The sequence below is a fragment of the Paecilomyces variotii genome, assembly GCF_004022145.1.
Source record: "Paecilomyces variotii strain CBS 101075 chromosome Unknown C8Q69scaffold_12, whole genome shotgun sequence".
Classification (NCBI taxonomy): Eukaryota; Fungi; Ascomycota; class Eurotiomycetes; order Eurotiales; family Thermoascaceae; genus Paecilomyces; species Paecilomyces variotii.
In genome coordinates, this window is record NW_021167151.1 from 1 (window position 1) to 256,089 (window position 256,089).

The 256,089-nt window shown below is 46.9% G+C and overlaps 87 protein-coding genes and 3 non-coding genes across 90 annotated transcripts in view; 40 read left to right on the forward strand and 50 right to left on the reverse strand.

Annotated features, from left to right (window-relative positions):
- Positions 1-1,464: 1,464 nt before the first annotated feature.
- Positions 1,465-2,829, forward strand: C8Q69DRAFT_493244 (peptidase A4 family-domain-containing protein). Its single transcript, XM_028632184.1, has 2 exons — positions 1,465-2,130; positions 2,197-2,829. The coding sequence occupies exons 1-2, from the start codon at positions 1,558-1,560 to the stop codon at positions 2,353-2,355; spliced, it is 732 nt and encodes a 243-aa protein (XP_028482181.1). The 5' UTR covers positions 1,465-1,557; the 3' UTR covers positions 2,356-2,829.
- Positions 2,830-5,410: 2,581 nt separating this feature from the next.
- On the reverse strand, positions 5,411-7,467 carry C8Q69DRAFT_509667 (putative ATP synthase F1, beta subunit; the record flags this gene model as incomplete). Its single annotated transcript, XM_028633120.1, has 7 exons — positions 5,411-6,102; positions 6,165-6,402; positions 6,462-6,778; positions 6,879-6,921; positions 6,989-7,074; positions 7,203-7,375; positions 7,457-7,467. The coding sequence occupies 7 exons, from the start codon at positions 7,465-7,467 to the stop codon at positions 5,411-5,413; spliced, it is 1,560 nt and encodes a 519-aa protein (XP_028482182.1).
- Positions 7,468-8,753: 1,286 nt separating this feature from the next.
- Positions 8,754-9,507, reverse strand: C8Q69DRAFT_407251 (cytochrome c oxidase subunit V; the record flags this gene model as incomplete). The annotated part of the gene is made up of 3 exons (XM_028628149.1): positions 8,754-8,843; positions 8,912-9,105; positions 9,207-9,507. The coding sequence occupies 3 exons, from the start codon at positions 9,505-9,507 to the stop codon at positions 8,754-8,756; spliced, it is 585 nt and encodes a 194-aa protein (XP_028482183.1).
- Positions 9,508-10,017: 510 nt separating this feature from the next.
- Positions 10,018-11,249, reverse strand: C8Q69DRAFT_81930 (cofilin). Its single transcript, XM_028634066.1, has 6 exons — positions 11,229-11,249; positions 11,070-11,126; positions 11,001-11,011; positions 10,660-10,908; positions 10,552-10,600; positions 10,018-10,495 (listed from the first exon to the last, which is right to left on the reverse strand). The coding sequence occupies exons 2-6, from the start codon at positions 11,073-11,075 to the stop codon at positions 10,355-10,357; spliced, it is 456 nt and encodes a 151-aa protein (XP_028482184.1). The 5' UTR covers positions 11,076-11,126; positions 11,229-11,249; the 3' UTR covers positions 10,018-10,354.
- A 580-nt stretch (positions 11,250-11,829) lies between these two features.
- Positions 11,830-13,195, forward strand: C8Q69DRAFT_81982 (thioredoxin-like protein). The gene is made up of 3 exons (XM_028634067.1): positions 11,830-12,136; positions 12,199-12,534; positions 12,585-13,195. Exons 1-3 carry the CDS (start codon positions 11,984-11,986, stop codon positions 12,792-12,794), a joined length of 699 nt encoding a protein of 232 aa, XP_028482185.1. The 5' UTR covers positions 11,830-11,983; the 3' UTR covers positions 12,795-13,195.
- Positions 13,196-13,198: 3 nt separating this feature from the next.
- C8Q69DRAFT_477495 (fungal-specific transcription factor) lies at positions 13,199-16,140 on the forward strand. Its single transcript, XM_028631323.1, has 5 exons — positions 13,199-13,421; positions 13,490-13,618; positions 13,717-14,371; positions 14,424-14,930; positions 14,990-16,140. Exons 1-5 carry the CDS (start codon positions 13,312-13,314, stop codon positions 15,701-15,703), a joined length of 2,115 nt encoding a protein of 704 aa, XP_028482186.1. The 5' UTR covers positions 13,199-13,311; the 3' UTR covers positions 15,704-16,140.
- Positions 16,141-16,495: 355 nt separating this feature from the next.
- Positions 16,496-18,916, reverse strand: C8Q69DRAFT_82061 (heat shock protein 60, mitochondrial precursor). The gene is made up of 3 exons (XM_028634068.1): positions 18,509-18,916; positions 18,274-18,415; positions 16,496-18,211 (listed from the first exon to the last, which is right to left on the reverse strand). Exons 1-3 carry the CDS (start codon positions 18,614-18,616, stop codon positions 16,704-16,706), a joined length of 1,758 nt encoding a protein of 585 aa, XP_028482187.1. The 5' UTR covers positions 18,617-18,916; the 3' UTR covers positions 16,496-16,703.
- Positions 18,917-20,088: 1,172 nt separating this feature from the next.
- Positions 20,089-21,662, reverse strand: C8Q69DRAFT_509672 (hypothetical protein; the record flags this gene model as incomplete). The annotated part of the gene is made up of 2 exons (XM_028633121.1): positions 20,089-21,404; positions 21,602-21,662. 2 exons carry the CDS (start codon positions 21,660-21,662, stop codon positions 20,089-20,091), a joined length of 1,377 nt encoding a protein of 458 aa, XP_028482188.1.
- A 1,201-nt stretch (positions 21,663-22,863) lies between these two features.
- C8Q69DRAFT_477515 (mitochondrial ATP synthase epsilon chain domain-containing protein) lies at positions 22,864-23,605 on the forward strand. Its single transcript, XM_028631324.1, has 3 exons — positions 22,864-23,012; positions 23,089-23,203; positions 23,284-23,605. The coding sequence occupies exons 1-3, from the start codon at positions 22,981-22,983 to the stop codon at positions 23,359-23,361; spliced, it is 225 nt and encodes a 74-aa protein (XP_028482189.1). The 5' UTR covers positions 22,864-22,980; the 3' UTR covers positions 23,362-23,605.
- Positions 23,510-27,067, forward strand: C8Q69DRAFT_82142 (putative amino-acid N-acetyltransferase subunit Mak10). The gene is made up of 8 exons (XM_028634069.1): positions 23,510-23,877; positions 23,971-24,038; positions 24,115-24,243; positions 24,316-24,549; positions 24,598-25,056; positions 25,109-25,366; positions 25,423-25,521; positions 25,593-27,067. The coding sequence occupies exons 1-8, from the start codon at positions 23,775-23,777 to the stop codon at positions 26,565-26,567; spliced, it is 2,325 nt and encodes a 774-aa protein (XP_028482190.1). The 5' UTR covers positions 23,510-23,774; the 3' UTR covers positions 26,568-27,067.
- Positions 27,068-28,520: 1,453 nt separating this feature from the next.
- Positions 28,521-30,327, forward strand: C8Q69DRAFT_82213 (putative endo-beta-1,6-glucanase). Its single transcript, XM_028634070.1, has 4 exons — positions 28,521-29,350; positions 29,406-29,600; positions 29,664-30,081; positions 30,150-30,327. The coding sequence occupies exons 1-4, from the start codon at positions 28,781-28,783 to the stop codon at positions 30,212-30,214; spliced, it is 1,248 nt and encodes a 415-aa protein (XP_028482191.1). The 5' UTR covers positions 28,521-28,780; the 3' UTR covers positions 30,215-30,327.
- Positions 30,284-32,426, reverse strand: C8Q69DRAFT_514185 (amino acid transporter; the record flags this gene model as incomplete). The annotated part of the gene is made up of 4 exons (XM_028633334.1): positions 30,284-31,275; positions 31,337-31,498; positions 31,561-32,072; positions 32,126-32,426. 4 exons carry the CDS (start codon positions 32,424-32,426, stop codon positions 30,673-30,675), a joined length of 1,578 nt encoding a protein of 525 aa, XP_028482192.1. The 3' UTR covers positions 30,284-30,672.
- An 802-nt stretch (positions 32,427-33,228) lies between these two features.
- C8Q69DRAFT_509677 (Glyoxalase/Bleomycin resistance protein/Dihydroxybiphenyl dioxygenase) lies at positions 33,229-33,776 on the forward strand (the record flags this gene model as incomplete). The annotated part of the gene is made up of 2 exons (XM_028633122.1): positions 33,229-33,357; positions 33,411-33,776. 2 exons carry the CDS (start codon positions 33,229-33,231, stop codon positions 33,774-33,776), a joined length of 495 nt encoding a protein of 164 aa, XP_028482193.1.
- Positions 33,777-34,483: 707 nt separating this feature from the next.
- Positions 34,484-36,445, forward strand: C8Q69DRAFT_514189 (Aldehyde/histidinol dehydrogenase). The gene is made up of 3 exons (XM_028633335.1): positions 34,484-35,095; positions 35,244-35,644; positions 35,730-36,445. The coding sequence occupies exons 1-3, from the start codon at positions 34,601-34,603 to the stop codon at positions 36,340-36,342; spliced, it is 1,509 nt and encodes a 502-aa protein (XP_028482194.1). The 5' UTR covers positions 34,484-34,600; the 3' UTR covers positions 36,343-36,445.
- On the reverse strand, positions 36,446-39,743 carry C8Q69DRAFT_82522 (fungal-specific transcription factor domain-containing protein). The gene is made up of 3 exons (XM_028634073.1): positions 39,534-39,743; positions 39,336-39,466; positions 36,446-39,279 (listed from the first exon to the last, which is right to left on the reverse strand). The coding sequence occupies exons 1-3, from the start codon at positions 39,612-39,614 to the stop codon at positions 36,549-36,551; spliced, it is 2,943 nt and encodes a 980-aa protein (XP_028482195.1). The 5' UTR covers positions 39,615-39,743; the 3' UTR covers positions 36,446-36,548.
- C8Q69DRAFT_82501 (Alpha/Beta hydrolase protein) lies at positions 39,636-40,898 on the forward strand. Its single transcript, XM_028634072.1, has one exon. The coding sequence runs from the start codon at positions 39,873-39,875 to the stop codon at positions 40,746-40,748; it is 876 nt and encodes a 291-aa protein (XP_028482196.1). The 5' UTR covers positions 39,636-39,872; the 3' UTR covers positions 40,749-40,898.
- Positions 40,899-41,400: 502 nt separating this feature from the next.
- Positions 41,401-42,657, forward strand: C8Q69DRAFT_447232 (hypothetical protein; the record flags this gene model as incomplete). Its single annotated transcript, XM_028629190.1, has 1 exon — positions 41,401-42,657. One exon carries the CDS (start codon positions 41,401-41,403, stop codon positions 42,655-42,657), a length of 1,257 nt encoding a protein of 418 aa, XP_028482197.1.
- A 523-nt stretch (positions 42,658-43,180) lies between these two features.
- On the forward strand, positions 43,181-45,159 carry C8Q69DRAFT_82488 (salicylate hydroxylase). The gene is made up of 3 exons (XM_028634071.1): positions 43,181-43,799; positions 43,863-44,211; positions 44,283-45,159. Exons 1-3 carry the CDS (start codon positions 43,668-43,670, stop codon positions 45,071-45,073), a joined length of 1,272 nt encoding a protein of 423 aa, XP_028482198.1. The 5' UTR covers positions 43,181-43,667; the 3' UTR covers positions 45,074-45,159.
- Positions 45,160-45,924: 765 nt separating this feature from the next.
- Positions 45,925-47,792, forward strand: C8Q69DRAFT_493255 (retrograde regulation protein 2). Its single transcript, XM_028632185.1, has 2 exons — positions 45,925-46,350; positions 46,438-47,792. The coding sequence occupies exons 1-2, from the start codon at positions 46,128-46,130 to the stop codon at positions 47,733-47,735; spliced, it is 1,521 nt and encodes a 506-aa protein (XP_028482199.1). The 5' UTR covers positions 45,925-46,127; the 3' UTR covers positions 47,736-47,792.
- Positions 47,793-48,111: 319 nt separating this feature from the next.
- Positions 48,112-49,974, forward strand: C8Q69DRAFT_422192 (alcohol dehydrogenase). The gene is made up of 6 exons (XM_028628398.1): positions 48,112-48,793; positions 48,892-48,975; positions 49,037-49,127; positions 49,174-49,294; positions 49,347-49,482; positions 49,543-49,974. The coding sequence occupies exons 1-6, from the start codon at positions 48,403-48,405 to the stop codon at positions 49,770-49,772; spliced, it is 1,053 nt and encodes a 350-aa protein (XP_028482200.1). The 5' UTR covers positions 48,112-48,402; the 3' UTR covers positions 49,773-49,974.
- Positions 49,975-51,312: 1,338 nt separating this feature from the next.
- C8Q69DRAFT_477578 (putative ATP synthase subunit ATP9) lies at positions 51,313-52,152 on the reverse strand. Its single transcript, XM_028631325.1, has 2 exons — positions 51,457-52,152; positions 51,313-51,392 (listed from the first exon to the last, which is right to left on the reverse strand). The coding sequence occupies exon 1, from the start codon at positions 52,034-52,036 to the stop codon at positions 51,554-51,556; it is 483 nt and encodes a 160-aa protein (XP_028482201.1). The 5' UTR covers positions 52,037-52,152; the 3' UTR covers positions 51,313-51,392; positions 51,457-51,553.
- A 353-nt stretch (positions 52,153-52,505) lies between these two features.
- On the forward strand, positions 52,506-53,658 carry C8Q69DRAFT_447237 (hypothetical protein; the record flags this gene model as incomplete). The annotated part of the gene is made up of 3 exons (XM_028629191.1): positions 52,506-52,508; positions 52,717-52,863; positions 53,134-53,658. 3 exons carry the CDS (start codon positions 52,506-52,508, stop codon positions 53,656-53,658), a joined length of 675 nt encoding a protein of 224 aa, XP_028482202.1.
- A 1,129-nt stretch (positions 53,659-54,787) lies between these two features.
- Positions 54,788-56,424, reverse strand: C8Q69DRAFT_477580 (kinase-like domain-containing protein). The gene has a single exon (XM_028631326.1). It carries the CDS (start codon positions 56,317-56,319, stop codon positions 54,880-54,882), a length of 1,440 nt encoding a protein of 479 aa, XP_028482203.1. The 5' UTR covers positions 56,320-56,424; the 3' UTR covers positions 54,788-54,879.
- A 1,428-nt stretch (positions 56,425-57,852) lies between these two features.
- Positions 57,853-59,130, forward strand: C8Q69DRAFT_514209 (short-chain dehydrogenase; the record flags this gene model as incomplete). The annotated part of the gene is made up of 4 exons (XM_028633336.1): positions 57,853-57,950; positions 58,023-58,233; positions 58,265-58,675; positions 58,735-59,130. The coding sequence occupies 4 exons, from the start codon at positions 57,853-57,855 to the stop codon at positions 59,044-59,046; spliced, it is 1,032 nt and encodes a 343-aa protein (XP_028482204.1). The 3' UTR covers positions 59,047-59,130.
- C8Q69DRAFT_82649 (major facilitator superfamily domain-containing protein) lies at positions 59,127-61,268 on the reverse strand. The gene is made up of 5 exons (XM_028634076.1): positions 61,114-61,268; positions 60,935-61,005; positions 60,819-60,889; positions 59,558-60,761; positions 59,127-59,490 (listed from the first exon to the last, which is right to left on the reverse strand). The coding sequence occupies exons 1-5, from the start codon at positions 61,172-61,174 to the stop codon at positions 59,242-59,244; spliced, it is 1,656 nt and encodes a 551-aa protein (XP_028482205.1). The 5' UTR covers positions 61,175-61,268; the 3' UTR covers positions 59,127-59,241.
- A 547-nt stretch (positions 61,269-61,815) lies between these two features.
- Positions 61,816-63,520, forward strand: C8Q69DRAFT_82682 (arginase family protein). Its single transcript, XM_028634077.1, has 4 exons — positions 61,816-62,581; positions 62,649-62,826; positions 62,889-62,910; positions 62,988-63,520. Exons 1-4 carry the CDS (start codon positions 62,108-62,110, stop codon positions 63,469-63,471), a joined length of 1,158 nt encoding a protein of 385 aa, XP_028482206.1. The 5' UTR covers positions 61,816-62,107; the 3' UTR covers positions 63,472-63,520.
- A 108-nt stretch (positions 63,521-63,628) lies between these two features.
- C8Q69DRAFT_82790 (DUF636 domain protein) lies at positions 63,629-64,460 on the reverse strand. Its single transcript, XM_028634078.1, has 2 exons — positions 64,143-64,460; positions 63,629-64,050 (listed from the first exon to the last, which is right to left on the reverse strand). The coding sequence occupies exons 1-2, from the start codon at positions 64,227-64,229 to the stop codon at positions 63,703-63,705; spliced, it is 435 nt and encodes a 144-aa protein (XP_028482207.1). The 5' UTR covers positions 64,230-64,460; the 3' UTR covers positions 63,629-63,702.
- On the forward strand, positions 64,448-65,934 carry C8Q69DRAFT_477597 (Alpha/Beta hydrolase protein). The gene is made up of 4 exons (XM_028631327.1): positions 64,448-64,841; positions 64,893-64,901; positions 65,008-65,017; positions 65,071-65,934. The coding sequence occupies exons 1-4, from the start codon at positions 64,684-64,686 to the stop codon at positions 65,878-65,880; spliced, it is 987 nt and encodes a 328-aa protein (XP_028482208.1). The 5' UTR covers positions 64,448-64,683; the 3' UTR covers positions 65,881-65,934.
- Positions 65,935-67,391, reverse strand: C8Q69DRAFT_477602 (hypothetical protein). The gene is made up of 3 exons (XM_028631328.1): positions 66,893-67,391; positions 66,543-66,830; positions 65,935-66,462 (listed from the first exon to the last, which is right to left on the reverse strand). Exons 1-3 carry the CDS (start codon positions 67,149-67,151, stop codon positions 66,128-66,130), a joined length of 882 nt encoding a protein of 293 aa, XP_028482209.1. The 5' UTR covers positions 67,152-67,391; the 3' UTR covers positions 65,935-66,127.
- Positions 67,392-67,597: 206 nt separating this feature from the next.
- C8Q69DRAFT_477610 (fungal-specific transcription factor domain-containing protein) lies at positions 67,598-70,503 on the forward strand. Its single transcript, XM_028631329.1, has 8 exons — positions 67,598-67,913; positions 68,037-68,216; positions 68,268-68,566; positions 68,620-68,930; positions 68,981-69,061; positions 69,132-69,739; positions 69,792-69,974; positions 70,049-70,503. Exons 2-8 carry the CDS (start codon positions 68,068-68,070, stop codon positions 70,416-70,418), a joined length of 2,001 nt encoding a protein of 666 aa, XP_028482210.1. The 5' UTR covers positions 67,598-67,913; positions 68,037-68,067; the 3' UTR covers positions 70,419-70,503.
- Positions 70,504-70,594: 91 nt separating this feature from the next.
- C8Q69DRAFT_530289 (hypothetical protein) lies at positions 70,595-72,534 on the reverse strand (the record flags this gene model as incomplete). The annotated part of the gene is made up of 3 exons (XM_028633727.1): positions 70,595-71,691; positions 71,752-72,387; positions 72,453-72,534. The coding sequence occupies 3 exons, from the start codon at positions 72,532-72,534 to the stop codon at positions 70,595-70,597; spliced, it is 1,815 nt and encodes a 604-aa protein (XP_028482211.1).
- Positions 72,535-73,310: 776 nt separating this feature from the next.
- On the reverse strand, positions 73,311-75,195 carry C8Q69DRAFT_477615 (cytochrome B5). Its single transcript, XM_028631330.1, has 2 exons — positions 74,776-75,195; positions 73,311-74,717 (listed from the first exon to the last, which is right to left on the reverse strand). Exons 1-2 carry the CDS (start codon positions 74,858-74,860, stop codon positions 73,417-73,419), a joined length of 1,386 nt encoding a protein of 461 aa, XP_028482212.1. The 5' UTR covers positions 74,861-75,195; the 3' UTR covers positions 73,311-73,416.
- Positions 75,196-75,509: 314 nt separating this feature from the next.
- On the forward strand, positions 75,510-77,470 carry C8Q69DRAFT_437003 (putative cytochrome P450 monooxygenase; the record flags this gene model as incomplete). The annotated part of the gene is made up of 3 exons (XM_028628570.1): positions 75,510-75,774; positions 75,870-76,706; positions 76,761-77,470. The coding sequence occupies exons 1-3, from the start codon at positions 75,627-75,629 to the stop codon at positions 77,468-77,470; spliced, it is 1,695 nt and encodes a 564-aa protein (XP_028482213.1). The 5' UTR covers positions 75,510-75,626.
- Positions 77,471-79,657: 2,187 nt separating this feature from the next.
- On the forward strand, positions 79,658-81,843 carry C8Q69DRAFT_477622 (glycosyl transferase family group 2-domain-containing protein). Its single transcript, XM_028631331.1, has 3 exons — positions 79,658-80,352; positions 80,408-80,642; positions 80,713-81,843. The coding sequence occupies exons 1-3, from the start codon at positions 79,813-79,815 to the stop codon at positions 81,708-81,710; spliced, it is 1,773 nt and encodes a 590-aa protein (XP_028482214.1). The 5' UTR covers positions 79,658-79,812; the 3' UTR covers positions 81,711-81,843.
- A 417-nt stretch (positions 81,844-82,260) lies between these two features.
- On the forward strand, positions 82,261-84,058 carry C8Q69DRAFT_407131 (fungal-specific transcription factor domain-containing protein; the record flags this gene model as incomplete). The annotated part of the gene is made up of 4 exons (XM_028628144.1): positions 82,261-82,741; positions 82,804-83,090; positions 83,145-83,266; positions 83,335-84,058. The coding sequence occupies 4 exons, from the start codon at positions 82,261-82,263 to the stop codon at positions 84,056-84,058; spliced, it is 1,614 nt and encodes a 537-aa protein (XP_028482215.1).
- A 2,035-nt stretch (positions 84,059-86,093) lies between these two features.
- C8Q69DRAFT_477626 (hypothetical protein) lies at positions 86,094-87,409 on the reverse strand. Its single transcript, XM_028631332.1, has 2 exons — positions 86,928-87,409; positions 86,094-86,841 (listed from the first exon to the last, which is right to left on the reverse strand). Exons 1-2 carry the CDS (start codon positions 87,358-87,360, stop codon positions 86,156-86,158), a joined length of 1,119 nt encoding a protein of 372 aa, XP_028482216.1. The 5' UTR covers positions 87,361-87,409; the 3' UTR covers positions 86,094-86,155.
- Positions 87,410-87,843: 434 nt separating this feature from the next.
- C8Q69DRAFT_437013 (xenobiotic compound monooxygenase, DszA family) lies at positions 87,844-89,440 on the reverse strand (the record flags this gene model as incomplete). The annotated part of the gene is made up of 1 exon (XM_028628571.1): positions 87,844-89,440. The coding sequence occupies one exon, from the start codon at positions 89,438-89,440 to the stop codon at positions 87,959-87,961; it is 1,482 nt and encodes a 493-aa protein (XP_028482217.1). The 3' UTR covers positions 87,844-87,958.
- A 768-nt stretch (positions 89,441-90,208) lies between these two features.
- Positions 90,209-92,553, forward strand: C8Q69DRAFT_407214 (Sodium:solute symporter family-domain-containing protein; the record flags this gene model as incomplete). Its single annotated transcript, XM_028628148.1, has 4 exons — positions 90,209-90,496; positions 90,564-90,825; positions 90,901-91,178; positions 91,249-92,553. The coding sequence occupies 4 exons, from the start codon at positions 90,209-90,211 to the stop codon at positions 92,551-92,553; spliced, it is 2,133 nt and encodes a 710-aa protein (XP_028482218.1).
- Positions 92,554-93,255: 702 nt separating this feature from the next.
- On the forward strand, positions 93,256-94,601 carry C8Q69DRAFT_477630 (S-adenosyl-L-methionine-dependent methyltransferase). The gene is made up of 2 exons (XM_028631333.1): positions 93,256-93,711; positions 93,768-94,601. The coding sequence occupies exons 1-2, from the start codon at positions 93,326-93,328 to the stop codon at positions 94,357-94,359; spliced, it is 978 nt and encodes a 325-aa protein (XP_028482219.1). The 5' UTR covers positions 93,256-93,325; the 3' UTR covers positions 94,360-94,601.
- Position 94,602: 1 nt separating this feature from the next.
- On the reverse strand, positions 94,603-95,854 carry C8Q69DRAFT_477633 (Scytalone dehydratase and Cyanocinnoline inhibitor). The gene is made up of 4 exons (XM_028631334.1): positions 95,651-95,854; positions 95,541-95,596; positions 95,454-95,495; positions 94,603-95,387 (listed from the first exon to the last, which is right to left on the reverse strand). Exons 1-4 carry the CDS (start codon positions 95,670-95,672, stop codon positions 95,019-95,021), a joined length of 489 nt encoding a protein of 162 aa, XP_028482220.1. The 5' UTR covers positions 95,673-95,854; the 3' UTR covers positions 94,603-95,018.
- A 49-nt stretch (positions 95,855-95,903) lies between these two features.
- C8Q69DRAFT_477636 (hypothetical protein) lies at positions 95,904-96,673 on the reverse strand (the record flags this gene model as incomplete). The annotated part of the gene is made up of 1 exon (XM_028631335.1): positions 95,904-96,673. A coding segment is annotated over exon 1 (245 nt), but the record flags the coding sequence as incomplete, so codon positions are not given.
- Positions 96,674-96,863: 190 nt separating this feature from the next.
- On the forward strand, positions 96,864-98,346 carry C8Q69DRAFT_83004 (12-oxophytodienoate reductase). The gene is made up of 3 exons (XM_028634082.1): positions 96,864-97,210; positions 97,287-97,922; positions 97,988-98,346. Exons 1-3 carry the CDS (start codon positions 96,959-96,961, stop codon positions 98,330-98,332), a joined length of 1,233 nt encoding a protein of 410 aa, XP_028482222.1. The 5' UTR covers positions 96,864-96,958; the 3' UTR covers positions 98,333-98,346.
- A 374-nt stretch (positions 98,347-98,720) lies between these two features.
- C8Q69DRAFT_82975 (putative MFS efflux transporter) lies at positions 98,721-100,793 on the reverse strand. The gene is made up of 2 exons (XM_028634080.1): positions 100,447-100,793; positions 98,721-100,381 (listed from the first exon to the last, which is right to left on the reverse strand). Exons 1-2 carry the CDS (start codon positions 100,489-100,491, stop codon positions 98,909-98,911), a joined length of 1,518 nt encoding a protein of 505 aa, XP_028482223.1. The 5' UTR covers positions 100,492-100,793; the 3' UTR covers positions 98,721-98,908.
- A 303-nt stretch (positions 100,794-101,096) lies between these two features.
- C8Q69DRAFT_509704 (hypothetical protein) lies at positions 101,097-101,684 on the forward strand (the record flags this gene model as incomplete). The annotated part of the gene is made up of 1 exon (XM_028633123.1): positions 101,097-101,684. The coding sequence occupies one exon, from the start codon at positions 101,097-101,099 to the stop codon at positions 101,682-101,684; it is 588 nt and encodes a 195-aa protein (XP_028482224.1).
- Positions 101,685-101,801: 117 nt separating this feature from the next.
- C8Q69DRAFT_82990 (putative calcium transporter) lies at positions 101,802-103,209 on the reverse strand. Its single transcript, XM_028634081.1, has 3 exons — positions 102,944-103,209; positions 102,494-102,821; positions 101,802-102,430 (listed from the first exon to the last, which is right to left on the reverse strand). Exons 1-3 carry the CDS (start codon positions 103,011-103,013, stop codon positions 101,920-101,922), a joined length of 909 nt encoding a protein of 302 aa, XP_028482225.1. The 5' UTR covers positions 103,014-103,209; the 3' UTR covers positions 101,802-101,919.
- A 1,766-nt stretch (positions 103,210-104,975) lies between these two features.
- Positions 104,976-107,339, forward strand: C8Q69DRAFT_437028 (hypothetical protein; the record flags this gene model as incomplete). The annotated part of the gene is made up of 2 exons (XM_028628572.1): positions 104,976-105,462; positions 105,802-107,339. Coding segments are annotated over 2 exons (2,025 nt in total), but the record flags the coding sequence as incomplete, so codon positions are not given.
- A 1,458-nt stretch (positions 107,340-108,797) lies between these two features.
- C8Q69DRAFT_477641 (hypothetical protein) lies at positions 108,798-110,640 on the reverse strand. The gene has a single exon (XM_028631336.1). It carries the CDS (start codon positions 110,271-110,273, stop codon positions 109,224-109,226), a length of 1,050 nt encoding a protein of 349 aa, XP_028482227.1. The 5' UTR covers positions 110,274-110,640; the 3' UTR covers positions 108,798-109,223.
- Positions 110,641-110,705: 65 nt separating this feature from the next.
- On the reverse strand, positions 110,706-112,419 carry C8Q69DRAFT_83045 (putative cytochrome c peroxidase). The gene is made up of 2 exons (XM_028634083.1): positions 112,045-112,419; positions 110,706-111,982 (listed from the first exon to the last, which is right to left on the reverse strand). Exons 1-2 carry the CDS (start codon positions 112,152-112,154, stop codon positions 111,139-111,141), a joined length of 954 nt encoding a protein of 317 aa, XP_028482228.1. The 5' UTR covers positions 112,155-112,419; the 3' UTR covers positions 110,706-111,138.
- Positions 112,420-113,129: 710 nt separating this feature from the next.
- Positions 113,130-114,024, reverse strand: C8Q69DRAFT_83061 (hypothetical protein). Its single transcript, XM_028634084.1, has one exon. It carries the CDS (start codon positions 113,760-113,762, stop codon positions 113,244-113,246), a length of 519 nt encoding a protein of 172 aa, XP_028482229.1. The 5' UTR covers positions 113,763-114,024; the 3' UTR covers positions 113,130-113,243.
- Positions 114,025-114,386: 362 nt separating this feature from the next.
- Positions 114,387-116,060, forward strand: C8Q69DRAFT_477649 (hypothetical protein). The gene is made up of 3 exons (XM_028631337.1): positions 114,387-115,003; positions 115,190-115,851; positions 115,926-116,060. Exons 1-2 carry the CDS (start codon positions 114,697-114,699, stop codon positions 115,747-115,749), a joined length of 867 nt encoding a protein of 288 aa, XP_028482230.1. The 5' UTR covers positions 114,387-114,696; the 3' UTR covers positions 115,750-115,851; positions 115,926-116,060.
- Positions 116,061-116,192: 132 nt separating this feature from the next.
- On the forward strand, positions 116,193-117,982 carry C8Q69DRAFT_83121 (TPR repeat protein). Its single transcript, XM_028634086.1, has 3 exons — positions 116,193-116,609; positions 116,717-116,989; positions 117,049-117,982. Exons 1-3 carry the CDS (start codon positions 116,309-116,311, stop codon positions 117,762-117,764), a joined length of 1,290 nt encoding a protein of 429 aa, XP_028482231.1. The 5' UTR covers positions 116,193-116,308; the 3' UTR covers positions 117,765-117,982.
- A 121-nt stretch (positions 117,983-118,103) lies between these two features.
- On the reverse strand, positions 118,104-120,752 carry C8Q69DRAFT_83117 (hypothetical protein). The gene is made up of 3 exons (XM_028634085.1): positions 119,517-120,752; positions 119,338-119,460; positions 118,104-119,272 (listed from the first exon to the last, which is right to left on the reverse strand). Exons 1-3 carry the CDS (start codon positions 120,584-120,586, stop codon positions 118,201-118,203), a joined length of 2,265 nt encoding a protein of 754 aa, XP_028482232.1. The 5' UTR covers positions 120,587-120,752; the 3' UTR covers positions 118,104-118,200.
- A 725-nt stretch (positions 120,753-121,477) lies between these two features.
- C8Q69DRAFT_83138 (hypothetical protein) lies at positions 121,478-122,467 on the reverse strand. Its single transcript, XM_028634087.1, has 3 exons — positions 122,104-122,467; positions 121,722-122,038; positions 121,478-121,670 (listed from the first exon to the last, which is right to left on the reverse strand). Exons 1-3 carry the CDS (start codon positions 122,159-122,161, stop codon positions 121,614-121,616), a joined length of 432 nt encoding a protein of 143 aa, XP_028482233.1. The 5' UTR covers positions 122,162-122,467; the 3' UTR covers positions 121,478-121,613.
- Positions 122,468-122,501: 34 nt separating this feature from the next.
- C8Q69DRAFT_514247 (hypothetical protein) lies at positions 122,502-124,249 on the forward strand (the record flags this gene model as incomplete). The annotated part of the gene is made up of 4 exons (XM_028633337.1): positions 122,502-122,563; positions 122,859-123,188; positions 123,374-123,470; positions 123,693-124,249. 4 exons carry the CDS (start codon positions 122,502-122,504, stop codon positions 123,867-123,869), a joined length of 666 nt encoding a protein of 221 aa, XP_028482234.1. The 3' UTR covers positions 123,870-124,249.
- A 1,095-nt stretch (positions 124,250-125,344) lies between these two features.
- On the forward strand, positions 125,345-127,146 carry C8Q69DRAFT_488259 (putative NADPH oxidase; the record flags this gene model as incomplete). Its single annotated transcript, XM_028632040.1, has 4 exons — positions 125,345-125,439; positions 125,492-125,746; positions 125,800-126,209; positions 126,260-127,146. The coding sequence occupies 4 exons, from the start codon at positions 125,345-125,347 to the stop codon at positions 127,144-127,146; spliced, it is 1,647 nt and encodes a 548-aa protein (XP_028482235.1).
- Positions 127,147-128,695: 1,549 nt separating this feature from the next.
- On the reverse strand, positions 128,696-132,433 carry C8Q69DRAFT_477665 (NRDE-2, necessary for RNA interference-domain-containing protein). The gene is made up of 3 exons (XM_028631338.1): positions 132,380-132,433; positions 129,851-132,307; positions 128,696-129,783 (listed from the first exon to the last, which is right to left on the reverse strand). The coding sequence occupies exons 1-3, from the start codon at positions 132,398-132,400 to the stop codon at positions 128,761-128,763; spliced, it is 3,501 nt and encodes a 1,166-aa protein (XP_028482236.1). The 5' UTR covers positions 132,401-132,433; the 3' UTR covers positions 128,696-128,760.
- Positions 132,434-132,554: 121 nt separating this feature from the next.
- C8Q69DRAFT_477668 (U3 small nucleolar RNA-associated protein 10) lies at positions 132,555-138,658 on the forward strand. The gene is made up of 6 exons (XM_028631339.1): positions 132,555-133,072; positions 133,131-135,690; positions 135,744-136,256; positions 136,315-137,718; positions 137,771-137,915; positions 137,977-138,658. The coding sequence occupies exons 1-6, from the start codon at positions 132,696-132,698 to the stop codon at positions 138,417-138,419; spliced, it is 5,442 nt and encodes a 1,813-aa protein (XP_028482237.1). The 5' UTR covers positions 132,555-132,695; the 3' UTR covers positions 138,420-138,658.
- A 697-nt stretch (positions 138,659-139,355) lies between these two features.
- Positions 139,356-141,655, reverse strand: C8Q69DRAFT_83232 (choline dehydrogenase). The gene is made up of 3 exons (XM_028634088.1): positions 141,224-141,655; positions 140,452-141,165; positions 139,356-140,385 (listed from the first exon to the last, which is right to left on the reverse strand). The coding sequence occupies exons 1-3, from the start codon at positions 141,255-141,257 to the stop codon at positions 139,439-139,441; spliced, it is 1,695 nt and encodes a 564-aa protein (XP_028482238.1). The 5' UTR covers positions 141,258-141,655; the 3' UTR covers positions 139,356-139,438.
- A 967-nt stretch (positions 141,656-142,622) lies between these two features.
- Positions 142,623-144,109, forward strand: C8Q69DRAFT_407464 (hypothetical protein; the record flags this gene model as incomplete). Its single annotated transcript, XM_028628156.1, has 6 exons — positions 142,623-142,763; positions 142,825-143,051; positions 143,113-143,252; positions 143,311-143,405; positions 143,462-143,575; positions 143,639-144,109. 6 exons carry the CDS (start codon positions 142,623-142,625, stop codon positions 144,107-144,109), a joined length of 1,188 nt encoding a protein of 395 aa, XP_028482239.1.
- A 1,547-nt stretch (positions 144,110-145,656) lies between these two features.
- On the reverse strand, positions 145,657-147,570 carry C8Q69DRAFT_509719 (xenobiotic compound monooxygenase, DszA family; the record flags this gene model as incomplete). The annotated part of the gene is made up of 8 exons (XM_028633124.1): positions 145,657-145,881; positions 145,939-146,116; positions 146,181-146,737; positions 146,798-146,857; positions 146,920-146,932; positions 146,995-147,205; positions 147,261-147,401; positions 147,501-147,570. 8 exons carry the CDS (start codon positions 147,568-147,570, stop codon positions 145,657-145,659), a joined length of 1,455 nt encoding a protein of 484 aa, XP_028482240.1.
- A 982-nt stretch (positions 147,571-148,552) lies between these two features.
- C8Q69DRAFT_83252 (urea active transporter) lies at positions 148,553-151,658 on the forward strand. Its single transcript, XM_028634089.1, has 11 exons — positions 148,553-148,881; positions 148,947-149,010; positions 149,060-149,117; positions 149,173-149,359; positions 149,414-149,513; positions 149,565-149,835; positions 149,889-149,939; positions 149,995-150,165; positions 150,225-150,543; positions 150,606-151,114; positions 151,187-151,658. Exons 1-11 carry the CDS (start codon positions 148,770-148,772, stop codon positions 151,430-151,432), a joined length of 2,088 nt encoding a protein of 695 aa, XP_028482241.1. The 5' UTR covers positions 148,553-148,769; the 3' UTR covers positions 151,433-151,658.
- A 9-nt stretch (positions 151,659-151,667) lies between these two features.
- C8Q69DRAFT_477679 (hypothetical protein) lies at positions 151,668-152,591 on the reverse strand. Its single transcript, XM_028631340.1, has one exon. It carries the CDS (start codon positions 152,484-152,486, stop codon positions 151,884-151,886), a length of 603 nt encoding a protein of 200 aa, XP_028482242.1. The 5' UTR covers positions 152,487-152,591; the 3' UTR covers positions 151,668-151,883.
- Positions 152,592-160,725: 8,134 nt separating this feature from the next.
- C8Q69DRAFT_477680 (hypothetical protein) lies at positions 160,726-162,387 on the reverse strand. Its single transcript, XM_028631341.1, has 2 exons — positions 161,781-162,387; positions 160,726-161,716 (listed from the first exon to the last, which is right to left on the reverse strand). The coding sequence occupies exons 1-2, from the start codon at positions 161,983-161,985 to the stop codon at positions 160,818-160,820; spliced, it is 1,104 nt and encodes a 367-aa protein (XP_028482243.1). The 5' UTR covers positions 161,986-162,387; the 3' UTR covers positions 160,726-160,817.
- Positions 162,388-162,807: 420 nt separating this feature from the next.
- Positions 162,808-162,890, reverse strand: C8Q69DRAFT_t128. The gene has a single exon. It is a non-coding gene; the product is annotated as a tRNA-Arg (tRNA).
- A 1,997-nt stretch (positions 162,891-164,887) lies between these two features.
- C8Q69DRAFT_437060 (major facilitator superfamily domain-containing protein) lies at positions 164,888-166,490 on the reverse strand (the record flags this gene model as incomplete). The annotated part of the gene is made up of 4 exons (XM_028628573.1): positions 166,185-166,490; positions 165,249-166,124; positions 165,092-165,185; positions 164,888-165,033 (listed from the first exon to the last, which is right to left on the reverse strand). The coding sequence occupies exons 1-4, from the start codon at positions 166,305-166,307 to the stop codon at positions 164,888-164,890; spliced, it is 1,239 nt and encodes a 412-aa protein (XP_028482244.1). The 5' UTR covers positions 166,308-166,490.
- A 454-nt stretch (positions 166,491-166,944) lies between these two features.
- Positions 166,945-167,719, reverse strand: C8Q69DRAFT_447278 (putative arsenate reductase; the record flags this gene model as incomplete). Its single annotated transcript, XM_028629192.1, has 4 exons — positions 166,945-166,984; positions 167,051-167,201; positions 167,313-167,427; positions 167,552-167,719. The coding sequence occupies 4 exons, from the start codon at positions 167,717-167,719 to the stop codon at positions 166,945-166,947; spliced, it is 474 nt and encodes a 157-aa protein (XP_028482245.1).
- An 835-nt stretch (positions 167,720-168,554) lies between these two features.
- Positions 168,555-170,365, reverse strand: C8Q69DRAFT_407017 (putative choline sulfatase; the record flags this gene model as incomplete). The annotated part of the gene is made up of 2 exons (XM_028628141.1): positions 168,555-169,889; positions 169,955-170,365. The coding sequence occupies 2 exons, from the start codon at positions 170,363-170,365 to the stop codon at positions 168,555-168,557; spliced, it is 1,746 nt and encodes a 581-aa protein (XP_028482246.1).
- Positions 170,366-173,641: 3,276 nt separating this feature from the next.
- C8Q69DRAFT_83374 (multispanning membrane protein) lies at positions 173,642-176,382 on the reverse strand. The gene is made up of 5 exons (XM_028634090.1): positions 176,186-176,382; positions 174,749-176,115; positions 174,247-174,699; positions 173,965-174,185; positions 173,642-173,878 (listed from the first exon to the last, which is right to left on the reverse strand). The coding sequence occupies exons 1-5, from the start codon at positions 176,268-176,270 to the stop codon at positions 173,860-173,862; spliced, it is 2,145 nt and encodes a 714-aa protein (XP_028482247.1). The 5' UTR covers positions 176,271-176,382; the 3' UTR covers positions 173,642-173,859.
- A 458-nt stretch (positions 176,383-176,840) lies between these two features.
- On the reverse strand, positions 176,841-178,924 carry C8Q69DRAFT_477693 (putative ubiquitin-like protein DskB). Its single transcript, XM_028631342.1, has 2 exons — positions 178,263-178,924; positions 176,841-178,197 (listed from the first exon to the last, which is right to left on the reverse strand). The coding sequence occupies exons 1-2, from the start codon at positions 178,710-178,712 to the stop codon at positions 177,277-177,279; spliced, it is 1,371 nt and encodes a 456-aa protein (XP_028482248.1). The 5' UTR covers positions 178,713-178,924; the 3' UTR covers positions 176,841-177,276.
- A 326-nt stretch (positions 178,925-179,250) lies between these two features.
- On the forward strand, positions 179,251-183,398 carry C8Q69DRAFT_407363 (pre-mRNA-splicing factor rse1; the record flags this gene model as incomplete). The annotated part of the gene is made up of 3 exons (XM_028628154.1): positions 179,251-179,494; positions 179,654-181,727; positions 181,913-183,398. 3 exons carry the CDS (start codon positions 179,251-179,253, stop codon positions 183,396-183,398), a joined length of 3,804 nt encoding a protein of 1,267 aa, XP_028482249.1.
- A 919-nt stretch (positions 183,399-184,317) lies between these two features.
- C8Q69DRAFT_83427 (nitrilase) lies at positions 184,318-186,392 on the forward strand. The gene is made up of 4 exons (XM_028634091.1): positions 184,318-185,084; positions 185,164-185,650; positions 185,714-185,770; positions 185,831-186,392. The coding sequence occupies exons 1-4, from the start codon at positions 184,608-184,610 to the stop codon at positions 186,109-186,111; spliced, it is 1,302 nt and encodes a 433-aa protein (XP_028482250.1). The 5' UTR covers positions 184,318-184,607; the 3' UTR covers positions 186,112-186,392.
- Positions 186,393-186,442: 50 nt separating this feature from the next.
- Positions 186,443-189,165, reverse strand: C8Q69DRAFT_509729 (hypothetical protein; the record flags this gene model as incomplete). The annotated part of the gene is made up of 2 exons (XM_028633125.1): positions 186,443-187,638; positions 187,704-189,165. 2 exons carry the CDS (start codon positions 189,163-189,165, stop codon positions 186,443-186,445), a joined length of 2,658 nt encoding a protein of 885 aa, XP_028482251.1.
- An 18,587-nt stretch (positions 189,166-207,752) lies between these two features.
- On the reverse strand, positions 207,753-209,522 carry C8Q69DRAFT_477718 (beta-lactamase-like protein). Its single transcript, XM_028631343.1, has 6 exons — positions 209,223-209,522; positions 208,974-209,158; positions 208,882-208,912; positions 208,689-208,819; positions 208,335-208,593; positions 207,753-208,260 (listed from the first exon to the last, which is right to left on the reverse strand). Exons 2-6 carry the CDS (start codon positions 209,144-209,146, stop codon positions 207,832-207,834), a joined length of 1,023 nt encoding a protein of 340 aa, XP_028482252.1. The 5' UTR covers positions 209,147-209,158; positions 209,223-209,522; the 3' UTR covers positions 207,753-207,831.
- Positions 209,523-209,543: 21 nt separating this feature from the next.
- Positions 209,544-211,581, reverse strand: C8Q69DRAFT_83781 (hypothetical protein). The gene is made up of 5 exons (XM_028634093.1): positions 210,978-211,581; positions 210,726-210,917; positions 210,547-210,669; positions 210,387-210,491; positions 209,544-210,333 (listed from the first exon to the last, which is right to left on the reverse strand). The coding sequence occupies exons 1-5, from the start codon at positions 211,173-211,175 to the stop codon at positions 209,860-209,862; spliced, it is 1,092 nt and encodes a 363-aa protein (XP_028482253.1). The 5' UTR covers positions 211,176-211,581; the 3' UTR covers positions 209,544-209,859.
- Positions 211,582-212,281: 700 nt separating this feature from the next.
- C8Q69DRAFT_83868 (hypothetical protein) lies at positions 212,282-212,873 on the reverse strand. The gene is made up of 3 exons (XM_028634094.1): positions 212,820-212,873; positions 212,558-212,709; positions 212,282-212,506 (listed from the first exon to the last, which is right to left on the reverse strand). The coding sequence occupies exons 2-3, from the start codon at positions 212,633-212,635 to the stop codon at positions 212,363-212,365; spliced, it is 222 nt and encodes a 73-aa protein (XP_028482254.1). The 5' UTR covers positions 212,636-212,709; positions 212,820-212,873; the 3' UTR covers positions 212,282-212,362.
- A 273-nt stretch (positions 212,874-213,146) lies between these two features.
- C8Q69DRAFT_477728 (pyridoxal phosphate-dependent transferase) lies at positions 213,147-215,213 on the reverse strand. The gene is made up of 4 exons (XM_028631344.1): positions 215,044-215,213; positions 214,342-214,968; positions 213,747-214,285; positions 213,147-213,598 (listed from the first exon to the last, which is right to left on the reverse strand). The coding sequence occupies exons 1-4, from the start codon at positions 215,044-215,046 to the stop codon at positions 213,484-213,486; spliced, it is 1,284 nt and encodes a 427-aa protein (XP_028482255.1). The 5' UTR covers positions 215,047-215,213; the 3' UTR covers positions 213,147-213,483.
- Positions 215,214-217,207: 1,994 nt separating this feature from the next.
- On the forward strand, positions 217,208-217,280 carry C8Q69DRAFT_t117. The gene has a single exon. It is a non-coding gene; the product is annotated as a tRNA-Ala (tRNA).
- A 7,452-nt stretch (positions 217,281-224,732) lies between these two features.
- On the reverse strand, positions 224,733-226,759 carry C8Q69DRAFT_477741 (hypothetical protein). The gene is made up of 2 exons (XM_028631345.1): positions 225,357-226,759; positions 224,733-225,298 (listed from the first exon to the last, which is right to left on the reverse strand). The coding sequence occupies exons 1-2, from the start codon at positions 226,370-226,372 to the stop codon at positions 225,142-225,144; spliced, it is 1,173 nt and encodes a 390-aa protein (XP_028482256.1). The 5' UTR covers positions 226,373-226,759; the 3' UTR covers positions 224,733-225,141.
- A 10-nt stretch (positions 226,760-226,769) lies between these two features.
- On the reverse strand, positions 226,770-226,841 carry C8Q69DRAFT_t127. The gene has a single exon. It is a non-coding gene; the product is annotated as a tRNA-Arg (tRNA).
- A 978-nt stretch (positions 226,842-227,819) lies between these two features.
- Positions 227,820-228,876, forward strand: C8Q69DRAFT_83998 (hypothetical protein). The gene is made up of 2 exons (XM_028634095.1): positions 227,820-228,399; positions 228,468-228,876. Exons 1-2 carry the CDS (start codon positions 228,090-228,092, stop codon positions 228,752-228,754), a joined length of 597 nt encoding a protein of 198 aa, XP_028482257.1. The 5' UTR covers positions 227,820-228,089; the 3' UTR covers positions 228,755-228,876.
- Positions 228,877-232,879: 4,003 nt separating this feature from the next.
- On the reverse strand, positions 232,880-234,025 carry C8Q69DRAFT_488276 (SBDS protein C-terminal domain-containing protein; the record flags this gene model as incomplete). Its single annotated transcript, XM_028632041.1, has 2 exons — positions 232,880-233,826; positions 233,953-234,025. The coding sequence occupies 2 exons, from the start codon at positions 234,023-234,025 to the stop codon at positions 232,880-232,882; spliced, it is 1,020 nt and encodes a 339-aa protein (XP_028482258.1).
- Positions 234,026-235,464: 1,439 nt separating this feature from the next.
- Positions 235,465-237,170, forward strand: C8Q69DRAFT_407416 (putative carboxypeptidase CpyA/Prc1; the record flags this gene model as incomplete). The annotated part of the gene is made up of 2 exons (XM_028628155.1): positions 235,465-235,930; positions 235,993-237,170. 2 exons carry the CDS (start codon positions 235,465-235,467, stop codon positions 237,168-237,170), a joined length of 1,644 nt encoding a protein of 547 aa, XP_028482259.1.
- A 614-nt stretch (positions 237,171-237,784) lies between these two features.
- Positions 237,785-238,536, reverse strand: C8Q69DRAFT_447294 (putative 40S ribosomal protein S18; the record flags this gene model as incomplete). The annotated part of the gene is made up of 3 exons (XM_028629193.1): positions 237,785-238,082; positions 238,198-238,363; positions 238,533-238,536. The coding sequence occupies 3 exons, from the start codon at positions 238,534-238,536 to the stop codon at positions 237,785-237,787; spliced, it is 468 nt and encodes a 155-aa protein (XP_028482260.1).
- Positions 238,537-239,701: 1,165 nt separating this feature from the next.
- Positions 239,702-241,054, forward strand: C8Q69DRAFT_84028 (hypothetical protein). The gene is made up of 4 exons (XM_028634096.1): positions 239,702-239,886; positions 239,940-240,232; positions 240,289-240,415; positions 240,469-241,054. Exons 1-4 carry the CDS (start codon positions 239,823-239,825, stop codon positions 240,975-240,977), a joined length of 993 nt encoding a protein of 330 aa, XP_028482261.1. The 5' UTR covers positions 239,702-239,822; the 3' UTR covers positions 240,978-241,054.
- A 262-nt stretch (positions 241,055-241,316) lies between these two features.
- Positions 241,317-242,416, reverse strand: C8Q69DRAFT_477755 (hypothetical protein). The gene is made up of 2 exons (XM_028631346.1): positions 242,139-242,416; positions 241,317-242,053 (listed from the first exon to the last, which is right to left on the reverse strand). The coding sequence occupies exons 1-2, from the start codon at positions 242,231-242,233 to the stop codon at positions 241,648-241,650; spliced, it is 501 nt and encodes a 166-aa protein (XP_028482262.1). The 5' UTR covers positions 242,234-242,416; the 3' UTR covers positions 241,317-241,647.
- A 1,278-nt stretch (positions 242,417-243,694) lies between these two features.
- On the reverse strand, positions 243,695-244,831 carry C8Q69DRAFT_488279 (beta-lactamase/transpeptidase-like protein; the record flags this gene model as incomplete). Its single annotated transcript, XM_028632042.1, has 1 exon — positions 243,695-244,831. One exon carries the CDS (start codon positions 244,829-244,831, stop codon positions 243,695-243,697), a length of 1,137 nt encoding a protein of 378 aa, XP_028482263.1.
- A 314-nt stretch (positions 244,832-245,145) lies between these two features.
- C8Q69DRAFT_84094 (hypothetical protein) lies at positions 245,146-245,957 on the reverse strand. Its single transcript, XM_028634097.1, has one exon. It carries the CDS (start codon positions 245,766-245,768, stop codon positions 245,460-245,462), a length of 309 nt encoding a protein of 102 aa, XP_028482264.1. The 5' UTR covers positions 245,769-245,957; the 3' UTR covers positions 245,146-245,459.
- A 1,440-nt stretch (positions 245,958-247,397) lies between these two features.
- On the reverse strand, positions 247,398-250,178 carry C8Q69DRAFT_477762 (putative guanine nucleotide exchange factor Vps9). The gene is made up of 5 exons (XM_028631347.1): positions 248,602-250,178; positions 248,469-248,546; positions 248,236-248,411; positions 247,481-248,182; positions 247,398-247,418 (listed from the first exon to the last, which is right to left on the reverse strand). Exons 1-4 carry the CDS (start codon positions 249,998-250,000, stop codon positions 247,520-247,522), a joined length of 2,316 nt encoding a protein of 771 aa, XP_028482265.1. The 5' UTR covers positions 250,001-250,178; the 3' UTR covers positions 247,398-247,418; positions 247,481-247,519.
- A 178-nt stretch (positions 250,179-250,356) lies between these two features.
- On the forward strand, positions 250,357-252,245 carry C8Q69DRAFT_407348 (asparagine synthase; the record flags this gene model as incomplete). Its single annotated transcript, XM_028628152.1, has 3 exons — positions 250,357-251,082; positions 251,139-252,004; positions 252,035-252,245. 3 exons carry the CDS (start codon positions 250,357-250,359, stop codon positions 252,243-252,245), a joined length of 1,803 nt encoding a protein of 600 aa, XP_028482266.1.
- Positions 252,246-254,245: 2,000 nt separating this feature from the next.
- C8Q69DRAFT_447301 (hypothetical protein) overlaps positions 254,246-256,089 on the reverse strand; it is a gene marked incomplete at both ends in the record, with an annotated part of 2,652 nt that continues 808 nt past the window's right edge. Inside the window, 2 exons of the mRNA XM_028629194.1 lie at positions 254,246-254,949; positions 255,012-255,798. Of these exons, the coding sequence (XP_028482267.1) occupies positions 254,246-254,949; positions 255,012-255,798 (1,491 nt within the window). The remainder of the gene's footprint in view (positions 254,950-255,011; positions 255,799-256,089) is intronic.

The following is a 256,089-nucleotide window of genomic DNA, read 5'->3' on the forward strand; positions in this document are numbered from 1 at the left end:
ATAATACTTAAAGAGAAAAAGTATTAGCATATATAATAAATATTAAGTATATTAATATATTCTTACTTAAGGTAATAAATTTTAAATAAAGCTTAAGAAATAATTTCTTTAAGCTACTTAATTTTACTAAAGTAAAATTATTTCTAAAGATTTCCTTAAAGTAAAATCTTTATTATACTAGAACTTACTAGTCTTAACTATTATTTTATAATATAAAGCCTTAAATTTAAATATAATATTAAGGTAATTAATTAAAATCTTATACTTTTTACTTTTAGAATTTATATAATATTAAAGCTAAGAAATACTTAAAGATTATAATATAAATAAGCCTTAAATTATTACTTAATTAAAAGCTAATAATTTATTTTAATATAATTTATATTTTATTATTCTCTTACTTCTATAAATATTTTATTATTAAAATTTCTTAGTATAAACTTTTCTTTAAGTATATAGTATTATTATTTCTTTTACTATAATTACTAGAGAAGTAATTTATTAATAACTTTTAAAAACTTATATTCCTTATATATATAGTTAAATATCTTAAATTTAGCTATAGTATAAATTATATAAATTTTTATAAAACCTTTACTTATAAGTTATTATAAAATAATATTAAAGTTACTATAGTTTAAAACTAGTAAAAAGTAGTAAAGTATATAATCTTAACTTATTCTGTATTACGAACTAGGGCTATAATACTTAATCCGGACCTGCTAAGACCTAGAATAAATAACCTAGGATAGATAATAAAGGATAACGAGATAACTAGATCTATATATAATAGTTAGATTAGCTAGTTATAGATAGAGCCGTTAAGACTAGGTCATCTAGATAATCTAGTAGAACAGACAGACAGATAAATAACCCCCGAAGAAATAGAAGTTAGACGGATCAGCGATTTGTTCTGATTACTACTGAACCTGACCTTTAACTCTGCTACGCATAGACTGCTACTCGCCTGCGTCTTTACCTCTTATCTCACATTCTGTTTGACTAGTCCGACTAGTCACCTCCGAGAAAGAGCTTCCTCACCCTAGCTCTTTACATTCTGTTAAAATAAACTTCTATAGTTTATACTACTACTATATATTATAAGTAGGCTAAATGCAGAATTTAATTTACTCTTCTTAGAGAATATTCTCATTTATACTCTTAAAGTCTCTGCTAAGCGTTGCTTGCATGCTAGCACTATAAAGTAGATTAATTAAAATCGCCGGGATAGGTAAATATTGCCGGTTAATCCATTAACTACCTTTTTACTTTTACTTAGCCTTGTGCTTTGTTCAGCACTCTCTTGTTCTCTCTCCACTTCGTACCAGGGGGATTGTAGATGTACCTCAAGCTAGACCACATAGCTACCAAATTCTACCTATGTCCTAGCTCCATTTCCATATGCGGTTCAAAGGAGAGTAGTTAACGGGGGAGCAGTATAATAACAAGGCTCTACCCTCCAGGCAAGGTCGTAGAAACATAGTCTATTTCGCCTATGTTTTATGCTGCTGGTTGCTCCTTCACTCTTAATCCATTCCTGACTTTACCACAGCCGATATGAAGTTCACTGCCACGATACTACTCATGTCTGCTATATGGACAAGTAATACCCTCGCGGCTCCGCATGGGGATTTCGTCGAACACCTCAAGGTCCGCGGCAATGACAATGGTGCACTCGCCGGAGCGCAATCGATCTCTGCTGACACAAAGTACGGGTATAACTGGGCTGGCGTTATCCACACGACGCCCCCTGCAACGGGCACCTACACTGCAGCCTCTGCAACCTTTACTGTTCCGAAGCCAACAGCGACCGATGACTCTGGAAACACACAGGGTGCGTCCGCCTGGGTCGGAATCGACGGTGGGACGTACCGCAACGCTATCCTACACGCCGGGGTTGACTTTTATGTCGAGGACAGCACCGAGAAATATGACGCTTGGTACGAATGGTATCCTAGTCTCAGCAATGACTTCAACCTGTCTGTGACTGCGGGAGATGTTATTGTTGTCAAGGTGGTCTCGTCTTCACCTAGCCACAGCGTTGCTATTTTAGAGAACAAGTCTTCTGGCCAGAGTGCTACGCAGACCTTATCGGCAGACCCCTCGACTGCTACCCTTGGCGGCCAGAATGTCTAATGGATTGTCGAGGACTACCAGTCTGGTGCTTCCGACGTGGCACTTGTTAACTTCGGCAAGGTCAAGTTCAGTGGTGCCCAGGCTGGGACCAGCCATGGTGAAAAGATCGGCTTAGACAACGCTACTATCTTTGAAATCCAACAGAACGGCGAAGTGTTGACCAATGTCGATATTCTCAGTGATACAGAGTTCGACGTGACATATGAATCAGACCAGTGATGCATGACCTCTATTTTAGTTTTGACTCAAACGTTGGATATCGGATTTATTGATCATGACCGGTTTATCTATTCCCATGTGTCATGTGTCGAATCCTGAATGGCACAGAAGCAACGATGATTCGCACCTCCTAGCTAGTAGCTAGGTTGTTTCTTGCTTAACTCTAGTCTAGAGAGAAGGTTGATCCCATACTCCTCTCCTACGGCATACAAAGATCTAGATCCTAGTGATCGAGTATGTTCGATCCTATAATCAGGATATCAAAGAACCCGCTGCAAACAGATGATACGACAGATCACCTCATCTGCGCACGCCTTTGTGCACCGACATTATAGTCCGTTGGCTGCTGTGGGAAAGACTTTCAGACTCGACGGTAATCCTTTTAAGGCCTGTATATATACTTTGTGCCATGCAAATAATGTACCTACGCTCAAGTTAGGAGCGTCAGGTTCCTTCCTTTCAGGAAGAACGAGGACAATCTGTTGCCAGCGACTTCGATGCAGTCATTATTTCCTACTAGGACTTCTCTACAATTTTCTTGTATCTCTTTTTCTCTCCCCCAGGCACCATCATGACGTCGACGAAGTGAGAAAATCTGCAAAAAAAAAAAAAAAAAACAAAAAAAACAAAAAAAAAGCTGCTGCATAGCCCTATTATATTAATACTTTTTCATTGACTGAATATAATAATAGGATATGATTCATCCTCAATACTAATAGGAACTATCGAGTCAACCGAGATATATATACGACCAAACAGGCATTGTCACAGTCAGTACTATCAACACCCTCATATCGCTCTTCGGGGCCTCCATCCACCACATCTACTTCATCTGCGTCACCGATTCCCTCCTGTCGGCGCTCACAGCTTACTGGGAGACGAGCTGCAAACGGCTTGTACGACTCTGCTGAAAGAGAAGTAGGATAAGCAACGTGAAGCCACCTACTGTAAAGCCACCAATATAGGACCAAAGGAGATACGCCGGAATGAGTAATTGCTCATAATCAGCGGCGGAGGCAGTGCTTAAACCAGCGGGTAATCAAGATGAAGTCCATAGGCATAAATAGCTGATAGATTCCGGTATCCTTTAGTTCTCTAAGCAATATGCTTTTTCTGAGTCTTTGCTTCCGTGATCCTAGATCTCTACACCTCCAATGATGGACAGAGCCCTCACCTATCACATCCTTCTTGTCCAGTGACCTCGCAAAACAGCGTTATGGGGACCGCTCTGTCTGACATGAACCAGACAATCATTACAGGATAATTAAACGAAACAACCTTTCAGATCTCATCTGCAGCGTTAGTTATTCCCCGTACTTACGACTAAGTCGCGATTCAGAGATCAGTCAACCACTGTCACTTTCGAGCTTTTATAACGCAAAACGTACGTATTCTCGCCTATACAGAATAAAACAGAGCCATATCGGAAAGGGATAAGAATCAGAAAGGCCTCGCCGTCCTTTCATTTCATGTCCTGACTTTTTACATATCGATGCAAGCTTATCCGCTCAATTAAGCTGGTCAATTCTAAACGTCGATCAGGATGCTATTTTGGAAGAAAGAGTTTAACAAAGTCAATTGGTATATGGGGCTAATATATTTCGAGATCTGGAAACCGTCGAGTATTGAGATCCTCCGAGGGTTGATCGGATGCAAAAATCACCGGAGAATACACGATATGTTTGTTCTCAGTAGCTCATCCCGAGAGATCCTTTCCAACGTCCCACTACGACGATAGATATACCGGACGTACCTGAATTTACCGATGCCGACGGATGGCAGCACTTTGAGATAAGGCGACTCATCAACCGATGCCGCACACGGTACTCCCATTCTCGAATACCTGGTCCGCTGGCAAAATAGTAGTCCCGAGTACGACGTTTGGTACCCTCATCACGAGTTATTACAGGGAAGGGAGCTGCAGAACGGGTTGCGGAGTACGACGCTGAGCATCCACTCCAACCAGAAGATCCTATCGAGTCGCAGCCCAGGCGGAAGCCCGGTCGCAATTTAAGATCTGTTACAGATTATCGCCAATTATATTCAATAGGAGACGGGAAAGAAAATTGGATATACTGTAGTTGGATTCTCTTTTAGCTTTAAGAAAGATTCGAAATATCTTCATGTGAAGAATAAAGCGAGACTATTATACCCAAAAGTGAAGATAGCCATAGCCGAAAAGTGCCTGGCAAAAATCTACTCACTCACCGAAGCGATGCTTAAGTATTCGATGGGGCCCCTCTGCGTGACCTGTGGAGTAGAAAGGCATATTTCTCGTTCCGGATCTAAAAAAAGACCATATACCCCAAATCTGATTCGTGCCGTAATTACGCCAAGTCAACTTAAGACTTAAAGAAAGTGATTATGGGCTGATTTGGTTTCGGGGTCCTCGCTTGTTTCTTTGTCTTTTCCTTCGAAATCCCAATGGCTGCGGAGTTCCGTCTGTATAGGTCTTCTCTCTTCAGATTAAGGGATATGGCTGGATGGAACTCGTTTGTTGGACATATAGTTATTCTAGGGTGTGTGCGAATTGCAAGATACTCCCTCGAGGACATCTAAGGATTTCCGGCTGATAATAATGATGATGATACTTGGTTAGTATACGTGGAAGTTGCCGACGTCGACCACAGCATTCCACTATAGCTCCAAAGGAGGAGGCATGGCCAATAGAGGTGTCAGGTTATATCTTAATCTACAGTAAACAACTTAATCCACTTTTACAAAGACTACAGAGCAAGTGATTCATGTACAAACATCTCACATAATGATAGACAAAGGAAACAATACATTGCCTCGCCTAGTGGGTATCTACTAGGCCAGTGGTCGTTTTTCTAGTTACTTACAGAAACACATGTTGTCACAGGGCATGAGATGACAAGTCCCACACCGACCAGAGCAGGTTAGATTGAGCACCTTCCTCTTCAATGGTAGAGCGCCTTTTTTCTGAAATCCCTTTTCTTTTATGAGTACTGTACACGCACTAAAAAGAAAACGGAGCAAACATAAAAAGGCCAAGCCAAAGTAAAAGAAAGAGCGCTGAAGATGGATATTAAATCTACTTGCTCTCGAGCTCAGCCAGGATCTTCTCACCCTTGGCACGGGCAGACTCGAAGTCACCAACCATGTAGAAGGCGGCCTCAGGAAGGTCATCACCCTCTCCGTTGATGATCTTCTGGAAGCTGCTGATGGTGTCCTTCAGGTCGACCAGCTTACCCTCGATACCAGTGAAGACCTGGGCAACGGTGAAGGGCTGGGACAGGAAACGCTGGAGCTTACGGGCACGCTCGACGGTGAGCTTGTCGGCCTCGGACAGTTCGTCCATACCCAGAATGGCAATGATATCCTGGAGGGACTTGTACTCCTGGAGCATCTGCTGGACGCGGGATGCAGTCTTGTAGTGCTCCTCACCGACGATACGGGGGTCGAGCATACGGGACTTGGAGTCCAGAGGGTCGACAGCAGGGTAGATACCCAACTCAGAGATACCACGGGACAACACAGTGGTGGCGTCCAAGTGAGCGAAGGTGGTGGCGGGGGCAGGGTCAGTCAAGTCATCAGCGGGCACGTAGACGGCCTGGACGGAGGTGATAGAACCCTTCTTGGTGGTGGTGATACGCTCCTGCATGACACCCATGTCGACGGCCAGAGTGGGCTGGTAACCGACGGCAGAGGGAATACGACCCAGAAGGGCAGACACCTCAGAACCGGCCTGGGTGAAACGGAAGATGTTGTCAATGAAGAGCAGCACTGTATGTTTGCGTTAGTCAAATTGAGTTCTGAGGATTCAGTCAGAAGACCAAGCTACATACCATCCTGACCCTCCTCGTCACGGAAGTACTCGGCGATGGTCAGACCAGTCAGGGCAACACGGGCACGGGCACCGGGAGGCTCGTTCATCTGGCCGAAGACCAGAGCGACCTTGGATTCACCATCGAGCTGAATGACACGGGTCTCCTGCATTTCGTGGTACAGATCGTTACCCTCACGAGTACGCTCACCGACACCAGTGAACACGGAGTAACCACCGTGAGCCTTGGCAATGTTGTTCTGTTGAAGATTTGTTAGCTGCCGCCCATCGGACGTTCCAGTGCACGGGCCACACGTACGATCAGCTCCTGGATGAACACAGTCTTTCCGACACCGGCACCACCGAACAGACCGATCTTACCACCACGAGCGTAGGGGGCGAGCAGGTCGACAACCTTGATACCGGTAACCAGAATCTCAGCCTCGGTAGACTGGTCAACGTACTCTGGGGGATCGGCGTGGATGGGGGCGTACTTGGTGGCCTTGATGGGGCCACGCTCGTCAATGGGGTCACCAGTGACGTTGATGATACGACCCAGGGTGCCAGGACCGACGGGGATCTGGATGGGAGCGCCAGTGTCGTTGCACTCAGCGCCACGGACGAGACCCTCGGTACCTGAGAGTAGAATGTTAGTGGTCTATCTCAAACCCCGAGATAGGTAAACATGCGCGGCCGACCGCGCGCACCATGGGACAGAAAAAGGGCAGCTACGTACCATCCATAGCAATAGTTCGGACGACATTCTCACCCAGATGTTGCTGGAGTCGAGGTCAGTGATGGATTCGACGAATGACGTATGAGAGAGATGGCTTCTTGTGTACATACCGCGACCTCAAGGACCAGCTTCTGGCCGTTGTTGTCGGTTGTGAGGGCGTTGAGAATGGCAGGGAGCTTGTCAGAGTCGAATTTCACTGCATCGCACGTCAGATCCGGTCGCATTACGAGCCATTGAGCTCTTTTGGGGGTGTTGTTGGGACGGTTTTATGGTCCGAAAAAGATTTTCCCGTCACCGTCTCCAAGGTCGGGGGTTGGCACATACCGTCAACGACGGCACCAATGACCTGGTGAATCTTTCCGACCGAGCCAGCATCGGTGCTGGCATAACGAGCAGACAGAGCAGGGAGAGCATTGGATCTGAGAGGCTCGAAAGCGCGGCGGGCGACGGAGGCTGGCCGAGCGTAGGCAGCCCTCCCGAAGGTCCGGGCGAGACCGCTAAACGGAGGAAAAAGCAGTCAGTACAGCTGGAAACGGCGGAAAAAAAGCGATGGGTCGAGCATTGAGGGCGCAACGTACCTCTTGAACATGGTGATGGTGTTGAAGAGCGAGGGTGGGGAGAGGGAGTAGAGAGGATGGGGATACAGGAGCAGGGGAGAAGAGAGAGGGAAGAAAGGGAAGAGGTTGACTTGAGGTTTGAGGTGGACACGGAGGCCAGAAAGCGCCTTGCCTGTCCAGGGCGGTTTTGCCGACGATCCCGTGATCGGCCGAGCAACCAGCGCCCACAGCAACCGTTTTCCTGTCTTCCGGGCAGGACAAAAAAGCAGGGCCGCTGGTAGTAGATAGTAGTAGTATCTATCTAGAATCAATTCGGTGGGAATTGCACAAAATATTATTCTTAGTTATCCGTAGGGCTTGTTTTTTGTACCGTATATTCGCCCATCCCCGACTCCCCCGTTGTGTCGCACCCGACCCCATCCCCAGCCCGTTCCGGGAAGCCGGATGGAAGGAACCCGCTCCCATAACATAGCATAACATCGCCCACTCCAAAGCTCTGAGCTGGCAGACCTGGCTGGCAATAATGCGTTGGCAGCGGTCAGAACACAGTAAACAATCAGTTCATACTCTCAGTCAGCTCTGAGCTATCTTTCCATCTGTTCCGGCGCGTTCCTTAAGCTTCCGCGGAGCTCTGTTAGTTAACTGCACACCGTCATAATTTTTTTTTTTTTTATATATAATTCCAGCTACCCGTGCTTAGGGCCAGCCACAACTCCATCATCTTGGAGATCATCAGTACAGTAGGAGATATAACTGACACCAGAGAAGAATATAGACTACTTAAAAAAGACTTTGAAGTCACAAAGAGCGCTCAATGGCGTAGTATAGTACGAGTCCTATCTTCCCCGTCCATTACCCTTTTCGGATGACAGGGAATTCTGATATCAGACAATGGTCCATGCGTACGCCATCCCCAGATATTCTCGTATCCTAACTAGTCTATACGGCACTACGATCAAATCGATCATGGACTGAGATCGGACGAAGCTTGGACTACCGATATACAGAAGAGGCAAAAAGAAGGAAAAGAAAAGAACATTATCAAAGCTACCGGCAACACCCGGATCAACCCGATCAAGCTACAAAGGAAATTCTACATTGATTATAGCGCAGTACAGGGTACATTTCTTTTCGGAATTGATGGGCATACAGTAAGACACAGAGAGAAAGGATGCCCCAGGACACGGGCGACAAGGCTCGACTCTTCATCGGAAGCGATATGCGACACGGTGGCCGACGATGCAGACCGTCTGCGCTATACATCCGCCGTGCCGGAGGCGGGCTGCTCCCGACCCTCCAGGCGCTTTCCATCTGCACTCTACGACTTGTTGGCAGGAGCGCTCTGGACGTGTCCCTTGCCGGTGTAGCCCTCGGAGGCCGGACCGGTAATGGGCTCGATCTTCTCGCGCTGTACAAGAGACCTGTTAGCCCCGTTCCCCATAGTATCGCGGACAACCCATATAACATTTGACGTACCTTGACGTATTCGTTGGCGGCCTCCTGCCACTCTTTGGACATGGTCTTGGGCTGCGGGCGAGCGAACAGGTGAATAACGTAGAAGATACTGAAGGACAGAGCAAGCAGCTGGGAGACTCTGATGAAAACTCTCCAGCCCTCACCCTTGGGAGGCTCAGCACGGGGGCCGTGAGGACCAAAAGCGATCCAGTAGGCTAAAAGCGGTCAGTAAATATATATATAATTTCTCATCCTCAACGTCACCGACGGCGCCGGCATTTCGCGGAATTTTTTTTGAGGTCGTGAGCACACATACCGGCCTTCTTCTCCTGCAGGGTCAGGTCGTGCCAGTTAACCTTCATGCGGTCACGGAGCTGCATCCACAGCTCAGCCTGCTCCTGAGGAGGCATGGCCTCCCAACGCTTCTCGATACCAGCCAGGGTAGGGTTGGAGATGGCATGCTCGCTGGAGGCAGCACGGGTCTGCTGGGACGCAATGGCGGTCTTCTGAGCGCTCAGGGAGGCCATTGGGCTGGCGGCAGGACGGTACGAACGGATGATCGTCGATGGGAGAGCAGAGCTGCGAGCAGCTGCTCGAGAGACGGATCTGGCGAACATTGTGTGGGTGACGGTGCAGGACTCAAAACGGGACAATTGAGTTGAAACAACACTCCGGAACACAAGGGAGCAGGGTCCTGGAACGACGGAGGATAATCTGCAGCGAGGCGGAAGGAGGGGAGGAGGCGGAGGGGGGTGATTCAAGGCGTCGCGATGGAGAGCGAAGAGGTTGATCGATCGTGGTTTGAGGGTGGAAGTCCAGTATCCGGACGAGACTAGCTTAGCCCGCCCGGCCGTTTTACGCGCCCTCTGATTGGCTCCGCGTGTCCGCGTTGCTTTTGCCGGCATTTGCTTCCTGTCATACGATATTGTATAGCTATTTGTGTTTTACACTCGATACTGTCTACTGCTGAGGAATAGAACCTGCGACGAAAAGAGACACAAAAGTCCAATGTCACAGTGATGCGCACGTCTCATGGGTTAGGGCACAGTTGTGACCCCGTCGGGTGCGACCGGAGAGAAATCAACCAACAGACAGCAGCCCGATGACAGGTGAGCGTGGTCGGCATAAGAGTACACGATATACAAGAATAACAATGGAAAGGATACTGCTTCCATTGGATACGATAGGACGCCGCCAGCTGCGGCTACAAAAAAAGGCAGCAGAGGGTCCTCCAGGTGACTGTGAAACACGCCCGCGAGGGTCGCTGGGTTGGCGACTTCGTACATCGATGCATTTCGAGCAGGACTCCATATACAGGGCAATCGTAATGTTCTCAGATTGAAGCTATGTATGGAGAGAAGTCATTGGTCTGGTCGTGCGCGGGCAGCCGTGCCATCTCTGCCGTACGAATGTAGTTCCCAGCCTTTCTTTTCACCTTTCCCGAACTCGAGTCGGTCAAGTCATCTATTTTCCAGCCTTACCGCCGCTGGCCTCACCCAGGATCGTCTTCCATTCAATGTCGGCCTTGTCGTCGGCGTGGATGGAGGTGTGGATGTTGAGAGCGTTCTTCAGGTTCTCACGGGTACTGGCGTACAGCATGGACCACTGCGCAACCACTAGTTAGTTCGTGACCTAGTTGAAGAGGGACAGATGGCACCTACGAAGGTGGGAGTGTCGCTAGGAACCCAGGAGATGAAGATGATCTTGTTCCTGCACACCGGTTCAGTTAATGTCCGATCTCGTCCAATCTCGATCGTGCCACGGTGTACCTCTTGCCCTCACCACCACCAAGCTCGTACTCGACGTCGTAGACAGCGTATCTGGGGGCAGGCTTGCCCTTGTCGTCCTTGGCGTTCTCGAGCTTGCTGCGGAAGACCTCGTAGTCGGCGTCCTGAGAAACCTCGTCGATGACGATCTCCTTGCGGTTGTCCGCGATCTTGAAGATGATGAACTTGGTCTTTCCCCGGCTCATGCGGAAGTCGTTGAATGCAGTGATGCACTCATCGTTGATGCTAACTCTGTTGGACGGTAAATGGTGTCAGTGTCGCATACTCTCGGCGCAGCTGCAGCCCCTATTCGCCGGGGGAGCCTCCAGGTGTCCTCAACGTACCCTGATGCGAGCTGTTGTTGTCCGGTTAGCTCGGAGAGAAAATATATCCACCGGGAAGACAATACGTACAGACATGATGGTCTAATATGACCGCTATCTGACGGGAAACGGAAACTGTTGATGCAGCACGCGAGGTTAGCGACTTTAAGTACTCGGGGGTGCACGCGGGGTTGCGTGCGCCTAGCCGTCATACGGTTCCGCAACGGAAACGTCGCACGGGGAGCATACCAGGTGAGAGAGATCAGGAGGCTCCAGACAGGACGTCAATGGAGACAGCAAGGCTAGAAGGTCTACAAGAGGAACGATGGAAAAGGAGATGGTGGAGAGCGGAAGATGGAGATGGAGGGGCTCTTGTTGTGCTTGGGAATCGTTGTTGACTTGACCGCCGACCGCTGGTGGGGGGCGCTGCGTCAGCCACAGCACGTGATGCAGCGGCGGTGCGAGTTGCTGCGGCCTCAGGTCGATTCGTTATCACTACTGCTCGGTCTTGTATACGCATTGCACTCTCGCAAAAAGCTGTTGAAATATCGCTTCCGGCTTATACTAAACGCTTGCTCTGGTTCACACACTGGATGGACCCAACTGATGCAGCTGTGGTGTCAGCATGAAGCCCTCCAAGGGACCGGGTTTGCTCTACCATACGGCATCGTCATGGCTGTGGTACCTGCTGACTGATAGAATATGTCTATTGGATCATTCCGAGACATACCAGATATCATTCAAAAGATCTGGAGAAGCCATTGGTACATTATTATTGTTTGCCACGGATTTGCTATAAGACTACTGTCCCGGGGACCCGTCAATCCCCGTTGGGAGTGCGGGGATAGGTATCGGCACCGGAAACCTTACTAATGTGCTCTAAGCGCGAAACGCAGAGAAAACAGTGGGTGTATCAATTCGAGTCTCGCTGGCCGTTGTCTTCATCTTCTCGAGATATATAAGCCATACGTCGTCCTTTTTGCCCGCGCATACCCCGCACCACCATGGCTGCCCCTAAGATTATTCTGTATACCAACCATGGATGCCCGTGGGCTCATCGGGCACATATCGTACTCAAGGAGCTGGGTCTCCAGTACGAGGAGATCATTATCGACCTGAACAAGCCGCGAGAGCCTTGGTACCTTGAAGTCAACCCGGTATGGACTGTGACTGCCAGCTTGGGTTTGCAACCTTCTTACTGACTGACGTACTTCTGCAGCGTGGTCTCGTTCCTAGTATCTCGTACAACGGCAACATCATCACCGAATCCGGAATCGTCGCTCAGTTTTTGGCTGATGCTCACCCCTCGCACCTCCTCCCGCAATCTACCCCCGTTGAGAACGCCCTCTACCGTGCCCGTCTGGCCTTTTTCGTCGATGCCGTTATGAGCAAGGTGGTGCCGCACATGTGGACTGCGATCCGTTCGGCGTCAACCGAGGAGAAGGATGCTGCAGCAGAGGCATTGGTTGACGCAGCGGTCAAGGAGGTCGAGCCTCTTCTGGTGGACGGAAAGGGCCCCTTCTTTGGTGACAGTGACCGTCTGACGTTGGCAGAGGTAAGGCAAATTCGCTAGCTATTGCTCCAGTCCGATGTTGACACAATCAGGTTCAAACTGGCTCTTTCCTGCTTCGCATCCTAGCCTTTGCTAAGCCCGAGCACGGCCTTCTCAGCCCCAAGCTCTTCAGTCTGCTGGACAAAGCTCCCAAGTTCAAGCGTTGGGCCGAGGCCACCGTGCAGCATGAGAGCGTCAACTTCATCTTTAACGAGAAGGCAGTCGCGGACAGGACCCGCGCCAAGTTTGCCCCTAAGGTTTAACTGATGTCCAATTTCAAGATTCAGCGGAGAAGCATTGATTCCCTGTAGCGGTTTGGTTTTGCGGTATGTGGTGATGACGGGATACGATCCACTCGTATGATCCCAGGACTTGCTCAGAAGAGACGTATGTTGTAAAGCCAGGATATTGGCAACGGGTCCAATACAAGCGTATTATATTTCCCCAATAAATCTGCAGGATGATCCAACGGGACTTCCAGGAGAGATAGATCGAAGCGCCAGTCTCATCTTCAAGATCATAGATATTATTTTGATAGAAACACAGGATCTTCTAGTATTGCTGTCTCCAGTGTCAGCTCTCATCTTGCATAGATACTCCGCCTTCCCAAGTAAGCAAGTCTCCGCCACTCGGCAACCTCAAAATGTGCCGAACTTTATCGCCGATCTCAATTGTCTTGTCCGTACCAGATTACCGCCATGTGTGAGAGAGTCTGAACTGCTCTGGTCAATGTTAATCATCCGTTATTGAAGGACTGAGCATCCCAGATACCCTACATTTATGCATGGATCTATGCGATCCTTCTCAATGTCGGCCCCAAGACGCCATATCACGGCCGACGATGCTGCGGAGGGGCCACCGCTAAAGAGGGCAAGAAAGAAACCTGTCGCGTGCGTATTCCTGCCATTACTTTCTTACCCCAGTTGAGAATCCCTTTTTCTAAGTAGTCAAGATACAGTTGCCAGAGGTGCCACACGCACAAGGTCAAATGTTCCGGCGAACAACCTTGTTCCCGATGCCGGCTGGCCGGTCATGCCGATACTTGCGAGTACGTTTCGCGCGATCGTAAACTGCGAGTAGATGAAAGGTATGTTTAGACATTGTATGAATTGAATGACATACTATCTCCGGACGCGAAGTTAGAGCTTGTGTTGATGCCGGTATTCCATCGTCGTGGGTCTATAGTTACATAGATCGACTACTTTCTGAGAACCGTCACCTTAAACGGGAGCTGGAGCACTCTAGAGAGGCGTCTCCCGCATCCAGAGCTGGCGCGTCCAGACCAGCCATTTCATCACAGGATGATGTCGATCCCAGCATCCAGAATCCGCTTCTGAGCGAGCGGGCGTGGTTCCAGCAGTATGATCCCTCCGCGCCTCCAATTTACATTGCGGAAGCAGCCTGCACAGCGTTTGCGACTCGATTGCGGCAGTTCCTGACGAAGCAGCCCACGACAGCTCATCTGGCTCGGACCCAATATGTTAAAGAATCAAGTATGTTGAATTTACAGGATACCGGTGTTCAGTGGCCTAGCCTCACGCAAGCTCGACTGCTGGTCAAAATAGCGTTCAATCAGTCAGACGAGCTTTATCACCTGATGTTGAGAAAGTCAACGCTGGAGAAGCTTGAAGAAATCTACCAGACTGGACATTTCAACGACGAAGCACTGACCTGCAAGTATTTTGCTCTTTTTGCTTTTGGTCAGGTCTACTCTTCGAGGCTGGAGGCATCCGCCGATTGTAGGGTACCTGGGACTGCCTACTATGCTCGGGCTATGAGTCTCATCCCAATATTACCAGAGAGACCGAGTATAACTCATCTCGAATGCCTTGTATTGCTGGTACGTATCTCGAGTCCTTTGGAGAAGCAGCGGATTGCTCACGGACAGATAGTCCCTATTCTCATACTTCCTGAATAGACGCCATTCAGGCTATATATTAATTGGCAATGCGATGCGCTTCGCCCTCATCATTGGATTGACCCACAACATACCAGAGCGCCAATGCATGGGACCCGTGGAGCGTGAGCACCGCGTTAGAATCTGGTGGGTCATCTACATGTATGACCGCATCCTGGGCTCAAAGACTGGATTCCCTCTCCAGATTCAGGATGCAGATATACACGTGGACATGCCGTCCGATGTGGCCGGTGGCGTGGAAAGCGGGCAGTTTTCTGATATAGAAGACCTGACGGCAAGCATCCAGCTCGCACGAGTCACGGGACAGATTATAGAAAAGGTATATACAAGGAAGAAGCATACCGAGACCTTCCTACAGAGGGAACAACGGCTGTTGCTCTCCTTGAAGCAGTGGATGCAAGCTCTTCCTAAACATCTTAGGCTCAGACCCGATGGCGTTACACCTAAGCACATCATTTCCCTTCATCTTCAGTTCAACCAGGTTAGTCCCATATCCATTCATCGGTTCTCACAATTTTGCTCATCACTGACACTTAACAGTGCGTAATGCTAGCTACCAGACCAGTCCTTCTGCACGCCCTCATAGAACTCCAAGACATTCGAGACCCGGCCGCCGGCTGGAAGAACCACGACAACGTCCCCCAGGCCGTTGTGACCCTAAGCGAGGCCTGCATCCAAGCAGGACGACATTCCCATTCTCTGATCGTCAAAGAATGGATCGACGGATCGCTCCCAATGTTCGGATACTTTCATTCTCAATACCTCTTCTCATCAGCTCTAGTGCTGATCATTTCGAGCCTTCTCCCATTCGGAAATCTCAGCGACCTAGGCCTCTTCGAAACGGCCGTCGAGATCCTCCGTTCCATGAGCGCTCATGGAAATCTCGCCGCTGCTGAATTCTACGCAAACCTAGAACGAATCAAACAATGTCTAGGGGAGAAATGTAACCGCAGCACGACCAGCGACGTCCACAACTCCACAGAGCAAATGATTCCACGGAACACAGTCTCAGCCGTGGGTACTGCCCCATTCGGACCTGACATCCCAGGAGGAACTGCATATAGTAGTACAGCGGACTATCCCTTCCCCAGCACCGCTATGGCTACTGGCTTCACTACAGAAATGGCCTTTCAAAAGCCCACTATGCAGGAGTTTCTGGCCTTGTCGGATATTGATCTTGGTCCATTGGACCCGACGGGCATTGCGGTCGGTGATGCAGATGCGATAAATGCGTACTCGTTATGGACCGAGTGAGAAAGCAATTATTCGTTATGCGCTGTCATGTCACCTCTAAGCATAGCAGCTCGCGCTGCACTTACACCAAACTACTTAGAGGCCATAACTAATAGCGGTGGACTTCGCGTCGAGGTCCTTAGCGTGACTCTACAACTCAGCCTCCAGCTGGGCCCTGTTGTACCTCTTTACGTCCGCATATCGGACTAATAATCCAACAGTTATCGGCAAAGCAGCAGCAGCTTGCTGTCCGTCGCGCATTGGCTCTAACTTAAGTAGGAAGAATAATTTAATTACCTCGGCCAAGAGGGCGCTTGCCGAAAGAACCGGGGATTGGCTTCGGGTCCGGATTTATGGCTTTGGCAACCGAGGCTTATTCTCATTTTGCGCTGGTCTCAATAATGTAGTACGTAGTAATAATAAAGCCATTAGAGGAAAACACTGGCCTTCAGCATCATGAAAACAGATCATGTCTAATGAGCGTTGATACATATAGCACATTCGTCTTCATTTACGCTACTTCTTGGTGTACGCATGCTCTTAGAATCATACTATAGAGGAACTTCAGTGCATGAGAACATCACCTTCGTCACTATATTGATCTAACTTCGTGACTGCGTGGCAGTCATGGCAAGCTCATAAGATGACCTTTACGAGCTGCCGCGGAGCAGGACTAAAGTACATAGATATGGTACACGGGACCCCTATGCCCCTGTATTATGCCTTTTCAAGACGCCTTTTGAGTGGAGAGTGGATATGAAAACGGCCCAGAAGGGCCGTTTTCGAGGAGACAAGGATAGGAGGAAGGTTCGGGTAGGAGGTAGAAAGGTAGATTCAGAGAGATAGGATTAAGGGGGAGGGAAGCAGGTGACAACGTGAGTAGAAGACAGTGAGGTGAATAGAAATCGGAAATCGGAACATAAATGCTCGTACTATGCAACACAACGCTCGAAGGGCAATATCCTCCAAAAAAAGGAGAACGTGATCACGAAACAGAAAGGGAACGGAGGGTGTCAGCTGCTTAGAACATGCCGCCGCCCATGCCGCCCATACCGCCCATACCCCCAGCGGGCATGGCAGGTCCCTTCTCCTCGGGAGCCTCAACGATGGCAACTTCAGTAGTACCGAGCAGGGAGGCAACACCGCTGGCGTCAACCAGAGCGGTGCGGACAACCTTGAGAGGGTCGACGATACCAGCGGCAATCATGTCGGTGTACTCGCCCTTGGAGCTGTCGAAGCCCTTGTTGAAGTCACCGGCGAACTCATCAGTGAGCTTGCCAACAATAACGCTGCCCTCAAGACCGGCGTTCTCAACAATGGTGCGAGCAGGACGGGTGATGGCGTTCTTGATGATGCTGACACCGAGCTGCTGGTCGAAGTTGGCACCCTTGACGTCCTTCAGACCGTTGGCGGAGGCCTTCAGGAGGGCAGTACCACCACCGGGCAGGATACCCTCCTCGACAGCAGCACGGGTGGCGTTGAGAGCGTCAACGACACGGTCCTTCTTCTCACCGACCTCAACCTCAGAGGCACCGCCAACCTTGATGACGGCAACACCGCCAGAGAGCTTGGCGAGACGCTCCTGGAGCTTCTCCTTCTCGTACTCGGAGGTGGTGGGGTCAGCAATGACACCACGGATCTGCTCGCAGCGCTGAGCAATGGCGTCCTTGCTGCCCTCACCGTTCAGGATGATAGTGTCCTCCTTGGTGATGGTGATGGCACCGGTGGAACCGAGCATGTCGGGAGTGAGCTTCTCGAGCTTGATCTCGAGCTCATCGGTGAAGACGGTGGCGTTGGTGAGGATACCAATGTCGCCCAGGATGCTCTTGCGGTTGTCACCGAAGCCAGGAGCCTTGACGGCGGCAACCTGGAGCTGACCACGGAGCTTGTTAAGAATGCAGACGGCGAGAGCCTCACCCTCAATGTCCTCAGCAATGATGACCAGAGGACGGCGCAGCTGGGTAGAGGCCTCTAGAGCAGGGATGATGTCCTGAACAGCGGAGATCTTCTTCTCGGACAGAAGGATCAGAGGCTTCTCAAACTCGACCTTCTGGGCCTTGGCGTCGGTGATGAAGTAGGGCGAGGTGTATCCACGGTCGAAGCGCATACCCTCGGTGACCTCGAGCTCATCATCAAGAGTCTTTCCTTCCTTGACGGTGATGACACCCTCCTTGCCAACCTTCTCCATGGCGTTGGAGATCAGCTTACCAACGTGGGTGTCGCCGTTGGCGGAGATGGTAGCAACCTGAGCAACCTCCTCGGAGGTGGTGATGTCGCGCTTGTTCTTCTGGAGGTAGTCGACAACCGCCTCGACGGCGGCCTGGGTACCACGGCGCAGGTCCATGGGGTTGCAGCCGGCGGCAACGTTCTTCACAGTCTCGGAGAAGATGGCACGGGCGAGAACGGTGGCAGTGGTGGTACCGTCACCGGCAATCTCGTTAGTCTTGGAGGCGACATCCTGGAGCAGACGAGCACCGAGATTCTCGAACTTGTCCTGGAGCTGGATGGACTTGGCCACGGTAACACCATCTAAACCATGCAGTCAGCGCCCGCCCGACGGAACGACGAAATTATGACAACTATGCACGTACCCTTGGTGATCTTGGGAGAGCCATAGCTCTGTTCAATCAGAACATTGCGACCCTTGGGACCGAGAGTAGAAGAGACGGCCTTGGCGAGGGTGTCGACACCCTTGAGAAGCTGAGCACGACCCTCGACACCGAACTTGAGCTCCTAGAGAGCTGTCAGCATGTTTACCGAAACACCCGAGGGAAAGCGCCCGGGGGTCCGGGAAGAGCCACAGAGCGCAATTGCAATGTTACACACCTTGTGAGCGAATCTCTGCTGCTGCAGGTTCAGGCCGCTCGATCTGAAGAGAGGAGCGCGTCTGGCGGCAGATAGGACAGAAGTCCTGGAAGTGATAGCTCGCTGCATGTTGACTGGGGACTGGTAAACACGGAAACAAACAAACAGAGGACACAGGAGAACAGAGATAGAAAAGGTTCTACCCGGACAGGAGCCCTAGAGCAGATACAGAGAAAGGATGGAGGGACGAAGGGAAGAAGGAAGGGAGAGAGAGAGAGGTCTGAAGAAAGGAAGATGAAGCCAAAGCTCGAAAATTTTCCAGGCGATTCTGACATCCCCGGATGTCTTGGCAGCAGAACCGCCTAGAAGGTCACGTGGAGGTCCGTGATTGCCGGCGTGGAGAAAGTCGGCAATCTTAGACAAAATGATTGTTTAGTATCTAGTTGGCTCGCTATTACTTCGGTCTATATAAGGATGATATTCCAGTTATTTTTCGCAATAATGGCAAGTGATTGTGCTGTGGGTGAATTCCTGCACTGGGTTTGGCAATTGCCATACACCATTCTCCAGTTCAGCGATGAATAAACAGGCTCCTTCTTACACCATGAAAGTTATACAGAGATGCATAGTTTGCTCTCAGCCAGATGAGAAAGTATTGATTGACCATTCAAAATCCTCATGGACCTCTCCGCTGTGTAGTATCATTCCCTATAGCCAATCACCATGTTATATTCATCCATCCCTTTACATTAGGTGAAAACACACATATTAACCTTTATCTTCATCTTAAGATTTCCTTTATTCACCTCCAGAGTACCACTCAAAGGAGGAAAGACCCATCTTCCTGAGCTTGCACAATTTCACTACTAGGGGCTCGACGTGTGATGCTGACACGTACCTGACAACTTTCGCTTACCCACAACCGGCATCTCTTTCTCCATGTTACCCCTTCAAACTTGTCATCTGAGAATGGAGAGAGATCAGATACAAATGGAAGAACGCTCTTATTCGAGTCTCCTGGCCTCAAAAGTCTTCTAGTTACAGTTGATGAAATTCGTGGTCAGAATGATAGATATTTTGTTCAAAGCACGAAAACCGAACCGCGTCCACCGAAGATTGACAATCCCGTGATGTGATGATAAGAGAAATGGACAGGTCGAACGACTGAACGAGAAATCCGAGAAGTCTGCTTATCACCCGCGAATAGGGAATGCTCCAGAAATTCACGTCGCTGGGGGAGGCTTGCAGCCACAAAAGGTGGACAACAGTCCGTCCACACGAACCAGGAATCCCGATGACAAGCGCTCCCAAACCGGGGAAATGAGGTTCAAAGACAGAGTCATCAGCGCATGTGCAATGAAGGTAGCAGAAAAGACGGCCCCTGAAACGAAAGCCATCAGAAAAGCAGAAAAAGCCGCGAATATCAGGAGATCTCATGAAGGATCCACCGGTTCCTGAAAGAGAATGCAACAGAAAAAAGTGCCTAAGCCATATCCTACCAACGCCTCGAGAAGACCTGCATCGGCGAAGTCAGTATCTAACTGTGAACGATGGTTTCGAGATCCAAACGATTACCATGTAGGATACTGTACACTTCGACATCAGTGACTTGCGTCGGGAGAGCCGATCAACGGGTATCCAATGAACTGGTTCAGGAGCTGGGCATGCATGGAGTGGACGTCGCCATAGCCCTCATCGTCGAAGCTTTCATACTCTTTCGGAACCGATTCAAGAGCTCCAGATCCAGCTGAGTTCGCATTATCGCCGGAATCGCTCGCTGAGCTGCTGCGGTGCACCAAACCCAGTCCGCTGTTATTGTTGAGCGACAGACCTGTGCCTAACCATGGATCCAAGTTGGCGGACACAGACTCTGGAAGCATCCTGGGGTGTGCTGGACCATCCTGCATATCGGAATATTGACTTATGAGGCTGTTGGGATATGGAAGGAAGGTCCCTTGATCCTGCTGGCTAGGAACGGAGCCCCCAATACTGCAATTATTCTGATAATCATGGTGGCCGGACGAGAAGCTTGCTGTGTGGCGCGAGTGATGATAATTGTTCTCGTTGAACAGAGTGCTAAACATGCTCTCATCTGGAAGACCACTCTGGATAGGATCACTGAGGGTCTGGAAACCAAGCATGCCATCATCTTGAAGCCCATTGGCCCCTGCATCAGATTCCTGATAGTGATCCTGGACGTAAGGATTACCTAGGACCAGTGCCTGACTTTGTTGAGCTCCTGAATCATTACCGCCTTCCACGAGTTCGATAAGTCTCTTGAATCCTGAGCGGCGCTCATTGAAACTGAAGACGACGACTTTAGAGTTATTCGGCTTTGCGTCCTGACTATCCCCCACTGGGCTTGAGGGCAGCTCCCGGTTATTGGAAAAGTTCAGGAACTGCGCCCCAACCCCAACGACTCCATCGCTAAGATCGTCCATGTCCGTGTCCGCCTCTGTGTCTTCTATCTTGATGACAGTCCCAGCTGACTTGGCCTTTGCTTTCTTTCGCTGACCGCACTTGTTTGTTTTGGACCGGCGTCTTTTACCATACTCCTCGTCAGATGATTCTTCCCATGTCTCCGGAAGGCCGGCGACTTCGTCTTCATCTGAGAGGCTTTCGCGATCCTTTCCTTTATTTTTACCGCTGCCTTTGGCATTGGAAGGGCCAATGCCAGTTTTCTGCTCAGATTTGGCTTTGACTATGGCCATGGTACCACTGCCACCCCGACGAAGAGGCGGAGGGACCTCTTTATTGGCAGCAATGCGGCGAGTTCGAAGCTTGGCGAGGTGTTGGACGATAGCACCTTCAGTGACATTGTTCCCCATTGTCTCTGCAACATTTGCCCATGGGATTTTGACTCCCAGCTGATTACACACAGACTGGACCGTGAGAAGAAGGAGCTCATTGAGATTTTCTATCATGGTCAGTCTAATATCCATGGTCCCGTTGAAAGTGGCAGGTAGAATATCGAAATCTATCCTATTTCACTGCTACAGCAGCTGGGATGAAAGGGGAATAGATGCTTGAGAGACATCATTCAGAGACGCGAAAAGGGGCACCACAAGCTGTCGATGTGCAGGAACCAGAGAGTCATGTCAGAATGAGACTTACCATCCCAGCGAACAAGAGTTCGCTTCTTAGGGCGATTCAGAACCTTTCTAGAGATCCCCATGGCTGTCTGGTGTTGCGGGATATCGCGAGATTAGGACAAGAATGTGTTTGTGAATAAAGACAGACTGCTGGCACACATCAGTTGAATGCACTTCTGGGTCCCAAGCAACGCGGCGGGCCCCGCTGGAGAGATTGTATATACCAGGTGAACAAGTGCACGTGAAAGACGACGGAGTACACCGCCTTGGACAATTGGTGAATATGTGCTATAATGACCCCAGCCATAGCCACTCCGCATGCTGCTACTTCTGGAGGCGAAAAAGTGAGGTCAACGTACCTAGTAATGGTGCTATGGGATATAGCCAGAGAAGTGCTCCCAAGGAAGTTTCTGTCTCTTTAGTGGAGATGATTTCCTGAACTGGACGCTTGATTTCGCTCGATATTTGGAGGAGAAGATACTGCAATGAAGTGAGGCCTGTCGGAGAGTCCTGCTGGATCTGAGTTGCTCTAAGTGTCTAGGTTGGGACCAGCAACTCCCTGACATTGATAGTGAAGTATGGACCAGCATTCACTGCTGCCAGCCTGAGGGGAGGACTGTATTGCTCGAGATAGCTTTCGGTGAAGGCATTGGAAGCCCTCAGGTGACAGCTAGTTACTAGCAGCTTAAGCACGGGGAGACCTGTCATCGTATCTAATAGTTGATACCGTCGGTGCTACTCGACTTCGTTGCTTAATCGGTACTCCTCACACAGTATTTTGCCGCTGGAGACAGTGTATCGGGTGATGCTAGGTGTCAATATATAGCTGTATCCAAGTACATCGAGTATGGCCGTGGTCCTGCGCTAATGTGTTGGCAGATGTCTTGGGACCCTGTATATATAAAACTGCAAGCATTTTCAGTATACGTATTTGAGGCTGCGCCATGCGGGGATTCCTCGGACTTAGAAAGGCGTATATTAGATTGCAAGACCAGAGTCTACTTTACTGGTCTTTCCAGTGCGAAACAGTCTCGCAATTGCATTTCCCTATGCCAGTATGGGCTATCCGGGGTTCGTCCAGACTTGGCTATCGCACGTTCTTCAGCACGAAGTGGCATATAGACGACCTCCTGGAAGGTAATTGGAATTTAGAACTACTATTTCCTACAGGGATCAAGTGAGAAGTATCGATACCCTCCTTCTGTTGTACTGTAATTGTAAAAAGGAATGTAGCCGTGTATCTCTGTGATGGCCGTAGAAGCGGTGATCCGGTCACGTGCCTCACATGACCGAGAGCCGCAGAGCCTCCGAGTCCGACGTTTCCATCGCCGTGAAAAGCATCAACCGACATCGCTCTCTCCCCTACAGACACACCACATCCACCGCGATCAATCCTTCAAGATGCCTTCCTTCTGGCAAGCTGCCGGTCTGACGTACGTTTACGTACCATCTACCCTCCGCTCCCGTGCTCTGGCTTCGTTCAATCGCTGACTTGTCTCGATTATACAGCTACAACCGCTACCTGGCCGTCGCTGCTCGCGCGGTCCGTCGATCTCTCAAGGAGGGCCCTCGTCTGCAGGCTGAGCGCCGCGGCAACATGGATCTTCGATTCGCCAAGTGGGAGGTTCGTATAAATCCAATTCCATTGTTTTGTTCGGCGGAGGAAGATTCGCGGATAAACGGAGACTGACGGCATCCGTACAGAACGGCAGGCAGGGTGAAGTCAAGGCCCTTGACCAGGCCAACACCGAGGGCATGGCTGCCCAGTCTGAGTCGAAATAAGCGATATCCCGAAGATAGCAGATTGCTGTTATGATGGACCGGAGAATTCTTCCCACCACGGACTGCTGCGGTTGGCACACTAAGGCGAGGAGGATGGGGTTGTATATCTTGTAGCAATACTGGCTGGTCGAATCACGCAAAAATAGAAATACCTGTCCACCTCGTTCTATACATCCGAGTACGAAGGGAACCCTGTCTGTAGTTGCTTGTTGTAGATGTACTGTCTATATTCGGATTTCGTAGCGACCGCGGGACCGCCTTTGACGGTTGCGCTGTTCAGATTCTCTTAACCACCGACAGACAGCCCGCTCCGCCGTAAGACGCCCTGTATCCTCGCGCCCCCTCCTACGCCTTTGTTGAACCGAGGATCGATAGCAGCAGGCTGCCAGGACAACGAGTACTCCCTTCGTGTCATGCTGCCGAATAACGAGGTTCGCGTCTCTCAAAAGACGCAGGTCGTCGGGCAGTCGATTATCCCACGCGACATCACCGACCAATTTACCAATGCCGCTGCGAGTATGTTTGACCCCGCCAGCGATATAGCTCTGTTGCGCACACGACTTACCTTTTTGGACTGGCTTTCCTAACAATATCTTTCTCCTCTTCCAGCGCTACGCACTGGCCAGCTTGTCAAAGATGAATATTTCACGCTGTTCGAGGCCGTGGGGGCGCTCGAGGTACGCTACAATGAACCAACCCCCTTGACGCAGTCATCATGAAAGTTCGCACCGGGCTAACACGTACGTTGCTTAGATTATGGATGCGAAAATGGACAGCGGATATTTGGCTCCTGGGGAAGCGCTCGAGGATGACTACGACGTCATGCGTGAGCTCCAGCCGGAAGAGGCTCTAGGGATAATGGACGAGTTGCTTTGCCATGAGGTACGTTGGTCTCTTCGACGGCATATCTTTTGCTTTGAGAGGAACGTATGGGGCTGAGAAAGCGAATCATAGATGGCATGGCACATGGGACATCCGCTTTCACAGACCCTGTTCACGTCGATATATCTTGATAAGTTATTATGGCCGGTTCCGAAGGTATTTGAACAGGCGCAATTCTACCGTGGACAGGGAACAACGGAGGAGGACCTGCCACTTGTGAATCTGGTATTGAGAGCATATTGTCTCGCTCTAGTTAAGTGCTGTGACTTTGTCAATGCGCGAGTAACCTCCGAATACTTCTTTGAGGTTAGCATTCCAGCTTGCTCAGGATTTCATGGACTGATCAGGATATAGGAAGAGGACTTCGTGACCCAGCTATACAACCGCAGCCTTCTAACCGAGTTCGGCGTCGAACAATTTTACAATATTATTGATAAGGCGGTTTCTTGGATTGATGGCCAAGAGGGTAAAATCGATGACGAATTGAGAGCTGCACTCAAAGCTCGCTTGGACTTCAGAAAAGAATTCCTTGACGCCCTGGACCAAGACCTCGATGTCATGGAGAGCAGGTCGACAGAAAAGTTCGCATCCAGTTTATCAAAAGTGCCACTTATCGAAACGTCTATTTCCTTAGGCAAGCCTGTCCCGAATGCTTTCAGCCTCAAGATCCAGCGGAAACTGGCCAGCACCGTTCCTCCACGGCCCATGGTCAAAATCAGCCACGAAGATGCATTGGACCATGTCAAACGCTTCTGTCGTGATGCGATCGATATCCAGGAGATCCTCGATTACCGCGGTCCCGAAAATCTCAGGGTATGGGTGCTCCGAAGAACGTAATTAAGCGGATCCAAGCTAATACATCTAGGTGGCTCTCTGGACACTGGCATCTCGGAAACCACAACCGTCCGTGTATATTCGCTCCCTTCTTCAAACATTCATTGTCAACGACATGAAGGTTCTGGGCGCTGTTCCCGTTAAACAGTTCTTCTATGATGACCTCGCAGAGCTTACCATGCCTTTTAATCTGCTCTTGCAGCCTGAAAACGATGAGGTTGAGGTGCCTTCTGATCCTCGTTTCCAGATGGCTAAACATATGAACGCTTTCATAAAACGTGCTGCTCAGGTAAACTGCTCTCTTCGTCGAAAAGCCTGGAGATCTGCGCTAATGAGAGCCTGTAGCCTCTAATGGATACTTTCCGTACCGCGTGTCTGAATCGGTGCCGTGTGCGCCGTACTCTGTGTCATCATGCTATTGAGTGGGATAACCTGCAAATAGAGGTTTGTCCATGGATACCCTACAATGTTTGGATTTTTTATTCTTATGTAGACTCTTGCTGACCACCAAGCAGGCGGAGGACCTCGATGCTCAGCTTCGTACGTTGAACCTGGAGCCTCCGCTTGCGCTTCGCGGTTGTGAACCAACTTATTCATATCCCATCAGCAGCTGGGCATACCACCAAAAGCTCGTCCAGCTGCGCCTGATTATCCAGCTTGGATTTGAACTTTCCATCTATGCCCCCGAGGAACTACCGGGGATGTACTGGTACCTTTCTCACCTGTGCTCTACCCATTTAGCTCACATCGACCGTATCCGCACCTTCACCGTTGCAGCTAGTCGAAGAAGCATCTCCCCGACATCAATACTGGGAAAGAAGGCCAACTCAGTCGCAGAGCGGAAACGGGCCTTTGAAAAGACACTGACCCTGTTGAACCGCCACACAACGACTCTCATCGCTATTGATGCCTTTGCGCTTGCGTTACATGCTCTATATGTGCTCCTTGCCCGTCATAACGTTCTGCCTAGGGCATCCTCCAAGGATGCTTATTCAAGCGCACGGCTCCGATATGAACTGCGTATGAAACCATTCATCTCAATTTCGCTTCCGGAGATGGTTTCCTTCGAGGATTACGAGCGTGAAGCTGCCCTTGAAGGTGACAGTGATTCCGTCGTACTTGATCGCGCCACACGTGCAATGACTGAAGCACGGAAACATTGGGAATCTGTGCTTTCCAACGGGCCGTTCTTGCCGGTTGGCGAGGATTGCTCGCAGGCTGATGCTCGACATGGTGACGCAAAGGCGGTCCAGGACGAGTGGCAGCGCGACGTCAAGGATTCTTTGCGTGCCTGCATAGGTACCAGTCTCGCCATCGGAGCTGTCAAGAAGGCTCTTTCAGCGTCATCCGGAAAGGACGGCACGAAGCAAGCATCTTCAGATCCGCTTAACTTGAGCGTCGAACTACCGGAGGTAGGGTCCAAAGCTCGTTGGCATGACTGGTGGGTTGTACCAAAGATTTCGGAAAAGAGTACTGGACCCAAGTCGTGAGACGGTATTTGTCCAATACCCCTTTGTTCCTAACCGTCCATGGTACGCCCTAACCTCAGTATTTCTTGCGTGAGCGAAGCATGATAGGTCATCTATCCAGGAATGACCTTCCGGGAGCGGCAGGGGATGTGGCGACGAACTAGCTAAGGATGCACTGCAGACGTCCTTTTTCCCCGTCAATATAGTAGCAACTCACCTCATACCGACAACCCCTAGACTTGGACTTGGACCTATCTGTTCTCTTGGCCAAGGCTTGGTTAATGTTGCCTTATGTTTATTCTGCAAAAGTTCGTTAGCACAAGGCCCCCTCAGGTACATTCATGAGAACTCCCACAACGCTCTACCAAACTGAATGAGGGGCCAAGGGAAAATGCTAGCAACGCAGTAAGAACGGCCTCCGTTGTGATGGCACGTAGTTAGAAAATCAGTGCAGGTACGCTGACTATATTAAATCAAATATCATCCATTCTAATGGAGTCCTTAAATCATGCACGGACCTCATATTCTTCTAACTCGCACATGACATAGTTTGTAGATGCAGACTTGTTGCATTCGCGGGAGACGAGTGTATTCCTTCTTTCTATGGATAAACAGGCAGCTGATATGAAAAAGAAACGGCTTGTTGCCCACGAACGGGAGGGCTGATCGGGATGTAGCTACGACCCTAAGCAACGGTCTCTACCCTTTGTTCAGCCAAATATTGTGCGAATGGGGGATCTGCTGCTCGGTTAGATAGTCCTAAGTCAAATCTCACGGACTAGGTCAAAGGATGAGCTTACTCGACAAGCTGTGGGTACAAAGAAAGGAGAAGTTGCAGAACTACCAAGGCACAAAGGCGCTTTTATATGTTAGTCAGTGTAGTTCGAGCCCGGCTTCATTATTAGTGTCGCTTCTAAACGAAGATCTCGTTGGGTGTGTGGCTTTCTGGTCTTTTCCCGTGTCGGGACTCGAGTGAAGTTGAGGCTACCTTGGAAACCTGCTTCGTTGTCACAGACGGTGAAATGCTCGCGCTAGAGCCTGTCAAACACCGTTGGATGTCCAACTGGTCAATCGCTTTAACTACTTCGTTAGAGCCTTCCATCAGGACTAGTCCTGTCATATTACGCGGCGGAAAGTCAGAAACTCCAACAGCACGGAGATGAATTTCCATACCCAGGTAAACAAACCATCGGTTTCCGCGGAATCATCTACGTGTAGGATTCGTTATCTTCCCACACAGAGCTAGGACAAGGCCTGAGAAACAGTCGCCTTATCTAACACGGGCTGGTGCTGAGGATTTTTGACGATCCTTGCTAGGTAAGTGAGCCTCACGCCATCAACCGAGATCACACTCGATCCAATCTGACTGAAGAGCAGAGATCAGGCCGATATGGATTGCAGGGCCTTCCTTGCATTGATCTGCAGATGATGTCCCACCCGACGTTGCGTTCGAACCTCGCTTGTCCCAAGCAGGACGTTGAACTGAGCCGCGATGCACACAGCACATCCCGAAATAATAAAACGGGAGCTACCGAATAGGCGGCAAAGGATCGTCTTCTCCCGGCAATTGTTGTCGTTGTCTACTTCGGCACATGACTCTCTCGAGAAAGTATCTTTCTACAGCGATGATCAACAAAAATGCGGGGAAAGGACAAATGAAACGGCAGCACCGCAGTCGATCTCAGTGAAACGACCAGTGCATAGTTTCTACTGACCCGAGCTCTGCAAGAGATTAGAGGACCTTCGATTGTTACATCGTCCGTGCAGAAGTCATCTGTTCGTACGACCGGGCCTCGTCCATCCCACCCGCAAAGGATCGAATGGTTTCCCGACAAACAAGATGGTTACCGGAACTGAAAGATGATTGACGAAGGCCTAATCTTACAGCTCCTTTCGATGCAAATCCGCATCGAAGATACAGCTCCATCAATGGACCTATGTAATCGGGCCCCCCACCAGTTATCTCATGGTCTCGTCGTGTGATTAAAATCCTGACCCTGGCAAAGATGGAAAGAATGTTGGATATATGCCCACATGCGACGGTGCCTGCATGTAGAGATCAGAGTAGGTCAAGGGGGTAAGATCGTAGAACGATGCTTGCTGCATTCAATGAAAAGGCAGCCGTTTCCCCCCCAAGATGTTGAAGTGCCGTAGCTTGGTATCAAACTTCATTTCTTCTCTTTTTTTCTTTTTCACCTCTGAATAGTGACTTCGAAGGACGGACTGCCTTCGGCATGCTGGTTTTGACCAAGCTCTACGCCCTTAGCGCATTTGCTGGGCTGACTGCCGCATGGCTTCCTGGAGTACACCGAGATATCTACTCCATCGACGGAAAGAACCTGTTCAACCGCTCAGTCCCCTTCAGGGGCTCTAGTAAACGATGGCTTCCATTATCTGGAAAGATCCGCGGTGTCAACCTCGGGTCACTTTTCGTATTTGAGCCATGGCTCGCAGAATCTGAATGGAGTGAGATGGGATGCGGTAATCAGAAAGCAGAGTTCGACTGCGTCTCGACCCTTGGTCAAGATGCCGCCAACTCTGCTTTCCAGAAGCATTGGGGCTCGTGGATCACGAAGAGTGATATCTCCCAGATGCAAAGCTATGGACTGAATACGATCCGCATCCCGGTGGGCTATTGGCTATATGAAGACATTGTCTATACTAATAGCGAGCACTTCCCTCAAGGTGGTTTGTCGTACTTGGAACAAGTCTGTAGCTGGGCTAGCGACGCTGGACTCTATATAATTATTGATCTGCACGGTGCACCTGGTGCGCAGGTATCGGACAATTCGGATACTGGCCAGGTAAGTAGGGACGATATAGAAAGTCGTCCGGATAAAGCTGATGGATTTAATTTAGTATGCATCGAGTGCCGGCTTCTACGTCGACTATCAGTATGATCGAGCACTCCAGTTCCTCGAGTGGATGACCACAAACATCCATCGAAATCCCGCCTTTCGGAACGTGGGGATGCTGCAGATCGTGAACGAGCCAGAACAGGACGCTGACGCTGTCTCGTCGATGCGCACAAGCTATTACCCAAATGCTGTTAATGTGAGTTAGTTGTACCAGAGGCGTATCCAAGACTATAAGCGCGGATGGCTAACCGAGGTGGAGAAAATCCGTTTGACGGAATTGGGTCTAGGTATCATCCCGGTCGATTTCTTGCATATTCAGATGATGGACGAATTATGGGGTTCCGGGGATCCAAACCAGTGTCTAATAGACCGTTACTTTCTGGCCTATGATGACCATCGCTACATGAAATACGATTCGAGCGTGAAAGTATCCAAGGATAGCTATATCAATGCCTCTTGCAGCGACAACCGGGATTCGAACACTCCCACCATCGTTGGGGAATTTAGTTTGAGCCCGCCAGACGATGTGCAGTGGGATCCGGAATGGAGTCCAGACTCCAATAAGGACTTCTACAAGAGGTGGTTCGCAGCTCAAGTGCAGGCATACGAAAAGCAGCAGGGCTGGATCTTCTGGACGTGGAAGGCCCAAGCGGGAGACTATCGCTGGTCATATTCCGGTATGTGCAGTAGGACCCGAAGAGTCCTAGCAATTTCCAGTGTTTGATACCGCTGACATTGAATCTAGAGGCTGTCAATGCGGGTGTTATTCCCACGAACCTCGACGACGTATACAACGAGGGAGTCTGTTAGTTGTAAGATGCAGAGGTGTGTGGGACTGATCTTATTCTAATACCTTAATCCGGATCCCCTATTCTATTCTGTGCATGTGGTTGTATAAAACGCTCTGTAACGACTTGTTTATATATCGCGTGGTACGATGCTAAACTGGCGGTGTTTTTTTGGGTCATTTCATATGCCTCTTTTTTAACGACAGAACCTTATGATTGCTGTGTCCGTCATGATCTGCTATTATGCATGCTTGGGCGACATTTACTTCAAGTCTCCTGGCAATCCGCAACATCTGCTTCTAAGAAGAAGAAAAGTCCTGCAGAAACGCTCCTTCTCGGTCCCCCTCCTGTTTTAGTCGTTGTAGTTTCTTTACCCAAATGCCGCTCATGGGTTGCTCGTAAGCGCGTATGATTAGTCGATACTCTAGGCCGACTGGACAGTATCTTTAAGTACACAATGTATTTTCCAACGATTTGCTCCTAGCCCCCGTGGTTCAATCCCCTTGCTATCCACCTTCTCCTGACCCAGTAGAACACCAGACCGATCGCCCACAGACTGATCAAAATAGTGGCCTGCACCGGTGCGAATACAGCGCCTCTTACAACAACGAAGCCGCTCACTACCGCGAAGACGATGGGAACGATCACCAACGGCTTGTATGGCCGATGCAAGTCACGTTGGCGGAACCTCAAAATAACCGCTCCAAGGACTGTAATGAAGAAGAATGAATACTCACCCAGGCCGTTGAAAGTGAGCAGAGCACGGAAGTTTCCAAGGAGGATATATAGGGCCGCGAGGCTGGTTTCGAGGATGATAGCATTGATAGGGGCATCAGACCCTGATTGCTTCGGGACGTCTGGTGAATCCCTAGAAGACTCCTCCGACGCTGTAATGGAATCAAAAACAACGCCGATACGGCCGACGAATCCAAGGAAGCCTGGGAGCCAGTTCTTGTTGGAGGCTGAAACGACCATGCGGCCTGCAACGAATGAGTTTCCGAGAAGAGAACCAGCAATAACAAGACAGATGAGGATTGCTGCTATAACGCCCGCAGCAGGTCCCAAGAGACGGGAGATGGCGGTCTATACGATTTCGCATTAATAAGGACCGAGATACGCACTCGTGAATGTCAACAAAACTTACTACCGCAACACTGTTTGTTGAAGAAATCAGATTCCATGGCAGAAGGATATAGTAAATCGCATTTGCTGCAATAAAGCAGAGAATAATCGTCGGAATCGCGGTGTTGAGAGCTAGGGGCAGTTGGCGGGCCGGTGATGAGAGCTCAGCCGAAATATATATTGCCTGCATCGCATGAATACTCGGTTCGGTGTCTTGACCTGCACAATTCGTGTGTATGCTCGTACCTTATCCCAGCCAGAGTATGCCCACAATGCCCCGTACAAAGCTGCAGAGTAATGGCCTAGAATTTCCCATTCCTGTAATTTTGTCCAGTCGATGCGAGTTCCGTCCGGATTTACTGTCTCCCTATACCCAAACCAAGGTCTAGTAAACCAGTCCCGCCCACCGATGTTTCTGTTTGGATTTGAGGTTTGTATAATGATAACCACTATACCAGCTATTACAATTCCAGCGATACTCACAAACTTGGTGACAACGAAGAAGTTATTGAGCCGCGTAGTTGCCTTTGTACTGATGGAGTTAGCCAGACTGATGACCACTAGGACAAGAATCGATAGGAGCTTTCGCTCTATGCTTGTAGCAGAATTCGTAAAGCCGGCGGCAGAATAGATACTGTCGATGAACGCAATGCTCAAAATCGCCAATGTGGCAGGCATGATGGCAATGATCCATGTCCAGGCAGCCAAGAAACCAAAGACATCACCAAAGATGTACTGCAGATACGGCTGGACGCCTCCTAAAATGGAATTTAGCCTCTAAATATCCACTGGTATGGAAATATTGACATACCTTCACCGGGAATAGCCGTTCCAAGCTCCGCCATGGTCGTGGCTCCGGTCCAAGCAAGAATACCACCCACCAGCCATATGATCAGCGCCACACCTGGCGAAGGAACATTGCTGTCAATGGCTCCCGGCGAGGTGAAGATGCCGCTGCCAATAACGATACTTATGACGATGGCAAACGCTTCAGAAGCTCCCAGGTTCCGTTTGAACGTGCGTGATGAAGACTCAGCAGTTTCATCAGCATTTCTCTGGTCCGCCAAAAGAGGTCTGCGGACTCCATCCTCTGAATGGACAGGAGCCGACATTTTTTTTTTTTGTGTTGAATTTCTTATATCATAAAGAGTGAGAGGAGAGTCATCTTTATATGAGCAATCACGCCATTTCCTGTTGCGGTGCGGAGGTCTCCGGGACCTGCACGTGATGCGGGGAGACGTGAAGTATGAGATGTCAACTTCATGATTCATGGAATATACTAAGGAGTTTGGCTTCTATATTAATGTGGGAGTGGTAATGATAGGGAAATCTTTGGAATTAGAATACTGGACTGTGACTTAATCTATTGTCGATTTCTGCCAATGTGCTGCTAGCATCAAGGTCGACAAACAAACATACCTACTAGCTGTTGTTGATGTCGACCGTTGAAGAACTGGTCCTCAACCTTTATGTATACCAATTGTTCTGTTCGACTGACATCATACTGTTCTTACTCAGCACCATAGTTAAGTTAATTAGCAGCCCCAAAGTTGCAAAGAGCATTATAGACGTGAAACGTCAATTTCTCGATGCGCAATCAAAAGCACGAGAGAAGATTCCTATTTTGTTTAAGTATAGCGTTGCCGTATCTACGTCAGCGGTCGGTTATCCGCGGCTTGCCGACGACGATTCTCCATTCGCAGAGGTGCCGCCAAAAAGAATTACTGCTTGTAGTCAGGCAGAATGCTTACTGGTATAAGGCCAGCACTGCGCATGCTCATAAGTCCATATATTCCTGTGAGGAATCGAGTATACATTGCTTCATTCTCCATTACGAGGGCAAGATTGCCGACCGTGAGAGCCTGCAACCAGCAGAAACAACTATCACCAATAGCCAAAGCTCATATACGTGCCATGTCAAGTAATCCATCGTCTCCGCCCCCTCTCTCCCATATACTGGAGACATGTATCTATGCGCGAGATCTGTCGGCTTCAGTTGAATTTTACAAGGGCATCTTCAACATAAAGCCGTTTCTTGAAACGGTATGATCACACCTCTCTCCAGGTTCTCAATGACAGACGCTGATAGCATATAGCCCCGGATGTCCGGATTCTCCCTGGGACAGACAACTCTGCTTCTCTTCCAGATCGGAAGTACGCATGAGGATGTTCATCTACAAAATGGCACGATTCCCGGGCATGGTCCCACCGAAACAATCAGACACAGTCTCCTCACACCAAGCGACACTCCTACGGAAAAGAACCCTAAACTGAAGCAACATTTCTGCTTAGCGGTGAATAACCCTGAGGACGTGGATCGGTGGGATGAGCATTTGAGAAATAAAGGTGTCAATGTGACTGCCAGGATGAAGTGGGAGCGAGGAGGGAGGAGCATCTATTTTGAGGATCCGGATGGACATGTGGGCGAGATCGCATCGAGGGGTTTATGGGCACACTATTGAGGAGATGCAGAAATTAGAAAGGGCATTCAATAACTGAAGTCACCGTGGGTGAACGTTAACCAGCTCTTTGGTGCTCGCAGAGTCATGAATTTTGGTATTATGGCGGAAGCACCAAATGGCCGTGAAAATCATTATTCTGACGTGACTTTTACATTGCTAGTTTCGGAATTGATTGGATTGACTCAGAAGGGAATCCAAGCAGTAATGTTATTTACACCTATTCAGCATGACCTAGAATCATATAACAGGCGTGAGCTATAACTATATCGGTACATTTCCGCAAAATGTCGTGTCTTTGAGCTACAGTACTCGGCTCATCTGACAAGGAAACTCGACAGATCAACCCATGCGATCAAAGCACTTCTCCGAATACACCAACAGAATTAGGATTAGTCTTGATACACCCGTATACTGTGCCAGATGCAACGGCCGATACCTCGGGGAAAGGCGTGAAGCCTCCCCTCCTCCCCGATGTATCCCCACCGGGTGCATGCTTCCGTGAGAGTTGTTATGATCCACTGCCTTCGTACTTACAACCGGACTTCAGACCGGGAGATCAAACCACATAAAAAAAATGAGGAGTCACTAGAGTATGCAATTAGTAATTGAGGAGGTCATGCAATTGTAGCGAGTTTCAATTACTACTAGAAATACCAGTAGGAGAAATTACTAACCGGCTATGATGAGACACAATCTATGAGAGATCAATTGAACATTGTTGTACTGAATAACATCAAACCATCTTCTTGATTGGATATTCAGCTGGCCATACTTCCTTCTTGCTACGTTGACAAGGAACCTTCGTGGTTCTCATCACGTCGCCCATGAATGGCACCAACGGAAGCTCGATATCTTCCTTATCGAGCCCTTTAAACCTGCACATTAACGGCAAAGACGTACCATCAGACTCATTGAACACGTTTCCTGTTATAAATCCTCTCACTGGAGAAAGGATATATGACTGCTCCGCGGCGACGAAAGACGATTATGCATCAGCCATTGCTCACGCGTATGCCGCCTACCTGAGTTGGTCGAAGACGCCTCCATCAACCAGGCGAAACATTTTCCTCCGTGCAGCTGATATCATTGAGACATATCTCGAACAGGATGCACCCGAAATTCTAGCTGCGGAAGTGTCTGCGACAAAATCATGGGTAAAGCTTAATATCATGGCTGCTGCCGCATTTCTGAGGGAGAGCGCGGGGCTCGTTACACATATCAAAGGTGAAATTGTCCCGGCTGATAGACCAGGCACGTCGGTTTTGGTCGTCAGGGAAGCAGTTGGCGTGGTATTGGCCATCAGTCCTTGGAATGCTCCGGTAAGTTACAACCCTTGTCTATAGTCTCGATGCCTCACATCTACAAGTGGTAGTCGACAGTCAGACTCTGATCATAGTAGCTATATGGGCGGTAGCCTGCAGCCGCTTCTCATGAATGTGATTTCATATCTGACTCTCAGCAATGTAGGTAAACTTGACGGTTCGCGCTATTGCGACAGCGCTGGTATGCGGAAATACTGTGATCCTTAAACCGTCGGAATACAGCCCGAAGTCGCAGCATCTGGTCGTCCGTGCTTTGATCGCAGCTGGTCTACCGCCTGGGTGCTTGAATTTCTTACCTTCGGCTCGTGAGAATGCTCCCGAAGTGACTGAATTTGCTGTGAAGCATCCTCTAGTCCGCAGAGTCAATTTTACGGGGAGTGACCGCGTTGGCAAAGTCATTGCCGGATGGGCGGCTCAATGTCTGAAGCCATGTCTGCTGGAACTCGGAGGGAAAGCCCCAGCTGTGGTGTTGGCAGATGCAGATTTGGAAGATGCAGTAAACGCAATTGTCTTCGGCGCATTGGCAAACAGTGGGCAAATATGCATGTGAGTATTGTCGTTGAAGTCTTTTCCCGTTCTATCTACACTATGCGAGGTAGATGGTGATCTTGCTGAGACTTAAAAATTACAGGTCCACTGAGCGTATCATATTACACTCTTCCATCGCTGCCCCTTTCACAGAGTTACTCATCGAGCGTGTCGCTAAAGTCAAAGTTGGCAATCACTTCGAAGATCCCTCTGTCTCTCTATCCGGTCTATATTGTGCTGCTGCACCGAAGCGCATTCTCTCTGCTATCGACTCGGCCATTGCCTCCGGGGCAACCCTACTTACTGGAGATCGTACCCCAGCAGGACCAAACAAGACGATCCTTCAACCGCACATACTCGACAATGTCTCTCCAGACATGGAAATTTTCCATGAAGAGATCTTTGGTCCGGTCATATGTATCACACGCGCAGATTCCGACGAACAAGCCATCGACCTGGCCAATACAAGCGAGTATAGCCTGTGCGCGAGTGTCTTCACAAAGGACGTTCTGCGAGGAATGGAAGTTGCACAACAAATAAGAGCTGGCAGCTGCCATGTTAATGGGCCAACAGTATACATCGAACCTCCACTACCAAATGGGGGTACTGGAGGACGCAGTGGATATGGGAGATTTGGAGGAATGGCAGGGGTAGAAGAGTTTACGGAACGAAAGATAATCAGCCTAGTAAAGCCCGGGATGAAGTATCCGATCTGAGGTTGTGTGATGTGAGTGTTGGGATATATTGCGGAGACGGAACTAACGAAGATTGGACCCGAACAAGAGGATCAGGAGACAGCAGCGCAGAATGCAGGCAAGAGAGAAAGTCGGGTAGAACTGTATATGGCACGTGTTTAAAGAGTATTAGGACATACGTTAGACGATAAATTATGTATGTACCACGTCTACAGATCGAGGGCAATTTAGACCCCCATAAACCGCTCAAAATCATTCCACCCCATTGTGAGCTGTTGGAGAGAATCTTGCCATAGCAAAAGCTGTGGTGAAACCCCCTCTTCTGTGAATGAAGGGTCCGCATTTATGATTTCTTGATGATATGGATTTGACAGGTCGTTGTACACAAGCGAAGCATCATGGCAAGCTGCAAGACCGTCGCTAAACGAGCTAGGTGGACGGGTAAAGATATTGCTGTTTCCATGATCCCGCGCGTGTTGGGTGGTACGGATTGCATGTGAAATTTGTGATGATTGCCGGCCATTCTCGTCAACACATATTCTATCTTCCTTGGACGATGGCGATCCTAGACCCCTACCGGATCCCTCGTAAGCAGCCTCTCTAGACGTATCCATGGTATCTCCGGAGATTCCCCTAGGTGGGCTAGCTGGATAGCTAGGTAGGGTCATGATGGCATCCATGGCGTTAGAAGCCTCTGCGAGTGTATCCAAGGCCGAGCGAGCGGGGCGATCATGACCTGGGCCTTCGATGGAAGAAGGAGGCAAAGTATCATAGTATCTTCCCTCGCCAGCACTCATCCCTTTTCCAGACATGGAATGAGGTGTCATTCCTATACCTCCTTCATTTGGAGAGTATTTTCTGGTTGCCATATCCTTTTCTCTCGCTGCATCTCGAACCGTTCTTGATCGGCTTGGGGCATTTCCTTCATTGTCTGTCCTTGAAGTTCTTGTACCCGTATTGGATGACTGGACGACATCTGCGAAGTTCTCGGCTACAGATGCGAACCGCTGCATCGTAGAACATTTCGGTAGCAATTTGAGCACATTCTGTAGTTCTGTCACTAGAGAACCTATATAAGTCTTCGACTTCTTTTCCGCCTCTAGAACGTCCTTTGGAGAGGATGGGTCTGGAACCCAAAGTATTCGTAAAATCAGGACCATTGCAGCCGAATAAGCGTAAAACACATCGAGCCCTGTAAGGCCATCCAAAGTCTCTGCACTGTTTAGAAGGAGGATGAGATCTGCGATGCGGGATGCCGAAGAAACGCATGTTCGGGCTAGAAATGCAATCTTGTCAACGGGAGACTTCGCATTAGAAGATACATCCTCCCAAAGATATGGCACTGTTGCCGGGTCTCTCGAATTTGAGGAGATTAGAGTTAAAAGGCACGGCCGGGAAAGTTGTATTATCAGGTTATGATACTGTATGTGCAGTAGAACCATCCCACGGAGGTGATTCGAAGGATAGCGGGAGCAGAACTCGCGTAACTGTGATTGAGATGGCACGGCAGCCTCCGCAGACGTTTTGAATTTCGGAAGTCTCAGGTATGCTGGCAGTCCGTCCTCCCATGCTTGTAACTCATCGAGGAATTCCCCGGGGGGTGGATTTGACGCCTTGGCCCATGATGAGCCGTTTCTCCAATTTGTTGATTGATACTGGACGCTCATCATCCACCGTAAACGACTTGACAGGACCTGTAACTGGAAGCTACATTCTGTGTAGCCTGGAGGATTATATCCTGAGCCTATCATATCGTCAGACGGAAGGCTGGTGTTAACCTCCTGTTCGTCGATTGCACTTGGACGCCCCAAGGACATGCAAAGGAATTGCTCGAAGCTGTATAAGCTGCACCAGATACGTTTCCTAGTCTCGCGTTCGATGGGGCGGAACGAATTATTGATATCATTCCGATGCATTCCAATGGCGATAGCCATACGAGCAGCACAGCCAACGAGTGTCCACGAAGCGTTGCGCTCGTTAATGCTGTGATAATAGAGTGCGAGCAATAGCAAAGCCTGAACATTAGAATGAGTGCACGTCGTCGATAGGCACGAAATAGCCGTCTGCGCTAGAACCCAGCAGTGCACACGTAAGTTTTCGTAGTCGAAGTGATCATTATCCGGGACAGCTGCTTTTCTCAGCTTCATAGATAGGACACATCCGAAGGCCAGCATCATATGAAGGCAGACTAGCCATCCCTCGTCATGTTCAGTACTTTCCGCGGACTGGTGCAGAACTTGAGAAGAGCTATTCTCCAGTTGTGATGCAAAGAAGCGTTCCAACTCGTCCTGGAACGTTGGACGGTCAAACAAAGGGAAGGTTGAATGGACGCGCTCGAAGTAGAGACGCTGCAGATTCTCCAGGATCACTGGTGGCAGTTCCCTAAAACGCCATGCGGACTGAAGAAGATTCTGCAAAGGAGACGATGTCGTTGGATTAAACCCTGCCGGGGATCCAGGGGAGTTTGATCTTCCGTCAATGCTTGCACGAGGACTATTTTGCCTATTCGTTCTCGCCTCAAGTGCTTCCGCTACATTGTCGGCTGCAAATCGAGACAATGGCTGTCGTGTCGATACCAGGTCGCGTAGTTCTCCGAAAAAAGCAAGAGTCCCTGATGGCCCAATATAATGTCGACGTCCAACTGAGTCACGTACCAGGCGTGGAGACTCTTGAATCTGACTGATCCGCCGATCGTGCCATGGTTGAGGCTGGAAATCTTGATGGATAGTCCCGGCACCGGTCGATGAGTTTCCATCTTGGTCCTCGTCAGACAAAGACCTTTCCTGCGACACACCACGGTCCGCGCCTGGTGTTAAGAGACAATCTTCAGATGATGCCACATCACCTGTCTGAGGCATAGCAAAGCCATGTCTCTGCCCCAACGAGAGCAGATCCTCCACCGTCCGGGTAGGCTCATCGGGAAATGCACTATTGACGATCGCCTCCAAGCAACGATACCTGGAAAAATTAGAATGTCCTCGAGGTGCATTTATTTTGGCTGGACACGAGCTCACCTGTCTCTGACGGTTTCCAGACTCCCATACAACCTCGTCTTCCGACGAAAGGTCGACACGCATTCAACATTGTTCTGCTGGCAGGTTCGGCAGCTTTCATCAGCCTTCCGGCGAACGCATTTACATCGTCGCTGTCAAAGATATTCAGTTATGTTACAAGATTGGCCAAGTTCATAATTGGTCTCCTGTTCTTCTCACCTTCCGGCATAGATCGCAACTTAACTCAGTCCGTTTGCGCAGTTCCTCAGGAACCCGTCGTCTGCTCCTCCGCGGTTCCATCTCAGTATGGATTGAAAGGTTGCAGACTTTCGGAAGTACATGTCCATGTGGGGAAGCGTCTCCGAGGAGGAAGCATGGAATCGGCGACAGAAAAGAGACGAAGATGAGGGGCTGCGGATGATGTATTTACTCAATGCCGAGAGACGTTACCGAGAGCTCTTATGACTGCAACAACTCCTTTGGTCCCTTGTACGAATCTGCTTTTATTTCTGTCAGAGCAAATATTACGTTGATTTCCCGTGCTCTCGTATCTTCGCTATGGCTCCCAACCTGGTCACTCTGCTTGATGGTCGCCAGTTGTCCTACGATCTCTCTGGTCCGACCGAGGGTCCTATTGTCCTGCTCTCCAACTCTCTGCTAGCCAACTATACGACCTGGGATCATTTCGTGAAAGACCTTCACGCGCAGGGGTTTCGCGCCCTGCGCTACGACCAGCCCGGCCACGGCGCGTCTTCCGCGCCCAGCGACCTGAACACAACGACCTTTCTCACCCTGACTGCTGATGTGAGTGCGCTGTTACAGGCGCTTAAGATCTCAAAGGTCTATGCCTGGATTGGCATCTCTATGGGTGCTGCGACCGGTGCCATATTCGTGGTGCAGAACCCCGGTGTTGTCCAGAAGCTCATTCTCTCCGACACCATTACTTGCTCCCCGGGTAATGCTGGCATCGACGACCCTTTCGCTCCCCGCGTCCAGCTGGCAGAGACCAAGCCTAAGGCCGTCGAAGAGCTGACTGAGGGAACGTTGGCGCGTTGGTTCAGCGAGGAATGGCGGGCTGCTCATCCCGACGAGACGGACCGGATGAGGCAGTTGATGCGGACAACGAAGAGGGAAGGCTTTATCACCTGTTGTCACGCATTACGGCACGAATCATTTGATCTCAGGCCATACTTGAAGAACATCGGCCCAGCTGTGGAGGAGACCTTGCTCATCGTGGGTGAACAAGATGCGAATCTTCCAACGACCATGGCGCAGATGCGTGACGAGATCCAGTCCGCATCCAAATCCCCCGTCGGTTGGGTGATTATCAAGAAGGCTGGACACGTTCCAGTTATTGACAACCGCGACCAGTTTACTGAAGCCGTCTTTAAGTTCTTGAAAGGAGGTTCGGATAGCCCCCGATCCAAGGCTTGATGGCCCATATGTAACTGATAGCACGCACGACACTTTATGAATATTGATCTTTTGTTCAATAAATAGAAATCGTCACTATTCTAGAAATTCTTCCTCTATAAAAGAAATATAGTGTGTTGAGTATTACCTGTACCCAGGTCTAAAGAAGCTTTTCGCGTTATGTAGACCTTTTCCACTGGCAGTCAGTAATATGATCCCATTGTCAAGAGATATCGATAATAATTATTAGCCTTTGAGACCTAGATAGCAAATCTGTGCGATCCTTGAGTCGATTTCCCTTTCTGTTCTAGGCCAGATATAGTGCTGCTTTGTGCTCAGCGTTGCTCACGGATTGCTAGAGTGCTCGGGCATGTTTGCTCAGCGACTGCTCAGTGCGAAGGGGCCAATTTGCTCGGAGCGTCATCTGGCTTTTTTATCCAAGAACCATTAAGATCTCTCAGGTGCATCTACACTCGACCAAGCACCAGTCGAATCCTCTTGTGGCAACGCGCCGGCGGAATCGGCCCCCGTTGCCCCTCAACGGAGTTTAACAGTCAACTATACTTACTAGATAACTAAATAAGCACTACACGCGAAGACGATAAGTTCCTTCCCTTGTTCGCTTTTTGTTTTGCCCCTTTGTTGACAACGAGAAGGGTCCTTGACTCGCACAATGAACAAGCTTATTCATTATCCAGACATCCTCCTCAAAATCTTGGAGCATGTCGACCTGAACACGTTCCTATCTCTTTATGGAACATGTGTAGCACTCCACAATCTCATCATCACTTATCAAGCTACATTAACTGTTACTGTGGCCCAGAACACTTTTCCGGAGGAAATCCTGCGTATACTCGAAAGGATTCATGACGAACAGCATAAAGATGGCTATATCCATAACGGCGATGACGATGGTGCAGGTCCCATGCGCAGATATAGTATCTGCTGGCTGCGTGATCTGGTCCCCAGATTCCTGGCTGTCGTGGCCGTGGATCGCTACCGGCACATGAACGATGGAGCATGCGGATCGAACTACTGGCGACAGGGCATCGCGGCTGCCGATCCGCTAGGAGATCCCCTGAGGGCAAGGGTCGCGAATGGGTTTCGAATTATTGCCCGGCTAGGTTGCATTGCGCGAGAAGTGGATATTCAACAGAAGAAAAGTGATATTTCGACCGAGTCGCAGTTGATCCTGCCGAAGCGAACGAGAGCAGAACGCTTGAGAAGCATAATCCGTTCACGAGGGAAATGGGACGCTGCCCAGGAGATCACAGCAAGACGAGAAAAGGCGATTGAGAAGAAACAACTCACTTATATCGACACCTCGGTAACACCAAAACAGGCGGCGGATTACCAGCTGGTGGGTTTATATCTCGACGGCGTATTCTACCCTCTCACCCTTGAGAGCTGGCCCCAGGGCGAATTCAGTCGGAAAAAGAGGACCGGTCCGGGAGGGGTTTGTGCTTCTGGCTGGCTAACATGGCTCATGTTGCGAGAGGGGATATCGTTACTGTGGCAGCAATGGTGGGTGAAGAGGACGGACCCCGATGCCCCCTCTCTGAAGGAGAGAATCGAGAGAATATTTTTGCAGCGGAACAAGGAACAGGTGGAATGCGAACGGCAGACTGGGTTGTCGGTTTCTCAGTCGCTATACAGGCTATCCACCGACGACAGTGAGTGCTGGCGACAGTGGCTCTTTCAGCTCTGCGATGTTACTTATCCTGCGCAACGGCCGGAGCGGCGGTTTTCGCTTGCAGCGGAGACCGAGGAAGAGGAGGAGGGTTTGGAGTTGGAGAGTATCAGAGTGAATGAAATCATGGATCATGTTGCTTTTCATGTTGACAAGAAGCCCCATATGGCTACTGGTCAGAGATACTATATTGATTATACACGGCTTTGCTCGGCCGCTCAACGTCTGGTGCTCCGTTGAGCTCTATGTCACAGTGGTTGCATGATTGTTCAACAGTTGGTTCATGCAGATACCAAATTGGGACAACCTAGGCACCAAGACAATGCTGGAGAAGGCCGCTCGTCATCCTCGTGCCTTTGATAGCCCTGAAGTGCCAAAGACATTGACATCAACGATACACCGTCGACACAGAAGGATTTCTACTCGAATTTGAGATAAGTGATAGCGTTTCTAGGACAGGCTGTGTGCAAATAGTCAATGCTTGTATACTATCTACCTTGGTCTTTTTTCCGAATACACAATATCCTGCTGTCAATTAGTAGTTGCTCGAAATGCTAGGACGGCATTCCATGGCCTGCAATGGACAACACCAGACATAGGTGGGTAAATGCAATATCCTCACAACTTCACTAAACAGAGCTGGCACCCCTTATAAGCCATTTAACCCTGGGGACTACTCCATTACACTGTGCTTCTGTAAGCTAGTTACAAATGCTCAGCGAATGCTCAGCACTGCTCACGAACTGAGTCAGGCTACAGCCTCACAAAAGCAGCATAGGACAGAAGAGGAAGCTGAGAGGTCATCACACATATGTGCTACATATATGCTACCTAGGTATAATAGTTAATACACAGACAATGACATATAGCCAAACGCGGCTCGGTTAAACATCCCTCTGTGAGGCTACCTATGCGCTCTTGGCTTATCTCCTTATTTTCCGGTTTGTCCGTTGAGAGAAAAAGTTCTATCCTTCTCCCCGAGGATATGATCCCGGATGCATGCATCCGGCCTGTCACACTCATGAGAGACGGTAGAACTGGCGCCGTCACTTGCTATGTTCTAGGGATAGGTAATCACATGGTAGAATATATGGCAAATGGCTTTTACCTCCGGAGTTATGGTCGCAAGGTACTCCGATGATATTCCTTTAAAACGTCAGGGAATCCTGCCTTGAGAAAGGGTCTTGCAGCATTCAGAAGCATCGCGTCCTTCGACATCCTAGCCGTGTTCGCATAGAGACAGAATCACGATGTCGAAAAGTGTCGTTCCAAGAAAGATCCTAATCGTGGGCGCTGGCCTCGGTGGACTTTGCGCTTCCCTCGCATTGCGGCAGGACGGCCATTCAGTCACCATTATCGATGCCGCACCCGAATTTGCAGAGGTATAAACGTTGATTTATTGAAGCGTTCACTTGACGAGCTATGAACTAACCTTCCGTGTAAAGGCCGGGGCAGGTATCCGGATTCCGCCGAACAGTTCCCGTCTGCTTATGCGCTGGGGCGTCGATCTCGATAACATGAAGAAGTCGGTTTCAAAACGGTATCATTTTGTCCGTTGGAAGGATGGGACAACTATCACGAAGTTGCCTTTCGAAAGGGTTGTTGAAACACACAAGGCACCGTATTATCTGGCACACCGGGCAGACTTGCACGCAGCATTGCTGGATGCAGCAAGGAAAGCGGGAGTCGAGATATACACAAACCAGAAAGTGGACAAATACGATTTCAGCATTCCCTGTGCTATAACAGTTGAAGGAAAGACATGGACTAGTGACCTGATCATCTGTGCAGATGGTAGGTAGCAGTGCTACATAAAGCCTGTCTAATAGTGTTCTTCGCGACGCCCGACTAACCCCTCTCTCTAGGGATCAAATCGACAGCTCGCCCACTGCTGACAGGGCAACCAGACGTTCCTCGCGACACCGGCGACGTGGCATACCGCATCCTCATCCCTGGCAAGGAGCTTCTGGCGGACCCTGACCTGAAAGAGCTTATCGCCGACCCAGCTACCACGTCCTGGTGCGGTCCTGACGCCCATTTGGTCGGATATCCAATCCGCGACGGCGAGCTATACAACATAGTTGTATGCGCGACATCTTACGGAGAGACAACCGACGAGGTCTGGGTTGTCAAGGGGTCAAACGAAGAGCTTAGCAAGCGGTTCGCCTCCTGGGAGCCGCGTATCCAGAAATTGTGCAAACTTACGCGGGACTTCATGAAATGGCGTCTTTGCGACTTGCCTATTCTGTCTACCTGGGTCCATCCGTCAGGAAAAGCCTGTCTTTTGGGAGATGCATGTCATCCCATGTTACCGTACTTGGCGCAGGGTGCAGCTCAAGCAGCCGAAGACGCAGCTGTTTTGCGACAATGTCTTGCCAGATATGCGGATACACATGAGGCTCTGAAGCAATACGAGAAGATTCGTCTGCCACGCGCATCTACCATCCAGGGTAAGACACGGGAGCATCAATATATTCTCCATATTGATGATGGCGAGGAACAACGTGAGCGCGATGAGCGCATGCGCCAGAATTCAGAGATTAACCCAGTCTTCTGGGGCTATGATAAGCGAATGAAGTGGCTGTTCAGCCATGACGCTGATCTCCTTGAACAGAATGAAACTGTATGGCCACAGGCAGCAGCAGCATCGCTGTGAGAACCATGTCATTCTAAATGGGTTCTATCCTGACACACGCTATGGCTTCCAATGTTATCGATAGTTTCAGACCACAATGCTATCTCATATCATGTCTACTGTATTTCTTACAAAGATGTCCTAGCGGAGAATAAACATACGTGAAGTAACAAACGGATACTGTCCGCATATACTAAGTACCAGAACAGGGAATGTTTGGTTCGGGAAAATCCCGTTCGGATGCTGACCGACTCGCCTCCTTTGAAGTAAAGCAAGGCAATACATAGTTAGCGCCTGTGAGTTTATCAAATAGACAAGGGTTTACTGCTTGAACATCCTGGAGAGAACCTCCAGATGATGATCACCACTATTTTGAGCCGAGACGGTATTGTCAACCCTTGGGTGACTTTATCTGCGTGCCGCCGCCTGATTACACTTAGTCGTGAATCATAGGAGGGTGTCGTTGTGTCATTCATATCTTCCAAAGCAAGAATTGCGACGGAAGTATGTAGTTATGTCGAGAAGAGCCAAGACTGGATAGGACACCTTGCCTAGGCCAGATATATCCATTAGCTAGTGGAAACAGATATCTCTTTCGTATTGTTTCCCCTTAATCTGAAATCTAGCAGTTCCCCCCGAAAGTAGACTAACACGGCGGTCTCAACCGCTGACGAACGAGATGATAATAGCTTCGGAGGGGGGACCGGATTCATGTAGCCGGGGGGCGTCGTGCAACAGCTCCTGTCAACACCCTCCAACTAATGTCTAGGACGCTGCACAAGGACAAAAATGAAAAGCGGGGGAAAACATGGCTGCCGATACCATCTCGCCAAGGTGGTGGCGTCTTTATCTGTAAACCCTACAGTTATCACTGGATAACTTCAATTTGGCCTTCCCCAGATTTTCGTCTTTGGAGAATCTTCACGCTACTTTTAACCCCGCAAACTCTCACCAGTTTAGAGTTGCGCCATTGAATATATAGATCTCGTATTTACTATAAATGCTCGTTGCATGATATCAAGTGCCATTAGAAGCTCCCAAGTCACTTGTTTCTACGCACAATTCCATAGCAACGATGCGCGAACCTTGTTCTATCGAAGAGAACGAAGATGTGTCGGAGATGAAAGTCCCCCACAAAGATTGGGAAGTATCCGATGATGTTAGAGATTCCACAAGTGAAGATGATCTGCACATCGATCGAGCGGAGGAGAAGCGTCTGGTCCGAAAACTGGACATGCGTCTATTTCCTATTCTTATGCTTCTGTACGTAATGGCATTTCTGGATCGAGTGAATATAGGTGAGTTTGTCCGTTTCGATGATCTTATTATCATCTTGTAAGATCAGACCACCATGCGGAAAATGCTCTAATACTTCGTCTCACCAGGGAATGCCCGATTGTTCCATCTGGAGGCAGATCTGGGCCTCAAAGGCGACGACTACCAACTCTGCGTATCCTTACTTTTCGTCACGTATATCATCATCGAGCTACCCGCGAATCTTTTCCTGAAGAAACTCGGCCCAAGAAACTTCATTCCCTTCGCAGCTACTGCCTGGGGTCTTATCGGCATGTGTGCTGGATTCGTTCAAAACAAGGGGGGTTTAATCGCCGTCCGGCTGCTCCTCGGGGCGGCAGAGGCAGGATACTTCCCGAGTGTCTGTTTTTATCTGTCCTTCTGGTTCCGTCGGCGGGAATTGGGTGTGCGCATATTCTTCCTATTCATCGCGTCCGCAATCTCTGGATCGTGCGGTGGCCTCCTTGCATACGCGATTGGACATATGGATGGGATAGCGGGATATCATGCTTGGCGATGGTTGATGATTCTGGAAGGACTTCCTACCATCTTTCTGGGTGTGATAGCTTATTTCATTCTCGCGGATGATCCCATGTCAGCTAGCTGGCTGACAGATCGAGAGAAAGAACTAAGCCGTATTCGTCTACACAGAGACAAGACGTTGTTGGGATCGGATGAGCAATCTGGGAGAATACAATGGGATGAGATCATGAAAGGGGTCAAGGACTGGAAGGTTTGGGTTTTCAGCATCGCCCAACTTGGCACGACGCTCATGCTCTATGGCTACTCGACTTTCCTGCCCACAATCATCAGTGGACTCGGATACTCTGCCATTGACGTCCAGCTTCTCACTATTCCATGCTACGCTTGCGGAGCCATCGTCTACTGTATCGTGGCATACTTCTCTGACAAGATCGGTCAGCGTGGTATCTTTGCTGTTGGTGGATGTCTCGTCGCTTCGACGGGATATGCCATCCTTCTCGGGACAACCAAATACGGCGCTGGGGCACAGTATGCAGGATGTGTTGTTGTTGCCGCTGGACTGTACGTTTCCGTTGGTATCGGACTTACATGGATGCCGAACAATATCCCGTCGCATTACAAGCGCGCCTTCGCAAACGGTCTACTCTTCATGCTGAGCAATCTCGGAGGTGTTATCTCATCTTACATTTACAGGACTCAGGACGCCCCTGTATACACGCTGGGACATGCTGTGATGCTAGGATTCGTTACGTCTACGGCAATCATTCTAACCGCGATGTCGTTTGTACTCCGCAGGGAGAATCAGAAACGAGATCGTGGAGAAAGGGACTACTTGCTGGAGGGTAAGACAGAGGAGGAAGTGGCCAAATTGGGCGATAAACACCCCCATTATCGCTACATGTATTGAACCTCTCATTAAATGATACTCTCATGAATATGACGAAGCAGTCTTTCGTTGATAGAGTCAAACTTTCCTTGTCGAGGACTGAAGGTAGACGCTCCAATTTCGACTTCGTGATGCAACCAAGTCAACATTGGTCGGTTTCTTCGTATACTTTCCACATACATGGAATACTTAGCAGTATGTAAGTAAATAGTAACTACTAGTAGCAATTCCAACTTCTCCACAGCCCCACGAACAAAGTGCTATCCATCAACCCCGCATTTGCACCACACGGCTAGATGCTTCCGATTACAAGGGAGAATAAACCCCTAGGGTATATGTCCGAAGCGTTGGATTTCGTGACGAATGATCTTTCTACCAAGGCATAGATGCGCTGAAGCTACCATAACCCCCGCGCCGGGAGGGGTAGAAGGGAGTCTAGATGAACGGAATATTGGAGCCGAGCCAGCTGGCTTACATATTTACTTTTATCTAGAGTATAGAATCAGTTTCGTCTGGGGAATCAAATTACCTGAGATTAGGATCCTTGCTTTTCTTCAACTGATTGTATCAACAAGGGAGGGGAGAACTCTTAGACGACGCTCATACTTTTTCTTCGATTGATACAATTTCCGGATGTATATTTTTTCAACACTAAATATCATCTAAACAAAAGTTCATCTTATTGACAATGGGCTCGACAATCCCTGCGACTCGCAAGGTAGCAGTGACAACCTCTCCAGCCACTGTCTCCGTAACATCGCTTCCTATTCCGCAACCTGCAGGGACAGAAGTTCTTCTCCAGATCGAAGCTACCGGTATCTGCGCTACGGATCTGCATATCGTCCATCGTTCGCTGTCGTACTTTCAACCCAAAGTCGACATACATGGACACGAAGGAATTGGACGAATTGTTGCGCTAGGGCCAGATGTTGATGCCTCAAAGTGGAAGATTGGGGATAGAGTCGCGCATCGGTGGATATATAGGTGGTGTAAGGAGTGTGAGCCATGTCGAGCTGGACTTGAGCAGTTCTGTGACAAGAGGCAGTTGAGCGGGTTGCATGTGGAGGGGTGTTGGGCTGGTGCGTATCAGCCATTGTACTGTAGATTTATGATGGGCTCCAGGACTGGAGCTTCTATCTTGGAGCTGTGGACTAACTAAAGACATCTTATGTTGCAGAATACACCGTTGCAGACACGGAGTATATGCTGCGTATTCCGGAAGAGTTGAATGCAGCAGAAGCAGCTCCCATTCTCTGTGCAGGTGAGTCAAAAAGGAATTTGTATCCGATATAAACTCATCGCGGGCACTGATGTATTTTTAGGAACGACCGTATATCGCGCACTAAGGACTTCTGACCTCTCTCCGGGCCAGTGGATTGCAATCGTCGGTGCTGGAGGGGGACTAGGTCACTTGTAAGACCTCCCCCAGATCCTTATATGCGAAGCTAACACAAACCAGAGCGATTCAATACGCCAAAGTGCAGGGTCACAAGGTCCTTGCAATTGATGGCGGGAAAGAGAAAGGCACGCTCTGTACAGACCTAGGCGCAGATGTATACGTCGATTTTACCAGTACGAAAGTAAGTTTCTCACGAAATGAGACTGTCCGTTCATTATACTCATATATTTCAGGATATCACTGCAACCGTCATTGACATCACCTCTGGTGGTGCCCATGGGATTCTCGTGACCAGTTCGAGTCCCCGCGCCTACGAACAAGCTATTACATATGTGCGCAAACTGGGCATTATCGTTTGCATTGGAGCTAGTAAGTGCTTGATTGTGTTGTGATGGCGGAATGTCTGGACAAATACTGATTCGTAACCAGCATCGACGAAAATGACATTCCCCATTGGACCAGAGTACTTTGTCGGCAAAGGTGTGCGTCTAACAGGCACGAGTACAGGCACGCTGCGCGATACCGAGGAGGCATTGAAATTGGTGCAGGAGGGGAAAGTCAGGCCGATTATTGTCGAGAAGAAATTGGAAGATATTCAGGAATGCTTGGATCTGCTGGAGAAGGGCGATGGCGTGGGGAAATTCGTTGTCAAGCTATAGGTGCTGTATCCTCTGGAGCGAAGCTCGCTGAGCTTGAATTCTCTAGCAAGCAACTACTTAACTCGGCGTCTTTATCTCGGTGGTGGAGCTAAAGGGCGACCCGACAAAAGGTCTGCATGTAGGCAGGCTCGGACATATCCTATCCTGGTATATAGCTTGAAGGAGCAATTTGTGAATATAACCGCAAATATGAATGTTTATGTCTACTGTATGTTTTGATCAGATCTACTGCTGGCCATTCAGAACGAAGAGACCAGTGTCTCGATCTTTACATAGATGGCCTTCACGAAGGTGGTAAACGCACACGCATTTGCACCCGAGATTCATCAACAGAGCTGTTTGAATCAGAGTCAATGAGGCACTCAAGGTACATACATACCATCGAAATGTTTCCCATGCAGCTTATCTAAAAGAAGATCCAGATAAGTCAGGACAAGTCTCTCCGTGGACAGGAATCAATTCCTCTATGGTCCTTCATTGAATCACAAACGCTTCCAGACTCCATCATGTCATAATTGCCCGCATGTATAAACATAAAATCAAAAATCCCTCGATCACCAGGCTTCAATGGATCACAGGCCATGAACATAGAGCGAGCTTAGCAATACCGCTGATAGTTACCAGTCTCTACCATTCGAGAAAAAGCTAGCTCTTCCCCATTATATATCTCCAGTTAGATTAGTCAATTCACAGTAGATGGATTCGATTCCTCAACTAATCCCCAGCAACAATTGCCCTTAGTCAATTAGAGCGGAATACTCGATAATTATAGACAACACCCTTCGCATGTAACCAAGTAAGGTAGGTAATACAAGGCTTATACGAAACAGTCAGTATGCATTAGTCAATTATTAACTACAGTCAGTTGGTTTGCTAAGCGAGCGTCCAAGAAAGATAGTTAATCAACTTGTTAGACCAACAGATCGTTGGTTACAAGATTCGAATATTTCTCTCAATCCTTCTTTTCGTCATTCACTACGTATCGTATCGCATCCAATTCAACGGGTCGATTTGACAGTGATAAGCAAGCAATGGTTCTTTTCCCTAGTTACTCAAACGCACGGCCACCTAGCGCCTGAGGCAATCCACATAGCTGCATCAAGCCACCATCTCAACGCAGACGTATTCCATCATGAAATCTTCCAATATCATTCTCACCCCGTTTAGCTTTTGAATGAACCACCGCGTGGACCCAGCATTGATGGATCTAATGCAGTCAAGGACATTGTGGTGGTTTCCCTTCAGTGCGGGGACGCCCGGAAACGCTCGCTTAGCACCGTCGGAACCCCAGATGGAGACAGAGCGAGCTGGGTGAGCTCTCGTGGCCAGCTGGCACATTCATTCATTCCCCAGGGTCAGGGACAGATGGATGGAGCGAGTGCTAAGGAGCTGAGCTGGCAATAGCTTGCGATTCGAGGTTCCGGAGATGGTGCTGTCGTACGTCATATTGCACTGCGAATCCTCGTGAAAAAAACCATTGGCAGCGCTACGACTACGCAGAGAAAAAAAGCAATCAAGAGAACCAACCAGCCCGGAAAATCCGGACGAGTTGAAAGGAGATGCATTATATGGGCCACCGGCCCCCGATTTCATGAGGAATTGGCAACGGGAAATGTGGGAGTAAGTGGCCATTTCAGACTCTATAGGTACATAAAAGTTTGGTAGAAGATGCTGACGAAAGTAGTACATGATTGATTGATTAAACCACGACCGATCCCTCCTCAACACCCCGAGTATTGTTGCGTGTCAATTGTGAGGTGCATAATTGACCATAAAATTTTTTAGACGTACTTGCACATCATGGCAACCATCAGGTCGAACAGACCAATGGCCTCGACGAAGGCGAAACCCAGAATGGCGTAGGAGAAGAGCTGACCACGGAGAGCCGGGTTGCGGGAGACGGAGAGCAGCAGGGCACCGAAGACGAGACCGATACCGATACCGGCACCACCGAGACCGATGGCAGCAGAACCCATACCAACGTTCTTGGAGACCTCAACGAGGGCGGAGGCGAGCTCGGAGGAGTACTGGCGGCGAGCCTGGGCGTTGGCGAAAGCCTGGCGGGCGTTGGCCTGGAGGAGAGTGGAAGGCTGGACGCGCTTCTGGGCCTGGAAGGCGGTGGTGAAGGGAGAGGCCTTCTTCTGGGAGGTGAAGGTGCGCTTGGAGGCCGTGTTCAGCGGCATGCGGATGGCCGGGCGGGCGACCTTGGGGGCGGCCGAGGCCATGGTGGCCAGGCGAGAAGCGACGAGGCGGGAGGAGGCCATTGCGATGGAATTGAGGCTGAATTGGCTCGCCGGGAGAGGAGAGAGACGTCGGTTGTGGGAGGAGATTGAGATGGGATGGGAAAGGGAACTTTTCTGGGAGGAAAAAGCTGGAGGGAGAGCAAGAGTTAACAGCTCCGGAGGCCTGCCAGGGGATAAATACTGTCCGGCCAAATTTTCACCTTTCCGAGGCCCAGTGCGTCCTAGTGCATTGTTGAGCGCCGACCCACTCGGTCGATTACACGTAAATCGGTTTCGCCGTAGGTTTGCGGGCTTTCTTTGTTCCTGGGCTGGGTCGGAAGTGGCCGGAATATATTATTTATATTATTTATGATCTTAAGATGGAGATCATTGAGATAGATAATAATAATAATTATTCTAGTAGGAGTAAGAATCAGGAGTGTATATATATTACTATATATATATATATACATATACATGGAGTATATAGAGTAATCGAGTATAGACATATATGGTATGTATCACGGGTTGCTCAGGAAGGAAAGACCCAGTCGTTAGACAGATACGATACATAGCTCAATAATTGGAAGGAACAGCCTGCCTCTAAGTGATTTACTCTATCTAAGTAAGTGTCTGACTATCAATCTGTCTGTCTAACTATTATTACTACTGTCTGTCCATCATTCGTATCGTGTCTATCTATCTAACCTCTCCTCTCCCAGCCTCCTGCCCGGTTTCCAGGACATCCGGAGCCACGGCAGGAGGCTGGGCAACAAAAGCAACAGACTGACTGCAAGAACCACGTCCCCTCGCTTCGCGCCAGGTTTCATCGTCCCGTCATGGACGGGAAAACGTCCGTTTCCGATCCGGTCTGTTCGTTTGAAGCGTTATATATGTACATATATCATATATATACGATGGAATCCCCCAACATCTTACTAAGGATCTCGAGATGGGGTGTCTACAAGTGACTTGAAATCCACTGGCCCGTTCGCCCTGTCCCGGCGTCCGTGGTGTTATTATATGATGAGCGTATCTCGCTGTGTGGGCGCGCAGTGAGCGTTTTTCAGGCGGTGCGTGTGTATGACGATCGAGAAGATTACCGCGCGGTATGCGCACCTTTCCCGTTTTGTCTCTAGTGCATCTTGGCAGGCCCTCCCCGAGATCGGGTCACCAGCAGATCTGCCCAATCAGCCCGCGCAGTAGCCCGCCGGACCCGTAAAACGGGCACCGAATGCGGCTCGGTGCCCACATCGTCTCCTTTTTGCCTTGGACGGGCGGTCCTAGCGGCACCCACTGCCAGTCCCAACGGACCAGTCAGAGCGCCTGCTCAGCCTGGAGTTCTTTCGGATTCGAAAAACCGGCCCGAATCGGGCATCCCGCTCCACCGCCCGGAATCCACAGTGGAGAGTGAGTACCCGAGGGGAGAAAAGCACTGGCTCGGCTGGAAGGAAAAGGGGGGGGGTGGGAAGAAATGGCGGGCGTTCAGCTGTTGTTACCCTCGGGAATGCAACTCACCGATGCTGGGAAACTGGTCTGTTGGCCTGTTGGACGGGCGACTGCGTGCGTTGCCAGAGCGATGGCCAAAGGGACAGACATCAAGACCGGCGAGAAAGAAAGAAGAACAATTAAAGAGGACGCCTGCAAGTTGGCATTGGCAATAACCCAGCGGGCCGTGTGCCAATGGCTCCAAGCCTGGGCCAGGGCTGCCCCAAACCGGTGCGCCAAACGGGTGCTCCCACCCCCAACGCAGCTGCGGAGTGCACAGGCGGTCAGGCCTCATCGCGATGCTACCGCCCCTTCATCATCGTGTTGGCAGCTGGATGCACCCAAGAATAAATAATAGCCCATCCACCACCATCCCAGTGCACTGTTTACCTCGAAAGAGCGCTGTTCCAAACATCTATCCCAACAGCAGCTGGCGTTACCGGCATTTCGTCACCGCGATGCAGGTCTCCTGCCGGTCGGCACGGCGTCCACAGGATCCCTGAAGGGGCATTCCCGCCGCCGGCCTCCCTCGCAGAGTCGCAGTGGGCGTTCCTGCGTATGTGATCAGATATGCCTGCGAGAGCTGCATCGCGATGGCTTCTCCAGGCCGGTATCTATGGCCTCATGGAGGGACGCTCCAGGCTATTTATACTATGGCCATTGCAGCCCTCGAAAGGCGTAGCATTGTGCTTGCCGATGCCTGCCTTTCGTCGTCCGTCAGAAACACGGGCTTGCGCTAGACTAGAAACAGTAGTCTTTTAACCTGAAGTAGTAAGGTATTGGCGCTGTCGGTGGAGTCGGCCCGGGGACACTTCTGGCTTGAAATCCAGGCTGCTGATTGGCTCTGGCGTCATGTGTATAAATAATCAAGTTGAACAGTCGAGTTATTTTTTTCATCACCCTCGTTTCTCTTCGTATTGCTTTCATATTATTGCTAGGTATATGGCTGTAAAGTATCCTCCCACAGCGTCAGGCGAGGTAGATAAATATATATAAATGCAAAATCTATCTATAGTGAGTCCGGTGGACGACATCTCATACTGTCCCTGGCCAAGAATATAAACTGTAGTCTAGATCTGATGCAAGCGCGCAATAGCATAATCACCCAGCTTATTATTTGAGATCCTCGTTCTAGAAGCTGATATTTTGCGGTGTTAAGCCGCTTATGCTGCATCATGGGTGCGATGAAATAGACAGGATAGTGGACCAGTATCAGTGACAGTATCCTTACATATGCTGTTATTACATCCAAGTGGATAATGTAGGCGAGAGTCGCTTCGAATGGTCTAGCTTTAGCAGCCTATCCTGGATACAGATCACTGCTAAGAATTTCTATAAGTATTGTATATATTCAATGATATCCAATGCAACATCCCTCTTCCTCAGCTGCGTTATCCTCAGAGTCTCTCTGCGACCTCCTTGGTGTAATCGTCCGGATCCCAAGCCAATGGCCGAGTATTCATCTCTTCGAGCTTTATCGCCACCAACCTTTCGATATCCGCTCTCTCTTCAGGCTCCAAGAGATCAAGTCTCTGCTTCCAAACATCGTCGATGGAAGAAGAAGAAGTCGCCCCAAAGAATCGCTGATCAATCTTATGCCAATAGATCAAGTCAAAGGCAAAGTTATTCCTTGCCGCATATGCAATCCAGAAGTCTCCACTTTCCCAGCTATCTTGCATCGGGCCAGAGAGCCGCTGAGTACTCTTTAGCCAGCCCTGTTCGATTGCCTTGTCCTCTTGGTATCTCATTGCGGTGAGAAAGGTTTGAAGTCGTCGTTCATACTCGCTACACCAATCGTCAAGGCCTCGAGGCCAGTATTCGGGCTTTTCAATCAGAAGCCACCAAGGTGGTGCAAAGGAGAATTCCACTGGGGCGGCATATGTGAATTCCCAGTCTACGACTACGACGATTTTCAGCTCATTCATAAGGATATTAGCTGGGCGGAAATCGTCACACCAAAGTTTGAACGGGCCTTTGTCAAAGGATGCCAACTGCTCTGTCAAACGATGTTCTCTAGCGAGTTTGCGGAAAAGATATCGAGCAACAAGCTTGCGCCGGCAGTCTTCAGTTGAGTCAATTGCATCATTGCGCTGGTTCGTAAAGTGAGCGATGTGTAGCTCCGCTAGAGCTTTGAAGTACGAGGACGTAGTGTTGAATGTCGTAGATGGTAGTTTCGATTGAGGTAAAGATCCCAGTTGAATCAGAGTATTCATAGGCATTGATAAAGGTCTATGTGTAACTTTCCAGGTAAAATCGTCAATCTGGTCTAGGGACCCTATTTGGGGTAGAGATAGTCGAGAAAGCTGAAGCAAAATACTTGCGACCTCTCTATAAAGAGCCTCTAATTTTGCCTTACTGATATCCGGGTCAAGAATCCCACGATCTTCCTTTGGGCATCCAGGCGTGTTAAGAGCATCATACAGGTTTGTATCATGCTCAATATACTCCATGATAATAAAAGGACCTAATTCCAGCGGACTCTCCTTCTTTGACCCCCAATGGTGGACAAAAGGAACCGGGATTGAAGTCTGATCGTAAATATATCGCATGGTAGCGACTTCATTACGGACTTTCTCTTCAGGAAACATGGTGGCACCCGGCTGGGGGAAACGGATTATGGCAGTGTTTGCATTCTTGTATTTCATCTGGAAAGAGATATTGTATGCACCTTTCTCGAGAAAACTGAATTCGACAGCATCTCCCGGACCGTGGTGTCTGACCAAGAATCTGCCAACCGTTTCTAGGATTTCGGGGTTTAAAAAATGACGAAGCCACGCATCGGCCACGGCTTCGCTTTTCTCCCAGGCGACATCGTCGTAGCGCAGGCGTGGTTGCATACTTGGCACGGAGCCTGAGAGGGGTAAAATATCAGGTTAAGAATGCAAAATACTCGAAGCTACCAGGGATAGGATGGACTTGAATGTTGGAAAGCTCTTAACGCATGGGTGGTTAATATCGAGATTGTGGTGATTCAGGGAGGGTCTAGGTACAGTACTTACTGTACAGTGTTGATCACATGACAGTCAACAAAGAAAAATACGCTGTTATCGCAAAGCACCCACGAGGTTAAAACCTAGCCTCTTTTCTATTTGAAACGGGCTCTTTAGCCTGTTCTGGAATATTTGACCACGATCTGTCTGGCACCCCTTATATAGTTCTATTAACCCCCCCGGACCAGTATCCTTACAGCTTCATAAGCGAATTTAGTTTGTTAATCATATCACACTATTCTTATTATATTCATCTCTCTATTCTATAACGAGGATATTGATATCTTTTAGAGGAATGAATTATCTTGAAGCTATTCATCTTTCTATCCTAGGGGGTTGCCTCGGAGGGAGACCGTCTACCAGGGGGGCTATTGCACCGTCCTAGGAGAGACTGCGCTGGAAGTAATCATCTACTTAGCTGTGACTCGCAAGAGACCTTGTTAGATTGAATAACCTCTCCAGAAGAACAAACCCTTGATTCTACGGGGGGGCCAATCACAGCTGCTAGACGTTGTCCTCCTGAGATTGAGGCCCTTCAGCCTCTGATTGTGTATTGTTGAAACGCGAGACCTCCATCTCTTACAAGAGCTCGGCCATGATATCCCAGTGCGACATTCAAGGGACGATAAATTCACCAATGCCACACTGAACCGAAATGCTTTGGGAAAAGAACGCCTGTGATCGATGGCATCTACAATCTGTGACGGGCCTTGCTGCCTGTTTGAACCCGACACTTCCACGAACATGTTGCTGAAAATAACTACATGAGCCCAGTTTCTTCAATATTACATATGGCAGCAAGCATGCTGGTGGGTATCAGTGCCAAGCAATAGCATCCTGTACGCCACGACAGATTCTGCCAAGCTATCTCGTCAATTATGACATAAACAGCCCAACAGCCATGTTTGCCATAATGCTTTGAGATGTGATTGTGGTTATAATCGAAACAGTCGAATATGGTGATACTACACTCAAACTTTCACATGCATTCATGGACCCTTGAAGTGTATCTGTAAGTCGTATTTATATCAACAGTAAAATGCAGCTAACGGCAGTACTTAGTACTTTGATATGGCCGAACTGTTGTACTCGAAAAACTGGTAGCCCACACTGTAATCGAAAACGAACATTTATAATCATGTTCGTCATACTATAGTCAAAATCTCTCTTTGCAATTACAGGATGACTTTGCACCTGGCGAGCAGGTTTTGTCTGCGCGATGCTGTGGTGAGTATGACATCATCTCTACCAGTACCACAGGAGATGTTCCCAAGGGATAAATGCTCTACTTCCAGAGGACATCTACGACGGCAAAAAAGAAGAAAGCAAACCTTGAATATTTACAAGTGAACAATATATCGCGTATCGACAGCTCAGAAGATGCAGTCCATTCTGAAGCCGGTCATCGGGCCTAGAAAGGAAGTCCACGACCTATCGGGTCGTGTAGCTTTGATAACGGGAGGAGCCCTTGGTATCGGGTAAGTCTTAACTTTCCTCAGAATACTTGTATAAATTGTATGCGGAATTAATTCTGATGATCGTTTCTGTAGATATGAAATAGCCCGCGCGTTCGTGCTCAATGGCGCCCGAGTGATCATGGTCAACCGCAAGGAAGACCAGGGTCAGGATGCCATTGATAAGATAAAAAAGGAAGCGGGTGCAGACGCCAAGATTGAATGGATGCCATGCGACATGGGAAACTTGAAGCAGATAAAGGAGGTCTTCACGGCTTTCCGTGAGCGGGAAGAGCGTCTTGATCTGGTATGTTGAGTTGTTCCAATGGCATCCTTAGCTTTTGCGTTGTTATGTTAACTCGCTCTCAAAAAAGCTTATTCTCTCTGCGGGTATCAATGTCAATCAGTACGGAGAGACTGTCGACCATATTGACCGGCATTTCGAAGTCAACTGGCTGGGCCAGTTCTACGTGGTCAACCTGCTCTACCCGCTGCTCCGCAAGACGTCAAAAATCCCCGACACCCCAGCTCCTCGCATTGTGTTCGAGAGCTCTGAGCAGCATCGCAATGCTCCATCAACCGTGCACTTTGGTTCTTTGGATGAGATCAACAACCCCGAGATCGGCAGTACCGAAGTGTACGGACGAACGAAGCTGGCTATTATTTTAGGCGTCAAATACGGACTCCTGGATCGCGTCATCAAACCGAATAACGATAACATATACGCACTTTCCGTCCATCCTGGAACGGTAAGTTTGCAGTGGAATCGGCAAACTTCGGGGATGAATCTCGCTGACATTACCTCCAGGTCAACACAGCCATGCAGCAACAGTGGAAGGATGCATATCCTGGTCTCCTTGGCAAGGTCTTGACGACGGTAATGCTGGCAGTCGGTAGAGATGTCGAGCAGGGTTCCTTCTCTGCTCTATATGCGGCGACAAGCCCGGAAGTTGAAGAAAAAGGCTGGAACGGGTATTACTTCTCAGACGTCGGCCAACCTGGAAAAGAATCAAGTCAAGCTTCCGACCCAACATTGGGAGCGGCACTGTGGGATCTCAGTCATCGCATCATTAAAGACAAAATAGGCGAGGATGCTTTTGTGGACTGGAACGCGGCCTAAATTTAAGGTCTTGAACTGGCTATTACTCTTGTCTATATAACCAGCGATAATGAGAACTGGTGCTATGTTTCCACTTGCAGCTGACATTGGAAGAGAAAAGGAAATATTGGTGCTTTAATTTAATTTCGGAAATATCGTATCCATCAGCTATGCGATTAACTTCTGTACATAAGAGCTATACATTCCCTTCCGGCGTCATATCCTGCGAGATTCGAACTGTCTTGCTGCATAGTATCGATATACGTGTGCCGTCTTAACGCGAAACATCTTCCCGTAGAGTATAAAGATAAAGGTTCCAAGGAGTACCGCTGTGAGAAGAACACCTATTGTCACATAGACATTCTTCATGCCAACTTTGGCTATCCAGGGCAAAAGGACAAACACGAAGATCGTCGATAGAAGGTTGCGTGTAAAGGTCACCGCAACGAGCGCATCTGCTACTATCTGGTAACAGGTTAGCTACCTACAGAGGTCTATTCGACTCGCTGTATGACAGACAGACAGAACTTACCTCTGTGTATGCATCTGTAATATATGTGAGAGCTATGCTGCTTGCCGGCGTCGTACCGAAATTACAGAGTGCATAGCCGACAGCCAACACAGGCCAAGGGGATCCGTTATTTAATCCAATACCAAACATGAAAAGGCCCGCTGGCACGAAAGGTATAAATGCGGCGATGACCCATAACCGCATCTCAGGCTCGTAGATTCCTTTATTGCGCTTGGCGAGGAACAGAATCAGCCAATCACTCATTGGTCCGCACACAAGAGATCCCAGAGTCGTTCCTATCCATGGTGGCAGGCTCATCAGACCGATCTGGGCGGCATTGAAATTGTACGGTGGCGCGGCCATCCAAGATGACAGTGTCGTAACCATAACAGTAGACGCGGCTAACATGGCTCCGTAGAGGAGAGACATGTAGAACACAGCTGGGATCGAGATCAGAATCATGAACGGTTGGTAGCTGTGACGAACAAAGCTGTGTAGAGACCCCGGGGACGAAGACCAGAGAGAAAGACGCTGCCAATACGTCTTCATCGGAATAGTTGTATCGACCGAAGCAGAATTAGACCGGGGTTGCAATTCCTGATTTGTTCCCGTCTCCGTTGCCTGCGTGGTTAACTGCGTCTTGAATGTCTGCTCTTTCTCTCTCGTCTCATTTCCATCGATCGGTCGATGAACCTCATCGACGGCGATACCATCGATGGCTCTCAGGGTATATTTGCTCTCTTCGTAGAGAAAGATGAAGCAAATGAGACCAAGGCCGAAGAACAAAGCTATCCACCACCAAACCCAGCGCCATCCTTGCGATACTGTGATATATCCCGCAGCAAGTGGCGCCAGTGAACCGCCTATATTCTCGAACCAGACGTACAAACTGTTCATGAGCCCACGTTGATGCACGAAGAAAACATCGGCGACTGTCATCTGCACGATTACCTCGGCCAAAGCCCCAACCAAACAGCTGAAGACATTAACAAGCATCAGGTCGGTCACAGTCTGCAGTTTGGCGGACCAGATTGATATAGCAAACTGAACAGCCGTGCTCAGGATATAGACCGGCCGGCGTCCAAATTTCAGTGCGAACGGAATCAGAAGGAAAGCACCGATGGCTAAAGTCCCACATCCAATGGCGTAACTGTCGTTGAGAATATCATAACTGAAACCAAGTTGCTCGTTCATGGGACTCCAAGTTGGTGTTGCAGCATCGATACTAGGGAGAGCGTCAGTAAGTATATACTCGATATGTATGTGACAGTGATAGACCTACAGGGCGTAGACCATAACAGCGTAGTACGACGAAAGACCGAAATTGAGATATTTCCTCCATTTTGGCCAGTTCTATCAATGTCAGTACCTGAGAAATGGGCCCCTAGAATATCCTACCAATGGATCATTAGGGTCACTGCTGGGCCGTGGTTGCAGTATAATTTCTCCATCAGTACCAGCTCTTAAGTCTATGGTGGAGGAAAAAAAGTAAGTACCGCGCCAAATCTCGAATAGTCCCATCGTAGCGATGAGAGTATTGATGTTGTTTATAGCTAAATAGCTTATCGACACCATACCTTCGAGTTTGACTGTACCGGGAGGCCATATCGCATCCTGATCTTGTCGTTCAACATCCATTTTTCCCTTATACAAACGCGTATGGAATCACGGGTGAAATACGGACGAGGAAATATAGATACTATGGCTAGAGCCTGTTATTTTATAATTGGAAGGACCGCAGCATGTGAGACGTATTGGTATGGATATAAGGTATTGAGCCATCTATATCAGGGATCATCAGGGATAAGACAAATATATTGGTGCATCTATGATATAGACTGTTCCTCCATTCGGAACAATTCGAGGGTGGTTACTGGCGCGCCTAGACCTTCCTCTGTTGGCAGGTGGCTATAATAGGGTAGGAAGTTACAGGACTTGTCTGCTGCAACAAGATAAGCAGGCAGAGATTCGTTGACGAGATCGGTCGAGAAAGTCGCTCTACCGTTCTCCCAGCTTCGAGCATCTGGGCAGTTTATCACTCAAAGATATAGCGGAGTTATCCAGCTATTTATGAACAAGGTTGAATGAGACGCTAATTCAGAATAGATTTCAAATGGAGTGGAATCCGCAGAATTAAATGTCTAAGTAGACCTAAGAAGAGAATTCAAGATGATGCTTATCAACACAGAAATCTCGTGGGCGGGACGTCCGAAAAAAAGGGACCAACCAGAGATGTACAACACCTTATCGGACTACGATAGCATGTGCAGCATAAAGAATGCTAACCTCCACGCAGTATATAGGCTAGCCATTCCAAATGCGGAGATGCGGCCGTATGGATAATTGAGGAGTCACAGTCGTCTCTCCGCGTCGTATCCATTCACTGCTACTTCCCAGCATCCTAGATACGGGTCACATAGTTGATTTGTCTGAGAAGCCACATAATATTGAACCTTATACACATCTGCAAGACTAGGTATATAAGTAGAGTCTGCCCTACCGTCTGACTGGGAGCCGAATCTGAAAAGAACTTGCTAAACCTCATAACGCTTCGTACCTGGAATAAATAAAATGAAATTTCATCCACATATTTTTCTTCCTTTTCTTACCGCCGCAATCGCTAGGGAGATAACATTTCCTCCTGTCGCAGGAATCAAAAGATACAACACCCAGTCCCCGTTGCAGCGTTACGGCTCAGCATCAGACGAGGATGTCTCGCTAGAGACTGATCCTATGGACGGGCTGACTTCATTCGCGCATCTCCCTCATGTTTCATGTTTTTCAGCTGCAGCAGACGTTGAAAGTTATGACATAGCTGTTATCGGAGCGCCTTTCGATACTGGCACGTCTTATCGACCAGGAGCGCGGTTTGGACCTCATGGTATACGCGACGGGTCTAGACGTATTCGTCCGCTGCATTCATGGAATATGTATACTGGCTATAATCCATTCCTACAATGGGCAAAGGCCGTCGACTGTGGAGATGCACCGTTGACATTTGTGGATAATACTGTGGCAATGAAGCAGTTGGAAAAAGCACATAAGGTAGGAACTTTTTCGCTAGAAACGAAACCTCTTCCGACAAAGACCCTAATATTTTTCTCCTGGCTAGATCATATCCAATCGCCTTGCGACAAATATTTCGGCTTCCGAAGTCCCTCGAATCCTTATGCTCGGGGGCGATCATACAGTAACCCTTGCTGCCTTGCGTTCAACAATCAACCATTGGGGTATTGTAAACGTTATCCACTTCGATTCTCATATTGACACCTGGGACCCACATGCAGTTGGTGAGTATTGATACGAGAAAAGGCATTATGAACGTTGTTTATAGACTAATATCTCGTTCTAGGGGGTGGAGTGTCGGACTATGCGTGAGTCCCCTGTTTCGAGTGACTATCAGCTCAAGTACGTATTGTCAGTGAGCTAACTGCCTCGTATGGTAATCCAGTGCTGTGAATCATGGGACGTTCCTACATATCGCACACGAAGAGGGTCTTATCTCAAACGACAGTTCAATCCATGTTGGCATCCGCGCTCCACTGGGGACGCGCCACCGTGACCTAGACAACGATGCCCGGTGTGGGTTCGACATCATAAAAGCCCGTGATATTGACGAGCTTGGTGTCAAAGGTATCATTGAAAGGATAAGGGATAGAGCCGGGGATGGTAATGTTTATATTACCGTTGATATAGACGTGCTAGATCCGGCGTATGCTCCGGCAACAGGGACCGCTGAGCCAGGAGGTTGGAGCACCAGAGAGTTATTGTCAATCATTGATGGCTTATCCGGCCTAAAAGTTATTGGTGCAGATGTGGTTGAAGTTGCTCCTGCTTACGATAATACCGGAGAGACGACATGTATCGCAGCAGGAGAGATTGCGAGAAGTTTGATCGGCCTAATGGTCGACGTCCCTGTCGTTGCATCAAGCTAACAAAATCGTCGGTGGGGAGCGAAAGTACTATACAATCGCGACAATTATTAACAACATTTCTCCGTCAAGAACATTCGAGATAAAGGACACCGAACTTTTCATATATATCCAATATAATTTCCATCCCATTTCCACTTCCTGGTAAAGATGTATGCTGTGAATCCATACGCCCAGCCGATGCTACTGGAAGTAGAATAGCTACGCACCATACAGAACACCTCCAGAGATAGATCATTCAGTGCCCTTCTCCATCCTCGGGTGGGCACCGCTGAGATTATCCAAGAACTTGTCCTTCCGAGAACAGTAGATCTCAGCTCCAACCTCGGTGAATAAGTCACGATCATATAGTGTCCCCGATTTGATGACGATGAGGTCAGGGCTCTGGTTGGGCTCCGACGTTATAGGTGAACCGCAGTCACCACAGAACTGTCGACGCAACTTGGGCCCCGCGTCGGTGTCATCCATGAAGAGCTTGGGTTCCCCTGAGGTGAAAGTGAAAGCACTCTGGGGGACAATAATGTTTGAGGAGTATGCTGATCCCGTGTAGCGTTTGCAGCTGATGCAGTGGCAGATAACAAGCTGCGACGGGAGTTAGCATCACATTGCATTATAACTGTGTGTTTTTGGACGCCGTCGAGATATTCATATCTCAACAATCAGGGAATGCGTACCTTCGGCAGGGGCTGGTCTGGGGAGAGATCAATGCGGTATTTGAGCTTACCGCATAAGCAGGCTCCCATGCATGTTTTGGCGGACATATCGATTAACCGTCAAGACGATGCCTTGGATTATGAATCAACGGTCTGTCGCTCGATGATTACTAGGTCTGTGGGCAGATTGTCTAATTTATGAAAGCTCAGAAGTCGCCAAGTCCCCAAACAGGGCTTAGACCGTAGTCTTGACAGAAAATTCTGTCTTCGTCTATTCAGACATAAGCGGAACCACAACCTCGAAGCATTTATTCGTTGTTGGTTCGACGCGGGGTCGAGGAACCGTTTCAACGCCAAGCAAACAGACCCCGCGTCCTTTTGACGTATCACTCGGCTATGCCGATTTGATTATTATGAAAGCAGTGATGAAAGATAAGCTGCCGAAGTCATCATCATACCTAGTCATCAGGAATGATCTTTGAGACCGAGCAAACACTTCCTCTATTTCAGTATCTCAGCTGGACGTAGACCATTCAAGAAGAAACTGCAAAATTCGAACAGCATGATATCTTTGCCATCACAGCTGCCAGACCATCACCTGGACGAGTTTTCTGTCCCGACAGACTGTGGATCTGTTGTTCACGGATATAGTCGCGGGCTCTCCATAGAACAATCAGAGGCGAACGCCGTCCTTGTTTTAATCCATGGATATCCAATGACGTGAGATGTTCCAAGATAGCAGTGGCTGACCCTGACTGACAATGAGTGAAGAAATCTACTGTTCGTCTTTCCCCATCGATTTTATCGTAATTTGATAGTTGGGCGACGTCGTCTGGCATTGTCTCAAGCAAACACTAATCAATGAACGAGACTTCCTGTTATTCAGATGGCGTCACGTATGGTCCTGAATAGATCTTCGTGATTGTTCGAAGCTGATGATGGGGGCCAGGTCATAAAGAATCTTCCCGACGATATTCCTCTCTTTGTGCCTGATATCCCGGGATACGGTAACAGCACGCCAAGTAAGACTGGGCACGATAAAGCAACTATAGGAAAAGCTATCCTTGACGCATTGAACAAAGTGCTTCAAAATGACCCGACCAAGCCTCCAAGACGCATTGTTCTTGCAGGCCATGATCGTGGGGCGCGGATCAGCCACCGTCTCAGTGTTGATGCTGGAGAGTTCTCAGATAAGTTTACTATAATAGGCACCATACTGATGGACATCGTACCTACGGTGGTCCAGTGGCACGGCATGAAGAATCCTGTTGAGGCAGCTGGCTTCTTTCATTGGCCGTTCCTTGCGAACGTGGAGTTGGCCACATCTATGATCCTCAAGGTCGGAGGAGATGTCTTCATCCGCAGTTTATGTGAACGATGGTTGGGAGATCTGACTTATCCGGGACGTCGGAGTCTCATACAGGACGGCGCTCAGCAGGCATACGAAGAGACTTTCAAGCGTGAAAGTGTTATCAGGGCGGCTTGCCTCGATTATGAGGCAGCTGCTACCGTGGATGTTGACCGACAGAAGTACGACCAAGAGCATGGGAGAAAGATTCAGATACCAACGTTAGTTCTCCATTGTTCTGCACTCGGCAGACGGTTCAGTATGACAGACACTTGGGAGGAATGGGTTGCTGACGGAAAGAACCTGTTGTCTGTCATGGAAATAGGTGAGGGTGCTGGGCACTCATTCCCGGAGGAAGCCCCTGAGACTACAGCAAAGGCCATGCTGGAGTGGATCAGGAGATACAATTAAATCTAGAAATCGAGAGGAACACATTTATCTCCTTGACTTTTGAAAAAGACGCAATCCCCTTTTTAATAAACATCACAATTTTCAGTACTGGTAATCAGCTGTACGTAGACGACAGACCCCGATAGACTGGCATATCCCATTTCTCATAACAATAACTAATCATCTACATTAAATAATGCCCCGAGGAGCGCATATGAAGACCTTTCTCCAATTTTGTGTGCGCCAGGGTAGCAGAGAATGAGGGAATTCATAGCGCCAAAAAGACAACTGAACTCACTGAGACTGCTATGGTGAGAGCTATGGAGAATTGTGAACTGGGACTTGCAGCCCCAGGTTTGCGAGAGCCTTTCACTACGTTTACCGGCCGAATACAATTCAAGCTTCGAGTCCCGACTGGATTTTCCGCAACGATATTGGTACCGTTGGGTCCGAATGCGATCAGCATCACAGGAGTAAAGCCCTCGATGTATTGATCGTAGGTACCGAAGACCGTACCCAGCTGTGACTGTGGCTCGGTGAAAGAAGTTACTGTGAAGGGCTGGTCGCCATTCACCCCACAGGTGGATGATGTCTCAAGAAGAACTGTGGACGAAGCAGCCTCTTATTAGCTTATCTACACCGTGGAGGCTAAGAATGAGTTTATTCCTGAGAAATGGACGTACCACCCGATGACGACCGATTCAAAAGTGACCCAATACTCGCACAAGAGCCTGGAATCTTAACGGCTCCGCTGATGGAGGCGCATATTTCGTGTGAAGTGAGATCCCCGTTCCCGGCCTCTAGAACAGCGTTTCCCAGCGCTCCTTTGAGATCTCCGATGCAATTCGGTTCGAATACGCTAGCACAGTTTCCATTGTCTTCTTGCATCTGCGCGATCACAGTGGTATTTGTGAGTCCGCCGGTAAATGCTAACGCACAGAGAGTGTATGGAGCCACGCATATTGAATTGCCTTGACCAACGAACACATCGTGTGAGCTTTCGGGATAGAAGGATAATTTTCTGCCCACTTACCGTCTAGATCGGATAACCAAATGCTCTCAGACACTGTATACTGCAGATCCGTGTCTACTGATGAACCAGGTATGCGACTCGATCCGTAAGACACGCCAATGTTGAGCTCTAGGCCCGTAGGTTGGTAGCTATCCACATCTGGATCCCAGACCGTGAGAGTGGTATTGAGTCTTCCGGTCGCGTTCCATGCAGTTGTCAGACCCGTTGTCGCTAGGATTATCAGCACAGTATTATAAAGCGAAATGAGTAGAGACATCATGCCTTCCGCTCCGAAGACGGCTGCATCCAACCCATTCCTACAAGCATTCTTCACAAGAGGCAGGATGAGACAGCTCCCGTGGTATTTATGGGGTGATCACTAAGTGTCTGTCACCGTCGTATTTCAAGAGTGATAAGACATGAGCCTATTGGGCGCCCGTATTTGCGAGAAGACAATTCGCTAAATTTTGCAAGCAACCCTAGCAAGTTTTAGATGGATGTTGCTTACTGGTAAGCCAGGTTGCACTGGACATAAGCGCGAGGGGATTTGCATGTTATTATTAGCCTGCAAAGGAGTCAGAATTGATATTGTCCTAGAATTTCCGGCCTCTTGGGTCGTCTGGTTTCCCGCCACGAAGCTTGGCTTACACTAGCGAGGACAGATGTCTCAGTTGTGATACTTAAATTCAGTGATCCCTGTGATAAAACCAACCTCGTCCCGGCTACCCAGCAGCTAAGTATATGCAATTATGTACTGTACAAAACCTAACTTTCGTTCATCACATCAATTTTTAATTCTATCACTAGATGCGTATAATTGGCGCTACTCCGGAAGATCCGACTGCAATTACTTGAGTGTTCCTGACGTCGTCGTTGAAACTGATCAAAGTGCTGGAACAGGAATACAAGGAAAGCCCGTAACAGATTTGCTTCGCTCAAAGATAGGAACACTGACTGGTGTAGAATAATATGCAATATGGCAACTGACATTGCTCATACTAAATATTACTTTTCACGCTTCTCACTGGCCGACAAATCCGAGGTATTCCACCCAATCGGAGCTCCTCGGCATCAACACACATCCTCGGTAATATCATATTTGGACTAAATATTATCCCTTGACGACTCGGAAAGGCCACAACAAGAGCTAAACTATCTTTCCTAGTGAACTCACCTCGGGGAGGCGACCGTTTGAGATGTCAGAACACCGTTCCCGAGCACCTGTCGCATGCCAGAACTGTCGTAAACGCAAAGTACGGTGCAGCGTAACCGTGACTGGACTGCCTTGCGTAGGCTGTACTCAGGATCGTATCGAGTGTACCGTTCCGCCGAGAAAACCTCACCCGTAAGATGTCTGATATAGAATAATGCCATCGAGTCTGCTGATTATTGTTAGTCCGCGACGTAACCGTTCATCTGCTGCCCGCCGTATTCCTTCAAGACAGCCCAATTCTACAGTCTCGGATGGGCTTGATAATAGGCCTCGTTCGATTGTCTCCCCGGAGTCGATCAGGAGGCTTCCATTATTGGCTCCGAGTCAGCCCCCAATAATATCAAATAGAGATGATCGCATTAGCAACACGCTGCCTACAGAAGACCGACTCAGCGTGCAGGAAGAGGAGCGCAATGGGATGGACATTGCGACGGCAGCATTAGAGCAGCCACAGAGAGCGGGCCAAGTTCCTTTCTATCCAGGTAAGCAGCAACATCACTGTAGGAATGAAGAGACTGAGTTCGATCGCAACTAGGTGAACAGACCGGGATCACATCCGTTTTCGAGATCTGCCTACCACAACATGCTCTACCTAGGCACCTTCTGGTACCTTTGCGTTCCTCATATACTATATCGCAAGAAGACCAGGACTACCTCAGAAGCAAAGGCGTTTATACATTACCGAGACACGACTCTTGCGAGTGTCTTTTGAATGCGTACTTGCATCATGTACACCCTATTATGCCAGTCGTTGATATCAGTGTCCTGATAAATCACCAACAAGAAGGACGCCTGGATCAATATAACCTCTTACTCCTGTGGAGCATATTTTTTGCAGGAGTCAATGTAAGTGACACAACATACTCATTTGGCTTGAATCCTCACAAAGTCTCCAGTTCGTCCCCGCACGCATTTGGGAACAAGAAGGCTATAAATCACGGAAAGAAATGAAAGCCACCATGTACTATCGGGCAAAGGTGAGCACTCCGTCTCTGTCAGAACGACAGTTGCTTGTGTGCGAATTCAACTCACTGGTTTTGTCCGTAGTGCATGTACAACATAGGGATCGAGAGAGATAAAATCGTGCAATTGCAAGCATCTCTCCTGCTGGGATTCTGGCACTCAGACTTGGATGAAATTACCCAACCTTGGTATTGGACAGGGATCGCCATCAACCTGTGTCAGATGCTGGGACTCCATCGTGATCCGGATGCGAGTCGATACAACTCGGCGATATCGGATGAGCAACGCCGTCTATGGCGCCGTCTCTTTTGGAACTGTCTCTTCCGAGACCGCTGGTTGAGCCTGACTCTGGGAAGGCCACTACGTATTGTTCTAAACGATTGCGATACTCCCATGCCATCAGCTTCTGATGTTCTGGATGACACCAAGAGAATATCTCAGGTCGCGGCGAATACATATCTCCCAAGCGACTTTGCGCAATTAGCGCAATACTGGGTCAAGCTTGTACATCTCAGTAAGCTGTTGGGCGCAACATTGACGATGAATTATCAACTCCTTGGGCCGACACCGACACTTCATCAAGTGGAAGGCCTCGAAGGCGAAATCCTGCAGTGCAAGGTTCCAGAACAATATGACCCTGGACTGAGTCGACTTGCGATCTTCTATATGTACCACGTACAGTTACATTATCAGTGAGAACCCATGGACCATTCATTACGTGACTAGCAATGACTTATTCCGCAGGGCACTACTGATCACGTTTTACCGGCCATACATAACCAAGACCCCCGTCGGCCTCCATGATCTCCATCAGAAGGAATGGCACCACATGATACGACTAAAAGTCGAATCAGCGGCTTCGAGAACGAATTCTATTTTGGACATTATGGCCCAAGACAAGCTCCTGGAGTTTGCTTGTCCTATGACGTAAGTGATAACATTAACTCCTTTGAAGAATTTACTACGTTCTTCTGTTTGCTAAAAGTATTTGAAACCGATAGAACGCCCTTATTGATGCCCGCCATGCACACACATCTCATGAATTGCAAATCTACAGATCCTCTCTCGCAGCGTTTGGGTCTCAACAAGCTTAACATGTGTATGATGGTGTTGCAGGAGCTACAGGAAACATACGTTGTAGCTTCTATATATCGGGGCGTCTTCTCGAAAGCGATAAAACAACTATGCCCGGAATACGCGTCAAGTATTCCCGAAGATGTCATTCGACCACCCACAGCGGAATATGCATCTGCAGAGGCAAGGAATGACGACGGGGAAGTCATAGATACGATGATTTCTGATGATCTTATTGATTCACTCATGGACGAGGCATCTATATTTAGTTTATGGGAAAGCTGGAGTCGGATGTAACATAGAGTAGATATTTACTTGGTATTCAGACGGCTCATGATTAGAAGGCCTTTTACGTACAATAAATGACACAAGATAATCTCACAAAATAATCTAGAGAAACCGACTAGGATGAGAAAGAGAAAATACCATATGTTTGCTATGTCTCTATAATAACAATACAAGTCGGCCGCCCTCTACAAAAGAGCGATACCGGTGAAGGCCCTGTAATCATCTGAATGTATCTTCTCCTTAGCCCCGCCATCCAGATGGTACCTGTAAATGTTTCCACCAAGATCCGTCAAATAGATACAACGGTTTTCGTGGTCCAGCTTCAGTCCAATTGCCTCTTTCATGTGCCGTGTGATAACCTCGTATTTCTGTGATGAAGAGATACCTATCAGCGAGCCATCGGCGTCCAGCTTCGTTCTATACAAAGCATTGCCCAAAGGGACTTCTCCACGATCGGTCCAGTAGAGTGTGCGAGACTCCTCGTCTACTTCGAGATCAATGGGTTCCGGAAGCCCACTAAGGATGCATTCGATGTCACTTCGCGATGATGCTGCCTGGTTTGAAGGAGTTTCGATATTCGCAGAGAATATACGACCTTTTCCGGATTTGGAAAATCCCTTCTGAGTCCAGTAGAACTTTCCCAGCTTCGGTGCCACAGCGACGCCTACGCACCACTTCCGTCCATCGTTGCGCTCTTCGTCGTTCTCCCAGTCTCCATTCTTGATCAAAGTTTCCAGGTTGGAGCCGTCGTAATTGCAGCGGAAAACCCGTAGCCCTTCACGGTCACAGAAGTAAATCTTCTTTGCGGTTCTATCCAAAGCCAATTGTTTTGGTGTATTAGCTCCACCAGGGGCAACGATAGTCTTGATATCAGTGCCATCCACACCAGCGGAGTACACAGTTCCATCGTTATTTCCTGGGACGCCCATGCATGTCCAAAACATGCGTCCACTCTCATAGTCAACGTCAATTCCATCTGGTAGAGACTGGTTCTTAGCAAGAACGCGTTGTATTTTGCCATCTGTGCTCAGCTCCAGGATCTCTCCAGATGTAGTCGTTGGTTTTTCTGCGGATAGCCCGATATCCAAGGCTATTATCCTACGGCCTGCTGTGGACGCATCCTTTCCTTCTGGGGGATATAGGCCACCCTTCGAGCATTTCGCACCGAGTTTTCCGTTGTCGAGATAGTTCTTCCGCAGAAAGTCGACTGTCTTTTCTGGTGAAAGGCCACGCTCATCAATGTAGTGTTGCTCAATAAAGGCAACAGTGTCAAGTCCGACATCTAGGCGATTGCATGTTAGAGAGAAAATCGTGTCATTCTTCCATGAAATCGACCACTTACTGTCCATCATGCGACAGGGGATTACTCCGCTCTTAATAAACATCTCTGTCCACATTGAGTCGATCTCTTCTGGAACAGAGACCCCCTCAGCCAGGATCGTCAATATCTCGCGCTTGACGGCCGCCCATATCCGATTGAAGATGAAGCCGGTGGACTCCTTCCTAGCGACATAAGGCAGAGTTGCAGCTTCTTTCGACCGTTGAACCAGGAACGTAATTATATCCTCGGCAGTATGTCCGTCAGTCATAAGTTCCACGATCATACACTGAGGGGGCATATAGTAATGCATATTCAGTATGCGAGCTCTGGCTTCGTCAGGAACCTTTTGCAGCATCTCCGATGATTTGTAAGAGGAAGAATTGGATGCAAGTATACAGTCTGTCGGAGCAACAGCTGCGAGCTCTGCAAAGGTGTCTATCTTGAAGTTGATTTTTTCCGGAATGGCTTCGATAACGAGCCATGCGTTTTTCACTGCATCCTGTAGCGCATCGAATGCTTGAGTGGCACCGGGGGCTTTTTGTGTTTTCTTTGCGTAAGAATGGACATTTTCTTCAATGTAGGCGATGGCGTCGGCGCGTTGCTGGGAACTCGGGTCACGAATGTTAACATCATATCCTGCAGATGCCCAGATGCATCCTGTATATGAAATTTAAATTAGTATATTTCGTTTCGACACCCAGCCATGATTATTTGAGACATACCAATCCGGCGCCCGAGAACACCACCCCCAAGGACCGCAACGGGGCGTTTGCGGTAGTCGGACGGTGGTTGCCAGGATGCCATTCTGTTTAGACTATATATGCTGAGCAGGACAGGGTTGCTTTCCTTGATAAGTCGATACTGAGATTCAGTGCAATACCGTGTTGAGCCACAACCAACCGAGAAGAGAAGCTGGCGCCGTGTACTCTTTTATACACTTCCTACGCAATTCGATATAGTTCCTACGGCTACCTTGCACACTGCCCGAGAATCTCCGGGACGGGCGGCATTATGGAGAGAATGACAAATCCCGGAAGCTCGGCCATTAACCTATGGATATTTATGCTCGGATCTGGCTCTCCGTGGCAAATGAATAACTGGCTGTTGTGGCCTGTAAACCGATCATAGAGCGAAAACGTGGACAGAACATCGGGTACCTGAACCACGGCAAACCGGGCCCACTATCAGATCGGTTCGGCAGTCAATGATACTCGGCCCGGTTTCTAGGTCTGCCATTGAGTTCCAATTGGCTTCAATTCTGGCCGAGGTTACTTTGAAACAGGCTTCATATCGCTCACCGAAGACCAACCGGTTCCCCCAGCGAACGTAATTTACTAGCAACACGAAAACAAAAAAAAAAAGAGAGAGAGAGAGAGAGAGAGACAAGTATGTCAAGTAGTCTGCGGATAGTTATGTAGATTGTAAGTTGTGCATGGTAATCTCTGACGATCTTTCGCATAACGTGCTAGAGGACTTCTTAGCTATGTGCTGACAATGTCCAACTTCTTCTCCTTTTTCTATTTGGGATAGAATCTAGTCCTTGGCAGAGGCCGCTCAAGAAATGAGGACATGGAGAAGTAACCAGTAGTAGTTGAGTCTATTCTAATTCTATCAAAGTCCAAAGTTGAAAAAAAGGTGACAACAACCGAAGCACTCAACAAGTTCCAAAACACATTGCATGCAACTCTAGAAGCAGAAAATTTGATCGCTCATTTTTGACACACTCCCTGGGGCTTGGAAACCCATGTTTATCAATGCTTTCTTCGAAGCATTTACCATCCCCGGAGGTCCGCACAGCATGATTTTGGTATCCATAGATGGTTTGGGTAATTTAGCCGCCATCACATCAGCCGTAACAAATCCTTTTCCATAGGCCCATTTCTGAGGGGGGTTGTCCAACATGTACCAAATCTTGAAGTTCCTCGGGTAGTGGCGAGCGAAGAATTCCAACTCTTTCCTTAGGAGGATATCCTCTTCAGACCGGTTGGCATAGATCAGACTTACTTGTGTTAGGTCGGTCTCATCCTCACAGATCGCCCGAATAAGTTGATACATTGGTGTAATTCCAGTACCTCCGGCGATCATTCCTATTTGTTTGCAGAGGCCAGAATGATACTTCATCGCACCCTTCGGGCCTCGAAATAGGACCTTGTCGCCAACCTCCAGATTTGCGAGATAATGGCCCGTGAGAACGCCATCTGGGTAGCACTTGATGACTAGCTCAAGCTTGCCTAAGTCGGTATTGTTCGACGTCGGGGTGTAAGAACGAGAGACAGCTGCCCCATTGATAGTAGCTTTGATGGCAACGTGCTGGCCGATAGGAATGCCAATTACGTCCGTTGGGTTGGGTAGTTGGAAGACAAAGCGGAAAACATTCGGCGATAGCTTGTCCTTCTTAATTAGAGGAAGACTTTTGTATTCCTTGGGTTCGAGGAAACCTCTCGCAAGATTGGGGTTGAGCTTAGCGATCTTGCGACTTTTAACATGTGGAGGGTATCTTTCGAAACCAGCCTCGATATGAAGGACCTTCGACAGCTGGACTCCTATCATTCCTCCGGCAGCTGCACATAAAGCTGTAGCGCTGATGAAGCCGTTCGAGAACCCTCCGCGTGGAAGTTGGATCTCTGGCAGATCCTTAAGCCACACCTTGGGAAGTCGGGCGAGTTTGTCGGGAAGGTCGATGTAGCTTCGGGAGAAAAACAGCAGTGATGCCAAACCACCAAGAGAGGTGATAATGGCAATATTTCCCAACATGGAGGATTTGGTTGTTGGGAGAGGTGCGCTTTGTGGAATCACACGGACAGCTTTCGGGCGAACAACCTCCTGGGAATCCTTTAAGGTGCCAATCAAGTATTGTTCGAGGATCTCACTGGCATCCTCTGAGTGTCCGACGTCTTCGAAGGCTCCCGTTGCGTCCGTTCCGCCGACGTCGATGAGGAGGTCTTGTCCTCCAGGATGGTCTTGGATGTACTTCGTAATGTCATAGACTGGAGTGACTGAGATTAGGGAAATGAAACGGAAGTGCCCTTTGCTCACTAGACTCACCTTTGCCATGAATGGCGACCCAAAGGTCACTTTTTGTGTTGTGACCTTCAATGTCTTTAAGAGAAAACTCCCGTGTCGATGCCATTTTGAGATGTAGTTGTACCCCTTCGTATAGCTGACAGAAAAATCGATTGGTACAGAGTACTGTATACGCAAGAGAAACGATAAGAGCTCAAGCAATTTTATGTTGTCACCTTGGGGAAATATACTAACATATCAAGTCAGGGAAGCGAGTAGAGACGGCGTGGGGTGGTGACAAGGATATCGTTTTATGTTTCCGTCAGTAGGTATGCATATACCTCGCAATTTCCCGCCACACACATGTTCTCCTTTTCTGCTCTTATCTCTTGCCCCTACGAAAGCATCTAGATCTGCTCACTAAACCACAAAAATAGCTCACTTCGTTTCCACCGTTATATGTCACCTCGGCAAGCAAAGCGTCACTAAATTAAGGAGGCTGTGATATGTCGCAGCCCCTGCAGCAAGCCGAAGAAGCCGAGGAAGCCGAGGAATTGGATGTCGATTATCCAATCGGGATATGTATATGCAGCGCACTGTGGCCAACCAAATCCTCGGCATCTCTTTTTAACCGATGGATACCCCGTCGATCATCCGGCATCCCGATCATAGTCGTATCCGATTGGGTTTGACACTTATTTCAAGGTACAACATCGCGGCAAAGCAATATCTAAGCTGAGAGAGTTGTGGGGCATGTCATATACATATTCCCTGGTCATTAAAAGGCGCTATCACTATATAACTCCATAGCTACGCCGGAGAGTGTGGCCAGACATGACCTAGTCAGTCACATCAATTGAACTGTGTTTTCGCAATTAACAAAGTCTAAGATCATGCCTGGTCTTCAATTCCCTACAAAGCAATTCTACCTCCTTGGTGAGGAAATCTCATCTGCAAAGGAACTGGACCTAGACCCTTCGTTGAATATCGATGGACTCCAACACTTAATCGCGGCTCACTTCGCTATTGTTGAACCGACAGGTCAGTAATTTTGTGTTTTTCTTCATTCTTTCTTCAGCAATATACCCATGACTGGTTCCTTTCTGACAACATGATACTGACGCATGACTGGTCAGGAATTGGTTTTCAGACAAAAGATTCCACCCTCGCGGATATCGCCGATATTATCGCCTCTGACGGCCCAGTCGCAATAACAATCGATGGGCATGCGGTTAGAGAACCCCCGGGCCCGAAGGGTCTACCGTTCGTGGGAAACTTCTTGCAAGTGTACCCGGACCACCTGGGTAACCATCAGCGTCTGTTCGAACAATACGGACCGGTCATCAAGACGAATAACATGGGCCGTGTTACTTATCAGACAAATGACCCGACAATCTCCGCGATCGCTTTATCGGAGAGCGACTTCTTTACCAAGGGCATCAATGAAGCGCATCCTCTCTTCGGCCTGAAGACGCCAGAGGCTGGAATCTTCCTCGGTGATACCGATACGCCGGAGTGGAGAGTTGCCCATAAATTTATACCACCCGCTCTCGGGCCTAAGGCTGTCCGTCATTATGCGCCCACTATGCAGAAGACGGTTGAAGATTCTTTCAAGGTCTTTGACGCGCTTGACGAACAGGGTGAAGCTTGGAACGTCTACCAGTACATGTTGAAGCTCGGCTCGCAGGCTGTCGGCAAGCTTACGCTGGGCATAGATTTCAACCACTTTACGCACCCAGATGCGCCACTTCATGAAATGGTCCATCTGATTGCTGAGCTATTATCTCTGAATAAAAAGGTCACCTCAAAGGGTGACTGGTATGCCGCTTTGCCTTTTGGTGACCCGAAACGACTTAGGGCTACCAAGCGGCGCATTGAGGAAATGGTGGATGATTCAATTCGAAAAGCTGCGAGTGGCGGAGTAGAAGACCTTCCCTTACAAGAGGCTGCATTGCTAGCTGCAAACATGGTCGGTAAGTGATTCTGAATCAGAGTATATCCTTTCCAAAAAGCTTATGACTATGGAGACTACGCGATACGTGCCACGGACAACAAAGGCGAAAAGCTTCCCAAGGAGAGCTTAGTCTGGGCCCTTACAGTTGCGACTGGTGCGGGTTTTACAACAACTAGCTCTCTCCTCTCATGGCTTATCTACGGTCTTACTACCTATCCTGGGATGCAGGAACGCCTTCTCCAGGAACTCATCGACAACGATATTGATGAGAACACTGAGATCACCGCTGATGTTACCGACCGTTTAAGCTTCTTAGACAAATACATCAAAGAGACACAGCGTCGTCACAACCCCTCCTACCAGCCAGGACGAACTGCAAAAGTCGATCTTGTTCTTCCAGGAGGCTACAAATTGGCCAAAGACTCGATTTTGATTCCAGCGCTACATCACATCCATAACAACCCCCAACACTGGGACAACCCCGGCCGCTTCGATCCGGACCGATGGGACACTCCTGCAGTCAAGAACAGACACAAGGCTGCTTATATACCATTTGCAACGGGACAACGTATGTGCATAGGATTCAACTTTGCACTGCAGGAGATCAAGGTCTTCCTTCCGAAGCTCGTATACCGGTACAAGTTTACTCGAGAAGGGGATGGCATTATTGAGTATGATCCCATGTTCCAGCTCATCAGACCGAACAATCTCTATGTACGTGCAGAGAGAAGAGTCAAGTGGCCGCCGAAGAGTAACGCTGCGGTTGGAAAGACTCTTTCCTGAGCGCAGGATGTTCGCATCCCATTCGTATACATTTTCAACTTGGCCGTTATCTCGGGTGATGCGTGTTGATTATTTCAGATTTAGAGAATAGAATCTACGGGTTTTGATACATTTGCGTTGGTATTTACAATTAAGTAGGGATTATGTTAGCAACTGTAACTCTCAATTGAAAAAAACTAAGATGTCTTGTTATATGTAACCATTGCAATGAAACTCTTTCGAAATAGTCCCAGGAGTAACGTAGCTTATACGGTAGGTTTTCGCTCAGTTGTTTTATCTTTCGAACACATGTTCAGGTATGGGCTTGCTAATACCCATCTTCGCTAAGTCGAAAGGAAGAACATTGGGCCGCTCATGCTCATCTTCAAAGCTATCTCGTTCCAGGCCTGTCTCATACGATACAGTATTAGATAAAGCGCAAAACGGATTTTCACCGTTCTCGTAGAGGAATGCGTGTACTTCTTTTTCAATCCATATCCCGAACCCTGTCCAAGGACATTGCGGTGTTAATCCGATTATCAGCCTTGGTCGGGAGTTAATGTCTCGCTCGTGCCAGCCAAACGTTTCCCTAAACGGGCGGTATCGAGTTGTAGGCTATGTATGTACTATGGCCGAGCTCCAAGCGAGTTATCTGCGAGGCCAACTCCGCTGCTATAATATAGAAGCTGGCTCGTCAAAACCTGTAATTGGCGATTATACTTGGTAGAAGAGTAAGCTACATCTATACCGTTTGTCACAGAGATATGGGTTATCTAAAATATGGTTCTTGTTTATCTGCCTCTCATGGTCTTTCTATCTAGTATAAGTGAAGGTTTCTATGGGGTCCTAGGTATTTTACTATATAGTTACCTAATATCTATATACGCAGAATGTCGGCGAATAAGTATCGATAGAAGTTAGAAATACTAGCGAGTCATTATAGAAGAATAGCTTAGCCAGGCAATCTGACATGGTCTCAGCCGCAACAGAATTTAATGGAGTAAACAACAATACGTCCTTTCCCAGACGTTCCCGGCACCCCATATATTCAACTGCTTGATTCAAAGCGACAAAAAATGGCACTGGTGACACATACTGTACTATAAATTGGTTGAGAGGAGACCAAGAGGATTGTAGTATCCCAACACCGAAAAAGCTCAAAAAAAATCCATCGTGGTACAGGTGTATTCAGACGGTTGGGTGAGCGTGCATGTACTGCAGCAGCCCTAAGCCGTAAGGACTCCGAATCTGGTAGATAGTATTCTTTCTTAGTCTTGGTCGTACAGCCCAAATAGGACAGACAGGTTGACATTCCCTCGAGCAGTTATTGGTCAATACGAGCAGTTCTGGTGCTATAAATACTTGGCGAGTGTTTCAAAGCTTGGCTTGTAGCTAAGCTTTTGCTCGCTAACCGCTAGGGAACTAGTTCTGTTGGTATAGAGCCTGATTGCCAAATCATACGTCGCCTTCCGACCACGCTTGGAATCCACCGACGGGGAGCTTTCATTCTTTTTCGACTTCTATCATTGCGCGAATAGGCCACTGTAAGCCACCACCTACTTATTGGAGAAAATTGACATCTATATGCGGTATTATCCTCCAGTCACAAACCACTATCGGCCCCAGCCCATGTCTCCTACCAAACTTCTCCAAGTTACCTTTTGCTGGCACTCGCCTGTCATTAACAACAAGATTACAGAAGGCCGTACGGTACGGCTTCCATTCCCTGTAAGGAGAAGGTGTCGACGATATCCACACTAGCCGAAATAACCCATACATCTCTCTCCTTTGACGCAAAGCATCAGCCTGCAATATTCCACTATGGTATGAGCTCCATGAGAGGTTTCTCTGGCAATAGCGTCGTGGACAGATAGATAGCGAACCGGGAATTATATCAGCGCCACAACTTGTCACGCACTCTATGTATACAGCGTCTTATTCGCCCTTGAGGCATGACGGGTCAGGTGGGAGGTATCGTACTCTCACGAGGAACCGCCTCGACGATCATGAGGATGGTTCCGTGTCCTAGCCCAGGCTGTCTCCCCCTGAAGCTTGAAAGCGCTATGGCTTTGTTGACCCAGTATATGCGAGCCTGCATTGTCATGATTCGGTTAGGTCCATAAAAACATGGACGGGTGTGTACGGGACAGGTCGACCTACACTACGAGTGGGGATATCTCCATGGCTCAACTAAGTTACTGGATTAGCCCCTGCACGGTTCTTACCCTTTGGCAGAGGGGAAGATTTTAATTTCCCGTCTATACGATGTACCATTCTTATTACTTAAAGGCGGGACCAAGTACAGTACACCCAGAAGAAACTGAGTGGAAGGCAACTTTCGACAGCAGACTCCGGTTGCTAAAATGTTGCTATGGTTGACTCGATGCCTCCCGGGCTTTAGCTTGCTGGCGTTGGCATGCCTGCTGCTCTCTGCCTTTTCGGACACCCTGAAATCGCCGTCATGGAAAGGCAGAATTCCCCGACCCGGCGATGGGTCAAAAGGTGAAACGGAAAAGCCGTTGAATATGGCCCAGGAGGTGTTTGTGATATACACCATCTTCATCCACGTCAATATGTTTGTTTTCACACTACGCCTTGCTTTCTCCCTATTCTCGATGACCAAGAAAACCCGTGGAACCGTGCTCAAGCACCAACCAGACGCGTCAATGATGGCACTCTCCGAAGACGGTACGAAGTCTGAGGGAAGAAGGTCGGTCACGTCCGGTCTTCAGAAGCAATCCGATCTGCCTGCCAGGGAACCTACCGACGAGATCAATGACAGCAACCACAGCCGAGACCTGATACATGCGATCATTCTCCCCAACTACTGTGAGGATCTTGATACGTTACGAACAACTTTGACTGTCCTGGCGAGCCATCCGACAGCAAAATGGCAATATGATGTTAGCTGACATTCTGCGCCACTATGCCGTTCCAAACGAGACTGATAATTTCCAGGTATATTTGGCGATGGAGCAAAAGGAAAGTAGCGCGGCCGCCAAGGCAGCACGACTGCTCTCTGAATTCGAGAAGTCCTTTCTTCATATCGGGGCGACGTTCCATCCATCCGGCTTGGTGGGGGAAATTGCAGGCAAAAGTTCGAATGTGGCCTTTGCGGCGCGACATATCCTCGAAGCGCACCGTACAGCATTGCGCGCAGAACCCTGTAATGTGCTTGTCACCGTGATGGACGGTAAGTGCATACATAGATGCCATTCAGATGCGCAGATCGAGTCCGTCTCTAACACATTTGGCGTCCGCAGCTGATAGTCACTTGTCCCAATATTATTTTGCCGAGATCCAGCGACTGAACTCTCACCATCTTGGCGAGGCTGACCGTTCGTTTTATTGCTGTCCGATCATCTTCGACCGCAATTCGCACGATACGCCCGTGCTGGTGCGATGCGCCGATCTTCTCTGGGGGTTCGCAGGCCTGTCGACCATGTATCCGGGCACGTGGCTGGCGCTTCCGACGTCTGTTTATTCTCTGCCGCTCGCGCTGGTGGAAAGAGTTGGCGGGTGGGATAGCGACCCAACGGCGATCGGCGAAGACCTGCACATGTTGCTCAAGTGTTATTTTGGCACGCAGGGAGACATCGTTACGCGCGTGGTTCCCGTGCCGGCGAGTCAGTGCAATGTGTCGAGCGACAAGGGCCGCGGCTGGCGGCGCCAAGTAGAGACGCTCTTTGCTCGCTATCGACAAGGTCTGCGACACATGTGGGGAGCACTCGATACAGGATTCGCAGCACGGCAGATGGCGATCAATCTTCGTCTTGGTCGCCGGCGTCTGTTTCCACGGCTGCGCGATATCACCATCGTCCATCTGCTGTGGGAGGCACACTTTTTGCCCTGCCACCTCACCGTCTTGCTGGTTTTCTCCGTCCTCTATGAACTCTGCGTTCCAACCACCCAGGTGCACCCTGCCATTGCATGGGCATTTTGGTTTACCGGTCTGCTGCGGACTCTCTCTTTTATCGGCATGAACGTCAACCTTTCCATGTACGGACGCTGGCATGCGATGTGCCTCGACATGCGGATGCAGGATATGCGTGCGGCCAACCTGACCGGAACTGGTTGCTCGCGGCGAACATGGTATCAACCGCAATATCTTCTCGAAAGGATCTGCTTTCCAGTGGCAGGAACCGTGTTCGGAGCACTACCCACTCTGCATGCCGTGTTTGCTCATTTTTGGACGGATCGCCTCGTGTATCGAGTGAGTCAGAAGCCAGTCTTCAGCGTCGAGAGCAGCGCGATTGTCTAGGGTAGGGTTTCTGGTGAGTTAATCGTATTTACTGACCAGTGGCGAGGGATATATCAATGATTTTCGTTCTGTGTTGACGAGTTGGTATACATTATTACGTATTTTAATGATGATAATGGACCGAGTTATGCTACATGTATATAGTTGACTGTACTGTCAGTCTACTTATATTTCTATTTATCTATATTTGATCAATATATATACATTATTTATCGATAAGAGATATAAAAAGAACAACAACTACAATGCCTACCTGATTGGGATAACGCTTAACCTAATATAGAATAGCGCCCTCGTGGTCCGGGAGATCCCTTTCGGCAGGCGGAAGACACCAGCAGAATGTGTCACCTTCGCCGCGGTATCTCCGGATTGTAATAATGTCTTCCCGCCAGGATATCTAAGGCGAATTTTTCGAATGTTCGGGGCTTAAAGAGAGGAGTCTTGAGTGAGCGGGCCAAGACCGAGGTAACATCATCACAGATAGCTCTGCGGCCGCATGGCACTAAAGACTGCGATATCACCATCGGGAGTCAAGATCCCTGTCGACCGGATGGCTGACAATACTTCCGAGGCTCGTCAGTTCACCTTCGTCCTCCACGAGGGTCAACAGGGTCTCCGTAGCCATGCTATGCGAGAATACTGGAAGAAGAGGCACCAACAGAAAAGGGAAGAAGAGAGGGCTAAACCACAGCCCCTTCGTCACCTACTACCAGGCAAGGAATCAGGCGCAGAGACAGCATCGAGCACCACGAGCGGTCCATCGCCCTTACCATCATCGAATAACGGCTCCCCCACCGCGCTGTCAGTTGTCTCTCAAGAGAGACAACCTTCCACCGAAGCTCAGTACGCCCCGTCAAACCGGTCGGTGACTCATGAGCCAGTTGGGTCACCAGATCATAAGCCGCCTTTGCCTGGTATCCCAGCTCAAGCTCTCACCGGATTAAATTATGCTCTTGCCTATACCCGGCTGGATCCGTTCGATACATTCCCCGTAAAGCTGGGCGCCAAACACCACAAGCTTCTTCACCACTGTATGCACGTCGCAAACAGAGAATTGGGGACTGGGATGAGGCTTTGCTAACTTACCATCTAGGGCTCACTACCCACGCTACTATGATGTTTGAGGAGCTCCCGATGCCTTCATTCAATCCGATGCGCGACGTCTGGTTTCCACTGGATCTCTCGAATGAAGCCTCGTTCAACGCCATCATGGCACATGCGGCGGCTCACCTAGACCAGATGCATGGTCTCAGAGCCTCGACTGACGCATTGCTATTCAAAGCCGAGGCTGTCCGGATTGTATCGACATGGCTGAACGATCCGGCCCGTGCCCTAAGCGATGAGGTCTTTGCTGCCGTTCTCCGTCTATTAACTTTCGAGGTTGGTGCCCATTAACCATCATATGCGATCCAGATAGGCTGATATTCTTGGAAGAGGTATTGGGGAACCGAGTCAGAGTGGCGAATTCATCGTGATGGACTCCAGCGCATGATCGAGGCCCGTGGTGGAATTGAAGCCCTCCAGAGTAATTGGCGTCTCGAACTAGTCACATTCTTGTGAGTAATGTCCCTGTGCGATAGATTGTTCAGCAGGCGACATGAGTGCTGATGAAGTCGCGTCCTAGAGTTTCCCTCATGTCGAAGCCCTCCTGGTTTGACTCCTCCAACCGCATTTGGGAGATATGCGAACAGCCATTTACACCCGATTTACATCCTATAATGGGAGATATGGAGAATCTGCATCGTGTACGCTGCCTATGGCTCATTTCCTTTATACAGGATATGCGCACCTTGATGGGCGGTTCGTCACGGCTTTACTTGAGTGGGCTGTCTTTCTATACAGCTGTACGAGATGCTGCATTACTCCTGTGGGCCGACTCTAAACATCACACATACACGGCCATGCATCGACCCGAGTGTACCCCTGCGGAATTTCGCCGACTGGCATGTTTATTTTTCATTAGTGTGTTGTTGCAAGGGTCTATGTCGACCCATGAATACGCCGTTTCTCCTTCCTCGCCCCAGGCCCCTATGAACTCGCCGGTTCTCGACGACCTATTACTTCTCGATACTTACCTGGACTGCTCGCGCCCATTGTGGCAGGGGTCTGTGGAAAAACTTCACACGGCTCTATTCCGCGACTTTACGGGTCTCCCTGATGGCCCACAGAAGATGAAATATGTCTTGAACATGACTGATGTGCTCCGGTGCATGAGTGTTGAAGCGCGTCGCGGGGTCGAAAAATGCTTGTTAAATATGCTATGCCGCACCAAAGGAAGCGAACTTCGGTTCTCCCCTGATGATGACTGGACACCGGATTCTTTGTTATCATCCTTCCATGGAATCTGAACATTCTCGTTCACTGCATGGTTCGATTCATACACACGAAAAAAAGTTAACGGTCCTACTGAAGCGTTCTTTCACCCTCTTGATTCAACGTTGGTGATCAATGACTGCGAACCGTCTCCATCCAATCGATTATCTCGCCCTACGGACTGTGTTCTACGTCTTTGAGACTCAGGGTGATCTTCCAAAACTTGAAGTCCTCTCAAGGCCAGTATATTTCTTTCCTTCGAGTAGGGCGGGATATGCTACCTTGAACTTGGCTTCTCTATAATCGATGAGAAGTGCGCTATCACTCGCAGAATAGCAACGTGGACAGTCTGCTTAACATCCTCACCAACGGCATACCAGGAACTCCGTATCAAGCAGTGAGGATTGTCAGGCATGGGACTGCGTCGGTGATGCGCAGGCCCCTTGGCCCGTACTACAGCGTCTAACGATTAACAATATCCTATCAAATGCCATCGCCGATCTACGAGCAACAATGTGGTAGGTCGATGGAGATGCCATACAACCATTGCGGCAGACTGTTCATTTCCGCTTCTATTCAGGGGCTATACTTCCAGAAACTGGTCAGAGATTACCCTAGGACTGGGGTATTTATATTTTGGAGCATGTACCGCGACATTGTCTATGGGCTATTTTGTCTCATTATTCAGGAAGATTGGTACGAGAGTGGTTAATCTCCTGCACAAGCAAGTACTTCAGAGGTGGTTAAGGTTTGTATTTGGTTGTCTACATGGATCCATGCGATTCAGCTTGCTTTTGCCATACGGGGAGGTACACGACGAGGTCTAGAATAACAGTTGGCCCGTCCTGATTCAGTTTCCATGTTTATATATTATGAAGCGATACGCGATGTCTGGGCCACTGGTAACAAGAGAAGTCACCCTTATAACAGGCTTTTCCATCGAAACTGACCTGTTTATCTCTTTCAGAGCAGCGCTGTCGCATTTCATTCACCGGCTGTATAACTAAGATAGAGTTCAAGATTACATGTAATATAGCAATTAGATATTGCAAAGGGTACAAAGTTTCAAGCAAGGCAATTCAAGCTGGTTTCGATCAGACTATGCTTCCGTGCCATTTAATATATATTCGACACAACAAATGAAGTGATCATTAGGGCCCTGGGGCCACTAACTAATGATGTAATAATTTCCCACATAACTAAAGCCTAGACTTCCGTATTGGGAAGAAGTAATTTACCAATCGCGGAAACTGATAACCAGCTGCGCTTACCAGGAACTTAGAACGCGTCATGATCGAGAAGGATTAATAGTCCCCTATAAATAAAGAGTATAGATGCGTCCTATATGCTAAATGTAAATGGTCTTATATTGATTTTAGCTATTGGGGAAGTCTGTAAGGTAGTTCTTGCATAGATGATCTGATTAGATACTATAAATAGAGTAGCTGTCCCCGTCGTTTATGCGGTCTTTTAAGTTGCGTCTTATTTACACCTCACAATTCTATGTACATAGTAGCATTTTCTAACCTTGCACGAGAGTTGTCGCATGAATATAATACATTTATGTTTTTACACTATTAATACACATAAAAGGATCCCTAGGAGTCACGCTATCAGAAAACGGTATCAGGCGATTAGCTGACGGAAGAGAGAATTTTCAAATTATGATATGCGCCTTAAAGACAATGGCGAACAATCCTTCGAGTCATATTTCCAGTAGAAGTCTCTAAGTCTCTATTGGCTGATATCAGACAGCGTATCATTATACTCTCCTTTCTCCCGCACGCCAGTCTTACTCGGCCTGACGATGGATCAACTAGTTACAATCACTTGTCTGCTCCAGTAGCGAGCATTCTATTCTCTGGCCGGATCGGTGCAAATCAAGAGTGTTCTCGGTGGACAGACTAACCAGCAGCAAGCAATTTAAAAAAAAAAAAAAAAAAAAAAAAAAAAAAAGGTTTATGCATTCTGCTTTGGCATAAACTGTTTGCTTTTTCGCTGCTAAAAATTTGACATAAGGTTTATTAAGCTAAGAAGAGAAATAAATAAGGTGTCTTACACATAAAATCGTCCCATAGACTAAATAGATTCTGATTTATATAAGTTCTAACAGACTACTGCAGCAGTGCAGTTTACCGCTGCTTTCGCTCATTATCACGATTTGAAGTCTCCAATGGCCCCCATACCATATCACGCACATAGAACGAGTGTACGAGCGCCCACAAAGCAAACCCAATGGTGCAAAAGATAGCATCCCAACTTACGCTACTGACAGCTGGGTGCTCAAAAATAGTCGCCAGGGATCTCTCCCATGGGTTTCCTGAGCTTTCGCCGGACCTCTCCAACGCGCAGCTATCTCGTGCACGTCGCAATGGGGGTGGGGAATTGTCCGCCAGAGCAGAAAATGTCGACAAGGAAAGAAGCAAAGATGATACCGCAGAGAGGACCCAAAAGACGGAAATGTACCATCTTGTCGCTGCCTCGACGCTATAATGGAGACTGCGTAGCGACTTCGGCGCCTTCTCAGGGTTCACAATTGCCGGGATAAAGAGCACGACGTGCGGTACAAGCAGGACGAACAAGAAGTATGGCGTGGATAGGGTAGACGGGACGAGGGCGGTTATGAACAGCGAAATTGCAAGAGGCAAGAGTTCGATAACGACAGAATAGGCCCATATGTGTGGGGAAGGCCTCTTATCGACTGGAACCGGGCGATAGAGCAGCACCGCGAGGTAAAACAGGTTCTGGGCGAATGAAATGGCGACGATTTGCCCAAGTAGCATGTATGCCCAGATATGGGGGATCTGGTTGCGGCGGCCTAGAAGTGGAAAGTTTGCGATAAGCAGACAGAAACTAGCGTTATCATTTACAATATAAAAGTATGCATATCAGATTGGAGTTTACCGGAAATGCCCAAGAAAAGACTCCATCCAGTTGTCCATAAGAAGATCTGCTCGCTCCACCAGAACCGCCATGGCGACTCCACGACTGCTCCCCAAGCTTCCCGGAAGAGCTTTGTGTCCTTTAGCCAGAGCTCAAGATCCCGCGCCGTCAGTGGTGTGCTTTCCACAAATCCCGTCCGACATGCCCAGTCCCGATAGGAATATGCGAAGAAGGAGAACATATGGTACCATGTGGCACCGAGGCTGAGAATTGCAAGGGTCGCAAATAATGGTATGTAGCGATGCTCTGCTCGCTTTTGCCCATGCTGCCTCAGGTATCGCAGTCGGCTGTAGAGCGAATGAACAATGTATCCTGTGAGGCTTGCACATACGAGCAAGTAACCAACCAAAATTGGAAGGGATCTGTAGAAAGGACCGTCCGAAGTCGTGGACATAATGGCGGATACTATCTGTGGTGAAGCTCACAAAGCAAAGTATGCGAAGTCTTTGATGTTGCTGTCTCTCTCAGATTTCTTCTCCGGATCCACCGAAGCTGCCGCACCAATTAACTAGTGCCTCCGCTAAGAAACTGTCCGATTGGTATCAAGATTATCAACTGTATACATTCTATCAATAGCTACTTACCTTCAGTTTATAAATTTGTGTGGCCAAAATTTCTGTTATTGAATGGAGGACTAACTTAGCAAGAGAGCCACCGAAATACTCCCTTTGAGACTTCCCAAGCATAAATCTTTGTCATGGAAGTAGATACAGCGACTATAATTCTGGTACTATTGATAGTTTTGTCTTCAATACCAGTGAACAATAGCGATACTAGGTGTATAGGCTAGGTAATTAATAATACATGCACCGCGCTCCTGCAGATGATATCTCCAGCTCTTTGAAGGAGCCTCTGCGTATTGCATTAGGTTATGTTACAATCGCCTACATGCGTATTGTTCTAGGAGCTGTTCGGGCCTCTACAGATAACTTGCCATACTATTGTTTGTAATTGAGGTGGTCACCTGAAAACTTGAGATTTGCATGGCATCCTTATTTCTGTATGTCCTCCTTGCGCAGGTAGCTAGGTATCTTCTCGCCAGCACGCCATTTATATTGGCTTCCAGGATGGTCTTCCGGTAGTCTCCTAGATCCAATAAAGACTTCTCTTGCTGTCGCACCCTCCTTGGCTACTTTGCTCCGGAAACGTCCCCGCTTCCGCAGCTCTGGCAGTAGGTATTCAATAATGTCTTCAAAGGTGCCTGGATTGGTGATATGGGCTAGGTTGAACCCATCGACTCCCGAAACCTCTACCCAACGCTCAAGCTCATCTGCAACAGTCGACGGACTACCAATGACCTTTGCTTGGAGCCCACCAACGCTGATATATTCGGCAATTCGTTTCTTAGTCCATGGGAGGTTATCAGTACCGGGGACTGTAGCAGACCATCGCCGCACAATGGACTGAACGCGTGGAGAATCACTCAACCTGAAGTCCTCATCATCGGCGTAGCCCGATAGGTCAACTCCTGTCCATCCGCCAAAAAGCGCCAGGGCACCCTCCTGATTGGCATATCCTAGGTATTCTTCCCGCTTGGCTTTGGCTTCTTCATCGGTAGCGGCCACAATCACATTGATTCCAAGAATCACTTTAATGTGATTCGGATCCCGCCCTTCCTTCTTTGCGACATTGCGAATATTATCCACGGTCACCCGAGCAACCTCCGGAGTTTGGCCACCGATAAAGATTGCTTCTCCATGTTTTCCTCCAAACCCATTACCAGCCTCTGAAACACCGGCCTGGAACAAGAAGGGAGTGCGCTGTGGAGAGGGCTCACAGAAATGTGGCCCTGGAACCTGGAAATACTTCCCTTGATGATGAATCTGTAGCACGGCATCACTGGCGATGTACGTTCCACGTTCTCGATCTGCTAAGACGGCATCGTCGCGGAAGCTCCCCTCCCAGAGTTTGTAGAGCACCTCCATATACTCATGCGCAATCGCATATCGCTCGTCATGCGGAATTTGCTCATTCAGTCCGTGATTTCGCGCAGCACTGTCGAGATAGGATGTGACAATATTCCAGGCGACGCGTCCCTCACTGAGATGGTCCACCGTGGAAAGCCTTCGAGCCAAGGCGTATGGCTTCTCGTAAGTCAGGCTTGCAGTGACCCCGAAAATCAGATTTTTTGTTGCCGCTGCCATTGCAGGCACCAGATACAATGGGTCGTTAACGGGGAATTGTGCTCCTGCTGCTAAGGCGGGCACGACATTTGCAGGACCCTTATAAACATCATATGGACCCAAAGTATCCGCGATGAACATGGCATGAAAACCGGCATTGTCGAGTAATCGTGCTAAGTCGGTCCAAAAAGAGAGTTTCTTGTACTGATCGGTTTTGTTTCTCGGATGGCGCCATAATCCCGGGGCCAAGTGCCCAGGAGTGTTCATCTCAAAGGCATTCAGAATGAATTCTTTCTTTTCACCAGGGCTGCCCGCATCCGTCGCTGGCGCACTACGACTGCTATCGGCCATGCTGTTTACAACGCTGGGGTCGACCTTTTGAAGGCTAGGTGAATAGCAGATGGTGGCAATCTGGGAAAGAATCGGGATGTCAACGTTGATAAGTAAGCACCAGTCGAGTTTCGATTTCCTTGTTAGAAAAGACCAATTAACTATTTATGCCTGTCCCGTGGTATATTTAACATATTCGGACCCCTGCCAGGATGACCACTACTGAACGTGCGCAACTTTATGTTCCTTTCAGAGAGCTTTCTTGTTGGCCGCTCACCATCGTCATACTAGGCTTATTGCACGCCATTCTACCCCACTATCAACCATTCAGTTAACTTCAGGGTACCGTGTCTCGATTATTATTTCCATTATCTTGGCAAGAGGTTTTAGTTCCTCAGACGGACTGGAAATAAAATCAGAACGTGTTCACGGCTATTTGTTAGTGATGCTGTCTTATCTAGACTGTAGATGGCCATGGGTTCTAGCCCAGCACGCCATTCTGTATAACGCCATCACTGACAGCTACGACGTGACGGTTTAAGTGGCTCGGTACAGCTTCTCTGTCGGAAACGTTCCGACAGTGATTGACAAGTTAGTTTCGAGATTAAAAAACAACTCTGTCTCTGAGGGGAAAAAAGTTCATATGTCATAAACATAAATTCGCTGACTTTCCCATACTCGATGCAACGCTATCGATGACCAATTCACCACACTTTTATTGAGACTGAGGCTGATATATCGGAAGTATTTCTCTCTTTACTTAACTTTCCAGACCGAGCAGAAACTACCATGTCTGCACAATTAGGTGCAGAGGGTCTACAATTGATCCCTCAAGGGACAGCCTATGGCTTGCTTATAGGTCTAGGTGTACTATTCTGTGCTGTCATTTTGGTTGCTATCAAGATCCAAAAAGCTTATCTATCCGAGGATTCTGGTACCTCGGAGATGTTTATGGTTGCGAATCGATGGGTTGGGACAGGGTTAACAGCATCAGCGGTGTTCTCGTCATGGATGTGGATCAATGAGACCGTTTTAGCTGCAGCGATGTGCTATAGATACGGATTAGCAGTCCCTTTAGTCAGTATCCCATCCATTCGTTTGGTATTTCGCCTCACTTCATGACAAAGTGCTAATTATTCACAAGTGGTGGGGATCAGGCCTCTGCTTCCAAATCGCCTTGATGGCGGCACTGGGAGTCATGGCTAAAATAAAGGTCCCATATGCCCGCACATCACTCGAAATTATACGTATGCGATACGGCAAAATTGGGCATATTATATTCATCATACTAAATCTCACAAACAACGTTTTCGGATGTGCTTCAATGATTCTGACGGGCTCCCAACTTATCTACGGGGTGTCGGGCATGAACTTTGTAGCAGCAACTATCCTTATTCCTCTCGGAGGTAAGTCTTGCTAGAAATTCTTCCAATTTTCCGAAGAAGGAACGTAACTAAAACTATGGTGTCTGTCTTCCTTAGTGGTTCTTTACACGGCAGTAGGGGGCCTCAAGGCAACTTTTCTCACCGACTTCCTTCATACCGCCGTTGCTTTGATCCTAATCATATACTTCACGCTTTCTGTCCTAACTCATCCTGCAATTGGAGGACTGGGCGGTCTATATGACAAAGTGGTCGCTACTGCTAGCCAAAACTATATTCCAGGGAACTACGAAGGTTCTCTACTCACGATGAAATCTAAGAATGCAATCATATGGGGCCTGATCCTGAAATTTGGAAATCTGGCTCTTGTTGTCATGGTAGGTGCTCCATGCCCCCCTGGAAATTCATTGGATTTAGTTGCGGCCGATAACTGACCGTCATCAACAGGATACTGCATTCTGGCAGAAGTCCTTCGCCACTGAAGTCAAGGCTACAGTTCCAGGATACAACATCGCCGCGATAGCCGTCTTCGGTATTCCATGGGGTTTGGGGACTGTTATCGGTCTAGCTGCCAGAGCCCTGCATAATACGCCCATCTTTCCCACGTACCCAGGTCCTATCACTGAGGCGGAGGTCAACTCCGGCATGGTTATGCCTTACCTCGTTAAAGCCCTCATTGGTGATAAAGGACTAGTGGCTTTCTTTGTTTTGTTATTTATGGCTCTAACAAGTACAGTGTCGTCCTCAATGATTGCCGTGAGTAGCATTCTGTCATTTGATGTCTACAAGACCTACATCAACCCGAAGACATCAGATAAGAGACTCGTCGGCGTGAGTCATATTACAGTCGTCCTCCATGCGATTTTCATCACCGGCATCTCGATAGCCATGAACTATGGTGGCGCTAACATGACCTGGATCGGCTACTTGAGGCCCATCATCTCGTGTCCTGGCATTATTCCTTTAGGTCTCACATTATTCTGGTCGGGCCAGACAAGGCTCGCAGCAATACTGTCACCTGTCCTCGGCTTCTTCACTGGCCTTGCTATTTGGTTGGCTACGGCGAAATCGATATATGGTGCCGTTAATATGACCACCACCCAGCAAGGTGTTCCTGCGCTTTACGGAGCCATTGGGTCGTTTTTCTCCCCCGCTCTATACTCGGTCATCATATCCCTCTATAAACCGTACAAATTCGATTGGCAGGAGTTCCTTCGAATTGAAATTGTCGAGGACGCGCAACTACACGCAACTCCCTCATCAGCCGCTAACTATACAAAGAGGGATGGCATCGTGGAAGAGAAAGCTGTTGATGATTCTATTCGCCGCATAGCCGGGGATGCCCGTCTAGAAGCTGTCGAGCCAAATGACCCTGAGCACGGTCATGGAACTTATGAAAAGACTTTAGTTTCTGCAACCTCCTCTTCGGCAAAGCTTAGTCTGGATGACGTTCGCCATCCATTCGATGACAGAACATTGAAAGAACTATACCGATGGTTGCGTATCTCCTGGATCATATTTGTTCTAATTGTCCTGGTCACGTTCATTCTCTGGCCGATGCCGCTTTACCGGAATTATATCTTCACCAAATCATTCTTCTCGGGTTGGACAACTGTGGCCATAATATGGCAATTTGGTGCCTTTTTCGCAGTTGTTATATTTCCTCTCTATGATGGACGACACGCAATCGCGAAAGGTGCAAGAGGTGTCTGGAATTCATCCAAGAAATATCTTCGCAAAGATGAGGAGTAGGAATACAGTACCCAAGACGATATACCTATCCTATCACGAATTTTATATAGACGAGTATAGATAGATAGAAACAAACATTTATGTGAGAGTCCTTACCGCAGATATAAGTTGGCGTTACCAAGTACAATTATATCAATTTTCGAGCGAATGCACGGGACATAGCGGAGGTTCCACGGTTTAAATGAGGCCAACAGTCTTTTAACGTTCGTCAGAATAATAGTCAAGTGCCTCGGCTCATCATGAAAATAGAAGGTAGCTTGTCATATCACCGTTTCGTGCCCACCATGTTTAGGAGCTGACAGCCTGGCGCGCCGCAATAAGGCTCCGTGCGAGAAATAGTGAACCGATTGGTCACTCCGCGAATTGTACGTGCAAGTCAAAGTCCATCATTGGATGTTCTTTTCTTACCAAGCATGTCAGCAGAGTTAATACAACCCAACATCGCGACAACAGACCATTCAGCAAAGGAATGTGTCAGATTCAGGCAGACCAAAGAGGAGAATTATCCTTTGTGGTCGAGTTCTCCTCTTTGGTCGACGCCAATAGAACGGGCCGATATGGCGCATCTCAATCTACTGTAGTGTAATCACACATGGCTTCCAATATGATTCGACCTGTCACAATGAGGCGGGCCACGCCGAATTGGTGCCACCAGTCTACTGCGGGAAATGTTTTAAATTCTGATTTCGAACACGTTAAGTAGTTCTCTTACCTAACAAACTGCTGGTATCTATTCGTGCTCACAAACAAATCACCACAACGAGCCATAAACATGACATCACAAGCCGCAATAATTGAAGTTGATGATGGACGTGAGAATGATTCTGCAATCGGTGATAGCGACATTTCGTCGTGCACTACATCCATCGCATCAAGCGTCTTAAACTATGTCTACGAGAATGGTCGCCGCTACCATAGCTTTCGAGAAGGACAATACCTATTTCCCAATGACGAGACTGAACAAGACCGGCTGGACATGCTTCACCATATCTTTCGACTCATGTTGGGGGGTGAACTTTACAAGGCTCCGCTACCTACATCCCCGCGACGGATTTTGGACTATGGGACAGGTACAGGAATCTACGCGATAGATCTTGCCGATACATTCCCTAGTGCGGAAGTCATAGGAATAGATCTCAGTCCAATCCAACCACAGTTGTATGTATACCCAGCATCATTATACATGACAAACGCTGAGGATATTGCTTTTGCAGCGTCCCTCCGAATTGCAAATTTATCGTCGACGATGTCGAAGCAGACTGGACGTATTCCGAGAAATTCGACTACATTCACCAGCGAAACATGGTAGGCAGCATCTCAGATTGGGATGAGCTCTTTCAGCAGGCATACAAGTGGACAAATCCAGGTGGATATATTGAACTGCAGGAGTTCCGAGTCTGGTTTCATTCGCAGAATGATAGCCTCCCGGAAGCTTCTAGTATCAACCGTTGGCAGCGCATCTTGCTGGATGGAACCAAGTCTTTGGGAATGCCCATCAACATCATTGAAGAATTAGGAGATAAATTAAAGGCGGCTGGGTATACAGACCTCCATGAACATGTGTTGAGAATCCCCATAGGAGCTTGGCCCAAGAACAAGTCCCTCAAGGAAATAGGCACTTTCATGCAAGCCCATGCAATAGAGTCTGTGGAACCGCTGACGCTGGCTCTATTTACTCGACATCTGGGGTGGACGGAAATGGAGTCTCGTATTTTCATCAAGAAGGTTTGTGATGAATTCAAAGATACAAAGAAGCAGTTTTATGTACATGCTCATTTTATCTATGCACAAAAGCCGACTGCTTGAGGACTCGAAGATGTTTCCTTTGTGCTGTGATTCTCCCGGTGAATATTTCTCAAATCTGCCCGCTATTCTCAACATTTATTGCCATTTTCAGCGTTTTGGGCGTTCTGAGCGCTAAAAAATATCTAATACCACTCCCAAGTTATCCACAGAAAGCGTGAGTGAGAGCGTGGAGGTAGATTGGTGACGAATTCAGAGTTATTGTAGCGAACTAAGTAGTCTGGCTTGTTCCCATAATATCGGGGAGTCAGTGTTCTACCCTCTCCATCTGTTCTCTGTATCTCGTATACGTATCGTAGACGATAGTCGTCTCTATCTTTCTGCCGTACTAACGAAGAACATTGGCCGATTCGCCTTGTTCCAACGAAGACATCAATCGACCCATGGATCGCGACCTACAGATAGCATCCCTCAGAGAAACTTCAATTGGATACGTCCCAATTGTTCTGTTGCTGTCATACCTACACGAGTGGTCGCTGATTTCCACCCATGTGAAATGTACTGTTCCCTCAGAAGTGCTCATAAGACAGGTTAGCAAGCTATATACTAGTGTTAACCAGGAAACAGTTATCAAAATTCACCCATGTGTCAAGCTCCAATCATCTCAACTCGATCTAGTAGACAAAATAACTGACTGAACTAGATACTAACTGCGCATTCTGTCAATGTTCCACCGATAACTGGGGAAATATCTTGTCAAAGTTATGCTCATTCCAATAGACTCTAGGACAGACGCCAGCGAGCTTCCAACAACCATCGATCTTTTTATACCAATGCTTTACGCATGCGTGTCCATGTCCTTTTTCATCTACCACCGTGTGGTCCAGGTTTGCATAGCGCTGATGGGCGGCACGAATCTGGTGATGACCCACGATTTCCGTTTCAGAAACTCGCTCGTATTTCGCGGCCCCCATCAAATGCTGGGTACGGACAAGCGGGTCGCCGAGGAGCTTGGGAGATCTGATCATTTCAACGAACTCTTCCGCTGGCATTTCGGGGATGCAGTCATGGCCAATGATGCTGTAGTCGACCTAGAAGAAGCTTAAGCCAAGTCGTCATACATTTAAGGTAGAAAGAATCTGAAGGGAAATATATACCATCATTGTAGGTGCAAGAACATTCCGTAGTCGATCCCAGTCCTACAGGATGTTAGGTCAATCGCAAGACGATCCGAGATGTATCACCTTAGTGTCGTAGCTATCTGCCCACTCGAAGACTATGGCGGTAATAGCAAGGTAATCTAGAAGAGCTCAGTGATTCTAGGATAAATACTCGTCCTGCAAGGGAGCAATACCTTCAAACTGAATCTGTTCCATCTCGGAATGTCTATCTACCAAGGAGGAAAACGAGTTGCGGTTTCAGAGTTCAAAGGGTAATCGAAACAAGTCGTCTAGTTTACTATTGTGGTATTAAATAGCGGAAGAAGACAGCGGAAGAGCCTCAACACATCGAGGTATTTATCGGGCTCGCTACTTGCTGACCCCCTGCTGGGTGATTTCTTTGCCTGATCCCATGCACTAAGGCCCAGCGCAGTACTTATACGAAGACAGCCTTGCCGCCGCCCCCTCCCTCAACACCCCCGGCCCCTCTAGTAGAGAGGTGCTTGAAAGTTTCCAATTATTCGGCTCAAAGGAGTTTGCAGAACTCTTTAGGGTTATTAAATTCTATCCAAGATGTGAACCTGCTAAGTAACCTAGACGCAGCAAAAGCCCACTGGGAGGCCGCGGACAACTGGCCAATGTCGCCGCTGTTTGCTTAAATCGCTTCTAGGATCATGGTTTGTATATAATTCCATGGCTTAGCACGTCCCCATACTTACCCCACGGGAAGTCACCGTGCCCCGCCGACGTCAATTAATAATACTGCTACTACTAACTACTTTATGCCAGGTCATGCCGGAGTCAACTACCGAGGTAGAGATATTCCGGGCTCTTATTGCGTCCCCAAGAGCAGATAAGCTTCGCCTCCTCATGATTATATCTGCAGTGATGGCAATGCGAAGTCCCCTTGGGATGATTGCAGGGCACGAAATCGACGTTGTACAGGACGTTGCACGTGGAGCTGGCATAAATAGGGCCCGAAGCGGAGTATAAAATGGAATAAGGCGACCAACTAAACAACCAACCAACTATATCAGGACGCCTCGTCATACTTTAAGGCGTCTCACTGATAAGACGTTTAGTTCTATTTCTCGACAAGAATAATAGTTGCTAGATATTCTCCTAGGCTTTGGCTTCTGTTCATGAGGTTATGTCTGCAGATACTTTCTGAGAGGTGCATTCCAATAAATCGCTTTTAAAATTCATAAAACATTGACATTTCACTTTTTTTGCTTTTTTGTAATTCAAAACTCGCAGATCCCATATGGGACGCCCTAGAAGTGAAAGAAAACTAAGATAGGGAACCAGCCAATGGAAGTTATTGTTCTCGCTCGTGGATTTTTAGGTCGAATCCACTATACTAATTGATAGGCGGGGTTCAAAATGAATTTCAAACACTTGTCCTTTGCGAAACTCAGACCCAAAAGACTTATAAATTCCCGGAAATTTTGAAATCCAAAGCCCAACCCTTCCAAGGAACTATTCTTGGTGAACAAACAAAAATGGCTGGTCCGAGAGGAGCGCAGTCAAAACTGTTTACGCCGTTGACGATCGGCAACGGCAAGATACAACTCAAACACCGGGTTGTTCTTGCGCCATTGACGAGAAACCGTGGGACACCTCTGAATCCGAACAGTACGCCGGAGAATCCTAATAGGATATGGGTCCCTAATGAGTTAATTGCAAAACAATATGCGCAACGAGCGACAGATGGAGGTCTCCTGATCACTGAAGGCATGCCGCCGTCCTTGGAAGTAGGTATCCGAATAGGAGAAAGATACGAATCCTGTTCACTCAACTTGCTCTAACTGACTTTCGTTGCGCCTATAGAGTAACGGTATGCCAGGAGTCCCTGGTATCTTTGTCCCAGAACAAGTCGAAGGATGGAAAAAGGTCGTGGAGGCCGTCCATGCTAAAGGCGGTTTTATTTACGCTCAATTGTGGCACGCCGGTAGAGCTACCATATCTGCAATGACGGGATCACCTCCGGTTTCTGCGTCTGCTACACCGTGGGACTCTCCCGACGATACGTATTCGCATCCTCCTCCTGGATCCACTGAAAGGGTGCGTTACATCGATAGTCCTCCTATTGAGCTGTCTATACCACACATCAAGAAGACGATTCAGGACTACTGCAACGCAGCAAAGAGCGCAATTGAGGCCGGCTTCGACGGTGTTGAGATCCACGGAGCTAATGGGTACTTGATCGAGCAATTCTTGAGCTCCAATGTGAACAAGCGCACCGATGAATACGGTGGCTCTCCTGAAAAACGCTGCAAATTCCCCCTGGAGGTGGTGGATGCCGTAGCTAGCGTTATCGGGGAGGGAAATCTAGCCATTCGCCTTAGTCCATTCGGGTTATTTAACCAGTCACGCGGTGAGCAGAGGATGGAAACTTGGACATATCTCTGCAAGCGTTTGAAGGAGGCTCATCCCAACTTGTCCTATATAAGCTTCATCGAGCCGGTAAGTCTCTCACGAAATGAAGGCGACTGTGGTGAACAAGAGATTATTCTGACATGAATCTCTAGCGCTTTGATCAAATCTTCAGCGTAGAAGAGAAAGACAAATTCCTCAAGTCGTGGGGTCTCGAAAACGTCGATCTCCAACCTTTCCGTGAGATTATGGGCTCTACGCCATTCTTCTCAGCCGGAGGATTCAATGATACGAATATCTGGGGTGTTCTCGAATCTGGAAAGTACGATGCTTTGGTATTCGGACGTTACTTTATCAGCAACCCTGACTTGCCGGAGAGATTGAAAAATGGTTTCCCATTGAACCAATACGATCGGAGTACATTCTATGGTCCATTTGAGAAACCTGAAGTCGGATATGTGGATTATCCGACGATGGAAGAAGTGGCTGCTAAAGCTTAAGTGATATATCTCGTGCGGCTATCGAAGTTAGAAGGAAACAAACAATATATGTATCCGTCTTTTTCTAACATTTGAAGAAAAAACCTCTGTAGAGAAACCGCATAGAATAATGGCAAGTAAGAAATACTTAGGCATAGCACATTCGTAGAAAATTGCCATAATATAAACAGCCCCGCTCCATCGACTTGAACATCTCACCATACGAATAAAGGCATCTATCAAAGAGAAAAATCCATACTAACACATTTAGGGAGGTCCATGTGAGCGAGGAATAAGATAACCTAGTCTAGTTTTCCTGAAGTGCACATTCAGGTTGGCTGCATTTACAGAAGTTTTCACGTTGACGTTCAGGCGGCGCTCGAAAGTTGGCTCCTGACAGGTTGTTGTTCTTCCCTAATATAATTCCACCTTGGTGATTGAGGTTGAAAACCTCAACAGGATCGCAATCAAAAAGTTTAGTATTTTGAAAGGAATATTACGTAGCCACTGCCACACCTGTACCGATTATCTCTACCGAGGTGAAGACGATCACTATAGTCATTCATCTTCCTAGAGAAGCTCCGTTGGATATGCTCCTCACACCGATCTCTTTCTGATACGTGGTAGAACGCCCCAGCATCCTTCCATTGCCACAAACAGTCCGATACAGATAGGATGGAGGAGAAACGTTCCTACCTTCTGTGCTAGAAGACCTGTCGCCAAAGGCGCTACTGCACCCCCACTGCTACCCAAGGCACTAATAAAACTCAGACTAGACATCTGAATGTTTCGAGGGAGCAGTTTAGTAAATACCGCCGCTGCACAAGGGAATATAGGACCCAGGAGCAAACCAACAATGGCCACTGCGACAGCTTCACCGATCAAGTTTGGAACTAGCCAAACAATAAGCTGAAACCCGAGGGCACCAGCAATGGCCATGACAACAAAGAATTTCTCCCCCAATCGCTGCGCTGGGTGCGAGAGGAGGAATCGTCCTACCGTAATACCGGCCCAGAAACCAGCACTCACGTAACCCACATCTGCAAGATTGCCATGACGGTAGGTGACCAGGAACGAAACGATCCATCCTGAAATCGAGACTTCTGCACCCTGGTAGGCGAATATGAAGAGGGCCCCAAGGATCGTGACGCGGTTCTTGATTCCTCTGAAGGTGCCAGCATGGGAGTGATCTTCGGTATGGGGATCAGAAGACGATCGTGACATCCGCATAGCAGCCAGTTCATTCTCATAACCTCTGAATGTCCAACTCGCCAACGCAGTGTTGATGACGGCCATTCCCAACGTTATGAAGTAGAATGGTGACCACTTCCCAGTATGAGATGCAATTGCTGTTGCCATCAGCGGGCCCAAAGTGCCACCAATGCCATAACTGCCGTGGAGAAGTCCCAGCGCAACCGTTCCATTCGCCAGATTCGCACAGAAGACGTTACTCAACGCCAATGCAGTCGCGAGTCCGAACCCAATGGGCAAGAACGCAATCACAACGACAGGGAAAGGAGGCGTACAGACCAAAGCGAGAAAGGCCGCACAGATTGCAACCTCCGCAACCATGTATGTGCGCGCTCGGCCGAGACGTCGCTCGAGGATATGGGTACACGGAGCAGCAGCGAGAAAGCCAACCGCATTGGCAACGAAAATCAAGGATACGAGAGCGTAGCCAATATTATATTTCTTTTCGATGTAGGGAATCAGAGCTCCTGGAGCACTATCGTTGAGCCCACCAGCAAAATTTATCAGACTGACGCTTAGAACGCGGTATCTATTGATCGCGGGGTTCGAGATGCTTGGCAGGATGATAGATGCTTCGTTTCTTCGAGAGTCTGAAGCCAGATCTTCGATCTCGAGTTGCTGTGCTGGAAAGTCTTCCGCTGGCCTGTCTGTAACACAGATTGCGACATCAATTGCTCCTGTTGCATGTCCACCAGCGTTTGTTTCTACGTCCATGCTGACCGCTGCATCATTGCCGTAGCGGTCAGACTCACGAACGGCCTCGACTGCTGAAGACCGGATAGCAGCCATTTTGGACCGGCGTATTGCTTTGAGGATAGGCTAATTGCATCATAAATGAGAATCATAGTTGAATCAAAACTTCTTCACTCTGGAGGATAACTAACTGGTAATATTTCCACAACTGATCCATCATTATTATTACCCCGCATCCCCAGATGATTATTAATGCTAGATAGTGTAGATCTTGTATTATTATCCGGGCATTAAGATCCAACATTCCGCCCTCTCATGACTAGACGGTGTGTTTTTGCAATAGCTCGATGGCTTTCCCTTATCGTCCGATTAGGTTTGCATAATAGCAATACTTGCATAGTCGCTTGTGAGATTAGGCTAATCGTAACTTGGAGAGAAAAGAGCGTACAGTATCATCCATGACTGTCTCAAGTATCTTCTTAAGCAAGAATAAGTTTAAGAAGAAAAAGATCCTGCTTTCATTACAACAATAAAAAAGCAAGAGACCTCGCGAGACGGGCAAATAAGCACAAATCTCGACCTTTGCTTACTATTTAGTGCCCGAATTCTTATCTATCAAAACGGGATTAGATACGGTTTCTGCTCCGGGAAATGGCGGGGCGTCTCTGTCCAAGCGAAAAAACGTTAATTACTTGACTGACTTGCGCGGAGAATTGAATTGACCGATGAAACATCTCTCACAATCGACCGATGGCATTATATGGACAACCAAGAATACCAGAAAACCTCAGGATAAAACTCTCAATTGCTCTCTCTTCCAAACCACCTACACTCCCCCACCATGTCATCATCTAAATACGACCTCGCGCTCCGTCGCATCGACGAGGCACACTCCGCGGACCCGAACATCGTCACTGTCAATGGCGCCCAAGTACCCTACGAACTACACTACGCGGACAAAATGACCAAATACCTCGACCTCCATACCCCCTCAGCCTCCGAACCACTGCGTCTCGCCATCCGCGCCCAACACCTCCGCCGATGGGAAGTACCCCGCAGTTCATATCCGCAGACGAAACCAGGCTACTTTGCCTGGCGAACGTTCCTAAAGAAGCGGCAAGCGGAGCTCGCGGAGAAAATCTGTCTGGAGAGCGGATACTCCGAGACGGAGGCGGCGCGTGTTGCGGCTCTGGTCCGCAAGGAGGATCTGAAGCAGGATCAGGAGACGCAGGCGCTGGAGGATGTGGCCTGCTTGGTGTTTTTGGATGACCAGTTTGAGGAATTCGAGAAGGGGTATGATGAGGAGAAGATTATTAGTATTTTGCGCAAGACGTGGGGCAAGATGTCAGAACGGGGCCATGAGCTGGCGCTGAAGATTCAGATGTCGGATCGGGCGAAAGAGTTGGTTGGGAAGGCACTGGCCGCGTGAGATTGGGGTCAAGATTTAGAAAGGAGATTTTTCGCAAGGACAGATAAACAGGGAGTCGAAAATTTTGGAACAAGATGGAAAGATGTGAAGTGAACATTGGTATCTAACTCCTCTATATGCCCGATTGATATTAAACAACAAATCATCACGCCGTTATGGATATCACACAAAGTCAGAAAATCAGGGTGAGCTTTTTCCAACCGAGAACGCCAGATTAAAGCAAATTTCAAAAGACTCAATGGGCACCGCCGTGGTCGATTAGCCCAACAAGAGCAATAGCTGCTCCGGCGGCGACGCCTCCGACAACCACCATCTGCAATCCACCTTTCAACCCTGCGATAACATTGTCACTACCCGCCCAGCCACGGACGATGCACGTCTTGACGTAACCGAAGGCCAAGAGAGTCACTCCCATGACGGCGATACTGCAATACAGTGCGGTGATGACTTGGCTGGCGATGAAATAAGGAATGAGAGGAATGAAACCGCCGATGAAATATCCGAGCGCGAGCGTGATGGCGGAGATGTAGGCCTGGTTGCAGTCCGGTTCGGATTCCTTGTGGTGGAAGGCAATGAGGAATTGGAGAAGCCTTTCAGGCGACTCGTGGAGAGAGTGGTTTAGTTCAGCAATAGCAGTGTCGGAAATGCCGTAGGCGACGAATGTCTCGCGGACAATAGCTTCAGTCTCCACCGGGGAGCTTTCGATAAGTTCTTTCGTTTCCCGTACGGTTGTCTGGTATGATTCTCTGCACAAGGATTACATGTCAGCCCCGATTCTGGTTACTTTCCAAGTCCAGTGGTTCACTCACGCTTCGCTTTTGGCACCAACATATCCACCCAGGCCCATGGAAATTGCACCAGCTGCTAGCTCAGCGAGGCCACCGAGCACAACGACCTTGGTATCTCCCAAGGCAGACAGCCCCGCGCTGAGTGCAAAAGGAACCGTCAGTCCATCAGAAAGACCAAGGATGGCATCCGAGATGATTCGCGGGTTGATACGCGACCGGCTGCTCCCTGAGCTGCCGCCGGAGCTACTTGAATCCTCTGACGGCGTCCGGTAGAAAGTATCGTAGGAATGATTCTGGGCTTCCAGGTCGTCATGTGGGTGCTCTCCGATGCTGCCCAAGAGAGGTTGCCCTGACGGATAGTTAGCACATGCCGCTCTCTTCAAGCAGTTGCAATCTAGAAGCAAGCATATGTGGCGATGGGGGTATACTAACTCAAGCTCTGGGACGAAGGAACCTTCAATATCTGCTCACCTGCAGAGGATTGCTGGGATTGGCTTCCTCGGGACGGGAACAGCTTCTGCTTGATGAACAGCAGAGCCATATTTTTGCTTTACCTAAAAGGGATGGGGTATTGCTCGGTACTGAAGGTATTGTATGATCTGTAGGGATCACGAGCAACTATGTACCACCCCGAGACGGAAGATACCACCAAGGACGAAGGAGATTGATTGAGAGGAAATCTAGAAATCTCCAGGACAGAGAGGAGCGCGACATGCTCTTAACTATGCGGAGGCCCATCCTTACTTTTGTCTGATCCCTTTCTAGTCTTTGCCATAATGGGGTCTTTCGTAACATTCCTCGATGTTTCTGCGGGCGAGACTGCTGCTCCAGCCAATCACCGCTGCACCAAATGTAAGCGTCGCGGACTGAAAGCCCGACGGGGGGCGCTGCTTACTTTTATCTTCTCTTTCGTTCGCAGAACTCGATTCGCTGGTCACACTGATCGCCGTGATGCGTGAAGCATCCCTGACTGATATCGAAGGCACGATATATCCTCGCTGTGATAGGCTAACTTGACAATCCTAGATCTCAGTCCAGCCTGAAGGCGGTTATGAGGAACGAGATCTTGGCGGGCTTGGCGAACAGTGTTAAAGTGCATAAAAATACTCTGAACGGCTTCCATTAGATCCCGTTCTCTTGAACCCATCAGTCTGGATCTCAATATATTAATCTCTATGACAAGACACATCGCAAGACACATCGCAAGACACATCGCTCTTTTCTCAACTTTTCATCTAGATACTGATACATATTGAGGAACAGCAACGTGGAGGCTGGCATTCCAGGCGGGAGATCGACAACACCGTGATGGAGCAGTAAATACAAATAATAATTAAGCATTGTTGGAACGTCAAGTAGAGTGGGTACCTGGGGATCAACGAGATTGTTTTCGAATGCGTAATTATCAACCTCATACAGGAATATATCCTCTGCACCGTTGGATCGTCGTCATATCCGTCTGCGTACAGTATCGCGCGTACCGGAGATAGCTGCCATCGAACCTGGTTGCCGTTTTCTATTCTCTAGTATCCTCTGTCTACATCTGATCTTGTGGTTTATTGTGTTAATGACTGAGGCTGGCAATAGTTGTATACGCAGATTTTCATAGTACTCTTGGCGTTCGTCAACGTAATTACTACTTGTTTCGCTTCCATATGATCCTTGTCATAGATGAACGGTAGGCTCATAGATCTCTAGTAACTATAAAGTCTGCGGAAACGCAAGTACTTTAGTGTTCTCCGAATATTAAGCCTATTGTTGAGATGTCATCCGCGACCGCTGATTCCGCTATATATACTCCTTAATGTACTGGCACCCTGAAAGTTCTCATGGTACATTATCGTCAAACGTTAACCGTAAAAACTTGCGCGTCTTTCACTTAGCTTGAAATGAGAAAGGATCGGGCAGATCCCAGAATAGACTCATCGTACATCGAGTAAAGGTATATCAATCTCACGCCCAAAATAGAAACAACTCAGCTTGCAGCTGGTCTGTAAGTTCGCTTATTCTCAACACCATCCAGGACCTATCTCCATGACTGATAACAAGATGCGTGGTCTCTTTGACGATTAAATGCGGCCATTGTTTCTTCAAAATACATGGTATAGTACAACGAAAAGCGAATCTCTTGTTCACATCTCCATGGTTACTCTTTGTGTACTGCATCTATTAGAGTGATCAACAAAGGACTAACGCTTTCATTTTCTGATTTCTTGATGGATTCTTCCTGGTTTATTCTTTTCCCTCGGATCTTTGGGCGAACCTCTTTCAGTGGGCTTTATGAATCTCAATCCCATTGTCAAATCCTTTGTTTATGAAGCAGTTACGGAGATGCCTCTTATAGTATATCTCTTCATCTTTCGCATTCGACGTATAGATGCATACTACTGTATATCAACTCTTTTTCTCATATATACATATAATATCCCCTTGTCGAACACATTTTCCTTAATCGAAGCCTGCATCCTACAGAGTAGCGGGTTTCTATATCATATCTCAAGACATGCCGCCTCGACGCTCCCGCAATCCAAGCAGAGACTACGAAGACCCTCCTGTCCGATACCCACTATATAACCTCGGACTCCTCCCCGACCCACCTGATAACTGGCTACTATGGAATGAAGACAAGAGAGCTTTCTGCGGTGGCCGTCGCGTCAGTCGCGCAAAAGCAAAGGAGTTAGCTGATTTCCATTTCTGGGGTATAAACCCCGGTATTGAAGGGCGTGACTCTACAGAACGACTGATGGTAGCGCTCCGCAAGCTCATGTACTATCAATCCGCTCACCACAGGCCTCCTGAATATTCTGAGTTCCTCAATACGCAGAGAGATGCCGGGCCGAGACTTCTGGATCCTAATTTGGTCCCGCAGCCTCTACCTATAAGTCGTTTCTTTTCTCTCCTTCCTCAGGATGCGCAGGCTGGAGCGCTTTCGCAGATTGATATCGCCCGACTGACCGAGAGACAGCGTTTATATCCGTCAACTCGCTCAGGTAATACGACAGCGCTTCGGAATCCAGGAGGTTTAAATATCAGCAGTTCAAATACGGGTTCCCTCAACCGAGGCGGGCTAAATATAAGCAGCTTCAGTCCTTTGGACAGGTACGATCCTACCGGTGGACTTACAGACGCGGATATCGACCTGATATTGCGTAACGCTACGGAGGCCCTTGCCACTCCAGTCCTGACAGGCGATCTTGCAGCAATAGGGGGCCAAGAGTTTGGACTTCGCTCTCTGGGCAGTAATGATTTCGACTCTATTCTCAGTCAGATGGCGCAGAATACACCGAGTCGTGCCATTGCTGATCCTTCTCGAACAGGCTTCCAGACAGGTACGGCGACTCGTGGATCTGAATTGAACAGGTCTCCCCTTGGAAGCCCAGAGATTACTATGGCGGATGCGGGCCCAATCTCAGGACGCAATTCTATCAGCGGAAGCCTGACGAGCTCTCAAATAAATACACAGCGTCCGATCTCGCAAGATAGTATGGGCCAAGGAGAGCTATCCCAGCAGGCCTCTAATCCACTTCAATCTTCAAGCCCCTATACGACAGGGCAACTTCGTTCTAGTGGAATAAGCAACAACACTGATATAGTCACCGAAGAGATCCAGAGGGCCATCATGCGAATTACGTATCGAGATCTAGAAAGACACGCCAGTGCTTTACCCCGGGGCCTGCACCCTCAGTCAATTGCAACAAATGAAGAACATCTTCTGCAAGTCCAGCAGAGAATCTCTCCAATGGCCGGTGCCGTTCGCCTGTCTAGCATTGAGGGCAGTTCCTTTCGCATAGATCCAAATGGCATTAACTATGCATATCGGGGTCGTGGACCCGTGTGGAGGAACAACTCCTGTGCTGTTGACTGTGTCATTGTTGCTGGAAGGTTGCTTGATGCAGGATGCACAAATAAGGACCGAGCAAGTCCCGAGTGGGAGAGGTCCCTGACTATTCTTGAAAGAGCATATATCCAGGCGATAAATATAGACTGGGATATACTATCAAGAGAACAGAGTATGGATACACGGGACCGTTTCTGGGAGATCCTGGCTGGGAATATCCCCGGCATGGAAGTTGGCATTCCATCGCCACCAACATCTATATGGGAAGAATCGACCAAGTCATTTGAACAATTCAAGTTTTCTTATACAGAGGAAATATCATATTGTTCCTGTAGAAGAATGGGGAATAGTCGCAGAACATATGCCCATCGCTCAGTGTCTCCTGCTTTTATACCTGCTGATCAAAATGGTGTATCGATGGAAACCCTAGTACAGAGAAGTTTCAGATCTCACAGAGGGATTTGCAGATATTGTAGAAAGGGCATCGCGATACGCAGCCGGACTTTCCACCAGCTTCCTCTCCGCATGGTTGTTGAACTGCACAAGGATGCACGTCCGAGGAACCACACGGCGAATATCACAATCGAATATAAAGATCGAGATGGACAAGATCAAAAGGCAACTTATCGCTGGCTAGGAGGTATATACCGCACCACGTCGGGGAGATATATTAACGAGCTAGGAGAAGAAGTCGATTCGTACCATTTCCGAGTCTACTGGACCGATGTGGAAAGAGGAGAAGTCGACACTCATGAGATTCGCATGTACGACGGAATGGAGAACCTCGGTCTCATTGCGGGCAATATTGCTCCCTCCCATCGAGATGAGCGGGTTCCTGAGAAGTGGTGGAAAGATCAGTCGATACCGCTATTGTTCTATGAGCGTGTGCTGAATCCAGAGAGTGAAGTGCTATCTGCGGCCAAGGACACAATAATGAATATGATTGACGTGAAAGAGAACAATGGGCTAATTATGCAGCAGCTCTGTCAGTGGCGGCCATCCAATATGCCTGCAAATCCAATCCCACCTGAGAGAACAGTCTTTCAGCCAACTGACAGCCAAATGCTTTCCATGCCTCCCAGGGAAAATGTGACTATGGGGGCCTCTGGTGCACGGCAAATATTGGAAACTTATTTTGATGGGAATCTTCTCAATCCAAGCAGAAATCGACCTTCTTCATCTTTGGTCCCTGGTTTCACTTCTAGCAGACAAACTGAACCGATCCAGCAGAATCAACCTAAAGTTCCATCGTCTTCTGGTGCCAGTCGTCCAAGTTTCGCACAGCCAGGAGCTGTAGGGTATGCTCCCAACGATGCTAGACGCAGTGTTAAACAGAGTGAATCAACCTTTCCGACTGCAAGCTATGTGGAATCACCCAGACGACATACTCCGGGTATTCACTCGAGTGAAGTGGGCGACTCCCTTTCACATCCTGTGGTCACTGAAGATGACCAAGTGCCCGATACAGAGACACAATCCCAGAGACAAGAGCAGACACAGCACAACATGCCCTCGCAGAGCTGGCTACAGGAAACCCTTCCTTCTCTTACTCAACATCAAGAACATGATATACCACCATTGCCAGAACTGGACCCTCATTTCCCAGAGGATCAGCCCCATATTCCAGAGCTACCCAACTTACAAGAAGAGACACAGACTCAAGAGACAAGCCAAGGGCAACAAGAAGAGACTACTCTCACCGGAGATCAGACAGCCACTAGACAGCCGAAACTGGCCAGCGCTGACCAACTCGATAGATTTGCTCGTGGTCTACAACAATCCTATGAGCAACTCGATGCCGAGTCTCATGATCAATTTGATGTTTTCATGATGCATGATATAACGCCTAATGCTTGGAGACCCGGGGAGCTAAAACAGGAGAAAAAGTATCCGACATCCGTTGGGGAAATTTGGGACTGGATAGGAAGGCTGCAACAGTTCGACCTCGAAAGGATGGAAGAGCAGTGGAAATACTTGGGCTACGTACCAGAAGAACACGCACTATGGAAAGAAACGACATTGGCACAGGCTCCGAATACAGTGTCCAAAAAGCGGAAAGTCTATTATGCAGATGATGATTTGAAGGGGGATTTGACGTATGATTTCCCGGACATGCTACCAACGATATCGAAAGAAAGTGAAGGTAAGTTTCTGACACTCAAGAGAATCTATTTTAATCCAAATCACTATGGGGAACAAAGGGACTAACAGAAAAGCAGGTAATTCAAACCTAATTGCCCCTGAAAAAGGCCATATCACCAGCCCATCCCACAATACGTGCCTCGGAAAAAGAAAGAGGGACACAGTGCCAAGCTCACCTCTAACTACTGAGATGTCCTGTCTTGAGGGACATACTTCATCAGCTCATAGCCAGACAGGCCACATGTCTCCTCCTCTTCCACCGCAATCGGACCATCGAGAAATATTACTCGCAGAGCCCGCTGGAGTTACTCGTGACGATATGATGGGAGAGATCGAGATAGAGGACCTCGATCAGCTTTTCGAAGACCCTGAAGAATTCTTGAGCTTTCAATGATTTCCCCTGTTTACAATTGGCCATATAATTCCATGATTCATGGTCGTTTGCTTGGTTTAATTTCTTCAGTCTAGACTAGATACAGCGTGGTCTGGATGAGGGCATAAACTGTACATTCCCAACAAACATATTTGCATAGCCTGAAATGTGAATCCCACAATAGAATATGACTGATGTTTTCATCCGGCTAAGGTACAATTTCATAGTTTACATAGTAACACCAAACGCCCGCAAGATCTTTCCAAGAAAAGTGAACAAAAAGAGTTGGCGATGATTTGACTTCCATGATCCTGGATAGCAAGTGAGTATTCGAGATTGTTTCCGGCAAGGGAAGTCGCTAAGGAGGTCAAATGATCCAGTTGGCTTAATAAACCACTTCACTGGCAGAAGAGGCGCTGGTGGAAACTTATTTGCCCTTCACGTTCATGACCAGGCTGCGCGACCGCGTCGTCATTCTCGTCTTCTCCATCATCCTGATCATCATCCTCATCGAAACCTTCGCTCTGATATTCTTCATTCTGCTCCTCTTCATCGTCTCTCCCCATACACTCGAATGCAAGGTGATGCCTCATGGCCGCTTCAAGTCTGCGACGACTGCGACGACGCGCGTGGTCGACCTCATCATGATCATCATCTTCATCGCAATCTTCGCTCTCATCTTCTTCATCCTCCTCCTCTTCCTCTTCTTCCCACATCCATCTTTGAAGCGTTGATATTACACCCACGAGGCCCTTGAAACAACGGTGCTGCATACGCATACTCAACGTGGCCAATTCATTCATTTTGTTCTGCCAGTGTCCATCTCCATCATCCCAGAGGCATATCTCTTTCTGTTCCTCATAGGTCATAGCGTCCACTATCTTGGTCATTGTGTCTATCAAGGAAGTATCCCACTGAGAGCGCTTCTGTATCTCGTGGGCAAGCGGGTTTGAGCTAGTGAGAACGGTCTCTCCGATCTTGCGGAGGCCTTCGAGACCGTTTACTTTGGTCCCCAACGACGCACTTGGTTTCGCTGCATGATCGCGAATATGCTCGATATCATAGATGATTGCATTTTCCACATAGCCAGCTGATTCTAATTGGCGCGACGCGCTTTCCTTGCTCCAGGTGACGTTCAGCAGCTTCCAAACGTCGTCGGTCTGCCATTCAAAACCCCAAACATCAGTACTGACCGCCCGTGCGTTCAGGGCCCTGAGCACAGCGCGAATGGACATCAAAACGTCCGGGTGGGCCGTTGCTGCTTGGTGCAAGAGGTCGCGGCAGTCATTGTCGTCGAGGTCAGCTATCAAGCTGTCGATCTCTTTGCGCCTTGGGCGTTTTGCAATTCTACGCCTTGGGCGCTTTGCAATTCTAGAGCGACTGCCAGTGAAACCATCGTCGTCATCATCAGTTTCGACTCTTGGGCGTTTCGCAGGTCGAGCACTCATGTTCCGTGGTGAGTCCCTGAGTAATTTCCCAGAGTGTTATGTTGCAGATATGGACAAGAGGAGCGATCTTCAAAGAGGAACAAAAAGATTCAGAGATATTTCGAATTCACTATCGAGACACAATCCAGAGTATTCCGGCTGTCAGAGTAATGGAGTGGTTCCTTGATGGTGCGTTGAGCGGGTTGGTTCTTCGTTAAAAAGATCTCCGGCAAACGCGTTTGTTTCGAGAAAAGGGGAGCGAACGCGACACGGCCCGCGTTTTTACGTGTCCTTGGACAAGGATGCATTTTCTTTTACGTGCAATTGCAAGTCCATGTAGTAACTACTGGTAGGAACTCATCAGAATCAATTGATACCAGAGGCGTGAGGTGGTATAACTATGCTGGTGTTTACAGAAGACATGCTTAGGATCTTCTTCGCTCTGGTTGGTCTCGCCGAGGGAAATTCTTGGTGGCTGCGGGTCTCCCGCTTTCCCCGCATTCTGCTCTCCGCATTTCAAGACTGGGCGTCTTATTTATATCGCCCCCTTATGCTCTCGAACCCCTTCGGTTTGTTTTTGTCTTCTTTTCCGGGGTCCTTTGTCATCATACAGTTCTTGACTTTGACTGTTTTTTGTTGAGAATCATGTCTTGAATCGGCTACGGAGGATTGATTCTCGATTCAGTCGGTGATTTGAACACGAAAGATCTTAGATCGATACGACTCTTTTATACCGCTCTTGTTGGAGATGATGTGGTCGATGATGAGAATGACTGACATGAAGCTCATAAGAAGCTAGTTCACATACATATTGTCCTATCCAAAGGTATCCTGCTGTCTATTATATCCACATATGCGAAGGTGAAAAACAAAGAAAAAGAAACATCTAAAGCTTGGCACGCCGGGCAATTCGCTGCTTCTTGTCGTCGGCCATGGGTCCCCCAGGCAGGTCGCTCTTCTTGGGCGCCGAGATATAACCACCCAGCTTGTTGTCGGTGTTGGTGATGTTGCCCTTCTCATCTCTCCGTATGCCAAGCTCGAGGAGCTTACCATACGCCTTTGCGAAGTGGTCAAAGAACAAGTCCTTGTCCTCAGCATACTTGCGCACCCAGGGCTCGAAACCAGGATCGGAGACCAGCGCCATGTCGGTGGGCAGCATCATCAACGGCTCATCCTGCTCGTCTTCAGGGAGATCTTCATCGACATAGATGAACTGCTTGAAGCCGTTGTCCAACGTCGTGAGCTTCCACTCCAGGTTTAGCAGCAGCTTGAAGTACTGGTTCGAGAAGCGGGTCGGGTTGTTGACCCAAGGACCGTTGAAGCCACTGCGGTCCTTGTGTGTGCGGCCCAGGTTGTGAGCGCCTGAGAGCGCAACGATCTCCTGGTCGTTGAAGCCCATCCGATAGAAGATGTGTCGAATGTGGTCTGCTCCCTGGGCGCCATCTGGCAGACGGCCGCGGGGCGGCAGCTTGGAGTCATCGACATAGTCCGTTCGGCCGGGCTTCCAGTCCACGTCGGGTCCTCCCATCTCCTTGAGTGCGGTGACGCCCGCCAGCGTCCACAGGTCCGAGTATGTGATCCAAGGGTGCCGTGCCTTCACGGGTTCAAGGAATGCACGTGCGTGCTCGAGACCTGCATTGGCAGGGTCACCTCCCTCCTGCTCGTAACGCATGCCCGCACCGTTCGAGCCGCCAGTATCAGTCTCCTGATCATAGGTACCAGCGGAGTGCCTACAGTCGAGAGCGCGTTAGTTACTTTTCTCGCAAAAAGCCTGCTGCGGAATTCGACTTACCATGCGAGACGCACAAAGATAGGACCAGTGCTGCCGTCATCATAGTCGGGCTTCTTCAGCTGGGCGATGATGTCCTTGCGGACAGCATCATAATCCCCGGGTTTGCTCATCTCGGCCGATAAGTCTGGGGTAACGACCGCGAATCTGTGGGAAACAGCGCGCTCTGCGATCTTGACTCTCGCTCCCAACTACGGAACGCGACAAGTGTCAGATATATATGGATCTGAGAAGAGTGTCCAGAGGCAAGAAGTGAGATTGTTGCTGGAACGAAGAAAGCAGCGTCCTGGGGGAGTGAGAGAGGCAATAATTAACTGCCTTGGGATTCCTTCAGCAACGGATCCACCAGCGCGATCCACTCAGTTCCCTATCGCACAGTACCGAGGTCCATCCCTCCGTCGCCGACACCAACAAAATCTGGAGGCGACCAGACACGCCAGAGGGAGAATGACTCCAGGCGATAATTAATTATTATCTGCTATTTCAATCTGTCTACACTGGAGCCGTATGGCATTGCGGTCGGTTATGTGAGATGTTGAATCACAGCAACTTTTGCATCCAGATCACGTGACTGATAAGGGAATCTCTAACTATTCACTGCACGCATCTTTGCCACCTCAAGATGCGCGCCTGCTCCATACCATATGATGAATACCCGTACAAACTACGATTACAAGTATCGCTGGAAGTCTTCTAACATCGTCAACTTCTCACGACCAGCTCCTCGGATATTGGATTCCAACGCCGTCTCATGTGCTTTTGCTCTCCCTCGGGCTGCTGCATCGGTCTTGGCGCTTCCTCAAACCAAACCGGTTTGTCCCGCGTCGCCAACGGCCTTTGCTGGTCTTGTCGGAATCTCGTCTGCTTTCCAGTCAGTCTGCGTGAACGCTTATTATCTGATCCTCTGTCTTTTTTCACGTGTCAATCGCGATTCTGGAGCCATTGTCTACATTCATCACTGCACTATCAATTAGCAGCCAGCCCAGCTGTCTAGTTGCGTAATCATGGAGTTGGAAAAGAAATTATTAGTTATTCTATCGCGCACGTCTTTATTGGCCATTCTCTCACCGACTATCACAAGCATTGAAATTGGACGCAATTGCAGCGAGGTGGGCATCCGCAGCAGAATCAAAGATAGACATACGGAGTATGGTATATGAGACGGGGTTTGCCACGACATTCGAGAACGGATCCTGACCGGTTCAAACATGTCCTGGCGGGATCTGCTCTTCCTCGCCACTCTCCTGGTTCCTGGCCCTGGTCTGTTCTGCCGCCTTCAACAGAGCATACTTCTCCCCCACAAACTCTAGCTCTCTCCTCGTCTCTTCCAGCTCCTTGCTCACACCATGCACTCTTGTTTTCCAGTCCTCGACTACTGCGTCCGCCTTCTTGGTCAAACCCATAAGCTCACGTTTCATCCACTTCCGCTCCCTCCTCAACCGTCGTTCAACTCTCTTGTACCGCGCCAGTTTCCGCTCGAGCGCTTCCCGATGCGCAACTTCCGTGTCTTTGATGGTCCCAATGACATCGTTGATAGGGCCCGTGTGGATTGCGCTGAGATTTCCGGCCTCCGCTTGCTTGGCGATGTAGATGAACGTTGCGGAGATGTCGGTAGCAATGGATTTGATCAGCGATGTTTTGGAGCGCGAGGAGAGTGTATCGATGTGTGTGAGACGCATGGCACACGAACCGGGACGGAAGAGGTCAGCATCTAGAGCCATGGCTGGTGACTTTGATTTTTATTGACGAAGAGCAGCGGTGAAAATGGCAAGGTCGTCCCAGAGGTAGGTAGACCGTAGTCTTTGGATCTCAGCGTAGGTAAGCAGTTTACCACTATCCAAAAGGTAAGACGTACAGATAGATGTAGGCTGCTCTCATATAATATATCTACAGGGCATAAAAGATGCTCTGTACTGATCTTCGTAAGCCACATGTCTCATGATACCGTCCAGAAACGATAACAAAGGGAGATAGCCAAGGAATATGATATTCTAATAAAGCAGCATAGAGACGATATTCATTCATATCAGCAGTTTGCTGTCTATATTCATTGTTATCGTTATTTGATGCCTTCATTTCTGGTGATATATCCATCCGCTGTCTTGCCGGCACACCAGAAAAGACCTAGTATCACGTTCTAGTCTGTACTAATATCTGAATCCTTTCTTTAATCCCCACTAGTTACACGGATATAATGAGATCTGCCTAAACTGACTTCTTGACGATCTCCTCGTCATAAGACACTTAACTCTGCCGTAGCTGACGAAGCGGTTGGTGGTTCGCCGAACCAGAGAAGTAAGCCTCAGCGCAGGAAGAATAGTATGTTATACTGTGTTTAATTGGGATTGATATAGGTATTAATTTCTCTACGGATGCAGAATAAGAGCGGGGTAGATGTGTATTTCGGGTGGTCGCATTTTCCGAATCCATGGTTCGTACAAAGTGAAGCTTTATCATTGATTTTGAGAAAATTCTCTGTGAAAGACCGATTTAACACTTCCCGATCATCGGATCAATTATTGTCATACCTATTGACCTCCAACACTGCATTTACCCCGATCTCCTCTATCGGACAACCTTAAACGGCGCAAGCTTACTTAAGTGGGGAGACCTTAACATCGCTCTACAGCAAACATCCCATGCCATACCTTATATATGTCATACTCCTTCCCCATCCATAGAGTACTAGGTATCTTTATAAAAATGGCACCGAAGAACATTCTCCTCATTGGAGGCCATGGGCGCACCGCTCAACTCCTCACGCCTCTCCTCTTAGCACGCTCATGGAACGTAACCAGTCTCATTCGCACAGAGGCACAACGCGATGCTATTCTGCAATTAGGGAAAGGCCAGCCAGGAAAGATTGATGTCCTGATTATAGATCTCGAGACGGTGAAAACGGAAGATGATGCGAGGGTGATTATAGACAGGGCGAGACCGGATTATGTCGTTTGGGCCGCTGGTATGTGTGAACTGTATATACAGTACTTTTCTGTGCATGTCGATCCATCTTATCGATATTTATGCGTTTCAAACGAACCCTTGGACATCTTCAACTTTATCTGCTGTATTTGGGTTATTCATCTATAAACTCCTCCATTTCCCCACCAACCATCCATACTACACACACACTCTAACCTCAACACAGGCGCCTCAGGCAAATCCGACCCCAAAACCATCTACGCCGTCGACCGCGACGCCGCCAAATCGCTCTTCCGCGCCTCCGTCTCAACACCCACCATCACCAAAATCCTCTCCATCTCGCACCTAGGCAGCCGCAAAGCCCATCCATCATGGTGGAGTGAAGAAGAATGGAAATACATCCAATACGCAAACAGCCTGCATTACGACACGTATCTCGCAAAGAGCGAAGCAGATGAACTATTCACTGCTCTCGCGAGACGACGCGTAGTGGAAGGTGGCGATGAGGCATTTCAGGGTATTCTGCTGAGACCTGGTCGATTAGCTGATGGAGAAGCTGAGGGGAAGGTGGATTTAGGTCAGTGTCGTCCTGGGAGGCCGGTCACGAGGGCTGATGTCGCTATGGTGGCGAATGAGTTGCTTGCGAGGGAGGATACGTGGGGATGGGCGGATATAGCAGGGGGAGATGAGGGTATTGGTCATGCGGTGGAGAGGGTAGGGACGAGTAGGCCCCGTGTTGATGCTATTGAGGGTGAGGATTTGGACAGGATTTATTCTTTGAAATAGGAAGTTTGCGGTGCGCGTCGTAAATAGATTTTCAGAACTTCAGGTCACATATAGGGTCAGTGTTTGGAATATTGGTACCTATGTACTGGTTCTATGGAGAATGTTAACGCTACTTTCGATATCAATAAGCCACACCGTAAAACTGTCCTGTAAGAGCGGTCCTACCTAAATAGCAGATAATGGAGCGCCATCAGCGCCTTCGAATGCTCTAGTTTGTATACCATACTCTGTATAGACACTCCATCACTTTAAAGCAATTGATCGTATTTAAAGAGATAGATAATTCCAGTTCCTGCTATTTTATGGAATCTTCGGAGATATCCACGGGTGGGGTACGTACTAAATCCGGATCCACCCAGATTTCAAGATCTAGCAGCTTAGTCATCTACTGTCCCTCCAGTTTGCACTGTTTGTTCTTCAATGACGGATTTCTCAGCGGGGCCCGATTTCAAAAAAAAGATGATATTAGAAATAAAGTATAAGTATCTTGATCACTCTTATCTTGTTAATTCGCCTGTTCGTTGAGAGGCTGTTTTGATTCTCTTCCATACCGTTCACCATGGGCCAAATCGAGGAACTCCCCGACGACTTCGACGAGTCGCTCGATCTCAATAAACCTCCGATCGAACCTATCGCCCCGACGCTGCCACCCAGTGGTCTAGCAGCGATTACTGGTGTTTCCAATGAAGTTCCCTTCCCTATCAATGAGGATAGATTGAAAGATGTACACAATGATCCATCGGCGCCGCGGATGCCCCCGGCAATGGAGTCTGTCAAGTCGCATACTGCAGATGAAATCTTGGAGATGATGAACAAGACGCCATTGTTCATGACGGATTTGGAAAATGCGGGTGATGAGGGTGCGTATATTGCTGTCTTATCTTATCTGTACTCTCTGACAGTGGGGTACATGATCCCTCGCTGAGGAGCCTGAGGAGTACATGGCTAATGTAAATGAAACCTGCAGAGGGAAATAATGTCATGCTCGACGCTATACGCGCTATCCAAAACGAAGGTACCCGTGGTGAAGTTGCGCAGAATTTCCGAGAGCAAGGAAACGAGTCTGCCAAGGCCAAGAATTGGAGGGACGCGAAGGAATTTTATGATAAAGCTATTGCCGTCTTGGTCGTCAAGGAAGACAGGTGGGAAAAGCCAGAGGATCCGGAGGCGGAGAAGAAGTTATTGCGGGAAGTGGAAGAGGCATGCTATGCCAATCGGGCTTTGTGCAACTTGGAACTGAGTATGTGGATGTCCTTAATGCTGCTGTCTTTTTGACAGCTCGCTGATAACGACCTGCAGGAAACTATCGATCTACGACACTGGACTGTGCCTCTGCACTGAAGGTCAACCCCAAGAACATCAAAGCCTACTACCGGTCATCCGCGGCATTGCTTGCCTTGGATAAGATTGATGAGGCTGAAGATGCCTGCTCGCGTGGTCTGCAGCTCGACCCGACCAACAAATCACTGCAGCAAGTGGCGTCCAAGATCGCTGCTCGTAAGACTGTCGTGGAGCGCATTGCGGCAAAGAAGAAGGAGGAAGAAGAACGAGCTCGCAAGGAGAAACTGATTCTCAATACGGCATTGCGTGCCAGACAGATCAGGACAAGAATGACCAACCAGCCCCCCGATATGGAAGACGCCAAGATCAAGATGGTTCCTGATCCGCTCTCTCCTGAAAGCACGCTTGTTTTCCCGACCGTGTTCCTCTACCCTGTACACGCGCAGTCGGATTTCATCAAAGCCTTCTCAGAGATGGAGACTATTGCCGATCACCTTAGCTATATCTTCCCACTGCCATGGGATACCAAGCAGGAGTACACGCTTAATAACGTCGAGTGCTACATGGAGACTACCACAGGTGGTCTCATCAAGGCTGGGAAGAAGCTCCCGCTGCTGAAGATCCTTGCTGGAGGCAAGGTTGAAGTTGTCGATGAACTCGTTCGCATCAACGTCGTGCCGACAAGCCACGTTCCCAAATGGATTGAAGAAATGAAGGCCAGGAAGGCAAGCTGAGTTATCGGCGATCATAGTTGACTTGCCGCCAATAAGCTTGTTCGGAAAGGGCAAGCCTTGTCCAAATCTCCTCGCGACGGTGATCGATCTTCTTTTACACAGGCCGTCACCACCAGCTTGTACAGCGTAACAGCCGAGGTCCTCCCTCAATGAGGATGATAGACCACTCTGAGTTGGAGAATCCATATTCAGATGATGGTTGCCGGTGCTTGGCAGGCATACCAGGGGAGTTCGCATGGACATTAGCGCAGGAGTAAAAAAGTGCAGAACAGGACGGAGCCTAGTCTCTCAAAGTTTGATACCCTTTTCATGATAAAATATATACCAGTGATTCCCATGAATAATGTACATGACTATAGGCAATTAGTCATTTTTGAGTCCACGACATAGATCACTATATATCGATCATACCTATATATTTGGAAATGGTATCGCATCAGGACGGAATTATCATGTCAGCGAGCAGAAAATCAAATTGACCACTGTCCAACATGTCGAGTGCAAGGTCGAATTCCTGGGAAACAGATTGATTCTGATACTGGCTCTCACTCAGATTTGATTCCAATCCAACGACGTCCCCTCTTGTTGTCTGCAGGTCATCATGTTCCTGCAGAGTTCCAGATCTAGCCTGAGCAGAAATATCTTCATCTGTTCTCTGAGACGCGTTTAGGACGTATCCAATATCACATCGCTTTAGATACTTCCGAGTCGGCTGTTCACCGCCGAAGACGATGGCGATCTCACGGACAAGAGACTCTCGTGCCTGAGGATCGCGCGACTCGCGCTGATCAATCATATCAAGCATCTTGCGCAGAACGCGGAGCCCATCCGCGACGATAGATCCGATGTCCTTCAGCTCAAGGTCGGAGATGACCATTTCGATATCCTTTCGCATGAGGTCTGGTGAGAAATCCGGAAAGGATCGTTCCACGAGGAGGAAAGCAGCTAGTGTGATAGCTGCTGTGTAGATTTGATAACCCTGTGCTAGATATTTCTGTGAGCGTCGGAAACGCTCGACGTCCGGCTCTCGCATGCTTCGGTACACATCTAACATCCGCTGCGCAGCTCTGGCGCAGATGCCCCATGATTCGCCAATTCTGGCGTGCAGGAACTGTCGATTCATGCGGATACGCTGCATGCAGATGGAAATATGAAGTACGCAGTGCTGCCAGGCGATGTGGTCAAGACTAGATAGGTGTCTGGTGCTGGCTTCGCTGTTGGTCCGAAAGTATAAAGGGAAGCAGTCGACGAGTTGTTGCATTTCACCATCGATAGCTCTAATATAGTCGTAACTCGAGACATAATCTCCATCACTGACATAGATCTTCCTGAGGATTTTAAATGCTTCTGCACGACAGATGGTAGCACTCATGTCTGTCGGCTCTTCCATGGGTCTCGGCTTCACCGCTGTCTCGGTGATATCGTGGTCATTGCAATTGAGTGGCAGTGGAACTTTTGAGGCAGCAGTATGGATGAGAGGGGTCCTATCTAGGCATAATGATTGAAATCTGGTTGATCTGTTAGCGAGAATCAGGGAGATCCATGCAGCCTTTCCGGATCAATGATAACCTACGTGTCACAGCACCACAAGTCCCACCATGCCCGTCGCCGCAATTCCGTATCCAGACAATTGACACCAGGAGTACCCTTGTCTAATCCCAGAGCCTGTGCGTTTCTTACCGCCTGTCCCAGTGCGCTGTATAGTTCCGGTCAATATTCTGCAGGTAAACTGAAAGCATAGATGATACGCACGAGTTCATAGCTTCAATGTTCTTTGTCGATAACCAGTACAGCTGAGTCGCTATGAACGTTTGAAGCTGCATCAGATTTGGCTTCGACTCAAACTCTCCAGCGTGTAGAGCCTGCCGTGAAGCTGAGTGCCATGTATGGGCTAGGCTTCGAATTTTCGACGGTTCAAATCCTATCGCCTCGACGAGTTCAAAGGGGATGTGAAGGGCACTGATCGAAATGATTGTAAAAAGAAGAGAAAGCCAAATAAGGTCGATGTCATCGACATTGGTGGTCCAGAACTGTGAATACTGATGTCGAAAAGATGGCACATGGATGGCCTGGTAGAGCCAGTTGGAGTTTTCCATATAATAACACATGAGGAGATCGCATTGGTTCTGAGACGGTAGGGCAGCCGCAAGATGCGTTTTCCAGAATAACTTCGTGTCGATCGGGTCTCTGGGTACCTGGTTAAACGAAGAGAGCATACACCCGCTGAGCAACTGAGGGTGAAATAAAACGGCCGGAACATATCCAGAAGACTCGAGAGAATAGATGTTCTGAGATCCAGATGATGAAGACTGCATGAATTGCCTCCAATGTTCCGCGAATCTAGACATCTGCACTCTTCCGGTAGAGCCTTGCTTCTGTGTCTGTTCTCTACATCGTGTGTGAGCCAGATTCGAGTTCACAGTATTATCTGCAGCGCGATCTGCAATAAGTCCCTGAAGCGGCCTTGCTTGTGGGTCTTGATCGATATCCTTGGGACTCTGGCTCGCAGACGGTTCTGCAGCAACCAGAGCTCGGGATCTCCTAAGCCCAGGTACTCTATCTTTCAGGACAGCAGATGGAGCCGGATGCTGTCTGCATTGGTCTTCTCGTCGATATCTACTGCACGTGTGGCACGGAACATGGCGATCGCATCGCAACTTATGTTGTCGACATGGCAGACAGCTTAATGTCCGTCGATTTGTCGTCCGTTTCCGATGAGGGGCTTTAACTGAAGTAGGCCGTGAAGGGGATGTAGGACCAGGTGGAGGTGAGCCAATGGATCCGGTTGTATCTGGAGGAGAGGGCAATACGCGCACCATCATACCAATCAGGGAGGAAGGTAATAATAGGTACGCAGATAATACCTATTCTGGAAGCGTGAACGGCTCTCGCGTATAAGACGTGACACAACTATGCAGGGAGACCAACTGCCACGATGTGCTGTCCTCAGAAGTCCGCAGAAAGCGACGAGATTAGTTGTCTTTCGAGGGTTTCATTGCTGGTCTTGCGCCATTGTCGCTGGGGTACGAGATAAGAGGCCGAACACCGGTCTCCGCATATCAGAGGTACTTAGAAGTGACCTCCAATTCCGCCTTACTTTGGCGTGTTTTTTAGGTCACCAGGAGGTACCGCTAAAGTGTCTCCTACCTTAGCCGAGATAAGCAGTTCCCCACGTGTCCGGCGCGGAGAACAACCCGGATAAGGAGCATGCTTATTGGTGGAAATAAGTACGAAGAGCTTCAATTATTTAGTCGTTTACTATATAAGAGTGTCAAATACCACAAAATGGGGCTTCACGGCTGTGATGCTAAGCACATTACCCGTGGCAGCCTCGAAATATCGTTCACCAAATCCTCGGCTCTTGGCTGCTCCCGGTTGGGGCTGGCTCTTACATGAATACAAGGGCCTCTGTTCTGGTGACTTGGTGTTACGGAACTAGACAAGTCGAGAGCACTAGGCCTACAGTAATAGGATGCCTAGCTACAACTGGTTCTGCAGAGAGTATTATGGCTTACAAGCTATCCATGTAAAATTTATGAAGAAGGCATGCATGTCGCATGCAGCCCATTCTCCCTGATACAAGCCGTAATCAAAGTCATTATCGTCATTAGAAACAGATCATACACAACTGATAGTCGAATATTTCTGCTGGTATATCGCTGATACGGGTTATTAGGAGATACATGCCAGTCATGAGCCAATTAAAGAAATGGTAGCGGAAGCCTGCCCTGATTGCGGATTAGGAGAGTTGTAGCATACAGACCTCCCGAGGAACGAACAACTAAACCTGAGTGTTCGTAGGAACGTGTCTTGGATGTAAAAGCACTAATGGAGCTCCCCATCCCCCGCCTACACTTTTCCAGGGCGGACCTTCTTCGGCAGAGTCCATGGTTCAGGGCAAACAACCTAGACGATCGTTAGTTGCGAAGAAAGACGCCATCAAGCGACCGTACTGACCTCTCCTTCACTGAAGGCCCAGAAGTAAACTCCCATGCCGATCAGGTAATAGACTGCCGCGTCTCCTGTTTGGTACAGAAGTGCGCAGATAAGTGCACTGAGGGGATAAACCACCAGGCGCAGTTCGATACTGCGGTGTGGCAGCGTTCCAGCCAGAGGCTTGAGTGGCCATTCCCACATGAAAGCCACTAGACTCATTATCAAGTTGAGTATCTGCAAGACTGGTGCGGGTTTCACTGCGCCGTCGAGGTTGTGTGACAAGAAGTCCCAGAAGACCTTTGGCCAGAAGAAGCCTTCAATAGATCCGGCAAACTGGTCTGTAGAATGAAAGATAATCAATCAGTAAGGATTCAGGCGACATGTCATACTGGCGAGGACTTACAGAAGGCTGCTGACATGATGATCAGTCGCGCCAGATGGTTTTTGATGAGTCTGCCCATGTTGACGGTTGTTTTGTGGGAAAGAACGTGTGGTTTTAGCGGTCTACTGAAATCGAGGAAGGATTAAAAAGGTTGAAGTTGAATCGAAATATCTTCCGTCCGGCGGAAGAGGTGTGTGCGAGGTTGCGAAATAGTCGTAGACCGTCAAGGCCTGGTTCAGATGTCGTTCAACGGCACTTCACCGTCGTCTTTACTATTCACCTCGGAGATGCACAGCACACTCTCTAAGACCACCTCTTGTTCAGGGTCTGGGGATCACGCGTATATTAAATACAGGTATGAGAACATGTCCGCAGTCGAGGCACTGGCACTGGCAGTGGGGATCTGAGGCGCCGCGGATATGGATCGCAAACGGCACGAGCGTTATCGTCTGACAGCAAAGGGGTTCGGGAGTCTGTTGAGGTAAAACGCGGCTGATTTGGACCGATCGAGTAGCTTATGCTGTTTTGAGAATTGTTGCTTTGGGAAACACACTGAAGCTGTTACAGATGCCAGAATCGGGGAAGTCGCTGCCAGGTCAAGCAAGCTTAGGAGGAGAGACATGATCGCATAAAGCTTGGAGACCAGGGTGGAAGTTCTGCAGACAACCAGCCCTGCGCCTTCTACCAAGAATCTAGAGACTAGATCTCATCGTCCATTCAGCATGGGTTCTTTCTCTGTGATTTTTTAAAAGGCACAATCGCTGACCAGTCAATAGGTTTATTCCAAGCATGGAAATGAGTGAGCCTTTGGCGAGTACGGATAGAAACTCACGACTGGACAAGCCCCGCAACCTATCGGGCATGCATAACGGTATAATCCACAGGCTTATAATTAGCGCCAGAGTTGCAACGAGTGACGATGGAGAGTTCCATCTCCTACAGGGACTCGGGGCGATTAGTGTTCGACTGGGCGTGATGGTGCCGCATTTGCTGCAGGAGATGAGCGGGATCGCGCCGTGGCTGGAACCTCGACTCAAGCGTCCCAGAACCGAAGCGATGACCACCTTCTGGCAGCGCATGAATCACGACAAACCGATGAAGCGACGGTGAGGGAAGACGAGACGGTCAGGGAAATAATAGCAAGTTGACCCAGATCAGCTATTTTCCATCTTGTCGGTAAAATATCCCGTCTAGCGCCTTTTTACTGTTTACTACAATCCAGATAAAGAAAACATGCTGGATTGCGGTAATTGTGCTCGCGACTCAGTCTGGAGCAAACCACTGTCCGCAGAACCCGTGCTAAGCACGCCACTGCGGGTGATAATAACTCTACAATCAGAGAGAGTCTCACTCAATTGCAAGTACTGAGGTTCTTGGTTCCGGCTAGAGTGCGTTTATACCTGCCAAGCTAACTTCTCATCACACATTGATGGAGTGGGAGAAATGGGCAATGATAGTTAATATATACTTGACTGCTAACATTGCCCGCATGACCAGAGCAGGAACTGCAATGGAAATCCGATTGGCAACTATGAAAATCGGATGGCTGCAGCGCGGTGTTCCGATGTGATTACTACTGTAGATGCGCGGCTGCAGAATTCTCATGATAGGTTCTGGGGGTCTTGGGCTTTAAGTACTTAGCAGCGTGGCTAAGCCTTTGGCCAATCCCGCCGTCAATTGAGGTTGTCGGCAGCAATTCCCACTTAACAAGGCTTCGTAGACTGCAGATGATAGACCACCGTTTGTCCAATACCAACGGCACTGCCAGCAATACCATTTTTACCTAGATACCAGTGACCTTTGAGCGCTGCCAAAAGCATGCCCTGATCGATCCACCACATTGTTATCTGAAGAAGTTGAGTTCTAGGACTTGCGCTCATCACCGACGGCACGGACGCCAGGATGCTTTGATGAATATCGCCTCGTCATAGATGGGGACAGTCTAGAATCATAATGTTAATTAAATATTTGCTCATATGTGTCGCGATCGGACAGATTTGGTATCGTCAGCTAAGTAGTAGCTCACGATCAGGCAGATCATTACAGACGCGCATCCGATAATAATATTCTGCCCCGGCAATCATTACTTGTAGATCGGGACTCTGGACCGAACCGCGATGACTTCTTGTAGAGACGCTGTCAAGGCTCACTGTGTATTCTCTCGTGAACGATGTAATAATAATACCTAGATAATAATCCAGACTAGAGTTGACTCGATCAACCCCCTCGAACCCCAGCACTAACGGCTCGGCTCGCTGTATCCCTATTCTACCAGTCAGAGGGTCGGACAAAGCACTCCAGCAGTCGGCCCTGGACCTTGCTGCACTGCTGCAGAACATCTAAATGAATACAATGTCCTCTTCACTTTCCTGTCCCTGCATACTACTTACTGTTCTTCAGACGCCATCCGACGTGATTCTCAACCCCCGCGACTATCTACACGTGCTGGCAGCGGCAATCGGTCTCTCACGCCCGCGCTCAAACAACCAGTGTCAGAGAGCACTCTCCGCAACGGACATTTCGACAAGCACATCATACTACGAGCCGCATTATTCCTCGAACTCGAACGGCCTCAAAGGTCGACGATCTTGACATCAGCTTGAACGCACCGGTGTCGCACTGTTCAGGGTCCTATAATATCAAAACAGGCATCGAGTGTCTAAGCTTCTTACCTCCTTTGTCGGAGAAATCCACAAGTTTCCGCACTTCATTCCTTTTTTGTCGCAACTCGAGGAAGACATCCGGTGATCGAATCCCAGTTAAGCCATTTCTAACTGTCGAAGACACGGACGGTCAGGGGAAGCAAGACAGCCTCGTGGGACTGGATCAGATCAAGTGGGTAGATCGATAGTGAACGCCAAACACGGTATCGCACTAGAACTGAAGCCATCCCGACAGCCCAAAACGGGGGCTGTCCTACCTGGGACAGGCCTCAGGTGCGCCTGTTTAATAGTCAACGATACCTCCGCGCCATAAAATTTTCTTGGGTGGTCGTCAGGTTTGCCGGACAGCCCTCAGACCCTTCGATTCCGTGGCACTCGCCGTCTGTCGTTCTCTTGGAGAGTCGTCGACTCATCAGCATCTGGGGAATCTCTCAGAGTCACTGTTCCACCAGAAGCCTCTGTACCAGAGCGCGACTTTCGTTTCTCTTCTAGTTCTCGTTCATCGCTGGTCGACGATCGGATATTTGAAACCCTTCTTTCTTCTCTTCTTTTTCTAATACGATACCTTTTCTCGTCTGTACACTTCATCGGTATTCAACATGGGGAGCTTCTTCACTGGTTATCTTGCGCCATCCAAACTTCTTTTCTACTTTCTCTTCCATGGTCTTCATCTGGCCTTATTTGCTGTAGGATGGTAAGTATCTGCTCTAAGTTGATACTCTGTTTCTTCACTGACAATTTTGCAGGTATCTACAGGAGACAAGTAAGAAGTTGACCCTTCTTAATCTATTAAACTTTTCAGTATGGATATCTCGTGGCGCCGGACTGGCCTTATCGGTTGATGGGACCCTGATCCTTCTCCCTATGTGCCGGACGCTGTTGAGAATTGTGCGACCGAAGATAAAGTGGCTACCGTTGGATGAGTCTATCTGGTTTCATCGACAAGTAGCCTACTCGCTGCTCTTCTGGACAATTGTTCATGCTTGCGGCCACTATGTCAAGTGAGACCTCCACGACAGAAAGATTAAGAGAGATTCTTGCTGACAATCCATAGCTTCTTCAACGTGGAGAAGACCCAAGTCCGTCCAAACCTAGCTGTCCAAATCCATTATGCCGAGGCTGGTGGGGTGACTGGCCATATTATGATGCTTTGCATGCTTCTCATGTACACGACAGCCCATGCAAAGATTAGGCAGCAATCTTTCGAGACATTCTGGTACACTCATCACTTATTTATCCCGTTTATGCTTGGTCTCTATACCCACGCGACGGGTTGTTTCGTCCGTGATACCGCGCAGCCATTTTCTCCATTCGCCGGCGCAGCCTTCTGGGACCACTGCCTGGGTTATGAGGGTTGGAGATGGGAGCTCTTCGCAGGCGGCTTCTACCTGATCGAACGCTTGTATCGCGAAGTGAGGGCCAGACGAGAGACTGTGATAACTAAGGTCATCAAACATCCGTACGGTACGTTTGTAGAAGACATGTTTAATATTCATTGTCTAACAATAGTATAGATGCCATGGAGATTCAGTTCAGGAAGCCCAGTTTCAAGTACAAGGCTGGCCAGTGGCTTTTCCTCCAGGTTCCGGAGGTGTCTACTATGCAGTGGCACCCTTTTACGATTACGTCTTGTCCATTCGACCCGTATGTCAGTGTCCACATCCGTCAAGTTGGAGACTTCACTCGTGCGCTTGGTGATGCCCTGGGTTGCGGTCCCGCTCAAGCCAAGGAATTAGACGGTCTGGATCCCATGGGTATGTACGAGATTGCTATGCAGAATGGACAGAAGATGCCCAGTCTCCGTATCGATGGGCCCTACGGAGCACCAGCTGAGGATGTCTTTGATAACGAAATTGCCGTCTTGATTGGAACCGGTATCGGTGTCACGCCATGGGCATCGATTCTCAAGAACATTTGGCATTTGCGAAACAGCCCCAACCCGCCAAAGCGTCTGCGTCGCGTGGAATTCATCTGGATCTGCAAAGACACTACCTCGTTTGAGTGGTTCCAAGCTTTGCTATCCTCCCTCGAAGCGCAATCACAACAGGCAGCTACGAAACAGGGTGGCGAATTCCTTCGCATTCACACATACCTTACCCAGCGGTTGGATCAGGATACGGCCGCCAACATTTATCTGAACTCAGTCGGTCAGGATATCGACCCTCTAACAGAACTGAGGAGTCGAACTAGTTTTGGTCGTCCTGACTTCAAGCGTCTGTTTGGAGCGATGCGCGATGGTCTCGTCGATCAAACATACATGTCCGGCCTGGAGGGTAACATAACGACAAAGGTGGGAGTGTATTTCTGCGGTCCCAATGTTGCTGCCAGACAGATCAAGTCTGCTGCCAAGGAGGCTTCGACGAGAGAGGTCAAGTTCAAGTTCTGGAAAGAGCACTTCTGAACTCGCCTATCATCTCTTACTCAGTTGCAGGACAGTTGCTTTTTGGGTTCCTCCCTGCGCCAAACTTCAGTACTTGCGCGACTTGTGGGGAGTACATCCTCACTGATATGTATATCGTGCAGTGGAGATGTTGATTGTCCATCGTTGATTCTGTGGTGAGCTCACATAGCTCTGTCCAGCTACTTATGTACCTATTTTATTTGATCTATATGCTTATGACAGCGACACCTGGATGCTTTATCCATCTATTACGAATGAACCATCATTCAATTATTTCCCATGTATCTTCTAGCCCCTGTTTTCGAATGCTGATCCCTTGCGTAGTATGTACTCCATATCTTTTTAACTCATGAAATAAAATCCTCATCTTTCATTATTTCTCGATATTTGGACCATAGTTACTCTTCAGTATCCTTAAACGACCATATCAGACCTCATTAACAATCACAAAGAAACCCCCTAGCAACTAGCTAACGTGAAAGTCTTCATTGCGAAGGAAACTTCCGTGGACTGGAAACACCGAGAATATTTTAACTAATGAAGATACTCTATTGAAACCAGGTATACATTTTATATCGGATGAACACGTATAACGGTCCTGAAAGTGAAATGATTCTATACGAGCATAAGTACCCACTCTACTTCACTGCAGATAGCATCATCAGGAGCCCTGGAGTTCGACAGCGTTTCCCTCTATCAGCAAGAGGATATCTTTAGATGTTAGTCCAACAGATCAAGAGACGCTAAGTATGCAGTGTCTAAGTGGACTCTATATATACAACCAACGTTGGGATCATATTTGCACTAATCGTTGAAACAGCAGCTTCCATTAATTCAGCCACGATTTCCAAGGCAGCTGTTTTACAGTAGAAGTAGTCATAGTCAAGTTCAACACCACATACCGGATGAATATCCCGGGATCGACCCAATCTATGTATTATTCCTCCGTACCTAGTTAGCCGCATACAAAAAACCTCTAGCCTAGATAATTAAAAGCGATGATTACCTAGCTCATACCCAAACGGTCCACCATCCCGAAACGGATACGACATCGATTAATTTCCAAACTAGGAGCTAGTCTAGTCTACTCTGAAACTCGATACTCCCTACCTCTAACTATCCGTGTAAGTTATTCCGTATGGCTTGCTTCAGTCCAATCCGAGTAAATAAGAGAACTCCTGAAAACGCCACATCTCCATGCTTCTTTGGGCAGATTTGTTTTGGAACGTGCCGTCTTGGGGGGGGGGGGGGGGGGGGGGGGGGGGGGCTATTGTCTTTGTTCCGGGATCCGTGTTGAGGAAGTGGTGTGGTTGTCGAGTTCGGTATGGTACCTATGCGGTGACCCGTCGTCGTGTGTGTATTTTGTATTTTTGTGTGATCAGGTCTCTCTTTATACGGTATGTGTTAGTACTGTTTGGGATGGGGATAGTATGGCCGTAGATGACGGATCTGTGCAGATTGTGGTATCTGAATCGCGTAAAAAGTGCTACTCGATAGTGTTTTGAATCCATCCGTGCTTTTGGGAGATGCTGCTGAAGGTGTTTGTTAGGTTTAGTAACGCCAAGTAATGGCGCATGATCACACATAGATGCCATTTACTCCAGTTTACATTCGCTACATAATGTCCTGCTCACTATCTGGGTCCTCTGGCATGTTGATAGGATCGGTGTTCATCCCCTGCTGTCCCTGCATCGTCCTCTTCTGTTCCATCTGATCTTCTATATCCTCCAGTACATCTTCGATGTCGACATGAAGGCGCAATTCCTTCTCCACAAGGACGTTATACACGCGGCGTAATTCCTCGAAAGACATTCCTTCCTCCGTGGGTTTCTGCGTAGGGGCTGAATCTTGTTTCTTTTGCTCCTTGATGAGATCTGCGCGAAGATGGCTGAAGGCGAGCATGAGTATCTGCTTTGACCAGGGACAGGCACGCATAGCGCGAAAGAAAATATCCTTTGCACGAGCAATATGTCCTCTGGAAAGTTCGAAGAGGATGTAGAGCTTCCAAAGAGAGATATTCGAGTGAGAAGAGGAAGGATCATGGATGGGACTGCTGCTCGAGGTCCCGGACCTTAGAGTCGGGTCGCTGATCGCCTTTTCAAAGGCTGCTCGCACAGAATGAATCGTGGAGCCTGAGAAAACAGGTCGATGGAGCTCTGCGTAGACGGCAAAGAAGTGAGATGTCACTGGAACGGCCTGCTTATTTAACTGGCTTTGCCCCTTTCGTCCCTGTGCAGTGATTTCATGAATCACGTCTCTAACCCGTTCTTCGATACGGAACCGTGACTCGTTCCAGGCGAAGAGGTTGAGGAATATGGTATTGTGTGGAAATAGGGAGATACTTTCTAATAGTAACCCTCGAATCTGCGATGGCTTGTATGCTCTGCGTGATCTGGTGTGATAATAAAGGAGCTTTGCTCGCATCTGGTGTAGCAACTCGGTTGCAAATGAGACGAAAGAAGTCGCCTGTGGTGGCAGCTTTCCCAGGCGTTCAAAAGCTGTGCTGAATATTGTGATGGCATCGTCAATGCTCAAATCGTATGAAAGATACTTAAGAATTGCCAAGCATTCGGTGTAGGCCACGAAAACCTCGGCATTTCGCATGGCCAGGGCCTGCTCTTGGCCTTCGGAGAGAGACTGCACGGGCACATTAATATGTGGGATAGCAAAAAAGAAGAAAGAAAATAGACAAACAACGACATACCCTTTGTGTTTTCAGGAACTCCGCGGGACTGATCACCATGCGTTCTTCAGATGCGGACAAATTGGAGACGCTGATGGCGTTCTGGGGAATAGACAAGAGCAACCTGATTGCTTTGTTTACTTCCGCGCCATGTAGACACTCCCAAATCCATGTGCGCCAGAGCAGGGCACAACTGAGTTTTTCTGTGTCCGAGAAATCTCTACTCATCGAAAGAGTCGTCATCCAGACTTTCTCGGCAGTTACAGCGTTTCCAGATCGCAGCTCGATCAGCCCGTAGGCGTTGTAAAGTCGCACATTCGACGGCGATCGTTTGAGGAGAGACTTTGCATATTTCCTTGCTTCCTTGAAATCGAATGCGTATTCTAAAGCAAGAGAGTATTGAGGAAGAAGATCATGTCCCGGGGTTGCATCTACTAAACCTCGAATTGTCCGTCGAACCCAGTCAGGATCCAGATTGGCCTTACCGTGGAGGACTGTGTCTCGCCAGAGCTTTAGAGAGTCAAACCACGAGTCTTTATCCGAGAGAAGCGTATCCAAAGTATGCACATAGTTGCCCGGGATAGATGATGATGGCCATATCATTGGATTATCATTAGCAGAAGAATCGCATAGCCACTCATCCAACGTAGGGCCTGATATATCGACAAGCTCATTCCGCAAGAACGCATCCCCGCACCAGTGCCTGCATACTTCTGTGTTTTCTGTCGTTGATATCGCTGGAAGGGAGCAGAAGTGCACAAAAGCGTCGATCAACACCTCTCTAGATGCTAGGTTCCAGAAGAGTGTCAGAAAGTCCTGCAGGTCCGAGAATAGAACTACCCTGTACGGGTCGTCCTCCTCGAACTCATCAAGCACGCGGGCTGGTAAACGAGCATTCATCTCCCGATCCTTTTCACACTCAAGCCACGAACCAAATACGCGTTTCCGATGGATTCGAGAATTTGCAATGGTTGACTGAGGCTGGACGCCTGTACTGTTACCGCTTTTCCAACCTTTCGCTCCCAGTTCTCCGATTCGCGCGACTTCTGATTCCCAGAACTCCATGAAAGATGATAGTGCCGCTTGGAGGTCGTCACTCCCGTTGAAGACTTCCGGTCTGAAGAATACAAACTCCAATATTGCCTGCCAGAGACCGACAGCATGTTCTGCAAATCCGGATTGACGCATGAAAACAGCCATACGGAGAAACAAATAGGTCTGGATTCTGGCCTTCTCAGGGTTATCGAGACTGGAGGAATTGAGTTTCATACACTCGAGAAAAGTCCCTTTACATTTGTCATATGTAAAATCCAAGAACTCTGTTTGGCGAAAGTCCAGATATTTAACCCAAAGGCTTATATAGCCTGGATTTGCTTTCAACACGGAATGCCACTGTGTTGAAAGCTTCTTCGTATCCCACAGCTTTCTTCCCTCTTCAAGAAAGCCCAGGAGCAGGCGGTCTTTCAACGGGTTGCGACCGACGCGCCTCAGAGCTTTGTCATACAGTGACAATTTTATATCAGCCAAGCTTCTTTGCTCAGCGTAACTAAGTGTTCGAGCATCACGTCCAACCCCGGCGAGGAGAGCATCTTGGTGATTGATCAATCGAAGCCATGCGTCAACATCGTCCGGATGGTCTTCCACAGTCCTGGACAATTGGATATTGTGTTGCTTTATTTCTTCGTCTGGGTCAATCCGCCTCCCTTCCTCTCCACTGTCTGAGTCCGACGCCTCCTCCAGGTCACTCGGAAGATCTTTACCCGGTTTTGCTTTGCCTTCAATGGACCGGTACGCATATCTATCACTTTCTTCTGAATCTGAAGTACCGAGTATCTTCCTTCGCTTTCGGCTCCCACTGGAGCTCAACGGCAAGAAGTCTCTTGTGGCCTCTGTCGGGTCTGCTTCCTTAAGCCGGCGTATCCGTAGCAGTCGAGGTTGCTGTCGATTCAACTTGGACAATGTAGACCTAATCTTAGATCTCGACGAATCTCCGCGCAGCGTATCTGCAGTTATAACCAATGCAGCCCCATCTGCGGCGTCACGATCAATTTTATAGCTGGGTGGCAGACCCAGTACACTTCCTTGTCCAATACGATGGTACTGCGGGACGCTATAACGGTGCAGTGTGCCATATGTGATATTGTACCTATCACCCTTGCGATCCACCACAAAAAGATTAGAATCATCTTCTCCCTTTACGGAAACGTTCGCGCTAAGTAGAACGTCGTGATGATCGGAAGACGTATAGTCCTGTTTCCTGGAAGTTGGGCGGGGTTTTCCACGGTCAGGGCTTCGCTCTACCGATCGCGAGCGATGCCTATGGCTCCGGTGTCTCGATCGGTGTCTGGAAGGTTCATGATGCTCGCGTCTCCCAGAGACTGGCGACTCCCTCCTACGGTGTTCGCGTGTCTTGTCCGCTTCTGGTTTCGGTGCGGGCTTGGGTTTGAAGCTGGAAAACTTGGGGATCGGCTTCTTGTCCTACAGAAGTGAGATTAGTCCTATATCCGATTCAGCATGTAGTAAAAAACAAAAAAAAATAAAATAACGAACCTGGGAGCCCGCAGAATCCATGCTCCTGGAATAAGAACAATACCATAATCTCGTAGTGGCAGCTTGCGATGCTCCGCGGCGGCGCGTTTACTCTAGTCCGGCTGCTCCACTGGAGCTCCGCGGATTCGGGAAAAATTTCCTTTCCGGTCCCGCAATTTTTTGGAAGTTCAAGACGCTTCAAAGTTCAAAGTCGATCAGCATCGACACATCTCACGGCAACAAAGAGCGTCCTGTTGATCTTTGATCCCTTGGAGGAAGGAAAGGGACAGGGATGGGTCGTTGTTCTTGAGCCTCTACGTCTATCCCACAAGTCAACATGGCTTCTTCCCTCGCCGCCCAGTTGTCGCAAATTGCGGCAAAGTCGACAAACCAGCTCGATTTGAAGGCGCAAAGAATTGCACATTCGCAGTCTCTGATATTCGAGAAGAAGATTGCAGGTTCGCAAGATTTCGACACAATCTACCACATATGCCACGAAGGCTTTCAGGAGCTATGTCTGTTGGACGCAAGGTTCGCGGAGTTTGGCCGCACCATCTTCAGCGAACAGAGCAAGAGTCAAGAACGCACTGAGATGACTGCTGCTCAAAACAAGGAGCTCGATGCGGTTCTGGAAGCGTTCCTGGCACTGGTCGGAAGCAAGCTTCTTCTCAGTCCGGCCATCAAGGCGGTTGACTGGCTAGTTAGGCGTTTTCGGTGCGACAAAATCTCACTTTCTATCTTCTTCATATTTTTTTTGCTGACAGTGACATAGGGTGCACGAGTATAATACTTCTAGCCTCATAATCACGTTCCTTCCGTATCACACTGCGCCCATTTTTCTGAATCTCCTGGTTATACTGCCCGAAAATCTCGGCCCGGCTTTCAAGGTCTTAGCACCTTACAGGAGGAGCCAGTTGAACCCGCCGCGCCATCCTCTTGTGCACAGCGCAAAGACCAATCCATCGTTCTTCAATGCTATCAATACCTATGTTTTGCAGGCGAGCCGCCAAGGAGCCGGCCATCATGGTCTACTGGCCTTTTGGGCGGGGATCATAACGGAGGCGGTGGCCGGTATGCTGGATGCAACCAAATCTGGTCGCAAAGAAGTCGAGAGGCAGAAGCATGAAGACATTTTACTCCGCGTTCTTCCAGTGTTAAATGACGGGCTGTCGATACGAGAAGCCCCGGAACTAATTATCGGGTGCTATATGCTCTGCGTCGTTCTGGCACAGAACTCGACTCTTAGTGATACAACCCTCAACGGTCTGATGGAAGCCGTGGTCGAGTCATGGAACCAAGACACACTGGGATCCGGTCTAATCTGCTTGTCTGTCCTTGCACAGAAAAAGAACGATGCCACTCTGCCGCGAAGAGTTGTGAAAGCTATTCTTCGCATCGAAAACGGAGTTAACAAGCTAGCGGAAATAACTACACCATATCCCACATCTCAACTCCTACTTGGTATAATTTCGAAATGTGTTGAAGGCCTCGACAAACAAAGAGACGCATCGCGACTGGATTTCGTGTATAGCATATTCGAGCATGAGCTCTTGAAGGGTGATACTGCCAGCACGGCTCTGGGTATGATTCTTCAGGCGGCAAGTGATGCGGTAAAGACGGGAGGAATACAGCTAGAGATAGAGTCGCGTTTCTCGGACCTCATTGAGCGAGTTAAAGAATCGCAATCACTTCGACCTCTTCTCGAGGGCGCTATTGAGAAGTCATCTGTCGACATCCCGCAGTTACAACTCCAGATGCAGACGCTCATTCAGGATGAACTTCCTCCTGCTCCTGATGGGGATGTGGATATGCAGGATGCCGATAAGCCAGAGGAAGCGGGTTCCTTCGAAAAAGCTATCGAGTCCCTTGCTACCGAGAAGCCAACCGGATCATCTTTCCTAGGCCGTCAGCCAGCGGATCTATTTGACGGCCTTGTTCAGCTGTTTGCTTCGACCGTGGGTTCAACTGAGAAACTAGACAAGTTTACCAGTCTACCTGTACTAGGTAGATCCGATGCCACGAGGAAGCCATCTTTCCTGACTTTCTTTGTGAGAGTATTATCCGGGCCATATCCAATTGGTACGCGGGTTGCTGCACTCAAGGCAGTGGAGTCTTTCCTCTCTTCTGCTACGGCGTCTGAATGTGACTTCCAAGTCTTGCTTCCCTATTTTATCGCAGCTCTAGCCGATCATTCGGAGAGAATTCGCCGTGAGACGGCGAATGCCTTAACTGCGCTGTCAAGCATCTACAAGAAAGGAAAGAAAAACGACAGCGATGAGCAAAAGCCATGGGCCCATGACACTTTCTATGCATCTGAGGGACGATCGAATGACATCAAATGGCTTTCGAGCAGCGACGTTCGCAAGGTTATGGACCGTGTATTGCTGCCAGGTCTGGAGGAGTATTCCTTGGACCCGAGCCATATCAGCAGAGTCTTGGAGAGTGCTCTGAAAGGGCTATCCGTGCCTGACAGCTCTTCATCGACGGGCAGTGCTGAACTCAAGAAGTCTCTTCGGCTTAGTCTCTTCACTTTCCTGTGCTCGCATATCGTTCGGACGCCCCTGTTCACTATCAAGCTTCGCCTCCTGAAAGTCATTAATCGTGTTGACAAGGCTGGTGGAACAACACGCACCAAAGAACTCATGCCGCTTCTTGAGGCATGGCGCAAATTGGGCCAGGACGAGATACACGCAATCTGTGGTAAAGAGCACATATCCGCTTCTGAGCTTGAGTCAGAGGTTATCGCTGTTGTGACGCCCAAGGATAAGGAGGCTATCGATATCCTGCTGACCAATGTCTCTGGAAACCCTCAATCACTCAGAGAGTCTTTCGTTACAGCTGTCTTTAATCGCATTCGGGATGTCTGGGCCTCCGTCTCTGAAGAGAGGCAGCTTGATGCTTCAGAGAAACTGCTTGACATCTCCCTGGGCATTTCTGACGCCTTCAGTTCAATGGAAAGCTACAGTCGTGAAGTCCTCCGCAGCGTGCATCTTCCCGGTCCGGCTTTGCTCCGATTCCTCGACAAAATACCGGCGTCAATCACTGATATAGAGTCGAACGCTCCAGCATCGAAGAGAAGGCGCACGAGTCAAAACAACATGGTTGCAATGAGTGTTAGGGACGAAGCGGAATTGAACAGGCTTATGGACAAGATGACTTTCATCTTAGAACTCGTTGACAACTCGGCGCCTGAAAATCACCCAGAGCTAGCCGATGGCCTGTTCCAGACCCTCGCTTCTCTCCATCTGTTGAAGTCTCAGGTCCAATCTGGCTTGAGCTATCTCCTCAGCTTAGCTCTTGGCAGTCTATTGAACATTGTCAATAAGGCGAAGGTATGTTGTACGCTATATCTTTGTCCCGTTAGTCATTCTAACATTTATCCAAGGTCTCGAAGTCTGCGTTCGACACTTCAGTCATCCGTGCTGACTTGGTCATCGACTGTGTTCGCACAACAGAGAGCCCGCAAGTGCAGAACACTGCACTGCTTCTTGTGGCTGGTCTGTCAGTTGTCGCACCCGAACTGGTGCTGCATAGTGTGATGCCGATTTTCACGTTTATGGGATCCAGTGTCTTGAGGAAGGATGACGAGTACTCTGTTTCAGTCATAGACCAGACGATCGACCAGGTCGTGCCCGCCCTCATCCAGTCTCTCCGTAATCAGAAGCGGGATGTCGTTTCCGGGACGTCAGAACTACTTCTCAGTTTCACGGCTGCATTCGAGCATATTCCATCCCACCGTCGCCTCCGTCTTTTCCAGGCGTTGATTACAAAACTCGGAACTCAAGACTTCCTATTCGCCGTGCTAGCAATGCTCGCTAATCGATACGCCATGAACAAAGATGTATTGAGTCTCATGGCTGGGCTGACATCGACCACAGACTCCAGACTGCAACTTATTGTAAGTTTTTATGCTTCCCCCCATTAATTTGTGTGGATAAGCCCTAACCATAAAGTAGACATACGCGAAGTATCTGGATCTTGTCAGTGACTCTCTCAAACCCAAGCCTGGTATCTCGCAAGTGCTACTTGGCGTTGGCGGAGAAGATGGGCGCGATCCGCAGAAGGTTGCTGTCGACTTACTGCGCGCTTTGGCCCATCTATTGAAGCATTCATCTCTTCAGCCAAAGATGTCCGAGACATTTAACTCTGGCAACGAGAAGCTGTCTGCGGAAGTTCAAACGCTGTTCGCTCATATCCTTGAGCGGGTTTTGACGATAGGGGAAGCTGTGCAGACTATGAAGCCTGTCAGCTTGGCATGCGGCGATGTCCTCGGATCATTGCTGGGAACATTGTCTCTCGTCGATTTCCTCGACACTATCGAGGCATTACTACAGCGCCCGAACGATGAACTCCGGCGTAAAGTCCTGCGCCTCTTGGAAGCTCGCCTCAGGCAGACCCCCGAACGCGAAAGTGTCTGTCAAAATCGAACGTTGCAGTTCCTTTCTGTCTTGGTTCACATCATCGAATCCTCGCCTGACATCCTTCTTAAGCATGCTGCGGTTGCTTGCATCGATCGTATCAGCGACATCTATGGTAAGAAGGACCCCTCAAAGGTCGTGCATGCGGCGAAGGTTGTTGCTAGTGAGCGGTGTATTGGTGAGACTGATGACCGCATTCGTGTCATGGGTATTCTCTGTCTGGCTTCGATGGCTGAAGTTCTCGGCGAGGCGATCATTCCCGCTCTGCCCGAAGCTTTGGCTCGTTCGTTCAGTCTACTTGAGATCAGCTTGGAGCGTGGCAACATAAACCCTAAATTGCACGATGCGGTCTTCTCCCTGATCTCGGCACTCTTTATCCAGGTCCCTTTCATGATCTCGGGTGACCATCTCGATAACATTCTGCGTCTTTCGTTCAAATCTGCGGCGTCTGATCTTCACGAAGAGAGCGACGAAAGCCGCCGGGAAAGCTTGAGATTGTTGGCAAGAAAGGTCGACGTCAAAGAAAGCTTCGGCGCCGTCGAACGCAATTGGTCTGTTGCTGTGGCCGCTGGGTCTACTGCGGCAAATGAAGCTCTTGAGGTTGTTAGCACGGCCATTGAGAAGCATCCCAAGGCAGCTACTGTGAAGAATGTAAATTCCCTGGTGAATCTGCTCCAGAAGGCGCTGGACTTGCGTCGCGAGCAGCTAGTTGCGGGCTCGGCGTCACGTTACGATATCCAGGATCTCGAGGAAGTCGAGGAGACGGTCAATGAAGTCGCCATCAAGATGATCTACAAGCTTAATGATACCACATTCCGACCACTATTTGTCAAGTTGACGGAATGGGCAACGAGTGGTCTACCAAAGAAGGATTCCTTAGGCAGAACGATGCGGCTTACAACATTCTACAAATTCCTCCAGCACTTCTTTGGGACCCTCAAGGTATGTGTCAACACTGCGTCACGCGCATGCATAAATACTAACATCATTCTAGTCAATTGTTACCGGATACGCTAGCTACGTTATCGATAACACAGTTGAGGTTCTGGGGAAGGCTAATCCGACGGACAAGAATTCCAAAGACCTCTGGCTTGCTACAGTTCGCATGCTGCGCCATGCTTTCGAGCATGATCAAGATGGTGGGTTTATTTTCCTTCCCTATAGGATTCTGTGATCTGTTCACGCTAACTTCCCAAACAGAGTTCTGGCAATCGCCCTCCCATCTTACTGCGATCTCCGGTCCTCTGATCTCGCAACTGGCTCATGCTACGAGCGCGTCGACTGCGGCTATTGTGATATCCGAGGCGGTCCCTGCTATCACTGAGCTAGCGGTTGCAGCGGATTCCCCCGACAACCATAAAGAACTCAATGCTTCCATCATGAAATTCCTGCGGCCATCTGCTAGCGGAACTTCAAAGGCTGCCGCGGGTGAGAATCCGCATACCCGAGTTGCCGCTCTGAAGGTCGAACGATCCCTCACTGAACGTCTTGGCGAGGAATGGCTCGCTCTCCTACCGGAGATGTTGCCTTTCATCAGTGAATTGATGGAAGACGAAGACGAGGCTGTCGAGAAGGAAGTCAGAAGATGGGTTCTGGAGATCGAGGATGTTCTCGGAGAGAAACTGGACGATATGTTGATGTAAAGTTGTTGAATTGTGCGGTATGTTTTTGTCTTTTTGAGAGCTTATGACTTTTTGTGCAAACCTGTCAGGGCTGCGGGGCGTTTTCTTCCCAGGTTCTGGAGACTCCAAAAAGTCTGCATATTTCTGGAGTTATGAGGCGGAGAAAAAAGTTCCTCGCTATCTCTTTCTTACTGTTACTATACTATACTATGATCTATTAGATAGAAGTGATCTACATATGTCCATCGTTTGGTTTGAAGACTATTACGTTGCCATTTTTCATAGATACCGTCGAAGCAGCTTCAGCTGTAACATCAAAATCAAAATCAACCCAGACTAAGAAAACGCCTGGACATAGGTGATAACCCATCTGGATACCTAGACAGCTGTGTTTACTTCGGTGGCTCCTGCTGGCTGTCACTAGAGTCACGTGATCAAGGCCACCCTACGTATATAGGCCTGGCTCCTAGCTAGAGTAATCAAGCAAGCTTCTCACCGCTTCCTTCAACTATCTCTCTAGACTCTAGGATACGATACGATGAGCTACATCTGAATATCCAGAGGCTCTTTATATCCAAATGGTAACCTGATATTGTGGTCTGGTCTCAGCATGAAGACGAGTTGGGAGATACCGGATACGAAGACGCGACTTCCCTGTGCAAGGTGCCCGTCAACAAAGCTTTGGTTCGATGTTTTCTGCTTATACTCGCATACAAACTTCGCTTTGGAGGAGTTAGAAAGATTATGCGCGCTCTTACTACCATGGCAAAATCAGACTGGGGCTCTCCATCCTAGCCTTTGTGGAAATTGCAATCGGCGATATTGTGATGCTGGACAAAGAAGCGCTATTCAGCTTGGGCCAGAAAACGAATGACTACGACTAATATGAGTTGCACGATAAGTCGGACATCAAGAAATCCAAATGGTATGAAAGTTTCAGTCCTCAATATTGGTGTTCTAAACTAGCATAGCAGCATCGACCTCCCGGGGCCGGGTAGCATAGTGCATCCGTGAGATACGCAGATCGTGTCAACACGTAATTATGCAAGACCATACTCCTTAATCAGCTTCTCAGCAGCTGTAGCGCCGGTGACATATGCCACGGCCTGGACGTGGCAGCTTGCCAGAACCGGGACAACACTCATGTCGGCCACGCGCAGACCTTCAATACCCTTGACCTTGAAGTTGCTGTCCACCACAGCATCCTGGTCATCCAGCTTGCCCATCTTAACCGTGCCGGTCATGTGCCAACTGGAGGACATGGTCTGTCTCCAGTACTCCAGGATGTCTTCGTCGGAATCGGACTTGGGCTCAGCAAGCGCGATAACATTGTCCTTAGTGTAAGCCGCGTGCTTCGCGACACGGAATGCATCGCGCATACTTTCGATAGCTGCGCGGCGGTCGAAGGGGTGCTGAAGGAACTTGGGATCAAAGAGAAGAGGCACATCGGGATCAGATGACTGCAGGGTAACTTCACCTCTGGCCTGGGCGTTGAACAAAAAGACGAGGAAGCATGAGTAACTGAAAGCGTCCTTCGGAAATCCAGGCATGAGCCAGTGGATGGGAACATGCGTCATGAATTCATAGTGTGGGATGGTCTCTTTCGTCAGATACTGCTTCTCGTCCTCGGGAAGCTCCTGGAACTCCTTGGACTCTTGGAGGCGAGGAATCTTGAACCAACCAACACCCAACTCGCAGGCGAACTGGGCCCATGGCCCAGTTCCATCTTTCTTCCACTGCTCCAAAGCCTTATCCATTGCCTTCTGGTCGCCATAGAAAGCGTGACGGTCGTTAGTGCCCTCCTTGCGTTTGTACACTAGGGGACTAAAGGTGTGGTCACGGAGACCCTTTCCGACAGCCTCGACGGGTTGGACGACAGGAATCTTGTACTTTTCAAGCTGCTTCGCTGGTCCAATACCGGAATGCATCAGGATCTTGGGGGAGTCCAGAGACCCAGCAGACAGAATGACCTCCTTAGAGGCAAAGTCTGTATAGAGTTGTTAGCGGTTAATCACATTGAAAAGAACCAGTCAGAATGGCGCGTCAGGCTTACACTTCTTGCCGTTGCTCTCAACACCCACGGCTCTCTTGCCTTCCAAGATCAAACGCTGGACTGGCGACTGGGTGATGATCGTCAAGTTTTCTGGCCTAGGCTCAAGTATGTCGGCAGCAGTCGAACGCAAGCCCTTATGAGCGGAATTGATCATGAGTGACATTCCAATTGGATTTCCGGAGTTGTGGTCGTTGTTGAAGGGGAAGCCAGCCTTCTCATAGACGTCCAAAACATCTGGGAGATCCCGCTCAGTCTCCGTTGTGAAACCGACATGGAGAGGACCAGAGGTGCCGTGGTCTGCTGGGTTTGGAGCCTTGAATTTCTTTTCTAAGCCAGCCGGAAGGTCGCCGTGAAATGTCTCCAAGCTCTTGAACCGAGACTGAATAGGGCCCCATCGGAAGGCATCATCGCCCACGACCCTGGCCCATTCCTCATAGTCGTCTCGGGCACCAACTGTGTAGACACCGAAATTGATAGCGCTGGAGCCGCCCATGCCCAGGCCGCGGGAGTAGTCGAGCGAGCGGTTATCAAGGCCCTCCTGAGGTGTGGTTGAGTATCCCCAGTTCATATGCTTGTTCATGAAAGTTATCCAACGCTGACCATCAATACGTAGGTTCTTGTCATCGTTGACGTCTCCAGCTTCGAGCAGAAGCACCTTCGGACTTTTCGCAGAACGTGCCAGGCCAGCAGCAACGGTGCTACCAGCCGGTCCAGCTACATCCTCGTCAGCATGGGTTGGCCGTGCAGTTAAAGGCTGGATATATTCACTCACAGCCCACCACGATAAAGTCGTAAGTCGATGCCATGATCTTTGTTTAAGCGGATGCTTGCTCCTATGCTAGAAAGACCCTGCCAGAAAATCAAGGGAAAGATGTGTCTATCGTGGAGGATATAGAGAAGGTCTGGGAATGTTCATCTCACGGGGTTCCGCGGGACTGATATATGCAGAGAGCGAATCCTGCGGTTCGCATCTACGGTACCTTGTCTGACCATCTTCCTCAAGCTAGTGTATACATGCGGTTCCTACTAAGCGGACTAGCGCGTTAGCTGCAGCCCGTCAGACCCGCTGTTTGCCGTCCTAATTTTACTCCATGCGGCGCGGTAGATGCTCCGTACTTTTGCAGCTACCAGTCTATTGCGGTTGTAACGGTTTCGGGATATGAACGACAATGCATCATATTACACACGCCAGCTCCGCAGCGTACATGCATAGCAGTCCATATCTTTTCAAGATATGTAGCTCGTCAAAACGTGATATATTCTCACCGCTGAACAACCAGTCAAAAGCTACCCTCTGAGCTGTCATTTGAATACCTGAAGAAACGGAATCAGGCCGACTAAATCTCGGACAGAACCTCGCTGATCATCCAGTAAAGAGGATGGAAAAAGTCTGAGGTAGAACGGCGTTGCTTCGTTAGCATCATCCGTTCAGTGTAAACCCGTCTTTCAAGCAAAGAAAAAAAATATGATAATTACCAGATGTATCACCTGTGGCCACAAAAATGAATTCATTCTGAGTGCGACGAACAGGAGATATCATTGGCCATGGGCTATTCCTCCTTAGGATCTTTCATACATGCATGGGGCCAAAAAATTCGAAGCACTCAAGAACTTCTCAGATTGGGTACCCCTTTCTTGTCCTAAGTTAAACCCGGAGCCGAAAAGTCTGCATCTCCTCCTTGGGCTCCGTTAATCACTTCCGGTCGCAATTCGACCGTGTGTCGCGGTGAAGGGCGACAGGCACCGGTGCTCTTGATTCCTCCACCCGTCCCCTGCGCCGCAAGTCTCACAGGCCCCAATCATATCGGATGGACCAGGCGTTGAAGTATTCGGGGACGCGTACGGAGTAGTTGGACTAAAATTATCTAGATCGTTCCGAAACCCAGGAGTAACGGGCCGAGAGTCTGGGTCCATTACCTCGGGACTTTAAACATACATCTGAAAACAAGGATTGGAATCCATTTGCCGTTAGGACATGCAATATTACGACGGTCCTCCTATTGGGAATCAACCGACGTGGCTTTGCCGCCGCCCGCTCGTTCGCTACATTGTACCTCTATACCGTTCTTTTTTAGTTTCTTTCCACGCGCGTGTGCACCATTCCTTCTGCATATCTTTATCTTCCAACTTCAATACCTTTAGGCCTACTGTGTAGGAGGATATCCGCGAATATGGGGGCTCCTGCGGATGTCGAACAATGGACCCTCCTGGCCTTGGCTATCGTTATCATCATTGTTCGTGTCTATGTACGATGGACGCTGGTTGGACCTCGAAATTTCGCCGCTGATGATTATCTGATGCCTGTTGCGGGAGTAAGTTGATCCCTTGATGGACACTCAGGAAGACGAGACATGAAGACTGATCATTTTCTAGATTGTATTTATAATGGAGACGGTGGCAGCATACCTTGTCGGTGCGAAATTCGGCGGCTTGACGAATAGTTATATGACTCCAGAGGAGCGGGCGGAGCTGGATCCGAACTCGAAAGAATACTATGACCGGGTCTGGGGATCCAAGATCCAAGTAATCGGCTGGTCTTTCTATGTCTTCATTCTGTGGACCATCAAATTCTGCCTAGCATTCTTCTACGCCCGGTTGACGTACGTGATCTCGACTTTATCTGATTAGAATCTCGCCATGATACTGATTGGATGCGATTAGGACCGGATTAGCATATATGGAGCTGCGCGTCAAAATTGCCTATGTAGTGTTGGGAGCAACTTACATCATGGTCTGCCTCACTCTTTTGCTCAGTTGCCGGCCCATGCACAAGTTCTGGCAGATAAATCCTGATCCAGGGAGTGAGTAAACGCCGGGAAGTTCATTCTAGGTTGGAAGCTATACTAACTGGAGATGCAGATATCTGCCAGGCGACCCACTCGCAGGTGTATGTGTACATTGCGGTGGTCCCTAATGTGCTCACTGACTTGTATTTGCTGTCCATTCCCCTGCCGGTAAGAAATGCAAGCTCCTTTGATATGTCCACTTGGGATCTAATTTTTTTCCATAGATGGTATGGAAGGTAAATATTAGCGTTCGCAAGAGAGTCTCCTTGATGGCTCTGTTCAGTGGAGCTGCCTTCGTGATCATGGCCTCTATCATACGTGCCGTGACAATTGTCAAGGTCAGTACTCTGAATTTGAATCACGGTTGCGAATGTTCTCTCTAACCCGACATATTTGTACAGTCTGGCCCGAACGGCGCAGTGGCAGGAAGTCAATGGGCCTGTCGTGAGACCTTCGTGTCCATCATCGTTTCCAATATACCCATCATCCAGCCTCTGCTCCGAAAAGGAGCTAAAATGATAGGTCTCTCGGTTCTGTTCAGCTCATATGCCTCCAAACCTACACAGAGCTACCCTCTCTCGAGCAGGGAACCGACATCTCGAAAAAGAGGTACTCATCCGCTTTCGATCCCGAAGGGCACTGCTTGGGGCAGCGACGAACATATTTTGGTGCAAGACGGCCCTAGCAGTCACGGGGGCGAAGCATCAAAGGAAATCACAGTGGTCCAGGAGACAGTCGTTCAGTCAGAGACCTGGTCGAAGCACCATGCCAGTCATTCCGCAGGGCGTAATGAGTGGTTGCAAAATCCTGCTGAAAATGATGCCTACCGCTTTTCTGTCACTGGAGGCGCTCAAGATCCTCATGACCTTTAGTCCTTCGGCCACGACAGATTGTTCGATTCGTATCAAGGTTGTTTCTATGCCTCATGATCTTATTGGGGGGTCTAATGTCGTCTTCGCTGTTCGGTTGGTACACACTGGTATTCTGGGGACTCTCATCCTTAATCGTTGGGCTCAAATAACCCACCACGAAATTCTTGGCTTTCTTGTCTATGACTTTGCTTTGTCTACCTTTCCCTTCAGTCTGAAACCCTACTGTAATATTCGTTTTTTTGTTATGTCTATACATCTTATGAGAACCAGATATAGCTCGTTTATTTGGATCGAACTTCCTGCGAGTCAGGGGAATGAATGTACATACTTCTGGTTTCTATCCGCCGGCTTCTTTGTTCTATTGATCATGTCGAGTACATCCAATATTGACTCCGTAGTGCACAATGCAGCCTAGGTAGAATAGAGGCTGTTGAAATGGAAGCACGATCCCAGCCGCCAAGGATCTCCCAGTGGTAAACATTATTCATTTGAGGCATATGTCAAGCGTATTCCCCGATCAACAATACAACTTTCCAGATTAGTTCCTTTCACTTTCTTTTTCCTCTTGACACCTAGGATATTTCAACAAGGGGTCCAGGGTATCTACTGTTAGTTACAAGCGACCATTCTTCTTGGCCCCCAAACCCAAGAATTGCGCCTCTCCCGACAAAATGAGGCTGCCCACTCCACCTTTTCCAACAATATAATACGAATTTTCCCCATAGCTTCAAACCCCATACTCTAGTGGTTACTCCGCATGACGGCCCGCGATAGCGCCGTAATCGCGTGCTTATTTAGACGGAACGGGGCTTCCGGGTCTAGCGTCCCACGTTAATGGAACTATTACGGAGTAAGTAGAAGTCTGCGCGAGTTTCTTCAGCGTGTTGGGTACGGCATTCATATATTATTAGTGTTTGTTAGACCGTGCGGAAGAATGCTCCCTCACCGGTGTCATTGGAAAAGTCTTAGTTTTTTCGCTTCGCTTACGGCGTTGTTCGGACTTGGGGCACGTCACGGAACTATCTTTAGAGTTGATAAGCTGTTTCTCTTTTTTGGGTCCGTCGAATTTAACTCCTCGCTGTGGATTTTTCCGCTAATTTACGCATCGAGCGTTACGCCGTCACATCGCCAAGGTAATCGGCACACAGATAAAGCTTCAAGACAGCAGAAAATTTTACAGGGGTCCCCCATGCAGTAATTGAGCAGAGCAACGTATGGAAGCTTGTGAGTAAGTACTATACCATAATCCTTACTATCATCACTAGCGATGCGACTGCAAGTAAGTACCTAGGTAGCGCTAGAAATGACTCCTGAACTAGGCTCCAAAGCCTCAAATCCGCAGTTATGAGTATTTCCATCCAGGGTTTATACTAGTATTCGTCATATATACAATGTGGAAACGATAACTCTTTCGATGATCGATCATACCAAGTTGAAGATTTTCGTACCGCAGTGCAATCACTAGTTAGTTACTACTTACTACTGACGGCTGCGACAACGGAACATCTTATTTACTGTGCATTATTTAGATCGGCGAAAGTACCAATCTAGGCGGGGATCTGAGCGTCCTTGGCATCAACACCAGCTCTCCATCTGTACTTGGACGCTGGGTGCTCTGGCAACGGGCCCGACTGGCCTTTTTTGCCATAGAAGTTCTCGCGGTAAGTTCCCTTCTTGACGGCGTAGTCGTCCCAGAAGAGGCCTCGGGAACGCAGTTCTGGAAGAAGGAGCTCGATGATGTCCTTGAAAGAGCCGGGTTTCACGGCGTAGGCCTGGGTCACGGTATGTTAGAATCGTTACGACATCAGATGTTGTTTAAGGAGCCTTACGAAGTTGAAACCATCTACGTCAGCTTCGTTAACCCATCGCTCGATTTCGTCCGCCACTTGAGCGCCCGTGCCGACAGCAGTCGCTCCTAATCCGCCTACCGTGATATGTTGAGCAATGGTCTCCTTTGTCCATTTGGGAACTTCAGGGGTCGCTCTAGACCATCCTTCGACGGCAGATCTGTGAGAAAGCTGAATCAGCATTGATGGTCTGGAGGGTTCTGGAGGTGTCAGGTTCAGCATACCGGATAGCGTTGCTCTCAACCTGGCGAAGTTCTTGGTCATCATCGTATTTGCTCAGATCGATTCCGGTCCAGCCTCCGAACAATGCCAGTGCACCCTCAGTCGAACCAAGGCTGCGGAAGTACCGAAACTTCTCTTTCGCCTCCTCCTCTGTGCGGCCCAGGACAGGGCAGAGCAATGCCAGGAACTTGATGTCTTGCGGGTTACGTCCGAATTCCTCCTTGGCCTGTTGACGGATCTCCGCGATGTTCTTTGCGACCACCGATGGACTGTGGCCGGCAACGAAGATGGCTTCCGCGTGCTGGGCGGCAAAGGTCTTTCCAGCTTTAGAGGTACCCGCTTGCAGGAGCAGTGGAGTCCGCTGAGGGCTAGGCTGGCAGATATGCGGTCCAGGGACAGTGTAAAATTTGCCTTCATGGTTGATTTGACGGACGCGAGAGGGCTCTGTGTAGATGCCTCTTTCTCTGTCAAGGACGACGGCGTCATCTCTCCATGACGACTCCCAGAGTTTGTACGTGACCTTGATATATTCTTCTGCTACTGCATAGCGATCATCGTGCTACGACGAAGCGTCAGCCTCCCCTGCTATGTGGTTCTTGAAGGGCATGGGGCATCTTACCCCAGGCTGTTGGGTATGTCCCAAGTTTCGCGCAGCGGAATCGAGATATCCCGTGACGATCTATTGGCAAGTCAAGTCAGTCAGCGCTCCATCGGTGCAAGCAATACTCGGGGGCCCCGTACGTTCCATCCTATTCTACACCACGATTGTTAGCTTCAGTTTACGGGGCCTTGTGTTCTTTTATGGTATGTACCTACCTTCCTTTGGTCAGGTGGTCGACAGTAGATAACCTCCTTGCCAGGTGATAGGGCTGTTCATACGTCGTGGTGACTGTGACGCCGAAGCCAATATTCTGCGTAGCCGCTGCCATCGCTGGAACGACAGCCAATGGCTCGTTTACTGGCCATTGAGCACCGGAGACGATGGCCGGGTCGAGGTTACGAGGTCCCTTGTATACATCATAACCACCTGTTCTTCCAGTTAGCTACTGGAGCAGCACCCCGAGGCCGCAAGACATGATTACCGAGGACATCTGCAATGAATATTCCGTGGAATTTCGCTTCTTCAAGTAGCTTTGCTAGCTCGATCCAGTGGTCGACGTCGTTGAAGCGCCAGGATTCATCCTCGGGATGTCTCCAGAGACCTGGCGACTGGTGGCCGCTGCCTATTGAACGCAATTGGTTATTATGTCAGTCTGCAAAATGCGCAATACTTGAATCACTTGCCTGTCGTCGAATATATTCGAGCAACACAGCTTACTTACACATTTCCACAAAGGCATTGAGAATCAAGCTCTTGCGCGCCTTCTTGGACGCATCGTTGGTTGCGGCCATGGTGAGGTTGGGCAATTAGGGACAGGGATACGTGACGAAAGGTCTGCAATCTACTTCAATCCGCATACAATGAATTCGAAAGATAACAGGCAATGGCTTAAGTAGGTGCAGATGCGCTGACGCAGCAATCTGCGCAATTTTCTGGCCGAGTGGTTATTATATCGGACCTGCTGCGAAGCTCGCCCTTTCGTGCGAACCCCTCCAACCCCGCGCCGAGGCCGCTGCAGATTCGGGACATTTCGTAGAGAATATCATAGCATCAATGTGGGCCGAGATGACGCGATTTCGCCAAAAGCCTGAACGGGAGAGAACTTGGTCGAGCAGGGGCAGATCACTGTAGGACAGGAAAGCTTAATCGAGAAAAACGGTCGAAGGTGAAAAGGAGCATAATATCGGCAATTGTAGAGGAGGATGCGAGTATGCAGCAGTGGATTGTCCAGAAATGGATAACATGGCGTTCATATTGAGAGCTTCGGAAACAAAAGGTGGTGGAGATTCCCGTTTCTTTTTAGGACGCCGTTTAAAGTTGGCTCTATCAGCGCTAACATTCTTAACTCTACTTAGTAGATCCATTTCTCCAGCTTCAAGGAACCACGCGTGTATTTCCGGGTGTGTCTCTTTCAGCGTATCTCGAATTTGATTTTTGCAAGCACGACATTGTGTCCAACTATCCTGCGAGTTCCCCCAAAGCATAAAAACCAGTCGCAAGATCCACCGTGACGTTCTCTCCATGCCATACGCCGAAGAAGCCAGGAACCACACCATCAGATCTTCATGAAAAAGGCGTCAACGCAGCATTGAGCTTCCTGATCTCCCTTCGCTAGCGCAGCACACCATCGCTATCTGTTATCGACTCATCGTGGGTCCAATCTGATGCAGCATTGAGGAAACTCCCATACAAACATGATGTTGTCCAAAGCCGCAGTTGCCCTCGAACTTTCCCTCCCCTCTCTATCCGAAGATCGTACTATGTTGGAGATGTGGCAACTATTGGACGGTGGAAGATCATCCTGCTCCTCAACTTAGACCAGATTATCGGGACATGGCCTTGGGGGATGCATGCCGAGTACCTGGTCCTGGACCTTCCTCTAGCCCGGTCTGGCCTTGATAAATTCAGATGATCCGGCTCTATCCCTGATCTTCTGACATTTTGGCAAGTGCAGCTCTTGTTGACCCTGCGCCGCAGTTCGCAGTTCATCATGGTCGAACTACACAGTCGTGGCGGCGTGACCGCTACTGCAATCACGCCGCCTCTTCCCCAGGTGGTTGGCTATATCGTCGTCGTCGTAGTCGGGTTGATTATTGCTTTAGGTATTTCTCCTTACCGTTTTCAATGCCATGAAGGTATATATCTAATTATGGCCGTCTCACTGCAGCCATGATGGTTATCACCCGTATTCTGAATAGGACAGTCGGAGAGGACAACAAGAAGACAGAAATGTGGGATTCATCTCCCCTTTTTACCTTACTTTTGGCTGACAGAGTCCAGGTTCATGACGGCGAATCGAACGGTACGCACTGGTTTAACATCTTCTGCTGTCGTATCGGTGAGTATCTATCTCTATCTGATTGAGAAGAAATTGAGTTCTGACATTGCTGAAGTCCTGGCTGTGGACAACAGCCATGTTGGGTCCAGGTCTCGTAGGATACAGCTATGGAATGGCAGGACCTTTCTGGTTTGCCGCCGGCTGTAGCCCAATGATCGTGTTCTTTGCATTGCTAGGGGTCTCGTGCAAGAATAAGATCCCTGAGGCACATACCTCCCTGGAAGTTGTCAGAGTCCGCTATGGTCAGTCCAACCCATTGCTACGTCCAGAAATGAAGTATAGGCTGACAAGCGCAGGTCGTGTCGCTCATCTCGTCTTTATGGCTCTCTGTCTGGTGAACAACATCTTTGCCTGTGCAAACATGTTGCTAGGTGCCGCAGCTGCCATCTCTGCTATGTAATGAACCTGGACCTGTTTGCTCGTCGCCATATACGCTAACACTATCAGGACTGGAATGCACGTCATCGCAGCAACTTTCCTTCTACCAGTTGGAGTATCCATCTACACCTTTGTCGGCGGGATCAAGGCAACTTTAATTACCGATTATTTCCACACAGTGATCATTCTGATCATTGCGTGTTACTTCTCGATTAAGGTTTTTACCTATGATCAGATCGGTTCTGTTGGCAACCTATTCGAGCTCGTCAAGGCGGCTTCCATTCGCAACCCTGTTTCTGGGAACGAACAGGGGACATATCTGACTATGACTTCTAAGGGGGTATGTGTCTGCTGTTCAGATAAAGTCCTCGGTATACTGATGTCTTCTGAAAGGCCATCCTGTTCGGAATCATTCATATCTGCTCTAATTTCGGATTGGTCATTGTAAGTCCACTCGCAACGAAAGATCCAAGTTATCATCGCTGACAATCATACGTAGATGGATACCAGTTACTTCATCAAGGCTTTCTCTGCATCGCCTTCCGCAGTTGTCCCAGGTTACACCATTGGAGGGATTGCATATTTTGGAATCCCCTGGGCACTTGGAACTTTGATGAGCTCGGTTGCCCTTGGTCTTGAAAATAATCCGGTCTTCCCCACGTATCCTAGAGTGAGCTATTGCGTTATTAACCCCTACTCGATGTAGCTTGCGACTAACCGACATCATAGCGCATGACTGAGACAGAAGTCAATGCCGGTCTCGTCCTCCCGTACGCTGCCTTGACCGTCGCTGGCAAGGGTGGCGCAGCTGCAGTCGTTCTGATCACTTTCATGGGGGTGACGTCGACTCTATCTGCCCAGGTCATTGCAGTCAGTTCTATCATCAGTTTCGACATGTACAGAGAGTACTTCAACAAATCCGCTTCAGACCAGCAGGTTATTCGATGGAGTCACTTTGGAGTAGTCTTCTTTTCTCTCTTCTCAGCTGGCTTCAGTACCATGCTGCACTATGTCGGAATTGACCTTCAGTGGACTCTCTACATGCTCGGTAAGACCGGATAATTTGTGCTATTATACCATTCCCTCCTAGCTGTACTAACACCATTTAAGGCGTCGTCACCTGTCCTGGTATCTTCCCCATGGCTTTCACCATCCTCTGGCGCCGCCAAAGCAAAGCCGCCGCAATTCTCGCGCCCATTCTCGGCTTCGGCACAGGACTCGGTGTCTGGCTCGGAACTGCCCAAGCCTTCTACGGTGAAGTGTCAGTCACGTCGACGGGGCAAGTTCTTCCCTGCGTCTACGGCACCGTTGCCTCTGCCTTCTCACCCATCCCATACTCGGTCCTCATCACTCTCCTCAAACCACAGAACTACGACTGGTCCGACTTCAAGAAGGAGCATCTTGCACTTGAGAAGCTCGATAGCGATCTCACAACCGCCCATCACCATGACGAGAGAGCCGCAGTGCGTGAAGAAACCGCACCCGTCGCCCCGCCTACTCGTCAGGAATTCAAACGATGGAGCCGTATCGCTGCATTCTGGTCTATCGCTACGTTCCTCGGTCACTGGGTTATCTGGCCATTACCGATGTATGGATCGCACTACGTTTTTCAAAAAGGAGTAAGTTCCAGAACCGCATAATGCTAATTACCCCAAAAAGATCACAACAATCACTAACGTGAGAGCGTACAGTTCTACGCAGCATGGGTCATCGTCGCGATTATCTGGCTCTGGCTCACCATGCTCATGGCGACCTTCTACCCCCTCATTGATGGAGGGTTCCAGCAGATAATCCAAGTCATCCGCGGTCTTCGTCAGGGAGCGCCTATCTACGGAAGCAGGAAAACCGACAGTTCTCCTTCCTCGTCATTCATCGAATCCAGAGTCAACGAGGCTACTAACGTGCAAGAAGAGGCTGCGCCAAAGTTGAAGGAGTAAGATAATATAGATAAGGAACGACTTAACCTGCTCTTAAACCCTATATTTGGAGAAACTGGAATTGGCCGTGTGCTTTCGTCTTTTGGATTAGATACGACTTACTTCTTGGGTATTTGATGCGTTTAATGCGTGTGATGAATGCATGTATTGTATGGGTATACTAGAGGCTTAATAGAGTCTAGATGGGTTATAGAAATAGCACAATAGTAATAACGAAAAACATAAAATAGAACATTAACAGATTTGACATTAGGTATGATAATAATAATAAAGAACAAGTCTAAAGATATATGTCATAACTTTCTTCCCGCAGAAAATAGAAAAGCCACGGGTATTTTTCAGCCTCGGCGAAGACATTGGAAATGACACAATACTAAGTACATCCATAAATATTAAAGATATATATATATGAGAATACACTTTTAAACACCACATAACTAACCCCTCCTCCTTAGACAGGAGGCAGCAACATCGCCATAGCGCCAGTTTTCTCTTCAGGTCTGCGGTTTTCGTCATCTCGGGGAGTAGAAGAACACGCAGCTAGGGTCTGACCATTCGGACGGCCCCAAATTCGTGGCGTGGATGTCGCGTCTGAGTATCCTGGAGGGTCCGCGCGCTCCAGGGATCTAGACGTATTATCTGATATGTCAGAAAGGCTACCGCTGCCGTCTAGGCTTCCAGGATTCGGTAGACCAATCCTCCGAGGACGGAAGACGTCTTCCTCTTCATCGTTCTCTGCATCTACCTCTGCTTCTGTATCGTCCTGACCGATAGATCTGTCCCGACGTTCACAGGTTATCTGTATCGGGACCCTCAGCGAGCTGCTTGGGGCGATGAGGTTTGCGTTCGGGGTGTAATACGACACGCAGAGGTCAAGTGCGTAGGTGCGCGAGATTAGGCATGAATGGAACGTCGGTACAAAAGACTTGGATTTCGGAAGCGTTATAGGGACAAGAATCGAGGCGGTATAGAAGGTCTTGCTGGAACATGAGGCCGATGGCCCCGTCAGGGATTCCGTAGATGAAGCAGATTGCGTGGAGACTCGACGGGGCATGTTGGCATCGTTTCCGTTGCAATGTTTCTCCCATTGAACGGAGGCTTTATCTCAGCAAGCTCAGACCCTCTAGCGAGGTGCCCCCCCTGCGGGTGGGCTTTTCACTGCAACGGCCTGTATAAGTATATGTACTAAAGAACTGAGCTAATAATATAGCATAAAAGCGACCTACTAACTTTTGGACCAATAGCAGACCGCGCAGTAAAAAACCTCATAGAGAATTTAAGAATAAATAATTGCGTTTTATAAGGGTTATTTAATTATTCCTATACAAAAATTAAGCATTAATCTTCAACTTAATATTTTATACCCTAAATTACCTCTTTTTAGGTTAAAAATAGGCTTAATTAATTTATCTTAATCTCCTACTTCTCTAGCAGTTAATATAGAGCCCTAATCTTATATAAAAATCCTATAAGAGCGGTATTTATAACTGCTACTATCTGACGTATCTTTAAATTACTTATTCTCACCTTCTATAAGGCTTACCTTACTAAACAACTTTATAATTAATAGGGATAAACTCAGGGAGAGCTATAATAAGATAGAGGATAATAATATTAATATATTTAAAATAGATAACCTGGATAAACAGTTAATATTCTAGATTCAGCAGAGATTAGAAAACTTCGCCAAATATCTATATTAATCTTATTAGAGCTTTAAACAGCTTATATATATATGAATTATATATTCTTTAGAGATCTAGCATTATCACTACTGCACTTATAAATAAAGATATTATGCCTAGAAAGAGATATTAAAAGAAATACTATAGGTTATTAATTATTATAACTTAGCTTTAATAGCTAAAGCAAAGCTTAATAAGCTAGTTAAACAACTATATTTTAGGAAATTTAATCATATTATTCCGTTAAAGGATATTAACTTTAATACTGCCTTTAATACTGTTTAGAATACTGCACCTAGACTGCATATATTTCTCTATAATCTACTAAGAAATTACTATGCCTATTAGATAAGTTATACTAGCTAGTATAATAAGAAAAGTCTTTAACAATAGCTATTTATTATTATCAATATAATCTATTATTTTTACTATATAAAATAGTCCAACTACTTATCTTTAATTCTTAATGCCTACCTAATAGGCTTAAGAGTAAAGTATTAAGTTATAGAGACTTTATCGGGTCTTAGATTATACTATAATTATATATAGGGGAATCGCTTAATAAAATAGATAGTAGACTATAAGAAGATAGCTTAATTTCTATTATAATATTTTATATCCTAATAATATTATACTTTTATAAACTATCTTTTACTCCTTAGTTCTCCTATAAAGACCTCAGAACTCCTAGATAATTTAAGAGGCTAACCTTAGTTATAATTATAACTGCTAAATTTAGGAAAGAACCTATAGAGTATTATAGTCTATAATAATATAAATTTTAAGGAAATAATATATAATAAAATCCTTAGATATAAAGCTATAATGCGCGCAGTTATAATAACAGCAATTATATTATATCTTAATATCTTAGCATTAGGCCTATCGCAGGATATATATAATCTAATTATTTCTCTTAATTTCTATAAGATTATTAACTCCCTAATAATATATAGGAATAATAATGGCATAGGAAAGCAGATATTTATCTTTCTTATATTAAACATAATTATAAAGATACATTTATCTTTATTTAAAAGTATATTTAAATCTGCTAATTCGGCAATACCCTCTATATTAAAACTAGATCGCCTTACTCTAAACTAAATGTAGTTTTAGCAGTTTAGGGCAATATTTAAAGATAAAGGAACTATTACTAGGACCTATAATATTTATAATAATATCTTTTTTTAACAGTTATATCTGCATGCTTCTTAAGAACTAGGAAAGCCTAATAACTTCAATTTGCGCCTTTAATTTGTTTATAGCGATCAGCTTACTATAGAGCGTATTTAAGCTATATAGAATAAGTAATTACGCGCTAAATTACCTTACAATTAAAGGTAGTAGCTTCTCAGAGTTCTTACATAATTCTATATTTAATTAAACTTATTAAATACAATAGTATAGACGCATTTTATACCTATAAAGTCTGGTTAAGAAGCATATTATTATATTAAGTCTGATATTTCTATATAGGGACGCAGCTAAATAAATCTAAATAGCCCCAAATATTATTAATTAGAACTAATTATTTTATAAAGCTTTATAACTTAAGTCTTAGCTCTATTTTATTACTTAATATAGCGCAGAGAATATTTAATAATTACTAATAATAACTCTCTTAAAAGACAGCAAGAATATAATTAAGTTATTGGCACTTTAGCAACTATAGATTACCTATAGTTTATTAAAAATATTTAACTTATAGCATTTATACTTAATACCTAGGAAGAGATTAACCCCTATATAAGAGAACCTATCTAGGATATTAGATTCTGTTCTATATATCGGCTCTTGCAGGAAATAGAATTATTTCTTACTATCTGGCATACTATTAAATATAGTAATATTAGGCTTTTTTATTATTTAGTTAATCCACTAATTATCTATTTTTTAGCGTATCTTAATATAACTATAGTAATAAAATACTATACTATTAATAGAATCTATCTTTAGTTAATAACCCGGAGCTATAATATACTATTCTAGTGTTAGGTCTTATTAATTAGTAAGGTAAGCTAGCTTATTTTAAAGCTATTGACCTTAGTCTTAAGTATCTTAATATAAACTATAAAATAGAAATAAAGGCCTACCGGAATTCTATATATAATATAGATATTAGCTTTAACTAGGTTTACTTAATAAATATCTAGATATAGGGTCTATAAGAAAAGCTGGAGTCTATATTCGGTTAATATATGCTTAATTTATATATTATAATATCTACATTAGATAAGATATTCTTACTGGCTTAAAATCTATTAATTAGTAACCTTGCCAAACTAAGAGACTTTAAATATTTCCTTAATTTCTCAGCTTTATTTAACTCAGAAAATATATTATAGATTAGAATAGAATAACTTGCTAAAAAAGTTAATTAGTTTAATAATAGCTATATCTATTATACTAAGATAATTGCTAATATATAGTCTATCGATAAGAATAGAATTAAGCATAATATCTATAATTATACTACTATTATTAATAAATGCTATAATAGTATCCTTATTAATAATATAGCTTTAAATATTTAATATTAGAGGAGTATATAACCTACTAATAATTTGTTAACTCCTTATAAGACTTAGACTAATAAGAGAGTTGACACATAATAAAATATATAATCCCTTTACTCCCTTAAACTCCTAAGCTAATATTAAGAGGTTTAATATAAAGCATATAATCTCTTTACTACCTTAAATTCCTGACTTAATAGCAAGAGGTTTAGTATATATTATTAGCTGGCTAGGGAGCTCTATAATCTTAGTTAATATAAGGTAAAGTATAATATAAGAGGGTCTATATTAGCTACTATAATAAACTAATTATATCTCTATTTAGCTACGCTTTAGATTAGCTCTAGATTATATTACCCGAGTACTATTATATAGAGGTATAGAATCCAATTTTAGCATCCTCCCTTCTCTTACTTATTAATATTAACTTAGCCTAATAAATATAGAATATTAGCCAATACTTGCAGTTGGGCCCTTCTAAGATATCTTAAAGCATTCGGCTATATAGCTTATTAGTTATTAAGGACCTAGTTAAAGCTTACCTATAAAGCAGAGCAACTAATATAAAGATTATTATATCTCTAATTAATACTTACAGTTAGGCTCTTTTAAGATACCTTAAAATATTCGGCTATACAGCCTATTAATTATTAAGGACCTAGTTAAAGCTTATCTATAAAGTAGAGTAATTAGCAGATAAAGCATACCTAATATAAATTAAATATTAATACCTATTAAACTATAATAGCACTGCTACTAGCTCTAGGAGAAGGACCCCCTTTTAGTAATAAAATCTGAGGAGGAGGCGATAGCGGTAAGGGAGCCTATTTATATTATTTGCTTATATTATAGCCCTTAATATAAGCAGCTAAGCAGTAATAAGTATAGGTATTTCCCGGCTTATATACCTGCTAGGCACCTTTTATAGAATAAATCTAATACTTCTTATTATAGAGCTAATAGGCTATATACCTATCCTCCCTAAAGAATTATTTACCTAACTTAGTCTTTATAATATAGCTAATATAGCCAATATTATACTATTTATTAGGGTTAAGATATTTTAAGTCCTCCTGCCTGAAAGACTACTATTTCCTAATAATTATAGGAGTATATGCCTCTATTATCTTATCTTTAGGGGTCTATACCTAGGGTAAATATAGCTAATTAGCTATTTAAGACTAATTATACTATTTTTATATAAGACTAAGAGCAGGTATAGTAATACCTATTAAAGGCGGGTTCGCGATAATAAGAGTTATAGGCATTAGGGATGGAGTTCTATTATAAAGGTATTAATATTTACTCTCTCCTAATAGCACTATTATTTACAGAGATATTTCTAAATCTTCGCTTAAAATAGGCCCGGCAAAATTATTATTATTATTATTATTATAGTCTGTTTTAGCTATAAAAAATAAACTAAAAACCTATAGCGGGCTCTCTAGCAGCGGCGGGAGGGGTATAGGCGGTAATAGACTTAAAGATAGGGGAGGGCTAAATTATATATTTAGTTATTTTAATCTAACTCTGCTAATCTGCTATTATTTCTATTAACTAGCAAGGATAAAGAGGCGGGGAGGAGCTAAATATTAGATATATTAGTCTTATTTAATAATACTTAGAGCTAGTATATTATATAGGGGAGGGCAAGGCTCTGCTTTAAACTAGAGAGCACCTTTTAATATTACTATAGCTGTAGCGATTATATCTATCTTATTAAGAGAGATAATAGCAGAGTGCCTAAGCACCTAGATTATAAAAAGGCGGGCTATCTTAAAGTTTATTATTTTAGAGAAAAAAAGGAGGAGTTAAGAATATATAGGTCTATTTACTTCTACTTAAATAAAGCTAATATCTAATAAATCTATTGTATTATACTATTTACAAATATATCCTTATTAGCTAAAGAGAACTAAGGAGCTACCAGGAGTAAATAGATATTCTCAGGATAATTTAGAAGTTTTTAGGATAATTTAGAAGATAGCATAAGTTCGGATATATTATAGTAAGACTCCCTCTACCCTAATATCTTTGACATTACTCTTCTAATATAGAAAAGTTCTCCCTCCTAACCGCTATTAGAGTCCTAATTCTTTTACTTTTTATTATAGGCGTCTATATAAGCCTTTTATTAGGACTTTGTTTCTATAAAGGTTATTACTTAACTAAAGTCTCTAATATTTAAATACCCCGTCTCTTTCGCGAAGGAGTCCTCTAAGGAGATAATTATTTAACCTATATATTAACTACCTCTTCTATTAACCTATTCAGTAAGCTATTTAGTCCGCCTAGTCTATATAGCTTAGAAGGCGTATTCTATAATAATATTATTAGTATCTAAACTAGTAAGCCGGGGATTAAACTTTTAGCTTATAATTTTCTAGCTGCAGTTAGCCTTACTAATTATATAGCAAGGGAATTATCCTTTTATTAAATAAACTTAGCATAATCTTCTTTTATATTAAGGGAGATATCTAACTAATAAATATCCTTATGTTGCTGGCTTTAGTTCTAAATCTAAGCTAATTTCTTTATTAGATATAGCTTATTAACCTCCTAAATTATATGCTATAACTGCTAGATTAAATTACTATTATACTGCTCTTTATACTGCTATTTTTAAACTAATAGAGCTTATATAGCAAGATTATTAAACTCTATATTAATAATTATTACCTTTAAGCTATATAAAGCTATAAGTTACTATTAGCATTCTTAGCTTATAAAAGTAGTAGATATTATAGGGAAATATTGCTCTTAGCGAGTATATATTAACTTTGCTTATAAAGTAGCCTATTAATTAAGCAATTTTAGTATAATACTAGCGCAACTTCCCTTATATAGTTTTTATATAGGTCTCTCCTCTAAAGGAGGTATAGTAGAGATAAGGATCTATAATAGATTATATCTACTATAGCAAGCTTCTGCTAGTATAGGAGATATATTAATATATAGGGATAGTCTATTCTCGCCCAGGTAAGATAAGAATGCTTTTTAATAATAAGGCCTATTAATAATTTGCTTCTAATAATCTGGGAGTTTAGATTAATATTCTATCTCTTTTTAATTCTAATATCTCTTTTTAGATATAGGTTCTTAGCTTCTTATAGAGACTAATAATAAGATGCTTTTAGTATTATTAATATCTCCTAGTATAATTAACTTAGATAGCTGAGTATATTAAGACTATAGCTTTAAAGTCTAAGAAGCTATAGAAGCTAATATCTGTTTCCTAGATCTATTAATACCCTCTAAATTAAATGCCTAATATAGAAGCATAATATAGCCTTTATTTGTTTAATTTTTTCTACGGCTACTATATCCTATTTGCTGCTAGATATTACAGATATCTAAATTAATTAAGAACTTCCAGTTAATAATATGCTTAATATTAAGTATATTAATTCTTATTCTAAGAGCGGTTATTGCTATTATAATATATATTTTTAATAAAGCAGATTTAAATTTGTTAAAGCGGATTCTCTAGTTATAAGATAAAACATATAATATAAAGGTTTGGATTACTATATTAACTAAATATAGACTATTTTTTATCCTGGAATACTAATAATCTAATGCTAATAATATAGTCTTTATTAAAAGTATTTAATAAAGATATTCTGCTGCTATTTTAATCTTCTAAATATTATCTATAAAGATAATTATTTTTGGTATATGTTCAGGTGTTATTTTATTGTTTTTGACAGCAGTATTTAAGAGAAAGTATAATGCTTTAAAGGAAGATAGCTTCTTATATAGAATAGGTAAGATATAAATAAATATATCTTTCTAGTTAACTGAGGTCTAAATAACTTTTATTTAATAGGGTTAATCTCTAATAACTTAAAAGCTAGCTCTTTAAATAATTTCTTTCTCTCTATCTTCAGTAAGTATTGCGGAATAGCTAAATTAAATAATATCCTATCTTAGGATTAACTGTAATTTGCCTAGCATAGTAAATTTAAGCTAAAATATCTCCTATTATACAATTAGATAGCATTTATTAATTATTATAAAACCGATTATTATTTATATCTCTAGTTTTAATAATATATCTAGAAAGACCTTCGATATAGCTTATTTAGGACTTAAAAGTATATGCATATATATATTAGCTTAGATATTTTAAATAAGATTATAATATTATTATTTAGTCTCACTATTAATAATATATAGCTTTATCCCCTAGAGCCTCTTAATATCTTATATTTGCTCCTTAGTAAGCTTATTTAAGAGAGTTATTTAGAGAGTTATCTTCCCTGTTAAGATTAAAAATAAATAAAGGATAAGGCTTTTTTTAAACCTTATCTGCGCAATTAGAAGAGTATTGCTATAGCTATATATTAATTATTAAAGTATTTAGATCTACTCTAAATATAGAAAACAGCTAGACGCTAAATTTATTAATTAAAGTATGCGCTTTAAGCAAGCTTTAACTATAGCATATTACTGAGGAATATCCTCTTTATTAATAAATGCTTTAATTGCTAATAGTAAGTCTCTAAGCTTTATCTTTAATATATTAGATAATATTAAAGAGGCAGTATCTCTTGCTATTATTTAATAATACATATTCTTATAAAGCCTATGCTATCGGCTTTATTTATTATATTATCTCGCCATTCTTGCCCTATAGCTATGTGCTGGTATTTAAATATACCTTATCTTTTAGCCTGAGAGCTTCTAAGATTTATAGGTATTAAAATATATTATACCCTAGCTTAGAGATTTGAAAATATTAAAAAAATAACCTTATCTATTAATCCAGGAGTTCTTAAGAGTTTCTAAAAGGTGAAAATATAGGGTTAGGTAATAGGTTTAAGTAATATTAAGCCTCTCTAGTTATATAGAGATTAGTAGTAAGCTTTTATAAAATCTGATCTGGCAACTTTAATAATATAGTTTAATATCAGCAAACTATTATAGCATCTAAATATATATATAAATTAAAAGAGAATTACCAGCTAAATCTACAGCAGTTAACTTTAGTCAAATAACTTAATTATTAGTAGAGTTATTTGTTATTAAAGTTAGATAGTATTTTTAAAAAAGAGGGAAATTAGTAAGCTTTATTAATAAATTGCAACTATTTATTCTCAGATACTTACTAAAGAATTTTTCACCTTCCTATTTGGGTTTAGCGTATCCGCTCAAATATTATTGGCTCAGGTTATTGAGCTAATTTGCACTAGTTTCTAAATAGTATAGTAGAAGCACTAATCTTTGGCGAGCGTCTGAGCTTGCTGAGATAACGGAGGCTATGCATCGTGAAGACAGCGGCATGGTTTCCGCATATACACCCCTGATATTGGTCCAGTAAGTGTTGGACGACCTGGATGGGAATTTATCCCACGGGATGATACTATAGAAGGTTGATGCTTTGATCTTCGTCCATAGTGTTCCCAATCTGGGAGGCTGTTCGTCTCCTACGGGGTCGAATCGAAGGTGTAGAGTTGCGACAGTACTTGCTGAGCAGGATGAACCGTTGCGGGTTGGAAAGTCACATTGTAGCGGTTTGGGTTGTGATGTTGCAATGACCAATCGACCATACTTCCCTCTCAGTAGGCCTTTCCTGACATCTCTTTCCTTCCGAAGACAATAATCATCGCAATCATCGGGAATGCTCAAAGGAGGCTGTTCATCGACTGCGGGTACGACGCGGACTTTCTTCGCAACTGATGCAAGGCTCGTTGAACGCCCGCCTTCGACCGACGGTTTTCTCGAAACCGATACCTTGATGACATATGATATTCTAGTCATTGCAGGCGCCATATCGTCCAGGAGACTAACTCCATCTCCTGCTAGCATGGGGTCTCCAAGACTTGGCGGCAATTGGGTGTGAGCATATCTAAGGTGGAGGTTATCCTTCGAATGGTCACAGGCCTGTGGAAGGAGGTGATCAGGCACGACGAAAGTAAATGGGAATCTGAAGGTGCAGCCGGCTTCGAAGATTCGTGGGTGCGGATACTCCGTCTGGCGGATGGGTTGTCGTAGCTTTAGAAATGCCTGATATGCATTCGATGTACGACCTGAACCTGCTAGGCTCGACGACCGTTCCACCGATGTTGTGGCCAGTCCTAGCATGCGGTTAGCCAAACAATTGAACTTGACTGATGTAAAAAGGAAGCCACATAACATTACCCTCGAATGTGATGTTTATGTCGTCAAATTGGATGTCATGTTCCGCAGTTACGGTCACTTCACCCTCGATCTTATCGCCAGTGGTATAGGAAGCGACGAAGCCATCTTTCTGATCGACCAAGTCAATTCCAACCTTTGGTCTAGATCTTTTCGTAAGTGACTCGAAAGTGCTTGTGCTTCGAGCGACGAAGGATGATGTGGACATGTTGGTGGGATTATTATCGCTAGAGTGATCCAGCTGATCATTCAAGGGTGTGGTACGAATAACTGTCCAAGTTGACAAAACGTCTATTTATATATTTGCAGAAATAATGCAGCGATTCTTTATTCTCCCAAACCCATAAAAGGGTCGCAGGATGAATGCTCTTGACTGACTGTAACTTCAGGCAGAGATATTGCGCATTATATATATACTAAAAGTAGTACCCCGTACGATTCAAGTCTCACCCCAGCATACATTTACTAATCGCTCATCTCTCCACCTCACCATGAGTCATCACCGCTGTTAGTTATTGTCAGAAACACGAAGGCAGCAGAGCCTATGTCGCTAGCTAGGGAAGCCAGCCGATGCATGGGGACAATCTGGCCGCAGTCTGGAAAGTTGCGCCCTACGAGAACAAGCACATCAACTCTGCACTAGGGCCGACGCTAGCAGCAGTGGTCCGTTTCCACGCCCTTATGGTGACATCTCTTGGCTCAGAGTGGCAGGGATCTAAATGATGCCGTTCTTATGTTAATGTGTTCTCCGAAGTCGGGGACGTGCTCATATGGTATTACACAGAATATGGATCCTTTGTTATATCGAAGAAGTGCAATGTATGCGCATTTTATACTAAGCTAACGCAAGACGGGCGTTGGCCGAAGCAGTACGGAGTATATAGATGATTCAACCACGTAAGAATGTCTGTTAGTTAACAAAGCCCATCATCTTACCAGAGCAGACTCGTGAAAAAAAAAAAAAAAATGAGGTTGTTTCTTCGGTTGTGATTGATTTACAAAAAAATAAAAAGAAAAAGAAAAAGTGAAACACTCTCGACGGGATTCGAACCCGCAGCCTTCAGCTAATCCCAGCCATAGGAGGCTGACGCGCTACCATTGCGCCACGAGAGTGATCATTGGCCAAACTTGGGGTTATTATGGTAAATATTCACTATTATCAAGATGGCCGGAAATGCCCCGTCCATCATTAATAATCGCATGGAATTTCGCAGCTTGCTAGTTAACTATCTACTTCAGTTCGTTAACTTAATGATCTAAAAAGTGAGTCATCAGACAGCCACCAAATGTTAAATTGACAGGCATTTGAAAATAGGAACGCCTGGTTTATACCTGGTTAACTTCTGACACGTCGTGTGAACTCTCCACATCGCACCCACAACTTAGGTACCTAAAGTACTGTACTTAAGATCTCCCATTCAACCGATATAGAGAAGGTCCATTACTTGAAGACCGCGACCAAACGCGCGCGGAAATGACATGTGGTCCCTTAGAGTCCGACTCGTATGAGTATCGAGTTCCAACTTCAAGCACGGCTGGCCTAAAAGAGCCCAAGTTCGAATAAAGTCCAGACCTTAGCAATAGTGGAAAGGGGCTTGTGCAAAAGTTCTGTAGAAATTCCTGACAAATGTTATCGCGAGCACATAATCGGGGCTTTCTGAAACAGAATTGTTGCATGCAACCCTTTCAAAGAAAAATAATGGTCAACATGATTTGTTTGCATCTATACTCCGTAGATGACTCCGTTGATCCACAGTGGGAAGGGTATGGGGGACCACGCCCTTCCGACGACCTCGTATGGAGAACATGGCCAAACTACGATGCGAGGTTTCCCTTGGCGCAAGTTGCTGTAGAAGGAACCAATAACGAGTCCTAGAATCCGGGCGAGAACTAAGTCCAGCGGATAAGCCCCATACCTTAGCTTTATTTAATTCAAACACCATGCCTCTAAAGTTAGGTCCTTCCCGAGCAAGGTTTATCCCGATATCTGTTTTTTGATGAAAATACTTTTTAACTAATGACTCGAACATCGGCTGGGCTCTACTTACGGGGTTCACTGGGTGGAAATTATCGGGTCTCTCGCGAAATGTTCCCTTGCCCGTTTGTTTTCATGTCTTGCAAAGGCATTATCTCGATCCCGAGGCGTAGGATTATATTATGACGAATGGCCATTCGAGACAAGATAGTCGAGGAAATCGACTGAACATGTTTATCTGGCTTCCTCTTTGACACCGGAAATCCAGTTAGTCTGGCCAAATGTAGATGACTCACCGGATTGTCTAAAGGCTTTGCTGGAACTGTGGATTGCGATTCTTTTGCAATCGTCAAAACTTCATTCACGGGATAATCCAGCCACTCCGTATTCTAGACGTCTTTGAATCCCGAAAACAAACTTCGAGCCCTCCTATACCAGCCTGTTTTAGCCGGCTTGGCAGGTTTTAGGATTGGATGGATCTACTCAGTCTATCTATTCTACACCGTCTTGGCTATCCCCTTCGCCTTTCCGAATTAGGTCCCCGAGAGGGAACCGTCTAGCATCATGAAGGCAGATTTCCCGGTGAGATGTGCGGATGAATCGAGACAAAAGTTCGAGGGTTCTCTGCTGCGGCAGCACCTCGTCCTCGTCTCTAGTAGACGTGTCTATCATTCCTTGATGACCTTACTTATTTGATCAGCGAAGGACCATCCACTGGAGACTTCCTGTCTGGAACCACTGGAGTCGTAATGAGAAATTCATAAAAGATCTCAACAATAGCCACTGCACTGAACCGCTCATGGTTTCACTTTTCTCCACTCATTATTAATGAAAAGCTGCCGCTCATCATGTCCGACCTCGGATTACGTACTGGCGGATCAGACACGTTCCTCCCTGATGAGTATTGTGTGCCAACACCGACTTATGTAAAGGGATACTAGTCATGAAATCCTCCTCGGTGACTGACCGGGCACAGTACTCCCGACGTGTGCGTTGTTAGAATTGAACCAGCGGCTGAGAGTCCGGTGTAATACTCCCTGTTTTTCTTCCTTTTCTTCCCCTTTCTTTGCAATTTCCGCTGGTCTAGGGAAATATATACCGCACGACAGGCCTCGACTGAGGCTTCCTCGTAGAGTCACCGATACCTAACCCTCATTCGCCACCAGAGAACGAGCAAGAACATACTCGCCACGCAGTACGACAAGCCGGAAAATATCTGAGGATAGAGATATTCATGCTTCGAGCCATTTCGACGCAGTTTCAACGCAATAACCTCGGAAACTAGCATTGTCAATCTTTACATTTCGAAAGATTCGCATCGCTAGCGGATCAAACTCACATGTGGTGGGTAGCACAGTCGTGAACCATGCCAGGGACAATAACGACTGCAGCTCGACGAGTCCAACCACTTCCACGCTGATGGGTCCGACAGTCTTAAGTCATAAATAGCCGTCAGTGGAAAGCATCTCCATACTATGTGATGAAAGACAACTCACAACCCAGAAAACCCCAAGTATACCCCCTGAAAAGAAAGCAAAGAACAATAGGACGCCATACGACGTCGCAGACATCCAGATCGCAAAGCACGATAATCCACATACACAGGTCAACAGCCCGGCAATTTCGATTCGTCCGAAACGATCACTGGCTAGTCCTGTACATAGACGTCCTATGGCATTGCCGACGTTCAGCGGCGCGTTAACTAACGCAGCCTGCTCTCCATTAAGCCCAAGAGACCGTGCATAATCCGGCAACGAGTACGACAAGGTGATATAGCCGAACATGCTGATGAAGGCCCATGCCAGAAACAGAAGCACGTCAAAACGGCGCAGGAGATTGAGGTCGAATGCCCTCTGTCTGGGCTGGATGGCCTTGTTTCGGTTTCGGATGAGCAGCGTGGCTAGGAGCAGGAAAGAACCGCTTATGATGCCTGTGATGCGGAGAGCCCAGGGTAAGGAAAGTCTACTGATGAGGGCCTGAGTCAAGAACGAATAGATAAGTCCGCCAATACCAGACCCGGCGCTGCTGATCCCGTTTGCCAGACTGCGTTTCTTGTCGAACCACTGCGAGATGATGGGAATGCTTGGGACGTAGGTAAATCCGACACCAATGCCAATGAGTACACCCTGGGTCAGGTACAACTGCCAGATTCGACGTGTGAACGAAGCCAGCACAAACCCGCTCACTAGAAAAACTGTCCCTAGCAGCATTGAGGCATGCGTCTCATATTTGCGCACGATAACAGTGACTCCTGGTGCAACCAGCATTGCCATGGAGAGGTTCAGACCGCCGATCAAGGCGTAGTCCACAAGTGTGGCCTCTGGAAATCTATCGTCGGCCAGGTAGTTCTCTAGATAAACGCCATATGTTTGCTACAATACGGTCAGTACTAAGTAGTATTGAACACAGCAATTAGAAGGGGAACATACCACAGAGGCACCCCAAGTGAAGCAGTTGATGCAAAAGCACGCTGCAACACATATCCAACCATAGCCACCGTCGGGCGGCCGAGCTGGGTCTGTCGAAGAATCGCGAATTCGATCAGGCGCAGCCATGTTCGTGACCCCAACATATGTCGATTCATCTCAACCGAGCACAATCCAAGCTACGCCCAGGGGGACACGTTTTGCCAATGCTGCACGCTTGCCCAAGTGAGATGGACGATCATCGGGTCCGAGCGAATCGTATACTTTTTCACCGTGGCATTGGCCTTGTGTATCATGGGTTCTAGTTAACTGTCTCGGTCAATAGGAGAGCGGAGATTCGAACTACATCGGACTTCTCCCCGCATCTCCATTTCCTTTTGAGTGAGAACAGCACCGTGGGCTGCCAGTACATGTGATCTGAGACCGGGAGGATTTCGAAATTGTTGCTTGTTTTTAGCATCTAGATTCGCAAAGGTAGTATGAAAGCAAGAGTTGATATTAGGTCGTTTGAGTGCGTTTGAATCTTATCAGTAGTGATACAATACCCGAATGTATTATCCGACATGAAAAGTACTCATCGTACCAAGTTTGATACTCCAACGATAATCATGAATACAATATCGATTACAGATTAGATATAATGCAGTTGCGAATTTGCCTAGTCTAAGACATATCTTTATCGACCCTACGAAAATACAACCAAACCACAAACCAACCATCTCAAGATCTTTCCAATAAGTATATATACAGTACAGTACATTTAAATCTAATTTCCATTCAATTCGAATATACCCCAACCAAACAACCTACAAAATAACCACACAAAGCATGCATACACCCTCTACACCCCCCTCCACACATCCTCAACATACCCATCCATCCACTCCACATACTCCGGCCCTGCACCCACCCAGCCCTTAATCCCACCTTCAAGAACAAGACTCTTCATCGACGTATTCCCCTTTTCCACCAGCAAATCCGCAAACCAGCCTCCGGCACGAGTTCCTCGACCGCGAGATGAGCCTAATAGTTAGAAGTTCTGGTTTTAGTTCATGCTAGAGCACATATACACACGCGCACACACATATACATATATGTATATATAGTATTTATTTGTCGCTAGGAAACACTCACCACAATACCAAACCACACTCTGCACCCCAGCGCTTTCAAGAAGGGTATAGAATGTCGATAGAGACGGATATAAACTCTGTGCAGGGAGGTTTATTGAGTTGCGAATCGTACCGCCCTTGATTTTTATATTAGCTAGAGCAAATATCTCATCTATTTATATCAAGAAAAACAATAACAACACCAATAAGGATAGTAACAACAACAACAACAATAAAAAAGAAAAGACAAATTGTACAAACCTCATGATCAACCCTCCTCAAATCAACCAATACAAAATCCTTTCCTGGTTTCTTCCCTTCTTGAAACCACCGCAGGACTTCTTCACGAGTGATAGACGCCGCCGTGCTTCGAGGTGCAGGGAAAGCTTCATGCCAGGGTCGTTCTGGTGTGGTTGTTGATGAGGACATTATTTCTTGTTTGTTGTTGTTATTGCTATTAGGTATTCTTCCTTTCTTGTTTTCTTGAATATAAATTCGATGTGGGATTTCTTAATCAAGATATAGAAAGAGAGATATAATATCTGATAAAGATTCAGTTGGTACCTGGTGCTTTAACTGTATTATCTCGAGATATTGTTGTTCTTCGACGGCCACATCCAATCATCACACTGCGGTGACATTGTGCCGATTAATTACCCCGCCGCATGGCTATTCTACCCCTCATTGCTCCGTATCGAGTTACAGTTGGATTTGATGAGAGCAGTTACAGAACTAGAGTCACACAGAATTATGATACTCAAAACGCATATATAAAGACCGTCTAATGCTACCGTCTGCTCTTTTTATGTACATGCAAAATGACAGAAAAGATTATTTCTCAACTTTCAGAAAATGCACATAAAAACCAGACAGATCGCTAATTCGATTGATGTGCGCCAGAGTCAAAATGGAAATAACGACGGAAAGATAAAAACCTCAAGTTGAAAGCGCAGGTAGCAAAACACGCTGTAGTACAACCAACAGGCAAACGAAAAAATCAGTCTCATACATGCGTACAATCCCATGCGAAAATAGAAAATTCCTTGGGTATAAGTTTGCTCCTCGAAAGCAAGAAGAAAATGCTGCCGAGAGAAGTAACTTGCGCACGCAAAAAATTGAAAACCAAAGGTTTAGGAGAATCGTAATCATCGAGTTCAACCCCGTATAGATCCGGGTTAGACTCGGCGGTTGGTCGGCCGTTCAATTACTGAAATTCTGTACGAGGTGCCACGGAGCCAATGACATCTTCCAGAAGAATGTCACTTTACTCGCCAGTGGCCTGCTTCTTCAGCAGACGAGGCCAACGCGACATAACCTCGACGTCGTCCAGAGCACCCTTGCCCTGGTTCCGGACGTACTGCTTGCTGGGATCGACACGAGGCTCCCAGTCCCAGAAGGTGATGTTGCCCTTGATCAGAGCCGAGTAGACGAGACGGCGTCTGCGCTGCGACACCAGCACCTCCTGGTGGATCCGCTCGAGGTCCCATCGCGTGCGAACCTCCTCCATGAAGTGAGCCAGCAGCGTGGCTGGGTCGGAGGCAGGAGGCAGCGAAACAGCAGCGCGAGTCGGGCTCGGCGTGCGTGGAGGAGTCGGGGCGATGAAGGCATTGCCGTTGGAGAAGAAAGACTTGTTCGCTTCAGTAGCGCCCGGGGTGGCGCCCGGGGTAGGAAGACCAGTAGGATTCAGCTGCACAGGAACGGCGTTCTTGGTGGCCGAAGGAACAGGGATTCCAGCCACCAGATTGACCGACTCGGTCGGATCGGCCTCGAGATCAAACAGCATCGGAGGGTCGATCAGCGAGTACACGAACTTCCAGCGTCCGCGGCGGATCATCACTACGGGGGTCTGGGTGCCCTCGCCCATGTACTCTCCCAGCACAGTGTCCGTCTTTACGCCTGCTGCGCCAGAGATATAGGGCATCAACGACACACCGTCTAAAGGTAGCTCCGGGATCGTCTGGGCGCCCACCATTTCCACAAAGGTGGGGAGGATATCCATGGTGGATACATTCTCCTTCACGCGCTTCGCAGCGAAGCGACCGGGAGCATGAACGATAAAAGGCACGCGAGCAGAGTTCTCGAACCAGGTCATCTTGTACCATAATCCTCGCTCGCCCAGCATGTCTCCGTGGTCACCGGTGAAGACGATGATCGTATCATCCGTCAAGCCACACTTGTCCAACACCTTCAGCAACTTGCCCACCTGCGTGTCTACATAGGTGCATGCCGCATAGTAAGCGCGGCGGGCAGCCTTGATCCGCTCCTCGGGGATCACCTTGCCCCAGAGATCGATGCACTTCAGCACCCGCTGAGAGTGCGGGTCCTGCTTGTCGTGGGGGATGGCGGGCGTCTGGGGCAGCGGGATCTCGACATCCTCATACATATCCCAGTACTCCTGCTCCATCGCGTACGGATCATGCGGGTGTGTCATCGAGACGGTCAGACAGAAAGGCTGGTCGCCGCGATGTCGGACGTGGTCGTAGAGGTATTGGGTCGACTTGTAGATGACTTCCTCGTCGTAGTCGAGCTGGTTCGTGCGGGCCACGGGACCAGCCTCCTCGACGGAGGACATGTTGTGGTACCAGTCAGCGCGGATTTCCTGTCAAATGGCTGCGTTAGCGTTCTGTTCTGCATCATTACCGCAAAGAGCAAAGAAACCCATACCGGCTCATCCCAGTTGACGGACCAGCCGTAGTCGCCCGGGTAGATATCGCTGGTCAGACGCTGCTCATAGCCATGCAACTGGTCGGGACCGCAGAAATGCATCTTGCCCGCCAGCGCCGTGTGGTAGCCCTCGTTGCGCAGGTAATGTGCGTAGGTCGGGACGTCCGCTGGGAGATCTGCTGCGTTGTCGTATCCCCCGATCTTGGACGGCAGCTGGCCGGTGACCATGGTGAAGCGCGAGGGCGCACACAAGGGAGAATTGCAGTAGGCATTATCGAAGACGACGCCATCCTTGGCCAGACGCTCCAGGTTGGGAGTCTTGATGGGGGACTTCTTGTCATGGATGGACAGCAACGGGGCGGCCATCTGGTCCGCCATGATGTAAAGGATGTTGGGTCTGCGAGGCGCCATGGCTGGTGCTGTTTGTATCCTATTCTTTTTTTTTTTTTTTCTCTCTCTTTCTCTTTCTCTCCTAGAGCAAAGTGGGAAGGAAGAATTACTCCGCTGACCTGCTCCAGGAGATCACCACAGAGGGGAAAGGAAGCTTGACTATAATTTGATTGATTGATTGATTTATTGATAACCGTAGAACTAAGAGAGTTTACAAGAGAGTTGAAAGGAAAGGAAAGCGATTATGGACGGAGAGAAAAGAAAAAAAAAAGAGCAAGAGAAAAAAGAACCACGGGTACTTCGGGGGTAATGACAGCCCTTTTAATAAGTACCAGACGAGCAGCGCTAGAAAGAAGATTCCACGGCTGGATCCACGAGAGAGCTGGATAGGCGCCCTTTCGCAGGCCTTCTCATCCTGACGTCCGGGACAGAAGGCAAATCCGGCCCAGGCGGTAACGCAGACGAGCGAACCGCGACCCCGGGCGATGGTGTGCGATGGTGTGATTGCGGGGGGATGTGAGCTATGGATCGGTTTCCGTGCCACAGCACGCCATGAAGCAAATGAAATCTCCTCGATCTCTCTCGATCGTCAGGGGAACCGACTGGCCAGATGCTCTCCGGGACTTGCGTACACCGTGAGTGCATCATATCGTGGCTGGTGCTGACACTGGTTTCCGGGGGATTATTATTGCTTCAGGATACAGTAGAGTATTACATCCATACAACTGTCAGCTAATAACTAACTAACCAGTAATTAATACTACTACTAGTTACAAGAATTCCTCAGAAGCGCATGGATGACAAGCGCTGGATCGTTTTTCCCGGGACAGCAATACGATCCATCACTGGTCGTCAGACCCACGTTCTTCACACAGAAAAAAGCGTTGACAGAAGAACCACCGATCTGCTTCATCCGCCACTCGTTGTGCTGACCAAATCCTCCCTGGTCTTGGCATTCCGCTCAGCTTCAGAGGAAAAAAAGCAAGAGAAAGAAGAAAGAAGAAAGAAAGAAAAAAAAAAGGATGGATCTCTGGGTTGCCACCGAGATAGCCGCACACTACCATATGGTACTCACTACCCGATGAATGTCCGAACCATCCTCCCTCCCCCAGCATTATTACTCGTAAATACTTACTACTCTACTCTTAAGTACATCAATAATAATAATAACAATAATAATAATAACAATAATAATAATAACAATAATAATAATAACGACATGCAGAATGCCAACCAAACCGCCAAGCAAAATACCACCATCATCGATAACTTAACACGCAAGCCGGCTGGCGTATCCCGATGTAGATCCTGGGTTATCCGGGGGGAACCCATGCCGCGTGGACCCCGGGCGCTGCCTCCCCTTAGTCGTACTCGGCTCGTTTTGCTCTCTCACCGTATTTTTGGACCTTCCATCTTGCCAACTCGGATTATTATTATTATCTGCCATCCATCCCTCGCGGCATGTGCCATGAGATCATAGATCAACGCTCCCGTGTCTCGTCTTGCTGGATCATCCTATCCTCCTTGTTTCATCCCTAGACTATCTATGTATATCGAAATGCTACCTCGGGAGAGCCAGTAACAGGGAGAATGAATGCCACATCCTCCAGTCCGATGTGACAGGATGCGTCCTTTGGAACCTAAAAGTGTTAGGTACCTAACTACCTACCTACCTAGCTGTATCTACCTATGGTATAACAACTATCACAGTTCTTTTTTACTTCTTTTTCATTCGCCCGCCCCGAAATCATCACCTCACGTGCCCATCTACCTATCTGCACCCAACAACCCTGCTATAACCACATTAGTTAGCCATAAAACCAAAAGAGAAAAAGAAAAAATGCGCTTATAGTACTTCGGCTTATCTCTAAACTTAATTCTACTACTCACCCTCATCGAAAGCCCTGCTTCTTTGAATCAAATCAATCCTTTCGAAACGTTTCAGAACGACCTTCAATTAGATGAGATAGAGATACTAGAAGCAGTAACAGTGACAATGCCAGTCAGTCTCAACCGTTGATTAATCTATTATTATTATCTCAAGCCGAAGTCAGAGTATTAACTAGATCTACTTTAATTGACACCTCGTGACCTCTCACTCAAGTGCTAGTTAGGTAGTTAACTCAGTTCTTAACACTACTCCGTACTTCCCGACGTCCCGTAAGTACAACAGCCCCACATCCTTAGACTCGGGATCCATTACTAGACTAGCCACTAGAAAAAAAAAAGAGAAGAAGAAAAAAACAAAAACAAAAAAGAATCGAAGAGAAAAGAAAGAAAGAAAGAAAGAAAGAAAGAAAAGAAGCTAATTACTCAATTAGGGTACCGCAGGAAAAGCATTAGTTAGAATTATGCGCTATTCTCACCTCCGTAATCGGGAGAGCTAGAGCAATAATACACTAACTGCACTTACATATAATACAGTAGTACTCTACAGTACTCCGTACATTACCAGCTAATTAGTTACTCTAGAGTTAGTTAGAAAATATCACATTGTACTGTACAACCATCACAGAGAAAATCCCATGCGTGTGCCCAATAGAAGTGGTTTCTGCCATACTCTACTGGCCTCTTACTTATCTGATGTGTCATTGGTAGGGAAATTCAACTAACTACTCTACCGGTGCGTAGAGTATATGTACGTGGAAAGAATGGGTCCAACTGCGCGGTTAGGTCCCGATTTGTCGGGATATGTACGGAGTACCATACAGTAGTAGCGAACAGGGGGGTCAACCAAAGGCCGGTTCAAGCCGCATCGGTGCGGCCGGCCGGCCGTTGTCGGTGCTATTCGGTCTTATTATTATTTATTTTGCTGCAACCTCCTTATCTACCACTACTCACTAACTAATAACTAGTACTTCTGTTTCGACTGAAACGAGTTGACAAGTGTAATCTTTCTTGCTTGTTTCTTGTATGTATTAACCAAGATAGAACATTCATCTTGTTTTTGCATACGCGTGGGCAGATAATGATACAGGAACCAAGCATACATCAGTTCATTTCGTATTGGACTGTTTAACCTATCCTGGGACAAGGTTCTTCGCTGCGACGATTGACGTCCGCATTCGTGCCAGTGCATCGTCCCGCCCGAAACAAGAATCGAATCGAGAAGGTTAGAGAAAGAAACTAAAGAAGTAAAGCAGAAACAAAAAAGACTGAGAATCGAAAGGAAACGATGTCTTCACCAAGGATTTAACTCTACGAGCTAGACACTCAATGGTAATCACCTTGCCTCAGATCCGACACGTTTCGCATCCACATGAGGTAAACCCCGAAAATCAACTAGATCCTTGTTCTTGTGTTGCGGGGAGGCAGCAAAGAAAATACCAAAAGGGCAACACAACGAGATATAGAGAGCTCGGACGCCGGCTCGAACGCATTCATCCAACGCAGTTACAGGATAAGAGAAAAGGCCGTACGGGCGTTATAATGCTTTTTTGGCAAAAGTTCCCCGGAAATATACTGGGGGCTACTATGTTCCGCGACTTGCGCCCTTTGAAAGGCGCAAGCCTCGATCAGTCGATCTTAACGGCACTATCCACAAAAAACGCAGTTAGTCTTCTGACAAGTTCCAAGAAAGAATTCAATGACACAGTCGGCCCACAGAATGGTTTGCTTACCTGTACATCCGCCTGATGAATGCGTAGGCGGTCAAGAAGCCCACGGTTCCCGTCAAGAGTCCATATACCGCACAGGCAAGCAGACTATAGCTGAAGAAGAGCAGGCTGGACACGAAACCTGTGATGTGTAGCTTGAAGAAGTAGTACCAGATGCAGTAGGCAAAGATCCAGAAGGCGCTGCTACCGCCAGTGAAAAAGCTCTGCCACCACCAGTGATAGTTCTGGGTGATCGCGTTAGCTTAGATCAGGCGACGGTTGAGGGCTTTCCATGGGAACACTAACCTCTGCGCAGAGTTGGCTGTATGTGGCAATGATTGTGACCTCGCTGACCGTGACAATGAGAATTGTGCTCACAACGCTAAGGAATCCAAACACGTAGTAGTAGCCGCTCTTGTCCTGCCAGAGATTCTTGAACACGAACAATAGCTCGATGAAAAGGACAGCGAACGGTACCAAACCGGTCAAGAGCGTACCGCGGAAACTGCTCAGGTACCACGGCTGGGGTGGCATCTGACGTGGGATCGGGTTTGTCTTGGTCGGGTGCTCCCACGGTGCCGCACGGACGTACCCATACCAGCTGCCAGCGTATACAAGAGGGACCTGAATCAATAGCCAGAGAGCCACCAGACCGACCAATGTCCCGAACGGGATCGCTGTACTCGAGGCCTGGGCCCAGACGAACATGTTAAGAATGAACACAAGGCAGAAGGACAAGCCCGGGAACAAGGTCGCGGTCTAAACTCTGGTTAGCAGCTACAAAAGTAGAGAAAATATGAGAACTCACGATGATAGTGTTCTTTCGCCAGTTCTGGCCGCCGAAGGTCTTGTACAACCTTCCTGAAAAGTAGCCCGAGAAGAGCCCGGCGAATACGAACAGACCCATACCAACGCTAACAAAGCCACCGCGGAAGCTCGGGTTCAGAATGCCCAAGCAACTAAGTATGAGCAGTCCAGCAGACATGAAGAGCAGCTGCATGCCGGATCCGACGAGCGGTGCGAGAAGACCGCTGTATGCCGGCACACGGAACACGTCGCCATGAAGAAGCTTCCATCCCGTAAATTCCTCTCCCGTTTCCTCGTCAAGAGATACATCAGCATCCCGCTCCACGTCTTCGGGCTTATCCAACACACCCTCCTGATTCTTGTCGACGGACCGGGCTGACTTGGACTTTCTTGGGCGGATCTTGCCATCCTCCATGACCCCATCACCACGGCCTTTGACATCTCCTTGCACAGTCCTGCCCCAGATCACGAGGACTGTAACTCCCAGAACGGCAGAAATAGTCAGAGAGTTGAGAATAGCGAGCCAGTGGGTCATGGAGCCCTCAGACTGGTTGTTGAAGTAGTGATCCCAGCGGTTAGACCATTCGATCTTGTCATCCTCACGGAAATAGACGGAATAGGTGTAAGGAACCTTCAAAGTAGCGCCGTCATCGAAGTCGGGATCCTCCTCGGGAATATATGAGGATCCGGGGTACTTCTCCGCAAGTTGAGAAGTGTTGGGAGCGATGAAGAGTTCCAGGCCCTCCTGATCGCCATGCACATCCTTGGGGCAGCTACCTTCCTCGCGGTTCTTGTTGGTAATGCTCTTTGGGTATATTTCGAATCCAACAATGACTTTACCGCCCTGATCGCCAGCCTTTCCAGGCGCTTTTCTCCAGCGAATCACAAAGGTAAAGTGGTTGTTGATAAAGTAGCGCTTTTTACCGGTTGTGGGAGAGATGTCCTGGTAACCGAGCTTAAATCCCGTAGCATAGTACTTGCGACTGCGGTCGACAGTGACGAAACTGGTCGCTCCAGGTAAGTTGTCCATAATCCACTCGGCCACATATCCATCTTTGATCAACTCGCGACCTCTCTTGACACCCTGTCGATCGACCTCCTTCGTACAGAGCGCCTGGCATTCAACATCTTTACCCATCACAATTTCGAAGTCCGACGTCATAATACGATCGCCTCGAAGGACCTCTCCAATGTTGAGGGATATGCTCTGGCCGGAGCCGAAAGGAGATCCGCCATGTACTCTCCCTGACGGAGGACAGACGAACGGGAGATCGTAGTACGCATATTGCAACTGGGTGCGATCCGAGAAGACCTTGTTCACGAGGAGGGGGATGTGTTCGTCATCGCGATAGCTCTTGATCGAATAACCTGTAGACCAGATCATGTCAGTCCACGGGAGACATCTCAGGCAAATTCATCTAAAGGCATCGAGGCCCACCTGGAATGTACCACGCTTGACAGCATGACACAAGAAGGACCCAAATCACCACGGATAGCGTGCGGTTGAACATGTTGGCCAGCATCTTCACGCTCTACACGCTGAGAGGGGCGTACGGCCGCTCAGTCATATAAGGCGGCCCCCCAGAGCCTTTTTTTCTTTGCGGCGGCGAGCAAGCGCAAAAGAGACGAGGAAAGATCAGGTCGAACTATAGTTGTTCCTAGATTTGAGCCCGCTTCCTGGTAAAATCTGCGGAATCTGCGCTGGGATGGATGCGGCGGTGCGATGATCGTCGATGTCGAGCTGATCTCAGACGGGGTGGATCTCCAATCTGTCAACTCGGGAGGATCTGAGAGGCGGCGACAGGGATGTTAGCAGACAGCACGATCTAACGAGTGGAATTGGCACAGAGTGCCGTGAAGCAGAGAAACAGCACTGATGTCTGGACTGAAAGGAAGACCCTTTGCCAGAGTCCGATGGAAAGGAGCGACTGAGAAAGCGAGTCGGGGTCTGGAGCGTGGCCGTTCCATTCCGGTTATGATGCTAACTAAACCTTAGGAACAACGCTTCCCGCCCCCGTCGGGTTTAGCCAGATTCCATGGGGAGTTCTATAGTAGCTCCAGGAATCTCCCAGAGCAAGTCTCTCTCCCCCTGTCTTACTATGATATACCAGCTTATCATGCAATCTGTTTCGTTTCTACCAAGCCCTGTTCTTTGATAAGATCTGATCGATATACCATGTACTGTACATACCCCATAGTGGTTGTGGGGAACCCAACCTCGAGACTACCTACGTTCTACTGCCGTCTATTAATAGCTAATGAGCGAAAAGCACAAAACTCCAGATTTAGTGGCGGTCTTATCCCAACCACATGGATTTACCTACAATACCGGCTCGCTAGGTCATGCATCTGCAGTCATGGATTAAAGCAGACACCGTCACCAGAAAAATCACACAAGGAGAGGCGCACAGAAAACACAGGGGAAGAGAGACCAGGGCATCCTTGGCAGTAATAGGGAAACCATTGTGCATCGTAATCATCATACAGCAGGAAGCAAAGATGTCGCGAGAGTGCGAATGCCTTCAGCGCTCACGATTGGTTCAGGAGATATTCCACTGCTCCTTGCACACTACCACCGCTTCTCCGTAGAGCCTCAATATTCCTCTCGAATTCGAAGAAGCCCATATCGTTGAGCTGGCGCAGTTGGTCCGCGTATCTCTCCTCCGGAGGTCGATTGTCTGCCGGGGCTGCGCTAGGGAACAGCGCAGCAAAGGGATTAGCCCCGGCCTGGTCTGGACCACCCAAAGCCTGTAGCATCTGCGAGAGCGCGGCGGGGTCTCGAAGGAAAGGGTTCGTTTGCGGGTTAAAAGCATTAAAGGGTGCCTGGGCGCCTGGCGTCTGCTGCGAGCCGGTCGCACCAGGCTGGGCGGGCGGTTGTCCAAAGAGAGCGGGATTAAATAGCATAGCAAAAGGGTTCTGCTGGTTTTCCGTTCCTCCAGGCGTCGTTCCGCCTGCCGGTCCTTGGCCTGCGGCGGTCTGATCGGTTCCAGCGGAAGGCGCGGTGGGAGGATTGCCGCCAAACAGAGCAGCGAACGGATTCACACCTCCAGCTCCAGCTCCAAGGAAGGGGTTGAATGGCGGAGGTGGGTTCGCATTGGCCCCCTCGTTTGTCTGTCCTTGCTGTGCGTTCCTGTTTTCTTCCGGAGTCGTGTTCGTTACTCCCGGAGCAGGGAAGCCTGCATTGCCCGCTCCACCGAAAGCACCCCCCAAGCCCATGGCTCTCTGCATCTGTGCAGCCTGGCGGATCGCATTGGGATCAGTCAACATCCGGCGGAATTCCGGGCTCTGGAACATCTGCCGCACACCAGGTCCCATGTCGCGGAGCATGGGATTTTGCTGGATCATCATGTCGATAATGGCGGGGTTTTGAAGGGCTTCGTTCATGGTGGACTGGAACTGAGGATTCTCGAGCATACTGAGCATAGTCTCTGTGTCAGGAGGAGGTCCCATCTAACATCGAGTCAGTATACACAGAAAGCTATCCATCTTCTCTGGGTAGTCGCAGATCGACTCACTCCACCGTCCGGGCCAAACATCCCAGCACCTGGCAGCTGCGCAAACCCCGCATATCTTGCCCCAGTCAACCCAGCCAACGGATTATTGCCAGTACCCGCAGCAATGTTCGTAGGAACACCAGGCACTCCTTGGCTCGAAGTCGTTCCTGGAGCAGAGGCTGAAGTCTGAGCGGCTTGCCGTTGGTTGCTCGCGGCACTCTTCACCAGGTGAACCGTGTGTCCATCCTTAATCTTGTATGTCGCAAGGGCCTCGTTGTCCTTCAGCACCCGCCCGGAATAGATCAATCGCTGGCGGTCTGCTGGCGTGTCTGCGTATTCTGAACTCGAGAGCTTGTTCTTCAGCTCTGATACGAGTGTCGACGTAGGCAGTGTGAACGTGTACTTGGCGTCATTGGAAGACTTGACGGTGAAGGTGACGGACTCGTCCGCCGCGGGGGTGTCATCAGCCATGATATGACAATGTGGGGAAGTCAGCAAAGGGAGAGGCGAGAGGCGGGGGGCGTGATAGGATACGGATGATCTCTGATATACAAAGCCTAGGACGACGCGGACAGGAGAAAAGGAGAAGAGGAGAAGAAGTGAAGAGGTGAAGAGGTCGATGGCTCTCAGAGGATGAAACAAACGACGTTGACGAGACAACTTCACGATCCCCAAAGCATTCGAGGAAGGCGGCAGAACCGAATCGTCCGGGCGGCGAGACGAGCCCTGAGCGCCGCCGGCAAAATAACCCACATTAAGCTAGTACTTAGTAGCCTGCTTCTGGCACCGCACGCTTTTTCGAATTTTGCATCTCTGTTGACAGAGCTCTGTATCCTGGCTCTGTCTGCTGCCCCTTCCTGAGGACACTCTGCGGAGAGTCCTTTCTCATCCCATCAGCCATCGCAGCGATGGGCTTTTCTGGTCCCTAGAGCTAATTTGCCTCGATTTGTCTCATTTGTCTCGCAACAAGGTGTCTGGCTGCCTTCAGCCAGAGAGCTAACTGCCCACCATGGCGACCACCTCGAACATGTTTATGTATTCTCTCACCATCCAACCTCCTACCGCTATCACCCAGGCCATCTTGGGCCAGTTTGCTGGCACAAAGGAGCAACAGATCGTGACGGCGTCGGGTTCCAAGCTCACCATCCACCGCCCCGATCCGACACAGGGGAAGATCACTACCCTCTACTCTCAGGATGTCTTTGGGATTATCCGCACCTTGGCCGCATTCCGGCTGGCCGGAAGTAGCAAAGGTAAGCTCGATTCCAGCTCGCGTTCTAGGACCAACTTAGTGATTCTTGAAGCTCCCGGGGCAGCACGATGTTCATCACGCGAACCCGCCCCTTGGCGGGGATATGCCCCGGTCGGCATCGTTGGCGTTGGTAGTTGAGCTATGCTGAGCATGCGTCTAGATTATATCATCATCGGGTCGGATTCTGGCCGCATCACCATCATCGAGTATGTGCCCTCACAGAACCGGTTTAACCGGATCCATTTGGAGACCTTTGGCAAGTCGGGTATCCGACGTGTCATCCCGGGACAGTATCTCGCGGTCGACCCCAAAGGCAGAGCTTGTCTGATTGCTTCGGTGGAGAAGAATAAGCTCGTGTATGTTCTGAATCGGAACGCACAGGCCGAGTTGACCATTTCCTCTCCACTCGAAGCTCACAAGCCGCAGACTCTCGTGTTCGCATTGACAGCCTTAGATGTCGGCTACGAGAATCCGATCTTCGCGGCTCTGGAAGTCGACTACACCGAGTGCGACCAGGACCCTACAGGCGCAGCGTACGAAGAGGTCGAGAAGACCTTGGTGTACTACGAGCTCGATCTGGGTCTGAACCACGTCGTCCGCAAATGGTCTGATCCTGTGGATCGCACCGCCACCATGCTCTTCCAGGTTCCTGGAGGAGCTGATGGCCCTAGCGGTGTCCTAGTCTGTGCGGAAGATAACATTACCTACCGGCACTCCAACCAGGATGCTTTCAGAGTTCCCATCCCTCGTCGCAGTGGCCCGACGGAAAATCCAGAGCGGAAACGCTGCATTACCGCCGGAGTCATGCACAAAATGAGGGGGGCATTCTTCTTCCTGCTTCAGACTGAGGATGGTGATTTGTTCAAGGTCGCCATCGACATGGTAGAAGATGACAACGGACAATTAACGGGCGAGGTCCGACGATTGAAGATCAAGTACTTCGATACAGTTCCTATCGCAACCAGCCTGCTAATCCTGAAGAGTGGTTTCCTTTTTGTTGCTAGCGAGACCGGCAACCATCACTTTTACCAGTTCGAGAAACTGGGTGACGATGACGAGGAGACTGAGTTCACCAGCGAGTCGTTCTCGGCAGACCCCAGTGACCCTCTGGAGCCTGTCTATTTCCGACCTCGAGGAGCAGAGAATGTGAACCTGGTGGAGAGCATCAATTCTATGAATCCTCTCATGGATTCTAAGGTCGCAAATCTCACCGACGACGATGCCCCTCAGATCTACACTATCTGCGGTTCTGGCGCTCGCAGCAGCTTCAGAACGCTCAAGCATGGCTTGGAAGTCACCGAGATTGTCGAGTCTGAACTGCCAAGTATTCCGTCGGCTGTGTGGACAACAAAAATCACACGTGCTGATGAGTACGACGCGTACATCATTCTTTCTTTCGCAAACGGTACCCTCGTGCTCAGTATCGGTGAGACTGTTGAAGAAGTCACAGACACGGGCTTCCTTTCGTCAGCTCCCACTCTTGCTGTTCAGCAGCTGGGAGAAGACTCCCTCATTCAAGTGCATCCTAAGGGTATTAGACACATTCTGGCAGACCGCCGTGTGAATGAGTGGCCCGCTCCTCAACATAGGACAATCGTAGCAGCTGCGACTAACGAACGTCAAGTTGCCGTGGCATTGAGTTCTGGAGAAATTGTCTATTTCGAAATGGATGCAGACGGCTCGCTTGCTGAATACGATGAGAAGCGAGAAATGTCTGGTACCGTGACTTGCTTGAGCCTTGGAGAGGTACCAGAAGGCCGTGTGCGGAGCTCATTCTTGGCCGTTGGGTGTGACGACTCCACGGTCCGTATTCTCAGCCTTGATCCCGATTCGACTCTGGAAAACAAGTCTGTACAGGCTCTCACCTCCGCTCCGTCCGCTCTTAATATCATGTCCATGTCTGACTCCACCTCTGGCGGATCGACGCTTTACCTGCACATTGGTCTTTATTCTGGTGTCTACCTGCGAACTGTGCTTGACGAGGTGACCGGTGAGCTTTCTGATACAAGGACGCGGTTCTTGGGTGTGAAACCTGTCAAACTCTTCCGTGTTTCTGTCAAGGGCCAAACTGCTGTTCTAGCGCTCAGTTCACGCCCTTGGCTAGGATACTCTGACGTCCAGACAAAGGGCTTCATGCTGACTCCCCTCGACTACGTCCCACTGGAATGGGGATGGAACTTTTCCAGCGAGCAGTGCGAGGAAGGCATGGTCGGCATCCAAGAGAAACACCTACGGTATGTATTAGCTCCACCCTCTTTTCCTCCATCTACCAGCCCACGATCACATGATGACAACTTGGGATCCGAAATATACTGTGGAATCCACTTTTTATTGTACCAATTGTTCCTACTGAGATCAAAATCATTATGCTTCTGAGATACTCAACGCCGTGAAAGACCCGCTGCTAATATAAAATTAGGATATTCTCCATCGAGAAGCTAGAAAACAACTTACTCCAGGAGTCTATCCCTCTGGCTTATACTCCGCGTCATTTTGTCAGGCACCCGGAACAGCCGCTGTTCTACGTTATCGAGGCGGACAACAACATTCTGTCTCCTGTCACTAGGCAAAAGCTGCTTGAGGATTCCAACATGCAGAACGGCGATGCCGCCATCCCTCCACCCGAGGACTTCGGATACCCACGTGGTACCGGACATTGGGCATCTTGTATTCAGGTTGTAGACCCGGTCAATGCTAAAGCGGTTCTGTCGAGCATCGAACTCGAAGAGAATGAAGCGGCTGTCAGCATAGCTGCAGTCTCATTTGCCAGTCAAGATGACGAGACTTTCCTAGTTGTTGGAACGGGAAAGGATGTTGTCGTCAGCCCACGTTCACACTCTGGTGGATTTATCCATATTTATCGGTTCCAAGAAGATGGCCAAGAGCTGGAATTTATACACAAGACTAAGGTTGAAGAGCCTCCTCTGGCTCTTCTGGGATTCCAGGGCCGTCTCCTCGCAGGTATCGGCTCGAATCTGCGTATATATGACCTGGGAATGAAACAGATGCTCCGGAAGTGCCAGGCGCAGGTGTCTCCACGGCTAATTGTCGGCCTCCAAACCCAAGGCAGCCGGATAGTCGTTAGCGATGTGCAGGAAAGCGTGACATATGTGGTATACAAATACCAGGAGAACCGCTTGATACCGTTTGTCGATGATTCCATTTCTCGGTGGACCACCTGCACTACAATGGTTGACTATGAGACTGTTGCTGGCGGAGATAAGTTTGGTAATATCTGGTTCCTTCGCTGCCCCGCCAAGGTGTCTGAGGAGTCTGATGAGGATGGTTCTGGCGCTCACCTAATCCACGAGCGTCCCTATCTTCAGGGTACCCCCAACCGGCTGGAACTAATGGTCCACTTTTACACCCAAGATATCCCCACAAGTATCCAGAAGACCCAGCTTGTTGCTGGTGGGAGAGATGTCTTGGTATGGACTGGTCTCCAGGGCACGCTGGGTATGTTCGTGCCGTTCGTTAGCCGAGAAGATGTCGACTTCTTCCAGAGTTTGGAGATGCAGCTCGCGGCACAGAACCCTCCTCTGGCTGGACGAGATCATCTAATCTACCGAAGCTACTATGTTCCTGTCAAAGGCGTCATTGATGGCGATCTTTGTGAGACTTATTTCCTACTGCCTAATGATAAGAAGTTGATGATCGCTGGTGAGTTGGATCGCTCGGTTCGGGAGATCGAGCGGAAGATATCGGTGAGTGCCATTTCCTGCCTCATGTTGTTGCTGCGGCTAGCTAACAAGCTGTATAGGATATGCGGACGAGGGTGGCGTATTAAACAGGGTCGTGACAAGTTACTCTGGCGTCTATGGCGGCGTTTTCTGTATTCCGAACAGCGGCTGATGTCTTGGTTCGGTGTGAACTACCGATGTATTTCTTCCATAATGACGGTCTAGACAGCTAATTAATGCTGCATTTCATGCACAAAGCGGTGTTGTCGACCGCCACTGATGCTAACATTTGATAAGAACGAAGTAAAGCCACCATAGGATGTCTCTTTCCTCGCTCGGTCTGTCCGCACCTATCGGCTGATCTTGAGCTGGATGCACCGGTCCCCAAAAGGTCCGCTGTATGAGACGAGAGGAACTCGCGACGATCTTTGAGTACGGTTTTGTCCGCCATTGCGCTACGGATATCGAATCGTAATTTATCTGTCGGGACATCTATGTATATTAGCTGATCTCTGTACTACAAGGCCTGGTAGATTAGTCTACCCTGGTGTCTCCGCCACGTTGATCACCTCGTGTTCTGGGCTCTGTTTCTGCTTTTGTTTAGCTTATGTGGGTTCTCTGCAGCCGCTCGTTCTGGAGGCGGAGGGCTTTCATCCAGCCAGATAACCAAGCACTAGCTCAAACACAGCATTCTTTTCCCTTGAATTTAGTTCATATGAGAATATGATGAGTCTAGCGTAAACCCATCGGGATACATACGATCTCAATATCCTTTCAGTGTCTGTATACCTGATTTGGAAATCTTCATCCGATACAGGTTGTTGAAAAGAAGTCGAATTCTCAAAGTTTCGCATGGATTAATACTCCATTACTAGCTCCTGACACTAGTATAGCATGTCGGTCTTACAAGTGCTTTCCCTTTGTCATTGTGTGATAACTATCTTGTCCTGGTTGCATCGGAGTTGTCCTTCGGAGTATATCTTATCTACTGCGAGAACAAGACCGGGGACCCGTTTGCACCTCCAGAGCCCCGACGACTGTAAACAAGGACATAGATCGCCTTTCACCTAGATGTACGAAACATTTTATTGCAAGCAATGTTCCCATGCACGACACGAGAACTACTTAGTGAATAGCATCGGTGGCGAGACCTGACGTTAAACAAATCCGCTATTGACGCATGCCAGCTTCCCCCGCACGGCATGTCTGACCTCATCCGGTGTCTTCCCAAATCCCGCCGAGGTCTAGTACTTTGGAGTTCCATTCCATCAGTAACAGCCTCGGTCAATTGATTCCTTTCAATTGATCCTCTTGAGGAGTTCTATCCCCAACCTTGTTCGCGTTACCATTTCACCTATCTCATGGGTCTACTACCCCAGCCGCCTCAAGATCCTTACTGTAACTAGCAGGGTTATATCTCGCATTCACATCATCATGCCCCAGAAACTTACTCTGGGAGTAGCTCAATCCCACACCCTCTCGACCCTCTCCGAGACTCTCGCTGCCCTTGAGCGGATCACACGCCATGCGGCCTCTCGTGGTGTTGATCTCCTCCTATTCCCAGAGGCCTATCTAGGCGGCTATCCCCGGACATGCGACTTCGGAGCCAGCGTTGGAGCGCGCGCTGCACACGGCCGGGACCAATTCCTACAGTACTTCCGGTCAGCAGTCGATTTAGGCGACACACCTACCGGGGCTGGGGATGATTGGGTGAATAGGAAATTACCAGTCGCGAAGGGAAGAGAGAGTCGAGGAGATGGAACGAGAGAGTTCCTTGAGAGAGTCGCGAGAGAGACGGGAGTCTTTCTTGCTGTGGGATTGATTGAGAAAGCCGGTGGTAGTTTGTATTGTGCTTTAGTATACATCGATCCTATCAGGGGAGTATTGGGGAAGAGGAGAAAAGTCATGCCTGTATGTTTGTTTGTCTATCCTGACGCTTCGCGGTCGTAAATCATCCGGAACTGATATCCATCGATTCCCCTTTTTTTAGACCGGATCAGAGCGCTTGATATGGGCTCAAGGCTCCCCGTCGACATTGAAAGCAGTTACAACAGAAATCCGCGGCGTCAAACTCATAATCGGCGGAGCTATCTGCTGGGAAAACTTCATGCCTCTTCTCCGACAGAGCCTCTACTCACAGAATGTGAATCTATATCTCGCTCCCACAGCAGATGGAAGAGATACATGGCTCCCCTTGATGCGAACCGTCGGGTTTGAGGGTCGCGCTGTTGTTCTCTCTGCGAATCAATGCCTCAGACGGAATGATCTCCCAGACTGGATTCGAGGAAGCAGTGCCGCTCCTACTGCTAATGGACGTCCTATCTCAACGGCAGCGCAGAGAAAGAAGTCTATCACAGCAGAAGGACCGCATGAGATTGTATGGCCTCAATCACCAGGTTCTCAGCTCCATCCGGATAAAGAGCTCGATCGAAAGGCAGAGGATACGAGCGTTGCAGTAGAAACTGGGGACGGCGTCGGTGAGTATGGTCTTTATACATAATTGGTAGCAGTGCCTTACTGATGATACTCGATTGGCATAGCCACACCCAAACCACAAGGTGGATTCCCCATAGGAAAGGAAAATGCGCCAGAGACTGGTAAGTCCTTTTCAATACACTGCCTTCTTACAAGCCCGATCTTAATGCACTCATACGCAGATCCCACAAACCCATACGTCTCCCACGGCGGCTCCTGCATTATCAGTCCCTTGGGCGAAGTTCTCGGGGGTCCCATCTGGGATGTCTCGACAGAAGACCCTCCTATCAACGTCGACGACGTCGATAAATCAGCCATTGGCGACGGTCTGCTCATTTCTGAGGTTGACTTCGACGACTGCGAGCGGGGTCGATTGGATCTTGATGTCGCGGGGAGTTACTCGCGCAATGACGCTTTCAAGTTAACTGTGGAAGGGCTGAGTTTGGATCCGCCTCCTTTTTAGGAATGTGTGTCCTTCTTTCCTTCATGTAGGCAGTTGGTCTATGTTGAAGCTAGGCACGTATATGTACATATGTTTTATGTTCAGTACGTGTGTGAAATTATGAAGAAAACGGCTTTCTAAAGAGCTATATAATGCGCTGCACAAAATATCAACAAGTTCATAAACCCAGACAATAGACGTGAGCTTTGCACGTTCATACTGTCATATCTCGGACATTTCACATCCACCCATCATCATGAATATGATCTAACACCTCCTGGGCATAAGCTACCAATGAGGACGGTCTCCAGTAAATAACTGCCTTCACATCAAAAAGAGAGAGAATTGACTATCATTCGAGGGGATAAACAGGAGCTTTGAGAAGCACACTTGTCGGGCCCTTGCCTCTTACTTCAACAGCCAGGAAAGATGCGAACCGTATTCGTGTGGCTGAACAACTCTCATTCTTTTCAGACTCGCCCTGGTCCTTTGTTTCTTTCGCTACTATCGAGTTTGAGCGACTGGAAGCTTCTTGCTGGGGCTGAGCCGGTCCAGCGGCAGCCGCAGTAGGTTTCCTTCCCATCAAGCCCCCCAACACAGATCTCTTTCTCTGCTCTCTGATGGGTGGCATATTCTGCTGCGACGATTGCTGGGCCGCAGAGGAGGCGTCAGCACTATAGTTTGCAGACAAAGATTCATTGTCATCTCTGGTGTTGCCGGCATCTTCTCCATCATTCTGGCCATCTCCTTGAGCATCGTTCGCAGAGGGTCCCTGAGTATTAACTGACTCGAGTTTTGGATTTTTTAAGGGCGGAAGTGTCGTCTCCACTTTCATGTGAGTGTCATTGATCAGCGACCCCGGCGCGAAATATTCAATCCAGACGTCGCGAGATTCGAACGGAATCTTCTCAGCGATACCTACTGCATTCTCCACAATATTTCTTCCTGAACTATCCAATCCCGGGGGTGGAGGCTCGTTCAAATGCATCTCGAGGCTGGCAACCAACTTCTCCACTAGATGATCGATGAGGCGGGTGCGGTTTTCTTCCGCGGCCTTGCCTTGTAAAGCATCCTGGAGACCGTCCAGGGTTGTGCGGCGCCAATTCGAAATCCTCGCAATGATGTTCTCCTTGTCCTCTTCTGTATACGTCTTGACACTCTGTCGCCGGATATTTGCCTCGATGTTCTTGAGCTGGGCACTCAAGGTCGGCTCGATGGAGGGATGAAAGTGCCGTTCGAACAGCTCATCAACCAGCCAGCGAGTAATTACCGCGCGTCCGACAGCGGTCATCTCCTTTGTGCCTACAGTGTGCGCATCCTCGTTCACGTATGGTTGTAGCCAAGTCGGAATGCTCTTCCAATCTTTCCTGGTAGAAAACGCAAGGTCTTTAATGGCTCCGTCGAGGCGAGTGAAACGGTTGGTGTATTCATTATCATCCAAAACTGTCCGCGAGGCAGCCATTCGCTGATGTGCTACAGTATTTTGGAGCTGTTGGACCTGGTTTTCCTTTTCGAAATAGTACCTTTTCACTTTTTGGTACTTTGCATCTGTCAGACAAGGCTCGTTAGCAATAAAGAGCGACGACTGCAGACCGGGATTTCTAATGACATACGAAGTTCCTCATGTTTCTGTAGTAAGGCCCTCACATCTACCTCGGCGAGATCATCACGACTTTTGCTTTGAGGAGGCGGTGTCTCTCGGCCCTGCTCCTGAATATTCTGCTGGGACATCTCGCTCTTAAGACTGGGACCTTGGGCGGGAGCACCCGTACTCTGCACATAGAGTGACTGCGCACTGCCCTGGTTGTCACTAACTTGGCCCTGTTGTTGGGCGGATTCTGTGGGCTGTCTCATGCTAGCAGATCGCTCCGCGGGGCTCATTCCTCCTTGATGTGGCGGCTGGGTGATGGGCTGTAATAACTGCCGGGGCACCTGATTCTGTTGTTTGGTATCAGATTGATGCCACTGGAAGACGGGAGAAGGCGGACCATAAGACTGCTGCGAAGGCGGCCGCTGTGCTGTACCAGGATCCGGTTGGGAGGAGTTACGTCTGTACATAGAGAATGGGTCTTGGGGTATCTGGGCTTGGTGCGGGCTGTGCTTGATGGAAGAATCACTTGGAGAATACTGTATGGCTCTAAACAGAGGCTGCTGGGGTGATGACTGCCTTAGATCCTCTGGGTTCTGAGGCAAGCGACGTGGGCTCACCTGGCTGTGAAACGAGTCGTTGGCGACCCGCTGTTGGTAGAAACTCCCCGTGTTGATCGGTTCTGTATTCACACGCTGGATTGATGGATACTCGCGCCGAGTGGGAGATTGAGATGGCTGAGGGTATCTATTGGCAGCAGGTTGTCCGTATGGAGTCTGGCCTTGAGGGGACCCAGTTGACATATGTTGCATCTGTAACTCTGGATTCGATGGGTTCCAAGCTTCTTTGTTCAGCTTCGCAGCAGTAGATTCGTCATCCCTTCCTGAAGCGCCCCCGTCGCTTGTAATCGACTGCTGCGAAACGTTCTGGTGTTGCGGATTGGACTGTTGTCGCGGGGAGCCGCCTTTGCGCTTTACAGAGATGTTGCGTCCCAAGAAAGTGCCCTCGTCTCTCGAAGATGAATGCCGTCCGAATATTCCCTTCTTCAATTTCCGCGATTCCCGATCGCTTCTGGGAGTTTCAGGCACGGGTGCTGGTAAAGGCCACGACTGCTCCGCGGTGCTCTGGGTAAAGGCGTCAGCATCGAAGCTCGCAGCGACGGCTAGGGGAGTCGGAGGTACCAAGTTGATAACCGTCGGTTTTGCTGAAGAGACAGAGTTGCGAGACGCCCTTGAGCTGTCGCCCGGATGATCCTGGTATGTCTGAGACTGCGAAGGCTCGTGGTACGAGAATCGTTGACGGGAGAATTGACGCTGCTGGTATGAAGAGTCCTCGTCGTCCTTGTAGTGATCGCCAGCGGGCGGTGGGAAGGCGGGGTGTTGACGATTCCCCGGCGCTTCGACAAGCAACTCCCCGTGGGAACGCGCGCGCGATCGTTCAACAGAGGCCTCGGCGGCGTGCGACTTGTTTCTTCTGAAAAATTGCATGGAATCAATCTCCGCCCAAACCCCAGGGACGAGGAATGAGGATGGACAGTGCAGAATGGGGCCGGCACGCGCAGATGTCCCCTTCGAAGGATTCACAACGGTCGAAGCGGCAACTCGGGCGCGCCGCGGAGAGAATGAGCGTCGATAGTCTGGCTAAATATAGGACTTGCTACCTAAGTTGGCGTTCTGGGATGAATGCAGGTCGCTTGTCTGGGTACATCCAGGACGATCAACATCGCTTTCACCTCATGTCTTTGAGCGATCGCACGGCAATGAGCATTCCAGGAAGGAGAGACAATGCCATTGCGAATATCAAGAGAGATGAGATGAGAAGAAAAAGGTTCTAGTCTCTCGCGAGTGGTGACCAAGCAAGCGATCACCGATATATGGTAGACATCACAAGTACAGAGTACTGTCCACTAAGATGCTGAGAGACTGTCTACTGTCCTCTCCGCGCGGCCCCCTTTCACTCAGCACATAAGACGAACTCTGACGAAGGCTATAGCTACTTCATTAGCTGCGTTAACCGGAGCAAAATGGCCCCATTGGCGAGGAGAGCTCACCAAATGGACACTCATTTCTCTTTCAGCTCCCACGGCTGACATCCAGCGAATACGAGCATGAACTAAGGACCCCTCAGCGGCTAACCGTGGCTGTGCCACGAAATTCACATTCACTGTTAGCTCAAGTAGCGACTATCGAGCGAGAGTGAAATGGTCATTGAGAGCCAGCATACAATCTTATTATCATTTTCTAGCTCTGTTCCCGAGTATCGCTTGGTGTGATAGACTATGGATCGATCAATGAGCATGGTTCCATGGTTACGGTACTTAGGTGCCAGACCTACGAAGAACTAATGAGCCTGTCAGGGTCACAGCTTTAACGCGAAGATTGACCTCGAGTACTTCAATATGATCAACTGCATATGCAGACTTCATTCAGCTGCTGCAAGGTAAATCTCCTTGTCAATTCACCCTGCCATTGGAATTTGGCAGACCACAATTCTAGACCTGCCATATTTGCTTAGAAGCATGTCAGCATGTCTTTATCTATGCCAGGTTTAATCAAACAGTTACATTGGAAAGATATTTCATGAGATCCCGTCAAAGATGCTCCACATTCTTGCCTATCTACTTCTCTAATGGGAGGATGCGCATAACACTGCTTGATGCTATCAACAATCCAGAGCCTGATAGGCCTAGATAAGCTCCTCGATCTCAGTGCTGCTTCTCGAATACTGGGAGAACATCAGTATTGCCACTTGCTAGCATGGTCCGTGATTACTTTCGAAGCATGAAAGGTACAACATCCAGGATACGGAATCGAATGCCTGCATCTGCGATCGACATCGCAGCCTGAAGAATGGGGAAGGCATTCCACTTCATATCTGTTAGAAAGAGCATAGATTTCCTTCTCCAGATAAATGCTTATTTGACTAATTCTATGTTCTTTACAGCATTTGGAATAGTATTCAAACCCACTCTATTCCGGACAGATAATGTTCTCTGTAAGAAGATCCCTAAAAGCCACACCTCACAGATAGATGCTAGTCTAGTAGTATCCTTTCCTTGTGTAGCTCAGCAACAAAATCCCGTGATCGTCCGATCTCGTTTCCATTGCCTACGTCGGCCTTCTAGAAATAATAACTAAGTTAAGTGTTACGGAATCAGCAGGCATAGCCCGGGTACGTCAGTACATCACGTGTAGCTAGCATATATTAGCTATTCCCCTTCGTAGGAATAGACAATTATCTTTTATCTCCTAATTTTATCCAAATCATTAGGATTCATCAATAAATGGTAGCATGTCCCATTAATCCAGGCATTTCTAATTATAAACCATTATTCTCTTATGCTTTAAGATTATCGCAGGGCTTTCCTGCTGTCTTATTAAAAGCTAGGTTAATTATCATAATTAATACTGCTAGTATCCCTCCTCGCTAACTGCACTATATCTACCTTATTAAGATCTTATCAAATACTATTAATATTATTATCAGTTAAGCTCTAGAAACCTTATATAATCAGTCTATTATTATATCTATTATTTTGTCTAAGTTCTATTATCTTATTAACTAAAGCCCTTGCTAGCTATTCTATAGTTAAGTTATACCTTAACACTATAGTGGCATCATTTTTTATTATTTTTTTTATCTCCTATATTATTTTTTATCTCCTTTTAGACCTATATTAACTTATTAGTATTCTACTAAGTACTAATAATAGAACTTATACTAGAGATTTCCTTACTATCTATTATAATCGAGATTGCTTATTAAATTACTATATTTCGCCGGGTAGAATTGCCCTAAAAGAATAAGTTTAACTATAATACTATTAACCTAGTTAACTTTATTATATCCTTCTATAAGAACCCTAAGCTAAGTTAGGATAAACTAAGATTAGCATTATTTGCGTCTGTAGATCAGCTCTTATAGATTCTTCTAACCTAGTAAAGTAAGGATCAGACTTAGGCTATATGCGCTTACCTCGATTATCTCGCTAATAGAGAATAGATAGTAGTTTAAACGGAAATAGTATAATAAATCTAGTATTTAAAAATAGCCCCAGTTAAGCTTTTATAAAAGGTGCGATTATATATAAGGAGAAAATACCTATAAAAATTCCTATACCTATACAATTAGGTTATTAATTAATTAGCCCTTAATTATACTATTAAGAATTTTCTACACTTAATTATTAAGCTAGCTAAATCTCTTATATTTTTATATTAATAGAGAGAAATACCTAGAGAAGCTTATAATAAGCCGTTATAACTATTAGGACGGGCACTATAGATATAATATTATATCCTATAGGCTCTAGATACTGCCCGCTCTTAACAGTTAGTATAGTTAGAACTAGAGTATTAGTTATTACTATTTAGTGCTCCTCTATAATAGCAGCGAGATAGCTAAGGCAATGCTAATAAATTAATATTACTATTAGTGCTATTACTATAATTATTAGGATTAGACCTACTAATAACTATTATATATAAGCTCTTATAATTAGATTCTACTAGTAATAAGAAGGGCAAATCTAAGATAGCTAAATTAAGATTAAGCCAGGGCTCTTTTAGCTATACTAACAACATATCCTATACTATAGCCTCTTCTCTAAATACTAATGCCTTAATAATATAATTACTGGAGAAGTTAATAACCTAAAATAAGTAAATTCTAGCCTAACTAGGAGAAATAATATACAATAATAATAATAATAATTAGGGTATAAGAAATATAGAAGATAATAATAAAAGTAAAAACAGATAATATATTATATTGCTATAAGATTTACCACAGCTATTTAATATAATAAGCTCCTTATTATAGAGATAAGAAGCACTAGGGTACTTCTATTTAAACCTTAAAGATATAGAGTATATAAGTACTAGTGCTATAGTTATAATAGGAGGTTAAACCTATTACCGCGATATTAATATATTTATTAAATAAATCTATAACCTCACTATAGTCTATAGTAAAGCTGAGGTTAGGCCTCGTATCTAAGCTTTACTTTATAGACTTATATTATTATAATATACTGTTAAACTAACTGATTTTAAATGCGAAGCTCTATATAAATATAATATTAAATAAGGATAGATTAAGCTGCTTATAAAGCGTTTCTGCCTTAATACTACTACAGCTATATAAGATTTAGAATAACTGCAATATAATATAATAGATATTATCGCCAAATCTATACCTTAAGCCTTTCTCTAATAGGTTATCAGATTATTAAGAGCAGCTAGATGTTATGCCCCTAGCCCCCCGCTAGGGCATGAGCTCGCAGGACTGCAGCGAAGCCCCAAATCTAAACGTAATGCCGAGGTAATCAGTTAAACCCCGCTCTCCCCGCTTTCAGGATTTATATAAGACAAAGCTGGGAAGTGCTTGAGATTTAGAATATAAACAGGCTCTAAATTACTGTCTTACTAAAAGCCAGCGATCTGTTCTAATATAATATATACCCTATTATTTCCTTACTTGTATAGACTCTTTACTATTAGAACCCTCCGGCGTAAACCCTTTTTTATACCGGTTAGATTCTTTATTATAACAGTTAACCCTTTATCTCGCTGGTAGACCCTTCTTTAAGCTAGGTGTGCAAAGCTGCTATCTCTCTTGCTATAATTGCTAGCAAAGTAATTTGTTAGCAATCCCTAAGAACCCCTATTTTTTATAGTTTAGATCGCTTATCTTAGCAATATAAGTAGCAGTATCAATATACCCTATGATTTAGGGGATAAGGGTCTTAGCGCTTAGCCTATAGTGTATACTCTGAAGGGTTTAGAGAGTGCTGAACCTAGCTTACAGTAACTAATTGCTGAAGCTAGCTTGCAAATCCTAGGAGATACTCTAACAGGCCTAGGGATAGAGTAAGCTTAAACGGAAGATAAACTATTAATAAAGAGAGACCTTTTATAGCTTCTCGCCGCTAATTATATTAATAAGCAGCTAAAGCTTAAGCTGCCAGAACTGTAGAGATATAAAGCTACTATACTTAATACCTATTACCAGTAGTACTAGTATATAGATAAATACTTAGCTTATAATGCTTTATTATTTAAAGATAAAGCTAAGAAGGTTACTTATACTGCAGTATTATTAGATAGAGAACTAGCTTAGTCTTAAATCTATTAATAAGAGGATCCTAACTTCTAGATGCTAACCTAGGAAGAATTTAAGGGTTAGTTATTAGATTTGCTTAATAATCTATATTACTAAGGATAGAATGCAATAAACCACTTTTATATCTTAATCTAATATCCTAATTAAACTGCCCGAGCTTTCTTACACTATTTTAAGCAGGCTTAAGCAGAGTTAAATTAGGGTAAAGGGTTTAATAATAATAGAATTATCTGATCTTATATCTTCTACGCGAAACTCCGACCTAAGATTTAGATAAAGTTATTAAACTATTAAGACCTTCTAATAAACCTTAATTAATTAGCGTTTTTAGCTACTAATTAGGAGATAAACCAGAAGAAGAATAAGATTATAAGTTAACCTACTCTGCTAAATATAAGTAGATTAATATAAAATGCGCTAAAAGACTCCCCCCTAGGGTAAAAGAGAAAGAAGATTAATAATTAGCGTGCGGAGCTAACTAAACCCTAAAAAAAGAAGAAGTTTAAATTACTAGTAGAATAAGATTAGCTTAAAAAAGAAGGCTACTGCTTTAACTATAGCAAAATAGGCTATATATAAGGATCTAAATTATACCTAAAAAAGAAAGACCCCTCTAAGAAAAAAAAATCTAAAACTATTATAGCTTTTTGCGATAAAGGGTTTAAGCTAGAGGAAGAATCTTTATATATCTTAATATAACTGCACCTTCCTAACAATATATTTAAAAATAAGGCCTTTATTAATTCTGGATTAGCCCGCTGTTATATTAGCCTAGATATAGCTATATATTATAGAATTCTTTTAAACTTCTAGCAGTATATAAACTTTAAATCTATTAATAAATATAAAATTCAGAAGTATAGATTATTTAAAGCAGAGATCTATATTATTAATTCTAAAGGAATAATAGAGAAGATAAAGGTATGCTTTTATATTATCTTAATGCCTAGATTAAATATTATCCTTAGGAAACTATAGCTATATACTATAAATCCTATTATAAATTAGGAGTTAATAACTTAGAGATATTATATTTTATATTAGCTATAGGTAAAGATTAAAAGTACTTAATAATTCTCTAAGATAGCAAGAGAAGAGATAATCTATATATTTTATAGGGACTGAATTAACCCTATTGCTCCTAAAAACCTACCTCCAAAATATAAAAAGTATACTAAGGTTTTCTTAGAGAAGGGTGCAAGCATATTACCCGCTAAGACAGGTAAACATAAGATTAAACTTCTAGATAATAAGGCGCCTTTATAGAGTAGACTTTATAACCTTTCTGCTAAAGAATTAGATATTTTATATAAATATCTTAAAGACATATAATAAAAGAGTTAGATATAACTATTAACTAGTCCTGCAGAGGTATTTATTCTATTTATTCTAAAGGCAAATAGTATGCTAAGGCTCTATATTAACTATAGAGCTTTAAACAGTATTACTATAAAAAATAGATATTCTTTGCTTAGGGTAGATAAAATGCTTAACTGATTAATTAACTCTAAAATCTTTATTAAGCTTAATCTTAGAGATACCTATTATTAGATTCGAATTCGCTAAGGAGATAAATAGAAGATAGCCTTCTAAACCTATTATAAATACTTTAAATACTTAGTAATACTATTTAGCCTGTATAATATGCCTGCTACTTTTTAAGCTTATATTAATTAGGTATTGCAGGGGTTATTAAATATCTGTTATATTATGTATTTAGATAATATCTTAATCTTCTCTAACTTTATTAAGGAATATAAGAGATATATAGTATAAGTCCTGGAGAGGCTATAAAAGTATAAATTATATATAAAGTTATCTAAATATAAATTTTATAAGGAAAGAGTTAAATTCCTTAGTTTTTTTATAGGAAAAGATAGAGTAGAAATAGATTTTAGCAGAATAAAAACTATTAGAGACTAGCCGGAGCTTAAATCCTTTAAGGAAGTCTAAGTCTTCTTAGGATTTGCCAGTTTCTTTAGAAGGTTTATCTATAACTATTTTATAAAGATAGCTCCCTTAACTAGTCTATTAAAAGAAAGTATCCGGGGGAAGAAAATTAGGATATTTATTTAGACTAAAGAAGCTATAAAGGCGTTTAATAAGCTGAAATTAGCTTTTATAACTCTGCCAGTATTAAGGCACTTTAATCTAGAGAAGCTAATAATACTAGCAACTAATATCTTAAGATTTACCCTTGCTATTATATTCTTTTAGGGAGATAGTAATAAGATAGCTTCGGGCGCTAAGTTAGAGATAAGTCTGAGAATTAGAACCTAAATAAATTAATAAACTATATTTAAGAATTGGCATTTTGTAATATATTATGCCTAAAAGTTTATTAAAATAGAGGCATACTATAAGGTCTACAATTAAGAACTTCTAGCTATTATTAATGCTTTTAAACATTAGTATTATTACTTAGAAGGTAGTAAATACCCTATATAGGTATAGAGCGACTACGCGAACTTGCGCTATTTCTTTATTATAAAGATATTAAATAATAGATAAGCTTAGTAGGCAGAACTATTAGTAGTATATAACTTTTAAATTAAATATAAGCCGAAATAGCTTAATACTACAGATGCTCTATTTAAAAGGGTAGATTTTAAACTATCTAAATCTAAATCCCAGATAGAATTACTTCTAATCCTCTAGAAAAAGCTTTAGTATAAAACTTAGAATAAGTATATATAAGAAAGCAGTTTAAAGCATAAACTTGTTAAAACGGGCGGTATAGGTAGTCTAAAATACCTAGTATAAAGAATACTAGTTATTAGGGCAATTAGAGAAGAGTTTATTTAGGATACTATAACTCCTAGCTTACTCTTTATATTAAAACAGCTTTAAACAAAAGATACCTTTATCTTAGAGAAAACTAGGGAACTGAAAATATATACTCCTAGAGATAGCTTAGAGATAGTATAGAAAATAGATAGTAAAGGACTATTATAAAAGGGTAATACTATATTTATATTAGATATACTCACTATAAAATAAGAGCTCCTTTAAATATATTATAATAACCTTTATATAGGGCATTAAGGTATTAAGAAGACTAAAGAGCTGTTTTAAAGAAGATTTAACTAGCCTAAAATAGCACAGGATATATAGGAATATATATCTATATATAATATCTGCCAGAGAAACTAAACTTTATAGCATAGGCTATATAGAGAGCTAAAATCTCTGCTAATCCTAGCGCAGCTATAGCAGAGTATTTTAATAGATTTTATAATAGGACTATTGCTGTTAGAGAAATAGAGAGTTATCTATAATTTAATATTGGTAATTATAGACCGCTATTTAAAGATAGCGCTTTATATCTCTATCTATAAAATATTAAAGGCGGATAAGATAGCTAACCTTATTATAAATTATATTTATAACCGCTTTAAATCTCTATAGTTAATTATATTAGATAAAGGGGCACTGTTTACTAATAAATATTAGACAGAACTTTACTATTGTATTTAAATTATTAGACTTCTAAGTATTGTATTCTACCCCTAGACTAATAGCCAGACTAAAAGGCAGAACTAGATGCTAAAGTATTATCTCTGGGTCTACTCAAACTATAAGTAAGATAATTAGGTATTCTTATTAATTATAGCGGAGTTTATATATAATAATTTAATCTATGCTTTTATAAATATAACTCTCTTCTACGTTATTTATAGATTTAACCCTAAGAGTTAGGATAAATATAACTCTAGGAAGCGAACAGATATACTAGCAGTTAATAATTAATTAAAGGAGCTTACTAAAATACGCGCCTAATTAGAAGAATTCTTCTAAAAGGCTATTACTGCGCAATAGAAGCATTATAATAAGAAGTATAAGCCTAGATCCTATATAGTAGGAGACCGAGTCTGCCTTTTAATAAAGAACTTAAAGATAGATCAACCGATTAAGAAACTAGATATAAAATATTTAGGACCTTATAAAGTTATAGAGAGAATTAAAATTTAAGCCTATTAGCTTAGGCTTCTAAAGAGCCTAGGCAGAATATATTTAGTCTTCTATATCTCCTTATTAGAGCCCTACTATTAGAGACTAGGGGCTAAACCTAAGTATTTAGACTTAATCTTAGTAGATAATAAACTAGAATAAGAGATTAAAGCTATTCTAAATAAATAGATAATATAGGGGAAGAAGCAATATTTAATTAAATAGAAGGGCTATTTAGATTATAAAAATTTATAGCAGCTTAAGGAGGATCTTAAGCATATCTAAGATATACTAGCTAAATTTAAGGTAATAGTATAAGCTATTAATAAGACCTCTTTAAGAAGGGCTTTAAGAAGCTCTAGAAAAAGGAGTCGATAAAATTAGTAAGATTTCTCTTTTTTCCTATTAGGTTTATAGGTTTTACTTAATTATTTTATTATTAAATTTATATTACTCTTTCTCTATTTATCTATTTATAAAGGTTTAGGAGTTTTAATAAGGATATAAGAAGCTAGTCTATCTAGAAATAAATTTATTTTAACCGGGCTACCCCTAGCAGGAACTAAAAATATAGGCCTAAGATTAATCCCCCCTATTTATCTACTTTACTGTTATAGAACCCTATTAGCATAGATTTATCCTCCTCCTTATTAGAGAAAGGAGGAATATTATAAGTAATATATATAATTTCTTATATGCGCTGCAGATTTAATACTATTAAATAGAGTAATCTAAGTAACTCTTGCTAGAGCTATATTATAGATTATTTATATGAAGATAGGGTTAATAGGATAGTAGATATAAGCTTATCTATATCTGCCTTAGTAAGTGCTTTGCGCAGGTATATCTCTATAGAGGATTTATATTTATTATAGGTCTCCTTAAAAGACCTGTAGTTACTTAAGAGATAGGCCTCTTAGTTAAGGCTCTATAGATAAATAAGCTTATTCTTATAAATTAATAAGACTAGAATATAGGGCTTATACTTGCAATTATAATAATTATACTTAATATTAATATTAGCACAGGTATATTAAAGTGCCAGATTCTTAATTAGCCCCTTTAAACAGTAAAGGCATATCTTTTAAGATATTAGAGAAAACTTCTTACCTGGCTGGGAAGTAATAGAGCTATTTTTTATTATTATATTAGTAATAGCAATAGCAGTAATCTTAACTAGCATTTTAATAATAGCTAGTTTAGTCTAGGTCCCTATACTAATAACCTCCTTACGCCCTATACTTTATTTTTAGGGCCTTTTTATAGTATAAGCGGGAGTTATCCTTAGCTTAATTATAGCGGCTAGCCTAGTAATAGGATAAGTCCTCTTTCTCTTTAATAAGCTTTTCAGTGCTACTATTAAGTTAGATAGATCTGCCTATATAATAGCTAAGACTATAAAAAAAGGCTAATCTAGTAGAGGTATAAATCTTCTATACCTTAATTCTAATGTAATATTTATCTTAGCTAATAGATCCTTTATAGGACCTAGGGTAAATAGAGACATTAACCTATTAATAGCTATAAAAGGGATAATACTTATTTAAGGAGGCGGTTTCTCTAGCATTATAATAATAGCTAAAGTCCCTAATATCTTAGCAATAATTAAGGGATTATTTTCCGGTATTATAGTAGTAACTAGATTTAGCTATATTATAATAACAGCAGCTATATCCTCTGTCTTAAAGGCAGGAAGAGGGGATAGCTCCCCGGAGGGGGAGGTAATATTCTTAGGCTATTAATACTATAGAAATTAATATATAATATATAAAATCTCGCACTAGAATACTTACTTAAGGAATCTTTTTATATTACTTAGATATAAAATAAATTTAGGGCGGCATTATCTAAATTAAATTAGCTTATATTAATATAATTAATTAAGATAACTTACCCCTAGAATAGGAAGCTCTAGAAACCAATAAAAAAATAACTAATTTCTTAAGTTTAATAAACTGCTATACTATTAGTACTATTATAATCTTAAAAATATATCTAGATCTTTATTTAAATATATTTAGGACTAGGAGCTATATATAGTAAAAGGTAGAAAGATAGTTGCTAGGGGTTAGAATTCTAATCTTATAATATTATATAAATAACACTCTTAGTTTATATAACTTCTTAACTCTTTACTGTGAAGATAATAAGAAGCTCCTTTATTTATTATACTATAAACCTCTATGAAGCTATACTCTATATTTAATATAATAATTTTACAACAGCTCGGGGATAAGCCTTTAAAAAGGGGGAGAATACTATTATGCCTCTAGCCCCCCGTTAAGATATAAGCTTACAAGACTATAGTAAAGCCCTAAATCTAAATATAATGCTGAGGTAATTAATTAAACCCCGCTCTCCCTGCTTTTAGGATTTATATAAGATAAAGCTAGGAAGTGCTTAAGATTTAGAATATAAACAGGCTCTAAATTATTATCTTATTAAAAGCCAGCGATCTATTCTAATATAATATATACCCTATTATTTCCTTACTTATATAGACTCTTTATTACTAGAACCCTTTAGTATAGACCCTTCTTTATACCGGTTAAACCCTTTGTTATAATAGTTAACCCTTTATTTTACTGGTAGACCCTTCTCTAAGCTAAGTATATAAAGCTGCTACCCCTCTCGCTATAATTACTGGCAAAGTAATTTATCAGCAACCCCTAGGAACCCCTGTTCCTTACACTAGATATAACAGCACTTATAGCTACTTACTCTCTATATAAAATAAGTTATTAGCTAGTCTTAAAAGAAATATCCTAAGGCTATACTAAGATACTATACTGGTAGAATTTGTTAAATCCCTAGATAAATCCTATATAGTCTAAGAACAATAGACAAATAAAAACAGATAGTATTTAAACTGTACTAATATATATAATAATACCTAGTTTTTTTTAACTCTCTCTTAACCCGCCCTAGATTATAATTAACCTAGAGTATATATTAACACTAGACAGGCAAGAGATAGAGGATTTATATATAACTAAGAATATAGAGATAACTGTAAATATAGAAATAATTATAAATATAGAAATAATAAAGAACATAGAGATAATTACGACTAAAAATGCAATATTATATCTTACTCCAGGAATAATATTAGAAATAATAACTATATATCTAATAACTAAAAGTATTGCTATAACTTATACTATCTATAGAAGAGCTAAGGATAGGCTATTTACTAGTATAACTTATATTATCTAAGAAATAATTAAGGATAGCACTCTAACTATTACTAGGATAAGCCCTATTACTTAGAGCCTCGCGCCTACTATAATAGTCTTAAGGACTTACTAGACTATGCTAATAATAATTATATAAAAAGATTCTATAAGGGCCTTAACTATACTAAAAAGTAAGCAGCTATAAATTATTATAAAGATTATAATAATAAACATTATAAATATAATAGAGAATTTAAGGATAAGCTTACTATTTATTATCTTACTATAATATTTACCTTTTAATACTAATTATATTATATACTATTTATATTAAATAACTAGCTCTACCGCTATTTATATAATATAAACTATAAGTATTAAGAGGAGCTTACTACGCCCTAATCGGATATATAATACTAGGATAAAATTATTAATACTAATTATATTAAAATTATTAAAACTAAATTACTATCCTTACCTTAGTAGTAGCCTAGAAGAATATTTTAAGATTAGTATTATACTATAGCAAGTGTTAATTTAAATAATGCTAAGAAGTAATTTATATACCTTAACTGCAGATATACTATAACACTTATTAATTAAGACTTTATATATTATTATATCCCTAAATTAAAGACTATTAGTATTCCTTTAATTATAGTAAAAGGTATAGGATTTATAATATATATATTTACTAAATATACTACTATCTCTATTAATTTTATTGCGCAATACTATAATAAATCTGTGTGTATATAAATTGCTATTAAAGTGCACCTAGTTAATAAACTATACGCTAATATATTTATTAGAGTTAATATACTAAGATAATATAAATTTATCTTAGACTTCTCTAAAGCTATTATAATATTTAATAATATAATAATTTAAATATCTATTTAAGTAAAGGCAAATAAGTATTAAACATTATATTTAGTATATATAGTATAATGCGTAATAATACTTCTATAAAGCAGCCTTTATATTTCTATTAAGCTTACTAAGGAAAATTAATTTCTTAGTAATAGAGATTATTTTTTTAAGCTATTTTACTTAAAGGTAAGCCTATATACCTATATAGTAAATGTTAACTTCTTTTTTATTTATATCTTTAATACTAGCAATTATAAATAGGCGATATTGTAAAAGACTTAGTTAGGTATACTTACTAAGTTTAAAGATACTAATATATTATATATCTTCTCCTTAGTATCTGCTTTAGCTAAATATCTCTAAGATTAACGGTAATCCTAAAGAGTTATTGTTTGTAAATACTTTAATCTTAAATATAAGCTTAATAATAATATTACTATATATAGAGAACTAGAAGTATTATATTAATTTAAAGATCTTATTAGATCCTATAACATATAGTCTAATTATAGGTTTATTAATATACCTAAGGACTAATAGCTAATAATTCCTCTAAAAGAAGGTTAGGAATTAAGCATATTTAAATATATAAAGGTCTATCTCCTAGGGCCTAAAGACTATAAAGTTATTAATAAGACCTTTAATAAGCTTTATAAGTAAAGATAAATAGAATATACTATAATATATACTCTTAATAGCTATCCTGTCTTTATAATATAGAGAAATATTAAATATAATGGTTAAATAATATAGAAAGGTTAAGTAGTTATTAATATCTATAGGCTGAACTGTATAGTTAAGCTAAATATATATCCTATCCCTATATAGAATAATATGCTCGTATTAGTTAATAGTAAAGTATATATCTTAATATTTAATGCTATATTATTTTTCTATTAATAGTATATGTATCTAGACTATTATAACTGCTTATTAGTTATCTCTTATTGCAGTTAAGAGGTATTTAATATTGCTATTATAAGATTTTATAATACCCCTACCTATATATAATAATAAATAGAGTATTATTTAAAGATATTCTGTTGCTTTACTAGGGTATATATAGATAATCTTTTTATTATATTAAATATTATAGATAAATATAAAGAATACTTAGATACAGTATTCTCTAAGCTTAATAAGCTAAATATTATATTAAACCCGGATAAGTTATTTATAGCTTTCTTATTAATTTAGCTATTAGGCTACTATATTAACTCCTTTAGATTTAGCACCCTAGAAGAAAAGATTAAGGCTATTATTAAATTAACCTTCTTTAAAAATCTTTAGCAGCTTAAGCACTACTTAAATATTATTAGGTAGTTTTAATAGTATATCCCTAATTATACTATAATATCTGGCCCCCTTTAAGAAAGGAAGAAGCTTTTATTATAGAACAGTCCTACTAGCAGTTAAGTATATATATCTTATATTAAATAAATAGAATTAATTCTATTACTAGTAAAATTATAGTTATTCTAATAGCTTTAAGAATACTTTAAATAGCCTTCTTTTCTTATATACTTTACTAATATATACTAGCTCTATATTAATCTAGATACTTATAAAGAAGAATTTAGCGCTATATTATATTATATCTATAATAAAGATAAAGCTATAAAAGATAATAGATATCTTTTAATATAGGCTCCCCTTATTAAAGCTATATTAAATTAGTTATATATATAACTAATAATATTCCTTAGTTAATAGCTAAATATAGTAAAAAGAAACTACTAGCCTATAAAAATAGAAGTTATATATTTTATTTAAGTTTTTTAAAAAATGTGCTATATTATTAAATTAGCGCCAGACTCTTTACCCCTAATTATATTTACTAATTATAGTTTAACTCTTATAATAGTAAAACAGATAACTTTATGCTTAATATCTATAAACTAGCTTAATCTTTATTTAATCCTCGCCTTATAATATATGCAAAAGTTTAATATTTAGCTTATTTATAAGCCTGGCGCTGCTAATATTATTGCTAATATATTATTGCATTTACTATTTCTAATAATAGAGCCTAATACCTTAATACTTAAAGATGTCAACTATATTTCTTTTACCTATATAGGGGAAGAGAAGAAATAAGAGCCTATTTATATAATAACCCTAGTTTAAATATAGGAAGAATTTAAGAATAAGATCTTTTAAGGCTATATTATAAATCTATATTAATCCTGCGTGCTAATAGTATTTAGCTTTAATAAGGCCTTTAGTAATAATGCTGTAAGACTACTGTATTTAAAGCAAGATAGTCTTCTATATATAAAAGACTATAATAGCTAAAAGAGGCTATATATACCTTATATAGTATTGCTAGAAGTCCTCCGGCTTACCTATAATAATGCCGGGCATTTAGATATTAAGCAAATTCTAAGATATCTAGATAGTCTAGCTATATACTGCTGCTTAAAAAATATATATATATATATTAAGTACTACCCTTAATATTTATTAAATAAGATATAGTAATATAAGTTATAGGGCTTACTTTAGCCTATAATAAGCCCGGCTATTCTATTTTATATAATAATAGTTAATTTTATTCTAGGACTCTTAAATACTAATAGTAAAGACTATTATATATTTATAATATATAAGTTTATTAAAAGAGTAATTTTTATTCTTAGTATAGTAATATAGATTACCGCATACTAGGTATAGGTATTATTAAAGTAACTCTGTTTTAAAGACTAAGAAATCTTATATTGTATAATTTTTAATTAAAATAGAAAATTTCTTTCTTAGTTATAGCATTTACTATTTAAAAAGCTTAATATAAAGCTGTTATTTTCTATTATATATTACTTATAAATTAATAAGCAATTTAAGTAATCTAATTAAATAGCAGAATACGCTCTATACTACTTCTTTATATTTCTTAAAGACCCTATAGTATAGCTATTAGCTCTACCTTAGCTTTAGAAAGTATTAAATTCTATTCCTTCTGCGATTATTAAGTACTCCGCTTATAAACTTTACTATAATATTGCTTTAAATATATTAGCTATATTACTTAATTTATATTATACTATATATTAGAGCTTTACTATATATATTAATATATATAAAGCAATTGCTCTTATTATTATTAAAGCTAAACGCTAATATAACTATAAGTATACTCTAATATACTTCGCCCCAGACAATAAGGTTCTTGTTAGACTATACCGCAGTTATATCCTACTATCTATTAAAAAGCTTAAACCTAAACTTTCTCAGCAATTTGCTAGCCTATTTAAAGTCCTTAAATATATAAGTTGCCTAGTATATAAGCTTAAGCTTCCTAAGATATAGAATATCTATAATATATTCTCAGTATTGCATTTAGAACCTTATCTATAAACTAATCCCTTTTATTGCCTGCAACTTAAAAATATAAAATACCCTAAGTTTATAAATAACAATAGCTTTTAGTATTTTAAGATTAATATATTTTTTAATTATTGTCTTACCAGGCGCAGCTATAATAAACCCGAGAGAAAATATCTTATATATTAGAAAGGTATAGGACCTAAATATAATATCTAGTACTCTTATTGCGAACTTCTTCTTGGCGCTATAGAGCTTATTACTAAATATAATGCGCAGTATTCTTTATTATTAGAAGAAGTCTCTCTATCTCCTAAATATTACTATAAATAACCTAGGAAAGACTAGGGCCTATCTAACTAGCCCATAAAAAAAAGGAAGAAAAAAAGGCCTTATAAGATATAGGACTAGACTTTACTTTTCTTTTCTTTACTTTATTATCTTACCTTATCTTTCTATATTACTACTGCTTACTTTTATCTTACTACTATTTATATCTATTAAGAATACTAAGTATATCTGCATATTTCCTATTATTTTATCGGATATTTATAACTGCTTTCTTATATTATAGCATTTATATTATTCAGAATTAAGCAATTTATAGCTAAATTTCGCAAATTCTGTATTAAGCATGCCCTTAGCTATTATTATGCTATTCTGACCTAATAAGCCCTAGGTTAAAATAAGCCGGACAGACTTCGACAGCTTTATTAAAAAAAAGATTAAAACATTATTATTATAGTTAAAGTTATTTTAAAAAGGGGTTTTCCTTTATCGGCCCTCAATATAACTAATCTATATATTTCTAAGGGTGTACTAAAGAATAATAAGCTAAAACAGGCTATTTAGGCCTATAAGGGAAGAATAAACTATATTCTTAATATTCTTATTATTGCGCAATAACTCTTGCTACTAAATAAATTAAATATAGCTACTATAAAGACCTAGGTAATAGATAAAAGTAACAATAATAAATTTATCTAAATACTATTATAAATAGTAATACCTCTAGTAATACTAATTAATCTATAACTAATATTAAACAACTATGCCGTAAGCTTGCCTAGCTATTAAAATAATAAGAATAATATTATTCTATTATTAAAGCGATTCTATTTCCTTATTTTATATTTATACTTTATTATTAACTATAATATAAAGAATATTAATGCCCCTACGCTACTATGGCCAGTCCTATATAAACCTTAATACCTCCTTATATATCTAGTTAGTATATTGTACAATACTTATGCTAATAATCCTATAAAGGATAGTATAATTAAACAGGGTATTAATACCTATATATAGCCTCGGGTTATAAAAACAAATAAATAGAACGGCTATAATATCTAATATATAGATAAAAACGGGCTTATTATTAAGGAGAATTTTATTGTCTTTTATATATTATATATTAATTATAAATAATACCTCCGTATAGCTGAAGAGCGATTCTCTATATATATTAACTATCTTTATCTTCTACAAAATGTTTATAAGGTTAATCTAGCTATATAGATGCTATAATAATAATAATAGGAATAAGACCTATTACGCGCTAATATAACTAACCTATCTATAATATAGCCTAATAGGACAGACCCTACTCTCTCGCAGCACTACAGCAGAGAGAATATATTACTTTCTATTAAATAAGATAGGTATTTCAAGATATTATTATATAACAATATTTACGCATTTATATAGCAGTGAGGACATTATATTCTTTTTAAACTAGGGGGATATGTTACAGAATCAGCAGGTATAGCCCGGGTATATTAATATATCACGTGTAGCTAGCATATATTAGCTATTCCCCTTCATAAGAATAGACAATCATCTTTCATCTCCCAATTTCATCCGAATTATCAGGATTCGTCAACATTAAGCAACAGCTTTACTTCACCCATCCCTATTATCAAAAAAAAAAAATAAATAAAAAATCAATACATAATATTCTGCAAAAAATCTATCATTCTCAACCTCCCATTCCCAGAAGAAGAAAACAACTCATGCGCTGCCTATGCGTATGCAGATGTTTAGTTCCCCGCTTCTGGTCATTCCACCGCAGCGGACGATCCTCCATTGATACCAGTAGCGGATCACCAGACGATACACCGCGCGCGGAACGTCCACGATCAGATCATCAGTATGAGAATCGTCGCGGACGGAGATATAATAAGCGCAGACATGCTAGTATGAACATCTGAATTGGTAATAGGCAGGTATGGGTGTGGATTTGCTTCTGTCATACAATGTAGGGTTTGATTGAGATGTAAGAGGCTAAAACTGTCGGTAGAGCAGAGGGTCGGACTCGTTCTTGAGTTATCGGAATATTGTGATTCGGCTTGGTGTATGTGTACTCATAGTCCTTGATGGGTTGGGGTTAGTTTCGGTTGGTGCATGATGTATCTATCCTACTAGAAAGGGATAAAACTAACAGTGTACAGTGTCCGAGAGGTCTATTGTATATGCGATAAAGCTTTCCAGGCTGGACGTGACATTTCCACATCGAAATATGAGAAAGCCTGCTTGAAGAATGTCCAGGAGTGTAGCAGCTTTTCGGGTTATTCTGCAGAAGCACGAGTTGAGATAAACGCTAGCGCCAGGATTTCTTTGATGAAGCAATATTAGTTCTGATTATCTGATCCTTTCGTAAACAGTATAGTATAAAACCAAGCTTCCCCATCAAATACACCCTCAATATTAACCCCTTACTTTGAACTTGTACTGATCCTTCCTATCCAAATAAACAACCTTATCGCCTAACCCCGCCTCTTCCATCGCCTTTTTGAAATCTTCCAACGGACTCGCGAACACATTGTAATCATCATAGTGGATCGGGATCGTCAGATCCGGCTTGATGAGCTGAACCAGCTCCAGTCCCTGCTTCGCGTCCATCGTAACCATAACAGCCATCGGCAACATCGCGGGACTGGGAACGGTAGTACCCCCAAGATGAATCAGCATCAGATCGATCTTCTCTCCTGCGAATCGTTTCGGAATCTCCTTCAATTCGTCGACCATGAGAGTATCCCCCGAGATGTAAATTCTGTATCCGGTTTCAAAGTCCGGGTTCGTAGCGCCTGGTTGGCCGTAGCCTAGCTCGACCATCCAGCCGTTCGTCGGAGGGATCTGTTATCGATGGATCTCAGCTATATCTGACCACGCCAGCGATAGATTCGCAAAATGATCATGATGATACTTACTGCCTGAGCAATATCGTTCAGAGTCTGCAAGAGCTTAGTCGGAACATGCTTCCCCGGCATGGCCGTGACTCTAATTCGAGGATGTTGCTTTCCTTCATTGTTAATATCAATCAACATTTGCTGGAAGACATCAAGCTCAAAGACATCCGTAAAAGAGTCCTCGGGGCCCTTTGATGTCAAGTGTGACTTTGCATGTGGTGTGGTGATGATTGGTAAATCACGCCTGAGCGAAGCTTCGACTTTTTGGTCGAAATGGTCCCTTTCAGTGTCCGATATGCATACATTAGTTTGATGATCTTACAGCGAAGATTAAGTGGTTAGAAAAAAAGGGGAGAATGGGAAATATGAAACTACCCATGATAATGCGACAGCAAAACTACATCAACTCGTGGTAAATCATGCAGGTCTACTGCAGGATTGGTCTTTCTAGTAGCAGAGACTCCGGGACCGAGGTGAACATGATCGCCTGCGTGGAGAAAATTCGGCTAATATGGTACTGGTCAGTCAATTGAGACCAATGTCTAAAAGATATCGTTAGAAAGCTAACATCTGTCATCAAGCGAATGCCTTCCCATTCCCTAACAGAGAGATTAGCTGTCCGAATGGTTAATATTGGCTTGTATATGTGGGCATTCTAACAGGATTGTTGTCGCCGTCCCGACAAAGTAGAGAGAAGCATTCTCGCCGCCAGACTTGGACGGGTGGGCCTTGATTTCCTTTGCGTCTGGCAGTTCCGATGGTACAATTGTCGAGGATGGGAGGTCCCGTGTTGGGGCCTTCGTTGATCTCGGATCAATGGTCAGGTGTTGCATTTTCGAGATGAGCTGCGAGAATTGACGTAAGCAGCAGTTATGTTTAACTTCTGTTAGAAATAGGATGGCAATGTACTCTAATGGATCGTACGCTTGACAGCTCAATAATCGTGGTATCCTGAGTATCAAGAGTTCAAATAATTACTGACTCTGGGTTTGCTGAGCTTGGTGGTTTAGATGCACCACGGACTCCGTGTACGTGACGTCATTCTGCCAGTGCCGTGACAAGAATATCAGACAAAAAAAAAGCAATCATTGTAAAGTGGCTAGTGTGAATAGAACCCAGAGTACCACTTGAAGAACTTATTCGTGGGTTGCTTTGGACGAGTTGGGACGCTCGATGAAAGAAGCAGCAGCGCGATTGGACCCCACTCACTGGGAACAGAGAGCTCCCTATCTGATTAATTGAGTAGTTCAGGACTGGCTTTTATTATGATTAGCACTAAAGAGTAACTATGTAACTGAGAAGAGACACTGAAAGTCGGCATTCCCCGTCTAGTATGCTGCCAAACGCCACATGCAAATATCAATGTCTTCAGATGGGTCAATGCAGTGTAGGACATCGAAAGAAAAGAGACACGAAAGACTTTTGATCAGCACCACTCCTTTGTCCCATCACTAGATGAGTAGGGTATCTAGTCAACGCCAAACTCCAACGATGCAAATTAAGACGAATTGGGCCTTCAGCAAGCGAACAGCGAAAGCTAGTCGGTTCAATGAACCAGGCCGCAGTTTGTCTCACTGATCATTTTCACGATGCCCTCCACTTCTTTCCAGATTCGCTCCCGATTCCGCAAACCCAGGACATTTTTCTTCCAGTCAAGTTTCAATTTGGCGTAAAGTTGAGACCAGTCCGTTTGTTGTGAATCGAGATCATCAAATTCCCAGAAATATGGCATCTCGGTGCGGATGAGATGCTTGAAGAGAATGTCCGGAAGGCAACGATATGACCGCGTAGCAAGTCGTAAATTTGCAATATCACCGGGGGAGAGATACCACATGATCTCGCTGAGAAGCTCGTTGGGAAGCTTGCTGAAGATGTCTGGTTTCGGGCTTTCCACTTCAGGATCCTGCTGCGGGCTTGACTCTGGCGACAATTGGCCGTTTCCTTCCACAGTAGGTTCGTCTGCACAACTCTTCACGAGTTCTTCAAATCCGGGGATATTCACCGGATTCGCCGCCAAGTACTTCGCACGTCAGTGAGTGGAATGGAGAATAGAAGAGGTTGCGTCTGACAAACCTCAGTGCCGGGCTTGTAGTGCCAACCCTCATCCTCGAATGCGTACTGACGCACCGAAAGAGCGCGCCGAGTTCCAGCTGCTGAATACTCGTATGATCCTCGTAGCTTTCTAGACGTCAATACGAGGCAGTTCTCAGCGTAGCCAAGTGGAAGCACTCACATCTCTTACCCTCCACAACCCATCGATATCGACGTATCCGAGCTTTGCCAAACAGACGCGTTTGAAGATCTCAAAGCATGTGGGATGAAAAGGCATACCCCATTCTCCACCAAAAGCGTCATTCTGCAGTAGTATGGTAATTAATATCCACTGCGGCCCGAGTGTCCGCATTGACTTACATCGTTAGTGATCTTCGCCTCTGTCACACCGTGCCTCGACGTCCGAAAAGGGCCGGATCGATATATGACCGGCCCTCTGTGAGCTGCAACGTCTGTCAGGAAACAAGTGGCATCTTTCTCAAAATCCTCGTCCCCGTCTTCTGGCGTAAAATCATCCGGTTTCCGAAGCAGACATCGAAGGTTATCAACGCCCTGGTAAGGTCAGTCAAAAGACTATATGATATATATTCCTAGCATCACGTAATAACGCACCTTCATCTCGTCCGCAGAGATAAGAGAACCATCGTACCCTGCTCCTGGGCTGTGCAAGATACCATCGTGAGCATCTCCTGCTCCCTCATTGCCCAACATCTGCGCTTCTCGCTCCTGCGGGGTAGGTATCCGATTAACTCTGAAAGCGACGGCGCAGATCTGGCATCGTGGCTCGCAGTAACTGAGTTTATTCCCCATCGTCCCTAACACCCGCGCTGGTAGCTTTCTTCTCTGAACCTTTCCCTCCGCTGTCTATACCTCTGCTTTGACGGCCGCGTTGCGAGTATGAGAGTCGCAAAGAAGCTCATAAGATCACCATACTTTCAGGGTGCTTGCAGAGCTATAGTCATATTATTTATTTCCGGGCTTAGTGCTTACGAGATATCAGATCCGCGTTCGTCTACAAATGCCCTGCATTGTTGCCCGATTATTTATCACCGTACATTCCAAGCCGGCAATCACTCGTTCATCGGCCCACTGCTGGGAGTTGCGGGCCGCAGTCATACGTGAGTGAATCTTGGCTCGAAGGGGACAAAGAGAATCAGCCCACGGATGTCTCACTCTTTTTTTCTTCTAAAGCGTCTATTTCCTTATATGCTTAGATTCAGTTGACGGGATCGACAAGCATGCCAGTCGATCTTTTTTCAAGAACCCAGTCAAAGAGGGCGAGTACTTACAGCCAGTTGGGGAAAGCGGGTCCGCTTGCGGCGACTCTTGAATCTAGGGCGCATTCAATGTTTTGATGCGATCTCTGCGCCACAAGGCACACCTATCTGGTCTCCGATTATCTTCTTCCGTCAGTGGAACATAATCAGCGGCTTATCGTCGAGCCGCGTTGAGACCACGGTTTCTCTGAGTTTCTCTCATCCGCATCGTCTAGAGTATATTCACTATATCTCGAATTCTCCATGCCTTCTCCAAGACATATACATACTCCTCCTGAATCTTTCTTGTGAATATATTTCATCCACCTTATAATTACTCCTTTCATCCATCTTTCTCTGCTAGTTCATGTACGCCACACATAAATCATCCACAAATCCACAGCTCTGGAACCGGGACTCTACCCTTGCGTATCACCACCACCATCGAATGCCTCACTCAGCATTATTACCTATCCAAAAAAATCCCCACACTCTGTGCGACAGAGTACAACATCTGCATCAGAGCAAACTGTCCTCCCTAATCGGAGCATTAGGGTTCGCTGGCAGCGCACATTCTTGACAAATTCCTCTTCCAAGAGCTGCAAATGTCCGGGGTACGGTCCGCTCGGAGTCTTCCATCGGGAAAATCTGCGAACCCACAGGATCGTGACAAGCTCACCTTCGTCGTCGTAGCGCCTGATATGTAACACCCGCCCGCCTTCGATGAGGCTGTGCAGGGTGTCAATGAAATCGTCTATTCGGCCAGTCCCTTTGTCCTCCAGGCGGAGGATCACTCTCTAACCGATATGCCATCGGCTGATTTTGCTGACTATGCAGACATCCGCGACGTCGCGGAGACACATCTCCTCGCGCACGGGACCCCAACTGCGACTGGTAAGCGCATCCTCGTCGCTGCTGCGAACTAGAGCTAGCTACCAGACTGCGTGCGACATCATCCAGGCCGAGCTCCCCGAAGCTCAAGGACAAGGTGCCGGTGAGAAAGAGGACGTGCATCGTATTGATAACAGCAAGGCGAAGACCGCGCACTGTTTGAAGTTCAGATCAATCCGACAGATCCTGCGAAGACGCTATTAGAATTGGAGAAAGAGTTGAGACAATCCATGCACATGCACATGCAACATGAGGAATATTGCGCATACTCTACTTGGTTCGAGAATAAAAAGCTGCGGGTACATACATACATACATACATAACTAGGACAAACAATAATCGACTAAAGCGGATCATAAATGTACATACATACATGACAAGCGGCACGGAAATATAGTGATACCACAACTAGTTATATCGGACTATAATTCCATACCATAAGTTACATAGTGCCCGGAATTAGGAATGTGATCCCCGGTCTCCACAGGCCGGAAGGAGATTTAAATTTAAAATAGCGGCTGAGGCTGCACACTAGCCATGGAGTTTTGACATCCGTGCGAGATGACGTATCGAATAGATATTTGCATTACTTTTAAATCATTTGTTTCTTCAGAGTATGTATTATACCAAATCCACGAACTTAATTATGATCTTTGGATTGAATATACTATCATATTACGAACTACGTAGTTTGGTTTTCAATTAGAACGGGATATGTACAGTATGAAAAAAGTCGTATCTTCATTTTTTATTTCTAATATCGTCATCATAACCTCCGGAATAGGAGGTTCCTTTCCCGTTTCCGTAAAAAGCAGGAGGGTAAAAGGCATCAATATGTATCGTATCCTAGAATCTAGAACTCGCTAGCCAGGAACATCATTTTATCGTTGGTAAAACATGGCCTAGAGGCGCGAGACTGTACCGCATAGGCTCTAGTTCATGATGGGTGTGGGGAAATGGAGAAGCAAAATCTAGCACACGGCGTGCGTCTTGCCGGTCTTACCCTGCAAGGAGTGCTTCTCGTTCTTGTAGTGCGGGTGAGTCTGGGTAACCTTACGGGAGCGCTTCACGAAGTGGCTCATGTGCCTGCATTAGTGAGAAAATCGATGCGTTAGCTTGGTCTATTCCATCTGAACAGACGATGAGGGGTCTTGTCATTGGCAGATTTTTGGCAAAGGAACGTAGACACCGCAAGTTCTGCAGGATTGAAGCAAACGAAAACTCATGGACTTACTGCTTGTAGCGTTCGAGGTTGGCCTTGTCCATGGCCTCGAGGACCTGGAGGGCCAATTTGATGTCCTGAACCAGGCTGTCACAGCGGGCCTTGGTGAAATCTTCACGCACGACGACACGCATCAGCTTGAGCGCTTCGCTGTGCGGAGCCATGGTGTAGGCGGGAACAACCCAGCCGCGCTCACGGAGCTGGTGGGCAATAGCGAACTCATCGAAAACATGGTCCTTGGTCGGGTCGAGGCGGAAAGCCACCAGGGGCAGACCCTGTCCACGGCCTTCGCTCATGATGATGAAGCCGAGTTCCTTCAGCTGGGCAGCCAGGTAATCAGCAGTGCGGGTCAGGTTGACCATGATGGAGCGGTAGCCATGCTTGCCCAGGCGGATCATCTGGTAGTACTGGCCGATGACCTGGGAAGCTCCCTTGGAGAAGTTGAGGGTGAAACTGGCCTGGTCGGCACCGAGGTAGTTGATGTTGAAGACAAGTTCCTTGGGCAGGTATTCGGGGGATCGCCAAACAACCCAGCCAACACCGGGGTAGACCTGTTGACATGATCAGCACATTTTCGGGTATTGTTGCAAGCGGAGTAGCTCCTTACCAGACCGTACTTGTGTCCGGAGACGTTGATCGAGACAACTTTGGGAAGTCTGAAGTCCCATTCCAAGCTGGGGTTGACAAAGGGAACAACGAAACCACCACTGGCAGCGTCGACGTGGATTGGGGTATCAAGTCCTCTCTCGATCAAGAGGTCGTTGATGGCCTTGACGTCCTCGTACTGTCCGGTATAAGTGGTACCGATGATAGCACAGATACCGATAGTGTTCTCGTCGACGAGGTCGACAGCGGCCTTAGGGTCGATGACGTAGCGGTCTTCCGTGCAGTAAACGTACTTCTCTTCGATGTCGAAGTAGCGCGCAGCCTTCTCCCAGCAAACCTGAACTGCACTGTTCATGACGATGTTGGGTCTCGAGGTGTCCTTGCCCTCGGCCTTGCGCTTGTTCTGCCAGCGTCTCTTCATGGCGAGGGTTGCCAGCATGATGGCCTCTGAGGAACCAACGGTGGAAGTGCCCATCGCGTGATCATCCTTGTCGTCCGTCGGGGCGTTGAACAGTCTGGCGATCATGTTGACACAGCGGTTCTGGATCTCTGCGGTCTGCGGGTACTCCTCATAGTCGATGAAGTTCTTGCTGAACGACTCGCACATGAGCTTCTCGACCTCCTCTTCCTGCATAATTGGTGAGCATAGTCGCATTTTGAGGCAGCGTCACGCCGTGTTTAGCGCAACAATTGAACAACATACCATGTATGTGGTGACGAAACTCGCCAGGCTATAGTCAGGAAACCAGTCAGCATTTCGGTTCTTAGAGCATGTAGAAATATCACCAGCCTGCGATTCCACGCTGTGGCCCTAAAACATGAGGAAACCATGGGAAGGGAAGGTTCTTACTTGAGCATTGGGTTACCATCCAAACTCAATTCATCCTTGATCATCCGGTAGGCGACATCACGAGGCATCTCCTTCTCGGGCATCTCGGTAGACGGCAGCTGCTCGATAGCAAAGCGGGAACCGTAGACACTCGAGTAGAACGCATCTTCACCCTGCGGGGCATCCAGACTCAGAGTCTCGACACCTTCGCTGAGCGAGCGAGTCAGGGCTTCAGAGTCCTTCTTGACGGGGGCGAGGTGCACCATCTTGTCTCGTTTTCTTGATCGGCGGTTACTTGATTGTGAGGGCGCGGTAAGCTAGGAGTGGGGAGAGAGAGTAATCAGGGAGGTTTAACAAAGAACGTGCTGAATTGAGTTCCAGCAACGACAGACAGCAGAAACAAAAGAAGCAGAATTGAAAGAATGCCGCAGAGGACTCTTTATAAGCCTGGTCCGTTTCCAGCCACTCTACACCTGGAGGGGCATCCTGTTGAGCTCGCGCAGACCGGTTCCGTTGCCTCGAGGGGCGCTGGAGGTGGGGAAAGTTAATCAAGTGGATGATCTCGACGTCGTCTACGAGTCGATTCGCGTTGGACATGGTGGACAGTCGTCCCGATCACGATCCGCGGGCGAATATCAGAGCTGGACAGGCTGTCAGATATGCAGTAGTCTGCCGCGCGATGTTTCGCATCCAGTATGGCTGCGTGTCGGCCAGATCGATGATACGCGTTCTAGGCCAGTCACCATCTATCTACGAGCCTGTACGCAGGGCCATTACGGATAAATGTCTCAGTGGTGATTGTTGCCGCTGATGGCTAGAATACAAGCTTCTGCTTGCTGCCGCCCTAGCAGGGTAAAGCACAAGGGTTGAGATGAGCTCTGTATCATGTTTTGTTTCACGAGCTTGCTAGCCCAAGAAGCTGTCAACGCGGGGTGGGGAGAAAGAAGATGATGAGGGGTCATCTCGGGAGCTCAGGGACACCAAGCGCAGTGCCACAACAGAACCAGGAGGCTAGCCACGGTTGCAAAGAGACATCCGGTACAATTATGAAGGTCCCCATACGAGCAGTCTGCTATCCAGCAACTTGTGGCATGAGATGGGGCTGCAAAAGTTTGCTCTCAGCTTTCACCCGCTAGGTAGCCAAGTGCAACAGCATTATTATAGACTTCAACGTGGGAACTTGGAAGCATCATCCGTCCCGGCACCCGGCTGCTAAGCCACTCCTTTCACGCCAACTCAATCAGATAACATCGAGCGTTGCAAGCGCCGTCTAGTCCTTTGGATACATTGAATACGATCTCAGCCCGTCCCATCCAGTGGCTCCGGGGCACCGGCGCCGCCACTCGAGTGGTTGATCATGATTCTCTGGAAAACAGAAAAAAGCACCAGCTTTCCTGCGGGGTTAATGACGGTATCTATCCAAGAGATCTCCCTGGCTGCGAGCCTGTGAGGACTAGTCGCTCAAGTCCAATGGATCGCTGCTCGTGGTCCTCGCCTGTGTTTTCCGGACGATGCTGGTAGTGTGGCATGGAACGAGACGTGTCTTCCTGACAGCCTAGCAGATGGGCATAGCGGGTATACCGTACTGCCATGCTGTGGTTCTCGTGGCCCTTGGGTTTCGGTAGATGGCGGCATATCGAAAGGACATACGAGAGTATCGTAAGTATGTGATGTTGGCTGGGATGGTAGGATACCAGTGCTGGAATAGAAATGTCGGGTTCGTACGGTAGATATGTTGCGTTGCAGTAACTAGCACATCCACAGATTCCCGAAAATATATATAACAAATCGCTACAAGAACAAACACAAGAAAGATGGGAACACAATTCGACGCTATAAACCCATAAAGGAATAAAATAGAAAATAACAATACAAAATAGCCACATTCTAATATATAACGACCAATGCTTAGCCCGACATAAAAACCATCTAATTCTAGACAATAATCCGACATAATTAACTACTCGTGAAAAACACACAAAATAACACATGTTCTCTGTTTGATAAATCCAAACACACACAAAACAATCACCAGAAAGGGCTTGTAGTGTAGGGGTTATCGCGCCCGTTTTGCATACGGGAGGTCCCGGGTTCAATTCCCGGCGAGTCCATTTCTAAAATTTCAAAAATAATTCGAATACGAATTATTCTTTTTTTTCCCCTCTCTCCCTTCGCAACTCACCTCATCTTTTAATCTCCTCTTCTTTTTTTTTTCTTTGTCTCTACTCGTCAGAATCATACTGTCGATTTTTCATGCATGGACTCTTACGCTGGCGAAGTCTAAAGTGCGACTGAGGGGATTGGATTCTCTAGTTACTTATTCAGGTGCCGAACAACTGTTTCAAATCGTCCCTGTCTACTCGAATTACTCCGCGAATGACAGGTGAGAAACCTGTCTGGTGTGCTGTGAAATTCAGGCTTTATCGTTAGAGCACAAGAGTAGCTATCTATAGACATGTGCACGGAGGAAAGACTACGAGTGGCGGTGTGAAGTGGAGGTCAATCTAGCTAGTAGTGATAAGCCATGCCTGTTAATCGATGGAGCAACTGCTCGATCGATGTTCGAATTTATTTATTCCCTTCCAAAAGCGAACATTCTTGCATTTGATAATAATTCTAGTTTCTCCAAAGTCACGGCCTCTCATCCATCATTAACATTACTACTATATCTTTGAGCGTTATTGTACACTTCCCTTGCCTGCCATGAAAAGCGCAGCGCCCTTATACCCGAGAGATCGCGCAATGGCCATCATCACTGCAGGTCCCGCGATCAACGAGTATGACAGATGATCCGTCGCATGAGGATATCCACCGCAACCCATATCCAAGCCCAACAAATACAGAACAAGATAATACATGTCGTTCAACAAGCAGAGAAATTCCATAATCGTGACCCATGGCCATCACTGACATGACGCTTCGCCTTGACTGGCAGTCGTCGTTTGGATGCCACGTTATCCGACAACTCCGCACATCGATACCAGTCAAGAGTCTCTATTGACCACCCTAGTCTCGTGGACCCAACACTAGGATTCGAAGCTCGAACCAATTCGACACCAAGAGAGGAAGAACTTAGAAGTGTTAACATCAACACTGCAGGGCATGAGCCGGCTGCTGCTCTGCAGCCCTATCACTTGGCTGCCGTTACCAGGCTGTGTCTAGGCCTTGTCTCCCTTGATCTTGCGCTTTAGCCAGCCGAACAGGCCGCCTTTCTTGCGCTTCTCAAGCTCCGCCGTCTTGTTCTCCAATTCGGCCGCCTTCTCTTGAGCCTGAGCAATAGTCGACTGCAGCTGGCTGACGTTGGGAACGTCGCCACCAGCCTTCTTTCCCTCAAGGGACGCGTCCCGAGCGGCTGCGTCCTCAGTAGGCTTGGTTTCTCCAGAGACTGGGCCAGTTGTGGTCGCCTGGCCTGCTGCTTCCTGGGACTGCAGTCCAGCAGCCACGGCACCGGGGCCAGCCGGACCAGCAGGAGCAGCGGAGCTAGGAGCCAGTGTGGCACTCTTATCTTCAGATGCAATGAGCGCCGGGATCGGAGTCGAAGGCGTGCCGTTAGCTACAGAGCCTGGCGCCTGTTCCTTTGTCACCGCAGCAGCGGGCTCAGTGATCGGTTGCCGTTCAGCCTCAGCACCGTTGGTCTCGACAGGGACGGTGGCAGTTGCAGTAGAGAAGTCAGGAACCTCTTCCTTCGTGACAGCAACGGCGGGAGATGCAGCCGGCTCAGTGACCTTTTGCGCTTCAAGTTCAGACTCCTTGTTACCTTCAGGGACTGTAGCCGCCGCCGCCGCCGGAGCAGCAACCGCCGGGGCAGTTCCCCCGGTTGCTGCCGCAGCAATCGGCAAGCCGTTCGTGGAAGTGTCCCGAGATTCAGTGGCACTGATGGCAGAGGTCTGAGTCGTTGGCTGTGTCTCGAGGTCCTTCGAGGTTTCTCCGGATTCTAGCCCAGGCACCTCTAGCGGCGCTCCAGCTGCAGCAACACCGGCTGTTGAAAGCTCTGTGCCAGCGGCTGTATGCTTCTGATAGTCTTCTTGAATGTCAGAGACATTGGCAGTCTTGGAGGAGTCTGGGATAGACTGGACAGCATTACCGCCGGGAAGAGCCGACACTGCAGCGGCGCTCGAGTCCTGCCCCGAGGGTGTTCCTGGGTAGGTCCCCGGCATGCCATCCTGTAGTACACCGTTAGCCTTGGCTGGGGCTGCGACATCAGCAGAGTCATCGACCTTTGGCATCTTGTATGGTTTGGTCTCGTCCTGGATGAGCGGGGAGGTCTCATATGGACGCTTCGCATGCGGTTCTACAGCCGATAACTCAACCGCAGCAGCGCTGCCCGCTGTCTCTTCGCTGCCCTGGGCCTCCTTCGACTTTGGTCTCTCGGCCAACGTGGTGCCTGCAACTGCTGTAACTGCGCCACCCGCAACTGCGGATCCCACCAGAGGTGCTTCTGTCGAACGCGAGGACTCGAGCTCCTCTGTTGGCACCTGTCTCGACAGATCCTCCGTGACTGGAGCGGCGAGCGACTCATTGGCAGCTGTAGTCTCAGCAGGAGCAACCTCCTTCGTCTCTGCGGGCACAACCTCTTCAGTCACCGGGGCAGCTGCCTCTGTGTCCTTAACGGATTCGCCAGCAACAGCAGCGCCCGCAACGCCCGCAACTCCTGCACCTCCAGCGGCTAGGAACAGGTTAGTATCTGGCTGGAAAGTTGGTTGTGTATGCCTAGAAGTCTCTCCTCACCTGTCTTCTCGGCCGTAGTAGGCTCTTCTTCAGATTCTGCTTGGCTAGTCTCGGACTCTTGCGTCTTGCTCACGGCTTCCTGTTGTTCCGACGTCGCCGCAGCTGTTTCAGGCGCTGCAGATGGAACCTTGGTCGAGGTCGTACCAGCAGCAGCAACAGCTTCGGGGGCATCCTGAGTCGCAGCGGCACTGGCTTCACCGTCACCGTACAGGACGCGATCTTCCACGGCGTGTCCTGGGCTTCTGCAGAGATAATCAGCATTCAGTTCCATGCCGTCGCGTTTTTCATGCAGCGTGGAAGCACGATTGCCAGGGTGCAACTAACACGATGTTCTTCACGTCAACGCCTTTCTTCGCGGCTCCTCCACCACCGCCGCTCTTGCCCTTGTTGCCCTTTCCCTTCTTTCCTCCTTTCTTCGCCATTGCGCTTGGGGTATGTTGTGTTGGCGCTGGGAGGTCGAATTCAAGATTGCCTTCTCGAGCGAGAACAGCGGTAATTACTCAACAGATGTGACCTTTGAAGTTGTCGCGTGTCCGAACGTTGCGGAGGGTTGAGGGTACTAGTAACCGTTCGGGTGAAATGCGGTAGGGGATCGACAAAAAACGGTCGAAGTCAACGGCGCTGGTTGAGTCCCAATTTGCGCGCCGATCCGAGAAAGATTGCGAAGCTGGGAATGAGATGGTTCGAACAGACAGAACAGAACAGAAAGAGTTGAGTGAGTGAGTTGAAGGCGAAAGGGAACAACCGAAAGCTTCGCGACAGATCACATGAGCAGAGAGAGTCTCTCTTTGCGGATCGCAATTACGCTTTTCCAAGGGCGACCTTTTTTTTGGCCTTTTTGGTTTTTGCCAGATCGCATCGCATCGGAAACGGGCGCATCCCTCGATTGAAAACAGTTTAGTGAACGACGCCATTCTGTGTCTTCTACGAGTCAGAATCAAATCCCTCTCTGGCAGTGGATTGTTCTCCGGATTCCGGCCGCACGCGTCAGTACTTCTTACTTCTTTATTGGGAGAGTTCAACTTCTTGATTGTGCGATTCTAAATTTATCACTCGATCCATTAAATCAATCAATCAAGTAGTTAATAATAATGACTGGTTTTAATAATAATATTATTATTTCTATTATTCATATTGAACCAAATGAAAGTCCAGACTTTCTAGCATCATGTAAGTAATATTACAGTAATTACAGTAATTAATAACGGAACACGGTGGCCTTTGCCGCTTCTGCAAGGGCCGTGATATCTCTCATTGGTTGATCCTGACAGAATAACTGCCCCACTTTGTCTAGTCATGTGTAGAAGTTAGGGAAGAAGCCCTAGAATACTACTACTTAACTAGGTATGTTACAGATGTTATGCCTAAGTGCTATTTATTATTATATGGTACAATGGTATATATATATATATATATAGAATCCAGAGAGAGTACTTTCTAAAAATATATAATTTATGCAAGACAAATTAAAGTAAAGTAGGTATCATGCGAGTTCCCGGCCACGATATATCATCATCAATGTCAGATCGAGATTATCTCTCTCTCTTTCTAAAGATAAGCAGTAGACTAGTTATTTATTCCACGCGCGATAGACATTGTCCTGATAAGCTAGACCAGACCAGATCAGTTCAAAGGATGCCTCTCGGTCTGTTTTACCGACGGAAGGTCCTGACCTATTATCACAGACTACAGACCAAGCGATGGGAGGGGGATGGGGTCAAGTCAGATGTATCATGCAGGGCGTCGCTGGTCCTGGTCCGATCGATTCTGGCAACTAGCTAGACAAGGGCAGGATCGGAAGCCGGCCTTTCTTGCTCAGAGCATGACAAGCATGTGCTTGCGCTATCAGATAGTACCACATAACTACTAATGCTCAACGTATTCGGGAAATTATGATCATATGGATAGTTTATACTAGTTACCATATTGGGACATGTGCAGTTAGTAGTCATAAAAGTAATATCTCCTGCCTGATAGTACCCAGTACGCTGTGGGAGAATGATAGTTGCCTAATAATATCGGGCACTAAAATCACTTCTCTCCTCTGCAGGTTCCAAGGTTGCAGTACATCTGGAGTGGCAGCATCCATTGGTCTTTAGCCATGTTGAAGCCAAGGGTGCTACTGGAGGCTTGGAAGTGGACTACACACAATGACGAGAGGACAAAATGTAAACACTCTGTAGATAACTAACTCACTTAAAGCGTTCGTCTTGCTGATCAACAGCATTCCTCTCTTGATCTGGCGGGCGTGACCGCCGTAATTGATACTGGCGGTATTCTACTCCAAAGAGTATTTTGGGCTGCCTCCAGTCTAAGGCTTCAAGCGCAGAAATAGACCCTGTCATGGAAGCCGACATCTGCCCGTTCTGACAGATAGACGTTGTCTATTTACACAAACCCCCGGTTGTAGGCGCCTTGGTATAACAAGCCTGCTGCAACTTACACGGATTTGGTCAGCTCTCCACGGCATGAGAAGAAGATGGAAGAACCTCACCCAGAGCTCTTCACCGAGAATCAATGAATATCGATTCCACCTTCCTCTTTCAAGGAGCTACATACCATCCTGCATGTAAGACAGGTTGAGGGCAGTAACTGAAACGCCGATCTTTTCTTTCGCACGGGGGAAGAGTCGGCGACAGGGTAATTAACTAGCACTAGTCTGCTACTAGTGACATCTCTATCAGGAGAAGTTGAAGGCACGGACCGAAGCGAAGTTCTTTGCGTTACGTCCCTTCCGGGGTCTCCACAGGTTTGCACTCCGCGGGTTTATTATTATTTGCGGATGACGTTAGAATCGATAGTAAGCCGTATGCTTCGCTTGCTAGAAAGAGGTCCTCCAGAACGTGGTCGGGCTGGGGGGACCCTCGGGTGCTCAGTATCCGAGACTTGAGCTCCAAATGGTTGCAAAGAGGAAAGTCGATCCCTCGTTTCGAGATGATTAGAGTATAGGAAGTAGTAAGTAATTGTGTTCGGCACCGAAAGCTAAGGTCCTCATTGCGTCTCGTAGAGTAGTAGCTGTCTGTCAGGCGGCTCAGGCCTGTCAGCGGCATATGATCCACGACTATCATTAGGGCGCCGTTAGACTTGCATCCGGGGAAGCAAGTAGATACAGAGAGCCGTCTCCGTCTGACCAACATTCATAGTACGAAATTGCATGGGCCGCTCTGTACCCCGTATTCATCAAGATGCCCCCCGTAGCGACTAGCAATCACTGGATCTCGGATAAATTGGTCCATGACCAACGCATGTAGCCAAATCAATCGATTCCAGTCGGTTGGAAAAAAGGCATGATATCAGCTGAGCAGAGAACGGGTAATTTATTACCCAACGGGAATCACAACCTCATCGAGGTCGTTGATCATGATGTAGGATTGACTGGAATCTTTCACATAGGTCCATTCCCCAGAAGCTAAGACAGACCATCGGCTTCTGTCTGTTCTCTTGTACCGGAATATGGCGGAACACGCGCTCAGAAGAACGATGCTCCTTAGTTAGTCCTCGCTATCGCGGAGACGCAAATCAGAATATGATGCAGGACTGTTGGGTCGGAAGTTACTACCGAGTCTACAGGCTGCTCCTGCTTATAAACACCATAGATTTGCCCCTCCCCTAGCCTTACCCGGCGGAGACGCAGAGAGACTGAAAGGAAAAAGATCAAAAGTCAGGCATAAGGGTTAGTTAGCGATGTATCTAGTGGAACCCAGCCTCAGCTGCATGTTTGGCCAGGGATGTCTCTTGCCATCTGCCTCACTACGTCTTTCCGCCAGACTTCAATCTTTAGCACCGGCCATCGTCCTGCGGAGGCCCACGGCGGGTCAGGTCGCGATCACGATTGCGTGGGATAAAGAATCCGCTGTAGGCCGTTAGGGGGGCATACCCTGCTAAGGAACCGGTCGAGTGAAAATAGGTTAAGCCAGCGCCGCTAAGTTAGTTAAAGCTATTAAAGCCTTAAAGCAGGGTTACGGGAGCGGAATGTGCGCGGTGGGAAAGGATGTAACTAACTATCGCTCGATTTCTTTGTCAGTCGCAAGCAGCAAAGAAGAAAGAAAAAAAAGAAGAGACAAAAAAAAGAGCAGTTAGGTCCACACCGGTGATTACAGTGTCGAATCCAGATGTGACTCTTCTATTGGGTCTCCGAAGTTGCTAGTTATTTTTGTCCATGGCTGGCTGGTGTTCCCCTTTTCTCTCTCTCGCTGTTCAGGTCTTGCCTGCGTGATTATCAAATGATTGATTGCCCCTCGGAATTCTGCCAATAAAGCTACCATTTCTTTGCTGTCACTAAATCCATAGTAAATACATTATTGGCACTTCCAGGTCGCGCTTCCTCCTTAGCCACCATCCTTCTTCCTGCTTGTCGCATCAACCTTAAAACAACGTCAACGCAAAAGCCAAAGATCATATGCAAAGACAGCAAGATATATCAAACACGAGTGAGAGACAACCCTCGTCGAAACCGCCTGTCACGATGTCGGACACTTCGTCTCCCAGAGAGCGAAAACTCTCCGATGAAAGCGAGGCAAGTGCCTACGGAGATGAGGATCTTAACCTCGCCAATTATCAACACTGCTGGGACAAAATCTATCGACATACCATCCGCCAGATAGAACAAATCAAAGGTCTGATGAGCTTGCATTTCGTTCCCCAGCCACGTAAATCTCGATAGAGATGAAGGGATCACGTTACTAACTCTTGTGACCACAGAGATCGAAAGAATTGCTTTCTTTGGAATTCCGTCCCAAGAGGATCAGAAGGACTGATGTCTCTTGTCTTGCCTGAACTTCCTTAATCTTTATGCTCTTTTGTTTTCTCGTCGATCTCAATAGTCCCACGACTCACATGCTTCTATTGGAGCACAGCATAATCCTGACTGGCGGGTTATTCCCTTCGCCACGTTCTTCTTTTCTTGGTGTTATTGGTCGGCTTTTCTTCAGGACGGAGTACTTTCGGAAATTTCATGATTCTGCATCTCGTCGTGGCGCAAAACTTGTTTTTGAGATAGAAACGGGGACGAACGACAGGCAACGAGAGACTCTTGAAACGGACAACAGAGTTGAGGCGCTGAGCGGGTATATAGGCGCCAGGAGTGTGGTGTATCTTCTTGAGCATTATCTGTTACACTCGTCATATCATTCGAGATTCGAATCAAGGTCTGCTTTCATGCACGGGAAACCTTTCGTTTGCGTTTTCTAGCTATCGTTTGAGGTTTTCGCGGTGGAACTTTACTGATCTCGGCTTCTCCTGAGACTAGGAAGTCAAGACTCGTGCCGCGGTATGTCTTTGGCCGGCGGGACCTGGATATTTGTGGCCAATCGCGCTGCCGGTACCCTTTCTGCGTAGCCTCACATCTCTCGAAGTGCATCTGAATCTCAGTGGACAAGTAGGCACGTTGGAATAAGCGTATCTGCTCAGAAGTGAGTTTGGAGGTACCATACCACAGATAACCACAGGCGCTACAATACATGCCGGGCTCTGCCGTTTGTGTGCGTTTGTCCCAGAAAGGGAAGAAAGTCGAGCCTAGTGGTTCAGGTTGATATTGGTTCAAGATAATTCGCTTCGTAGACTCTATCGCTCGGGGCAAAGGCGGTTGCTCGATGAGACGACCATCCACAGTATAGCAGAAGTTGTGACCTCGCATTTCGGGCCCGAGAGACAAACGTATCCTCCTTGGATGTGTAAACACTTCCGTAACTAGACGGCCGTCTGCTGTATAGCAAGGGCCGTGCTCGATGTGCTCGGCCCATTCCTTGCGCCATTCTGTATTGCAACGTTTCACAGCCTGGTCCAACTGGGATTCATCACCGTATATCCCCATGCTAAGTTCGTAGGCCTGTCTGACGCTGACAAGTTGAAGACGAGGACAGCTCCGAACCTCACACCAAATATCCTCCATGAGTGGATAAGATGATATATTCATCGGTATATTGTCAAGAGCGACAAGGCGTTTGATGGCATCTTCTGGGAGAGCGAAGACCGCCTTGGCACTCGAGACAAATGCCAGCTCGTATTCACTGTGGCTTCGAAGACAAGTGTAGCAGCAGCGGGAACACGAAGGGAGGAAGAGAAAGGGGCCGAAATCCATGCACGTTCGACAACGAGGGTAGCACATCTCCGCGAAGATCTGCCCTACGGACCATCGCGAGTCTACCTTGACTTTGCGCATGACACGCAAGGTTTGACGGGCATGGTTCTTCAGGATCAGATACGCCGGAAAGGAGTCAACGAGCTTCCGATAGCGCGAGTTGAGTAGACGTATTCTGCTCGTACTCTCGTAATCGAGGCTCCCTAGGATCTCATACATGATATCCAAGGGGATCGATCCTAGATATCCTGCTGACGGGGGTTCCGCGTTCATCTCTCCCAGGCCTGACTCATCAGACCGGGCGAGCGTGAGTTTTTTGGGGGTGCCCCATGTCCTGAATGCATCGAGCATCTCACAGGACGGCCGGGTCAAATGGTAGGCGACCCCTGAAGCCATCTGGACGAGGACGTCTTAGCATGTATGATGATGAACGCGGTGCTTGGATTGTCTTGTCTTTGTTCGCGAGTGGCCGGTCCTTTGCTCAAGATATTCAAGTCATAAGGCGATGACCGTGTCATACTTCCGTGAGGAGGGGTAGGTATCACAGCAGGCAGAAAGAGTCAACCACAGCATACTGCAGTTATGTCTATTGTGTTCCATGGTTGGAGTTGACTCTTTCAGGGTTGCCATACTTTACCAGGGAATTTGAGATAGAAGAAAAGTGTAAAAACAAAAGAAGGGGAAAAAAATACAAAATGAATGACGATTGCAGAGCGACATCCCATACCAGAAAGGGCAAGCGTGCATAATCACCGTCCAACAAAAAAGAAATCCGCAAAAAAGAAATGTGAATTGACCGACGCAGGGATCGAACCTGCAATCTCTTGATTCGTAGTCAAGCGCCTTGCCATTGGGCCAGCCGGCCAATTGTTGGAAGACTGCAGCCAGATAAAATTTATGAGGCCATTTCGGCAGCCACTCGGAAGCAGCGTGCCGAGTGGGGACACATCTCGGCGGGGGAACACGAGGGCCGGGGCGAATAACGCGGGAGGGAAAAGCAGACTTGGTGTTACTGGTCGGCCGTGGTGGTGGTGCCCCATCGCAACGTCATACGGTATTATGATTTATGGTACTTCTAGAAAAAGACAAAAGAGGGGGATAGACTAGTTAGTACTAGGAGTAGGGTATGCCGGGTCCGCCGGTTCTCACGGCTAATTATTTGGCCATAATAATAATAATACAAATAATAATAGTTCACTTATCTCCCAGGCCTTGATTTGATTGATTCCTTCACACTGTACAGTGACATCAATAATAATAATCCATTAATTGAGTAACTATGGTATTCACAGTAATAATCAATATACTCCTTGTGTACTACCATAAGACCCTGGGAAGATCCTGGCGATCCGTCTGACTCTGTCCTCCCCGGGAAGCAGCACTGGACGAATAACGCGCTCGGACAAAGACCTTCTGGAATCCTTCGCTGCAGCCTTGCCGGATGCGCCATTTTCTGCTGAAACCTTGAGAATGTCAGCCAGGGACAGCCCATGCGTCATGGCGTTGTATACGGAGTATGGTAATACTACTGATACTGTAGGTAGAGTACGGAGGAGGAAGGCCTGTAGATAGACTCGACTCTCCTCGAGGATGGCCGTTGCAAGGCCAGACGGATCCTAATCGATCCTGCTGGGCGCACAGACTGGGACTATCGCGTCCGCTAAGCTGCTATCTCGTTCTAACGAGATCTTGATTCTGGGGAGAGCCAACCGCCGCGTCCGGCCAACTCGGCTCGTCGCCCGTCTCCACGGCTTCACCGGATTTGTCTCGGTGTGTGCCCACTGGCACCCACTGAATTAGTAGTGAGTTACGGTAGCCTCCCTGGAGTCACCAACTAACTCACTCTTGTGTCGGGCTATCTCGTCCTGTTTCGCTTCTCTCGTTTCGATCTCTCTTCCTCCTTCTCTTCCTCTTCCACCACATTCCTTCAATCTCCCCTCTCTCTCCGTCCTGCTTGACGACTACGATCCTGCACAGCAAACGATGAGACCAGAGTCTCTGCAGACCATCGACCACCGCCGCCCGTGCTTGCACACCTTTCTCCCCCGTTCAGGGAGTCGACTGTGATTGTGACGCGAGGAACTCCAGAGTCTAGACGTTCCAATTGATCCCAATGACACTTCGAGAAAAGGTGCGGAAGGCCATTCGCCGGGTCTCCCCTGGCTCTCCAAAGGACGATGGCAAGCCCAAGATCGAATACTACCGGCGGGGTGAAGTCCCCCGCTCCAAGTATCGCGGCCCTGTCGACCCCGAACACCAGAAGAGATTGCGGGCATGGACGTTTGAGGGGGCAATGGTGGAACGTCGACGGTCCGTCGATCTGGAATTGTCGCCGTGTGCCAGTCTTGACGAGCCTGTGCCCCCTCGTGACGATGAAGATCCCTCCGAAGCACCATCGCCGGACGTGGTCGACTTGCCGGACGGTACGTTCCGTCCTCTGCCACCGTCCATCATCCGTAATCCGTAACCCGTGCTGACCGCCGCTATATAGACGCCCCTACCGTATGCTACCAGGAGAATGCATCCGACCGTCGTACCAAAGTTGGCTCCCAAGCCTCGACTGCTGTCAACAGCGGCGACAGCTGGACCTCCTCCATAGTCACCCTGCCGACCGATAACCGGGGTTCCGTTGCTCCAAGGCGGTGTTCCCTTGTTCAGATCAAGACTCTACCACAGAGCGCACCAACGACACAAACTCGGTCGTCGCTAGACAAACCGACTCCCATTTCGCCTGACTATCTCGCACAAGCGTTGAACGCTACTCAGATCCGTGCTTAAGTCTAATGTGTGGTCCAAAACTGGAAGACCACGTGCACGACATTCCTTTCCATCATCTCTTAGTCGACTACTCTTCATTCTGTGCGGAGGATCCGCTTGCCAGGTCAAGAGGCCCGCACACATTCCTTTCCCTGTATAGACACGTTCCTTGGCCATAGTTATGATTCAGACGACTGGGACGGATAGATGGACTATTTATATTGGCATTACTGCCATCGACCATCTCGCATTGGTGCAAACGGCGTTATTCTTTTCGTCCGCCATGGACCTCTACTCCATAGCGGTCGACTGAGACATCCAAGCTGGGTTTGGATGGGCGTTTGTTTGTCAGGTCGAGACTTCGTGATGAACGACCAAAAGAGCAGGTCGAAGTACTTCGCGGTCTCGACTGGGGAGGTAACACTGCGCAGAGTTTTTCGGTTTCATCTCTCTCTGCCGTGTTACTTCTCACCGTCGTCATTCCTTGGACAAAATATTGCTTTTTAATCGCATTTTGCCGACAGTTATTGATCCTGTGAGAGCGTCGCATTACTCCTTTTATCATTACATCTTTTATTGCTGAGCGGGCAGGTTTTTTTTTTCCTGTTCTACCTCTGTTTCTATATATGTACATAGAGATTTCCCTTGTGCGTTTTTTGTTTTTATCTTGACCGCAGATCTATCCTGTATGGTAAGAGCAGATCTGGCAGGTGATCAATGAAACTCATTGATGAACAGAAAATTCAATCAATTTTCAAATCCAAGCGTAGGTACCAAAACGGCGGCAGCCAAGCGATATTCTGCCTTCTCTACCTTGTTGGCCTGTCGAACAGAAGCGGAACTACTTACCGAATCCAGTAACTTACCGAACGCCCAATAGGGCTACCGTATTATATCTCTTATCATATACGAGCCCCCCTCTATCTCATCCAAACCCGATATCTTTACATGCAACTAAAGCGATATCGCCTAACATGGGGGAAAAAAAATCACACAGACCCAACCCTAAATCCATACAAGATAACTAATCACATGTGAAATAAAAACACCAAAGTGGCGAATCCAAGTTAAACCCCCACGTGCGATGATAAGTGGTCGATAAGGCGAAAAAGCTTATAATGTCAGCGGGAACATATTAGTCGCTGGAAGGGAAGGGATGGGGTGGTGATATGCACATTTAGCCCTAATTTACTCTGACTTGAGTTACTTCTTACTAAGTTCTTAGTAGGTACTGAGAGTTGTTGTGGTAACTATGCAAGTAATTGGCTGGTTGGTTATGTGAGTGGAGAGTTTATTTTCTATTTTTTGGGTATGGAGTTTATCTGTATGGTATGGTATGCGCGCGTGGTTCATGGATGATCGCTGACTTGAGGAGGAGGGGATGTAGATCGTCGTTCTGGTTTTTGGATAATGTGGTTAGGTTATGGCATAGCATGGCATAGCGTTAAAGATTTCAAGGGTTTATTGTTGATCTGAGTTATCTCTCTCCGGACTCTGCAGAATTCAAGTCAGTCAATCAGTCCAATACTTCTTATGGTTTGACTAGGTAGTAAACAGCTCCCACAGCAGATCGACCATCCATAACGAAGTTCTATCTAGTTAGTTAGTTAGTTAGCCGCTTCATGTTCCATTTCCCCGGGAAACCAGTAAAGTAGGGATAGGATAGGATAGGATAGGATAGATGAGCGACCTGCATCCATCGGCTCGGGTATTGTGGTTTCTGTCTTGTCTGTCATGGATTCTGTCAGATGCATTATTGTGTAGGCATGTTTCATTCACTTCCGTCCCGAGACTGGAATGCTGGTATTGCTTTGATGATGATTTGTTCCCGACTAGGATCTACTAGCTTCATGCACAAGCTTGAGAGACGTGTCGAGCAGATTATGGATTTTTCAGATGGACGTACTTACGCGAAAGAAGCAGAGCAGAGTCACTCCTTTCAAGTCCGTCGAGTCAGACTCTCTGTTATCCAGCTCTGTGACATATTCCCTATATACTGGATTAATATTGCCCATAGAACCTATTCGCTTTCCATAAAATGGCAGGCTGGTATACTTAGCATAGGCTGATGGTATTGAAAACTTACTCCCAATAAAAGTTCTTAATCAAAGAGTTTTGGAGGAAATAATAATACACTATTACGACGCGAGACATCCAAAGCAGTGGCCGCATACTGATATCTTGACCTTCTGAGATATTTCACGACTACTTTGCTTTTAGGGTGCAAATAACGCCTTGCCGTCACATAGACACAGACGCGATACTGGAGAAGGTGCTCGTTGAGTGTGCTTCGATAAGAGTCCAATCCATCCGTTCTAATGGTGCGTTCAATATGTGGTTTGGCCATTCGAAACATGCATGGATTGGAAAATGCTGGAAATAGCAGAAGCTCAGTGACATAAGCATAGGAACGATTTGATGGAATGGCACGATATACGATAGACGTGAAGAGTAAGCGTTTGAAGATGTAAAGTGCTTGTAAAGAGAAGAGCTTATAAAGGAAATAGGAGGGAAATACGTAATATCAGGCATTGCCACAGGTGAATACCCCTTTTCTCATTCCATAAATCAGCCCTGAGCTTTATAAGGACTGCTCAGTTCTATAATCCAATCCATACGTTCTGAACATTGTACTTCCCGCTTGGTTTTTCTAATTTTAGTTCATTCGGAAGCTTAGCGGACCTGAATTGCTGGCATCCTTGGATGGTTTCCTCCCAGCACTGTTGAGATGCTATGCTGGTCTCGTAAGTCAATTCAATTTCATGTCTCTATTGATCTTCCTGAACTCTTGCGTCCTCAGCCGATTTGCCAGAGAAAGCCGTTCGCTCACTGGAAAATGTGGATGAAATTGCACTCTTCGTGAAGTATTTCGGGAATGCTTCCGCCACTGACTGATGTCAAGCGTCCAGCCCCTTTGCCATAATGGCGATCTCCTTTGACAATGGACGAGAATACTCTGTTGCCGTACAACAATTACATATGGTATGGAAGAGTGTCCGTGAGGATGAATACGTCTCTGGGTTCCTGTTCAAGATGGCAATGGTCTTGATATCTGACGTGAAAGACGAATTCGTCGGAGTTGTCCTGAGAACTGCTCAGCTCAACTACTTTTATCAATACATCACGGGCCGTGAGTTAGCTCATATTCCAGGGATGTAATCTGAGCCGACATAGTTTTTAGACCATTTGGAAGTAAAAGCTACTGGACCCCTGACGCTATCATCTGGTATGTCGACGGGACAGTCGCGCAGAAAGCGGACACATACAACGCTATACCCGGCCAGAGCATGTTTCCCCAGACTATTTCTCGTTTATAAATGTCAGTATGCCCCGTTGGGGAAACCAGCTGGGATACTTCTGACATAAAGAGCCCGGATATTATTATGCTCTTGTTAACAAAATCAACATCACTTGATACGATCCAGTGGCCGGTACGAGACTCGAAAGAGACGAGTCGTATATTTATGTCAATGCCTCTGAAACGAACAGCTCTGTCATGATCACCTGTGAGAACACAGTACTCAGCTCATTTGAGGCTACTGGGACAAGTACACCAGCTCCAGCGAGCCTCACCCAAGCTGAAGCGGTGCATCTAGTGGTGGCTCTGGCACGAATAGCAATTGTTCAGCGACCAGTGGGTTCTCTCAAGGTCTAGGCTCGACTTCATCAGGTTCTGCTCCTCCAATCGAACCATGTGTTCTGCGAGGAGCAATTTATACGACCTGGTCGCAGTTATAGCTCTGTTCGCCATTTAAGTCGTTTCCTATCCGGATCATGCAGATTTGGCGAGGACGTATATTCATCCGACTCTCTTTACTTAGCTCTCCATGTATGCCGATAGCGGGATTCTCGACTAGTACATGAATTAATTGGCCCTCAGATCTTTCGGGGACAGTATTTTTCAGAATTGACAAAATTTGAATAGCCTTGTTTAGCCAGTCGAAACGGCCTACCTGAGAAAACAACCTTTTATCGAAATCACAAAGGATTATAGATTTTTAGTCATTCACATCTCATGGTTATTGAGATTATCATCATACGGCTATGCACGGTTCGTGAATGCGGTAGATCTAAACAGAAATCCATGAAGCCTATGCATTGGTATATTCAAGTTCGATGTATGTGCCGCCAATCATCATAGAACGTTTAGTCCTCATGCGTAACCGCCATATCCAGCACTTCGACTCTTCCTCTACCGCGTGTCTCATTGTTGACAAATTCGCCTAGGCCTTTGAAAGCACCTGGCTCAGCGAAGCCGACAACCTCCCACTCATCTCCACCTATCACCTCCTGCGACTCGACCGACTCGATATAACTCAAAATCTTGTCTTTGACGGTGCCAGGAGCCTTAGGTGCATTCTCTGCATCCGACGCTGCGGCCTCTTCTGCCTCCTGGGCAGCCGCTTTCGATTTTGATCCTTTCCCGCCCTTTTTGTTCGATTTGGAATTCGACTGGGGCGCTTCTTGATCCTGTTTGGCTGCAACCGAAGGCGCTTTCACTGATTGCTTGAGAATAGATACAGGACAAGTCACCCGCAGACGCATCCTCGCTCGCATCACCGGAATCGGCTGCCAGGCGATCAGAGCCTTCATGGCTTCAAGCGCCTGACTCTTCGCTGACTTGTTCGTGACGACACCGGTCCAGAGCGGTTTTCGCTGTTGGGAGGCACTATCACCGTCCTTTGCTGCATCGTCATTGTTTTGTTGTTCCTTCTGGAGCTGCCCACTTGCAGAACTCAGCTGGTCCAAAGCCTTGCTAATCATTCCTGTCGTGTACACGCGCTTCGTGGCCGGGTCGATCAGTCGTCCAGCTACGATATCTAGCACCTCCTTCTCAACTCGCTCCAAGATATCTTTCCGCTCGCGCTCTCCTACTTGCACTTCACCCTTGCGCAGAATTTCCTGGATGATTTCGTCTCGAGAGACACCGGGACCAAAAGCCTTGGTCAGCTCTGCGGACGGCGCTGTCTGGGCCTTCGACACGGAAAGGAAGATCGTAGGAACCTGAAGTACATTGTCGAGATCGGTTTCTGCACCGGAACGGTACTCAAGGAGCTTATTCTTGTAGCATGCTAGTTCAAAGCGCTTTTTGCCTGGGAACGAGAAGTTCGTTAGCGGGGTTGGCGGGGTAAGGAGTTTCGGTGCAAAAAATTATCTCAAGGTATCCGCAGTTTTAAAGGGGACATCCCCAATATATTAATCATGCGCTTCAAGCTTACCCTTTTTTAACCGGACAATAGAGACATTTGTGAACTTAATCTGATTTGATGGTGTCTTGATGCCGACAGGCATTTTGACGGTGGATTCTGCGTGGATAGCAGAGAAATCTGATGTTGAAACAGGAACCCGCTCGATAAATGAGGCCCAGAAACGTTTACACACTCCTTATATGTGACGAGCGATAAGTTTTTGCGAGAAGACTGTTCTGGAGGTAAAGAAATAGCCCGTGGTAAAACTTGTCAGCGCGGAGATGGACGATTTCCATCGATTATGACGCTGTTGCGGTCCGTTTATGATGATGACTCAGCATAAATATGCTTGCCTAAATAGTTAGTTATGCACAACTACGCATGATAGTTAAATGAGCTGTAAACTACCAGCATCTTATTCGATTCAAGGGAGTATATGGAATCATGAGATGTAGACCTCAAAATTTAGGTTTATTTGCTGCGCCGTCAAGGAGTAGTTCAGGTGAAAGGTAGCTCCCAAAGCTTGGGTACTGCTCATTTCCATGGATCGCATTCTCTCATCTGTAGTAAGTCGCGTTCATTCAACGTTTATTAGTTAGATACAGAGTCTGGTATTTCGATATAATCTGCTCGTCAGTCATGATGTTCCGTTTCCTATTGTAAATTCTTCTAGGATTTTAGTATCTATTCCCTACGGAACGGTGCAGAGATACAGGCTACATATCTTCAAGTTACATATGTGTCCCCAGATCAAAAGGGTTGTCTCTCAAATCTATTACTTCACACGGACATAATCGTATCATACACCTCTGACCCTCATAGATTAGGTATCCATCAGTTGCTGCTGCCATAGACGGAGGATACGGCACGCGTGACCCTTCGCTGGGCGATCTGTACTTAGTGTCAGAAGACATGAGCCAAGCAAGCGGATACCGTTGAAGGTTTAGCAGCTATTATTCTTTCTAATTACTGAGAGAAGAGGACTCAAAAAGTACAATAATATATCTTGTTGGCAACCATCAGCGAGACGAGATAGCTGCGCCGTACTACACACACGTGACGCCTCTTGGCTGACCGACGGAAGCGGATGCAATCAGAACCCTAAACTAACTGGAGATCCGGCGGTGCCTGGTCGGCCATTATTGGCGGCCCCGGAGTCGAGCCAGTCGATAACCAGCACATCGTGACTCCACGGGTCCACCCGTATCAGGTCGACCCGTGACGCCGACACCGCTGGGCCTGGGGTCCTCCTCGCCTCCTCATCCTCTTCTCTTCCTCTCTTCTCTCACCCATCTCATCTCTCCTTCCTTCGGCATCGCATCTGGCTGTTCTGGTCCATCTCCAGTAAGCCATTGTTCTGCCGAGCCAGGACCTGTTCACATCTTTTTATCATCATATCTTGTTTGCGGAGGCTGCGACGTCATACATAGCTGCCTAGGCAACTGGACCCCAAGGTTCCTGATCGTCTTCGAGCCATCACACCCATCATAGCCATCAAACTTCCATCGTTTATATCATTATCACTATCACTGCAATTTCATCATGAGAGTCCTTCCTGCTACGCTCTTGGTTGGAGCTGCAACTGCTGCTGTTCCTCCAGCTCAGCAGATCCTGCAGCTCCCCAAGAAGGGAGCTGATAGCTTGGCCAAGCCGCTTCACCAGATCCAGGAGCAGCTGAAGTCGCTCACGGATGACGCCAAGTCTCTCTGGGATGAGGTTGCCAACATATTCCCAGATTCCATGGACCACGCTCCCTTCCTGTCCCTGCCCAAGAAACACACTCGTCGCCCTGACTCCCACTGGGACCACATTGTCCGTGGATCTGACGTCCAGAGCGTTTGGGTCACCGGATCAAACGGCGAGAAGGAACGCGAAGTTGATGGAAAACTTGAGGCTTACGACCTCAGAGTCAAAACGGTCGACACCAGCGAGTTGGGTGTCGATCCGGACGTGAAGCAGTTCAGCGGTTACCTGGACGACAATGAGAATGACAAGCATCTCTTCTACTGTAAGTGTCCTTTCCCGTCTAGTCCAATGGTCTGTAACAATTGGTACTGACAAAAGAAAAAGGGTTCTTTGAGTCTAGGAACGATCCGGAGAACGACCCTGTCGTCCTTTGGCTCAATGGTGGACCCGGTTGTTCCTCTCTCACCGGTCTTTTCATGGAGCTTGGGCCTAGCTCGATTGACGAGAACCTCAAGGTTGTTTACAACCCTTACTCGTGGAACAGCAACGCCTCCGTCATCTTCCTTGACCAGCCAGTCAATGTCGGTTACTCCTACAGTGGATCCGCTGTGAGCGACACGGTTGCGGCCGGCAAGGACGTCTATGCTCTCCTTACCCTCTTCTTCAAGCAGTTCCCGCAGTATGCTAAGCAGGACTTCCACATTGCTGGAGAGTCCTATGCCGGACACTACATCCCCGTCTTCACCTCGGAGATTCTGTCTCACAAGAAGCGTAACATCAACCTCAAGTCGGTCCTCATCGGTAACGGTCTGACCGATGGCCTCACTCAGTACGAGTACTACCGTCCCATGGCTTGCGGTGAGGGTGGATACCCTGCCGTCCTTGACGAGAGCACCTGCCAGTCAATGGACAATGCTCTTCCTCGTTGCCAGTCTATGATCGAGGCTTGCTACAACAGCGAGAGTGCATGGACTTGCGTTCCTGCCTCTATCTACTGCAACAACGCTCTTCTGGGTCCTTACCAGCGCACCGGCCAGAACGTGTATGATGTGCGTGGCAAGTGTGAGGACAGCAGCAACCTGTGCTACAAGGGTCTCGGTTACATCAGTGACTACCTGAACCAGCCTAAGGTCTTGAAAGCTCTTGGTGCCGAGGTTGACGGGTATGATTCGTGCAACTTCGACATCAACCGCAACTTCCTGTTCCATGGTGACTGGATGAAGCCCTACCACCGTCTGGTTCCCGACATTCTCGAGCAGATCCCTGTCCTGATCTATGCAGGTGATGCTGACTTCATCTGCAACTGGCTTGGTAACAAGGCCTGGACTGAGGCTCTTGAGTGGCCTGGCAAGGAGAAGTTCTCGACGGCTTCGATGAAGGACCTCAAGATCGTCGACAACGAGCACAAGGGCAAAAAGATCGGCCAGTACAAGTCGCACGGTAACTTCACCTTCATGCGCCTGTATGGTGGCGGCCACATGGTTCCCATGGATCAGCCTGAGTCCAGCCTGGAGTTCTTCAACCGCTGGCTCGGAGGCGAATGGTTCGGTTCCAGCCATTAAACGCTGCATTGAAGGTGTTAACGTTCTTTTTTCGATATTTTTGGATGATTGGACTCAGGTTCAGAATAGTCTTAGAATGCGTATATGATCCCTTTGTTTGATGTCACGCGGGCATTAGAGTAGGACTGAGAATGAGAATGTGCGAGTTGAAGCCTGTGGTGTGGATTCTGGTTTGACCGCATCGCAGTCTCCTAGCCTCCTAGGGGTGTTTGCTAAGTTTACAATCGAATTAAGCATCTACTTTATATCTCAATTTAATGGCCTACTCGAGATACTTTGATTGAAGTAATGAGTGATGGGCGTGAGGCTAGAAAAGGGTGCTCTGAACACGTAGATTCTAGGGGGCTTTTATTGCTCTTTCATGGGCAGGACAAATGGAAGTCTCGCAGTAGATGTACGATAGATAGACCCGTAAGAATCGTTACCCAGCCGGTGAGTTGAATTTGTTGGTTGGTCAAATGCGTTTCATTGGTATTTCTTCATTTTTTTCCCTTCCCGTTTATCCGTGCCTTGCAATCCGTCCAGATTACACCACGTAGGTACCAGGATGCCACATACAGATATCGCCAAACCCACTCCCCCAAGCAAGGAAGAAAGTGAACAAAAGAAAAGTTTTAGCCCTTCTTCTTGGAGACACCGACGGTACGGCCTCTGCGACCGGTAGTCTTGGTGTGCTGTCCACGGACACGGAGACCCCAGTAGTGACGGAGACCACGGTGAGAGCGGATCTTCTTCAGACGCTCAAGGTCCTCACGGAGCTTGCTGTCGAGACCGTTGGCGAGGACCTGGCCGTCCTTGCCATCGGTGATGTCGCGCTGTCTGTTCAGGAACCAGGTGGGGATCTTGTACTGGGTCGGGTTCTGGATGATGGTGACGATACGCTCGAGCTCCTCAGAGGTGATCTCTCCGGCGCTATAGAACCACGATTATCAGCATGAGTGTCTCCAAACCAAAAATTCGCTCCTCTCCATTCCATTCTCATCCAAGTACGATAGACTGTGTATGGGCGATGGCGAAAAAGACGTACCGCTTGGTCAGGTCGACATCGGCCTTCTTGCAGACCAGGTTGGAGTAACGACGGCCGACACCCTTGATACGGGTCAAGGCGTACATAATCTTCTGCTTGCCATCGACGTTGGTGTTAAGCAGACGCAGAATGAACTGGAAGTTCGTCTTCTCGCCGGACACGAGCGCTGTAGGATTCACACATTCACAGGTCAGCCATTTTTTCCATTTTCCATTTGTGCCAATATCACACGACTGGTCGATTCATCGACTCTCTCACTGATGCGCATCCCGATTTACGAGATCTCATCAATGAAAAGCAAAGCGACATATCAAGAAGGGTTGATGGGAACATACACATGATGGGCGATAGCGGGCGGTATCGCTCTGTACGTTGACTGTCGACGAGGAGTAGGAGAGGAAGTCGTCGAGAATCAGCCCTCCAACTTTTGCTTGTCCGTTGTGGGATCCGCCCATCGCGTCTAGCCGAATCTGTCGTGGTGCGGTGAGGGCTCGCTTGGAAATGCGCTATTCCAGAATGGGCCTCTTAGCGAGAATGCTCGGCTGTTCGGGTAATTGATTTTCCTGTCCCGGATTATCATCACGTGGTGTATATCTATCGCTGAGAATCGGTGAACTATGAACATCGCTTGAACATCTTGAAGCCTTGAACTCCTTGATCACTGCCCGAGAAAACTTGATCAGCAGAGTGCCAGATGCTGATCGCCCAATAGTCACTTCTTGGTATCGGCGGCGTTCTCAGCCAGGAAGATCTGCTTTCAGCTGCTAATTCATCCAAGACATTGCTTCCTCAGTACACCCCCGTGAAGAACGTGTGACAGTTGCCGTCTTGATAAAGTCTGATCAATTCAAGTTCTTATGCTCTGTTCCATCGTTGGTATACGGGTGGACCCCCTGGACTCGGTCATGACGCTCGTTGTGTCTGCTCGTATCCTTTTAGGCAGGACAGCTCCGACCGTTCCTGTTTCAGCGGACTTCAGCTCTGCGCTTGACTCCAATCGGGCCCTGTAATGTTCCTTGTTAGGCAATCTTGTTCCTAGTCCGTTGTTCAGTCAGGTAATTCTAGCCTTTCTGCGTATAGTCAACAAAATCCTCTTACCTACATGTCAGGGCACCTGTTTCTGGAGGCTTGTGATGGGGTCCTTTCATCGACGGTCGTTGATCTTGGCAGTATGGTTCTCGCCTTGAACATGTCTCCGCACAGTGCTTAGATCTCCACCAGGTATGGGCCAAGAGCATAGGGTGGTGATCATACAGACGAACTTGCCTTTTTCGAAAGGGCCAAACAAATCTCGAGACCCTTGTGGCTTTCGCCCTTCATCAAAGCCCATGCCCAGGACTCGATGGTATAGGAGATGGCTTAGCAGCTCTTTGGCTATATGAAATACCTGGTCTGAGAGCCGCAATGGAGGTCTTCTCTTTTTCCTTTTCATTGCCTTGATACCCAGTGTACTGCCTTGGTTTTCCGTTCTTTCTTTTGCTTCCATAGTCAGCAGTGCTGGTCTATCTTAACCACCATACTTTCTTTTCCTCTGCCGCGTCTGTGACCGCGCAGTGCTTACACTCATTTTCGATTTGATTCTCATCTTGACGACGTACATATTCCACTGTCATTCAATTGAGACCATGGCATACTTGAGACTGTATCAACTTCTCATCGGCCTGGTTGCCGTTACTGCAACCCAAGCTGGTAACATCGTCTACTGTTTTACTTGCCATGAGCACATGCTAATGGAAGTACAGCTCCAAGCATCTATGGCTGGGACGCACTGGTCCCTCGAGGAGTCCCTGATCCTGTGCGCAAGTTGACTTTCGTCCCTAGTCACAGGAAAGACAGACGCCAGACTGTAGGCGCTGGGGCAGATGAGGTCATCGAAGCATCGACTTCTGTCAGCGAAAGCGAGACAGATGTTGTCAGTGTTGACCAGACCGACGCCGAACTGGAAAAGAAAATTGTCCAGATCCAGGCTGGAAACCAGGCGATTATCACTGAACAGGATGAATTACGAGTGCAAAAGTTGGTCACTGTTCAGAAGGTTGGTTGATATATCACGCAGCTATTATTCGCGGAACATCGCTGATTTGGCTTTAGACCACTGTTGTCCAGGTCGTCCAGCAGGTGGTTGACATCCGTGCGGGAGTTGCTGTTACTTCCTACGCTGTCCGAGAGATCACCAAGGTAGCAGAACAACAAGAGGAAGTCACCCAGGTCTTCCAAGGTATGTTCGAATCCTCCCAATACTGTTCTCGACCATAGCTGATGGATGTATAGTGGCCGACGCGAACATTATCACCGTCGGCGCTGGTAGCTGCGATAACGGTGCCTCTGCAGCGATTCTCGGAACTAGCGCTGCTGCTTCCAGTATCGCTGCGATAGCAACAACCCCAAGCGCACCAGTTGCTGCCGTTACTACTGCTGCTGCAGCAGCTCCTGTTGTTACTACTACTACACCGCCTGCTGCTGCTGTTACTACTGCTGCTGCTGCTCCTCCTGCTGTTACTACTGTTGCTCCTCCTGCTGCTGCTGTTACTACTGCTCCTCCTGCCGCTGCTCCTCCTGCCGCTGCACCTCCTGCTGCTGCACCTCCTGCTGCTGCGCCTCCTGCCGCTCCTCCTGCTGCTCCCGCTGCTGCTGCTGTCGCGGCTAGAGCAGCTCCTTTCCAGATGAACAACCAAACAATGATGCTGATGCCCGCCCCACCACCAATGAAGGCGAACATGCAGGCTGTACCAGACCCTGGTGCTCAGGTTACCGGTGGTATCTGGAGCTGCGGAGTTTAGAGGATGTGTGCAGGGAATACTTGACCTGAAAGAAAACACAGCCATGTTCCTTTTTTCTTCTCTCTCAATTATTGCTGGTTTCGTTGCTGTTTAATTGGACTATGTAACTATCGCGGATGAGCATGGACGGGTAGCGTGGGAAGAGATATGTACTCTAGCGGCAGAACCCTTTTTGATCTGGACTACAACTATATGAACGTATATATATCGTGCAAATATTTGAAAATAGGACCAAATATGATATTAGTCCTTCTTAAGAAAAAAGGCCTATCAACTATATAACAATGAGATATAACTTTGAGCTCTTCATTACTGCGAACTGAACTTTATTGAGAGTCATTGGCAGCAGTGCTCAAGCAATAATCTGTACTGAGACATATCCAACCCCTACCTCTCTACCTAACACAAAAAAAAAAAAAAAACGCATGAGAATAACTTAGAAATCCATATTGTCTGTACCTATAATATTCAAGGGGGTATATCCAAAACAATACAAAACACACACGATACAAGAACGTCTAGCGCTCAGCTGATCTCCCCCCTTCAGAAACGACCACCCAAAATACGCAGAGAGGGAACACAATGCCCGCCATCCCTTATGAGCATAAGAAGTACGCGCGCTATTCCAACAAAACACTAACCACCAATAACAGACAAAGAAGCGAAGCCATCACAGCGCAAACGCAAGAGCCAAAACGCCCGCGATGCCAGCGACGCTTCCAGCAATGAATCCCGTCGGAGCCGGCGCCAGCGCAGCATTCGCCGACGACGACCCCGTTGCAGCAGCGGTAGCATTAGCACTGGCACTGGCACCGGTAGCAGTAGCAGCGGCCGTGTTGATGACGGCCGTTGAGACATACGCCTTCACATCCGGAGGAAGACTCGAGTACCAGGCGGGGGTAGAGCCGGCCTTGATGGCGCTGATGTAGGACGAACGGTATGCGGAGTCGGTGGCCAGGCCGTCGAGAACGGAGGATGGCACGGCCGTCTCCAGGACGGAGAGGACGGATGGTGGGATCGAGTTGGTGGGCAGTGAGGGGAAGCTTATCTCGCTGGGGAAGCTTGTGATAGCGGCGCTGTGTACGAGAAAGTGAAGTTAGTGTTGCGACTTCTTACTTGAAGGAAGAAGTTGTGATGATAATTGCTGTGTGACTGACTTACATGTTAAGACTTGATTCCTCGGCTCTCTTCTCGACGCCTTCCTGGGCGAAAGCGATAGTCGAGAAGAGGAGGATTGCGATGGATTTGAGTTGCATCGTGATGGTATTCTTTCTTTTTTTGTATTAAATGATAAAATGATATTCTCTTTGTGAAGAAGATCCGATATTTCGTATAACAGATAGTATAGTATATTCAATCCCTATTCTGTCAGGTACACTCAACACAGCAGGATGAAGTACGTAGTAAAAAACAGATATGCGATGCGACAGTAATAAGAAACTAGCTAAGTACGGATCCCCCGAATTCGGTCAAGCATTAATTAAATAAATCCTCTCATACAGGAGGCGTCAAAAATAAAAAAAATAGCAGAACTTTGTTCCGATCCATGGTCCGTCCAATGGCTGATAATCTAACGGAATTAGAAACAACACCAGGGGCGCAACGGTCGGTGGCGGTTGCATTAATATTATTGTAGGGGTCCGCCGTCTCATGGTACCGAGCATTCGGAGTCTGGAACCGAGTGGGCAGGTCTACGTTACCATCAAGGCTGTGCAGGCTGTCTTTTGTTCTGTCTCAGCCGGACGGGCCGAGGGGGGAAGAGAAGGTGAAGAAGTAAGCAACCTACTGCTGTGCTGGCAGCTCGAAGGATGTAAGACAAAACAAGAAATAGATAACTACAGGAGAGACACCCCTCCATCAGCACGAAAGGGTGAATGACCATCGAAGTAAGCCCTCATAGTCGCAGGGAAATTGCAGATCTCCAACGCGCGAATCGCCCTAAGAGGAGATGATCTGCTGAGTCTTCTAAGCTCGTGTTGGTCTTACAATAATTTTGATAATTAATATGACTATAATAATACGATGCGAGAATATGATGGAACAATCTCTCGTGTCTCTGTCGAAACAAAAACTTCTCTCTCCCAAAGTATCTACTATCTTGTTGTTCTTGCGGATCTCGAAAGTTTTCCAATAATAGAATATGTCATTCCGCCTCCTTTTCGGAGTACCATACAACCCGGTGGATCCGAACCAGCCTTGTAGTCACTCAGTCGGGTGTCTGAATTAGAACCAGACGCTAGACAGAACGTAAGAGTGATAATTATGGTAGGTTATGAATTACCGGTGCAGGTGCCGGTGGAAGACTGAAAGGCAATTGATTAAATGTTCCCCTATTTCTTGCAAGAGATGTCCAGATGTCTGAACTGCCATTGCATTGTTTAACATCGCACTGAAGCATCTTTCTGTCCTATCTCGAGTGACGGAAGAGCGTGGTTAAATTGATCAAATGTACAGTACTAGGACCTGGCCTGAAGAGTTGATTAGAATCCGATACGCGTCATACTTCCTATGTCAGACTGTGTGTATACACATGGGTTTCTTCAATACACCAAGTTCCATGGAGGGTAAACAGCGCGAACTAGCTAGAGAATCTAAGTCATTAATACCTCAAGAAGTAATAAGTACAGCAAGGAACTTTCTGTTTCTATATTGTCCCCAGTCAACAATGACGATGTCACAGTGCGCGGCCAAGTATACAGGTAACCATAGTAGTGATCCTACCTATCAAGGGCCCTATAGATCTCTTCAACATAGGCCCCTGTGTTAGCATTGCCCAGAGTTCCAGATGCCATCTTGTTCATTGCATAGCCGATAGTCATCTGGCGATCCAGATCCATAATTATCGTTGAGCCTCCCCAGCCTCCCCAGAAGCAAACACGACCTTGCGGTATCCCAGATATCGTCTCTGGCGCTGGTAGACCGACCCCTAGGCCGAATCGCAGAGATTTCCCAAGTACGAGATCCTGGCCATTGATCCGCTCCTGGATCATCTGCTCGATAGTTTCCTGCGAGAGATACGTCTTACCATCTCGAGTACCTCCCAATGATATCACTGACCCAATACGGCACAGAGAGCGCGCATTTCCGAAACCGTTCGAAGCACCGATCTCCGCATTTCTAAACTCGAGCGACATGGACTCCTCCGCTTCTATCACGGCCCCAATGAAAGCTCTGCGGGCGACGCTTTCTGGGCTAAGCCGGTCCAATGCCATAGGCGGAGGAGGAGTTATATCTGCCGTACGCGACCAGTCCTTTTGCTCTAATCCGAGACGGAAATCCGCTCCTAGCGGTTCAGCAATTTCTTCGGTGATGAATTGCTTCAATGATTTTCCAGTCGTGCGTCGCACCAGCTCGCCTATCAGATGTCCATGAGTGACCAGCTGATACCCGGAGGATTGACCAGGAGTCCACCAGGGTGCCTGCTGCGCCAGTTTTTCAGTTGATTTTGGTGTATCACAGATCTCCTGAAATGTAATGGGCGGCTCCCATGAGGGAAGACCAGATGTATGACTGAGGACATGGCCCACTGTAATGTTCTCCTTGCCATTGGCAGCGAACTCAGGCCAGTATTTCGATACTTTCTCATCAGGATCCAGAACGCCGCGATCGATGAGAATAGCCGCAGCTAGTGCGCAGACGACCTTGGAGCAGGACCAGACCACTGTGAGGGTGTCTTCCTCCCACGGTCGAGTCTTTGCTGGATCAGCGTGGCCGCCCCAGAGGTCAATCACGGTCTCTCCCTTGATGTCTACACAGAGAGAGGCTCCGAGCTCTTCGCCTTGGGCGATGCGTTCTTGGAAAATGCGACGAACATGGTCGAATTCGGGCTTGCATAAGCCATGTATCTCAGCCATGACGCAGTGGCAGCAAAAAAAGGCGAGAAAGGATTATTGCGACAAACTAGAGTATTAATATTGCCCGAGAGATGACAGAGAATTATTTACTGATCTTTGAAAAAATGTCGAAAGGAGATTGATTTGCGAGATATAAACCGGTCGTTCGTTATGCAGGTGCCTAGTCAAATAATAATGTATTACTTCGTTCACCCCTAGGAACTTTCGTAGTACCGCGAAGCGGGGCCATATTGGCTCTAATAATCTATGCAACGTGGTAGCCTAATAGTAACACCAGATAGGTAATTATAGAAGAGAGAGAGAAGAGAGTATATTTAGACTTCGATATAATATACAACACATTAATTATGAACTCCTAATACTAGTAGCGCCTCCCAGTTCGACTAAAGACACGACGTACAGCAAACAACAGTACGTCTCACATATGATATGTTTTTCGTAATCGATCATTTCATTCCATCCCGTCCATGCCACAAAAGCGCCTTTTGTTCTCTTTTCCATCTTTTAAAACTGGCACCAGTACCAGGTAGATCAGATAGTGGTATCTTCCCACAATCCTGGCAAGCTGTAACCTGATGCACTGCTTGTATCATTACCCCGCGACAGCTGTTCAAACTCGGTAAACAGCTCAAGCGCCACCTTCGCGCTTCGCGTATTCATCCTCAATGTTTTCCGCGTAGAGTCGATCGGCCTCTTCCTTGCTCAGGCTCTGGTTGCTGGAGGGGTTCTCGAGCAGATCGCCGTTCTCAGCTGCGTGGTAGCCGGGCGCGGTGACGGTGCCACCGCTGCCTGTACCAGGAAGACGAGTGTTGCCATTTCGCGGGATGGAGGCGAGGGCTTCGAGAGATGCGGTGCCGATGCTGCCCTGGTCACGGACGGTCTTGTCCTCGGGACCGTTGGGGTCGTGGTCGGGGAGAGTAGGCATGGGAACTGGCATTTTGGATGATTGTCTTGAGAGGGGAATCTGAGTGGAAAGTTGGAAAGTTGGAAGCTTTCAGTGTCCTAGGTTCTTGGGATCTTGGCTCTGAATATGGGACTCTGAATGATCAAACGGACGAGATTCAAGCTCGTATATATACAGAGATGTTAGTGACTGAAGACTGTCGTTCAAATCTGAGAAGAATGGTTATAAGTGACTCAGATGGCGGAAGCAGTGGCGATATGTTGGATGAACAACGTCATCTGCTACTGGATACCTAGGTACAAACAGCCGCCAAGAGAGGCGAAGCAGCTTCTTGATTTGATTAACTAGAGAGCTTCTAGAGAAGTAATTGCTAGAGACGCCAGGAACCGTAAAAACAAGCTGCTAAACGTTATGTCCAATCTCGTATCTCGTTGCTGCGCCTCACGAGCTCGTAGCTCACCACAACAGGTCACTAGCCACGACGCGTATATCGCCTCCCGAGACTCGCAGCTGCGCCTCAAGCTCCCAACATCTAACGCACTGCAATCACAAGATATTCATCATTATCTACCATGCATCCATCTTATCATACTACATCACTACATCTTCTTCTCCAACCGCCAGCATATAGCTGACAGACTGATGAAAAAGAGAAAATTGTTTTCCACATGGTGGAAGGTGCCAAAGAATACGCCTGCCAATGACCCGAAGGCCGTTGGACGGGTTGTTCCTCCGCGCTGTGCAATGCAGGGACCAACCCGTGGTGGACCGCCTTCATGATCGCAGCCACCCAAACAAGGTAAGTATGAAGAAGAAAAGAAAAAAAGCGCTCAAGGGCGCGGGAGACGCTGTTTATATATCTGACGGTGGGGAATACGAGATGGCACTAGTGTAAGCGAGATTGAATAATCGCATATTATTGGCTATGTTTCAGAACAGATTTTTGTGCAAATGGTGGGAATCGCCGCCATATTGCATACTCACGTGATGGGTCGAATGGGACAGCCACGAGAAGTTGCCGCGGCTGCAGTTTTCCTAGCTTCAGATGAGAGTAGTTTTTCGACAGGAATGGAACTGCGAGTTGGCGGAGGCCATGCCGAGCTCCAACATCCACCGAAAACTTCTCGGTTCTGAGGAGTCACGGGCAAAGTACGAGCACATAAACATGGCTAATGAGTTATACTCTGGTTTCGAGGACTTCTGATAGTCTCAGACATGAGTAGTAGTACCTGATGAACTTCATATTCTTAGGACATCATACACAGCGTGTACGGGTAGTAGAGATGGATACTACACGAAGGACAAAGCTACATAAGACGAGACGTCGATGATCGGTCGTCGATTGGTATAACTACGAGGTTTGTCTCTATACATGCCCCAAGGTATCTAGACTGCATGCATCATTCACACGGGAAAGCCGTGACCAGTGAGAAAGGAATATTTCCACCCAGCTATTTGCTCACAAGTTCAGGGACCAGTCGAAATATCGAGGAACAAGATACCACGCCCTAAACTATAAACGCTGTAATCGCAAATGGATATTGCAAAGCAGTCCGGCAGGAACACCGGAAGAGATCGAACGCCTGGTCAAAAAGCGATGCTGGACCCGTCAAGACGGGTGGCATGCAAAGAGGAATTTACTCAGAGCTCAGAGCAAGACAAGCATCCACGGCCAAACCGACTCTAGAACAAGACAAGTTAGCCAATGCTTCGTCAGGAGGTCGCGATGCCACTGGCTGACTTACCTGCCCTCCTTCATCTTGACGACATCATCGATCACATCCTTATCCAAGTTTGGGAACATACCCGAAAGCGTTCTGGGTGACTGTCAGCATCCTGCACTGCAGGTAAAAAGGTAACTGCACATACTCTACAACGTCATTGTGTTCGGCACGTTGTATCCTCCGGGCTTCCGCGACTTCAGCACTAGCTTGTCGCGCAGCAGCCTCTTGGGCATCGATGGACCCAGGAGACTGTCGTGGCGCTGCTGTCCGTGGCCGTTCACCGGATCTTCGCTCTTCGACACTGCTGCGTGGGGGTTGATAGACCGCTGGAGAGAGTCTCGGGGAGGTACCCGGCCGAGGAGACGTGGCTGGCTGCGTTAGCCCAGTCTCCTCAGTGAATATCCTCCCGATCGTAGACAGCGGTTTCTGAATCGTCCGTAACAAGCCCGCAACAGGCGCACTCTCCTCGTCACTGGATTGAGCCGCATCCCTTCTACGGGAAGATGGCTCTGCTTCGAGCGAAGTTCGCGGTGTCAATTCCGATCCACTGGAGACGGACTTCTCTAGCGGTCTAGAATCTAGTGACGAACGGGCCTGGGCTTCGGCTTGTCTATTTTGTTCAGCAATGGCGGAGACGGCAGCTTCCACATTCCGCTCGAATTCCTCATCGCTAACAGTCAAGCTCGTGCGATCGAGAGTCTCGATAAACTGGATGGCTCCAGACTGCACATGATTAGCGTGTTTGTTCAGCCGTACTGAACAGTGTTGCGACGTACTAGTGAAGATAGGTAGTAACCAGCTTCTCCGCCGAGCTTTTCCTGGTTACGGAATCGAAGAATATATTGAACGTTGGAGACCAGATGCTCGGGATTTGCCTGTAGAACTACGTAGATCAACATCGGCATGAACGAGTCTGCTGAAGTATCGGCACTCTTTGAGTTTCGCAATAGGCCTGCCATCAATCCAATGAGTCAAGTGCCAGGACAGAATCAAGCGTGTGCGTTCTCACCAAAGATGACCTTGCAGCAATTCAAAATGCAAATAACCTTGTCACGGGGTGCCCGATACCCTTTGATCTTTAACAACTCTGTAAATAATGTCAGAAGAGTCACCGGCCAAGCAAATAGAGAGAGTCTTCTAACCTTGCTGCGCCAGATTCAAAAAGCGACGACCGTGTGGACCGACCGGCGATATGTCTAGATGCTCCTCTCTTATCCAACTGTAAATTCGAATCTTCTGTGCCAGAATCTCATCACGCTCAACATCCTCCTGATGTTGGCCGCGTCTTCCCGGGCCTAGTAACTTCTCTATATCCTTGCGCTTGCCTTTGCTGGAGTTCCTCGTAGGAGTAGGAGGCGGTGGTATCGCCGGTGAGAATGTCTGCGAATATAATCTGTTCATCACCAGCTTCTCCATGCCTTCCTTAGCATTATCGAATTCTGCGTCAGACACGTTCCTCCACACTTCACACTGAGCCATCTTGTTGGTGATGAAAGCCAGAAAATCGCTAATTATCTTGACTTGCTCGTGGACCATCCACTGCTTCTTCCCGAATTCATTGAGGAAGGAACGGAGAAACTTGGCTACCGGATCTGCAGTGCGGTGACGCAGTTGGTCCAAGAAACGATGAAAGTCGAAAGGCTGATCAGGCTCAGCCGGCGGGGGTGGCCCTATGGAGGTCGCAGAGAGTGGTGTCATCGGTGGTGCTTCTGGCATAGGCCCCTTGTGCGGTGATGGTTTCGGGGGCACGACGGGGGCAGAAAATGTCTGAATACTAGGAGGTCGCTTGGGCTGCTGAGCATTGTCGCCGCCTTTGGGATGCTCCAGACTAGACCCTCGGGGAGGAAACTGTCTGGGAGCACCGAGAAACTGTTCCGCCAACTCAAGTCGGGGGGACATGACTTCCTCCGTTCGCACTCCAGATTCATCCCCAAATTGGTCCATTATACTTTGTATCTCCGACTGCGAATCGTCACCCTTCCCGGCTCCGGGTTCAGCCTCCTGTTTGTCATCCATGCCACTATCCTTAGGCACGTCCGGTAACTCCTTCTCGGCGTAGTCAGAAAGCTTCCCCGGGGATATTGGCGATTGCGGAATCATTGGTGTTTTGGGGGTAGGGTCGAGATACGGCTGGTCCTTTTCGGGCGGTGGAGGAGGGCGCGCATCCAGGGAACTGTCGATACGCAGCGGTCCCGGCCTCTTCTCGGAGACAGAGAGCTCATCGACTTGTCTCGCAAGTGCTTCCGCCTGGACATTTGATGTCTCGACGGTTGTGGTAGAGGCAGTCACAACGGCGGGACCATGAGCGTACTGTTGCGGCGTACTTTTCGAAATAGTCGTCGTCTCCGCAGCTTGTCCAACGCTGGAGTCATCCTGCGGCGGCGGCGGCGGCGCCTCATCCTGGGATTCCTTCAACGACTCTCGAGACTCCGCGGGGACTGTTGTTTCTTCACGCATATTTCCCTCATGTTGTTGTGTTTCTGTATCGTTCGCTTTCTCCTCAGGAACCGAGGAAGACGTGGGGATGTCTGGGGCAGACATATGCAAGTACGGGCAACGGACGTAACGCAGAGCTCAGTTTAAGCAGGATTATTCAGGGAAAACAAGATGACATTCTGAGATGACAATGCAGAGATCCGGCTCTATTGGGGAAATAACAGAAGCAAAGAGACGGGAGGGTATCAGCTGTGAATGAGCTCTTGAGGTCTACTGAAGCTCGATCTAAAGCGGGCGCTCCTGAGGCCAACCGCAGGATCATCGTTCGCCCGAGATCCGTCCCCAGAGTCCCGTGGGGCAATCAACTTCTTCTTCTTTTCCAGGTCGCGCCTCGGCTTCGAATTAATTACACAACGAGCCTTGACGTGGAATATTTCCTGTGCTGGGAACTAGATGCTGAGATGTGTGGTATCTTTTTCTCTCTGAGCACATCAGGCCCTGTTCTTCCCGCAGAGGAGACAGCTACTTTATTGCGAAACAGAGGACCGGACAGCTTTCAGACTCATACTATCCAGCTGGGAATCGCCCCTGGTCAAGACAGCGTCGAAAAGCTTTCTCTTACTTTTATTTCCACTGTTCTGGCTCTGAGGGGTGACCATGTTCATGCCCAGCCTCTGGTTGATGACGCTAGCAAGTCCGTGCTTTGCTGGAACGGAGAAGCATGGAAAATCTCCGATGACCCCGTTCAGGGAAATGACACTGAGCTCATATTCTCCCTTTTCCTTGACTGTGTGAAGGTGAACGGGGATGTGGCATCTCCGCCGGACTCACTTGGCAGAATCTGTAACCTTGTCAACAGTATCTCAGGGCCGTTCTCCTTCGTGTTTTACGATGGGATTAATTCGAGAATTTATTACAGCAGGGACTGTTTAGGAAGACGATCTCTGCTCCAAGGCGTCGATGAGGAGGGAAACTTGAGGATCTGTAGCATCTGTGATGGAACCTCCTCTACGCATTTCGAGGAAGTTGACACTAACGGACTGCACATGATTGACCTTGCGCGTACATTCCGCGATGACTCGCTGGATACAGCTGTCCTCAACCACGCTGGCCGTGCATCTGCTTTCAATATCACTACTATACCTTGGCTGTCCAAAGACGACGCCACTACCCCTACTTATTTCCTTGTATGCCCTTGGAGGTCTAGACCGCGAGAATATCATGCTGACTACAGTTGCAGAAGAATCCCATCCCCTCTATGAATCGAGAAGTACCTGCAGGAACACCTCCTACACTCGATCTTGGTTCCCCTGCTGTTGAAACCCTCAGACAGAAGCTCTGGCGATCGCTTGAACTAAGGATTCGAAATGTTCCAGAACCCCCGCACTACTCTGCAGCACAGAATTCGAAAGTCGCCGTTCTCTTCTCTGGTGGTCTTGACTGCACAGTACTAGCCCGGTTAGCTCACGAAATCCTTCCGGCAGACGAATCCGTCGATCTTCTCAATGTTGCCTTCGAAAACCCTCGCGTTGCAGCGGCGGCCGCGAAGTCTCAGACAAAATCCAATGAATCCGTATATGAACGTTGCCCGGACCGCATTACCGGCCGTGCAGCACACGCGGAGTTGCAGAGCGTGTGTCCAGGTCGCACCTGGCGGTTTGTTGCCATAGACGTGCCATACAGCGAGACATCGGAACATAGAGAGCGCGTGAAGCGCCTCATGAGGCCACACAATACGGAGATGGATCTGTCAATTGCGTGCGCGCTGTATTTTGCTTCCCGCGGCCAGGGTACCATTGCCCAAGTGACTGGAGAAACGACGCAAGCTGTCCCTTATACTACTTCAGCCAGAGTTCTCATCTCAGGCTTGGGAGCTGATGAGCTCTTCGCCGGGTATGGCCGGCACGGGGTGGCATTTTCTCGCGACGGCTTCGCAGGTCTCATTGATGAGATCGACCTTGACGTCGGGCGTCTCGGGAAGAGAAATCTTGGACGCGACGATCGGGTCATCTCGCACTGGGGCCGTGAAGCCAGATTCCCCTATCTTGACGAAGACTTTGTCGCTTGGGCCGTGCAGGCTCCTGTGTGGGAAAAGTGCGGGTTCGGAACGTCTACTTTTGCTTCCGACGTAAAGGCTAGCGAGACTCCTGATCCAGACTCGTCAGCCAATTCCAACACTAACGGAACGGATATCGACGACATTGAAGCTCAAAAAAGGGTTCTTCGTCTGCTGGCTCTGCGACTGGGTATGAAGAACGTGGCACGCGAGAAAAAGCGGGCCATTCAGTTCGGGGCGCGTACTGCAAAAATGGAAAGTGGCAAGAGCAAAGGTACTCATATCCTGACCTGATTTGGCAATCTACCATTCCTCCATTTTCCTATGTCGAGTGACCCTAGTTATTTCTTGGGAGCATCCTTCGTCCGTGGTCCGTCATCAGTCGTCCCTCGGTGCCGTCTCATACATACATATCCTTGGGCTCTGCACAGCAGTCCCAACTTTCGCCAGCGATGATGACAGAACATAGGAATCAGATACTTCTGAAGCCACCTTTCCTCCATTTCACTTTCATCACATGCCCATTCTCCTCCGTCGGTTGCGTTCCCACGATCAGTTTCGCCGCAATGACCGCACTCACTTTTATGCCTTCCGACATGCACTTGGTTTTAAACACGCGAATGAGCCGGATGACCTTTTCCCCATTCGTGCCCCGCATGGGGGGAGTTCTACTCAGAAGGCATAAAGTACGCGTTGAGAGTGGCGTTCGGTTGAAACTGGTCCGCTGGGCTGCAACCGAGGGTGGAAATTAGGGAACATGTTGAGTGAGATGTGTAGCGCAAAGGACCGGCTCGTGAAGGTTAAAAAGGCAAGTCTGAGCTGTGCGTGTAGTCTATACCCTGCTATTAGCATGTATATATACGTATATACACCAACGAATACATAGATACTAGAGTTACAACAGACAAATAGTCTATCCGCACTTACCCTACCTTCGTAGCACTTTACCCAAAGCAATAAGGATAGATATTATCACTACTACTACTACACGAGCAGAAACAAGAAAAGCCAATTCCATAAGCGAATTCTCAAGTTCTTATCATATCATAATCATATCATATCCAAAAAAATCTCTTCAAGCTAACTAACCAACCTCCATAACAAACCAAAAAGTAAGTCAACCCCCCCCCCCCCCCCCCCCCCGAAAAATCAGAACTAAATCCAATCCGAATCCAAATTCTCCATAAAAAGTCCAAGCCTGAACTGAACATATAACATAACATTATCCCCCCTCCACGCCAAAGCATACAGCATATAGATAGCATAGCATAGATAAAAATAATTAACTAGTTACGAATCGCATAAACAGTACAGTATCACCATCAACACTCAATCAGATTCCTCATCACGAAGGTCCAGCCATCGTAAGGACAGCGAATGGAACGGGTAAGATTGAGAATTGAGTCGAAAAGAGATAAGGAGAATAGTTAGAGAATAGGATGCTGTTCGTTCCAGATAGAAGAGTGGCAGAGCCTGGGATTATCCAAAATCGGGTGTAGGGTATCGAACTAGTTTCATTGTTAGATAGAGACTGGGCAAGCCAGATGAAATCAAGACTCGAGCTTACAAGTCTGAAAAGAAAGCTGGATTACTCGCTCGCGCGCCGGTGAACGATCTCATAATGAAGGCAGCACGAATTCGACACTGCTTCGGCACTTAGGACATGGAAAGGATACGCGGGAGAAGTTAAAAGAGGATAAGGAGTAGATTTCAATACAAGCTATCGGAGAAAGTCTTGAGTCGCATAATAGTAGCATTTGAAAGAATAGAGGAGATTCGAGATCCCGACGGTATGCTAGGACTCGACCTGAACAACTATAGAACAGAACAAAACAATCTAGCCACGAGTCGATCCCGTCGCCACAAGGGCGGACCAGGAGACGTCAGAACCGGCCATTGCGTAGATCAAAGAGAAAAAAGTAGATAAGATGGGTGGTTTGATCACACCCAAACAAAGCGTGCATCTATTGTAGTATGCAGCGTAACAGGAAGATAATAGGTTCACACAGAACTGACAATCATCAATAAGCGCACATTTGAACCATATGAAAAGCACTTTTTGATCCCGTCAAGAGCGTCATAGTCAAGGCGTCCGACCTCCGGAGGCCGACTGGTACTCGAGACATCTGGGGTCTGACAGGAATTGGGGGGGCTCTACCCCCACCACCACACATACCCTTTTTTTGGACACAATTTGATCCGACGATATAGCACAACAGAATCAGACGACGCAAAGAACAGAAGAAGAAACCGAGTGATGAGTGGAATCAAACAAGTCATGAAAGACCACGGCTTTACTGCGCGGCCTGTGCGAGAGCCTTCCAGTACTCCTCGCGCTGGTGTGCCTCCTCGAGGCTCTTCTCGAGCTCGGCAATACGACGCTCCATCTCCTCCTGTCGCTCGAGCTTGCGGGCTCGGGACTTACGGGCCGCTTCGGTGTTTCGAGCGCGCTTGACCGCAACAGGATCATTGGTATCGTATTTGAGCGCAGGCAACGGCTTCTCACGCTTACGGATACCCGCAGTCGTCGAGTGCTTCGTTGACGGAGTCCTGGGAGCGGGGGACTGGCCGGGAGAGGACGACTTGCGGATCATGGGCTCCGCGGGAGGAGCAGGCTTGGAGGGCAGCGCGACGGGGATGCTGAGCTCGTCAAGAGCAGCAAACCCGTCGTTGGAGGGGAAGAGCGACTCCCACTCCTCGTGGCCGGGGGCCAGTTCTGGGTCGGCCGGGAACATGGGCGAGGTGTCGTGGCTGAAGTAACCCGGCGACTCGAAGGAGGGGGTGCTCATGTCTGTGAAGGAGGTGGAAGGCGGGGCCGAGGCATCCATCATGAGATCCTTGGGCGACACGGTGCCGGTGGGCTGGCATCCGAGGGGGTCGTTGCCCACCACGAAGCCGCCGTTGATGAATTGCTGAGGGGAGAACATAGTGGACTCTGGGCCAGACTCGAACTCGGTGCCAAAGGTGTTTGTAGAGAGATCGAAGAGCTCTGGCAGATCTGAAGATGCAGTCAGTATTAATTGAGTCAGGAGTGGAGGGTGAAGCAGGGACGGTATTCACCTTGCGCGATGTTGGATGCGGACATGACTCGACGATGCTGGGATTGCGGTTTCTGATTGGACGAAGGATTCCGTGTGCTATAGAACAGAGGGACGGGAGGGCGAGTGGGCTGTGGTGAATTCGAAGGCACTGAAGCGGCGTAGAAGCGCCTATGCAAAGGGTGCTTTCGGCTGGATGGACTGAACCGATAAGAATTGGACGTGGTGAACCCGGGAGACTGTGTGATCAACCTGGACACTCGAGGGACCTGGACCGGCGAGCCAGACAAGGGCTGCTGCTGCTGGTGTAGATTCAGGGAGAGTCGCCGCGAAGAGGGGACCAGGGGAACGTTGAAGGGTGACGCCTTAAGGGCAGTATTCGACGGTGCTGGAGCACGCGCGTCCGAGAGTCTGGCTGGCGGACGAGAGGCGGGCACTGGCGGGTAGAGCACGAAGTCCTCGGGCAATCTGTTGTTGTTGTTGTTGCTGCTGTTGTTGCTGTTCGAATTCGGATGCGCCTGAGGCTGCGGAGGCGGGGGCGTGGGGAGCCATGTTTGCAAAGAGTTATCCGTGGTGAACGACTGAAAGTCGAACGGAATGGTGCTGGTCGAGAGCGAACTTGAGCTACGCGGAGCGATGCTGAAGTTCAGAGATCCTGGGACAGGAGACTCTGAAGGGGTTGTTGTAGGGAGAAGAGATTCAAACGTAGTCCGTGGAGGGGCTATGGTGTCTGTCTCAGGGAGATAGACGAGGGAGTCTGCGCGAGCGAGTCTAGGCCGCCATGATGGAGAAGCAGTCAAATGTTCGTTCTGGGATAGATAATCTGTGGTCAAAGTGATGGTTGGTGATGAGAAAGAAAGAAAGAAGAGAAAAAAGAGGAACCCAGGCAGCGACGGGGGGATCAGGCAGTCTTATGGGGGACCGTTCGTCCTGGGCGGGTCAACTTGCCCGCTGTGTGCGCCCCGAAGCGAGCTGCCCGGCCTCGCAGCCAGTCAGCGTCGCCCGTCGCCGGTGTGTCTGGGGCCTCTGGGCGCAGCCAGTCAGGGCCCGTGCCCTGGGCGGGGCTTCCCGGAAGCGGCATAGTCGCCTGTCGACGGTCA

Coding starts and splice junctions, on each gene's coding strand:
- C8Q69DRAFT_422192 (XM_028628398.1), top strand. CDS start 48,403: ATGGGCTCGACAATCCCTGCGACTCGCAAGGTAGCAGTGACAACCTCT. Junction 48,794..48,891: donor TGTGGAGGGGTGTTGGGCTG/GTGCGTATCAGC, acceptor CTTATGTTGCAG/AATACACCGTTGCAGACACG. Junction 49,483..49,542: donor TATCGTTTGCATTGGAGCTA/GTAAGTGCTTGA, acceptor ATTCGTAACCAG/CATCGACGAAAATGACATTC.
- C8Q69DRAFT_477630 (XM_028631333.1), top strand. CDS start 93,326: ATGACATCACAAGCCGCAATAATTGAAGTTGATGATGGACGTGAGAAT. Junction 93,712..93,767: donor AGTCCAATCCAACCACAGTT/GTATGTATACCC, acceptor TTGCTTTTGCAG/CGTCCCTCCGAATTGCAAAT.
- C8Q69DRAFT_477515 (XM_028631324.1), top strand. CDS start 22,981: ATGCCTTCCTTCTGGCAAGCTGCCGGTCTGAC. Junction 23,013..23,088: donor TGGCAAGCTGCCGGTCTGAC/GTACGTTTACGT, acceptor TCGATTATACAG/CTACAACCGCTACCTGGCCG. Junction 23,204..23,283: donor TTCGATTCGCCAAGTGGGAG/GTTCGTATAAAT, acceptor GCATCCGTACAG/AACGGCAGGCAGGGTGAAGT.
- C8Q69DRAFT_514189 (XM_028633335.1), top strand. CDS start 34,601: ATGAATGGCACCAACGGAAGCTCGATATCTTCCTTATCGAGCCCTTTA. Junction 35,096..35,243: donor TCAGTCCTTGGAATGCTCCG/GTAAGTTACAAC, acceptor TCAGCAATGTAG/GTAAACTTGACGGTTCGCGC. Junction 35,645..35,729: donor AACAGTGGGCAAATATGCAT/GTGAGTATTGTC, acceptor TAAAAATTACAG/GTCCACTGAGCGTATCATAT.
- C8Q69DRAFT_82649 (XM_028634076.1), bottom strand. CDS start 61,174: ATGGATGTTGAACGACAAGATCAGGATGCGATATGGCCTCCCGGTACA. Junction 61,006..61,113: donor CGGTACAGTCAAACTCGAAG/GTATGGTGTCGA, acceptor CCTCCACCATAG/ACTTAAGAGCTGGTACTGAT. Junction 59,491..59,557: donor TTACAGATGCATACACAGAG/GTAAGTTCTGTC, acceptor ACCTGTTACCAG/ATAGTAGCAGATGCGCTCGT.
- C8Q69DRAFT_477602 (XM_028631328.1), bottom strand. CDS start 67,151: ATGATGTCTCTACTCATTTCGCTTTATAATACTGTGCTGATAATCCTA. Junction 66,831..66,892: donor TTGGTTATCCGATCTAGACG/GTAAGTGGGCAG, acceptor TCGTTGGTCAAG/GCAATTCAATATGCGTGGCT. Junction 66,463..66,542: donor GAATCGGTCGTCATCGGGTG/GTACGTCCATTT, acceptor CTTCGTCCACAG/TTCTTCTTGAGACATCATCC.
- C8Q69DRAFT_83868 (XM_028634094.1), bottom strand. CDS start 212,635: ATGCACGTCCTCTTTCTCACCGGCACCTTGTCCTTGAGCTTCGGGGAG. Junction 212,507..212,557: donor ATGATGTCGCACGCAGTCTG/GTAGCTAGCTCT, acceptor TACCAGTCGCAG/TTGGGGTCCCGTGCGCGAGG.
- C8Q69DRAFT_477610 (XM_028631329.1), top strand. CDS start 68,068: ATGTCAGAACACCGTTCCCGAGCACCTGTCGCATGCCAGAACTGTCGT. Junction 68,931..68,980: donor TATTTTTTGCAGGAGTCAAT/GTAAGTGACACA, acceptor CAAAGTCTCCAG/TTCGTCCCCGCACGCATTTG. Junction 69,975..70,048: donor GAGTTTGCTTGTCCTATGAC/GTAAGTGATAAC, acceptor TGAAACCGATAG/AACGCCCTTATTGATGCCCG.
- C8Q69DRAFT_477495 (XM_028631323.1), top strand. CDS start 13,312: ATGCATGGATCTATGCGATCCTTCTCAATGTCGGCCCCAAGACGCCAT. Junction 13,422..13,489: donor GCAAGAAAGAAACCTGTCGC/GTGCGTATTCCT, acceptor GTCAAGATACAG/TTGCCAGAGGTGCCACACGC. Junction 14,372..14,423: donor TCGAATGCCTTGTATTGCTG/GTACGTATCTCG, acceptor ACGGACAGATAG/TCCCTATTCTCATACTTCCT.
- C8Q69DRAFT_477762 (XM_028631347.1), bottom strand. CDS start 250,000: ATGTCTGCCCCAGACATCCCCACGTCTTCCTCGGTTCCTGAGGAGAAA. Junction 248,547..248,601: donor TTTGAATCTGGCGCAGCAAG/GTTAGAAGACTC, acceptor CATTATTTACAG/AGTTGTTAAAGATCAAAGGG. Junction 248,183..248,235: donor GTTACTACCTATCTTCACTA/GTACGTCGCAAC, acceptor AATCATGTGCAG/TCTGGAGCCATCCAGTTTAT.
- C8Q69DRAFT_493244 (XM_028632184.1), top strand. CDS start 1,558: ATGAAGTTCACTGCCACGATACTACTCATGTCTGCTATATGGACAAGT. Junction 2,131..2,196: donor CTACCCTTGGCGGCCAGAAT/GTCTAATGGATT, acceptor AACTTCGGCAAG/GTCAAGTTCAGTGGTGCCCA.
- C8Q69DRAFT_82682 (XM_028634077.1), top strand. CDS start 62,108: ATGAAATTTCATCCACATATTTTTCTTCCTTTTCTTACCGCCGCAATC. Junction 62,582..62,648: donor AGTTGGAAAAAGCACATAAG/GTAGGAACTTTT, acceptor TCTCCTGGCTAG/ATCATATCCAATCGCCTTGC. Junction 62,911..62,987: donor GGTGGAGTGTCGGACTATGC/GTGAGTCCCCTG, acceptor ATGGTAATCCAG/TGCTGTGAATCATGGGACGT.
- C8Q69DRAFT_82213 (XM_028634070.1), top strand. CDS start 28,781: ATGCTGGTTTTGACCAAGCTCTACGCCCTTAGCGCATTTGCTGGGCTG. Junction 29,351..29,405: donor ACAATTCGGATACTGGCCAG/GTAAGTAGGGAC, acceptor GATTTAATTTAG/TATGCATCGAGTGCCGGCTT. Junction 30,082..30,149: donor CTATCGCTGGTCATATTCCG/GTATGTGCAGTA, acceptor CATTGAATCTAG/AGGCTGTCAATGCGGGTGTT.
- C8Q69DRAFT_82061 (XM_028634068.1), bottom strand. CDS start 18,616: ATGCAGCGAGCTATCACTTCCAGGACTTCTGTCCTATCTGCCGCCAGA. Junction 18,416..18,508: donor AGCAGAGATTCGCTCACAAG/GTGTGTAACATT, acceptor ACAGCTCTCTAG/GAGCTCAAGTTCGGTGTCGA. Junction 18,212..18,273: donor CTCTCCCAAGATCACCAAGG/GTACGTGCATAG, acceptor TGCATGGTTTAG/ATGGTGTTACCGTGGCCAAG.
- C8Q69DRAFT_83045 (XM_028634083.1), bottom strand. CDS start 112,154: ATGAGCAAACCCGGGGATTATGATGCTGTCCGCAAGGACATCATCGCC. Junction 111,983..112,044: donor ATCTTTGTGCGTCTCGCATG/GTAAGTCGAATT, acceptor TCTCGACTGTAG/GCACTCCGCTGGTACCTATG.
- C8Q69DRAFT_477622 (XM_028631331.1), top strand. CDS start 79,813: ATGTTGCTATGGTTGACTCGATGCCTCCCGGGCTTTAGCTTGCTGGCG. Junction 80,353..80,407: donor CAGCAAAATGGCAATATGAT/GTTAGCTGACAT, acceptor GATAATTTCCAG/GTATATTTGGCGATGGAGCA. Junction 80,643..80,712: donor GCTTGTCACCGTGATGGACG/GTAAGTGCATAC, acceptor TGGCGTCCGCAG/CTGATAGTCACTTGTCCCAA.
- C8Q69DRAFT_477580 (XM_028631326.1), bottom strand. CDS start 56,319: ATGCAACCACGCCTGCGCTACGACGATGTCGCCTGGGAGAAAAGCGAA.
- C8Q69DRAFT_82990 (XM_028634081.1), bottom strand. CDS start 103,013: ATGGCTCTGCTGTTCATCAAGCAGAAGCTGTTCCCGTCCCGAGGAAGC. Junction 102,822..102,943: donor ATCCCAGCAATCCTCTGCAG/GTGAGCAGATAT, acceptor ACTATCCGTCAG/GGCAACCTCTCTTGGGCAGC. Junction 102,431..102,493: donor GTTGGTGCCAAAAGCGAAGC/GTGAGTGAACCA, acceptor ATCCTTGTGCAG/AGAATCATACCAGACAACCG.
- C8Q69DRAFT_83121 (XM_028634086.1), top strand. CDS start 116,309: ATGGGCCAAATCGAGGAACTCCCCGACGACTTCGACGAGTCGCTCGAT. Junction 116,610..116,716: donor GGAAAATGCGGGTGATGAGG/GTGCGTATATTG, acceptor TGAAACCTGCAG/AGGGAAATAATGTCATGCTC. Junction 116,990..117,048: donor TTTGTGCAACTTGGAACTGA/GTATGTGGATGT, acceptor AACGACCTGCAG/GAAACTATCGATCTACGACA.
- C8Q69DRAFT_477741 (XM_028631345.1), bottom strand. CDS start 226,372: ATGGCTTCAGGGGTCGCCTACCATTTGACCCGGCCGTCCTGTGAGATG. Junction 225,299..225,356: donor CAAACGGCAGAGCCCGGCAT/GTATTGTAGCGC, acceptor ACTTCTGAGCAG/ATACGCTTATTCCAACGTGC.
- C8Q69DRAFT_82501 (XM_028634072.1), top strand. CDS start 39,873: ATGGCTCCCAACCTGGTCACTCTGCTTGATGGTCGCCAGTTGTCCTAC.
- C8Q69DRAFT_84094 (XM_028634097.1), bottom strand. CDS start 245,768: ATGCCAGTTCCCATGCCTACTCTCCCCGACCACGACCCCAACGGTCCC.
- C8Q69DRAFT_82142 (XM_028634069.1), top strand. CDS start 23,775: ATGCTGCCGAATAACGAGGTTCGCGTCTCTCAAAAGACGCAGGTCGTC. Junction 24,039..24,114: donor AGGCCGTGGGGGCGCTCGAG/GTACGCTACAAT, acceptor TACGTTGCTTAG/ATTATGGATGCGAAAATGGA. Junction 24,550..24,597: donor CCTCCGAATACTTCTTTGAG/GTTAGCATTCCA, acceptor ATCAGGATATAG/GAAGAGGACTTCGTGACCCA.
- C8Q69DRAFT_81930 (XM_028634066.1), bottom strand. Junction 10,601..10,659: donor GGTGGTGGTGAGGGCAAGAG/GTACACCGTGGC, acceptor ACCGGTGTGCAG/GAACAAGATCATCTTCATCT. Junction 10,496..10,551: donor CTAGCGACACTCCCACCTTC/GTAGGTGCCATC, acceptor GTGGTTGCGCAG/TGGTCCATGCTGTACGCCAG.
- C8Q69DRAFT_477668 (XM_028631339.1), top strand. CDS start 132,696: ATGGCTTCTTCCCTCGCCGCCCAGTTGTCGCAAATTGCGGCAAAGTCG. Junction 133,073..133,130: donor TGGCTAGTTAGGCGTTTTCG/GTGCGACAAAAT, acceptor ACAGTGACATAG/GGTGCACGAGTATAATACTT. Junction 136,257..136,314: donor ACTCCAGACTGCAACTTATT/GTAAGTTTTTAT, acceptor ACCATAAAGTAG/ACATACGCGAAGTATCTGGA.
- C8Q69DRAFT_477641 (XM_028631336.1), bottom strand. CDS start 110,273: ATGAGTGCTCGACCTGCGAAACGCCCAAGAGTCGAAACTGATGATGAC.
- C8Q69DRAFT_83252 (XM_028634089.1), top strand. CDS start 148,770: ATGGTCGAACTACACAGTCGTGGCGGCGTGACCGCTACTGCAATCACG. Junction 149,940..149,994: donor CTAATTTCGGATTGGTCATT/GTAAGTCCACTC, acceptor AATCATACGTAG/ATGGATACCAGTTACTTCAT. Junction 151,115..151,186: donor ACTACGTTTTTCAAAAAGGA/GTAAGTTCCAGA, acceptor GAGAGCGTACAG/TTCTACGCAGCATGGGTCAT.
- C8Q69DRAFT_477755 (XM_028631346.1), bottom strand. CDS start 242,233: ATGCAACTCAAATCCATCGCAATCCTCCTCTTCTCGACTATCGCTTTC. Junction 242,054..242,138: donor GAGGAATCAAGTCTTAACAT/GTAAGTCAGTCA, acceptor TCTCGTACACAG/CGCCGCTATCACAAGCTTCC.
- C8Q69DRAFT_84028 (XM_028634096.1), top strand. CDS start 239,823: ATGGCATACTTGAGACTGTATCAACTTCTCATCGGCCTGGTTGCCGTT. Junction 239,887..239,939: donor CGTTACTGCAACCCAAGCTG/GTAACATCGTCT, acceptor ATGGAAGTACAG/CTCCAAGCATCTATGGCTGG. Junction 240,416..240,468: donor AGTCACCCAGGTCTTCCAAG/GTATGTTCGAAT, acceptor ATGGATGTATAG/TGGCCGACGCGAACATTATC.
- C8Q69DRAFT_477665 (XM_028631338.1), bottom strand. CDS start 132,400: ATGGATTCTGCGGGCTCCCAG. Junction 132,308..132,379: donor TGGATTCTGCGGGCTCCCAG/GTTCGTTATTTT, acceptor TCACTTCTGTAG/GACAAGAAGCCGATCCCCAA. Junction 129,784..129,850: donor AGTTCCTGAAAACACAAAGG/GTATGTCGTTGT, acceptor GTGCCCGTGCAG/TCTCTCTCCGAAGGCCAAGA.
- C8Q69DRAFT_83998 (XM_028634095.1), top strand. CDS start 228,090: ATGACACTTCGAGAAAAGGTGCGGAAGGCCATTCGCCGGGTCTCCCCT. Junction 228,400..228,467: donor CGTGGTCGACTTGCCGGACG/GTACGTTCCGTC, acceptor GCCGCTATATAG/ACGCCCCTACCGTATGCTAC.
- C8Q69DRAFT_477679 (XM_028631340.1), bottom strand. CDS start 152,486: ATGCCCCGTCGAGTCTCCACGCAATCTGCTTCATCTACGGAATCCCTG.
- C8Q69DRAFT_477633 (XM_028631334.1), bottom strand. CDS start 95,672: ATGGAACAGATTCAGTTTGAAG. Junction 95,597..95,650: donor GGAACAGATTCAGTTTGAAG/GTATTGCTCCCT, acceptor GAGCTCTTCTAG/ATTACCTTGCTATTACCGCC. Junction 95,496..95,540: donor CAGATAGCTACGACACTAAG/GTGATACATCTC, acceptor AACATCCTGTAG/GACTGGGATCGACTACGGAA.
- C8Q69DRAFT_477693 (XM_028631342.1), bottom strand. CDS start 178,712: ATGGCTGATGACACCCCCGCGGCGGACGAGTCCGTCACCTTCACCGTC. Junction 178,198..178,262: donor TGTTTGGCCCGGACGGTGGA/GTGAGTCGATCT, acceptor ACTCGATGTTAG/ATGGGACCTCCTCCTGACAC.
- C8Q69DRAFT_477578 (XM_028631325.1), bottom strand. CDS start 52,036: ATGGCCTCCTCCCGCCTCGTCGCTTCTCGCCTGGCCACCATGGCCTCG.
- C8Q69DRAFT_83232 (XM_028634088.1), bottom strand. CDS start 141,257: ATGGCATCGACTTACGACTTTATCGTGGTGGGCT. Junction 141,166..141,223: donor CGACTTTATCGTGGTGGGCT/GTGAGTGAATAT, acceptor ACGAGGATGTAG/CTGGACCGGCTGGTAGCACC. Junction 140,386..140,451: donor TGAGAGCAACGGCAAGAAGT/GTAAGCCTGACG, acceptor AACTCTATACAG/ACTTTGCCTCTAAGGAGGTC.
- C8Q69DRAFT_493255 (XM_028632185.1), top strand. CDS start 46,128: ATGCGCGAACCTTGTTCTATCGAAGAGAACGAAGATGTGTCGGAGATG. Junction 46,351..46,437: donor TCTGGATCGAGTGAATATAG/GTGAGTTTGTCC, acceptor TCGTCTCACCAG/GGAATGCCCGATTGTTCCAT.
- C8Q69DRAFT_81982 (XM_028634067.1), top strand. CDS start 11,984: ATGGCTGCCCCTAAGATTATTCTGTATACCAACCATGGATGCCCGTGG. Junction 12,137..12,198: donor GGTACCTTGAAGTCAACCCG/GTATGGACTGTG, acceptor GTACTTCTGCAG/CGTGGTCTCGTTCCTAGTAT. Junction 12,535..12,584: donor ACCGTCTGACGTTGGCAGAG/GTAAGGCAAATT, acceptor TGACACAATCAG/GTTCAAACTGGCTCTTTCCT.
- C8Q69DRAFT_83004 (XM_028634082.1), top strand. CDS start 96,959: ATGGCTGGTCCGAGAGGAGCGCAGTCAAAACTGTTTACGCCGTTGACG. Junction 97,211..97,286: donor GCATGCCGCCGTCCTTGGAA/GTAGGTATCCGA, acceptor TTGCGCCTATAG/AGTAACGGTATGCCAGGAGT. Junction 97,923..97,987: donor ATATAAGCTTCATCGAGCCG/GTAAGTCTCTCA, acceptor ATGAATCTCTAG/CGCTTTGATCAAATCTTCAG.
- C8Q69DRAFT_82488 (XM_028634071.1), top strand. CDS start 43,668: ATGTCGAAAAGTGTCGTTCCAAGAAAGATCCTAATCGTGGGCGCTGGC. Junction 43,800..43,862: donor CCGCACCCGAATTTGCAGAG/GTATAAACGTTG, acceptor TTCCGTGTAAAG/GCCGGGGCAGGTATCCGGAT. Junction 44,212..44,282: donor CCTGATCATCTGTGCAGATG/GTAGGTAGCAGT, acceptor CCCTCTCTCTAG/GGATCAAATCGACAGCTCGC.
- C8Q69DRAFT_82975 (XM_028634080.1), bottom strand. CDS start 100,491: ATGCGGGGTAATAATAATGATGGATCAGTTGTGGAAATATTACCA. Junction 100,382..100,446: donor CAGTTGTGGAAATATTACCA/GTTAGTTATCCT, acceptor TGATGCAATTAG/CCTATCCTCAAAGCAATACG.
- C8Q69DRAFT_477718 (XM_028631343.1), bottom strand. CDS start 209,146: ATGCAACACCTGACCATTGATCCGAGATCAACGAAGGCCCCAACACGG. Junction 208,913..208,973: donor GGGACGGCGACAACAATCCT/GTTAGAATGCCC, acceptor TCTCTCTGTTAG/GGAATGGGAAGGCATTCGCT. Junction 208,820..208,881: donor GCATTCGCTTGATGACAGAT/GTTAGCTTTCTA, acceptor GTACCATATTAG/CCGAATTTTCTCCACGCAGG.
- C8Q69DRAFT_83427 (XM_028634091.1), top strand. CDS start 184,608: ATGCCCCAGAAACTTACTCTGGGAGTAGCTCAATCCCACACCCTCTCG. Junction 185,651..185,713: donor AGAAACTGGGGACGGCGTCG/GTGAGTATGGTC, acceptor CGATTGGCATAG/CCACACCCAAACCACAAGGT. Junction 185,771..185,830: donor GGAAAATGCGCCAGAGACTG/GTAAGTCCTTTT, acceptor ACTCATACGCAG/ATCCCACAAACCCATACGTC.
- C8Q69DRAFT_477728 (XM_028631344.1), bottom strand. Junction 214,286..214,341: donor CCGGACACAAGTACGGTCTG/GTAAGGAGCTAC, acceptor TCATGTCAACAG/GTCTACCCCGGTGTTGGCTG. Junction 213,599..213,746: donor AACCTCGAACGCTACAAGCA/GTAAGTCCATGA, acceptor TCACTAATGCAG/GCACATGAGCCACTTCGTGA.
- C8Q69DRAFT_82522 (XM_028634073.1), bottom strand. CDS start 39,614: ATGGAACCGCGGAGGAGCAGACGACGGGTTCCTGAGGAACTGCGCAAA. Junction 39,467..39,533: donor GTTGCGATCTATGCCGGAAG/GTGAGAAGAACA, acceptor TATCTTTGACAG/CGACGATGTAAATGCGTTCG. Junction 39,280..39,335: donor CTGGAAACCGTCAGAGACAG/GTGAGCTCGTGT, acceptor TAATTTTTCCAG/GTATCGTTGCTTGGAGGCGA.
- C8Q69DRAFT_83117 (XM_028634085.1), bottom strand. CDS start 120,586: ATGATGGTGCGCGTATTGCCCTCTCCTCCAGATACAACCGGATCCATT. Junction 119,461..119,516: donor AACATTGAAGCTATGAACTC/GTGCGTATCATC, acceptor GGAACTATACAG/CGCACTGGGACAGGCGGTAA. Junction 119,273..119,337: donor GACTTGTGGTGCTGTGACAC/GTAGGTTATCAT, acceptor CAGATCAACCAG/ATTTCAATCATTATGCCTAG.
- C8Q69DRAFT_477597 (XM_028631327.1), top strand. CDS start 64,684: ATGATATCTTTGCCATCACAGCTGCCAGACCATCACCTGGACGAGTTT.
- C8Q69DRAFT_83138 (XM_028634087.1), bottom strand. CDS start 122,161: ATGGGCAGACTCATCAAAAACCATCTGGCGCGACTGATCATCATGTCA. Junction 122,039..122,103: donor CATCATGTCAGCAGCCTTCT/GTAAGTCCTCGC, acceptor TTCATTCTACAG/ACCAGTTTGCCGGATCTATT. Junction 121,671..121,721: donor GGGCCTTCAGTGAAGGAGAG/GTCAGTACGGTC, acceptor ACGATCGTCTAG/GTTGTTTGCCCTGAACCATG.
- C8Q69DRAFT_477680 (XM_028631341.1), bottom strand. CDS start 161,985: ATGTCCACATCATCCTTCGTCGCTCGAAGCACAAGCACTTTCGAGTCA. Junction 161,717..161,780: donor CATAAACATCACATTCGAGG/GTAATGTTATGT, acceptor ACCGCATGCTAG/GACTGGCCACAACATCGGTG.
- C8Q69DRAFT_477649 (XM_028631337.1), top strand. CDS start 114,697: ATGTCATACTCCTTCCCCATCCATAGAGTACTAGGTATCTTTATAAAA. Junction 115,004..115,189: donor TTATGTCGTTTGGGCCGCTG/GTATGTGTGAAC, acceptor ACCTCAACACAG/GCGCCTCAGGCAAATCCGAC.
- C8Q69DRAFT_83374 (XM_028634090.1), bottom strand. CDS start 176,270: ATGCTGGCCAACATGTTCAACCGCACGCTATCCGTGGTGATTTGGGTC. Junction 176,116..176,185: donor TCAAGCGTGGTACATTCCAG/GTGGGCCTCGAT, acceptor TCTGGTCTACAG/GTTATTCGATCAAGAGCTAT. Junction 174,186..174,246: donor ACAGCCAACTCTGCGCAGAG/GTTAGTGTTCCC, acceptor GCGATCACCCAG/AACTATCACTGGTGGTGGCA.
- C8Q69DRAFT_83781 (XM_028634093.1), bottom strand. CDS start 211,175: ATGGGGAATAAACTCAGTTACTGCGAGCCACGATGCCAGATCTGCGCC. Junction 210,670..210,725: donor AGGCGAAGATCACTAACGAT/GTAAGTCAATGC, acceptor ATACTACTGCAG/AATGACGCTTTTGGTGGAGA. Junction 210,492..210,546: donor GGTTGTGGAGGGTAAGAGAT/GTGAGTGCTTCC, acceptor ACGTCTAGAAAG/CTACGAGGATCATACGAGTA.
- C8Q69DRAFT_477615 (XM_028631330.1), bottom strand. CDS start 74,860: ATGGCATCGACACGGGAGTTTTCTCTTAAAGACATTGAAGGTCACAAC. Junction 74,718..74,775: donor GGTCGCCATTCATGGCAAAG/GTGAGTCTAGTG, acceptor CAGTCACTCCAG/TCTATGACATTACGAAGTAC.
- C8Q69DRAFT_83061 (XM_028634084.1), bottom strand. CDS start 113,762: ATGGCTCTAGATGCTGACCTCTTCCGTCCCGGTTCGTGTGCCATGCGT.
- C8Q69DRAFT_477626 (XM_028631332.1), bottom strand. CDS start 87,360: ATGTCCACGACTTCGGACGGTCCTTTCTACAGATCCCTTCCAATTTTG. Junction 86,842..86,927: donor TCTTTTCTTGGGCATTTCCG/GTAAACTCCAAT, acceptor TTCCACTTCTAG/GCCGCCGCAACCAGATCCCC.
- C8Q69DRAFT_82790 (XM_028634078.1), bottom strand. CDS start 64,229: ATGTCCGCCAAAACATGCATGGGAGCCTGCTTATGCGGTAAGCTCAAA. Junction 64,051..64,142: donor CAGACCAGCCCCTGCCGAAG/GTACGCATTCCC, acceptor CTCCCGTCGCAG/CTTGTTATCTGCCACTGCAT.